Here is a 242,307-nt window from a genome sequence, read left to right as displayed (position 1 = left end):
CGGCCGAGTGCGGAGCGTTAACGGACGGGGTGGGGGGGGGAAGAGTGTGTGGGCGGGGCTTGCGCTTGGAGCTGCGGGAGGACACGTGGGGCGGCCGGGCTCGGACACGCGTGTGAATGGGGGATAGGCGTGGGGGGGGTTTGGGGGTCGTCGTGGCGGGGTTTAGTATTTGCAAAAGGAAGCGCAGGATGGTTTAGGCCGCTTTTGCAAAGCAAGCTAAAAAACCCCGTGCCCTTGGGATTTTTTTTTTTCGTAACGTGTGAATGCAGGCAAAATTAAGCTGGGTTGATTAATCTGGGTTTATTGGGGCGGGGAATGGAATTGACGGGGGTTTCCACCAGCGGGGCGGCATACAAATTGAATAAATAAATAAATAACCCATATTAATTCTGGTTTAGACTCAATGGGGTCAACCTGAGCACATTGTAAGCCACCCTGAGTCTCCGGAGAAGGGCGGCATATAAATCAAATTGAAAAAAAAAAAAAAAAAAGAGTTGGAGAGGACCTTGGAGGTCATCTAGTTCAACCCCCTTTCACACGCAGGAAACCCTGCTGCACAAGTGGCTGTCCGGTGTCTTCTTAAAAACCTCCGGGGATGGAGCACCCAGATTTATCATAATTTATCTTCATGTACCCAGAGAATTATAGAACATAGGAATAATAGGAAGGGACCTTGGAGGCCATCTAGTCCAACCCCCAGCTCAAAACAGGAGCCCCCTATAGCATTCGGGACAAATGGCTGTCCAAGCTCTTCTTGAGAACCTCCAGGGATGGAGGCAACAGGCAGGCTGATTTCGGTGCCTTTCGAGCAAGGAGGAGGAGAAGGGTGTTTAAAAAGCAGCGGGGGTCGGTGGATGATGGGTAAGAGGTGCATTCCAAAATCCCAGCACCCATCTCTAGGCTTGAATTCTTTCCCACCACCTCCAAAAAAATCCCTTGTTTACTTCTCTGCATTTTATGCTAGGAGCGACCTGCTCCGCTAAAAAGACAATTAAAAAAAGGGCCTTAGAAACCACACGGTTTGCCTCTTTTCACCGGCGATTTTGGCTCGTCAGCGGGAAACCAGGGAAGGCTTCGGGGCGGATGAATTGCCTCTGGAAATGGAGCAAGAATTAGGATGGGAGGCAGCGAGACAAACAACACGCAGCGGCGCTCGGGAGGAGCGGAGACGGTGGCGTGAATGCAGAGTGGGACCTTGGCGGAAATGGAGGTCACGGCGGAACAAGGAACCCTCCTCGCTTCGACGGGGGATACGACTTCTTTCGGCCGCAAGCGAGCTGCGAAATCTCGGGGATCTAATGAAATAAAAGCCCAGACTTTTAAACCGAGTGGGGTTGAATTAAAGGTTGACCAGGCCAGACTCGGATGAAAGGGAGTTGGTTTCGGACATCTGTGACGTGTTTACGTGTGAATCCATCCAGCCGGTTCCGTGGTTCAACCGTGACGTGGCCCCCACCTGCAAAACAAAGCCACTTGACTCGCAGGCAATCTACTCGTTTGGGAGGTGGAGGAAGCTTGGAGTAAGAATAGAAAGGGCGTTGTGGGTCGGTATTTGGACGAACGTCCTAGAGGTTTGAATGGCACTTCCGTGTGCTGCTCGTAGCCCCAAAGATATTAGACGTTGATCTGTCATTTGAGCGTCGGAAAGGACTTCGTTGTCCCTTCCCGGTGACAGCGGCTGAAATACTGAGCAGGCCTGCCACCTTGTATGACACGGTGGGTGCACGGAGATGCTAAGTCACTAAAGCCCATGTCTCCTTTCTTGGCATAGGCCTTGTGTTCTTGTACAACACGGAACGTGTCCCCTTCTCGGTGCCAATCCTAGATAAAGCGTGTTTTGCAGATGATGATGGGCAGGAGGGCGAAGGGTGGGAGGAGGAGGTCTGGGATGGGCCTGATCCTGTGCTCAACAGCCTTGTTTGATGGGACCCAACTGAGGCTAGGAAAGGAGGTCTTCTCCAATAGCAGAAGGAACGTGGTGGCTCAGCAGACTAAAGCACTGTTATTAATATCCACTTACATCTGCTGCCTGCAATTACTGCTAGTTCGAATCTCGCCAGGCTCAAGGTTGACTCAGCCTTCCATCCTTTCCAAGGTAGGTAAAATGAGGATCCAGATTATGGGGGCAATAAACTGACTTTGTATAAATATACAAAAGGATGAAGGCTATTGCTTAGCGCATTGTAAGCCGCCCTGAATCTTCGGAGAAGTGCGACATATAAATCAATAAAAAAAAAAAAAGATGCTGTTGGGGAAAGGGAATGGACTAAATTGTCTGCCCGGGTTCTAGGCCTACTCACATGATACCAGGAAGCCCCTTGACCATCTGCTCTGGTGGAACGTGCATCTCCTTGGGACATCAAACTTCAGCCAGCCAGGCTTAGCAGGATACTAGAATTTAGGGCTAAGGGAACTTGTTGTTAGTTGTGAAGTTGTGTCCGACGCATCGCGACCCCATGGACCACCTTCCTCCAGGCCTTCCTGTCCTCTACCATCCTCTGGAGTCCATTGAAGCTCATGCCGACTGCTTCAATGACTCCATCAAGCCACCTCGTTCTCTTTCGTCCCCTTCTTCTTTTGCCCTCCATTGTTCCCAGCATTCGGCTCTTCTCCAGGGAGTCCTTCCTTCTCATTAGGTGGCCAACGGATTTGAGTTTCCTCTTCAGGATCTGGCCTTCTAAAGAGCAGTCGGGGTTGATCTCTAGGACTGACCGGTTGGATCTCCTTGCAGTCCAAGGGACTCGCAGGAGTCTTCTCCAACGTTCAAAGTTCAAAGGCCTCCATTCTTTGGCGCTCAGCCTTCCTTATGGTCCAACTTTCACAGCCATCCATTGCAACTGGGAAAACCATCGCCTTGACTATACGCACTTTTGTTGGCAGGGTGATGTCTCTGCTTTTTAGTACACTATCTAGATTTGCCATGGCTTTCCTCCCCAGGAGCAAGCATCTTTTAATTTGGCTGCAGTCCCCATCTGCGGAGATCTTGGAGCCCAGGAAAATAAAACCTAGGAACAAGGTGTGTCTACCCTAACTAAGAGAAGGCTCAGGGGGGGACACGATAGAAGTCTTCCAATGCCTGAATGGCTGCCATGGGGAAGCGAGCGTCCATTTAGTCTCCGTAGTGCCTGAGGGCAGGACAAGAAGCAATGGGGGGGGGGGAACTCTCATCAATAGAATTAAGAGAAATTTCCTGATGGGGAGAACAGTAAATCAGTGGGACGTCCTCCCTCCAGAAGTTGTGGGTGCTTCATCACTGGAGGTTTTTTTTAGAAGAAATTGGCTTGTCTCCAATTGTATAAGGTCTCCTGCAGGGGTGAGCTGCTGGGGGTTCGTAGGGGTTCGGGAGAACCTCTAGCTAAGGTTCCGTGCAGTTCGGAGAACCCCCAAATCCCACTCCTGGCTGACCCCACCCACCCCGCCCCTCCCAGGAGTCCCCACGTGGCCCGTTTTGGATGCAGGTAAGTGCAGGGCGCGCGTGGAGGCTCGGCGAGGGCGAAAAACGGGCCTACCGGAAGTTCAGGAAGGAAGGGCCTCTGGAGCCTGGGGAGGCTATTTTTGCCACCCTGGAGGCTCGAGACAAGCCTCCGGAAGCCAGGGAGGGCAAATACGCACCCCCTGTGGTGCAGGAGGCCAACTAGGCCACACCCACCATGGCCACACCCACCCAGCACCCCTTGCTAAAAATTTTGAAGCCCACCTCTGGTCTCGTGCTTGAGCAGGGGGTTGGACTAGAAGACCTCCAGAGTCCCTTCTATCTCTATGATTCTAACAACGTAATACGAACGCAATTATTCTAGCCTTCAAAAAATAATAATAATAATAATAAGGAAAACCGTGATTTGTTTTCTAACCATCCTGGCCACCAAGTGATGGCTGAGCCAGCCTGCAGCTCAATTTTCGAGGCCCCCTCGGAGAGCAAACCTTTCCCAGAGCAAGCTATTTCCAGGCAGGCTGTCCTGGTTTTCTCTTTGACTTCTCCCGGGCTCTCTTCGACGTCAAAGGGATTTGTGTGCTTGCAGAAATTGTCCTGACCTCCAGCACCCACCCACCCACCCCACTTTCTATTTTAGACCGTCGGTTTCCTGGCTTCTGCGGATATTTTCAGATTTGTTGGTTCTCTGTTTTACCCAAACCTGCAGAATTGTGCAAGCAAGGGAAACGCTTTCGACGGACAGCCGTAACTCTGGAGAGCATGGGAAAGAACGCCAGTCCTGCAGTGCTGGCCTAAGACGAGCCTCCTTCATCGGCTCTCCAAATGGGAATCTGCTTCCCCCTCCTAATCGGCCAGCTTGCCTTTTAGACAAAGTTCGCTTTTATCCTTTTTTAAAATTTCTACCCGTTCCTCTCCTTTCCTTCGGGTCTGCCAGCCAAGCTTCCACCCTGGGCCGTCGTCAAAGCTGAAAAGTGAAATGATTCGATGGAAAAGCAAGCTTGAAATTAACGATGCCGTTAATTGAGTTTTAAAGCCAGAAGTGACACATTTGAAGATTTTTTCCCTGGGACGGAGATAAAAGGATAGGCGCTTCCTTTGTTAAATGTTTGCATCAGGCAGACCCATAAAAGTTACTCATCCTTTTGGGAGCTTTTCTATGGCAATAAATTCAGCTGGCAGGGTGTTGACAGTGAGGGATGGACCGGGAGGAGACTCAAGGCACCCAAATTAAGAACGGGATCCTCTTCTGGGCTTGCCCAGTGGTTGAACGCCGGCCAAAATGCTTCAGGTGCCCCTCTGGACCGGTCACAGCAAAAAGACACCCAGCAAAAATGTTGAGTTTTTAAATGGGCAATTTGGAGGTCCTTGGTCTGTCCCAGGAGGAGAAACCATCGTAAAGATTTAAGGCTCTAAGTTTCCAGCCACACTCACTCACACACACACACACATATATACGGTACTTAAAACTATGCTAAGAAAGAAAATAATAAATTGCAAGCAGCGAAAAATCGACGAAAGAGTTCAGGTGCGCATGCGTGAGCCAGGGCGATCAGTTTTGGAAATCACTAGATGCAAAGCTGTTAATATTCCATTACAGGAACTGTCAGGGCAGTCAGGAGAAATTAGCCGATTGCGTTCCCGTCCCTCCGGAGCGGTGGCCGGCTGCCTGAAAATTAATTCCATCATCTCTCTTCCATTCCGTGCATCTTCTCCGTCCATTTGCATACGAAACTAACCATCGGGAGACGGGAGGAATGGCAGGTATCGCCTTGCAACCCCTAGGAAGGGCTGCCGGTGCTCCCTGTGCCAAAGCTGGTCGGCCGTGCCTTCGGTTCTCTTCATGGCACAGGCGGCCAATCTTGCAAGGATGCCACCGGGGATTTTCCCTAGCAGAAGCCGGAGGAAGATAGGATAGGACAGCCCGTCTCACGTTGCAGCCACACAGCCAAGGAGCAAAAGGACCAAGGCCTCCATAACCAAGTGGCCGATGAAGGAGGGGTTTGTGGCAAGGACCATCAGCTGGCCTGCAAACCTGCAGGATTTTAGGAAGCGCCTCGGCGAAGACGAGGCCCCAAAAAGTGCTTTTCAAAAGGCAACTGGACTTTCTCAGGGTTTGGGGTTTTTTTTCCTTCTTCTTTTCTTGAAAATGTTTCTGAAGAGCTGAAGAAGCTCCTTGGATGAGAAGCGAAACGTTTTCAAGAAAACAGAAGAAAGCGTTTGGAAAAAGCACCTCCGGGACCCCCACGATGGGATGGATGATTTGAGAATCTCCGTGGAGGAGAGAAGATGCAAAGGTGCAATCGCCCTGAATGTCCTGACCTATGAACGTTCTGCGGAAATGATACCGGAGCAATACGGAGACTAATGTAAACCATAATCCGCCCGACCCTCTTCAACGCTGGCAGTCAGGATTTCCTGCCTCACAATGCGAACCTGGGTCTGAATTGTCGTGGGCGACCAGGAAATCCCAAACCTCGTGTGTGCGAGGACTGCGAGGAGGTCACGTTTTGCTGTGGTTGTGACCTGGGGGGTGGGGGTGGGGAGGTTGTGTTTCTGAGCACTCCCGCTCTCTGTCCGATGCCATGTGTGGAATTCAGCTCGTCGCAAAATTGCGGCCTCTTAAAGTTTGGAAAGCAAATCCTTCGAGTGAGAGAGAGGCCCTGATTTCATAGGTAGCTGCTCCTTTGCGATGTTCAGCGTGACAATGCATAACCAGGTGGATCTTGTTGTTATCCCACAATGGGAAGTGCTTGGAAGCCAGGCTGGTGTGTTGTAAAAAGGGACGCAGGTTAAATCTGCCTCCTCCTCTTCCTCTCTTACAGAGGGGCTTCTTGGTTTGCTTAACAGACCTCACCCATTAAACCAGAGGTCTTCAGACTTGGCAGCTTTAAGACTTGTGGACTTCAACTCCCAGAATTCCCTGGGTTTCTGGCACACGCATGTCCACTGGCCAGCTGGTCTTCGGGTTTCCAGTGGCCCGGTACACATGCGTGCACGCACATAGGCACGTTCCAGTTTGGGCACTCTGTGCTGAAAAGGTTTGCCATCACTGCCCTATGCCATTCCAGACAAATGGCTCTCCAGTCTTTTCTTGAAAACCTCCAGCAATTCCCTCAACACCGTCAAACTATTGACTAAGTCTGCACTACTATTCATCTTCTCATCGTTCCCACCACCCATCTCCTCCCACTTAGGACTGCATGACGGTAACCTTGTTGCTGGTATCCTTACGATTTATATTGATATTGTTTCCTGATTGCTTATTTGTACCCTATGACTATCATTAAGTGTTGTACCTTATGATTCTTGATGAATGTCTTTTTATGTACCAAAGACAAATTCCTTGTGTGTCCAATCACACTTGGTCAATAAAGAATTCTATTTCTATTATTTCTATTTCTATTTCTATTTCTATTTCTATTTCTATTCTATTTCTATTCTATTTCTATTCTATTCTATTCTATTCTATTCTATTCTTCTATTCTATTCTATTCTATTCTATTTCTCTTCTATTTTCATTTTCTTCTCTTCTCTTCTCGTCTCTTCTATTTTCATTCTATTCTATACTATTTCTATACTATTTTCATTCTATTCTATTCTATTTTTTCTATTTTCATTCTATTCTATTTCTATTTTCATTCTATTCTATTCTATTTCTATTTCTATTCTATTCTTTTTCTCTTCTATTTTCATTCTATTCTCTTTCTATTCTATTCTATTCTATTCTAGTCTCTTCTATTTTCATTCTCTTCTCTTTCTCTTCTCTTCTATTCTAGTCTCTTCTATTTTCATTCTCTTCTCTTTTCATTCTATTTCTATTTTCATTCTATTCTGTTTCTATTCTATTCTATTCTTGTCTCTTCTATTTTCATTCTATCCTATCCTATCCTATCCTATCTTATCCTATCCTATCCTATCCTATCGATGGTTGAGTCCGTACTAGATCTGTGATTTTTGGTTGGCTTTAACTCAGATGGTTCTGTGCCTACAACATGGTAAAATCTGCTCACCCTTTCCTTATGGACGCTTCAGTGGCTGGGTTCCCACATCCTGTTTAACAAGCCAAATTCAAATCTGCGTTGACCCCAAGCGATCTGAAGCAGACTGGCGGCTTCCCAGCGTATATTTCAGGTTTGCTCATTCGGTTATAAATAGTCCTCAGGTTCGTCCCCGTGGCTCCCCTAGGTGGGGAGAACAAAAGGCCAAGGGGAGAGGCCCAACCACTTGAGACTCGCAGTAATAATAGCATCTGGTTGGCTTTTCTCCTTGTTGGGTTCCTCTGGCTTTGGGGCTGAAGCAGGCAGAGGAACATAATCCCTTCGGTGCATCTTCTCCCACAGCCCCCCTCCCAAGGGGAATTCCAGCTATTGGGGATGGGGGATGGAGGGCGGGGAGAAACGTTGGAAGAGAAAGGAGATACTCCAGCTGGCCGCTTGGTCTCTTGGCCACCTCGGCTGGTGATCTGAGCCGGCTGTCATTGTTGCAAGTCCAACCCAGGAAGATATCTGGGCAACCTCCAGAGAAGAGAAAACACCTCCCTCTAATAATAATCCTTACGGCTTCTAACTGGATCATCCTTTGACATTTTGTCCCCGGGGCGGGGTTACTTGAGTCCATTGTGAAGTAATGTGGCTGGGGGGGCGGGGAGGTGGGGAGAGAGGGGGGGGGTCGCCATTCTGACAACCCCTTCAATCGATGCTCGCAAATGGTCCAGGGTTTTTGGCATTGTACACAGGCCGAAAGAGTTTGGAAAGCCATGGGGCCAGACTGGGCAAGAGAGAAAGACGTGGGAGGGGGGTTGTCTCTTTTCGAGGAGAGAACGCCCGAAGAGTGTTTAGGACAGGGGTCTTCAACCTTGGCCAACTTTAAGACTTGTGGACTTCAACTCCCAGAATTCCTCAGCCGGCGTGGTTGATTTCTCCCCTGAATCAACCAAGCTTTGAAAGTGGGGTGACCTTTGCGAAGTATTGAGTCTCAATTTCTGGGTTGACCTTGAAGGTTTCCTTTAGACCTGGGATGGACAACTTTTAAAACCTGTGGACTTCAGTTCCTAGAATTCTAGGAGTTGAAGTTCATCCATGCCATGGATGGACACGGGCCTAATCTTTTGAACCAAAAAATTTAGCTACTTCTTTTGTGTCTGTGTGTTGAATACACACAACTAGAGATCAGCCATCACTTTTGGAGTCCTTTCCTGTCTCAGAAGGTGCTTGCCACCTGTATATCAAAAGGAAATTATGTTGTGTTATATGCAGTTGTTGTTAGTTGCGAAGTCGTGTCCGACCCATCGCAACCCCATGGACCACGTTCCTCCAGGCCTTGCTGTCCTCCACCATCCTCTGGAGTCCATTGAAGCTCACGGCTGACTGCTTCAGTGACTCCATCCAGACACCTCGTTCTCCGCCGTCCCCTTCTTCTTTTGCCCTCCATTGTTCCCAGCATTCGGCTCTTCTCCAGGGAGTCCTTCCTTCCTTCTCATTAGGTGGCCAAAGGATTTGCGTTTCCTCTTCAGGATCTGGCCTTCTAAAGAGCAGTCAGGGTTGATCTCCTCTAGAGTCCAATAAATTGGGTGTCTGGTGTACACACCCACGCACGCACACACAGCTAAGTAAAATTTGAAATCTTCCCAAAATAGCTTCAAAGCACTTTTTTTCAAGGAAACCCAGAAAAAGAGTCTGGATCACTGGGAATGTTCCATTAGCTTTGCCCCCAAATCCCCTTTAACGAAAACGGAGGGGGTTTTTTTGTTTGTCTTTTTGTTTTAATTAGGACTTTGATTTAAATGATTGGGACAGATGTGGCGGACTCTTCCCCCCCCCACTCTCCCAGTCCCTGGAATGGGGGGGGGAAGGGCATTGGGGATTACAGAAGAGATGAGAGCCAAAGAGGAAAGCATCAAGAGGACCTTAAAAGGCAAGTCAGCAAACTCAAGGCAACACGGTTATCTGGGAACTGAGAGGGATGACAATTTTAGGACCGGTGAAAGGATACGAAATGTCTTTGCAACGGGAAGAGAGAAATTTTGCCAACTTAGGTTGCCCAAAGATTGGCTGATTTCTGTAGCAGGCCTAGCTTTGCAACCCCAAAGGCACGCATTGTTGGGGCATAAACCACGATGGTTACAGGGGGGGCATGCTTCTTAGTAAACAAGGGCAGGATTTCGTTCCCACTGCATCCTTCTGCTTTGGATCACAGCCAACTCTTCTTCAGGTCACAGAGACTTCGGGGCTTAACAGATTCACGTCCCACCTGTTCAGAACTTCCTCACGATTCCCAGATTATGTTCCCAGTCTGCTTGAGATCTCTTTGGATGGAGGTTACCGTCCGCTAAACCTCCGAGAGGATTCCGGCTTCACAGCAATACATTTTGGAGGGGGCTATCCATGTTCCTCTAAAGCAGGTGTGTCCAACTTTGGTAACTTCAACTCCCAGAATTCCCCAGCCAGAATTGTGGAGTCCCAGAATTCTCCAGTCAGAATTGTGGACTTCAACTCCCAGAATTCCCACTCCTGAACTGCATGTAACACAACATAATTTCCTTTTAACATAAGGTGGCAAGCACCTTCTGAGACAGGAAAGGACTCGAAAAGTGATGCCTGCTACTCTAGCTGACACAACAGACACAAAAGAGGTAGCTAAATTTCTTGGTTCAAAAGATTAGGCCTGTGTCCATCCATGGCATGGATGGACTTCAACTCCTAGAATTCTAGGAACTGAAGTCCACAGGTTTTAAAAGTTGGACACTCCAGGACTAAAGGAAACCTTGAAGGTCAACCCAGGGATTGAGACTCAAAACTTTGCAAAGCTCACCCCACTTTCAAAGCTTGGTTGATTCAGGGGAGAAATCAACCACGGTTCGGTGTAGGTCCATGGGTCCCATCCTACTAAAACAAGGGGTCTCCAACCTTAGCCCCTTCAAGACTCGTGGACTTCAACTCCCAGAATTCTGGGAGTTGAATTTCACAGTTCTTAAAGTTGCCAAGAATTCTCACACAGCATGGCTGGCTGGCGAATCCTAGAAGTTGAAGTCCACAAGTCTTAAGGTTGCCAAGGTTGGAGACCCCTGACTTGGAGACATTCTTAATTTGATGACCTCGTGTCTTACAGGTGGGGTAAGTAATTCCCGAGGCAGGGGTACCTGGCATTTGCAGGGTCCCGTACAACCTTGAGCTTAAATGGGACTCCAGAGGATGGGAGAGAACAGGAAGGCCTGGAGGAACGTTGTCCATGGGGTCGCGATGGCTCGGACACGACTTCGCAATACTTAAACCTAGTTGTGGAGTACAGAAATGTGCACAGACCCGTCTTTCTTTTATCCCTACCAGCATTTGCCCCCAGCCCCCGGAGAAGGATGGGGGGAGGGGCATTCCTGCCCATCTTGTCTAACGAAGAGGAAGGAAATGTACCCAATCAATTTTCACTTTTGCCTCCGTGGATTAAGAAATGCGTGGGTGCCGTCGCACATCCACTTAGGCAGATTGCTGCCAACGGACCTTCTGTGAGGCTCCTTGGGAAAGTTGGCAGCTTCACTCCTGGAGTTTTTGTCTCCGAGGTAGAAAGCGGGTTCAAGGAAGGAGGCATCTCAGCTCCCAGCAATTAAATCGCTCTTTTTTCCTCCTTCGTGCCATTATATTATACGGCACGGAAGAGAGTGACTCAGCTTTGGCTGGAATCTTCCCCAGCTTCCGAATGGCTCATCGTTTTTTAGATGCTTTTAAGGGCTAAATCCACTAGCATTTTGAAGACAGGGATTTTTTAATTGAATTAAGAACACCCCGAGGATGCCAAGCTGTGTCTCTGGGCATTTCATTTTGTGAAATGACTTTCCGATCTTTTCTTGAAAACCTCCAGGGGTAACCATCAAATTCATCTCTTATCACCAACTAAAAACTCCACTGAAGGTCTTCTTCACCAGAGTGAAATGGAACCGCAGGATCTAACAGTAACAGAGTTGGAAGGGACTTTGGAGGTCATCTAGTCCAACCTCCTGCTCAGGCAGGAGACCTGTACTAGGGATTCGAACCGCCGAACTGCCGACCTTTCTGATCGACAAGCTCAGCGTCTTAGCCGCTGAGCCACCTAGTCAGGCATAATGGATGTAATCAATTCCTTTTTTTAACCCCTTCTGCATTACTGTTTACGAGTTTTCCTGTCTAGGTTAAAAGTGGAATAGAAGTGTTAAGTAGAAGGGTAATCCAAATAAGCAGCAGACTGCAGGCTATTATATATCTGCAATCCAAGAGTCCTCCTACGAAACTTAAACCCTAAATTGAAGATAAATGTTTGGCACGGCTCGCCTTCATTTCATTAGATTTTGGTACAAATCTCGCCATTGTCCAAGATGAGGAATGATATCGTTCATCATCCCCCGTGAGGAATTTAGCTCTCGTGGGAGACGAGCCAACCCACAACTGGAACGCCAAATCAAAATTACAGGCGCTGGTCCTTTAGAATCTGGCTCGTGATGTTGGTAGCTCAAAATCCAGTTCCTGCTTGAGACGGCTTCCAAAGGAACAAAACAGCAGATAAACAAAACAGTATTCCCATCCGAATGACATAAGGAACGTTGGACCGGGAGCAAAATGCGAGCTGTAAAACACTAAAAAAGGACGGCCTGTAGTACTTTGCTGACGGATGCCTAAGTAAGCGCACATCTACACACTTCTTACACCAGTGGTGGGATTCAAGTAATTTAACAATCGGTCCTCTGCCCTAATGATTTCTTCCAACAACCAGTTTGCCAAACTGCTCCAAAAGTTAACAACCGGTTCTCCCGAAATGGTGCGAACCGGCTGAATCCCCGCAGTGTCTTACACACAAGAGGAGCAACAGTTCTCCTACCTTGCCTACGTCAATACCCACTGCTGGTTTTCGTTTCAGTTACAAAAAAACCCAACACAAAACCATTTCAAAAATATTCCGATGTCCCTCTTGGGCCAGCTGCAAAATCCTAAATTGGAAAAAAGCCGCTGCAGCCATGCCAAGGTCACTTGTGCTGTTTCCAAAAATATCTTGAAAAATACAAAAGGCAAAGAGGGCCACTTTGTCGGATGTTATCTGGACATACAGAGTTTCAATCGAATTCTTCAAGAAGTGTTAGAATAAAAGCTGGCCACTTGTTTTGACATCCCTGAGTCATCAAAAGGGGGGGGGGAGAGAAAGGGAAGGGGGGAAGGCATATACAGTCGTATTTCTTCTAAAGCTTAGTTGGGGGAAGAGAGAGAGAGAAAAAAAACAGACCCTAAGGCTTGAAGACTCCTCAATGGTGTCTTCCCAGTTCAGTTTGAATTTAATTGCATTTTGTTCTAATTGCAATGGATTTCCGGCTGGCTAGTTTTAAGGGGCTGCTTTGATGTAGAAGAAACAAGGAGAAGAAACCTGGAAGGATTCCCTCCCTCCCCCACAAAATTGTTTTTTTCCTCCTGAAATTTTAATTCCAATGTTTAGTTTTTTCTACCCCTGCATTTCTCGTAATATATTCTGCATTTAAGGTGAATAAACAAGGGGATAGCCGGCCTAATAGTTGGGGTACCAAGCATTGATTTCCTGACTTGGTTCATTCTTTTTTTCTTTTGTGATCATAATTCTTTTTCATTTGGAGTTGCCAAGAATTGTCCAAAAGCGGTCTTTTATTGCTGAGAAAAACTGCAGTCAGGCAAAGTGAGTTTCTCGTTCGGCCAATTTACAGTTTTAAGATTTTCGGTTGCCAAATTTCTTCAGGGTATTCCTTACAATGGGGGATAAAAAAAAAAACCCAAAAACCGGTGACTTGGAAAGTCTGATCTTGGGGGTTTATCTTCCCTAACCCCTAAGCCAGTGTTTCTCAACCTTGGTAGCTTGAAGATGGGTGGACTTCAACTCCCAGAATCCCCCAGCCAGCAGCGCTGGCTGGGGGATTCTGGGAGTTGAAGTCCACCCATCTTCAAGCTACCAAGGTTGAGAAACACTGCCCTAAGCCATCTCAGATCAATACAATTATATGGTCAATTTGTGAAAAGGGTTGACTGGTTTCTTTCTTTCTTTTAATTACTGTATATTGCACTGGTCTTTAATACGATCTAGACCCATTATAAAAAAAGATATAGAAACCTTGGAAAGAGTGCAGAGGAGAGCAGCGAAGATGATGAGGGGCCTGGAGGCTAAAACATAGGAAGAACGGTTGCAGGAATTGGGTGAAGAGGAAGACCAGGGGTGAAATGATAGCACTTTTCTCAGTATTTGAGGGGCTGCGACAAAGAAGAAGGGGTCAACTTATTCTCCAAAGCACCTGAAGGCAGGACAAGAAACGAAGGATGGAAACTCATCAAGGAGAGAAGCAACCTAGAACTAAGGAGGAATTTCCTGACAGTGAGAACAATTAACCAGTGGAACAACTTGCCTCCAGAAATTGTGAATGCTCCAACACTGGACGTTTTTAAGAAGAGGTTGGATAACCATTTGTCTGAAGTGGTGTAGGGTTTCCTGCCTAAGCAGGGGGTTGGACTAGAAGACCTCCAAGGTCCCTTCCAACTCTGTTATTCTGTTAGACCCTTTGATCATTTTAGCAATGGACAGACGAGATGCCCCTGGAAGCTCCCAAAGAACTCATCGATCCCACCCCTTAGAAATGTACGCAAAGAGAACAGATAATTTGAGGAGGCCTGTTTGATCGGCTTTGTCGTTACCAAGCCGGAGTTTAAATGCTAAAGTTGTCACACTTCCTCAATAGCCTGCTTCCTCCCTAGGCGCCCTGACCAAATTAAGAAACCAGGGAGGAGGAGGGCAGAGAATTAAAAGTCGCATTATTGAGTGTCATTTTTCTTAAGAGCTAAAGATAGCCGCTTTATCTGTTTCTCCAGAATTCTTTGCTTCCCATTGGGGAGGGGGGGGAGGTAATTATAATTTTCTGCTTCAGCTGAGATGAGAAAGTAATTTTGGATGCTGATGAAGTGCGTAATCGGTTTGCTTCTCGGAAGGGCAGCAGGGATGATGCAGGACTTCAAACAGGCTTGCCAAACGGAGGGGGGGGGAGGGAATGGACGGACGGACGGACACAGGCTCTGCAGGATGGGGGTTCCAGGTTTGGCAGTATTGCTGCTGCCAAAAGAAGATGCTTGTTTGAATTTAATCTCACCTATTGACTGCCTTCTTCCTTCCTTCCTTCCTTCCTTCCTTTCCTTCTTTCCTTCCTTCCTTCCGTTAGGACTGTTGGGAAGATCAAAAGAAGACAATATGAAAGTGGGAAATAAAACGACTGCATCCCATTACAGTGCTATTCAAATTCATGAAGTCTAAATGGCATTTTTGCCTGCCAAGGATGGGAGGTCTTCCAAGATAATTATTTCAACCATGCGTTTTGCACTAACAGAGAAGAAACAACATTCTCTCTCCAATGGTCCATTCCCGAAGATAAAACCTACGAAGGGAGCAATACGTTTTCAGACCTAACCCTAATCACCGCTTGGAGATTTCCAAAACGCAGCTGCTGCAGCCTCTGTTGTAGCTAAAATGATTTAGTGGAGAATAAATGTGATTTAGCGTCTCCTGGGGTAGCATTTTGAGATGTCAGTGAAAACTTCCAAGTCCCATTAAACTGCCACCGAGGCTTCAACGATTATTCAGGATGTAAATCCTGAACTACTTTCCGCCAGAGACCCTTCCCCAATCTATTTATATTTCCTGCCCCTCTGCCAAAATACGTCTTTCCACACCTTGGGACCGAGCAAGGCCTTCCTGCTCCTCTCTCGCCGTCGATCGAATTAGACCAGGTTTAAATTTATCCTCCCGGGGGGGCTACGAGGCTTCGGCAATCTGCTGACCCAATGCCTTAACCGATAGACCAAACTGGCTCCTTTAGTTGGGAGAAAACATCCTGCGCCTCTTCCTGATACTATCTCCTTTCCCAGGGCTGAAGAAATGCTTTGGCTTGCTTTTGTGAACAACATCTGAATATTCTCTTCAAGGCCATCTCCATGGCTACCTACAGCGTATAGTATAATGACTTTAGACTTGTATTCACTCACTCACCACCTGCAAGATTAAGCAAAAATGTTTAGCATGTCCGCCAAATGTTGGAAATGCAATCCGACTCCAGGTACTTATTATCATATGTGGTGGATGTGTATGAAAGCAAGAAAATATCAGACAAAAATACATAACACGGTTGGAAAAGATGATTAAGCAGCATATAGATTTAAAGCCAGAAAGATTTTCGTTCGGTATAATACCAGAAAGCTATGACACAGGGACTATATACTTAATGCTACATGTATTGACAGCAGCGAGAATTGTATTTGCGCAATATTGGAAAAATGAGAACACCCCTTCCAAGGAAAATATAATTCAGAAAATATTGGGTTGTGCGGAGATGGATAGATTGACACTGAACATAAAAGATAAAAGAGATAGAGTATTATTTAACGTGGAATAGGTTTTATCAATAGTTAGAGATAAGAGATAGAAATTAGATGAAGAGCGAGCATTGTTGTTTAAATGAAATATGTTGTTTATAACTATAAGTATGCTAATATAATGGGATAAAAAAGCTAATATAATTATAAATATCATTAGAATCATTATGTATATTATTATTACTACCGTTTCCCCTAAAATAAGACATCCCCTGATAATAAGCCCAAATGGTCATTTGAGCGCATGCACTAAAATAAGCCCTCCCTGAAAATATTTAAACGCATGTACAGCTGGTCCCTACCATTTCCTCTGGTTTCCTCCAAGCGCCCCAAAATAATAAGACCTCCCCAAAAATAAGGCCAAGCGCTTATTTCGGGGTTCAAAAAAATATAAGACAGGGTCTTATTTTCAGGGAAACACGGTATCAGTATAGCTATTATTTTTTATTTTTTTCTTCTGTAAAATAGAATGCCTGGACAATACACTATATTCAAAATACTTAAATTAAAAATAACTTGACTAAAAAAAAAAAAGAAGAGGAGGAAATTAAGATTGGAGGATAGAATTTGCCCAGTCGTGTTCATGACCTTAAGCATGGGTAAGATCCGAATCCGTCTCTCGAAGCCTGTTTTTCACGTTTCATTTATTTAGGCATAACTGCGCTATTCTTCCTTCAAAGGTGCACCTAAAAAAATTGCAAATGCACATGTGTGATTCATCCACGTTCCTCAGCAAGACCAGTTTTATGAGTCCTTGGCAGAAAAGAAAACGTCTCATTTCCCCGGAGCAGGGATTCGATTCAATGAACACCCAGAGACAACGTGGAAAGAAACACGCTACAAATAACTTTATTGTCTTCCAGGCTAAGGACAAACAAGGTTCAGCCAGTTTGAAGAGAGACAGGGCATGCATGCGGAATGCCACCAGGAAGTCGGCGACAGAATAGAAGCCCGAGAAGGGAATCTTTAAAAAAAAAAATCAACACAAAAATAAACATTTGGAAGTGGGCTCGCTAAAAGTCAAGCGAATGAGAAAAGGCCGAGGAACTTCAGGTTCTACGGTGCTGAAGCTTTGGGTTTGGATCCAGGAGAATTAAGGAAATTGTCCCTCCTGCGTTTTGGTCTTTCGGCAATCAGGTGGGTCCACGGGGGCAGCTCCAAGGAGGAATCAAGGCCCTCATCGGGGTTTACACATCTGTGGGCTACAGGAAACTTGGGCCACAACGTCCTTGTAGTCTGTGCGTTTTTTTTTTTTCCTTCAAAAAATTCAAAAGTCCTTCCTCGACTTGGTTACTGGAATTGTGGAAGGGAATTTTAAGAACGTTGGTTTTGGGCCAAAAGGATGAAAATGATGTTCCTGAGTTGGTGAGGACCTGTGTGACTTGAACCTGGCTTGGTGTCGCGTCATCTACAACCCCAGATGTAGATCAAAACTATCCTAATCCTGATTTTTTTGTCTCCCTCCTTCTTTGGAATGACTCTTAAATTTGAACAGAATTGCATCTGCGCCACCTTCTCAATACTTTAATCCCTTGACTGACTTTTGACCGAGGGAAGGCTGGTCCATGCATCAGCAGAATAAAAGAATTTTCCCCCCACTCCTTCTAAGAAGGAACAAATGAAGCCCACCTACCCCAACCCTGTTCTAGCTAAGAACTTTTTAGGTAAACTCCTGAAGCACGGCAAATCTCATCATTTGCATCGAAACCATCGTAAAGCCCGGCCAACATTCGCCACAGATTTGCTGGAGGAAGAATGGCTCTTTCGGGATGACCTAGATGTCGGCCAAGTTGCGTTCACAAGACCAGGCGGTCTTCTCCGTCTTCCTGAATGACTTGGCCCACCGAGGCCGGGTTCTGTTGCTTGAGAAAACATTCTCTTTTGCACTCCATCAGAAGCTGGAGATCTCGCCACATTTTGACTTGCTTCAGGTTGGGGCCATGACTTTCCCGGACAGATTTCTGCTTCTCACGCAGTTTCTGATATTAAAAAAAAAGAGAAAAAGAGAGAAAGAGAGATGCTGTCTAGGGAGGGGTCCTGATGATTATCTTCTTTTAACGACCCCATAATCCCTTGTGGGTTTGAGTCTGGGCAACTGAATGGAGCTGAATGTTTACTGGCCTGATGCCTTTCCTGTCGCCAGTACGGAGTTTTGTTCAGCAGATATATTTTCAGTGTGCCCAGAGAGAGAAATATCTGCCTCTACCTAGGATCAAACTCACAACCTCCTGATTGTGAGGTGAGAGCTCCACCTCTAGGCCACCACACCACTCAGGGAAGGGTCCTGATCCGTTGGTTTATTTACTTACTGTCCCCAACTACCTCCATTCAGAGGTTTTCGGCAGCTAACTATGTTGCTTCAAAATGTAATACTACTTCAACTCCAGAGCCAAAGCAGAGTTTAAAGTATATGAGGACTTCCAAATAAATCTTCATTCTTTTATTCTTTTTGGCTTTCCTTTCTTGTTTATCATTTTTTTTTAAAAAAATGTTTAGCTGATTGCATTAAACAACATCAGAAAAAGTTTAGATAAGGCCTCAGCTCAAGTTTGAATAGCGGATTAAAATCATATTTTGGAAACTTGAGACTGTCTTAAAAGTCACAAAGACAGATCTCCTTGGGAAGAAAAGCAACATGTACGTGACCGGTTTGTAAGAACATCAAAGACAGTTGGTTTGAAAAATTAATTCTTTCTACATGCTGCTCCAAAGCCAACTGCCAAGAAAGGGATAGAAAACGGATGGCAGGTCCTTTTTGTAAAAATAGGACGGCGCGCCACTAAATACCGTGTTTATCTGCGGCCAACTGCTGTGTGCACCACTGATCTGGCAAAACGAGGCCTTCTTTCGGAGGTTTCTGCCGAAGATGCCTTTTGGAAGCGATAGTCCATTAGCTCAGGCAGTATCTGTAGGAAGCTGACTTCGCAACTGTTTGTGTAGTTTATTTTAAGAAGGCAACTTCTCTGCGTCTAAATCCGAACGGTTTTTAGGAGCTGTGCCTACTAGGCAGTGTATAAATCAGGGGTGTCCAACCTTGGTCATTTTAAGACTTGTGGACCTCAACTCCTGGTGATGCTGGCTGGGGAATTCTGGGAGTTGAAGTCCATAATTCTGGCTGGGGAATTCTGGGAGTTGAAGTCCACATGTCCTAGAGTGGCCAAGGCTGGACGCTCTTGGTCTAAAAGAGAAATCAATAACGTTCATCCACTCCTACCTTTCCAAGGTTCTCTTGTTCTGTGATCATCTTGGAATACTGATCCCTACGGAAAACAAGCCATTGAAGAACAAGAGTTACATCGCAATTTTAGGATGTTTGGAAGTACTTCGGGTGTGTTGTCTGACAAGAAGCTCCTTAAGATAGGTTACATGGGGCAACTCACAGGCTAACAACAACACAGTCCTTGGAACTACGGAGAACCCAGGCGTTTTCCCCACCATCCTCTCCCCACTCTGCTAAGGTAGGGGGCAGATCCCTGATTTCCTGTCGTGGGAAGCCAGAAAGTGCAGGAAGGATGTGGGGAAGTCTCTTTGAACCTCTTTTTTTTCTCAGCAACTCGGCTGAAAACTCGCTGCCTTCCTAGAAAAGGATCTCCAAGGGAGTTGCAAGGAAGAAGAAAGAAGCCCCAGGGTTTCCCTTCTCCTCCCATCAAACCTCTGAAGCCATGGTGCTGGTGAAGACTATATAAGAGGTGTAAATAAGGCATAAGCAAGCTGGGTGACCTTGGGCCAATCACCAGGAGACGGCGAGTTCTAGTCCCACCTTAGGTATGAAAGCCAGCTGGGTGGCTTTGGGCCAGTCCTACTCTCTCAGCCCAACCCACCTCAGAGGATTGTGGTTGGGGGGAAAAGAGGAGGGAGGGAGGGATGAGGATTAGGTGTGCTCATCGCCTGGAGTCATTTATTAAAATATAATAGCAATAGCACTTAGACTTACATACCGCTTTCCAGTGCTTTCCAGCCCTCTCTAAGCGGTTTACAGAATCAGCACATTGCCCTCCAACAATTTGGGTCCTCATTTTACCCACCTCGGAAGGGTTGAAGGTTGAGTCAACCTTGTAAAGGTGGGACACAAATACATAAGTAACTTTCTCATATAGCAAGAAATGAAGTGATGTAGGGTAAGGAGTGGCAGACTCTGGGGTGGGGGGCGGAGTGAAAAGAGGAATTAGACTAGAATCCCCACGTAGCCATAAGTGAACGAAATCCAACTCCCCTTGAATTCCGTGGAACCTCCTCTAACTCCTAACAGGTGCTGAGAAGATTCCTCTGCACAGCCATTCATAGCAATAAATCAGTTTAACTGGACCTTCGCGTTTGTGGGCCTGATCCTTCGTACCTGACAGGTGACCTACTTTCTCTCCCTTCTACTACCAAGACATTTAGACCTTCACTCCGTTCTCATTTTCCAGACTGTCCACCCCCCCGTCCCCAAACATCATTTTCCGATGGGAGAAGAGATATTTGCGTCAGGAACACATTTTCCACTCGGAGGTCAGGATCTTCTCTTTGCTTCTTTTGGCAACAGGACGTCCTTACCTTCCAGGCCATTACCTTAGGATCTCTCCCAGGATTCGCAGATCTGTTTGTTTTTCTGCTTTTTTTTTTTTTTTTTTTTTAATTTAAAAAAAGGCCGGCTCCTGAAACCAGATTTGTTTTCTTTTCTTGGCTATTTAAACGATGCTTGGAAAGAATGCCGCTTAATTTTGAAAGTGAACGGCTATTTTTAGAGAGCCAAATTAACTTTTTTGCATTCCTGACGGCTGACTCCATGGAACAGAGATGGGGAAGGGATCAGGAGGACGAAGGAACTTCTGGTTCCCAACTTCGGGGGCCCGATGTTTATGGGTTGTCGGAATGCGGCTTCCATTCCAGGGCTTACCGAAGGATTTGGAGAAACTCATTTGCTGGCCCGCGCAGGTGGTTGGCTTGTCCAAACCTTCTGACGAAGAGAAGTCGGATGGTTTGGGCATTTTTTGGGGGGAGGGGGCTCGCTCGCTCGGCCCTAGTAGGAAGGCCTTCATTAACGGGGTGGTAAATTTCACAGAAATGCAAGAACGCTACAGCTGAACACGGCAGGTATGTGAAATGCGGAATCCCTCGCTACAGGGAAGCGCTTCTCCCAGTTTCAAACCTGGGGTAGAACTGGGCCAAGAGAGCGGGTTGAGGAGCACCGTGGTCAGTTTGGACTTCCAGAAACAAAGTTCTGCCTCTTCCTCCCGACTCAGAGAATGTTAGAAAGTTATCCTCAGATACCCTGAGCCGAGGTGGCGCAGTGGTTAGAGTGCAGTACTGCAGGCTACTTCAGCTGACTGTTAACTGCAGTTCGGCAGTTCAAATCTCACCAGGCTCAAAGTTGACTCAGCCTTCCGTCCTTCCGAGGTGGGTAAAATGAGGACCCAGATTGTTGGGGTTTGCAAGAGGCTGACGCTGTAAACTGCTTAGAGAGGGCTGTAAAAAACACTATGAAGCAGTATATAAGTGCTATTGCTACCTGGACAAAGTTTTCCTTCAAAAGTCTACAAAGCAATTACTCTAAAGCAGCGTTTGTCAACCCTGGGGTACCTGAAGATGCGTGGACTTCAACTCCCAGAATTCTCCAGCCAGCATTAGGGGAATTCTGGGAGCTGAAGTCCACATGTCTTCAAGTGGCCCAGATTGCAAAATGCTGCTCTAAAATACTTGATATGGCTACACGCCATGTGAAATCCTAAACAAAACATACAAATCGCTAAGCTGACCCAGACACAGGAACTCATCCAGGCAGGAAGTTCTCTGCCCCCAACTCCCCTTTTGCTCAGTGTTGGCCTCTTTCTCCTCCTTGATCTCAGCTTCTTTTCCTCCCTTCAGACAGATAATAAAATCCTCTGCAAATATTTGGAGATGTAATCTGCTCCTTGTCCCTGGCTGCCCTTCCATTGAAGCACCATAAACGGAGAGCTCGGAGAGGGAACTCAGTGGCACAAGCGGTATTTTGCAGCTGCGGTGGCCACGGGCGTCCCCCACGCAAGGCGCGTGCGAGAAAGCATATCCCGTGATGTCAGGACGTAAACCCACGGCCTGCGTGTCAGCGGGGACAGAAGCGTGGAAGGGGGAATACCACCACATCTGGGGGCCTTGTCACCCAAATTCCGCTTACTGCAGATTCCTTGGGCTGCAGCCTTCTTCCCCTACTGAACGTAGAATCATAGGGCAGGGATGCACCCCAGAGGTCATCTAATCCAACCCCCTGCCCGCTCCAGGGGACTCTATACCTGACTGCCTTCTTTCTTTCCTGTTGATCCGAAGAAACGTACATTTTCACCTCGTCTTTGACCCGTTGCAGCTGTGCTTCGGAAATCTAAAAAAACAAAACAAAACAAAAAAAAATCTGGATTTAGATCTCGAACAGTCCTCCTTCCTGTCTGAAAAAAAATTTTTTAGTTTCTTTCACCAACATACCATTTTCATGCAGTTGACCTGATGATAGCTGCTTTCTTCCTGTAAACACTCCTCCCGAAGGCTCTTCACCTCCTGATGGGAGAGAAGGGAGATTTTGAAGATTGAAGAAAGAGACTCTCCCCCACCTCTCTCCTGCTTGCCTACCTGCTCCAAGGAGGAACGCTTGCTTTCCAAACCAGCGGCACAACTGTCGTACTGAGATTTTTTCTCTTCAGATTCTTGGGTTAATTCCTGGGGAGGAGGAAAAAAAGGGTGTGTGGCAGTGGTGGGTTTCAAATTTTTTTACTACCGGCTCGGTGGGTGTGGCTTGGTGGGCATGGCATACCTTGGTGGGCGTGGCAGGGGAAGGAGACTGCAAAATCCCCATTTCCTCCCGATCAGCTAGGACTTGGGAGGCAGAGAATAGATGTGGGTGGGGCCAGTCAGAATTTTTACTACCGGTTCTCCAGAATTGATCAGAACCTGCTGAAACCCATCTCTGGTGTGTGGATACAACAGGTGGCCCTTGGCAGCCCAAGCCCACCTACCTAAATTCAAGAGACCCTTGAGTCTTGCTGTGCAGGATAAGGCATCAGCTTGTGGGAAAGATTCCTGGCTTCCTTGATGCTTGTTACAATAAATTGCTACCCACCAATTTTGTCGGGACCAGGATTCCTCTTCGTGCTGTTTGGGGAAGCCTAGGTCAGAACAAGTGGGGGCGTGCCAGCCTCATCTTCCAAGCATTGCCTGCACTCACCTGGCACCTCTGTCGCAGCTGCCTGAGGTCTTTGATGATTGGGGCCAAGCTTGACTTTTTATCGGCTACCAAGGTGTTCAGTTTTTTCACCTGTGGGGAAGGAAGGCGGTGCTGTGAGCGAGCCTGCTGAATGGGAGCCGAAGTAGACGAGGAAGGACCTGCCATATTTAGAAGGGAGCCCCTTTGCAGCATCCTAGGTGTAACGGGTGGCAGAGGGTGGGGTCAGGGTTAGGAGGAGCTCGTTCTACACCCTCCCTTTGTGAAGCCTCTCTGGACAGTACCATGTCAGACATGTTGTCCAGAGTCCGGCCTTTCATGTCATCCATTTCGCTCTTGACGGCCGACACCCTCTCCAGCTCCTCCTGGGTGTAGCTGTAGCCGGAGATCCCTTTCTTGTCTTCGATGGCTTGCTGGGGGAACAAAGAAGAGAAACAGGACTTTCCGGAGGGATCAGGCTCCAGGGGTCCTTCAGAAGTTGCAGGGTTCCAGCTCAAAACGTATGTGGCCGCCCAATTCAGTCTTAGGGACTCCCCGCGGCTTACATAGATGAAAAAACCCCAATATAAAAAAACAATAAAAAGCGCTAATTCCTGCCCCGCCTCATGATAACAATTAAGAGAATTAAATAAGCCACTTGAGGGGGGGGAGGGGGTTCATCCCTCTCTGGGGCCTCCAGGCCCGTTAGCCAAACCAACGGGGCCTTGCAAAAGAGTGTCAAAGGAGGGGGGGGGGAATCTTATCTTCGTGGGCATGCATTGCAGGGTTGGCTGGGGAATTCTGGGAGTTGAAGTCCACAGGTCTTAAAAGCTAGGAAGGTGAAGATACCCCTGCTCTAAAAGATAAACACTGGACCAAACTACAAACCCTCGCTGATTTCTCAAGAAGAATATAATCGCAGAAATGGCCGTTTGGCTGTGCAATGCCATGTTGTATGCAATTAAGTTCCGGCCCTTGACATATTAACTGGATTGACGCAAGCTGGACCATGGTTTGTTTGACTCCCAATTGTTAACTAAGCCACAACTGGCTGAATTTCCACCACGCACGCACCAAGCAAGCCACGTTACGTAAACCCAGCTAACGATTTTGTCGTTCTTCGTGTCCCTTGCCAGGCCTCCCTGGGATCCTTCCTGGAATTTAAGATGGGCTTGGGATCTCCCGTTGACATTGCCATCAAAACCCCGGGCAGTCCTGGCTTTACGGGACGGGAGGGAGAGTTACCAATTGCTGCTGGATGTCTTCGTGCCGTTGTTTCAGAAGTTCTTCCGTCCGCTGCAGGATGCCGTACTCGGCCGTGATCTCAGCTATTTCCAGGCGCTTCTTCTTGTAAAGAGTGTTTTTGCTTCGAAGCTTGTTAACGTACCGCTTGAACTGAAACGAGAAGGATCACAATCCGTGGCTGTGCAAAGATGCTCGGTCCAGCTCAGGTCCTTAGGACAGAATATTTAAATAACCTTTTCCTTCTCTTTCAAAAGAGAGTGGAATCAAGAAATCAGGCTGTCTTGGGTAGAAATAGAAAACTCACCTTTAAAAGATCACCATTTAGATATGTTCGAGTGTTCTATATATATATATATATATATGCACACACACCAAAAGCTTTGCATTTCTTTGTTCGGCTTTTCAACGTTGCCTTAAATTGATGAAAACTTTGAAAACGTTATTTAAAAAGAAAACAGAGTTGGGGCGCACAGCGTAAAACATAGCATCCCATTTGAAGAATAAATTCTTACAATCCGAGACGAACCCTCTGTGAGGACCCCCCCACCCGCCAAAAACTTTACGCGCTATAAAAAGGTCTCCCGGGCAAAGAGCCCATCTTAAAATCGTGCCAGTTCATCTGCCATCTTTTGCCAAGGTCTCCTCTACTTCCCTGGGCTCCTGCAACTATTTTTAAACCCAAAGCTGCAAAACGTTTCAGCCGGAGAGCAAAGCCAGATTTAAACCGTCTCGTGTTTTAAAAAGCCCGAGGTCCTGACTGCTCGAAGAACAACTGTCTTTGCTGCCCGCACCACCAATGCCCGGGAAGGTCGCAAGGTAGCTGCACAATTTGGCAAAGCAAAGCAACGGGGCTGAAGGAAAATTAGGCTTGTTCGCATTTAAGTTGGGGAATGGCAGGGTGCCAATGAGGGGTGGGCTTCAAACATTTTAGCAAGGGGTTCTCTGCCCGGTTCAATGGTGGGTTGCTCCCGGTTCGCAAGAACCGGTAGTAAAAATTTGCAGTAGTTCGGAGAATAATAACATTGGCTGGCCACGCCCCCGAACCGATCCCTCGCCCGGTTGCCACTCATTTATCCCGCCCACCTCATCAGAGGCTTTTTTTTTTTAACTTTTAAAAGCATTTTTTGTACAACCTTTTAAAAAATGCTTTTAAAAGTAAAAAAAAAAGCCTCTGATGATCGCGCGGCTCAGCTGGGATCGTCAGCTGAGCATTTTTTCTACAACCTGTTCAGCCGAAGAAGTTGTAGGAAAAAAAAAATGCCTTTAAAAGCCTCTGACGATCCCAGCTGAGTTGCCTGATCGTCAGAGGCTTTTAAAAGCATTTTTTTCCTGCAACCTCCCCAAGGTGCATAAAACCAGGTTTCCATCCCTCTCTGTCATGGAGCTGTGTAAAGCAATTCTCCCTTTCAGCCTTCTTGCTTGTTGAAAGAGGTAAATAAAACCAGAGAATTAACACTTGTTTTAGTTTCCCCCCCCCCTTCTCCCCAACTCTGGGAGAGAAAGAGAGAAGTAAAAAAACAACAACAGCAGCAACAAACCAAGAAGACAAAAATTAAACTCCCAACCGCCATTTCAAGGAGATGAAAAGAGAAGCTCCTTCATTATCTCAGCGGGAAGCCCTCAAATAAAAGTTTGCAGAAGCCGCAGCCGGAAAAAAACGTGGAGCTGTTTTACTGCCCATCCAATTAATGTAATAAGGGCTCGGCAGGCAATTAAAGAGAATTTCGTCTGAACAAATTGCTGGCCGTGACAAGCTCTGGACCAATTGCTCACTCGAGCCCCCCCCCCACTCCAACGAGGCTCAGATCGCTCAAGGGGAATGTCACTTTAGGGGTCCCTTCTGTTCTCGGGGATGGGGGATAAGCCCCCTCAATGTCCACCAGAAAGGAGGAAAGGGGAAGGCAACCAGAAAAGCACACTCATACCCATGTGCCTGAATCCAAGCCCCTGTGGCAAAGATGACTACGAACTCTGGTGGAAGAAAAAATGGGATGTGCTGTTTAGACGGGCCAGGCAGGTAATTCTTAATAGTAATAGCTCACTCTTCATAGCTCATTCTGCCTCTTTGCTGGCATGGAGTTTGCCCGATTTTAAAGACTTCGCTCTCAATTTAGCTGGAGGTCTTCTCGGAGACCCCACTTCTGAACAAACAGAAACACCTGGGAAGCATTTGGCTTCGGAGTGCTTGAGTTTTCAACTGATTTCAGGCCAGACGGGCCTGAAATACAAATCTTCTTTTTACAAAATATGGCACCAAGCCAGCTTGCCGTTGTGGTAGCAGAACATGCTCAGGTGGCTTACAATGCGGCTCCTTCTTCGGTTTTTAGAGTGATCCAAAAGTCTATTCTGCACATTTTCTCTCCTCCCTAACTTTTGGCTAGCAAAGATACCAAAGAAAGGACAAAAGACAGATGCAAATGTCGAAGGTCCCCTCCTGCCTCCCTTGTCTAAGGCTCTTTTGACTGAGTTTGCTGGTCCATTCTTTTATCCTTCACAATGATGGCCAATCACCAAGAGACAGTGAGTTCTAGTCCTGTCTTAGCCATGAAAGCCACCTGGGTGACTTTGAGCCAATCACCAGGAGACGGTGAGTTCTAGTCCTGTCTTAGCCATGAAAGCCACCTGGGTGACTTTGAGCCAATCACCAAGAGACAGTGAGTTCTAGTCCTGCCTTAGGTGCGAAAGCTGGCTGGGTGATTTGGGGCCGATCGTTAGGAGACGGTGAGTTCTAGTCCCACTCTAGGCATGGAAGCTGGCTGGGTGATTATGGACTAGTTCCTCCCTCTCAGCCCAACCTACCTGACAGAATTGTTGTAGGAAAATAGGAGAAGGAAGGAGTATTATGTATGTTCGCCACCTTGAGTTACTTATAAAGGCGGGATAAAGATCTATGAAATAAATGACCAACCTAGTAGAAGAAAAATAATCAGCTTACCAGGAATCCCAGCTCCCTAGAACTGGTATTCAACTGCAAAGAGTACAATGTACCATGAAGAAGAGCTAAAATTATCCCCGGTTTACCTAACATCCCTCGTAACTGAACCATCTCTCCTTCTCTCTCGTGCAGGCATGCAATGCCCTAATTTTTACGGTTTGATAGCTGCAGGAAGAAGCTGCCCAGCCTGGCCTGGATTTTTCTTTTAACGATGTCGTCCCTTCCACAAGAGGCCACTTTAGCCTCTTGAACATCTTCCCCCGTTTCCCCCTTAAAAAATGAAAAAAAAAAACTATTAAATAAATCCACCCACTATTCTCCTCTGTTTGCACAAAGGCTGAGCTTCCCTTGCTCCCCCTCATCAGGGGGGAAAACCATAAGCCTGAGCTGACCTTTCTGGGGAGGAGGTGTTAAGACCTCGGCCGAGGATACAATGGCTGGCATGCAGAAGACGTCCAGGCAGGGAAGGCCTTGATTCATTGGGACACCAAACTTAGTGTGAGACACAGGCCATAAGGGGATACCAGTAACTCAAACCCCTGCAGGGGTGCAGGCTGGAAGCAACTGAGGTCTCATCACAAATCATTAAGGGCTCTAACTTCATGTCTAAAGTATTAAACAACGTTATAGAGCACTGCACACCAGAACAATTAGACACAAGGACAGTTTTTCCTGCATGCCATCCCTCTGCTAAACAACTCATTCCCACAACACTGTCAAACTATTACTAAGACTGTATCGCTATTATTATTCTCATCCTTCCTATTACCTATCTCCTCCTACTTATGACTATAAGCTTGTTGCTTGTATTTTTATGATTTATATTGTTTTATTTAGTTTCCTAGTATGATTTGATTGCTTTAGTATCCTATGACTATCACTACGTGTTGTGTCTTATGATTCTTGATTAACGTAGTTTTTATGTACACTGAGAGCTTATGCACCGAAGACAAATTCCTTGTGTGTCCAATCACGCTTGTCCAAGAAAGAATTCTATTAAAGCCGGGTCCAGATTGGGCACCCCTTCTGCGAAGAGACAAGGATGGGGTATCTCAAAACAAGCGGGGTCTTTAAGCTGGCATTTTCCAGCTTTCTGGCAAGGAATTCCAGGGAAGTCCAGAAGCCACCAAGGGAACATTCACATCCTGACTTAAATTCACATCCTGACTTAAGGATGCGAACTCGCTCGTTCAGCATCCTTGATTCCTTGAAAATCTCTGCGGCTCGGAGTTTTTAAGATGCATAAGAAAACTAAGAATACTTGGAGGCTGGAATCGAATTGTGCTGAATCAAAAACCAGGGACAAATTCAACCGTGAGGTTCTTTGCTCTCAAGTACCTTTGTTAAGGTCAGGAGATTAAAAACCGCCCGCTGGGTAGAAAGAGAGAGCAGGAGGATGGTTTAAACATACAACAATGTAAGATGAAGCCTGAAATAGATAGCGTTATTCAGACATTGGTGACTCTCCTAGGCAGCCCTGTTCTTGGATGGGACTACGATCGAAAAGGTGGAGAAGACACGTAGAAGGCTTCAAAAGGGGCCATGACTGAGAATCAACAGCTGTTGTGTGATCTGAACCTGCAAGTTGTTCACACAGGTCTACTGGTGTTCATCTTTTCTTCATTCCATATAGGAGCCCAGTCATAAACTCAACAACTACCTAATTCTCCATTTCCGTTCGGTGGGTGCTCTACTTTATCTTCACATTTTAACTACTCAACCCATCGTTCCCATCAGACGTGTTGACAACATGAAATTGTTTGTGAGGTACTTAAAACCTCGCGGACACGCAACAGATAAGATCTTTGGCCTCTGTGACAGGACATGTTGCTGTTGTGTAGTATAATCACTGCTGGCACCAGGGTCACAAAGCACAGAGCCTTCCTGGGGTTTTGCTCCTTACAAACGATTTGCTGGGAACAAATCTACTACTTAAAAAGGAGAGCCACCGAGGCCAGGTTTCTGGAATAAATCCTCAACTCAGAATTCTTCCAGATTAACAAGGGAAGCCATCTTGGGAACCCCAACGCAGTTTTGCAGGCAAAATGGCCGTTTCCTTACCTCATCGCCCTTCAAGACTTCTGTCCCGTCCAGTTCCCGAGCCTGACTCGACTTCTGTATCATTTGTCTCTCCAAGGTGGTGATCTCTTCCTTGGCGGTCTGAAGTTCCTCCGCCTTGGCGGTTTTCTTCCGCGAGATGATGGAGGCCTGTGAGGATTCTCAGACTGGTTAGTATTAGGGCGTCAAAAGTGGACGATGCCAGGAAAAGAGCTGACACGCCAACCTCAGTAGCTTTAGGGAGTTGAAGTCCACCCATGATGGACAGGGAATTCTGGGAACTGAAGTCCACCCATGATGGACGGGGAATTCTGGGAACTGAAGTCCACCCATGATGGACGGGGAATTCTGGGAGTTGAAGTCCACACATCTTAAAAGTTGCCTGGGAAACATTATGTTAGACACATTGCAAGTTATCATTTAAATCAGGGATGGCAACTCTTAAGACTTGTGGATTTCGTGTGGTTTAGGTCATGTTGGTCTACAAAAACTCAAGTGGGCCAGTTTTTCTATAGAGCCCACTGATATGTAACGTCTAACACAAGGACAAATAATGTTCAAGGCAGAACTACATATTACAACTAAAATATCGTAGTAACAGTAACGGAGTTGGAAGGGACCTTGGAGGACATCTAGTCCAACCCCCTGCTCACACAAGAGCCCTGTACCAGGGATTCGAACCGCCGAACTGCCGACCTTTCTGATCGACAAGCTCAGCGTTTTAGCCACCGAGCCACCTAGGAATGCCAAGCCTGGTGTTTTTAGTCATTCAAAAGGCAGACTTTGCCATTGAACAGGTCATTTTGAAGGCACCTTCCAACATCTGGCTGAAATCATTCGGTCTGGGCGTTAGCCAAGCCCTTTGCTTCTCTCACCTGGGCCCCACGGTGACAAATGGGGTGAAAAAAACACAACGGGGCCCTCCAGTAAAGTCGATGAAAGGGTCTGGTGGAGCTGGGCACGGAAGGCCACCTGTTTTTGACTAAGTGAGGAGTTCTGCATTCCTGGCATGGCCCCTCCGAAGGATGTCAACACTTTATAGAAAGAGCCAACTGGTCTCTTGTACCGGCACATTATGTAGCATACTTAGCCTTGTAACACAAGGCTCACAACAACAAAAGGCCCCGGATCACATTCGCTGCCCAAAATTGTATCTTGTTCCACCTATTAAATGAGGACCCAGATGGTGGGGGCAATAAGCTGACTTTGTATAAAATATATACAAAAGTATGAAGGCTATTGCTTAACGCATTGTAAGCCGCCCTGAGTCTCCGGAGAAGGGCGGCATATAAATCAAATTAAAAAAAAAAAAAAAAATTGTTGACTAACGGTTCTGGAATCATCAGATGCTCCCCAGCACAATGGCTGCCCTATCAAGAAACCTGCAATGCTTCAAGTCCCAGTGGATGGGATTTTAGTGTGCAATACAGATAGTCCTCGACTTACGACAGCTCGTTTAGTGACCGTTTGAAGTTACAATGGCACTGAAGAAAAGAGACTTTTTACCATTACAGAATCCCCATGATCACGTGATCAAAATTCAGACACTTGGCAACTGACTCATATTTACGACCGTCGCAGCGTCCCTGGGTCAGTGATCCTCTTCTGCGACCTTCTGGCAAGCGAAGTCCACGGGGAAGCCAGACTCACTTAACAACCGTGTTACTGGCTTAACCACGGCAGCGATCCACTTAACAACAGTGTCAGGAAAAGTTGTTAAAACGGGGTAAAACTCACTTAACAAACGTCTCGCTTAGCGACGGTAATTTTGGCATCGTAACTCGAGAGCTACCTGTAATCACGCTCGTCCTGCCAAGAATTTCTTCTCACCTGTTGCCGGTACATCGAAAATTTACTATCGATGGGTTCGTACTTCATCATCCTCTTCTCAATTAATTGATTGATTTGGGCGTTGACCTCCTTTATCTGCAACGACAGAAGATTCGAGAAGAACATTTTTCGCAATAAAGGCAAACCGGGTTTGCAGACAGAAGCCAGTTCCAGAAATAGGCTAACTTCTCACTAATGGATTTGGATGAGGTGGGGGGAGGGTGGGTGGGTTTTACAGCCAAAAGACACTTTCTGGAATTTTGGGGCGAACCCTTCTACAATTACGCCGGGCGAGTTTTAAAATAGCAAATGGCAACCGCTTGTTTTCACTTCGCTTGTGTGCTTTTCAGCGCTTGAAGCTTTTATCGGCGAGCAAGCAATTTCAAGCCAGACTTCTAGAGCTGGAAGGGGATGTTAGGCTACGGAGTCTGATGACTTTCTCAGGTCAGGAGTCCCAGCTAAAATCCCGTAACAGGTGCGGTTCAGTCTCTGCTTACATAAATTCGGTGAAAAGGCAGGGATTCGTTGCTTAAACTTGACTATATTCTATCAAAATCAGTTAGTGTAAAAAGCTAATATGTAGAGAACAATGAAGTATTATTTATTATGCCCAAACTAGAAGTTGAGGAAGGGACATGGTGGCTCAGTGGCTAAGATGCTGAGCTTGTCGATCAGAAGGTGGGCAGTTCAGCGGTTCAAATCCCTGGTGCCGCCTAACGGGGTGACCTCCCGTGACTTCTCCCAGCTTCTGCCAACCTAGCAGTTCGAAAGCAGGTAAAAAATGCAAGTAGAAAAACAGGGACCACCTTTGGTGGGAAGGGAACAGCGTTCCGTGCGCCTTTGGCGTTGAGTCATGCTGGCCACATGACCACGGAGACGTCTTCGGACAGCGCTGGCTCTTTGGCTTTGAAACGGAGATGAGCACCGCCCCCTAGAGTCGGGAACGACTAGCACCTATGTACGAGGGGAACCTTTACCTTTACGAGGTTGAGAAAATACACGAAGTGGCAGCTGCAGTGGGACTGCAAATCTAAACAACAACTATTGTATTACCTAAATGACGGAGATTGGTTTCAAGGCCGTCTCCAATTTTACAGCCCAATTCGTATTTTTAAAGACTAGGTTTCCCCATCCTGCCTGCTGTGATTTATCTTTTGAAATAAAGACACACCACGGAGCCTCTTCTTTCATTCCTGCTTGTTTGAGTGCCACTGTGTAAATCAAAGGCATTTTATTGGACAGGAAACCCGAGATAGGAGCCTGGATAGCTCAGCAGACTAATGCATTGTAATTTAACTCCAGCTGTCTGCAATTAGTAAGTTCAAATCTCACCAGGCTCAAGGTTGACTCAGCCTTCCATCCTTTCTAAGGTAGGTGAAATGAGGACCCAGTTTGTGGGGGCAATAAGCTGACTTTGTAAAAATATACAAAAGGATGAAGGCTATTGCTTAATGCATTATAAGCCGCCCCGCACCTATAAATCTAAATTTAAATCCGCTTCTCTTGTAAACCTCTTGATTTCCCTCCAGCTCACTGCCCTGCTGCTCAGCTGGTCAAGCCGCGAAAAGAGACGCTCGACCGATACCGGGTTTCTTTGCTCCTCACTCAAGGTTGATCGTTTTTACTAAAAATAAGCAGCCTGACAGCACGTTAACTAGCAATGCTTCTTTGGGGCGTCTGCTAATAAGGAAATGGATATTGATTCATGAATTTATAACCCAGAGGGAGGAGACTGACTTTGCAACCTTCTGGCGTTTCATGAATGAGGGCGCTGGGTCGTTCCAGCTCCTGAATGTTGAAAAGGGTCTCCAGGGAGGCCGACGTTATCCTGAGATGACCCCTGCCGTCTATTTCAAGGCATGTGGACAATGTCTGGACAGTTGCAAGAGAGGGTGAATGTTAAGCCTTCTTAGGCTAACCTGGTGCCTTCGGAAGGGAGTGGGTTACAGCTCCCATGCTTCCCAGCCAGCCTGGAATGACTCCGAATATGTCCACTCTTATGCTCCCCAAGGCCATCTGTCCAGAGCCTGCCCTGAAAAAAAATAATAGCACCTATCCTCTATGGATGGAACGGCCTTTAGTCATTTAGGAAGAGGAAGGGTTGTTATTATTATTGTGTGGCCCTTGATGCTCTCTGCCAGGGGTGAAATGCTCCCAGTTCGGACCAGATCGCCCAATCCGGTACCGATGGCGGCGGGTGGTTCAGAGAACTGGTAGCAAAAATCCCTTCCCCCCACTCCCATGCCCAGCTGAGCCGCGCGGTCATCAGAAGCTTTTTTTTTTTTTTTAACTTTTAAAAACATTTTTTTTACAACCTCTTCGGCCGAAGAGGTTGTAGAAAAATACTTTTAAAAGCCTCTTGACGATCCCAGTTGAGTTGCCTGATCGTCTGAAGAAGTTGTAGAAAAAATGCTTTTAAAAGTAAAAAAAAAAAAAAGAAAAAAAAAGTTGGCCACGCCCACTATCACATTACCCCTCCACCAAGCCATGCCCACAGAACCGGTAGTAACCAATTTTACACTGCTCTCTGCCCTTATTTTCTTTCAGACGTTTCGCGACCCAAGTAGGTAACATCATCAGTGTTAGAAGGGAGGGGAGTCGGTGGATGGAGGAGGAGGAGGAGGATTGTGGGAACCTTGGTGTACTCTGAGCTTGGTGGTTTTCTTGCAGACGTTTCACAACCCAACTAGGTAATCTCATCAGTGCTATTTATTTTCCGGCCCACCTACTTTGGATTCCAGCTCGTTGAGATCCGATTGGCCCATGGCTGGCTCGGCCACCACTTTCTGCAGGAGAAGCAACGACTGTTTCTTCGTTTCCAGCTCTCTGGGAAATTTCTCGGAGACCAAATAAGTGTTGAACTTTGTCTCTTCTTCTAGACTCTTCATTAAGCCTGAACAACAAAGCAGAACAAAACCCTCACATCCTGCATGTGTCTAAACAAAGGGAGGAGAAGGGCCATTTAGCGTCAGGCTGTAATAACTGTAATTTAGACCCAGCTAATTTAGCAGCCGGTTGCGTTAATTTCTGTGGGAACCAATAAGGAAGGAGGTCCCCCGTGTTTCAATTGGCAGAGATAAATATACAGCACGTTAGCAGATATAAAGTCAGCTGGAGAAACCCCAAAAGCGCATAGGTTTTTGTAGAAAGAGATGTCAGTTTTTCCCCCTCCGTTTCCTGAACAGGGATAAAAGATGGAAGAGAAAAAAAAATTCAGTCTAGATCAGTGTCAATATTTAAACGCACGCGCAGCCGGTCCTCGCCATTTCCTCGGGTTGCCTCCACGCGCCCCCAAATAATAAGACCTCCCCGAAAATAAGGCCAAGCACTTATTTCAGGGTTCAAAGAAATAGAAGACGGGGTCTTATTTTCGGGGAAACACGGTATCAATCTTATTTGAATTACCGTAGAATGTATGACACCCATAGAATGTATGTTCACGCATTGATATGTTTGTAAAAAACAAACAAACAACTTTTTTTTTTTTAAGAAAACTGCCTACTTCAGACTGTGAGATTAGCATGCACACACACACACACACACACACGTCCCACCGGGACCGAAAGCCATCCTAATTTCCCCCCAGTTTTCAAAGAATCTTGACTTTTGCAAGGAGGCTAGAGGAGAAAAAAATAAAATAAAATGCACTTTAGGGTTTTCTATTATTCTTCATAATCTCTCTCCCCCTCTCCCCCCCCCCGACGTTTCTTTGTAGAGTGCCTCAGGCCAGACCCTGCCTGGGGCTTCGGATCCCTCGAGGGCCATTTTGCCAGCGGCATTGTTACGTGTGCAAAGCTGTGAGTTCGTATTCATCTGTAGTTGGGTCCCCACCCCCCATCTCTTCTTAGAAGAAAGAAAAGAGCGATCTGCCCATATGGGGGGGGGAGGGGGGGAAGAGGCAGACTGTTTTTTGTGAGGCTGCGCTAAGGAACGTGCTCAAGCCAGAGAGAGGAAGAATAAGTCATCTCCATCAAATTGCCTGCCGTTCAGTTCAAGACGAAGAGAGCTTCTCTCCCGAGACTTAAGGCCAGGGCTGAAATTCAACAGGTTCTGCAGAACCGGTAGCGGAAATTTTGAGCAGTTCGGAGAAACCGAATATTATTTGATTTGGAATGTTTGGTACAACTGGTTAGATAGTAGATGTAAAGATGAGGAAATTAGAAAGGGAAGATGATTAATGAACCTGTAAGCAGAATTAAGTACAACTATAAAGATAGATGAAGAATCTGTAACATTATGGTTTGATAAGATGTGATAAAATGGAAAATATACATTATAAAATGTAAAAAATAGCGAGAGTAAATAATATACATCGTATGCATATTAACATATATAAAGGAATATATCTATGTGTATATATGTGTGTGTGTGTGTGTGTGTATATTGGATGTATACCGATACCAAAGTGTTGTAAAGATGAAAACCGTGATATAAAATCAAGAAAACTGTTTAATAAAAAAGAAAGAAAGAAAGAAAGAAAGAAAGAAAGAAAGAAACCCGGGAGAGTAACTGGCTGAAACCGGAAGTTCATTTTCACGCACACGCATGTGCCCTGGGCAGCTCCTCCATTTTCGTGTGCGCGCTCCCTTGTCGGCACTTGGTGCCGAAAAGGTTCTCCATCACTTTCCTTCCTCTTCGGAAGAAGCCTCACAGTTTGTAGAAACTCCCTTTCTACAAAAGAGCAAAAGGCCCTTGCTGTTCGCTTGGATTTCAAATGCAGAAGTCAAACCATCATTTGTTGATGATATTCGGAAAGCTCCTGTCAACCCTCTGAAAAATAAATGGGAGCTGTTGTTGATTTTTTTTCGGTTTTGACATTCTTCAACCTAATTCTTCTAATCCTTGTGTTGATACCAAACATAGACACGGACCAAAGATTTAAGTGGCTCTGTTGATACTATAAACACCGGTGGTTTTCGTTTTTTGCCAGGAAAAACGAAAAAAAAAAAAATCTCCAGCAGAATTGAGGCCTAACGTAAGATTTAGAGCTTGTGACTGCACTCGTCAAAATGTATATATATATATATATACCGTTCCCCCCAAAATAAGGTATCTCCTGATAATAAGCCCAATCGGGCTTTTGAGCGCATGGCAATTAAGGCCAAGCGCTTATTTCAGGGTTCAAAAAAATATAAGACAGGGACTTATTTTCGAGGAAACACAGTACATAGTGTATATAGTCTGAGCTTACCAAAAAAATAAACAGTGTGAAGACTGTTTATGGCAGGGGTCTCCAACCTTGGCAACTTTAAGCCTGGAGGACTTCAACTACCAGAATTCCCCAGCCAGAATTCTGGGAGTTGAAGTCCTCCAGGCTTAAAGTTGCCAAGGTTTATGGAGATTCTCTGTCATCCAGGTCAAGATTGTCCCAAAGGTGCTTTTTTTTCAAGAGGCAACCGGACTTTCTGTTTTTTTCTCTGAGGACGTTTCACTTCTCATCCAAGGAGCTTCTTCAGCTCTGCATTAGTTGTGCCTTCTTTATAAATTCTGCGACCTACTCCAATATTTCTGTTGTTATGGAGCTGAAGAAGCTTCTTGGACGAGAAGCGAAACGCCTTCAAAGAAAACACCAGAAAGTCCAGTAGAAAGCACCTTCTTCAAGTGTGAAGACTGCAAAGTCCTTCCACTGTTGCAAAAAAAGTTCAAGAGGTTAATTGGGATCCCCTCCACCAGACTTTCCCCACCTTCTTCCTCTCCGCAGCCACGACTTAAAACACTCCAGCTGAAAATCCAGGCGACTCTAAAGCACTTTAATCTGAGACGGGCCATCACTCAGCGTTACTCAGCTCTGTCAACAGCTGATGTCATCGGTTCTTAGCAGGAAAAGACCTGAGCGTATCTTAGTCGCGCTTACGCAGGGGGCTAAACTATGCAAGGCCTGCTAGAACGCAAGAGGAAAGGGAATCTTTCGGAGCTTAAAGTTTTAAAAATAGGATAACGGGCTGTCTTTGAGCAGGTCAATCTGTTGGTTGTTGGTTTAAAAAAAAAAAAAAAGACCCAGGATTAATCCTTCCCGGGCGATAGGATTCTCCGAGACCAACAGAAATAGAAAGCTATGAAATTGCACCAAGTCAAACTCTGAAAATGTAAATTCAGAGAGAAGGGGTGGTGATGGAAATTACAGCTTTTGCTTTTTTTGTGCAGTGTTTTTTAAGTGCATGTTTTAGGCAGAAGACCAAAAGCCACAGTGGGGTGTGTGTGTGTGTGTGTGTGTGTGTGTGTGATGGATTGGGAAGACTCCCACTTACTTTCTGGCTTTGAATCCACTGCTGCGTGACGCATATCCTTGAGCTGAAGCTGAATTCGGTGCAGTCGCTGCTCTGCGTGAAAAAGCTGGGGAGGGAGGGGGAAAAAAAATAAGCACAGGGTTTTTGGTTTTTTTAATTCCTCTGCCCCCGATTCTTTGGAAATAAGATAGCCTCGTGCCAAACAAAGAGGAAATCTCTGTGAAAGAACGGCTAAATAGATGGAGGACGCATACAAAGGGCTGGCTGTTCCCTCCCAGGAATCAGGGGACATTGAAATGGCAGATTTGGCAAGACAAACTGTCCACCTGTTGTGCCAGCTCTTTTTCTCTTTTCTTTAAATGGACCTGGTTAACATTGTGTTGGCGAAGCAGCGCGGAGAAAACCTTCCTAGAGAGGTCAAGTGATTAGTCTCGGCATCTCAAAGGTTGGCTGGCAAGCAAGGGCCCTGCTCCCCCGGGTCTGCTATGGGGAAGCAGGAAGGGAGTTAACGTGAACCCCGATTTCTCCACGAATATAGATTCTGGGGAGCTTTAGGACCAGCAAAAAATTAAAATTAAAAAAAAAAAAGGAATACAGGTAGTCCTCAGCTTACGACCATAATTGAGCCCCCAAAAAATTCTGTTGCTAAGTGAAACATAGGTGAAGTGAGTTTTGTCCCATTTTACGACCTTCCTTGCCACAGTTGTTAAGTTAATCACACAGTTGTTGAATGAATCAGCTTTTGCTTGTCAGAAGGTCGCAAATAGGGATCATGTGAGCGGCTGTCATAAATGTATCCCTTGCCAAAGCATCTGAATTTTGTTCATGTGATGCTGCCATGGTCGTCGGTGTGAAAAGCGGTCCCAAGTCCCATTTTTCAGGGCCGTTGTTGTCATTTCCGTCACTAAATGAACCGCCGTAAGTTGAGGACTACCTGTATTGAACCAATAAGAACGCCGGCATCTCTGGGACAAAAAAAAAAACCCCAAAAGATCTTGAATAGGAAGACCCCATACCTGGTTTTTCTGCTCTTGCTTCTGCTGGGCGAGGCTTTCCTCCCGCTCTTTCTCCACCCGAAGCTGCCTGGCCATTTCAAGCATCCGCTGATGGTTCTGCACCGTCTCCACCTTGGGAGGAAGGGGACAAGCCAAGCGAGTGAGCCGAGAAAGCCATCCCGGGGATCGTGTGTCTCACAGATTCGCGCCATCCTTCCTTCCTGTCCTCGAGACTTTGAGGAGCTGTCGTCTCCTCCCTGTCATGAGGCTCAAGTTCTTTCGAAGTTCTGGAGCCCTGCCTGGAGAAGATTGGCTTTTCCTCCTGGGAGACATCTGATGCCCTTCTCCAGACTCACAGCTTGTAAAGCTTAATTCTTGTTTGCATTCCCGCAAGCCGAAGGCGAGGGCGTCTCACGCCCGCCTACTTACCCGCTTCCTCAGCCGTTCTACTCGCTTCATCAGCTGATCCTTCTCCTCTTCCATTGCGGTGATATCCTAGTAGTGAGACAAGAGACAAATCGGTGGCGTAAAGGAACATTCAGCCCTGCAAATCAGAAACCCCTACAAAGAGAAGTATCAGTGAATTCAGCTCAGGATTCCAATGGTGTTACTTTAGGTGCGTTAATTAGAATCAACTCACCGTGCTCAAAGGAGGAATTGGGTCTTACTTTATAGCAGAGGTGTCCAACCTTGGCAACTTTAAGGCCTGTGGTCTTCAGTTCCCAGAATTCCTCAGCCAGCCATGGTAGCTGTGGAATTCTGGGAGTTGCAGTCCCCAGGTCTTAAAGTTGCCAAGGTTGGACACCCGTTTTACAGAATTTGTAGAGGTGAACAAATGACATCAAGATGTATGACTTATACATTCTCAGGGGCTTCCGTTCTCAATTTGTCCCGACTTCAGGTAACCAAGTCGTTCTGAATTGGCAAGTGGGCTTGTAAAATATTTCTGAACTGGATGACCATGTAAATTTAGACCAAAGAGGCTTGGCCTGTTTTTAGAAACGTTATGTTCATTTTCAGATCTCAATCTCAAACCTTTAGAAATCTCAACATTTTCTTACCCTTCTTATTTCTGCTGTTGAAAAGCCAGAGGTCCTGAGCTGTTCGCATTCTTTATGTAAGCCTTTGAAAGCTTCCATCAGCTCTTCGTACTGCCAAAAAGAAAAAGATGATTTTTTAATGCCGGAATTATCATCCATTAATTCTCAGCACAGTCATGCTTGAGTTATACCCCCAGGGACAGGTGAACAAATTAATAGATGTATGTTGTCTCTTGAAATGACCCATTTTTAGAGATCAAACCTTATGAATTAAATCCCAAAACATTTTTGTCCTGTATTTAGAGAACAAAGCACAAAAAAAAAACCCCAAATGCGCACATAAAATTTTTGCAATTAGATGACATAGAAACATGATTTCTAGTCTCCCCCAAAATAAAATATATACCTTAATGCATAACTGTTATGTATTAATGTATATACCAAATATATACATTAATAAGAGCAAAATCCTAGGTCTCACCTCAGCAGATGGAAACTTATCAAGCATGACACATTTAAAAAACCCAAAGAGGTTTATCCATGTTCTGCCTTTGATTTGCCCGTCTTACAAGCCGCCATTGAGTGAATGTTTTTGTGTGCCTGGCTTTCTTGCAGGAGGGATGAGGAATGTACGATCAAGGCTACCTGTCTGTTGGTATCAGCCACCGTGTCGTCCTGAAGGAACTCAGTTGGCACATCGATCTTGATCAGAAAGCGGGCCAGGTAGGCCCTTTTCTTCAGCTCATTGGTCCTCTGAAGGAGCCAATGCAGGACGGGGTGAATGACGGGCTTGCTCCCCGTAACCAACCCTTGACGGAAGGTGCTCCTGCAATAACAGGAATAAAATCATTCAAAGATTTAAAATAACGGTAGCCAAGAGTTAGCAGTTTCTTGCATAGCTATCAAAGGGCTGAGGGTCAGTTAAATCAGACAATTTTTCAAACTCAAAGACACTGGTTTGTTGTGTGATTCTTCATCAATCAAGGTAAAGGTAAAGGTAAAGATTCCCCTCGCACATCTGTGCTAGTCGTTCCTGACTCTAGGGGGCGGTGCTCATCTCCGTTTCAAAGCTGAAGAGCCAGCGCTGTCCGAAGACGTCTCTGTGGTCATGTGGCCGGCATGACTCAACACCAAAGGCGCATGGAACGCTGTTCCCTTCCCACCAAAGGTGGTCCCTATTTTTCTACTTGCTTTTTTTACGTGCTTTCGAACTGCTAGGTTGGCAGAAGCTGGGACAAGTCACGGGAGCTCACCCCGTTATGCGGCACTAGGGATTCGAACCGTTGAACTGCCGACCTTTCGATCGACAAGCTCAGCGTCTTAGCCCCTGAGCCACTGTGTCCCTTCATCAATCAAACCGTCTCCCAATTTTTCTAAATTTTCCAAAAGGCTGATAATTTCTATGCTTCCAGTTTTCATCCCCAGCTGCTCTGAAAGACTGTGCCTCGGTGAAGGCCCAGCCCCTGTTTCTATTCAGACAAATGAATTAAAATCTCCCTTTCTCAGCAACTGTCTCTGAGAGGTTGTCTGTAAAAGCTGGCCACAGCACCAGGTGCCCGATTTAATTTAGCCCTGGAACCATGCCAAATGCCATCCTCTTCAGATAAACCTGGCAAATTCCCCCACACAATCATGGCTGCAGTTCAGGGAATTAACTAAGAAGCAGCTACTGGTTTGCCATTAATCAACTAAATATGAACTGTCCATTTTATATTGTAAGCTCTTTGAAAAAAAAAAAGTCACTGGCGCTTTGCGTTAAAACAGCAGCACCCTCTAGTGTTAAGCAGAATGTACAAAGGGGGCTGAAAAAAATACAGCATATGCAGCTGCGGTCCGATCCAGCCTGAAATAAATCCCCAAATCAATAGTCTTAGTTTGGAAGCAGAATCCCAACTGATTTTATTGTGATTGATTCCCACATATGTTCGTAAACTTGCTGAGGTGGAAACATGTAATACAAAACAAACTTTCTGAGATTGTCATGACTGTCCCCATCCTTGCGCCCAACTCCTCAGTCTTCAAAATTAAGATTATCTAACGAAGAGGGATAATGGCAAAATATCATGTGACAGGTAAGCTAACAAACCAGTGGCTCTAGAAGAGATAAGTTTTGTGTAAATATATGATGTTATTGCATTCAACAACAGCTGAATTTTATAATAACTGTGTGTTTTGAGAAGGGGGTTGTGTTTTTCCTTTGTTTTTTTAAATGTTTTTAGTAATTTGTAAACTATTCAGAGTCGCTGGGAGTTGGGCAGCATACACATTTAATACATTACCTCTACTACTACTAATACTACTACTTACAAGTCACTGGTACCTCCTGGAGGTTTGTACTTAAGAATGCCGAGCAGGGTCAACATCCGTTTTGCTGTGTGTTCCGGCAATTCTTCTCTAATGTCAACGATGTGCTGAAAGGTTTAACCACAGTTGAGGTTACAACTGACACAAATAAACTACATTACTGTGTGCAGCTTAACGGGATCCAATATAATGAATGTTAAGAGCCTGGGGATGTTCTATGGAAGTTCCAGGAAGTGAAAGCATTAGTCATGTAATCAGATGTGATTTTCCCTTCCGTGAGTTGAGGACGGGCATAGTCAAATTCACGGGATCTCAGTCGTCTTAGGCATGTCTCTTTAAGATGAAGAAAAGGGTTTCATTTCGAGCCAAACCACTAAAGCCAGCCAGATCTGCCTTTGGTACATCAGTCCTCCACAGTCTGACACCCTGCAGATAAGTTGGTTAAAACATCCACAATTTTGATCAGTCCAGCCTTTGCCAGATCTGGACACCAGCTTGGATAAGGCTAAAGGATCAAGCCATCAGATCGAATCATAAACTGGGGGAAAAAAAAGATCCCCAGGATTACCTAGTTCAACCCTCTGTAATAGGGGTGTTGTGGTCCGCCAGCAGCCTGCGGAGCTGGCAGCGGAGTTGGACAGTGAGAAGGCTGGGGAGGAACATGGGCCAGTCCTGGAGTCTGGGGAAGGCCCGGGCGAGGGCTCTGCATCGGAGGCAGAATGGGGCCAGGGCCATCTGGGAGTGATGCGCAGACTCCGGAGCCCCCAGAGGCAAAGGAACAGGAGGAGCCTGTTCCTAGTGCACGCATGCAGAGCTGCCAGAAGGCAAGAGCAGCTAAAGCAAAAGGGATAACTCGGGAGTAAAGCCAGGAGATGATTGGCCCCTCCCATAAGGCTTAAAAGAGAAACAAAGGCACTTGGGCTTTTTGCAGGAAAGCAACGTTGCTAACTCTGTTTCCAGTCGGCATCTCTTCTTTGTTTCTGAACTTTGTGGGGCTTTGCCAAGTAAGGCCTTTGGCAGGGTGTCAAAGAAGATAAAGGTTGGTGATTATCCTGAAGGATTTCTTCCGAAGGACTTGTTTTGCAACTAATTGGGACTCAGCTGGGAATGGACGTAATTTTCAGCTGTTATAATAAAATAGGTTTTTTTGGGACTAATTGTGTATTGTAATGACTCAGTAAGCCTAGGTCACAACAAGGGGTATGTCAAACCCAAGGCCTGGAGGCTGGATCCGGCCCACAGGGTGCTTAGATCTGGCCCATGGGGCCGCCCTGGAAACAGCAAAGGACCGGCCCACGGTGCCTCTGCAAGAGAAAACGGAGCTCGGCAGGGCTGCAGGCATCCCTCCCGACCTCCGTTTTTGCTGGCAGAGGGTTGCAGGAAGCCATCACAGCCAAAAACAGAGCTCCGGAGCCCATTTTCGCTGGCAGAGCACTTGGGCTGCCAAAGGCGCCCCCGAAACGAGTGACATTGAACTGACCACGCCGACCCCGGCCATATCCACCCTGGCCCTCCGAGGTCAAACACAACCCTGATGCGGCCCTCAATGAAATCAAATTTGACACCCCTGCTCCGTAAGATGCAGGAAAAAAACCAGGACTGTTTTCCAAACAGAGATTGCTGTCCTGGTAAAAGTCTGACGTACCTTGGGGTCAATCTCGCCCAGGACATCGCTCAGCAACTGCAAGAGCTGCGTTGATTCCAGAGAGTCAAAAGTGATCAAGTTGAAATTCTTTTTGAAGGGCTCTTTGTTGAGCTTCTCAACAATGAATTTCAGTTGGTCGCTCATGATGGCGTCTAGAAAAGGATCTGCAGGAGGGGAAAAGAAAAAGAGGTTAAGGAAGAAGTCGCTGCTTTTAATCTGCCTTCCATTTTACTAGGTTATTTTTATCGATTGATTGGATTTCTATGCTGCCCATCTCCCCTACAAGGTAACTCTGGGAGGCTTACAAATTATAAAAAGAAGCAAAAAAAAACTAATTAAATTCAGTTAAATTTTGATTAAACATTAATTACAGCCCCAAAGACTCTTTAAACAGGCCATTAAAATGCAGAAAACGATTTCTTCAACAAAAATGGCTTTAATGCCTTAGGTTGTTTCTCTTCCGTTGCATCGGCTGTGGATTTCTTTTTCCTCTCTTCCTCGTACCCCACCTGGATTCCCCCGTTGTCCATAGTGGGAGTGGCCATATCCACAAGGGAAGGATGCTCACAGGGGGTCTCCAGCTTGAGCAGGGGGTTGGACTAGACGACCTCCAAGGTCCCTTCCAACCTCTCTCTCTTTCTTTCTTTCTTTTTCTTTCTTTCCTCCCTCCCTCTTTCTTTCTTTTCTTCCTTCCTTTCCTTTCTTTCTTTTTTCTTTCTTTCCTCCTTCCCTTTCTTTTCTTCCTCCCTCCCTCCTTTCTTTCTTTCTTTTTCTTTCTTTTCTTCCTTCCTTCCCTTTCTTTCCTTTTTTTCCTTCCTGCCTTTCTTTTCCTTTCTTTCTTTCCTCCCACCCTTTCTTTTCTTCCTCCCTCCTTCTTTCGTTCTTTTTCTCTTTTCTTCCTTCCTTCCTTCCCTTTCTTTCTTTTTTCCTTTTTCTTTCTTTCTTTTCCTTTCTTTCTTTCCTCCCACCCTTTCTTTCTTTCCTCCCTCCCTCCCTCCTTCTTTCTTTTTCTTTTCTTCCTTCCTTCCTTCCCTCTTTTTCTTTCTTTCTTTCTCTCTCTCTTCCTTCCTTCCTTTCCTCCCTCCTCCCTTCTTTCTTTCTTATTTAAATTTTTATCCACCCACCTCACTTATAAGGGTCTATGTTCATCCACAACTTGACTGGGCTGCTTGAGCTATTACGGCACATTTTAGGGGCTGCAAACCCCCAACCCCCTTGCAGGGAAGGCGAATTTTCCCCCCTCCCTCCAATTGTGGATGGGGAGGGTGGCCTTTCAATTACTCTACTGACATAGTTGGCAGCCTAAAAATGGGAGGATTTTTGGGATTTTTAGACCCAGCAAAGGGGGCCCAACTAGCTCCTTGCAGGGCTTCCCAAACTGGGCCACTGCAAGAGGGGTGGACTACATCTCCCATAAGTCCCCGGCCCTGGGGAATTCTGGGAGTTGTAGCCCACCCCTCTTTGCAGTTGGGAACTGGCCTATTTGGGTGAAAGGCCCCTCCCACCTCATCCAACTGCATCCTCTTGGGGGGGGCAGCCCAGCCCCCTCCCATTCAGGCTAAACGGAAGCGAGGGCCCTCAGCGCCCCCCAATTTTAAGGAGGGCCGCAAAGACCACCCCCCTCTTTCCGCCTCCCCTCCCCTCGCGCCCCTTCCCCACCTCGGGAAAAGCGCCGGGCCCGCCTAGGCCTGTAGTGACGGTTGCTAGGCGACGGGGGTCCAGTTCCGCCCACGTGACCAGCATAGCGGGAGGGAGGGAGGGAAGAAAGGAGGCGCGGCTTGAAGACACGCCCCTTCCAGCCGTTGACGTATGAGAAGGGGCGGGGCAAGGCGCTCTCTCGGGAAGAGTCGGGGGGGGTAGAGCGGCGATCCGACTGCGCCTGCGCGATGCGGGGAAGCGAAAAAGAAGAAAGTGGAAGAAAAAAAAAATCAGAATTCTCTTAAAAATGAAGAAGAGAAAGAGGATTCGGGAGGGGCCGAGGATGGTCTCGCGGCCGAATGAACTGGGCCTCCCCTCCCTCTCTGCCCTGGCACTCAGGAGGGTTTGGACTACAACGCCCAGAATGCACAGCCCGCTGGAGGAAGGTTTGGGGGGTTGCATTGGAATGCGTCGCCTCTGGAAGGGGCTGCTGCTCCCCAAGAATGGGGCTGACCGGATGCATTGAGTCCCAGCGGGGTGATTTGCAAAAAAAAAGAAAAAAGACTAAAGTGCTTGGATAACCTCGGGATGGGAGACCACGAGGAAATCCTGCAAAAGAGAAAAGTGAACAGCTGCCACTTGGCTGCCAAGGAAACCCCCTGAAGCCATCTGGGTTTTTGCTCCGACAGGTGGAGGAGCACACAAGACCAGGTCTTTGGTTACCTGAAGACCCAACAAGCTAGGAATTGGGTTACGGGGTGCAATTTTGGGATTGGAGCCAATTCACGAGCCCCTTTCATTAGGGAAAAACCTGCCTTACCCTCTTTTCCCCCTTTCACCTTGGAACCCTTTCCCAAAATTAGGATATCCAACTCATTAGGCTTTCCCAAATCGAATTGGGCAGAAACCCCCCTCGGATCTGGATTCACGTAACCCCCTCCCCGGATTTGCAAAGCATTCAAGAGACTTTAGCTGAAACTGGAGAGATTCATCTCCATCCTCAACAACTAGAAAGTGCAAAATAAAAGGTGTGGCTTTCGGCATATTGTACAAGAGGGATGTCCAAAGCTTGGCAAATTTAAGCCCTGTGGACTTCAACACCCAGAATTCCCCAGCCAGGTGTGCTGGCTAGAGAATTCTGGGAATTGAAGTCCACAATTCTGGCTGGGGAATTGTGGGAGTCGAAGTCCACAATTCTGACTGGGGAATTGTGGGAGTCGAAGTCCACAGTTCTGGCTGGGGAATTGTGGGAGTTGAAGTCCAGAATTCTGACTGGGGAATTGTGGGAGTTGAAGTCCAGAATTCTGACTGGGGAATTCTGGGAGTTGAAGTCCACAATTCTGTTAGGGGAATTCTGGGAGTTGAAGTCTACAATTCTGACTGGGGAATTGTGGGAGTTGAAGTCCACAATTCTGTTAGGGGAATTCTGGGAGTTGAAGTCTACAATTCTGACTGGGGAATTCTGGGAGTTGAAGTCCACAATTCTGTTAGGGGAATTCTGGGAGTTGAAGTCCACAGTTCTGACTGGGGAATTGTGGGAGTTGAAGTCCACAGTTCTGGCTGGGGAATTGTGGGAGTTGAAGTCCACAATTCTGACTGGGGAATTCTGGGAGTTGAAGTCCACAATTCTGTTAGGGGAATTCTGGGAGTTGAAGTCCACAATTCTGACGGGGGAATTCTGGGAATTGAAGTCCACAATTCTGACTGGGGAATTGTGGGAGTCGAAGTCCACAAGTCTTAAAAGTTGCCAAGCTTGGACACCCTTGCTGTACAGCTATTTCTCCTACCAAGATGTGAGGGGAAAACGCCTCTCCTTCTGGTGAACCCTGATCTGCACCAATATCCAGACAGGAATTACAGCTCAAATCAAAAGCTTTTAATGAATGAAACGCTTTTTACCAAATAAAATGCGCTTTGAACGGCTCCCTCTCCTGACAATCCTGAATAAAAGGGGGTGCGTGGGGGAGCCTGAGTCATTTGGGGAAAAGGAGTTCCTCTTAAGGACAGGCTGATCAGCTTTTCATTTCCTCCCCTGCCCCTTTAAGATTTGTGGGGTTGTGGTTTTTAATTGTTGTTCCGGGCTGAGGAGCTGCACAGTTTCTCTGAAAGCCAAAAGACAGAAATATTTTTTTTTTCCTCCCTCCCAGCATGGCAGCCTGTTCCAGCTTGAGGAGCGTGTTCGAATACGAAACCAACAAAGTGGTGCGAATCTACAGCGTTTGGTACGGGAGCCTCAAGTGGATAATCCATTTCATGGTTTTCATGTATGTTAGGTAAGTTGGAAAGGGGAGATTTGGGTCAATCAGTGGGGAAGGGAGGCATGGGAGAAGTGGGGGAGAATTGGGTCGCCTTGTATCCCCTCTCCGGTTCAATATCTTAAATAACGACCACAGTAAGAGTTTGCGCTCAAAAGTGGACCGTAAATTTATTTATTTATTTATAATGCAATTTATATGCCGCCCTATCTCCAAGGACTCAGGGCGGCTCACAACGGCAAAGATGCACCGTTCCTCATTAAAACAGTATAAAATTAAAATTCCAATGCTACCGTTTGGATAGGAAATTTTCCCATCGACCAACTTCCCCTGATCCACTAGCATGGAAGAGTTTTTTGTGTGTGTGTTTTTTTTTAAATTATTTAAACAAAACATAAAACATCATCCTCCATTACAGTTGCAAGCAGTGTGTCGGTCGGTTACAAATCTTTTGTGCTTCGTCTCACATTCATAATTTACTAATTTTCTAATTTCTCACATCATCAATCGAATGTTATATCTTAAATTATTATTCCTATTTGTCATTCATTCAAGAACGGCATTTTCATCCCGTAAAAATCACTTCCATATATTGTTTTTGTAACATTCATTTCATATTATTTCATTTCCATGTTTTATTATCTAGCCATTGATAAAATAAATCCCATCTCTTATAATATTGTTCCCGTTCTCTGATTTGAAATGTCAGTTTACTCATTTCAGCACGTTCCATGATTTTCAGCAGGGAAGAGTTTTAAGATGGTGTGAATACGGGATACTTTGCTGCCCCAAGTATAATCAAGAAATTGTTGGGGAATCTCTTGCGGTGGAAAAATCTCGTATTATATTTGTTTTTGGGGCGTCCAAACTTTCTGACGTTACACGCTGCACATTGTGTTGTTGTGTTGTGAGATTTCTGGTGGACGTGGGCTGAACGGAGCGTGGAAAGATTTTCAAGTAGAGTCGTCGTTGAAGGAAGTGGATTCTCAGACCGGAGACATTTTTTCACTTGAGTTGAGCAAAAGGGGGCTGGAATGATCTAGAAATCTTTGACGGGATCTCTCGGCTTCCAAGGGGAAGCTGTTTTCGTCCAGCGATCAGAAGACAAATGCAGCTTTGTGACTTCCCACCCACACGGAATAAATATTCTGATGTAACCAGTCACTCTGAACGACCCAGCGTCTGGCTTTTAGTCCAGTCCAAGTGAATAAATAACAATCCACGAATCTTGTACGTTAGCAACAGAAGAGAGGGTTGATAGCTCAGGGTTGAACTGGGGGGTCCCTGGTGCTCTCTGAGTTTGGTGGTTTTCTTGAAGACGTTTTCTGACCCAACTAGGGAATATCATCAGGGCTAGATGGGGGTGAAGTTTGCAGAGAAGAGGAGGAAGAGAAAGAGGAGGAGGGGGAGGGAAAAGAAAGAAGAAGAGGAGGAGGAAGAGGACTGTGGGGTCCTTGGTGTTCTCTGAGCTTGGTGGTTTTCTTGCAGACGTTTCCTGGCCCAACTAGGGAACATCATCCATGCTAGAAAGGTTTTGTGAAAAGGAGGAGGAAGAGGAGGAGGACAATGACTCCCTGGTGCTCTCTGAGCTTGCTTGAAATGTTTTGCTGAAGCAAGATCTGTTCCGCTTCGAACGGACAATCGAGAGTTTTCTAAAACCTCAGTTTTCCCCTCTGCAAAATGGGCGCAAAACCGAACCCTCCAGCTCAAACCTTTTTCCGCCGTGTTTCTTCAGCATCGTCCTGTTTGCCGATCGACGCTATCAGAAGAAAGATTCGGTCATCAGCTCGGTGCACGTGAAGGTGAAGGGGGTGTCCCAGACTGACAAAAGGGTTTGGGATACAGCCGAATACACCATCGCTGCACAGGTGAGTCCTTTTCCGGAAAGCCAAAGGAGAAAACGATCAGGTGAAGCAGTGAAAAGCAAAGGGTTTGAGCCTGAGAGATGCATTAGAAAAAGAGTCCCCTGCTATCATAACCGTGACCCCAAATTTCTTCTAGAATTCTTGGAGGGCACCCCTTTTTTCCCCCTAAATTCTTGTCCTCCTGGGTTTCTTTTCAAAGGAATCCACGAACCTGCAATAGATTTGTTTTTCAGCAGACCGACCGAGTGATTCCACTTTTTCCCTTCTCTTTCGTTCATTTAGGGTGTGAATTCCTTTTTTGTGCTGACTAATATCATCACGACCGAAAATCAGGCTCAAGGACTTTGCCCCGAGGTACCAGCATTTCCTACCTGTTCTATTTTTATTTTTTTTAAAAATTATATTAAGTTTACCAAGAGCTAAAATGCAAAAGGAAGGAAGAAAGGAAGGAAGGAAGGAAGGAAGAAAAGAAAGAAAGAAAGAAAGAAAGAAAGAAAGAAAGAAAGAAAGAAAGAAAGAAAGAAAGAAAGAAAGACATGGGAAAATGGGAGAGGAAAAAGGGAAGAGGAAGAAGTGTAATCTAGAGCGGGGGAGAAAAAGAAAGAAAAAGTGATTTTCTGAGTCCTTTTAGCGCAGATAGTAAAATGACATTACAAACGTAAATTTTTACGAATGAAGGCAAACTCTTTTACTTTGAAGGCAAACTTTAACTTTTTTTACTTTCATGTACGAATAGGTACTGGCCATTTCTATAGCAACAAACCCGTCCAATCAGCAAAACCCAAAGTCAACATTTCATACCTGACCTTCATATTTTAAGTGAAACAGGCAATAGGTAGCGATTTATTTTTGGCAGACCTGTTTATATTTAATTTGAAATCATTTCTACGGATACAGTCATGTACTGGTTTGTATGTCCCACCCACTTCCCTGGTTTTTAAAACGGTGGGAAGCAGGTCGTAACTAGCCCAACATTCTTCTTGGCAAGGTTTTTTTTTTAATTTATTCCCTTCCCATCAGCTAGAAAATTGGTGAGTAAGCTCCGGGCTATGTCGGTTTCTACCTGTTTACAAGTTGGAAAGCAAGGGCGTTTTTGTGAATTGCAGGGGAATTTGACAGAAGACCAACCTGTGAAGGGATCTGTTGTAATAAGCTACTCCCGAGGAGCCGTCCTGGAGGAAAAACTAGCGTCACGGGAAAAAGGGGATAATAGGAAAATATTATCTGGATGCAACTTGTTAGGAGAGAGAGAGACAGAGAGAGAGAGAGAGAGAGAGAGAGAGAGATACAGAGAGAGGGGGAGAGAGAGAGAGAGAGAGAGAAACAGAGAGAGGGAGAGAGAGAGATATAGAAAGAAACAGAGAGAGGGAGAGACATAGAGAGATACAGAGAGAGAGAGAGAGAGAGGGAGAGATACAGAGAGGGGGAGAGAGATAGAGAGAGAAACAGAGAGGGAGAGAGAGGGAGAGACAGAGAGATACAGAGAGGGGGAGAGAGAGAGATACAGAGAGAGGGAGAGGGAGAGGGAGATACAGAGAGAGAGAGACAGATACAGAGAGAGAGAGAGAGAGAAACAGAGAGAGAGGGAGAGACAGAGAGATACAGAGGGGGGGGAGAGAGAGACAGAGACAGAGAGAAACAGAGAGAGGGAGAGAGAGAGATATAGAGAGAAACAGAGAGAGGAAGAGACATAGAGAGATACAGAGAGAGGGGGAGAGAGAGAGAGAGAGACATAGAGAGATACAGAGAGAAGGGAAGAGAGAGAGACACACACACAGAGATACAGAGAGAGAGAAAGAGAGAGAGAGACCAATAAGTTTAAAATGTGTTTTTTTCCTGTTTTATGCTTTCAGTTTCCTCTTGCCAAAGCGGTGTGTTCTACCGACAAGAGCTGCACGAAAGGTCGAATAGACCCACAGGGTAACGGTAAGCCAGATTCATTTTCACCCTCGTGGTTGGAAATTCCTTTCCAACGAAATGTTTGGTCTCCAGGTGAGGGTCCTTGATGAAATGTGGGCAGAGGTGGGTTTCAGCAGTTCTGGAGAACCGGTAGCGGAAATTTTGAGTAGTTCGGAGAACCAGTAGTAAAAATTCTGACTGGCCTCGCCCCCATCTATTCTCTGCCTCCCGAGTCCCAGCTGATTGGGAGGAAATGGGGATTTTGCAGTATCCTTCCCCTGGAGTGGGGTGGGAATGGAGATTTTACAGTATCCTTCCCCTGCCACCCCTACCAAGCCACACCCACCAAGCCAAGCCCACAGAACTGCTAGTAAAAAAATTTGAAACCCACCACTGGATGGGGGGGGTCTCTCTTCCCTCGGTAGGCATCCAGACGGGAAAGTGTGTGAAATATAACAGCACCGTCAACACGTGTGAAGTCTCCGCTTGGTGTCCTGTGGAGTCAATCAAAACCGCCCCAAAGTAGGTGCTTTTTTCTTAGCTGCTCCTGTTTCCTGTTTTAGTCTGTCTCCTTCCCTGTTTAACTGCCTTAATGCAGGGTATCCGACTTTGGGAACTTCTTTAAGACTTGTGGACTTCAATTCCCAGAATTCCCCAGCCAGCCATGCTCTCTGGGAGTTGAAGTCCACAAGTCTTAAAGAAGTTCCCAAAGTTGGACACCCCTGCATTAAGGTAGGGAGAGTTGACGTCCACAAGTCTTAGGATTCTGGGAGTTGAAGTCCACAAGTCTTAGGATTCTGGGAGTTGAAGTCCACAAGTCTTAGGATTCTGGGAGTTGAAGTCCACAAGTCTTAGGATTCTGGGAATTGAAGTCCACAAGTCTTAGGATTCTGGGAATTGAAGTCCACAAGTCTTAGGATTCTGGGAATTGAAGTCCACAAGTCTTAGGATTCTGGGAGTTGAAGTCCACAAGTTTTAGGATTCTGGGAGTTGAAGTCCACAAGTCTTAGGATTCTGGGAGTTGAAGTCCACAAGTCTTAGGATTCTGGAAATTGAAGTCCACAAGTCTTAGGATTCTGGCAATTGAAGTCCACAAGTCTTAGGATTCTGGCAATTGAAGTCCACAAGTCTTAGGATTCTGGGAGTTGAAGTCCACAAGTCTTAGGATTCTGGGAGTTGAAGTCCACAAGTTTAGGATTCTGGGAATTGAAGTCCACAAGTCTTAGGATTCTGGGAATTGAAGTCCACAAGTCTTAGGATTCTGGGAGTTGAAGTCCACAAGTCTTTGGATTCTGGGAGTTGAAGTCCACAAGTCTTAGGATTCTGGAAATTGAAGTCCACAAGTCTTAGGATTCTGGGAGTTGAAGTCCACAAGTCTTAGGATTCTGGGAATTGAAGTCCACAAGTCTTAAAGTTCTCAAGGGTGAACAGCCCTGCCTTAATAGCTTCCTGTCACAATAACTGCAGGGCATTTTTGAGGGCCATCCTTGAATACTGTTCAGAGAAACCAATCGGTGTAAACCACAATGGGTCTCTGGCATGCATTTTGCAGACCCCAGTGCCCAGCCTCTTGAACAGACTCCCCAGCTAAAATGATTCAATTACCTGGGGGGGGGGTGATCATGACTGTTTAATAAGTGAGAACTGACTTGGATTTTTTCATCCTTCCAGGCCAGCCATTCTGGACAGTGCTGAGAATTTCACCGTGCTTATAAAAAACAACATCCACTTTCCAAAATTTGATTATACGACGTAAGTGGGCTCTGGGCTTGGGATGGCTGTATTTGAAGGGAGGGTCCCTCCTTTTCTCTTCCTGGGAAATCGATCCCTTTTACTTTTTTTTTTTACTTTTTATTAGATTTCTATACCGCCCTTCTCCCGAAGGACTCAGGGCGGTGAACAGGCGAAAGATAAAACACAGAAATACAAAATTTAAAATAGATTAAAACAGATTAAACAATTGGGCTCAATTTTAAAATATCCCATAATTAAACAAATTAAAATTAGTGTTTAAAATTTAAGTTTAAAAATTTTTTAAAGGAGAAGATTTAGGCCAGATTTTCTTACAAACATCCGGTGTTAAGAGTTCTCAAGCCCTGCCTTAATAGCTCCCTGTCAAAATAACTGCAAAGCCCCCCCCCCCCAAACTTCTGAAGGCGAGTCCTTCCACTGATGGCTTGTTCTAATTGTTCCCTGCAGAAGAAATATTCCAGCGGAATTTAATGTTTCCTGTATATACAGCAAGCACAGAGCTTCGCTTTGCCCCATTTTTCGTCTGGGGGATATTCTTCAAGAGGCAGGAGAGAAGTTTTCAGAGGTGGCCGTTCAGGTAGGGGGCACTTTGAAAGTGGCCAGAGGACTATTTATTTGTTTATTGCTGCTGTTAGTTGGAAGGGCTGAGTTAATAAGGACAAAAGTTGCATTCGATGGCGAAAAGGAGAATTTAAACCAGCGGTCCCCAACCGGTGGTCCGTGAGAAAATTTTGGTGGTCCGAAGAAAAATTATTTTCATTTTTTGTATTGCATTAAATCAGGGGTCCTGAAACTACGGCCCCTGGGACGGATACGTGCAATGAAGGTTTGTGATGCTGCAGAGAGTCTCCCCCTTCGGGGTCTTTTTGTGTAGGTCGGATGCTCAATCCATCTTGCAAATGTACTTCTCTGACGATCTTCTCCCAGGGAGGCATCATTGGCATTGAAATTAACTGGGATTGCAACTTAGACAAATGGGCGCACCGTTGCAAGCCCAACTACGGTTTCCGGCGCCTGGATGACAAACGAACCAACGAAGCCTTGTACCCTGGGTACAACTTCAGGTAATGGATATTCAAGCACTTGTGATTTTGAGGGGTGTCGCAGATCAGGAGGGAGGATCTGTTTTATTGTTCCACGTGATGATCGTAACAACAGAGTTGGAAGGGAGCTTGGAGGTCTTCTGGTCCAAGGTTCTGGCTTCTTCTCCTGCCCTCAGGTGCTTTGGAGAATAGCTTGACTCCCTCTTCTTTGTGGCAGCCCCCGACTGATCCTCGCACTTAGGACCATCATAGCATCCCTACAGTCAGCATGATAGATGTCACGGTCCCTCAGTTTTTGTTTTGAGCGCTTGGGCCACCGTACTGATGAAGCTACCTAGCCTGGTATTAAGACGTCTGCAGGAAAACAATCAGGCTCAGAGGACACCTGAGATTTGAACCCGACGCTACAACAGTTCTTCCTGTCTGATCGTTCTAGATTTGCCAGGTATTACAAGCAGCCGGGTGGAAGGGAGGAAAGGACCCTGATCAAAGCTTACGGCATCCGCTTCGACATCCTCATCTTTGGCACGGTAAACGCCATCTGGATTTCTTCCCTCCATCTTCATTTTAGATGAGGAAACTCCACATCATTCCCCATGGGCAGGGTGGGTTTGTAAGTCAGTGCACTGGTGCAGAGATTCCAATTGGGGTGTGTCTCTAGCAGCCCACCTGGAGAATTTAAATCTTAAAGTCTTGATCCGGAATATTTCCCGCTTCCCTCTCCTTGCTGTTTGGATGGGAAGGAAAATTGCCATGTGTGGGATGATGTAGTGGAATGTAGCCTGGATGCTCAGGAAGGGAGGGAGGGGGCTGTGTTCCAGAGGACCAAGAGACAACAAAGATTACCGTATTTTTCCATCTATAAGATGCCCCCATGTATAGGATGCCCTTGTCAGGGTTCCAACAGATGCCCTAACTAAATCATGAGCCAAGCTTCAAAAGAAATCCAGTTATTTATGAGGAGCTTCATGTCAGCACGTTCCAAGTGAAGCCAATTCTGACCCCACGTAATTTACGCCCCAATCATGACCCTGTTTCCCCCCTCCCCCCAGGGTGTGTCATCAATCACATTTGCCAATGGAGCAATTTCGCAGGTTGTAGAGATCACTCCTCTCCGGCCGCTGTGGGTAACCTTGGGAGACAGCCTTGAGAGAGAGATGTCTGGAATGTGCTTTTGTATTTGGCTGCCGTCGGCTTTGTCGGTTTCCCATCCCACCTTGCCTATGGCAACTCGAGAGCAAGCCAGGGATGCTTTGCGAGTTGACAACCCCCATGTTTCATGTAGTTTCTTGTAGTAAGCATATTACAAGCCATCACTGTGCAGAAGCCAACTTATAAGAGAGTGAGTAATACAAGAACAGGTAACGTATCACAGGAACAATAGAGATGAAACCTAGACTGGCAGTGTGATACAGAAAACAACTACAATAGAGAGGAATGATAGAGCTGCCTATAAAATAGAGGCTCGGCCTCGTGTCTATAAGACGCCCCTCCATTTTCAAGAAAATATTTTTAAGAAAAAGTAGCGTCTTAGACGCGAAAAAATACGATAGATACCCTGTTTCCCCCAAAATAAGGCATCCCCTGATAATAAGTCCAGTTGGGCTTTTGAGCGCATGCGCTAAAATAAGCCTCTCCTGAAAATAAGCCCTCCCCGAAAATATTTAAACGCAGAGCTGGAAATCGGGTAAGACGGCGAGAGGAGCCCCATCTTGCTCCAGGCGCCCCAAAATAATAAGACCTCCCCGAAAATAAGGCCAAGGGCTTATTTCGAAGTTCAAAAAAATATAATGCAGGGTCTTATTTTTGGGGAAACACGGTAGTTTGGTTGGAAGGAAGAGTTAAGAAGACGGCTCTTCCTTATAAGTTCTCAGAGTAGATCTTTCCTGATGCAAATAGTCCAGGTTAGTTTGGCAAGATTTCTGTCTAAAGGTGAGAAAGAAGAAAGGAACTACTCAGAAGTAACTCCACATGTTTCGGTTCTTGTTGTAAGTCAAGGACTACCTCTGTGCCCGTGAAGGCAAGGCAAAGGGTCTTAGCAGGTTTCCCTATTGATATGATGGTCATCACTTCTGTTCTCCTTTTCCAAAGGCTGGGAGGTTGGACTTCTTTGAGGTGGTGGTGTACATTGGATCAGTGCTTTCCTACTTCGGCCTGGTAAGATATTTTTCTACTGCAGGGTCTCGGGGGCGAATTCAGAGGTGAAATATCTGCCATGGGTGAATCGCCCCCTTTCTTGAGTTGGGTTTTAAGGATGGGGGGGTCTTTATGCTGGTATTTGGATGCCCAACTCAGCTGTCACGAAAAAAATAGCTTTGGATGCTTTTGTTGAAGGCGTTCTTGGCCGTCATGCTTTGGCACGATTCCAATTCCTGGTTTCCAAATTTCCAAATCATTTTATGAATGTATTCTATGTTTAGGACTTGGCAAGTTTAAGACTTGTGGACTTCAACTCCCAGAATGCTTCAGCTAACCATGCTAGCTGGGGAACTCTGGGAGTTGAAGTCCACAAGTCTTATAGTACTTGCTAAATTTGGAGACTCCTACTTTAGAAGAACAGCCTGTATAATCCTGCCCGGTGTTTGTCTTTGCAGGCTCAGGTAGCCGTGGATTGTCTGCTCACTTCATCTACGGGCTGCTGTTGCAAACCTGATCCGGTGAAGGAGTATTATTACAATAAAAAGTGTCAGGAGGTGCTGGGACCAAGAAGCGTAAGAGTTATGACTAAATTGTGGCATGTGTTGTCGTTCCTTATGGACGTTTCAGTGCAGGAAAAGGTCCCTGCTTAGCATCAGGAGGGGATCTCAACTCTTCCCTTACAAAATGAACAGACCATGTTATGGTTTTTTTTAATATCCTGTGGAGACCCATCCATGTAGCTCATAGAACTGTGGGGAGCTTGGTGGTTTTCTCGCAGACATCTCATGACCCAACTAGGCGACATCATCAGTGCTAGAGGAGAGGTGGGGGTTGCAGGGAAGAAGAGGAGGAGGAGGACTGTGAGGTCCTTGGTGCTCTCTGAGCTTAGTGGTTTTCTCGCAGACATCTCATGACCCAACTAGGCGACATCATCAGTGCTGGGATGGAGTGACATGATACGCATGCAGATACAATACATGATATGATATATGCAGAATATCCTTCCCCCCTCCTCTGTTTTTGCCATCCTGAGAAATCGCTTTCTTGCACCACTGCAACCACTCCTCTTCCAGATGCAAGAACACCCTGACCTTGACCGAAAAGAAGAATGCTATTATGTCTAACTCAAATCGCTCGACCAAATCCCCCCCTCCTACTTTCCCAGGCGCAAGAAGTCGGCGGCGTGGAAGCTTCCCGGGTTAATAGGGCTTCCAAAGCTGACATAATCATTACGGAATATCACACCTATCCAGTAAAATACTAAACCTTAATTCCTTTGATTTTCTTTGGCTGGAATCTGGACAGACTTTGTTTTACGTGACTTACGTTGATGAGCCTGGCATCCTAATGATCGACAAATTGTCAGAGACCAGTTTGCAGGCCATCAAGGGCGGGGTTATTGAGGTGAGTTTGGAATCTTCTTCTTTTTTTTTTTAATTTGATTTATATGCCGCCCTTCTCCGGGGACTCAGGGTGGCTTACAATGCGTTAAGCAATAGCCTTCATCCTTTTGTATATTTATACAAAGTCAGCTTATTGCCCCCACAAACTGGGTCCTCAATTTACCTACCTTAGAAAGGATGGAAGGCTGAGTCAACCTTGAACCTGAGATTTGAACTTACAGTAATTGCAGGCAGCTGAATGTTAATCACAATGCTATCAGTCTGCTGAGCCACCAGGCCCTTTTATTGGGATGTGCATAGGTATCGGCCGGGGTAGCTGAGCGTTTACTGGCCAGATGCCCTTCCTGTCGCCAGTGCAGAGTTTGCAGCAGATATATTCTCATTGTGCCCGGCAAGGGATTATGGGGTCATTAAACGACAAAGAAGAAATATCTGCCTCTACCTAGGATCGAACTCACAACTCCTGATTGTGAGGCAAGAGCTCCACCTCTAGGCCACCGCACCACATTTCCCTTCCTTTCCAAGCGTCTCCCTTTGGAGAAAAACCATCACCCGCCAACCAATATGATGTTTTTCGCCTACAGAAGCGCCAAGGGGATTTTACGCAGTCTTCCCAACTTCCATATCGGGACCGGACCATCTCCCCGCAAAACGCTGAAGAGCTGCAGCTCCTCCAAAACCGAAGGGAGGGTCCTTGCTTCCGCGAACGTCCTTCTTGGTGCTGCTGCGGAAAGTGCCGGCCGGCAGATCCTTTTTGGGAACAGCTCTGCTGCCGCCAAACAGACGGGCCCTGCATCGCCCATTCCTCTTCGTTTGAGCAGCTCGTCCTGTCCCGATCCGTGCTGGAATTCGTTCTGCTCTACAAAGATCCCTTATTGGATCTGAGTGGTGTTGAGGTCGCCAACAAGCCCTTTCGGCACTGCGCTTACGAGCGGTATATTCACTGGCGCTTTGGTGAGGGCGACCTGAGTGCCCGGGCTGTGATCCCCAATTGTTGCAGGTGGAGAATCAGAGATGCCTTTCCGAGCGAGAACGGGGAATACAGCGGTTTTGGGAAGAAGAAGTAACTGTTGGTTGCACCTCTGTGTTACAGCCTTAAGGGTGGATACGCATGTGTGCCAATTACCGTATTTTTCGGAGTATAAGACACACCTTTCCCCCCCCCTTAAAAGTGGGTGAAAATTTAGGTGCATCTTATAGACTGAATACGACGGTTTTGGTCTCCCGAACCCTTCGCGCATCACGTTTTCGCCCTCCTAAGTCCCCAGAAGCACTCTGCAGGCCAAAAATGGGTGCGTTTTTGGCAAAAACGGGCTGTGCGGAGCACTGCAGAGTTCTTCTGGAGGCTTAGGAGGGCAAAAATGCAACACGCGGAGGTCAAAAACAATTCTTGTTTTCCTCCTGTAAATTTAGGTGCGTCTTACAGTCCGAAAAATACGGGTAATCTGTTTTGCTTTTCAGAAATTGCCATTTATGGCTCTGTTGTCATCTTGGCTCTAACGAGATCAGTGTTTCTCAACCTTGGAAGCTTGAAGATTGAGAAACACTGAACTAGATGATGTTTAGACTATGGGATAAGGTCAGAAGGGAGCAGAGTTTCGATCCCAGCTCAGCCATGAAAATCACCGGAAGGCTTTGTGCCTCCTTTCCCCTGCTCATCCTTGCCTACCTCACTGGGATATCAGGAGAGATCCAGGATTGGAAAAATCATGGAAAAGGGCCCCGATTTCTGATGTTTAGGCAGCCAAACTACTGAACAAACCTGTTCGTTTTTTCCCAGAAACACAGCAGCGGTTTACCGGTGTGAAAGGACTTGCTAAGCCAGGTTGTTTTGGTTGACTGATCCCAACACAAAGCCGCCTTTGTTTAAAAACCTCCCCTTGTTTATTTTTTTAAAAAACAAGAACCCTTTATTTTGTTTTCAACCTGCTTGCGCTTTTCTTTTTCCGTAGCTCAGCTGTCTTTTCAACTTTCTTTTCCCGTAACTCCTATCTCAGGAAATGGGGGGGAAATGCCTTTCGTTTTCAAGATTGGTATCTTCCCATGTTTAAATATCCTTCAAAGCCTGGATATTTTCCATGCAAAATGTCCCTAACCCTAACACACACATGTAGAAATCAGAGTCATTTGCAAGGTGTGAAGATGTCCCTCTCCCTTCGCAGCGTTTATTGCTTTTAGACAGTTTTTACAAGCAGAGAAAGGCAAACTAGCAGCAGTGTTATTATTGGTAGATACTACTCGCCCCCCTTAAGATGCCATCATCCTGATGGTGAAGGCAAGGTGAGATAATACAGACCAGAGCCAGAATGAGATCATACAGGCATGCAAGATACATAGGCATCTGAGGTGCAGCAGTGTGCTGCACACCCCCTGATACCATGACCTTTAACCTCTACACACACACACACACACACACATACACAGTTCACCTTCCGCATCTCCATATAGAAGGGAGGGAGATAGAGATGACGAGAAGGACAGTGCAGAACTGTTCTTAGTGCACAGAATATGGCTGGGAGATGCTTTTTTGCTGTCTAGAAATTTTGTGAATTGCAGGGATGCCGCGTGTGAAAAATCTCCAGCTGGGACAGCGTAAACAACTTTTCCATTCAATTTCATTGCTTAACAGGACTTTGGTACCTAAAAAAGTCTACACAAAGAGAGACTTGGCCCCACGTATTTTTTCACAAATTGCTGTGCTATGCTGTTTTTAAAAAATCATTTGACGGCCTGTTCCAAAGCTGGCCTAGCAAGTTATTTCAAGTGGTTTTTTTTTTTTTCTTTATCAGAAGCAATGAAGCAAACATAACATTGAAGTGGCTGCTAACTTTTCTGCGCTCATCTACTTAATTGTTGCAAAATGGAATCTATTTCTTAGCACTTTTTTTTTTTTTTGCAATTTCCTTTTAATCTCATGTTGCAGTAAAGATTATATATGGTTGCAGAGTTTGTACATTTTTTATACAATATGCTCGTGTGAATTCTCTGTGCATTGTACAGATGGAAATTAAATTTATAAGAATAAAACACTGCGCGTGTGCTTAATTTCAACTGATTTAAGAAATTGTAAAGCATGATGGAAATGGTCTGGTTAAAAAAAAACCCAAGGAAGATTAAGTCCTTTGTAGTTGTGAACCAGGAATTCCAGTTGGCATTTTCATATTTAGACTTAATTATACGGCTGTTCTTGATGTTCTTTTTCCTATGTTTTTCTGTAGCTATGCTTGCATTTTGGTCTGTGACCGTAAATAAATTTATTATTATTATTATAGACTTAATTATAAAAAAGCTGACTAAAGGCTTGGCAACTAGTCCAGTTCTGTTTTGCTGTCGGAGAAGGACCTACCTGGTTTTCCCTATAGAATTGGTTTACAGGTAGGTCTATTTGGGATCTGAATCGCTCTCTTGATCTACATTGATTCAGGATTAAAATAAGCAGCAGTCAGGCCGAACCACTAAGCAAATGTGCATAAGAATTCAAGCTGAATAATTATTTTAACAATTAGCACATGCATAAAATTTGCAGCCTCATTAAGCTGCTGATTTATGTGGCAGCCCAATTAAATTCCACCTTAGCTACCTTGTGTGATATCTTAACGTTATTTAATGAACTGATGAGCCACAGCGAAGGGTTTGGGAGTTACGGAGCGAGGATTTGAGCTCAGAAACCCCCACTGCGTATTTGGGGTACTAACTTTAGTATGGCACAGCTTCTGTGCCCCTAACCACCACTCTGCATGCAATGCAAGCTATCGCTTCACCTCCAGGAAATGGAGCTACCTTTATCTCTTCAGTGGGTTCCGTTAAAAATAATTCTGCTTTAAAAAGTGAGGTGTAGCCGGATACCTTCACCTCCGCCTACAGCATCCTCTAACCCAGGGGTCTCCAACCTTGGCCACTTTTAAGCCTGGAGGACCTCAACTCCCAGAATTCTGGCTGGGGAATTCTGGGAGTTGAAGTCCCCCAGGCTTAAAGTGGCCAAGGTTGGAGACGCCTAAGATGGCTGGGGAATTCTGGGAGTCGAAGTCCTCCAGGTTTAAAACGGCCAAGGTTGGAGACTCCTAAACTGGCTAGGGAATTCTGGGAGATGAAGTCCCCCAGGCTTAAAGTGGCCAAGGTTGGAGATGCCTAAGATGGCTGGGGAATTCTGGGAGTCGAAGTCCTCCAGGTTTAAAACGGCCAAGGTTGGAGACTCCTAAACTGGGTAGGGAATTCTGGGAGATGAAGTCCCCCAGGCTTAAAGTGGCCAAGGTTGGAGACTCCTAAACTGGCTGGGGAATTCTGGGAGTTGAAGTCCTCCAGGCTTAAAGTGGCCAAGGTTGGAGACCCCCGCTCTAACCCCCTGCTGAAGGGGGGGCCGGTTTCAGTTCCCATCATCCTCTCCTGGCTGTAATCGTGGTCAGATGGCATTGCGCGTATTTGTCTTGGGAGATGCTCAGCGATGTTTGCTCCGTGTGGCTTTGCACCGCAGGCATGGATCGTCTGCGGGTGGGAAGCGCCTTGTCTCCCTGCAGCCAATCGAAGGGCAGGGACACGCCTCGGCCCCAAACCCCAAGCCCGGCCCGGCGTTTTCTTGCAACATGCAGCGAGCGAGCTGCAGGAAGCGGGCGGCTCCGGCTTGCTGACCCCGCGCTTCTCCCTTCGCTTCGGCCGAGCGGCTGGCAGCCATGGACACCCCCTGGAAGCGCTGCGGGGCCCTCTACAACTTCCTCTTCGAGTACGACACCCCGAGGATCGTGTCCATCAAGAGCCGCAAAGTGGGGTTCATGAACCGGTTGGTCCAGCTGGCTATTTTGGCCTACGTCATCGGGTAAAGAAATAGATAGACAAGACTATCTCTCCTCTTTTTTTTTTTTTGTGCGCGATTCTTAGGGACTAGCGCCTTGACTAGTTCGGAAGTGCCTTCGCAAAAGTTTCAAACGGGCGTAGAGGGCGACGTCCTATTTTCTCCAGGCTGGGATTCCCTCGCCCAGGATTCCCAGCCTGGATCTGATCTATTTTAACCCCTCCAGAAACGAGTTTTGCACAGCTGGGGGGAGGGGGGAAAGTCGAACCTGTTGAACAGCTGCCTGGGTCCGGTTTGATTCCCACAGCAGAGAGTGGGGAAACCGATCTCCTCCCCAGCAGCAAGTTTGATTTGGCAAATCTTGAGTCAAAGTCTTCCCCGGACCTCTTATCTCGTCTCTGCCGCTTTATCGGCAATTTGGCTTCGAGTCTTTTTCCTCTAATGCCAAACTATGTTCGCGCAGGGAAAACTCGCATTTCCTACTCCTGGTTTGTCCCAAGAAGAAACACGCCAGCTTAGTGTCCTTCCCTGAAGTTAAATTTTTGGAAGTGGGGGGGTAGCGTTAAGCTTCATGTGTGGGCTTGCAAGGGCCGCTCAAACCGAAAGTAATTTGAAGGGAGGCTGATGGTATTGCAAGGTATCAAAGCTTTGGATACCCAACGAGTTAGCAATACATAAAATGTTGGCAGGATTCAGCTCTCACAGCCCAGCTGGGTCTTTCTCCCTCCCCCCCCCCAAAGTTTTTTATTTTTATTTTTTATCAACATATTTAAATGTACAGTCTTTTGTCCATCTTTAATCATGATTCATTCATCTTATTCTTTAACTTCCATTTGCTAATTAGTTATTCGGGTCTGCTCTTCTACCATCTCCTCCCTTTATTTTAACACAACCTTTCCTTTTCTTCTTCCCTTCTCTCTCTTTCTACTTTCCTCATTCCTCCTCTCCTTCCCTTTTCTACTTCCTCTCATTTAATACATACATTTGTCTTCCCTTTTTCATTTAATTTTAATATACTACAACTTATTCATCCCAAAGTTCTTATCTTTACCATTTATTATCTATACTCACTTTCTATCCATTGATAAAATTTTCCCCGTATTTTATAATATTCCGACTCGTCTTTCCCTTTAATTGCCAATGTCAACCTATTCATTTCTGCACATTCCAATATTTTCTTAATTACCTCTCCCTTTGTAGTTTTTTCTGCTTTCCAATTTTGTGCAAATACAATTCTCGCCGCCGTTATTACATGTATTATCAAATGTGTGTGTTCTTTACTATACTTTACTATACTTCTTGGGAAAGAATACCCAACAGAAACAATTCTGGTTTTAAGTCAATATGTTGCTGTGTCATTTTCTCTAGCCATATTCTAATCTTTGCCCAATAGTTTCTTGCTTCCGGACATGTCCACCAGCTGGGTCTTGAGATGCCTCTTTAAGGCACAGGACAGCTTATTTGGCCCTTCTGGCCTTATGGACCTCCAGCTCTTTGGCCACTCCAAGCCTCCTCCCATCTGCTCTTCAGCCTGGATGATTTCAGTCAGCTCAGTGGGAAGTGACTTAAACTGCTTCAGGGCTGCTTCTCTGGCTTCTTCCGGCCCTTCTGGCCTCTTCAGCCTCCAGCCCAGATGTCTCTGGAGGGGCTTCAGCTCTACGGCCCCTCAGAACTGCTGCTCTGGCCTCTTTGGTCCTCCAGCTCTTTGGCTCCTTCTGTTCTCTGGAGGGGCTTCAGCTCAGTGGCTCAGCAAGGAGTGACTGAATGCCTTTGGAGGAGATTCAGCTCTTTTGCCCCCTCAGGGCTGCTCTTCCTGCTCTGGCCTCTTCTCTTCAGCTCTCTGAGAGAAGCCCTCGCCTGCTGCCCCTTTTATAGCCGTTTTTTCCCGCCAAAACAGCCGATTGGTTGCCCAGTTTGGGGGGCTCCACTGTTTCATTGGCTCTTCACCCTGCCACACGGCCTCAGTTTTCACAGATGGCCTCTCATTGGCTGGAAATGGCAGCATCTTGAACTGCATCGTTCTTATATTTTTTTCCTCAGTTCAACGTTGATGCCTTCTTACTTACTGAAAATCTTTTCCCAGCTGACTTCTGGGCTTCTGACAGACCGTGGAGTGAAAGCACCTAGCTGCAAATGTCTATAAATGTCACAGAAAAGTAAAAGTGCCACAAAATTCTTCAGTAACAATTTGATATTTAACTTCTGAGGACCTCACCCCATATTTTAAGAGGTTCCTAAGGGGGCCTGCGCAAGTGCACAAACATGCCGATTGTCCCTGACACATTTTAGGTTTTTTTAATTTTGTTTGTTCAAATTTGTGATTTCTGTTTGACAAATAAATAAAATAAAACAAAATCTTTCTCCTCACCATAGATTCAGCAAGGCCACTCTCCCAGGTTAGCTTATCATTCCTCAAATGAAAAATACATAATATTGTCATTAAAATAGATGGTGAGATAAACAAGAGAGACAAGATAAGCCCTATCTATCTATCTATCTATCTATCTATCTATCTATCTATCTATCTATCTATCTATCTAATCTATGTCTGTCTGTCTTGATCTGTCATCTATCTTATCTATCTATCTAATCTATGTCTGTTGGTCTATCATTTTTCTTAACTAACTGTATCTTTGTCTGCCTATCATCTATATCTATCTAATTTATCTAATCTATGTCTGTTGGTCTATCATCTAATCTATGTCTATCTCGGTCTGTCTATCATATCTATCTATCTATCTATCTATCTATCTATCTATCTATCTATCTATCTATCTATCTGTTGCTTGTATCCTTACAATTTATATTGATTGTTTCCTGATTGTTTATTTGTACTCTATGACTACTATTAGGTGCTATACCTTATGATTCTTGATGAACTATCTTTTCTTTTATGTACATTGAAAGCATATGTACCAAGACAAATTCCTTGTGTGTCCAATCACACTTGGCCAACAAAAAAAAAAATTCTATTCTGTTCTATTCTATTCTATCTAATCTATCTATGTCTGTCTGTTGGTCTGCCATCTTATCTTATCTGTCTGTCTGTTGGTCTGTCATCTATCTTATCTATGTCTATCTCGGTCTGTCTGTCTATCTATCTAACTATCTCCTCTCTCTCTCTCTCGCTATCTATCTATCTCGGTCTAACTAATTAACTATCTATCTATCTATCTAAGAACTAAGCACTAAGAAATTAAAGTAAAGTCAATTTTTCCTCTTCCCTGCAGTTGGGTCTTTGTTTGGGAAAAAGGCTACCAAGAAACCGACTCGGTGGTGAGCTCGGTAACCACCAAGGTGAAAGGTGTCACCATGACCAACACCTCTGACTTGGGACCCCGAGTTTGGGATGTGGCGGATTATGTGATTCCATCTCAGGTGAGTCCATGGGAGACCAATCTTGTGGTTTTGGCAGCTTTAGAAGGATTCCTTCCCTTAACCTCTACTAACGGAGTACAGTGGATCTCTTCATTTGCAACCTCTAATTTCTGTTGTCAGCAACTTTGGATGCTGATGTTTGGTTTCTCTGAGAAAGCACTGATGTTTTTAGCTACCGTGGTAGCAACGCTGAGTGAAATATGAGATAAGTGGAGAAATGTTTATCTCCAAACTGCTCCTGCAAGCTCATAGTTGTAGTCGCTGCAAAATTCCTTATCTACTAGTCCATATTTTTCTCCCTATAACGTGTATCGTTATATATCGTAACATGTATTTATCTTGCATTTAACCCCAGGATAAATATATTTAAATTAATCTTTCACTTCTCAAGGAGACGGATGGTCCTATCTAAATGATGACACTTTCCAGCAGCTCAACAGTGGCTGGAAAAATGTAGACTTGTAAGTAATGAGCGGTGAAATGTTTTTCTTGTAGTCTGCAAAGACGCATCATTAATTCAAGAGATGCTTTGTTCCAAAAGGAAGTCTTTCAGGCTTCAAATCCAGATCAAACATCTTCACCACTTCAGCTCGTTTTTCCATCCTGCTTCTTTCCTCTCTTTAGGCTGAGAACTCGGTTTTCATCATGACAAATATGATCGTCACGCTGAATCAGACCCAGGGGCTTTGTCCAGAGGTAGGCTGAGGTAGAAGTGGCTTATCGTCAGATTTTGTGTATCTTTTCTCTGAGAAACAAAAAGCGAGGATGTGAAATTGGGAGCAGAGTTCGGAAAGGGCCAGGAGATCCTATCTGGTCTACATCCCAGCTTTATTTTTTGCCTTGTGTGCACTGGGAGCACAATTTCTATAAATTGCAGAATATCTAAATTACAATGGCACTGAAAAAAAACGACTTACGACCAGTCTTCAAAATTACACTGCAGCATCTCCACAGTCAAGTGATCAAAATGTGGGTGCTTGGCATTCAGCATTGACTTAACAACGTCAGTGTTTTGCTTAAGGACTGTGACAAAAAAAGGGTTGTAAGATTGGGTGTGACTGTCACTTGACAACTGCCTTCTTTAGAAACGGAAATTCTAGCCTCCATTGTGGTCGTAAGTCGAGAACACCCCATATTTCCAAGGGACTGGTAGGTGAAGTCGGCAGTTGCATTCGAAGAGATCTTTGAACTGCAGAATAGATAACAGATGGTTTATTTATCTCTTCGCTGCTCTTCCTATCGAGCTCCCAGATAAGACCACCATGTGCAAGTCAGATGCAGACTGCGAAAAAGGCTATGTCGGCACGCACAGCAATGGTAGGGGGCATGCTTTTCATCTTGAGGGTCTTCCCTTCCCTTGAAAGCCTCTTTAGATAGGAGGCGATCACCTTTCCAGCAGAAAGTTTACAATGTGGTTGTAAAATGTGAAATAGAACTGAACAGAAGATACTGTTTGCAGTTTCAGAAGCGATGGCCTGGATAACATGTTATATGGGGAGGTCCATTTAATGGCTCGGCATGGGGTGAAGCTTAAGGCTTCCCCCATCTAATCCACCTTTGCTGTCTTGAGATGATCCCAGCTTCCTTCCAACTTTATGATGTCCATTCTGTATCCCTTCAGGTATTCAGACTGGAAAATGCATAGTGTACAACCATACAAATCCCCCCATTAAGACTTGCGAGGTTTTTGCTTGGTGTCCAGTGGAGAATGATGAAAACTTACCCAAGTAAGCATCTGAAAGGAGGGGGAATGAGGAGGAGGAGGAGAAGGAGGAGGAGGAGGAGGAGGAGGAGGAGAAAGGCAATGGCAGGATGTGGAAGGCAACTCTTCCTAGAAACAGCACCTTGCTGAATTATTTGATGATGCCAGCTCCTTGTCTTTATGTCTGAAATTACAATCCTGGCTTATATTTGTATCTCAGTCAGGTTCTAGCAGGAAAACAAAATCAACTGTCCAAATAGGGTCTCAAAGGTGCTTTTTCAAAAGGCACCTGGATTGTGGGTTTTTTTCCCCTTGAGGAAAACGTTTCGTCTTTTGAAAAAACACCTTTGAGACAACTTGACCTGGGTGACTGAGAATCTCCATAGACATTTATCCAGATGCTGCCATTTTGCAAGATTAATTGTGGCTTCTTTGGGAAAACTGAACTAAAACAGATCTTGGTTTAGTGTTTAGCAAACCCTGCCCTCACATCTCATCCGATCTCAAAGTCCTTTTTGAAAGGGTGGGGATGTTGGGTTTGAAATCAAGGTGTTTTGTGGTGATGGGGCAAGAATTAAAACTTTGGCTGTAAGAAACTGGATCTTTTCACAAATACTTCTTTTTTTCTTTTAACTCCCTCTCTTTTGCTCAATTGCTGCCAGGCCAGCTTTCTTGCGGGATGCTGAGGAATTTACCCTTCTTGTGAAGAACAATATTTGGTACCCAAAGTTCAACTTTACGAAGTATGTGTATTTTTTTAAAAAAATCTCTTGGTTGGAGTGGGGCTAGGGAGAGAAATTTAGGGGTTTAGGTGGGTTATGCAAAATGGCTCCGGGAAACACTGGCACTATTTTGATGAAAAGACGGTTGAAGAAGTGAGAAAGCACAACATAATACATAGTGATGTATATTAGTGATCAAAGTTATGACAGACCTACTTGGGGGTTACTTAGCACCTGAACATGGGCTCCTTCGAGGTGCATAAACCCAGAAGCCTCTTCTTTTCTCTTCTAGGAGAAACATTCTTCCCACCATCAATTACACCTACCTCAAGAACTGTAAATACAACACCAAGACTGATCCCTTTTGCCCGATTTTTCGCCTCGGGGACGTAGTTGAAGCCGCTGGCCAGAACTTCCAAGAGATGGCCATTGAGGTGGGTCCCAAAACGCATTGGGCCAGGCAAGGAAGAGCCATTTCATTTGACTTGGGATTTCCTCATTCCTGCCAAAGGCGGCACTTAACGGCTTGACGTATTGAAGGGAATCAGAGCTAACCACCAAAATCCATTGAAATTTGGAGCCATCAGTGTTGTGACCCAGGCTCACGTAGTCATTACAAGGCACAATTGGTCCCAAACAAAACTGTTTTATTACAACAGCTGAGAATTACTTCATTCCCAGCTTAGTCCAAATTAATTCCAAAACAAGTCCTTCAGAAAAAGTCCTTCGGGCTTATCACAAACCTTTATCTTCTTTGGCACCCTGCCAAAGGCCTTTCTTGGCAAAGCCCCACGAACTTCAGAAACAAGAGATGCCGACTGGAAAACAGGTGTAGCAACGTTGCTTTCCTACAAAGAGCCCACGTGCCTTTCCTGATCTTTTTAAGCCTTATGGGAAGAGCCAATCATATCCTGGCCTTACTCCCGAGTTGTCCTTTTTGCTTTAGCTGCTCTTACCTTCTGGCAGCTCTGCGCATGTGTGCACTAGGAAAGGCTCCTCCTGTTTCTCTGCCTCTCTGCTGTTCACCTCTGGAGGCTCCGGAGTCCATACATCACTCCCAGATGGCCCCGGCCCCATCTCGTCCAGGCCTTCCCCAGACTCCAGGACTGGCCCATGGTCCTTCTCAGCCTCCTCACTGTCCGACTCCGCTGCTAGCTCCGCGGGCTGCTGGCGGACCACAACAATCAGCTCCAGCGAAGGCGCATCGGACAGGTGTCGGTCAAGGGTGGTAATAGCCTTTGTGCCTGCTTGTTACGTCCTTTTGCAGGGTGGCGTGATGGGCCTGCAGGTCCGATGGGACTGCAACTTGGATAACTCGGCTTCCCACTGCGTGCCGAAGTATTCCTTTCGGCGAATTGACAACAAGGATTCTGCTCATTCCGTTTCCCCAGGATACAACTTCAGGTAAGGCCGTTCAAGCAGCCAAAGCTGGAAGTGGGTGGTGGGACATCTGAGCTGGAACTGGGCGACTTGATGGCTCCAGAGGCTGATTTTGTTTCTGCACCAAACGCAGATGCTTTTATCTCCGGACAATTTCAGATGTGACACGGTGACTTTTACTGTTTTATGCCAAAACAGTATTTTGTTTTTGTGTTTTTAATTTTACGATTTCCCCCTGGTGATTTTTTACTGCTTTTACTGCCAAAGTTGGTGAAGGGGCTGCTGCTAGATAACGTGTAAAATATATTTCCGAGTTTGTTTTAACTGGGAGAAACTACCTGAGGTGGTATTTTGATTTGATTTGATTTATTATTTATTTATTTATTATATTTCTATACCGCCTTTCTCCCGTAGGACTCAAGGCGGTGTACAGTCAAGAAAAATATAGACACACAAACATCATAAAATTGCTAATTAAAATTATTACTTAGTTTGGTCAATGAAATAAAACCCAGAATTAGATAACATTTTAAAAAATCATTCACATGTTCGTATGTTTAGCCCCGCCTGTTGGAACATCAGGGTCTTGAGGGCACGGCGGAAAGCACGGAGATCAGGGATATTCCGTATCTCCGGGGGCAGTTCATTCCAAAGGGTTGGAGCCCCCACAGAGAAGGCCCTCCCCCTGGGAGTCGCCAGTCGACATAATTTGACTGACGGTACCCTGAGTAGTTCCTCCCTGTGAGAACGAACTGGTCGGTGGGAGGCTATTGGTGGCAAAAGACGGTCTCGTAGGTATTTTGTATGAACATAGCAGGTGACTCTATAATCGACTAAACTTTTACTGAGAAGGATAATATTTTGTAATAACTATGAAGTTCTTGGGGATAGACATGAATGGCCCAACAATCTTGGAAAGGTAGTGAGACTTAAAATATTTGATTGGGGTGGGGGAGGGGCGTATTTCTAGCCTAGAAATGTTGCTCTGATGGTGTCATTAATCATTGGATTGAATTTTACTTATTTTCTCTGGTTTAGGTTTGCAAGATACTACCGAACCTCTCCCAACAATGAATATCGGACACTCATCAAGGCTTATGGCATACGCTTTGACATTATGGTGTTTGGCACGGTAAGTTTTTTGGAAAGTGTATGTTTTGTAACTTATCTGTACTCTTGGAAAGCAGTTCCAGTTGAGAAATGTTGCTCTGAGCCATTAATCATGATGCATAAACCATCATCAATAGAGTCAAACATGGCAACAAGTCAGATCACAGCTTTAGTTCATTGTGTGAGTCGAAAACAGAATATAGATAATCTCTGCAGTGTTCTTAAGGAGATATCATAGAATATTTTGCTTCTATTCATACGTCTTAGGCTGGAAAGTTTGATATCATCCCTACTATGATTAATATTGGATCTGGCTTGGCCCTGTTTGGCGTGGTAAGAAACTTATTTTCTTTTTCCCGAGCAATTTTTTAAAATGTTCCTGAACTTTGGAAGATTTCATTTCTTAAAATAAATTCCTTGAAACCTCATCTAGGCCACTGTCCTCTGTGATATCATTGTCCTGTATTTTATGAAGAAAAGATACTACTACAGAGAGAAGAAATACAAATACGTGGAAGATTACGAATTGGTAAGCTTGCCACTTCCCATCTGTTTTTATACGGTTTGCACTTTGTACCCAAACCACTAAATAAAAACCGATATTCTCCTACTTATGGGATTTAGCTTTGCCCTTCAGAAGTAAAGAAGTTAACTGCAAACTTGGCAGTGGAATTGCTTGTGGTCTCTCCAGATTGTCCAAGAATTATAATTTGTATAAGAAAGAGACACAAAGAGAGAGAGAATGTTGAATTAATTCAGGTATCTTGTTATACAAAGAAACTAAATTATTTTTCTCTGAATGAGTGATCCATTTTTTATTAATCTGTCAATTTGGGAGGAAAATGTCAGTCTTAATTCAATGTGTCCAACCGTGGCAACTTTAAGACTTGTGGACTTCAACTCCCAGCATTCCCCAGCCAGCTATGCTATGCTGGCTGGTGGGGAATCCTGGGAGTTGAAATCCACAAGTCTTAAAATTACCAAGGTTGGACACCCCTGGTCTAATTGGTTTCTCCCATCCTGAAAGTTGTGCTTATTTTAGCAGGGAGACCACCCGTCATATGGATCCCAGACAGAAGTTCAAGACTGCTCCACAATGCGATGATTCTTCGCAAAAAGGTCCTGTTCATTTCACCCAGCCGAGGAGCAGATCTGTTTTTCTTCTGCCCCTCCTGGGTTCCGTCCAGGTGTGCTTCTGTTGGGTGGCCTCCTGGATCAACCTCGAGGTTCTCCCAAGGAAAGGAACGTTCTCCTGAAAAACCTTCAATGCTTTTTGGGTGCAGGGTCTGCCAAGCTTTGAATAGTCCAAGGTAATTTTGCATCGGATATTCTACGTGCCTTTCCCACCGTCCAGTTGATGGACAGATGGGGTGCAGGCAGAGATGTTGGGACCAAGGAACTTCTTTGATATTCCTAGAATTGCCAATTTCTGATGTGCTTCCCTTTGTTACGTATCACACCTCTCTTCATTTGGCAAGGGTGGAAAGATACCACTTGTTTAGACACTTGTCTTCCATGGTCATCCTTTTTTTTTAAAAAAAGGCCCTCCTGGTGCAATTTGCAGTCTCTATTTTTAAAATTAAGTGGATCTTGAGAATTCCCTCTCGACACTCATTCCAACCTGGAAATCCCCAGGATCTGAAATGAATGCGACATGCGGGCATGTCAGCCTCTCCCTCTCCAGCTTCTACTACTGAATTGCTACTGCTCTGTTTATATCCACTGAAATTTGTTTGTTTGTTTTGTTTGTTTGTTTTGTTTGATTTGTATACTGCCCTTATAAATTTATATAAATTATATAAATTTATATAAATTTAATATATAAATGAAAAGATAATGGCACTTTACCTCTTTTAGGAGTATCGATGAGAATAATCTATTTTGCCAAGAGAAAATAAAGGCACTGGGAAATACGATTTCTGTTGCTTTTTTTCCCTTCATGTTAGTGAATGGTTGAGTTTGAAAATAACAGTATCAACAAAATATCCCCATAGTCAGAGAGGGATGGAGGGAGAAGGAAGGAAGGAAGGAGAGAGAGAGAGAAAGAAAGCGACAGAAAGAAAAGAAATGAAAAAAGAAAAGGAAGAAAGAAAAAGAAAGAGAAAAAGAAAAAGAGGATATAAGTATTGATCTGGGAAGGTCTATTGAACATGAGACTAACTTCTGAGCAAATTTACCTAGGTTTACAATTTCAGATTAGAGTCCTCAGGCTCTTCTGAATTCTCTACTTTTTTTAGCCTGAATACAGAACGCAGTCCCCAAAAAAGTCTTTTTAAATCTGTATTTAACAGAAGGGTTAAATGCATTGTGATCGGATACCTCATAAAAGTGGAATGCATAGTAGGAAGCTGGAAGCTAGGAGGGCTGTAATGTAGTGCAAACTTGAGGCATTCCTTGCCGATATAAAAATTAGCAATTGTCGGGGATTCTTCAGCAGCGAAAGGTAGCTGGCCTTCTAAAAGACTTAACATTCCTGATTCTTAAAGTAGCATCATCACAAATGGCTATATAGACACGCTGCAAGCACAAAAACCCGAATTATTCCATTCAACGCTTCTTTCATAATCCCTACATTTCTTTGACCACAATTCACACCATTCCTGACTGGTATTTCCACTGTTGGGGGGAGCAGCACATGAAAACACGCAGCCCCCCCCCAATTACAATTAGCCCTTCTCCTTTTGCTTTCACAGCAACAAATGTTAATGTCTCACAATCTGGCCGGTTTAGAATATGAAGAAAGCTACATCCCAAATTACCTGGCCTGCACACAAGGAACCGGCCAGAAATATTCTGATGCTCAGTGTTTTTTTTTTTTTCTTTTTTTAATGGAATGAGAACTTTTTAATCTTTTTTTTTAAAACATGTTTTTGTTAAAAAAAACAAAACAAAACAAAAAAAAGAACCACAGCAGCCTTTCCATGCGTTAATTCTTGGCTGCTTTTTTTAAAAAAAAGCAGATGCAAAGACTTGGGTGAGCCGTATTACTTCCGAGCGAGGTTAATCTGTGAAAAAGATTACAGGTGAGGTCCATAATACATCGCGCTCCCCTGTGAATTGGTTTCGACAACCGTTCCCTCCCTTAGGAGCTGCGACTCTGCCGGAATACGTAATGCCGACTGCTTTCTATCCAGAAGTGCGGAGGAAAACGGGCGGTGAAACTACTCTTGGTAAGCGAATCGTAAAAGTGTTCCAACAGCAAAAAGAAAAAGAAATCTGGTTTTGGTTTAAATCCTTGGGAGAGTCTTGGAAAAACTGCAGAATCTCTACGTCCATCCTTGAAAGTTTATTTGACTATGAAACATGCCAGCAAGCACCAGATGGCTATAAAACCCTGAATTTTGTGAACGTAGCTATACAGTAACACAGATATAAAGTATAGAATTATGATCAGGAAATACCAGCCTGGGCTCTGCCAGCCAAAGCAGACTGTTGCACCAAACAAAATGCATGTTGGCCATTTGTGCTTGAATGCAACCGCGCGGCCCATCTTCAAATGCGTCCCTTCCATCTTTCGCTTCAGACGAAAACTTCAAGAATCTTCCAAAACCGGCTCTTAAAACTGAATCGCCTGCTCACAAAAAGCGAAACCTTCAGCAAATAGCCCCCTTAGTTTGACATCGGTTTGGTTTCCATGCAATAAAAAGGGTAACAATAATAATTATTTTTTTTTAGGGAAAAAAAAACACCCCAAAGCAAGCGTTTTCTTGATCCTCGTTTGGCAGGAAGCACTGTGGTTTAGCCGCCCTTGATATATATATTTTAATATATATATTTTAAAAATCGGACCGTGTTTTTTTGCAGAGGATTTGGCCTGAGCAGATGTCGGTTTCTTTCCAAACTCTGTTTTATTTTTGGTGAGTTTCTTTGCCTTGCTTTTTTCCCCCCTTGGAAATTCGGCACGATGCTTCACAGCTGGGGGAATGACCGCCAGCGAGCCTGAAGATAATCCCCTTCCTCGGTTCCCACATCCTGTTTTTAAATCAGCAGAGATCTTTTTTGGATGGTGAGGGAATGGGTTCTGATCTGTACAGCATGCTGTCACAAAAATCTTTACATTCGGTTATTTAAACAATGAACCAACGTCGTGGAAGGCAAGCCGGCTCAACTGTCTGCAGGGCGCCCTCTTCTCACAGACCACGCCTGGCAAGCTAACCAGGAGCCCCCTTTCCAGGAAGGGCAAGGGTGGGTTTTTTTTTTTTTCAAGAAAGCAGTTCATCTTCGCTCACATTTGGCAGATCGTTGGTGGTGCGGAAAGCCTCTTCGCTGCTTTGTTTTCTGCTTTGAAAGGAAGACAAGGATCATCAAAGCACAAAACGTTTTGTCCTTAAGGAAAGATCACAATGATTTTGGGATGGGGTGTGAGTGAGGGAGATACGACCATTTTTATTTCATTTGGTGAGTTCGCTCCCTGTAGGAAGGGAAGATCTGGGGCAATTTTCTCCCACCCCACTTTCCCAAGTTTTAAGAGATATTCAATCTCAAGAAGGAAGGAAGGAAGGAAGGAAGGACAAAAGGGAGGGAGGGAGGGAGGGAGGGAAGGAAGGACGGAAGGAAGGACAAAAGGGAGAGACAGAGGGAAAGAGGGAAGGAAGGACAAAAGGGAGAGGGAAAGGAAGAGGGAAGGAAGGAAGGAAGAAATTGGAGGGAGGGAGGCTATGCACTTACATCAAGTAAGTCTGTCGGTCTGGTGCAGACAGAAATCTTTCTTCTCTTCTACTCCCCTCAAACGGATTCCCAAAAGATCTTTTCCTGATCATGGATTTTACCAGGATCTGAGAACAGAAGATAGCTCCGCATTTACGTCAAAGGGAAAGGGAAAAGGTTCCCCTTGCACATCTATGCTAGGCATTCCCAACTCCAGGGGGTGGTGCTCATCACATCTCCCCTAGTCCTTCTCTTCATCAAACTAGCCATGCTCAGTTCCTGCAACCATTCTTCATAAGTTTTAGCCTCCAGTCCCCTAATCCTCTTTGTTGCTCTTCTCTGCGCTCTCTAGAGTCTCCACATCTTTTTTACATCGTGGCGACCAAAATTGAATGCAATATTCCAAGTGTGGCCTTATTACCAAGGCCTTATAAAGTTATAACACTTCATTTGATCTTGATTCTATCCCTCTGTTGATGCAGCCTAGATGAACTGTTTTAAGTCCAGGACTACTACCTGTACTCTTGAGGCAGCCTTCATCAATCTCTTGCACAGGGTAAATCTAGAATCCGACCGGCTGAGTCCATTATTCCCACTTCATTGTGAAGCTCTTAGTCAGCTCTCTGGCTCTCCGCACAGACCAATAACGGTTTAATGGCAAAGCCATTACCGAAATTGGAGCTGATTTGAAAGACGTCGGATCGACACTCCTGAAAGGCTGGCAGCGTGTCAACCGCGGGACGGGATATCTGAAGTCCACTCACCACGGTAGCTAAGCTGGGGATGTGCTTGACCGAATTCTCCACCTCTTCTTCAGTCACCTCGATCAGCGTGCAATTTTCATCTTCGGTCGGCAGCGGTTCGATGCCATTCTTAGTGACCCACGGATGCAGCTGGGGGCACGGATAAGAGGTGGGACGGAGGGAATGAGAGAGAGAGAGAGGAAGAGACAAGCGTTGGCAGCTCATTTCAGAAAAGATCCCAGAAAGGTTTGGCCATGCAGGTCATCCTCAACTTACGACCACAATTGAGCCCAGAATTTATCTTGCTAAGGGAGACGCTTGTTACGTGAGTGTTGCCCCATCTTACAAGCTTTCTTGTCACATTTGATCCTGGTTGTAAATGTGAAAAACGGTCGTAAGTCACTTTTTTTCCAGTGGTGTTGTAACTTCGAGCGGTCACTAAGTGAACCGTTGTAAACCGAGGACTACCTGCACTGAAGACGTGGAAGCGGGCAGTGGGATGTTTAAAAATTAATGCCAATGTAAGAGAGGTGGGGAACCGATTGCCAAATGTATTTCTTGGGATGGCAAACCGCCGGATAGGGCCAGCCAACTCGGATGAATGATTGAAGAAACCTGGGTAGGTGATGAATAAATGAACTGACTGGATTTTTGTAAGGATTACGCAAATCCCTCACTGGGATATAACTTTACTAGCTGAATACCCATGCTCCGCTACGAACTTATGTGATCGGGCTTGATAAATCGACACTTATAGCTTGGCAATTAATGAGTAGTTATGATCGGCCGCTCCTCTCCCCTTCTCTCCCTCAGCCTTGCCCCACAGAAGCCTCCCCTATCCTATCCCGCTTGCCGCTGTGAAAGTAAAACTGAAACTGAAACTCCTCTCCTCTGCTTGTGCTTTGCATTTGGAACAGATTTCTTTTCAGATGGGGAGGGGGAGTAAAACTCCTTAGCATCAGAGTGTGTTAATCATAATATAGGAAATACTAATGGTCTGATGGTCATTTCGAAAAATCCTTTCTTAGTGAGCACCTAGACGCCAAGAGGAACATACGTGGCAAATTTCAAGTTTGTAGGCTTTACGGTTCTGGAGATATTGTGATGATGCGTGAGTGGTATTTCGCTTTTATATATATAGATTTTATGTATGTATGTGTGTATTATTGCAATTAATAAAGCCAGCCCTCCCAAATGCATGACGGTGAATCTTAAAAAAATATGGAATATTAAATACAGAATCAATACACTGCACATTCTTCAGGCTGATTGTAAAGATGAAAGAACAGAGATACAGAAAAGTGAGACAATGAAACAAAAGTTAAAAAAGAAAATTAGGAGTAAAAAAAAAAACATCCTAAGGAGTATGGCACTTTGGTTATATATTAAAACTTCCCATCTCCACTAAATTTAGTCTCTACTGTTTTCAGGAAACACAGGCTGGCCATGAAGTTACCTTAATTTCTGGGATGGTGATCCTGGATTCCGGTTTTTTATCCAGCATCTGGGTTATTAGATCCTTCAGTTCGTCAGGAATGTCGGGTCTTGGATGATTAAAAAAAATAAATCAAATAAGGACGATGCCTTTTGGGTTGAGCTATGGTAGTTAAGTAGTAAAAGTGGTAAGAATTTATCTCTGCCCTGCCCTTCAAAGGAAGTTGGGTTCAACAATCTGAATTGTGATCAGAAATACGGGCCCGTTTCTGGCCTCCAGAGGGCCTCTGGAGCCTGGGGAGGCCGTTTTTGCCTCCCTGGAGGCTCGAGGAAAGGCTGCGGTGCCTGGGAAGGGCAAAAATGCTCCCGCCCCCCACCTCCCCATGGTGCAGGAGGCCGACTAGGCCATGCCCACGCAGCAACCGGACAGAGAACCCCTTGCTAAAATTTTTGAAGCGGTGCTGAGAACTTGTAATGCCTCTAAAAGCATCAACGCATCTACTCAAGGTGAGATCCGGGGTCTTCCCTCCCTCCCTCCCCATTGAGCGTGGAAGGGAAGGGAAGCGAAGGGGCCCTTCCAGAATTCAAATTTCCCTTTGCAAATCGGGAGCCGCCTTTTGTCATCCTTGATTTTGCAGGAGATTGCAGGATTCTTACTTACTGGTCCGGAAATTCCAGCATTTGGCTCTTGATTTTGCTGTGCAGACTGAGGATTCGCTCATCCATAAAAGGACACTGAGAAGAAAGAATACCCCAGGGAGATATTATGGCTGGCACAGATTTTTTTTTGGGGGGTGGTGGTGGTATAGAGAAGAAACTGGCTGAGTTCTCCTTCAAATCACACCGCGTGAGTGGCAACAGATCTACGATAAACCTGAGCCAGAATTGGTCACCTACAAAGGGTTTAACATCACATTCCTGGGGTCTATCGATCAATTGTGGTGAAGGAGCTGCCTTGCTCCGTAAAAAAGGCACATTAATCGCATCAAGCTTTTAAAAAAGTGTATTTTCGTGGCATTAACAAAACCGGATTAAAAACACATTCTGCAATCTTGCCTGTTTGCAGAATTGTACGCGGAAACGCATTTTAGTTTTAGCACTTTTTTTTTTTTTAAAGGAATTTCAGCCTAGCAGAGGAATTGGGCAACTGAAAGGAGTGGGAGAAAATGACAAAACCACAATTGAGAGAGCCATTCATTTCTGCCTGACTTAATATCCATTATTAAGAGGCTTGGATTCTGTAAACTGAATGCTTTCTTTGGCCTGGCATCGGACCAACGGAAAAATTAGCAAACAGATAGAAAATGAGGTTTTGTTACCTGTCCAAAGACGAAACAGTACAACGTGATTCCCATTGCCCAGACATCTAAAGCCTTGGAAAGGAAGGAAGGAAGGGAGGGAGGGAGGGAGGGAGGGAGATAGGAAGGAAAGGAGGGAGGGAGGGAGATAGGGAGGGAGGGAAGGAAGGAAGGAGGGAGGGAGGGAGGGAGATAGGAATGGAAGGAGGGAGGAAGGGAAGGAAGGAGGGAGGGAGGAAGGAGGGAGGGATATAGGGAAGGGAAGGGAGGGAGGAAAGAGAGGGAGGGAAGGAAGGAGGGAGGGAGGGGTGATAGGGATAGCGAGAAAGGGGGAGAGGAGGAGAGAACATTAGCTTTTCAAAAATGCTTGCTCCTTCCATTATTATCACTCATACTATTATGAACTAGGAAAAATATCTAGAATGGTATTTTGCCATTCTCTATTCCACTCACTTTCCAAGGCTGGCGTAAATTCTTATTATCCTGACACATCAAACCTGGGACACAGGGAAATAGGGGAACTGCCATAAGATCTAGTGACCTGCCTTGAAGACCTAGTGGTCGATCCTATGATCACACAGCTTCGCAATTGGTTCACAATTGAAGCGGTGTAGGGTTTCCTGCCTAGGCAGGGGGTTGGACTAGAAGACCTCCAAGGCCCCTTCCAACTCTTGTTGTTCTATTCTAATTTAGGCACGGACATAAATCCCCAAGCCACCAATTAACAATAACTCACCGACCAACTAGGTTCACATACTGTAGCATTTTAAGGTTTGTTTAACCAAACTTTAACTAAGCCACGATTGTCACGATTTACACAACGCCCTCGGCCAAAAATCCCAGGTTGTTTTTTTTTTTTTTTTTTAAAGTTGGTTAAATTGGTTTCTTTTAGGCTGGGTTTGCAGACCGTGTCAGCTTGAATGAGGGATCAGTTCTAAAAACCTTTTCAATTCCTACCAGAGGCTAGAAAAACACGGGAACTCGGGAACACGCGTGCTGCTTTTTTTTCCTTCCCTCCACTTACCTTTCCTGAAAATATTTTCCTGGTTTCCGAGAGCGTCTCGGGGGCCATAAATGCTGGGGTGCCGACCGTGTTGGTTAAGAAGGCGTCCGATCCTTTGAATTCGTTGCTCACGCCAAAATCGGCAATTTTGATGTGACCGTCCTCTCCCACCAAAAGGTTGGAAGGTTTAATATCCCGGTGGATAATTTTTTGGTAGTGTACTGCGGGGAAACGTTAATCGTGAGACGTTCGCTTCTTTGGGCGTCTGGTTTGCAAAATAAGGACAAGGGAGCAGTTCCTGTTTTATAGGCTCCCACATTCACCCAGGCCTTGGTGCTAAGCTTTGTGGGTTTTTTTTCTACACACTCACAATATTCAATGCCTTTGAGCAGGTCTTGGAAATAGAATCGTGCCTGGTCCTCAGTAAGAGGTTTCAGATTGGGAACTTCCATCACTGGCCTGCAAAGGGAAAAATAAAAGTCAGAATCAGGGACCACTTCGGATGGAAGAGAAGCAGACAATAAAATAGGGAGTGGCAGCCTTTCCTTGAGTCCGGCACACCTGGCACCTGCCGTTTTTATTCCCTCGGGAGCCAAACAATTGGCTAAGTAAGCAACACTGGCATATTGCATTATGTTGTAAAGCGTGGATTGGCTCATTCCATCGAGCCAAAAATAAACAAACCATGTTACGGCTCAGTGCAAAGTGTGGGCTGTCGTGGTTTGTATAAATCATAGCGAACACTTTAAACGTGGTTAGTTCAGGGCTCAAACACGCTGAGCCAACCGTTGCTAAAAAAATTGGGAGTCTCATTATAGTCCTCGTGGGGAAATAGAATTTTTAAAACAGAATCTACGGCAGTATTTTCCAACCTCAGCGGCTATAAAACGTGTGGATTATAACTCCCAGAATCCTCCAGCCATTAAGATGTGTGAACTTCAACTCCCAGAATCCCCCATGGTTAGGGAATTCTGGGAGTGGAAGTCCACAGTTCTTCTTAAAGTCACAGAGATCGACAAATCTTGCCTACAAGGAGTAAAATGCTTAGGGCAACAATTTCTCCCCTTATTCTGTAATGCAACATGTACACGATTAGTTAGAAACGATGAAAACAATAATCGTCTTACCCTTTTTTCACAAGTTCAAACACTGAAATGCAAAAAAAAAAAAAGAGAGAGAGAGGCAGGCCATTAATTAAAAGGAGAAACATTTGCGTAAGGAAAACGGTCTCAGACAATTGACTGGGTCAATCAAACCCTTGGCAGGATTCCTATGATCTATTCAGTCCAGGAGTGGGCTTCAAAAATTTTAGCAAGAGGTTCTCTGCCCAGTTGCTGGATGGGCGGGGCCATGGTGGGTGTGGCCTAGTCGGCCTCCTGTACCACGGTGGGGATGGATGGGCGTTTTTGCCCTCCCCGGGCTCCGGAGGCTTTTCTTGATGCCCTCTCAAACGTCCGGAAGGCCCGTTTTTTGCCCTCCCGGAAAACCCCCAAATCCCACTCCTGGCTGGCCCCGCCCACCCCGCCCCGCCCCTTCCCTCCCAGGAGTCCCCACATGGCCCATTTTGGATGGGAAGGGGCGGGGCGGGGTGGGCGGGGCCAGCCAGGAGTGGGATTTGGGGGTTCTCCGAACTGCACAGAATCTTAGCTAGAGGTTCTCCCAAACCCTTGCGAACCCCCAGCAGCCCACCCCTGATTCAGCCCCTCCTTGATCTACTTAAAAGTCATGGCAACTTGGACAGCAAGTCAATCGTAGGGGGATAGGCAGGGTGGGCTAAAGCCCTAGATGACGGGGCTGAAATCCCTCCTGACCTCTAAGAGAGGAGCGAACGGAGGGAATACACGCCCGGCTGGCTGAGCCGAGAATTGTGTTGGGCTGCAAAATCAAATTTAATTAGGAAAACAGCAACACGCAACAAACACCAGATGGCACGAGGAGGGATGAAATACGGAAGGGCCGTTGGCCACTTATTTCTGTCTTGCTTCCATCTGGAACTGGGTCCTGGTGTAGGAAGAGGCTGTTGGAGAGGCTGCGCTGCAGAGCGCCGAATGCTGCTTTTCTTTTATTCAGGCAGAGTTCTCGGCTAGGCTGGGAAAGGAAGGCGGCGTGGCAAGCAGCCTGTCCTTTCAGACCAAGGTTAATGCAACAATCTGGGTTTCATTTCTGGATCCTCAAAGCAGGAATTCCAGACGAGTCTTACTTTTTCCGCCTCCAGATCCAGCCCGGTATTTAGAACAGGGGTCTCCAACCTTGGCAACTTTAAGACTTGTGGACTTCAACTCCCAGAGTTCCTCAGCCAGCAAAGCTTTCCTGGCTGAGGAACTCTGGGAGTTGAAGTCCACAAGTCTTAAAGTTGCCAAGGTTGGAGACCCCTGATTCAGAGGGGTGTTTCTGAAGGTTGGCTACTTGAAGGTGGGCTTTGTCTCCCGGGTGGACTTTATCTCCCAGAATTCCCCAGCCAGCGATGAATTCTGGGAAATGAAGTCCACCTGTTGTCAGCGTCCCAGCACTGACATATATAAAGAGAGGAGAAGCTTGAAATTTTGCCTACTAAATCCCTTTGAAGATTCTGTCTCCTCGGAGATGGGAGAGGGGGGAGACATTCCTGTGATCTGACGAAGAAGAGATCAGGAAAGTGACTTGGAAGATAGCCAATGAGAAGCAGAGAATTGGGGATCGGAAAGGGAGGGATTGGGAGGCAAAGGTCAGTACTGACCGCGAAAGAGCCAGGATCAGATCGCTGTGCTCAAATAAAGAGAAAGTTTGGAAATTCATTTATTTTGAGATAGCATCGAAACCTGACACCTGTCTTTAAGTGGCCAAGCTTGGAAACTCTGATTTAGAGCAATGCACCAACAAGGAATCCTTTGTTGCAAACCAGATCTATAACCCTTCTAAAGGATCCTGAGATCCTTTGGCTCTCCAAGGTTGAAGGCAAGCCGGAAGGAATGCAACATTTTTGGGCAGGAGAAACCCTGTTTCCTCCCTTTTCAGGATATCAAAAGAAAGAGAGAAGCAGGATGACTTACCCATATATAAGTGATCTTCGGTGGGGTCATCCAGTACCTGCCAGCAACGAGAAAGACAAAATGGGACACTGGATCTTAGCTACGTTCATACCATGAAATTCCCCTTGTAAACGTAGATTTGAATGTTGGAAACAGAAACTTCTCACTAACTTCTGGTGGCTGGAGTGAGTCCATAATGGAAACCAGTGGTGAAATGTAAAATTTGTTACTACTGGTTCTGTGGGCGTGGCTTGATAGGGGGGCGGTTTAATGTGACTGGGTGGGCATGGCCAACTTTTTTTTTTTTTTTACTTTTAAAAGCATTTTTTTTCTCCAACCTCTTCGGCCAAAGAGGCTGTAGAAAAAATGCTTTTAAAAGCCTCTGATGACCGTGCGGCTCAGCTGGGATCGTCAGAGGCTTTTAAAGGCATTTTTTTTTCCTACAATCTCTTCGGCCGAAGAGGTTGTAGAAAAAATGCTTTTAAAAGCCTCTGATGATCCCAGCTGAGCCGCACGGTCATCAGAGGCTTTTCTTTTTAACTTTTAAAAGCATTTTTTCGGCTGAAGAGGTTGCAGAAAAAAAATGCTTTTAAAAGGCTCTGACGATCCCAGCTGAGTCGCGCGATCATCAGAGGCTTTTTTTAAAAAAAACTTTTAAAAGCATTTGTAGAAAAAATGCTTTTAAAAAGTAAAAAAAAAAAAAAGCCTCTGATGATTGCGCGGCTCAGCTGAGCATGGGGGGGGGGCAGGGATTTCTGCTACCGGTTCTCCACCGCCATCGCTACCGGATCAGGCGATCCAGTCCGAACTGGGAGCATTTCACCCCCGATGGAAACCCATCCGCTCACACGTTCTCTTGTGAAAAATGCCACTAGACTGGCACATGATACGCCAACGCTATGGGCACGTTCTGGAAAAAAAAAACCCTGCCTCCGGTTGAAGGTCAGCCTCACCTCCACTAGCTTCACAATGTTTGGGTGGTCCAGCTTCTTCAAGATGGCGATCTCTTGGTAGACCTGCTCAATGGGTCCTCTGGGTTGGCAGAAGCCTTCCAAGGGCAGTTTGGCACCTCGAGGAGGAGGACGGCCTAAGGGAGAAGATACGGAGGTGATGAGAAAGGGGGGGGGAACCAACTTATGATCAATGCCGTTGGGAAAACTCAGGCTGGGGGAGAGAGAGAGAGGGGCTTGGTCAGCCTTAGCATGTAGCCCAGACAGGTGAGCAAATTCCATTTTATAGTAACAGAAATGTGTTTCAAAATGCAATTCTCCCCAGCCGTCTCTTTTACAGCCTGAGAAACTATAGAGAGTATCTTCTCAGTTTCTTTCTCCTAACCAGTGATGGCAAACCTGTGGCACGCAAAGCCATCTCTCCGGGCATGCCAGCCGTTTGGCAGTTGGCAGCACTGGAAACCAGAAGAGAGCGGGAAGCTGAGGTTCTGGGTTCCGGCGCGCGCATGTCCACACACTATGCACACCAGAAACCGTAAGACCAGGTGACCAGCACGCTCTTCCGGTTTCCGGCACTCCCCCACTGTTACTGACCTAACCATTATGCAGCTGAGGACTAGGCTGTCCCTTATCTAAGCGTCCTCCGTCCCAAGGCCATTCCCACATGCCATTTACAAGCTTGGATTGAGGATAGTAAAGCAGTGCAAACTTCTATCGGGGCCCAACGATTTGCTTCCTCCCCACCCACCTCCCCAGGACGGCCGCCTGCCCATCCCAACGTACGTGGGAAGCCGGCTTGTCTCATCAGCTTTTTCTTCGAAAGCAGTTTCATTGCCTGCAGGAGACAAGGACATTGTGTTGAGTTGAGTCGCAAGGCAACCGCCAAAATTAATTGCTGGTTGCAGGTTTCATAATGAGTTCTGCACTGCTTGTTCTTTTCTGGGCTATTCTAGATCTGCATTGCAAATTATTCTAGGAATAAAACCGATCGATGGATTAAATAAATTAAGTTCCCATCTCATTCAGTGCTATGCAAAAATTATGAATTTCCCCCTTATTGAAACTCATTGCCCAATTCCACCCTTCCTTTGGTTTAAAAACTTCCTCCTTTTTTAGGTTACATCAAGTCAATCCGTGCCAGCTGATGAGTGTTTACTCACATAGTAAGTATTGTCATTTTCATTGTATGCCAGCTTCACAACACCGTAGGAGCCCTGGGAAACACACAGACACACACAAAAAACGGTAGGTGAAGAAAACAGGAGGGAAACAACAGTTGCTGAAATGATTGACAGGTTATTTTTATTAATATGTTTATTTACAGAGTTTATTTGCAGAAGGCCCATCCCAAATATGCAATGATTATGGCAAGGACTTGTGGGTGTGGGTGTGGGTGTGATTACCTTTCCAATTTCATCCTTCAGAGTGTATTGATTGAGCTGCACACAATCCTGAGAAAGATAAAAATCAGAGGCGGAATGAAGGACCGAAGTCGATAGCAAAAACAGCCTGCCATTAAGCCGCGTTTCTTCCACCCCTTGGGGATCATAAAACCTCCTCCATTCGCAGAGTTAAGTTACTGCCACTTGTTTCCATAGAAGCCACCAACATGTGGTGTGTGGGTGTGAGTACACACACACACACAAACACATAAACAGAGAAGCATCTGACAGGGATGACTTGCCCACGACTTCGGCTACCATTATCCCAGGGGTGAGATGCTCCCGGTTCGGACCGGATCACCCAATCCGGTAGCGATGGAAGCAGGTGGTTTGGAGAACCGGTAGCAAAAATCCTTGACCCGCCCCATGCCCAGCTGAGCCGCACGATCTTCAGAGGCTTTTTTTCTTTTAAATGCCTCTGACGATCCAAGCTGAGTTGCCTGATTGGCAGAGGCTTTTAAAAGTAAAAATAAAAAGCCTCTGATGATCCCAGCTGAGTTGCCTGATCGGCAAAGGCTTTTAAAAGAAAAAAAGTCTCTGCCGATCAGGCAACTCAGCTGGGATCGTCAGAGCCTTTTGAAAGCATTTTTTTTACAACCTCTTCATCGAAGAGGTTGTAGAAAAAATGGTTTTAAAAGTAAAAAAAAAAAAAATGGCCACGCCCACCGTCATATTACACCCACCAAGCCACACCCACAGAACTGGTAGTAACAAATTTTAGATTTCACCACTGCATTATCCCCAACCTTGACTTCAAAACACTTGGAAGACACTCAATTGCCTACGTTTATTTATGCGCTTATTATAAACCTGGTTATTTATAGTTTTAAATTTTAATATTTATTTATATTTACAGGTCGTCCTCGACTTACGACCACAACGGGAGTCCCAAGATCTCTGTGGCCAAGCGAGACATTTGTTGAGTTTTGTCCCATTTTTACAACCTTTCCTGACACAGTTGTTAAGTGAGTCACTGCAATTGATAAAAGTTAGTCCCCCGGTTGTTAAGCGAACAATGGCTTCCCCAATGACTTCGCTGGTCAGAAAAGGGGATCACGAGACCGCGGGTTGCTGAAACTGTCATAAAGACGAGGCAGTTGCCAAGCTGGCTCATATTCACTTTTATCGTGTAAGGAACTCTGGGAGTTGAAGTCCACAAGTCTTAAAGTTGCCAAGGTTGGAGACCCCTGCTATCAGCGTTTCCTCCTTTGAGAGTTGAGGAAGAGGATTTTTTGGGGGGGGGTGTCTCTTTTCCTCACCTAAAAGCAGGGGTGAAATCCAGCAGGTTCTGACAGGTTCTGGAGAACCGGTAGCGGAAATTTTGAGTAGTTCGGAGAACCGGCAAATACCACCTCTGGCTGGCCCCAGAGTGGGGTGAGAATGGAGATTTTGCAATATCCTTCCCCTGGAGTGGGGTGGGAATGGAGATTTTGCAATATCTTTCCCCCAGGAGTGGGGTGGGAATGGAGATTTGCAGTATCCTTCCTCTGCCCCGCCCACCAAGCAACACCCACCAAGCCACACCACGCCCACCAAGCCACGCCCATGGAACCGATACTAAAAAAAAATTGGATTTCTCCACTGCCTAAAAGGATGGTTGGGGAACAAGCGTGACCTCTGCAAGAACAAACGAACAAACAAAAATGGCAGAAAGAGAAATAGGGGCGTCCCAAGCCCCCAGACTCTTCGATCTTTGAGAACTCCTCTGCAGTTTTAAGGATCCCAGGAGTCAAAACCAGCCCCAAGTCCAGAAATACATTGGACGCCACTCCTCTGTTTGATGTAGAGCAGCTAATGGACCGTTCGATCATCCGTTCTTTGCTTAAAAAAATGCGGTGGGGTGAATCGGAAGGAGAAGGGCCTGAGAAAGCATCAGGCACACTCACTCTCCCAAAGATCAAAGGTGTGGCTCAACTCTCCATTACCTGGAACCTTAATGGCAGAAGATAAATTGGCCTGCAAGGTCTCCGAATCGGATGTTTGCCAAGCTCGGCAACTTTAAAAGGTGTGGACCGACTCTCAGAATTCATCAGCCAGCATGCTGGGTTTCTTTCCTCTTTTTCTTTCTTTCTTTTTGGAATAGTGAATGATAGGATAGAATAACAGAGTTGGAAGGGACCTTGGAGGTCTTCTAGTCCAGCCCCCTGCTTAGGCAGGAAACCCTACACCACTTCAGACAAATGGTTGTCCAACCTCTTCTGAAAAACTTCCAGTGTTGGAGCATTTACAACTCTTTCGGCATTGAGAACCAAATCCTTTCTCACGTTGCTAAAATAACCCAACGTCCTTTTTTTTTTACAGTTCATTTTTTATCAACAATATACTGGAAAAATAACTACGCAATCCAGAGGTGGGGTTTCAGCAGGTTCTGACCAGTTCTGGAGAACCGGTAGCGGAAATTTTGAGTAGTTCGGAGAACCGGTAGTAAAAATTCTGACTGGCCCTGCCCCCATCTATTCTCTGCCTCCCGAGTCCCAGCTGATCGGGAGGGAATGGGGATTTTGCAGTAACCTTCCCCTGGATTGGGGTGGGAATGGAGATTTTACAGTATCTTTCCCCTGCCACGCCCACCAAGCCAGGCCACGCGCACCAAGCCACGCCCACAGAACCGGTAGTAAAAAAAATTGAAACCTACCACTGACGCAATCTCTGTAATTCCTTCATCCACGTATTGTATTTCTGCACCTTTGCCCCCCACCCCATCCTTTCCGCCTTCCTCTTTTTCGCTTTGTCTTTTCTTTTTTCCTTCTCCTTTTAAAAACGATGAGCAAACCGACAAACGGTGTCCCCAACTGTCGGGACGTGGCTTCTCTTACCTGCAGCCCCGTGATGGACACCCTGTGGGACTCGATGGTGGGCCTCCGGGGCAGACGCGGGGAGGAGTGTGGGGAGGTGACAGGGGAGTAAGGGAGGGAAGGATAGATGTAGCGCCCATTGAGCCCCATGTTCCCGCTAGGGGACTGGACGGAGGGAGACCTCTCTTGCAGGGAGAGCTTGCGACTCGAAAGGTTGACTTTGATCCAAGATTCCTTGGTCTCTCTGGAGGAGGTCCTCGAAGAGTTGGCCAGGCCTGGTTCTCCAAGATCTCCAGGTCCTGGGGCTAGAATGGCCTGCTCTTCACATGGCTCCATGGGTTCCTCCTCCTCCGCCAGCCCCTCCGGCTGGCCTGGCGTGGAACTGGGAGGAGTGTCGTACTCCGCTACCACCACGAAGGACTCCATGGTGCTCCGAGAGGTCACATTTTAGATCCGTCAAGCGGGAAGGCTCCTCTCGCGCATGGCTGAGGGAGTCATGGCAGAGAAGGAGCGTCGCGGGGACAGGCCAGATGGAGGCACATGGGGGCATTATGTGCTGGCCAGCGGAATGCCCATGCTGTGGCGGCCGCTCTCCTGGAAGCTGGATCTGGACGAAGGAGAGACAAGACCGAGCAGCTGAACTCGAGTGGGACAACAGGCGAAGGCAAAAACTACAGTCGGCAAAAAGCTGTAATGCCCAGGGTTCACGTAAGACGGATCAACTGTATCATGGCTTAGAACGATGGGTTTATTCAGCCAATGTGAGGTTACAATAGGAACCCATGATCTGTGGAGGTCTTGGTGTTCTCTGAGTTTGGTTGCTTACTTGCAGACGTTTCCTGACCCAAATTAGGGGACATCATCAGAGTTTGTTATGGCATCTCCTCCTCCTGCCCTCCCTGCAAACCTCATTCAATTCTAGCATTGATGACATTACCTAGTTGGGTCATGGAACGTCTGCAAGAAAACAGCCAAGCTCAGAGAGCACCAAGGACCTCTCAGGTCCATCCTGAGCTATTGACATTCTCTGCTCAGAAATCCTAATCTGGGAGCTGAATCCACAAGAAAAAAAACCAGAGAAAAATACAACTCAGTCCAGGAGCCTTGCTAAATTTCCAGAATTGCAATTCTTAGAAGCTACAGTCCAGCCTACCTCATGGCAACCGGTTTTTTACTCAGGCAGATTTTAGAAGTGAAATAAAATGAACTCATTTTTGCTTCTCTCTAAATTGCGAGAAACCATAAGCCAGGAATTAGAAATACGTCAGGAGCAATTTCCTTAACGCTTTGAAGAGGAAGCAAAGGACTCGTCAAAATTAGAGCCACCCTTAAAACGCTTGTTCAAATTCCACCCTCAGGCCAAGCAATCCTGAATCTCGACAGGAGAAAACACCCATTAGGTTTAATTCATCACAAGCGAGGAAAGCAATGTGGGCAGGTGAGCGACAGGTGCCAATCACTCTTTTATCATCACATTTTTTTTCCTTCCAAACACCCACCCTTTTCCTCCTCGTTCAGAACAGGTGACTTGACCGATTTACCACTCGCCTCCCCTACTTAATTTTCTATTCTATTCTATTCTATTCTATTCTATTCTATTCTATTCTATTCTATTCTATTCTATTCTATTCTATTCTTCTATTCTATTCCATTCCATTCCATTCCATTCCATTCCATTCCATTCCATTCCATATTTCTATTCTATTCCATATTTCTATTCTATGCTATGCTATGCTATGCTATGCTATTCTACTCAGCAAGAAGGCTTGGGAATTATTTAGAAATTCAGAAGAGAAAAAAAAAAAACGCTTGCCGGAAAATGATCCGAAATTAAAGCAGAAGCTGGGCTATAGCAATAGCACACAGGCCTATCCTTGAGCTGTAAATTAACCCTATTTTTTTTCTCTTTTAAATAGCTTTGCGACAGACCCATTCCTCTGATTAATCCCGGTTTTAAAATTCCCCTTCTGGATTCATCCTCAGAAGCCCCGTTAAATAAAAAAGGGCCTTTTGCGCTGAACACGATAGCCTCCTCCGACTGCTGCTCTTTTACCAGTCGGGATGAGCTTAAAAATTCCCTCTCTTCTCCTTCGAGTTCTAAAATTTCCCCCAAGCCATTATGCAGATGCTTAAAAGCAATTCAGAGAGAATGAGAGCAGAGATAATGAAGCATAATGAAAAGGCTTCTTTCTCCGGGCTGAATTAAGGATGACATTCGGTCACCCATCAGAAACCAGAGGCAGGAAAAAAAAAAAAAAGGACAGGCTGGCTTGATGGAAGACGCAGAACCGTAGTTTGTTTCGATTATGATCCAGCCCACCGATATGGCACTAAGAGGTAAGCTAAACCCACCGAGAATGTCTTACAGATCACCTCTTGGACCGAATCGGGATGCTTAACTGCTTTTCATGGAAGCAACCACAATCAGCAGCTTCTAAACATCGCCCGTGCTTGGCTGGGGAATTCTGGGAGTTGAAATCTACCCGTCTTAAAACGGCCAAGGTTAAGAAGCACTGCCTTAGAGGATCTCCTCCTAGGACCTCAAAACAACGTTCCAAGATCCCGTGCAGAGTTCCAAAGTGGGGAATTCTGGGATTTGAGAATGCTGGCTTCTGGGAGTTGAAGTCCTCCTGTCTTAAACTTGGCCCAAGTGTGGATAAGGCTGCTTTAGTGGAAGCCTTTGGAGAAAGCAACCACTGAATTGAGGTCGCCTTGGACCATGGGTGGACCTGTGGCTTGGTGGACCCATCCTCCGACTATCTGCGTGGAAAAAGGGAAGAAGTTCAGATCGGTCCTTCTCTGGAGACCTGGTTGAGGAAATGCAGCATCCGAGGAGACTTAAGTTTTCTGAGGAGGGATGCAAATAGCATTGACTACTGTGAAAGAAGGGAAGAAGATTCCTGGGTCTTTAATGGTTGAGCTACACCTGCCAGAAGTTGTCCTTCTGAGCTGCAAGCAAGCTTTCCAAGTCCTCCTCCCGCTCCTTTATCTGACTACCTTCTAAACAGGCTTCCGTGGGAACGTTTCAGCCTTCGGCTCGTCTCCAATCCCACACAGAATCCGAAACTTGATTCCAGGAAGGATCTGAACGCTCCTCTTTTCAGTCCCACACAGCTTGGGAAGAAAAGACGTCCTTGCAACAAAAGCGGGGGAAGACCGAAGGGAAAGGAAACAAAAGGCCCGGCCTTCAACTCATGGCACGTTTGCCCAAGCCACATGCTTTTGCTTCCCTGCGCTCCCTCTTCCCTTTTCCCTCTCCCTCTCGTCAGCCCACGGAATGTGGGGAATCTGGAGAGATAAGACTTTGCAGCTTGCAAAAAGGGGGGGGACGGGAGATAAACGGGAGAACAAGGTCAGAGAGAGAGAGAGAGAGAGAGAGAGAGAGAGAGAGAGAGAGAGAGAGAGAGAGAGAGAGAGAGAGAGAGAGAGAGAAGCAACTGGGAAGGAGGCAAAGCACAAGGAGGACCTCTGCAAAAGTGTCTGTCTGACTTTCTTACTTTCTTTCCTTTCTTTCTTTCTTTTTTCTCTCTTTCTTTCCATTTTCCCTTCCTTCCTTCTCTCCCTCCCTATCTACCTTCCTTCCTTGCTTGCTTACTTTCCCATTTCCTTCCTTCCTTCATCCCTTCTTCATTGCTATCTCATTCCTTCCTCCCTCCCTCCCCATCTTCCTTCCTTCCTTTCTTCTTTTCCTATCTCCTTCCTCCCTCCCTTCCTCTCATTCCTATCTCCTCTCTCCCTTCCTTCCTTCCATCCTTCCTTCCCTCCCTGCCTCATGTTTCCTTCCTTCCTCCCTTCCTCCCTCCCTTCCTCATTCCTATCTCCTCTCTTCCTTCCTTCCTTGCCTCATGTTTCCTTCCTTCCTCCCTTCCTCCCTCCCTTCCTCTCATTCCTATCTCCTCTCTTCCTTCCTTCCTTCCTTTTCCTTCTTTTTGTTTCTTTCTTTCTTTCCATTTTCCCTTCCTTCCTTCTCTCCCTCCCTCCCTATCTTCCCTTCCTTCCTTCCTTCCTTCCTTTCCCATCTCATTTCTTCCTCCCACCCTCCCCATCTTCATTCCTTCCTTTCTTCCTTTCCCACCTCCTTCCTTCCCTCCTCCCTCCCTTCCTTACTCTCATTCCTATCTCCTATCTCCCTCCCTTCCTTTTCCTCCCTCTCTCTTGTTGCTTCTCCCCTTTATCCACGCCAAATTCCAGCTTCTGGACTTGTCATGCCTGCTGCAGGTCCAATCTTGTACTGGAGAATTCCTCCAAAGCCCACCCGCCTCCAACCCCCCCCCCATACCCCAGCCAAACTGTATACTTCCCAAGGCCTCGACTGGAGGCGTGTATCTACGCAGAGCTGCACAGAAGGTGCATTTTGCCGATCAGAAACAAGCCTCAAGGATGTTCGAAAATAATAGCAAACAATAACAGCAGCAGCAGCTTTGGCTCGTCAAAGAAACCCAGAACTTAAGGAGCCGAGTGCAAAGAGAGAAGGAGGTTATTTCTGAATTTCTGCAATTGTGAAAAGAGGAAGAGATTTGAGCCGGTTGAGGGACCGGTTGACAAAAGCCATATGCTTCCTGAGCGAACACAACATTAACTTCCACTCTATTTATTTATTTATTTATTTTAAAAAGATCATTTCTTGCATCCTAACAAGATAGGAGCTGCTCCGATTGACAGAGAGATTTGTACCCACGAAGCCACATAGGGGAGGAAACCCTCCTCTTAACAATTTGCCTCAATGGGCACTTATGTTTTTTTTTTTCCAGGTAAATCCAGATTCGGCACGCTCCTTCCAGCTGATAGTTAAGAACGCTCAACGGTCGTTCAGCGGGAGAACGTGAGAGCTGTGCCTTACAGAACGGGTGTGTAAAAGACACACAGATCCACATCGCAGTCCCCTTCGATGCACGAGGCTGCTCTGATGGGAAGGGAGGAGGAGAGGAGCTGGCTGGCCTGTTTTTTAATTTCTGTCCCAAATTTCTGGGCAAAAGGACTCACGTTGCAAAACCACGTTAAAGATACACGTTCTAAATCAGTGTTTCTCAACCTTGGGGGCTTGAAGAGGGGTGGGGCCTCAGCTCCCAGAATTCCCCAGCCAGCTATGCTAGGCCCACCCCTCTTCAAGCCCCCAAGGTTGAGAAACACTGCTTTAAAGGGTTTGCAAAGAGTGAAGTTGTGCAACATTGGTTAAAGCGTTAGCACCCTCAAGACGCACCCAACTCAAGCTCTTGTTAGCTCCACGTTGGCCTGCCTACCGAGGATTAAACAAACCTTGGGTTATTCCTCCTTCCGAGATACCTGGCAGCTCCTGATCCTGCCCAGGTCCCTTCAGGACGCCAAGTTGAATCGAAGGAGACCAGAAAGGAAGAACAATTTCTCTCCCCCCCACCATCGGCCCGCCAATAAATCAAGGATTTCAACCGCCCTCCGTAAACGTCAACTCGCCATCTGTCCCACCACCCCAGCTAGAACTTCCCCTCTGCACCGAAAGGCTCCCACTCCCCGCCACCCCGTGGTCCAGATGGGAGGGGGGCTCCCTCCGCTCGGCTCCCTCCAGCCCCGCCGTGTCCTCAACGCTCTGCACGTCCCCTACAGTTCAACACCCCCAAACCAAACTTTAAAAGGAAGGAAGGGAAGGGAGGAAGGAAGGAAGGAAGGAAGGAAGGAAGGAAGGAAGGAAGGAAGGAAGGAAGGAAGGAAGGAAGGAATCAACACAGTCCTTTGAGACCCAAAGAGGGATGTCGAGCATCAGTTCCCCCCACCCTCCTTCTGCAGGTTTGCACTATGGCAACCCCCCAAAAAAGGAAGGAAGAAAGAAAGAGTACGGATAGCATTGGAAGGAGCTGGGTTTTATTCTCCCCCAAGCGGGAGGAAATCCTCCTGCCAGTGGATCCCTTCCTAAAGCAGATCCCCACTTCCTAGCTCTCCGGGCCCTTGCTGATTTCCCCAGACAGATGTTAGCTACAAAGGGAGATTCCCGGTGCCCTTTTGCTCCGAGAGCATCCGGCACTGTGCTGCTCTCCTTTCTCTTAGGTGACGTCCAGATGTTGCAGGTGGGAGGCGAGTAGAAAAAGCATCTCGCCCCCTTCCCCAAGGGCTGCATCCTTCCCTTTCGACCCCCTCCGAGCCAAATCCACCCCTTCCCACCCCAGGAAGAAAGTATGCAGGGGAAGGAAAGATGCCAACCAAGCCCAGGCTCACCCACCTTCCTCCTCCTCCTCCTCCTCTTCCACCACCCTCACCCCAGCTTACCTGCCTGTGGCTCCAACCGGTCCGGAGGAGAGAGAGAGGCGGCTACAGCCCCAGTGGTTCCCGCAGCCTGTCTGGGAAGGTCTCCATTGCCCGACAGCGCCAGCCAGACGCCCCAGATGCTGGCAGCTGTACCCCGATTGGCTGCGCCCGGAGCTTTTCCTGTCTAGAAAGTGAGAGTCGGCTTCAAGCAGCTGACCGCCCATTGGCTCCACTGGGCTGTCGAGACCGGCTCTGATTGGTGCAGAGGGAGGGGAGGGGGTTGTTATCAGGCCACCTCCCAAATCTCCTTTTCTTCCCCCCCCCCTTTCTCTCTCTTCTCCCCCCTTCTCTTTTTTTTTTACTCTTTTTTTTTTTTTTTTCTGGCATTCATCCTAGGCAGAGAAGCCGGAAAAAGCATCCAGGCAGGGAGAACTTTCTCTTAGGAGCAAACTGCAGAGATCGGGGTTGGGGGGGAAAGAATGAAAGAACACCCCCCCCCCCAATTTTTTCAGAGGATGAGATGTCCCTGGCCTCCAAGCACCCATGCACGGCGTTCTCTGCAAACAACCCTGGGAGGTAGGCTGCTCTGGAGCCTCAGGGAGAAGGCTGGGAAGAGGTCCAGAAAGATTGCACACTACAAGGAAGAGGGAAAAAAACCCCATACAGATGGATAGTCCCAGCTGTATTACCGGAAAGGAACACAATTGTTGCGTTTGGGCAGTGAAACGTCTACAAGAAAAGAACCGAGCTCAGAGAGCACCAAGGACCCCGTAATCGTTGCCCTCCTCTTCCTCCTCCACAAATCCCACTCCCTTCTACCGGTAGCACTGATCATGTTACCTAGTTGGGTCATGAAACGTCTGCAAGAAAACCCCCAAGCTCAGAGAGCACTAAGGACTCCACAGTCCTTCTCTTCTTCTCTGCAAACCCCACTGCCTACTAACACTGATTATGTTACCTAGTTGGGTCATGAAACGTCTACCAAGCTCAGGGAGCACCGAGGATCTCTCATTTCAACCCCGAGCTACAAATATTCTCCTTTATTGGTATAAGGAACACAAATTTAACAGGCGGAACATGTTCCGATCTCACAGGAGGTCCCAAATGCCATTTAAAAAAAAAATCTCAGATACAAAATTGGCTCAGATTCACGGCGAGGACAAAAACGTTGGGGATTCACAGGTTGTCGGAAGGGATGGCTAAACAGAGCAACCAATCATCCAGCCTGGTGTAAGGCAGTCCCCAATCTCCTCCAAAACGAACTCTCAAACTTCCTAGCACAATCCGACGAGGAGTTACCATTGTTACTTCTCAGGTCTAAGCGTGCAGAAATGTCTCGGTTCCCCTAAAATCGTTTTTCTCAACCTTGGCCGCTGGACGATGGGTGGACTTCAACTCCCAGAATTCCCCAGCCAGCTGGCTGGGGAATTCTGGGAGTTGAAGTCCACCCATCGTCCAGCGGCCAAGGTTGAGAAACACTGCCCTAAAAGGACTATATTATTAGAGAGATGATTGTTATTAAACTTCAGCCTTAATCGTAACGTGGTTGATGTGATTTCCGTCTAAACATTCCCTCGGCATTCACAATTGGTGGCCAAATATACAGGTAGCCCTTAACTTACGACCACAACTAAGCCCAAGTGAAGAAATTCTGTTTTTTTCCCCTCTTCATCCCCCTCCATCCTCACAGGGTCGAGCGAACAAATGCAACACTTCACCATTTCCTGCAACTGGTGTGTCCCCCAACATCCAGGCCTTGCCAAGCTTTTAAAAGTTGCTCCACGCAGACGGATGGACTCTTAAGCCACTCAAACGCTGCTTCCAGGCCAGAAGGAAAAAACTCCAAGCGAGATCAACGTGGCTTTTACCTATGCTTAAAAGCCTCTCTCGAGCACCCAGGCTACAAAGGAAGCAGCCTTACCTCCATCAGAAGGGTTTCAATAATGCACGAAGGGGGAAGAGGAACGGGCCGGCCGAGATGGTTTGTTAAGAGCTTCTCCTTTGCAAAACAGATCCATCTCCCATGGACTTTGGGACAAAGAGGTCATGTCCGGCTTTGGAAACTCGGCGGCACTTGCCAAACGTCGGTTGGGCTTTGGAAAAAAAGATCGCTCCGGATCGATCAATAGCAATAGCAATAGCACTTAGACTTTATATACTGCTTCACAGTGCTTTACGGCCCGTCTCTAACCAGTTTACAAAGTCAGCCTCTTGCCAACCATCTGGGTCTCCTCATTTCACCCACCTCGGAAGGACGGAAGGCTGAGTCAACCTTGAGCCTGGTGAGATTCGATCTGCCAAACTGCCGGCAGTCGGTGATCAACAGAAGCAGCCTGCAGTACTGCACTCTTAACCACTGCGCCACCACGGCAATACTGGTAGTTCTCGACATACGGCCACAACTGAGCCCGGAATTTACGTTGCCGAGCGAGAAATTTACGAGTTTCGTCCTACGGGATGATTTTTTCTTTTCTTGCCTCATTTCTTAAGGGAATCGCTGCAATTGTTCTCTTAGCCACGGGGTTGTTAAGTGAATCTGGCTGTTACAATGGCACTGAAAAAAGTGACTTCTGGCCGTTTCTCACACTTATGACCGTTGCGGCATCCCCGCAGTCATGCAATCAAAATTCAGATGCTTGGCAACTGACTCTTATTTATTTATTTATTCGTTCATTTTTATTGTTTTTCTATTACATACATTTCTTAGTGCTTTATACACATTGTGTTGTCTGGGTATTTAATTTGCTTAACCATTCTGATTATATTTTTAATCTCCACCCCTTTTTTCCAACCATTGGTAAAATAAATTCCATGTTTTATAATATACTACGTCCTCTTTTCTGCTTAATTTTCAATGTTAATTTATCCATTTCTGCATAACCTAGTATCTTATTTCTTCATCTTGCAGTATATCTTCATTTTTCCAGTATTGTGCGGAAATAATCCTCGCTGCTGTTAAGACATGTACTATTAATTTTTCTTATCACGATTTTCTGATATTATACTTAAATAAAAACAATTCAGGTTTATAATCTGTAAATTTCCCTATCATCTTTTCTAACCACTTGTGTATCTTTGTCCAAAGTTTTTTTGCTTTGAGACATGTCCACCACATATGATAAAATGTGCCCATTTTTTAAAATTACATTTCCAACATTTGCTAGACGTATTTTTAGACATTTCAGCTAATCTAGCAACTGGCTCGTATTTATGACAGTCGCGATAGCCTCAGGTCACGTGATCCCCTTTAGTGGCCTTCTGACGAGCAAAATTGACGGGGAAGACGGATTCACTCAACAACGGCGTGAGTGACTAAATAACTATAGTGATTCACTTAAACAACGGTGGCAAAAAAAATCGTTAAAAATTTTTTTTCTCGCTTAGCAACAGAAATTTTGAGCTCAGTTGTGGTCGTAAGTCGAGGATTACCTCCAGTGGTTCACATGTGGCAAAGACGTTGACTGTGAATCTGTGGCAAGAAATCCCCCTTTCATCAGGATGGGTCGGTGGGCCTCAACCGGCGAGAACAGACAAGTGAAAGGCATCTGAACACAGGCACCGCCCACAGACCAATTTATTGGCATTTCCAAAGACTGAACATGGCAGGGGGTGAGAGACCCATAAGAACGAGGGGAGGAAGAACCGCAGAAGGATGGTCTACAGATCTCGTTCTGTTTTAGTGGCTCCGCTGGCTTTCCCCAAGGACTGGATTCCTTTGCTCAGAGGCCTCATTTAAAAGTACTGATCAGGGGGACCCCCCGGGCGGGGAATTCCAGATGAAGCTGCCGGAAGAGCATGGCACACTGGTTTCTCTCTTGGGTCTTACCCAGGCTGTGGAAGAGCCTGGCTTGCAGATACAGGACGTCCCGCAGCTGTTCTTTGCAATCCACTTTTGCAAAATAGGTTTTGGCTTCGTTCAAGTTTAGGATAGCTGCTTCCAACGCTGCAGGATAGAGAGAGAGAGAGAGAGAGAGAGAGAAAGAAAGAAAGAAAAAAGACAGAAAGAGAAAGAAAGAAAAAAGACAGAAAAAAGACAGAAAGAAAGGAAAGAAGGAAGGAAGGAGAGGGGAGAGGAGAGAGAGAGAGAAAGAAAAAGAAAGAAAGAAAGAAAGAAAGAAAGAAAGAAAGAAAGAAAGAAAGAAAGAAGACAGAAAGAGGAAGGAAGGAAGGAAGGAGAGGAGAGAGGGAAGAGGAGAGAGAGAGAAAGAGAGAAAGAAAAGTCAGAGGTTTTCAACTAGATCCGTCCCCTTTTCAAAATGGGTATTTCAACAGATGCCTACCCAGCAGCCAAATTGTGTAGTGGTTACACTGCACTACACAGCCAGTCTGGTGTAGTGGTTAAAAGCACCAAAATACTTAGAAACTGGGAGGTTGTTGCTATAGTCCCACGCTCGGCACGAAAGACAGCGGGGTGAATTGAGCCAGCCCCTCCCTCTTAGTCCTAAGAAAGAGGCAATGGCAGCCCTAAAGAAACAACCAGGGATTATTCCAGGCAGCCGACAGGAGTCAACACTGTCTCGAAGGCCCAAACGCACGAAAGGGGGGTGGGGGGGGTGGGAATAGGGAAATTCAGGGAAGGGCCGCCAATGGCTACACATTTTTGCTTTTTTGGAAGCCCCAGGCAAGGGAGCCAGGCTGGCAGAAACACCCATTTAGGTCTGCCTGTTTTGTCGAAGAGCAACCATTACGTTGCCCCAAGATCTTCCAAGGACGTCTATGATTGTGGAGAGCTACCTTCTGCCTTCTTGGCGGGGTCATAAGAGGCCGCAGAAGCAACCTGGCACTTGGCCACCAAAAACATCGCGGCTCCTTTGTCCAGCACGGCCCCGTGGGCCAGGATGGGCTCTATGGCCATGTGCAGAATGCTGAGGGCTTGCTCAGGAATCCCCAGGATGAGCTGGAAAAGAAGCAAACACAACGGCAACGGTCACTTCCTGGCTTCTTCCTCTTCCTTAGCCAACTCCTTGGTGGCAAACCTATTGTCAACTCGCAAAGCATCCCTGGCCTGCTCTCGAGTTGCCATAGGCAAAGGGGATGGGAAAACGGCGAAGCAGCACAGCAGCCAAAAACAAAAGCACATTCCAGATATCTCTCTCTCAAGGCTGTCTCCCAGGGTTACCCACAGCGGCCGGAGGGGAGTGATCTTTACAACCCGTGAAATTGCTCTGTTGGCGAATGTGACTGATGACACATCCTGGGGGGAGGGGGGGAAAGAGGGTCAAGATTGGGTAAATTACGGGGGTCAGAATTGGCTTCACTTGGAATGTGCCAACATGAAGCTCCTAATAAATGTCTGGATTTCTTTTGAAGCTTGGCTCGAGGCTCATGATTTAATTAGGGCATCTGTTGGAACCCTGACACCTATTTTAAAAGAATTTGAGCATGCAGGAGGCGGGAAGACGGACACCCCACAATGTCTGCCCCTAGGCAACTGATGGTGCACTCTCCCTGAAGCCAAAGTGGAATTGAATTGTATCTTATAAAGCCATGGTTTATGGCTAGGTAACCCTAGACCATCCTAGACCAGGCCATCTCCAAAAATGTTGGGGAATTTCTAGAAGCCGACAAGTTAGCCATCAATACACACAGACATGAACATCCATAGACTATGCAAAAGAGACAATCAGCCAGCCAAAAAGGGAACTGAAATGCAAGAAAACAAGCAAATTCCACAGTCCTCCTCCTCCTCCTCTCTGCAAACCCCACTCCCTTCTAGCACTGATCATGTTACCTAGTTGGGTCATGAAACATTTGCAAGAAAACAAGCAAGCTCAGAGAGCACCAAGGACCCCTCCTGGCTAAGTATTTCAGATGCCAGCCAGTTGTAGTTTATTCTATACCCAACCAGCTTAACCCCCTATACTTGGGATATATCTGGGGGCTGCAAGCTTTGAAGAAAAGGTCCCATCCCCTTCCAGGAGCAAGAAGGAGCAGAGAAGGAGCAGAGTGGTACCTGGGCAAAAGCCAAATTGAGGATGGTTTCCGAAGCCAAGTACTGCAGGCGGTATTCCCTCGCCAGGGCCAGAGCCTGCAGCAGGATGGGCAAAGCGATGGTGTGGCACAGAGACTGCCAATACAGCTCGGCAATGGAGAGCAGGACGCTAAACCCAGAAGGAAGAGAAATGAGGAAATTGAGAGATCCGAGGAAAAAATAACTCTCTCAGGAGTTCTCTCGATCTTACATTCTTAAGCACCTTCTCTGGAGGTTTCAACATGAACCCCTGGGCGTTTCTGGAGTGTTTTCGCACTTGGTTTGATTGTGGTTGGCCACTCAGCGTTGTTTGCAGCTGGGCTGCCTTACAACTACGAGCTGTGAACAAAGGAGTAAGCAAGCACATATTTTTGTGTTTGATCACACCTGGCACGCAACCTGAAATAGAGAGGGAGGACCCAAAAAATGCTAAGGATGCTTTTAAGCCGTTAAAGGGTATCGACTTCTCCTGCTTTGGGCAATGATTTAGACCAGAGGTCTTCAAACTTGGCAGCTTTAAGACTTGTGGACTTTAACTCCCAGAATTCTCCAGCCAGCATAGCTGGCTGGAGAATTCTGGGAGTTGAAGTCCACAAGTCTTAAAGCTGCCAAGTTTGAAGACCTCTGATTTAGACAAAGTTTTTAACATTATTAGCACTTGGGAATAAACACCAGCCTCCTGCAGATTTTGCTCTCTCTCTCTCCTGTACAGGTAGTCCTCGACGTACGACCGTTCGTTTAGCGACCGTTCGAAGTTACAATGGCACTGGAAAAAAACAGTGACTTGTGATTTGTTTTTCATACTTGTGACCATTGGCAGCATTCCTGTAGTTATGTGGTCAAAATGCAGACGCCCTGGCAATTGACTCGTACTTACGACGGTTGCCGTGGCCCAAGGGGATCACGTGATCGCCTTTTTTTGCGACCTCCCGACAAGCCAAGTCAACGGGGAAGCCGGATTCACTGAACAAGCAGGTTGCTAACTTAACGACTGCGGCAAGAAAGATCGTAAACCGAGAACAGAAATTTTGGGCTCAGCTGTGGTCGTCCATTGAGGACTCCATGTACTCTCAGGGGCTGAAGAGAGCACAGGTAGAGAGCCCAGAAAGGCCACCCAAACCGTGGGCCACTTTTGGCGAGAAACGGTGTCCCTTACCTGATGACCATCTCGGTGTTTTTGGTTTTATGGCAGTGGATCAAGAGTTTTTCCAGGAGTTTGTGGGCCTTGGACATCTGATTCTGGGCTTTAAGCAAAGTTGCTTTCCTGAAAGACCAAATCCAGGTGCAGAAAAGGTATTAACCACTCAGCCGATGTGCCTTTGTTTATTTGTATTGTTTTATTCCTTTGCTATTGTCTACATTTTTTTCTCATTGTTTCCCCTGCTGGATTTCACCCCCGTTTCAGGTGCTAGGGAACCGGCTCACATGTACGACTCAAAAGCAACACAGACACAGGTTTGTTAATTTTTGCCGTTTGGTGACCTCTCACCTGTAAACCCCCTCGCAGGTATTCAGAGCGGTGATCCCAGCCACTAGCGAGTCGGCGACGTGGTACCGGCCATCGTTCATGGCTCGATCAAACTGGATTTTCTGATCAAAGAGCATCCACAGCTGCGCAAGAAGATTGGACATTTAGAAAGAAGTGGATTTTTGTGAAGTCTTTGTGAAGTTTGCGCACCCCACCACGTATTGTTGTCTATCCGGTTTGTCTCAATTTATGCGGCATCCCAGATGTGTTGGGACTTCCATCCTCCTCAATTTCGGCAATGGACCATGTTGCCTCAAGGATGATGGGGTTTGTAATCCCAACACATCCAAAAAGTAGCAGGCTACGTTAGTCTGGTTCATGCATTAATATAGTTTGGGTTTAGATTTAAATCTTTTCAGTGTCTTTGTAGCTCACTTTAACATTGTTTTTGTCTGACAAAATCCAGATCTGGCATTTATTTAGAAGTACTTCTGGAAACAAACAGCCAGCGCAACGTTAATAATTCGACTCTCAGGATTTTGTATGCAAACGCATAAATAGATCGAAGTCAGACAGCATTCTCCTCTCCGAGTTTACTGCTGAAGCTCACCTGGGCATGCTGACTATTGGTGGGAAATCTCTCTTTGAGATGCTTCAGAATCTCGGAGGCTGCGGTGAAATAACCCTGATGTATAAAAAAGTGAGATTGGAAAGAAGAGTAGAAATTCATGTCCAAGCTAAGAGACTAAAAGAGAATTAAAAAAAAATATACAATGCGAAGAAGTGCTTTTATTTATTCCTTCATTCCGTTTACACGGGCACCCATCTCACTTTTGTGTGACTCTAGGTAGCTTACCAAAAAATACTTCCTGAAAAAAAAATATTTAATATATGATCAGGTACATTTAATAAAGTTATTTTAAATACTTTCAAAAGTCTCGCTCTTGGGTCAGATGTTGCTTTGTTTTAGGGCTCCGTGGATCACTTAGGCGAGATGCTGAAGTGTCATATAAACAGATTCTCCAAGTACAAGTTGTGCGGACACCTGCGGACATGCTGGCTGGGGAATTCTGGGAATTGAAGTCCGCACATCTTAAAAGTAGCCAAGTGTCAGCATTTCAACCTGCATTTACTCTAGTGCTGACATAAGAAGGAAAAGAGGGGGCAGCTGGCAAGAGGACACTTGACTTCTCACCTACTTATTTTCCTTGAAGATAGTATCCCCTAGGAGATGAGATGGGAGGGGGAACATTCCTGGGAGCTTAAGTAATAGATATGGGGAGAGTGATTTGGAAGATGGCCAATGAGTGCAGGGGAGTGGGGAACGGAAAGGGAGGGTTTTGGGGCTGGACGTCAGTGTTGGCTTCGTTTGGACTCAGGTTAGGATGTCGTGCTCAATAAAAAGGAGTTTTTTCTTCAAAGATTTTGTTTGAAATGCATTTTATTCGAGACGAATAAAAGGTTGAAAAACACTCCTCTAAAGTGACTGAGTGGTGAGTAGAGCAAGAGAGCAGGGATGTATCCGGATGAGACAGATGGGGTGGGACTCAGGGTGATTCCCCAAAAACCTAACTCTCTTCTTCCGCCGTACGAAGAAGGGCACATGCCAGGACTATCGCAAGGATCATACAAGACGACCGCGGGGAATCTCGGCACACAGCAATGTGCCACCCACCTGCTCTGCGTGCAGCTCAGCCAAGTGGCACAGCACCACGGCGAAGGACTCGGTGTTGTTTTGCTGAACGCCCACGTTCACAGCCTCCAGGCTGTTCATGCTCAAGAGCATCTGGGCCTGTTGAAGCGCCATTGTGCTAGGGCGAGAGAGAGAGAGAGAGAAAAAAAAAACTAGATGGGCAAAGAATAACAGCCTTGGCACTTGGCCCGTTCCTTTTATTCCATTCTGAACAGAGGCTCTCAGTACCTTTAGGAAAAAAGAAAGAAAGAAAGACTGCGCCATTCAAGAGCTTAATTCCGCGGTGGCCGTTATGGAAATCAGAACAATGTATTCTATACTTTTTTCCTCGTGTGCAGGTGCGCCAGGGGTCGTATTCAGTTTGTGGGATTTGCTAAGTTAAATGCTGTGGCCTGTCAGCCACCAGCCCCTCCAGCAGACAAATCAGAGGAGGAGGAGGAGGAGGAGGAGGAGGAGGAGGAGGAGGAGGAGGAGGAGGAGGCATGGGACAGCCTCAAGGCAACCTGAGAGCTCCGAGGGGGGAAGAGGGAATGGAGCTGTCAGACAGAGAGAGAAGCGGAGGAGGAGCCTGGGCCGTCCGTCAGCCCTCAGATGGAGAGTCAACAGCCCTCAGGTCTGGAGGTGGCTGATGAGGAAGAGGAGGAACAGCTGGGTCCAGTGCCTGACATGCGGATGCGCAGAAGGCAGAGAAGAGGAGAGCAGTGGAAATCTATGGGCCAGTCCTTGGGACGGAAGAGCCACCACTGCTAGTGAAGCCCCACCCTAGCTCTGGGGATGAAAGGCAGGGGGTGGAGATGAATAGGTGTGGCAGGCAACTATTCATCTCCCTGCCGGGCAGACTTGTTAGCCTGCTCTGTGAGAGAGAGAGAGAGACTTTTTGCCGGGGCTGCTGGCACTTCTAATAAAGAGAACATTTATTTAACTACAGAGGGTTTGTCGTGTTTGGGAGCCGGGTCAGTACTTTTGCGCTCTTAATTTTAATTTCAGAGGAATCTAATTAATAATCCTGACTGCGGCTTCCTGACAGTTTCAGACTGGAAGGTTTTCTGAGCTTCCAAAGAATCCCTAATGCCGACTCAGACCTTCCGCCTTGCCCGACGTACCTGCGTCCGTACAGCCTCCAAATGGCCGTCTTCTGGGCGATGCTAATATCAATCAGTTCAGACAAGCTGTGTTTCCAGTGTAAGAGGTCGGAGTCTTTCAACGCATCCATTAGCTTGTTGGCTGTCTTTCCTGCCAAAGCTCTTTGCTGGACCAAAGACTGGATCCCCAGAGAGGCCAAATACTAGGAGAGGAGGAGAGAAGCGGTTTTAAAAGAGGAAGCTGTTACTAACCCAAGCGAAAGAGAGAAGGGCCAAGCAGGGAAAAGTGACTTTAAAAAGAAAAAGAAATTGACCAAGGGATTGACACGTACAGGTAATCCAAAATATACAGCTTTCTTCACAGAGTGCTCTAGAAGTATGCAGCTATCCGATCTTTTCTGTTCCAGGATGTGCAGCCAACTCTGACAAAAAAAAAAAAAAAAGTGACAGGAGACAAATAATAGGATTGTTACAAAGAACCGAGAAGTCCCTTCACTCAGAAGTCTGATCTCCATGGACCCCCGAGTATTAGGAATTTCAGAGTCAGAAGACGCATCTTTGCTACCCGACTTGCTACCGTGTTTCCCCGAAAATAAGACCCTGTCTTATATTTTTTTGAGCCCTGAAATAAGTGCTTGGCCTTATTGCCTTGCCCTAAAAAGCCCGATTAGGCTTGTTATCAGGAGATATCTTATTTTGGGGGAAACAGGGTATCTATCTATCTATCTATCTATCTATCTATCTATCTATCTATCTATCTAATCTATCTATCTGCTATCTCTCTCTCTGCTATCTAGCTATCAGCTAGCTATCAGTTATATCTATCTATCTATCTATCTATCTATCTATCTATCTATCTATCTATCTATCTACCGTGTTTCCCCAAAAATAAGACCCTGTTTTATATTTTTTTTGAACCCTGAAATAAGCGCTTGGCCTTATTGGCCATGTGCTCAAAAGTCCAATTGGGCTTATTAACAGGAGATGTCTTATTTTGGGGGAAACAGGGTAGCACTAAAAAAGAAATGATTCGGCGAAAGGAAGCTCAAATGGCCAATTTGTTTTTTCTTTTCTTTTCAAAGCTAGATTCAAACTGGTCAGACTTGCGTGTTTTGGCCTATGTGATCCTCGGATTCACGGCAACTGCCATCTAGACTCAAAGCGCTGGAACGGAACGGGGGCAAGGAGGATCTTAGATCTTCTGCAACGAAGCCTTACCAGGCAATGCTGCAGGCAGACATGATCGTTAGATTCCTGGGCAATCCGGATGGCTTCCTGCAAGGCCATCTCAGCCTGGTGGCTGCAATCAAAGAGGAAAGATGGCCGCTTTTAAGGCTCGAATAATATGTAGACCCTTAAGAATATAAAGGTAGTCCTTGACTTATAAGACTTCGTTTAATGAATGTTTGAAATTACATCACTGAAAAAAGTGACTTATGACCATTTTTCACACAAAAGAAAGAACAATTTACCATTTATATTGGGGGGGGGTTGGTTAGGGGCTATTAGATATATTCGACCCAAATCCCAGCCCACGGCTGAGAAGATAGGAAAACCAAGGAGGCAGGAAAGGCCACGGTTCCCTGCCTGCTTCTGAAGGTAGATTAAAAACAACTCACTAGTGACCGAAGCGGCAGTGCAACGCAGCCAAATTAAGAGCAGCGTATCTGAGGCTTCGCCCATAACCTTCGTCCCCGTTACTTTTGCTTTCTGCCCCGGTGAGAATCAAGCGGTCGAAGTAGTGAAGGAGGCTGTGTGTTGAGCTGAAGACGTCTTGGACTCGAAGGCTGTTTAAGTAGCTCAGGTAATGCTAGATAGAAACAAACCAGGTTTGCATAAACTGCCAGAGCCATATATGAGGATGCTGGCTTTGCACTAAATAATTGTGTCCTTAATCACAAGTGGACGGGATAATAGGGTGGGTTCTCGAACATGACATACGTTGTCATGGGATTGATGCATCATGCAAGCTGACCGCAGCAAAAAAATGGCCATAAAATTTGGCATGACTCATTTAATGACCATATCACTTAACAGATGTTCTGGGCCCAACTGTGGTTCTAAATCGAGGACTACATGGATCAGAACACCAACTCAATCAATTGGCAGCTATTGAGTCTGCCTTGCCTGCCTGGCATTCATGCAGCTTAGTCCAACACAATGGGATGCACCCAATAAGGCGGGGCCTAAGAAAACAAATTAATCTAACTTACCGCTTCAGCAAAATCCGGGTTAAATTTTAACAAGTTGTTCAACTCCTTTTGTAAAGATGCCGGAGAAAGTGCTTTGGTCTCATCATTTTTCAACAAAGAGGCCTAGAATTAAATTTCAAAAAAATAAATCTTTTGTTTCTGTTAAAGGTAAAGGTTCCCCTCACACATATGTGCTAGTCATTCCCGACTCTAGGGGGCAGTGCTCATCTCTGTTTCAAAGCCGAAGAGCCAGCGCTGTCCAAAGACGTCTCCGTGGTCATGTGGCCGGCATGACTCAATGCCAAAGGTGCACGGAACGCTGTTCCTTTCCCACCAAAGGTGGTCCCTATTTTTCTACTTGCATTTTTTACGTGCTTTCGAACTGCTAGGTTGGCAGGAGCTGGGACAAGTCACGGGAGCTCATCCCGTTACGCAGCACCAGGGATTCAAACGGCTGAACTGCCGACCTTTCGATCGACAAGCTCAGCGTCTTAGCCACTGAGCCACCGCATCCCATTCTGTTAAAGAGATGTAAATTTACTGGGACAATATAAATTAAACCTTTCGGTAATCAACACCGCTAATATCGGTGTTCTACAACTGTAGCAACTTGAAGGTGTGTGGACATCATGCTGGCTGTGGAGGGATTCTGGGAGTTGAAGTCCACACATCTCCAAGCTGCCAAAGTTGAGAAGCTTTCCTTATATATTGTATGTGCTTCTTACGCAATCAACTGCAGATATTCTTTTAGGGAGATAGTAGGAAATTTGTTACAATAAAACACCTTGCCTTTTGGAATTGCAGATATATCAAGACTCTAGTCCTCAAGTTGTAGAATCTCTTCCACACCCACTGTTCATCTTCCCATATATTAAGTATGCTGTGATGGGAAGTAGCATGGACCAAAATGCTCAGTTTGTCTTGAGCTTACCAATTAACATACCTGTTGGGAGAGGAAGTATTCTGCTTGCTTCTGTGAGAGGGGCCCATTGCAGGATATCTCTTCCTCCCTTCAAAGAGAGAACCCATCATGACATTTCTCCAGAAAATAAAAAGACCCAAAAGTTCAGTAGCAAAGACAGCAGTTCGTTTCAAAAAGGGCAACCCTCCTACCCCCCCAAACAAACCCCAGAACAGAAGGCCTCAGATGTCACACTAGAGCAGAGGTCTTCAAACTTGGCAGCTTTAAGACATGTGGATTTCAATTTCCAGAATTCTCCAGCCAGCTATGCTAATTTGTACCTTATGACTATCATTAAGTGTTGTACCTTATGATTCTTGATGAATGTATCTTTTCTTTTATGTATACTGAGAGCATATGCACCAAGACAAATTCCCTGTGTGTCCAATCACACTTGGCCAATAAAGAATTCTATTCTATTCTATTCTATTCTATTCTATTCTATTCTATTCTATTCTATTCTATTCTATCCTATCCTATCCTATCCTATCCTATCCTATCCTATCCTATCCTATCCTAATCATATTATTGTTTAATAAGCTGGTCAGAGTCCTCACAGATTGAGGCTAAATATGGATTTCCTAGAAATGAATAAATAATAACCTGAATGGTCCATCAAGTTCTTCTTTCTCCATTTCCTCATCTGGTTCTCCGCCACGTGTCAACTCCATTTCGCTCTCATCACTCCTGCTTTTCTTCGCTTCATTTTGGAAGTACTGCTGGAGAGCCGTGTAAAGCTTGTAGACTTGGCTGAATGAGAGCTTATTATAGGCCAGGATCATGTGGCGCAGAAACAAGCCTGCAGAGGCAAGGAGGAGGCTGTTGTTGTGGACTTGGCCCATCTCCTGCCTTATCAGCTCAACAATGCGATACAATAAAACCTCCTCATCTTCCCCAGGTTTTGTAATACCCATTTCCACCACAACAGGGAGCATTTCCCCAAACAGAACAAGTGACAAAAAATTTATTTGCATCAAAAAGATTTTGCAAATCCATAAAAATTAAGTATGACAAACTAAGTTGAGTTTGTTTTACTGAAACAAACCAGCTTAGGCAGTTAGATTTTAGCCAAGGAGTGAAAATTTAAGATATGAAGTAACTAAGTTTTTTTTTTTACCTACAACACTTGTTTTGTGAACTTCTGGTTCGTTTCCACTGAATGAGTCTGAAAGATCATCAAAGAATTGTTCCATATCTTTCAATTCACCTTCTGCCATCAGCTTAATCCTGTATGTGAGGTCAACAGATGATGCTACAATGTTCTGTATACAAAGCACATGAACTATAGTTCCTCCAAAAGATGAATGTTAATAAATAAGTATTTTGAAATCAGAATTGAAATTGTAGCACCAACCCTCCCACACCCCAAAAAAGGATTAACAAGTTTCTTCATCCAAAAAAACATTTTCAAACCTGTAAAACAAACTTCTTTTTCAGAGAAAGAACCTAAAACCTGGAGAATTTTATTAAAGTTACATCCTTCAAAGCACATTTAACCCCACTAACAAGACTTGGTAAGCAAACAAGAGTGGACACCATTGAAACAAACTGGAATATGCAAAAAGGGAAAAAAATCACTTACCTTGTTTGAACAGAATTTGCTATTTCGGGGCAGCATTCATCAATAGCTTGAATCAAACGAGACAGTGTCATATCAGGACCCTAAATAAAGAAGTAACATTAACAGTTAGAATGGCTGTGTTCACAGAACCCACTCACAGTTCACAAAATATGATTTCCTGAATTAATCCCACTGATGCAAATAAAAGTCTGTACAGATTCTCAGTCATCCAGGTCATAGCTGTCCCAAAGGTGCTTTTTCAGGAGGCAGCTGGACTTTCTTGTTTTTTTCTTTTGAAGACGTTTCACTTCTCATCCAAGAAGCTTCTTCAGCTCTGACAGGATAATGGGGAATGGAAGGATTTATATTCCTTGCAGACAGCTGGTCATTTGCATCATTTTAGAGGGTGCTTTGGGGAGGGGGTGCACTGAGGGAGCTCAACCAATCTCATTGTACACATGTTGTGCACTGACAATAAAGATTTGAACTGAATTGAATTGCTTCAACCACCCTCTAAAACAATGGTTCTCAACCTGTGGGTCATGACCCCTTTGGGGGTCGAACAACCCTTTCACAGGGGTCGCCTAAGACCATCGGAAAACACATATTTTCAATGGTTTTAGGAATAATTTTATGGTTGGGGGTCACCACAACATGAGGAACTGTATTAAAGGGTCGCGGCATTAGGAAGGTTGAGAACCACTGCTCTAAAAGGATGCAAATGACCAGCTGTTTGCAAGGAATATAAATCCTTTCATTCCCCACCATCCAGTCAGAGCTGAAGAAGCTTCTTGGATGAGAATCGAAAGGTCTTCAAAGGGAAAAAAAAATAAGAAAGTCCAATTGCCTCCTGAAAAAACACCTTTGGGACAGAAGGCAAATAAATGTAACTAATAATGTGCCCCCTCAGCCACACACACACACACAAAGGCCCCAAAGGGATGCAGGCCTCCCCTTTTTTCCCCCTCCAGCCCGCCACCCAACCACCTGCAAGAGGGGCAGCAGCAGCCGGTTGAGACGCCGCCTTTCCAGCAGGCTGAGTTGCGGCCCGGTCCGGCCCAGCTCCCGGATCAGCACCAGCAGGGCCATCTTGTAGGGGGTGACCCAGTCCTTGATGCCGAAGACGTTGGCGTGGACCACGCCGTTGGTCATCATGGGGTTGAAGTAGAGGCTCTCGTGGACGCTGGCCATGGCTCCGTCCGCGATGGGGGACCGCATACGGAGGCGCACCCGCAGCCGTCACCCGGGCAACCGCCGCTGAGTCGCGGAGCAGCCAATCGCCGACGCCGGAGGAAGCGCGCGAGGGCCGGGCCTTAGCCAATGAGAGCGAAGCTTGAAGAGGGAGTCACGTTCAGGGTAGGAGCGGAAACAAAAGGCGCGGTGCCGAGAGTTCCGTTGTGCTTAAAAGAAATAGGGGGGAAATTGCAGAATGAGAATTGGAAGGGATCTTGGAGGTCTTCTAGTCCAGCCCCCTGCCACAAGCAGGAGACCCTATTCCGTTCCAGACGAGTGGAATTTCTGAGGAAAAGCTAGATATCTAGACCATATCTAGTTCTAGGTATACCCTAACTAGAACAAATATCTAGTTTTGTTTTGTTTTTAATTTGTATACTATCTCTTTTTTGTAGGACTCCCTAGCGGAGGAGTTCTGTGTGAAATATTGGGTGATGAGCTGATAACTCAACACTGATGGTGCTATCTAATATAATAATGAAATGCTTGCCACCAAACTACCAACCTCAGAGACACCAGGAATTTCACAGATCTACTTTGACCTGCAAATATTCTCCTCTACTGGAGACCATGAAAGCTTGCATCTTTTCCAATATGTTCATGCAAGACCATTAACTTTGTAATCACACATATACATATACATATACATATACATATACATATACATATTGCTAGCATCCTCCATATTCAGCACATCCATAAATGTTATATTTCAATACTAAAAGTTGGTTTTATTAGTGTTTATTCCACAATTAAGCAAAGGTCTGTATATTACCACTTGCTATGCTAATGACCTTGGTGTAAATTTAAGAAGACTTAATGATAAGAATAGCAGATAAGAATGGCTTACTTCTCCAGCATAATCTCCTGACCAGAAAAGCTTCCTGCTCAGTTCTCACCATATGACGTGATTCTAAAAACTGCTTTTCTGAGTGACCATGCACAAAGTTTTGCTGACATAAGACAAATTTCTGTTTTCCAAACAACAGCTGTGTTTCTAAAATATTTTTGCAAGGCTGGAACTTTAAAGGACTAGTTTAATATTATTAATGAGTTCATAATTTATAATTTGGAGTAGCTGGAAAAAAAATGGAACTGGGGGCGGAAACAACCCAATAAATCAGTGTTTCTGAACCTTGGAAGCTTGAAGATGGGTGGACTTCAACTCTCAGAATCCCCCAGCCAGCGCTGCTGGCTGGGGGATTCTGGGAGTTGAAGTCCACCCATCTTCAAGCTATCAAGGTTGAGAAACACTGCAATAAATAAACACAACTTTAGAGACTATTTTTTAAAAAATTATTGTTACAGGACACGTTATTCCAAAACATTTCCAAAAGACATATTTAGTATGACAAAATCACCCCAATCAAATAAATGAGTTTTCATTATAATCATGAACCCCGGAGAAAGAATGCAACATGTGATGTAAGAGCCCCCCCAAAGTCTTTTCTGAAATACTGTGACGTCACACACTCTCCCCCCCACTTTCCCAAGGACGCCCTCATTAAACTCACCCCTTCTGCCATTTACACCCATTTCTTTTATTTTCCCCCTCCATTTCCTACAGAATGGAACCGCCCGATTGTGCCGCTGTCATTGGCCCTCGGGGACAGCCAATGGGAAGACAGAGAGCTTGAGGGTTGGGGCGGCCAACGGCCTCTTTCCCGGTCCCCGCCCCCCGGCTGGCCCCGCCTACCTGCTTTGGACACCTAAGGGGAGGAAAAAAAAACCGTCTGCGCGCATGCGTGGAATAGGGCGAGTGGCCGTGGCGCGAGAACGCGCGGGCCGGGGGCGCGAGCCGGAGACGGTTGAGCCGTTGGAGCCCCTTCCCCCCACTTCCGGTCCTATCCCGGTCCAGGCGAAGACAGGAAGAGGCTTTGGCGCGGCCATGAAGGTGAACCAGCGGGGGGAGGGGGGTCTAAAATGAGGGGGGGGCTGCAGAGGGGGAGGAATTGGGTCTGGGGGTTCTCTGAATGAAGGGGGAGGGGTCTGAACATCCGGGGCGGGGCTTTAACCCATCAATCATGAACCGGTATTATTATTATTATTATTATTATTATTATTATTATTTCTCCTGGTGGATGGAGACCCCCTCCCAAAAAAAGAGTCTTCCCTTCAGGTGTCCTTCCCCCCCCCCACTAAATGAGGATTTTTTTTAAAGGGGATTTTATTGGTTTTTATATTTGAATACTGAATTTTATGTGTTTTTATTGTTGTGAAGCTGCCCTGAGTCCTTTGGGAGAGAGGGTGGCATAAGTTTTTTATATATATATATATATCAATCAATCAATCCCAGCAGGCTTCAAAACAGATCCACAAACTTCCATCCTGACCCGGAAGGATCAAAGTGCAGAGAATGATTGTTATTGTTGTTGTTGTGATGATGATGATGATGATGATGATTAAATGTTTGTTACTTCTGGACCTGGAGCTGACTCAGCAAGCAACAACAACAACGACGACCCTGGTCTTGGGTTGTTTTGGGGCAAACCGGCTGCAGGACTGAATGGCAGCAATTCCACAGCCCTCTCGTCAGGTGGATCTGCTGGATCTGGTCTTGGAGAAAGGAGTGTGTGTGTGTGTGTGTGTGTTTGGAGGTTGCGCAGCCAACGCAAAACACAGTGCACGGGGGACACCGCTTGGCAATCAGGACCGGCCTCGGGGCGCTCTGCTCTGCAAGGAGCTGTGCAAATAGAAAAGAGACGCCGCCGCGCATGAGAGGAGGCGAAAAAGGAGCATCGGTTTAAAACCAGGACGGAAGGACAATAAAAGACGTTGGAGAGAAGTGACGAGGGAGAGCAACCCCAGCAGTCTTAAAAGAGGTTGTAAAAAACTGCCAGGGGATGAGAAAGAGCGTTCTCAAGGGCTGAAGCCACCTGTAAAAACTTCAGAATGGGACATAGACCTACAGCCTTGTACACCACCATTGGGACAGCGAGGAGGTGAAATCTGGGAAATAAAACAAGCGTCATACCCAGTTGCCAGCTACTGTTCACATGTTCACTAGGTGGGACACGACATATTTTCGCCTTATGGGTTTCTTCTACCATCCTTAGCAGAAAAGCTAAAACGCACTCTGAAAATTAGGTGGAACTTGTTTTTTTTTTTCCTGTGATCAATGATTCCAAGAATTTTGTCTTGAGTTTCTTCCAGAAGACGGTGTCATCGGAGACATGCTTGCTCAGTAACAATTGGGGTGCTATTTTCTCTGCTCGGGTGACAAGGCTCCTGGGTTTCACGGGGGCTCATTTGGAGGGAAATGTGCAGGAATGCCGTTTGTTTATTGGAAAGCAAGAGGATCTAAAGATGACAAAGCCCACTCTTGGGGTGCAGTTTCTTGGAAATAACCACCACCAGAAAATATAATGAACCAGCGCGATGAACCATTACAATTTCTCCTTTCTTTATTGCAGTGTTTCTCAACCTTGGTAGCTTGAAGATGGGTGGACTTCAACTCCCAGAATCCCCCAGCCAGCAGCGCTGGTTGGGGGATTCTGGGAGTTGAAGTCCACCCATCTTCAAGCTACCAAGGTTGAGAAACACTGCTTTATTGTCAGGCGATAAGTAATCAGCCAGAATATAGAATGGACCTTTGCAATATTCACTGTAGTGTAGGTGATCAACCTTACAGTCTAACAAATAGCGGGAAAATCAGAATGAGAAAGGGCATCCAATCCGACTCCCTGCTTAGCACAGGGTTTTAAATTAAAGGTCCGTGAAATTTGACTTATCGAACCCTTGCTTGGGGTGGCCAGTTCAAAGTCTGTGACAGAAAAGAAAAATGCTTGGGTAAATGTTAGCTTTGCATTTTTATGTGGGACGTATATACCTATAAATTACGTGTACAAGGACTCTTCGTCTGATTAAATTAGATCTTTCGCTGCAATCCTGCCATTTGCATAAGAATAAATAAATCCTGCTCAACGCCAAAGGTCTGTTCCTGAAGAAACGCAGATGGGACTTCTGTAGTCACAAAAGGTTAAGTTTATTGAGTATGACTAAGAGTAACACAGGGAGGGTATGATTCTGTAATGAGAAAAAATGTTTCTAGATGTGATCTCCCCACGGTCACTTTCTGCAAGGAAAAAGGAGCAGCAGCTGAGATTCATAGATCTTGAATTCTTATTTACAAGTAGCAGGGTCTTCTCTGCTGTAGGCCCAGAGCGAAAGAATATTATTTGCTTGGAATTCCCCAGAGATTTCTTCCTCTTTGTAAACAGATAATTAAAAAAAACCTTTTGGGCAATAGAGATTAGCTGGATACTTCCTTTATGCTGTCTTCATGTAGTTTTAGGTTTTTAAATGATACACAGTTATTGAGTCTAGATTTGTATATTGAATCTTCTTGCAATCTTAGTCGGAAAGTATGATTGTTAAATAAGTATCCTTCAAAGACACAGAGGCTCTCCCAAGGAGTTTTGGCACGACAAAACTGAAACTGATAAGAGGAATTTGGCGGTTTGGTGGCGATCTGAGGTTCAGGAGCGGCTGTGAGAGAAATGTGAGCTGAAGAGAGAAAATGAAACCAGCTAAAGACAAGACCAGAAGGAGAGAAGGACTTTGGGGTCTAAACGATAAGGGCAGAATTCTTAAATTCCCCAAAAATGCTTTCGTAGTCATCCTGACTACAGCGACTTCTGTTGTTCAGAATGCTTGAGTGAAGAATGCGACTAGAAACGGGCCAATTAAAAAGGAAAAATGAACTAGCTGGAAAAACTGTTCCACCAAAAAAAGGGCCTGCTGGATTCCAACATTTCCAGGGTGGGAAATGTTGGAAACACCCCCCCCCCTCCCCTTTGAAGGGGGAGACCCAGGCTTTTTGCCACTGATAGCTTCTCTGGGCATAAATGCTGTGTCAAAACTGGCACAATTCCATGTTCTTGGTGTTTCTGTACTTGGTGTTCTGTTGAGGCTTTGCTGTATAAAACGAGGCTGTAGGACAACAGCCCAAAGATTTAGGGTTAGTTTGGGGCACGAATTATAGATAGGATTGTCAGGACAACCCTGAGGCACGCATGGAGATGCTAATCCTAGCTAGTTTGCACTCTTGTTGCAGTTCTTACACGATGTGTTCAGGGCGTAAGGATTTTGGAGTGATACGTTTCGAATGTCCTTCGGAAGAATAGGAGAACGAGGGTTTTTTCTCTCCATTAAAATACGCTTCTTGTTTTGCTTGCTGTGTTTTCTTCTCCAAAGAAACAGCGTGATGATGTGTTTGTGTACATTTTTGATTAAACTGTGAGAAAGGTGCGTTTCTTGGCAGACTCTTCAGGTGACCTTATATTTCATTGATTTCTTTATTCGATTCAACTCCAGAAGAACTCTGGGCGGCTGACAATATAGCAAGCCGAATAAAAAATATGTATGATAAAGAGGAATACGATAAGGAGCAAAAAGCGAGCTTAAAAATAATATATATAAGAAAACAAGGAAGCAAAGCCAAGGCATGTGAACTGCAATCCTAGTTGTGGGGATTTTAGCCTCTTTTGGCATCAACAATTATCTAAAGCTGGATTGATTATCCATCAGGCTGATCCCTGAAACAGATGGCACCTGCGTCCTGGGACCGTTAAGTCTACAGTTACTGTCCTGCTGGCTCATTTTTCGCTTTTCCCTCGGCATAAATCCCGAGACTTTGGTAGTTTTTGGAAGAGGCCACCTTCCCTTTCTGAAAAGTCTTCCGAGGAAGCTCATCCAGCCTGCTTGGATGGGGAATATTGAAACTGTGGTGCCAGTCGCTGGCTCCGAATCTCCTTGGACTCTTCTCCTTCCTTTTCCAACTATGGCAAAATGATTTGGGACAGATTTGAGAAGAACATGACCGGTGCGGCAGAGGTCCTGGAGGCTCAGAGGATTGAGGTGGCAAAGACGGCGCTCCCTTAACGAAAAGAGGTACAGACTCCTGAAACAGGTGGAGCCACATCTGCTGCAGGTGCCCTTCCCTTCTCCGTCATAGGAAAAATACGTGTGTCTGTTGCCATCGTCACCGCTTAACCAAACCTGAAAACTGCTGGAGTTTTCACCGCCTGGGGCGATCACCATAACCGGAGAACCGAGTTCCTCTTCCAAAATTCGTAGTGCGAAAGGGGAGCATCCTGCAACTTCGTTTGTCGATGGAGAAGGGGCAGGAATCTGGATCTCTCGGTTGGGTGTCGTCGTGGGTCTTCCTTCTCCGTCGGTTCGGGCGTTAAGAGTGACTCTTGCACTAATAAGGCTACTTACAGGACGTCCCGAAGACAGACGTGTGTGTGTCTTTGTGTGTTTGTTTGTCTTTGCATGCTGCTTCAACCTGGGAAGACTGTCCGGGATCCCAGAGGCTGACTTGGCTTCTGCTGGTCTCTTCCAGGCAGGGGCAACTTCCATGTGGGCTTCCTGCTGCGGGTTGCTGAATGAGGTCATGGGGACGGGAGCCGTTCGCAGCCAGCAGCCCGGATTCGGAAGCGGAGCGAACCCCTTCCGGTTCGCCCCAAGCACGGACTTCACCGTCTATTCCTCGGCGGCGGCGGCGGGAGCAAACCCCGCCCTCTGCAAATCTTGTGGCCTTTCCTTCTCCGTATTCAGGAAAAAGGTGAGCGTTTTAAGGCTTTGGAGGGCACGTTTCTCAATCCCTGAACAAGCCAGAGTGATTCCTTTAACTGCAGTGGCAAGAAAGGGTTGTAAAATGGCGCAAAGCTCACTTAACAAGCGCCTCACTTAGCAACAGAAATGTTGGGCTCGAGAGCGGTCGTAACTCGAGGACAACCTGTATAAAATAAGCTATTCCTTCATTTCCCTTTTTCCTCCCGCACTGCGAGGCTTGTAACCCCCTTTCTCTCCCCCTCCCCCCCACCTCCTCTCTCCTCCAGCACGTGTGCTGCGAGTGCAAGAAGGATTTCTGCTCGGTGTGCTCCGTCTTGCAAGAGAACCTCCGCCGTTGCTGCACCTGCCAGTTGCTGCAGGAGACGGCCTTCCAGCGGCCGCAGCTGATGCGCTTGAAAGTCAAGGACCTGCGCCAGTACCTCCTGCTCAGGAACATCCCCACGGATACGTGTCGGGAAAAGGAAGACTTGGTCGACCTCATCCTCCGCCACCACGGGTTGGCCTCCGAGGAGGAGACGGACACTAGCAGCTTGTACTCCACGCGGTCGCAGGCATCCAGCCTCTCCACCCAGCACGTTTCTCTGTCTGGATCGGTGTCCTCCTCTCAGGGAGACCTCGCCAACCGGCAGGAAAACGCGGGCAATGAAACGCAGCTACAGGTAGGTTCCTGGAGAAGGCGGGGGGGTGTGTGGTGGTGTCGGGTGATCTTTCCTGATCCTGCCTCCCCCGGTTGGGCCAGTGGGGAGCAGAAGCTGCCACTTCTAGAGCAGCGATCACCAACTGGTGGTCCGTGAGAAAATGTTGGTGGTCCTCAGAAAAATTATTTGCATTTTTTTAATATTGCACTAAATCAGGGGTCCTCAAACTAAAGCCCCTGGGATGGAGACGTGCAATGAATGTTTGTGTTGCTGCAGAGAGTCTCCCCCTTCGGGGTCTTTTTGTGTGGGTCGGAGGGGGACAGAAATTCCGACTCTGGGTCTGCTTCAGCCTCCTGGTGTGGGGCTTTGGGCGAAGGCTGGAGAGAAGTGTCAGTGGGACTGCCTCAGGGCCCGGAACTGGCTGACCATCTTAGCCCGCTGAGCCTCCAGGCGCCGGTACCTGGCCTTGCACTCCCGCAGGTCTTCCCTCTGCTTGGAAAGCCTATGCTCCTAGTCCTCAGTGAGGTGCTTCTGCTGAGCCTCCTTCTCGGTCAGATTCAATTTGAACTCAACTCTTTCTCATGGTGGCTGCTTAGCGCCAACTGCTTCCTGTTGAGGCCCTAAGGAGCCCAGGCGGGGAGGCGAGGAATGGCTGGGAGGGGAGGGGCAAGTTGAGGCTGGCGATGCGCCCCCTCAACGTGAGTGACATCGAGTTGACCACACCCACCCAGTCACATGACCACCTAGCCACGCTCACCCAGCTGGTCATTACACAAATCATATTAGTGGTCCGCGGGATTTAAAATTACGAATTTAGTGGTCCCTGAGGTCCGAAAGGTTGGTGACCCCTGTTCTAGATGACAAAAAGGGAAGGGATGAGCTGGCAGTAACTCTCTTCTTGTGCATTTAGGGGCCAAGCGAAAGACTCTCGGCAGATCTGGGGGCGGAGGAAGACCACGCAGCTCAAGAAGTAAGGAACAAACCAGCTAATGACATTTCACCCCAGAAGGCTGCCTCCCTTATCACTTTTCTGGTCCGGTTTTAAGGCAACCTCGGGAACTTTCTAAGACCTGTGGACTTCAACTCCCAGAATTCTCCAGCCAGCACGGAACCCTCCCCAGCCCGGAATTCTGGGAGTTGAAGTCCACAGGTCTTTAAAAAGTTGCCAAGTTTAGACTCCCCCTGGTGTTAAGGCAAACCAAACAATATTTCAAAACATCATCGGGTGCCTGCTTGGGTATCCTCTTCCCCCCAAACACAGCAGTGGATCTTTTTAACCAACTGGGGTGGGGTAACAGCTGGCCTTGAGGAAGCGGGTTGCCCGGAAGTGCCAGCATGGTAATAATCGTGGCCAGCCTGTTGCACTTGTCGGGTGGTGTCTCCTCAAGGCAGATGCCCTTTTGGGTGGTGGGGGAGGAAGGGGAATCCCTGGTGGTTGGGCTTTCCATCGTCCTGTGGGCTTGTTGCCTTCTCTCGCTCCTTTGCCCATGGGAAACTCCTGTTTTTTTCAGACTCCGGGCCAGTCCAGGAAGCGTGCCAGGGCCTCGCTGTCCGATATTTCCAGTCTGGATGACGTGGAAGGGCTGACCGTCCGGCAGCTGAAAGAAATCCTGGCTTGTAACTTTGTCAATTATTCGGGATGTTGCGAAAAATGGGAACTGGTAGAAAAAGTCAGCCGGCTCTACAGGGAGAACCAGACGAATCACCGGCTGCGTGAGTCTCCCCGTTTTCTTTTTTCCGTCTCGCGCGTTCCGTTTGCGGGAGGGAAGGCGCGCGTTCTCACGTTTCCCTTCCGAGGCCTTTGAACGCCTCACGCTCCACCGCTTAGCGACCGAAGCTCCTATCCCCCGTTGAGGACCGTAGGTTGAGGGCCGCTGTTCATAAGGACACAAACCGCGTCAGTAAACGTGACGCGTCCTGTGCCTCCGCCTCTAACCGTGCCCATTTGCTCCTTGGCAGAAGGAGAGAAGCCTCCGCTGACTGACGAGGACGACAACCTCTGCCGGATCTGCATGGACGCGGTCATCGATTGCGTGCTGCTGGAGTGCGGCCATATGGTCGCCTGCACCAAATGTGGGAAGCGCATGAGCGAGTGTCCGATCTGCCGCCAGTTCGTCGTCCGGGCCGTTCACGTCTTCAAGTCCTGAGCGGCTGGGGCTCGGCTCCCCACCGAAAGCTTCCCGCTGCACATTTCCTCCCGAGACGGCCACGTGGGGGGGAGGCTCTGGAAAGCCTCCGTTCCAATCCATTCATAGCATCCCCGACCGGGAGCTTAGGAGCTTTGACCGATTGTATTTCTGCTTTGCAAGTCAGATGCCTCTTAAAGATAGAGATGTGTGAACTGGAATGCTTTTCCTTTTCGTTTTTATTTTTCCGAGACACAAAAAAAAAAGAAAAAAAGGCAAGACTCGAGTTCAAGAGTCGCTCTTGCAGGAGGAGATTCAACGCTTCCGATTGCTCTCTTCTGAAAAATAGCACAAAAAAAGCGAGAAAAGACGAAGGAGAGCCGAGTTAAACCTTCTCAGAGAGCAATGGGAGGAAGCAGAGTCTTCCCCGGGGGGCGTTTTCTCACCCCGGGAGGGAGATTTTGTGGGTGGGCTGGCAGAGCAGTTCTTGTGCCAATCACCCAGAGTGTCAGCCCACCTGGGGATCTACAATTAGCCTTAATGGGAAGAGTTGAAAGCTGCCTTTTACAGTCTGCATCGGAGAGAGCGAGAGCGAGCCAGTGAGCCACTTTGTATCTCCGTTCCGACACCCTAAATACGTCCTCGGATTCAGCACGGGAAGAGTCGAGTTTACATTCTCACCTTGAGAAGGTTGACCAGGATTTGTCACGTTGACCTGGCCTCCCGAGTCACCAAAAGCGATGCTGGATTGCATGCCACAATCCCTAAAGCGACGTAGGTGTTGAAAAATATTTTAAAAAGCACTGTATACATTTAAAATATACAAACCACATGGAGACGGTAACAACTACAATGTTGAATGTCTATTTACCCAGGACCCCCTGACCTGGTGACCCCCATAACCAGGTCTTGAGGGGGGGGAAGGGGTGCTCCATAGGAGAGGTGCCTCGATAGAGAAAAGGTTTGGATGGACTGCCTGCCTGCCTACCAAACAAGAATAACTCCAACCCTCTTCTGAAACTGGGTCCCTCAGTTGCTGGGGGTGGACCGATCTAGTAGATCCCGCCTGCAGTAGACGGAGGCCCCAGAGCCTCCTGGTCATCGGGATCGGACCACAGGCAATGGATTTCATGCCATGGACTCATCGGAGCAATTGCTCTGATTGGCAACATCAGGTCCGGTGCGCGATCCCAGTTCCTTCTCGGGCTGTGGATGACCTGAGAGATAATCCCACCCTTGTTCCCATTGTCCTCTCCACCACCACCCATCCACATCAACTGGTAGAGCCCCTCCCCGCTCACACACCAGCTGCCCCTCTGCCCCCCCCCCCGGGAGAAATTGGTCCGTTCAAAGTAGCACCCAGCAAGCGGGCTCTTCTGGTTCCTAAAGGGCAAGGCAAAATGATCTCCGTGGGGAAGGGGGGTCTACAGTAGTCTACCACTTCTGCTGTAGCCCCCCCCCCCCGCCTCTCCAGCCCTCAAATTCCCAAAGTCTACAGAAGTAGAGACATTCAGGAAGGAACCAGGCAACGAAGGGAAGTCCAGCAGCAGCAAAAAAGACACCCCACAGCAGACCTAACTTGAGGGAATTATTTTTTTAAAAAAAAAAAAGCCAGGTCCAAAAGCAACCAATTGCAATCTTGCTTATTTCAGCCCTGCTGCTTTGGGGGTGTCCTAAAAGATTATCTGTTCTGCCACGGCCTTTCCTGTCCAGCAAAACATATTGCAGTAGCTCTGCATCGGTTTCTTAAGAGATTTGCAGTCCCCAAATAGCTGGGACGAGCAAAAGGCTCCCCAAAAAATCCTTTTGACTGCGTGGCGTGTAGGGAAAGCCAAGAAGCGTTTTGGGGATGAATTTCAGGCTTTGTAGAAAGGTTGTGAAAATTGGGTGCCTGTTCAGCAGCCAGCTAAGGGTTAACCATTTGCATCTTGAAGCTGATCATTTTTCAGAAGGGAGCAAAGACATGATGGCTTTGGGGTTTTGGGGGTTTTTTTTGGAAAATGTCTCTTAACAAGGAGACGGTGTAGAATATCGAGTCGTTCAGGGGTACATGCATAATCGAGAATGTAGTATATCCATAACATTCTGAGTTAACGGCTGGCTTAATAAACGTTTCATCCATTGGCTTCGGTCTGCTTTTCTTTGCCCCCACTCCCACTCATCCCCCCGGCTGCGAAAAACGCCCAGACGAACGGGCGAGGCAGAGTGTAGGCATGACAGCCTCACGTGAAAGGTTTTGCGAGTTGCAGATTTCTTTCAACCACCATTTCTACAGCTGGGGAAAAGGGAAAACACACCACCAAGTAAGCAAAGGTTAATGTTCTATTAAAAAGTTTTTACTTTTCTCCCCTCAAGGGACAAAGCAACTGGATTCGCCTGGCTCACAAATGCCGTTTAACGGAGAACAACTGAACGCGGAATCTCTTTACCGTCCCAAGTTTGCTCTTGGGAAACAACTTCGGGGGGGAGGGGGGGGATGTTGAAGCCAGGGGGGCTTTTTCAGGAAATCTTACAAAGGTTCAACATGTATAATACAAGCTAGCCTCTGTTTTTTGCACAATCATTTATACAAATTTGAATAGAGGTAAAAACTGCATGAAAGGAAGGAAGGAAATCAACCGGAGAGACAGCACTTTCACAACAATGGCACTTAATGTACTGTATACTGAATTCCCACCCACCCCTTTTTTTAAAAAAAATAGTTAACCAAGTTAAATAACAACTCATTCTTTTAAAAAACCCAAAAACTCCTCAACTTCGAAAGCCCCAATAGCTTAATACTTTCCCTCCAGGAGATTGGCTTAACTGAAAAGCTGTCAAAATTAAGGAAAAGGTGGGCTTTATATGGGGGGGAGAATTTAATGTCCACTTTCATCCTTCATCTGTACACCTTTTTTTTCTTTTTGCACCACATACCTTACTGTGTTGCTCGAGTATACAAAGCGGTATACAAAACATGCTATTTCCCCCCCCTCCCCTTTTCATAAAAAGTATTCCCCGATTTTTCCCCTCCGCCCCTTCAAAAGTGGGGAAATATCCATCCGATCCGTGGTGTCTCTTCCGAAGACTGCTCCCCTTCCCCGCTCCCCCCCCTCCAACTTTGGAAACATTTGGCAACGCGAAACCCAAGTCAAAACGCCGGAGATGCATTTTTAGAACGTTTGCATAAATAAACTTTTTTAAAAGGGATTTGTACAAAAATAGTTTTGCATAAGGTCAAGATGTAACAGGGAAAAACCAAAAAAAAACCCAACCACAGTCCCATAGGCAGGAAAAACGCAGGGGACGGGCCCACCTTCAGCGGGGCGGAACGAACGTTTCGCTTCGGAGGCCCGCCAAAAGTCTCGGTCCGTGCGCTTTGGCCGCAGTTCTGAGTTGGCGTCTCCGTTTCCCGAAAATCCCAGGAAGTGAACGGCCCCCCGCCAGAGCACCAAATTGCCAACCTTGGCTGCTGTACGTTCCCACGCGGTCCGGTCTGTTCTCTCGACATCGCCGCCACGTGTCCGGCGGGGGAAAAAAAGCCTCTTCCTTCAGTCCTTTTCTCTCCCACCCACCCCCCCGCTTCCTTCGCCTCTATTTACAACTCTGTCCTTGCAAATACTAACTCAGCTTCTTCAGCAATTTCTCTTCCGTTTGGCTAAACTGGACGCTGACCGACATCTCGGCGATGAATTGCTCGCAGCCTTCCCTGCTGACCTGCTTGCAGTAACGGAGGTCGATGTGGCAGATGCTCCCGCAGCGCTTGAAGTACGACAGGCACTGATCCGTCACCTTGTTGCAGTCTGCAAGCGAAAGAGAGGGAAGGGTTCGTTTAGGGACCGTTCAAAGTTGCGACGGCACTGGAAAAAAGGGATCCACGCTTACAAACAATGCAGCATCCCCCGTTGATTATGTGATCGAAGTTTTGATGCTTGGCTCATATTCCCCATGTTGGAAAGCGGCTGGGAAGGGTGCAAGCAGCAGTCACATGACCTGGGATGCTGTAACCACCATAAATCCATGCCAGTTTCCAAGCGCCCAAATTTCGATCCCTTGGATTGTGGGGAAGCTGCAATGGTTGTACGCCCAGGGACTGTCTGTAAGTCATTTTGTTTTCAGGATCATTCATTGTTTAGTGAAAGACCCTAAAGGAACGGTTATAAGTCGAGGACTTCTTGTATTAAAGAATGATGCGAGGTACATAGGAGCATGAATCAGAAATTAGTTCTATAGCTCGTCTTGTTGGTTTTCTGGTTTTCCCAATCTATGCAACTGGGAAACTGTATTTTATTGTATACTGTATGCAAACTAGTTTTCCCAGTTGCAATGGATGGCTGGGAAAGCTGGACCACAAGGAAGATGTTTGAGCGTCAAAGAATCGTGGCCTTTGAACTCTGGTGCTGGAGAAGACTCCTGCGAGTCCCTTGGACTGCAAGGCCATCCAACCGGTCAGTCCTAGAGGAGATCAACCCTGACTGACTGCTCTTTGGAAGGCCAGATCCTGAAGATGAAGCTCAAATACTTTGGCCACCTAATGAGAAGGAAGGACTCCCTGGAGAAGAGCCTAATGCTGGGAACGATGGAGGGCAAAAGAAGAAGAAGGGGACAAGAGAGAACGAGGTGGCTGGATAGAGTCACTGAAGCAGTCGGCGTGAGCTTAAATGGACTCCGGGGGATGGTAGAGGACAGGAAGGCCTGGAGGAACGTGGTCCATGAGGTCGCGATGAGTCGGACACGACTTCGCAACTAACAACAACAACAACAAAGAAGATTCGTATCCCCACTTTTACCAATCCAGCAAGATTTTCCTCTGGGGCTGTTTTGGATGGCAGGTGGACCACTAAAATCAAGAGATACAGAGATCTTTCCAAGGGCTCTACCTGTTGAATCTCTCCCAGCCTACCTTTCAAAATAACCTCGGTTAGGGAATCCCGCGTGGTGGTCCCCACCGCCGTTAACAAGTTGATGGACTTGTCCGTCACGTGATTACAGTAGCTGAGATTAAGCTTGGAGAGGAGAGGCATGTGCCGGATAATCAGACGCAGAGAATCATCTGTGATGTCCAGGCCGGACAGGCGGAGATCGGTGATGTTCCGTAGCTTGCTTCGGTTGTCGATCTGGCCTGCGCGAGTTAATAATAATAATAATAATAATTTTATTTCTATACCGCCCTTCTCCCAAAGGACTCAGGGCGGTGTACAGCCTATTTAAAAGTTAACAAAAGGCAGCAAAAGTCTTGTTATTATTTCATCTGCAGGGGCTACGATTCAACAGGTAAAACCACGCCTGGAGAGACACCCCCAAAATGCAAGACTTTTCAAGCTTCTAGGATCAGAGATTGTCAAATGAAATATTCCTTCCTATAAAAATATCACGCAAGAGAAGACAAATTAAAAACGTTTTGGTCACAAGGTAAACAACTTACCCATCCTTTGATACAGGTGAGCAGAGTTCATCCAATGTTTTTCATTTTAAGAGGGGTGGACTTCAATTCCCAGAATTCTCCAGCCAGCATGGGGAATTCTGGGAGTTGAAGTCTACCCTTCTTAAAAAGGCCAACTCTGAAAACCACTGTTCTAGCCCATCCTTTTTAACTTGTAGCCTAACCGTCTCTGAACAGGATAATTTATACACTTTAAAAAAAAAAAAAAACTCATCCCACACCCACGATTCTACTCTACCCAGTTCCTCTGCCCCACTCTTGAGGCAGACCCCCCCAAATATGGGAAACCTGGTAGTTTTATATTCTGGGTTCTCTCCTGAAAACAGATACCCAAGTCTTGTTGCCGGAGTCCAAAATTGGGGATACGCACCTGGACGGTTGTCAGTTGGCGGTGACAGAAGGTCTCGCATCTGGGCATCCTTCAGGCCTTCCACCCACTGGCTGTCCAGTGTTCGAAGGAGGGGACAACTGGAGCTGCAGAGTGCGGACACGGCAATCCACGAGCATCCAGCCAAAAGCAGATCCCGGAGACCTACGGGGGAGGGAAGATGCAACCCTCAAAAGCGGTCCTAACTTCAAGACAATCCTCCTTCTCCTTCATTCTCTACACTGCCTCATCTAAGGCAGCATTGTCAGTGTTCCAGTTAACACACCCAACGGAATCAAAACTCCAAGGCAGGCCTGTTCCTCAAAGTACAGGTTTATTAGGCATGTCATATTGCCACGCCTGGGCTCCAAGATCACCGCAGACGGGGACTGCAGCCAAGAAATTAAAAGATGCTTGCTCCTGGGGAGGAAAGCTACGGCAAATCTAGATAGTGTACTAAAAAGCAGAGACATCACCCTGCCAACAAAAGTGCGTATAGTCCAGGCTATGGTTTTCCCAGTTGCAATGGATGGCTGGGAAAGTTGGACCGTAAGGAAGGCTGAGAAGGCCAAAGAATGGAGGCCTTTGAACTCTGGTGCTGGAGAAGACTCCTGCGAGTCCCTTGGACTGCAAGGCGATCCAACCGATCAGTCCTAGAGGAGATCAACCCTGACTGCTCTTTAGAAGGCCAGATCCTGAAGAGGAAACTCAAAGACTTTGGCTGCCTAATGAGAAGGAAGGACTCCCTGGAGAAGAGCCTCATGCTGGGAACGATGGAGGGCAAAAGAAGAAGAAGAGGACGATGGCAGAGAAGGAGGTGGCTGGATGGAGTCACTGAAGCAGTCGGCGTGAACTTCAATGGACTCCAGAGGATGGTAGAGGACAGGAAGGCCTGGAGGAACGTGGTCCATGGGGTCACGATGGGTCGGACATGACTTCGCAACTAACAACAACACTGGCAGTCTGGGGAAACCTGACTCTAACCCCCTCCCTTCGGGTTCCCCCCCCACCCAGTTAAAAGTAATTTTTTCTTCCCCCTGCCTATGCAATCCATCACGTGGTCCAATCAGGTCACAATCCAAGGATCAGTTGGTCTCAGATCCTCCCACCTCCTTCCACCTGGTGGGAAAGTCCTTGGCTCTCAAGAGGAAAGAATTTTATTTTGGCTACAGTCCCCCAGTTATCTCTGTCTCACCCCCACTGCCGTTCCCACAGCTCGACTCCCGGGGGGGGGGAGAATGCCAGGGAGGAGGAGAACGGCTGCAGGGCCGACACAGGAATCGCTAAAGTGGGAGCTACCTGGAAGCCGCGTGATAAGCCAGCTCAGCTGCTTTTTCGAGATATTTGTACAGCTCAGATCTAGCGTGACCGGCTGTCTTCTGATGATGCCGCTCAGCATCAGGGGAGTGATGGATTTGCAATGTTTGAGGTCTATCTTGGTCCACAGCCTTTTATCGCAGCACCTGGAGGAGAGAAAAGCAGAGGAGAGGCCTGGCCCACATCTCGGAAAGAAAGACAAAGGCTTGAAATCGAGGTGTTCCTCGGCTTACAACCGCAATGGAGCCCCAACCTTTCTGTTGTGAAGCGAGACGTTTATATAAAGCGGGTTTTGCCCCGTTTTACTACTTTTCTCAGCTACGTTGCTAAGTGAATCACTGCAGTTGGTAAGGGAATAACCTGGTTGTTGAGGGAATCCGGCTTCCCCACTGATTTTGCTTGTCAGAAGGTCACAAAACAGGACCACAAGACACTACAACTGTCATAAATATGAGTCAGTTGGCCCAAACGTCTGAATTTTGAGGTTGTAACTGTATTTTGTATTCTACAGCACCAAAACGAATCTCCTTTTTTTTTACTTTAAACTTTTTCCTTTTTCATCTTTATTTCTATTTTATATTACAATAAACTCCCAATAAAAGCCAAAAAAATAAAAAATAAAAGGACAACACCCAGGTTTCCAAAGCCACACTGAATTCTCGCCTCTCTTTATCCTGGTCAGAGTCACAACCATTGTAATCCTGCCCTCCAGTTCCTAAGGGGTCCTCTGATCCTCCCAGTAAGGGACTTCCAATTCTCCCAGTTCAATCCTGCCCTCCAGTTCCTAAGGGCCCCCCCCCCCGACACCTCAGTTCCTGCTTGCCCTCAAGTTCAACAGAGGAATGATGGAGTCTGTCATCTGCACCTCCATAACTGTCTGGTTTGGCTCTGCAACCCAACAAGACAGACACGGACTTCGGAGGATCATTAGAACGGCAGAGAAAATCATGGCTACCAACCTGCCTTCCATGGAGGACCTGTATCCTGCACGAGTCAAAAAGAGGGCTGGGAAAATGTCTACAGACCCCTCGCATCCTGGACATCAACTCTTTCAACTCCTACCCTCAAAACGACGCTATACAGCACTGCACACCAGAACAACTAGACACAAGGACAGTTTTTCCCCAAACGCCATCACTCTGCTAAACAAATAATTCCCTCAACACTGTCAAACTATTCACTAAGTCTGCACTACTATGAATCTTCTCATCGTTCCTATCACCCATCTCCTCCTACTTATGACTGTATGACTTTAACCTTGTTGCTGGTATCCTTAAGATTTATATTGACTGTTCCCTAGTATGATTTGATTGCTTATTTGTACTCTATGACTATCATTAAGTCTATCTATTCTATTCTATTCTATTCTATTCTATTCTATTCTATTCTATTCTATTCTATTCTATTCTATTCTATTCTATTCTATTCTATTCCATTCCATTCCATTCCATCCCATCCCATCCCATCCCATCCCATCCCATCCCATCCCATCCCATCCCATCCCATCCCATCCCATCCCATTTTCTATTCTCCTTCCTTTTTCCCTCCTCCTCCTCCTCCTCCTCCTCCTCCTGATTCTATTCTATTTCTATTCCTATTCTAATAGGGCCCCCCCACGGATCCCCCCTATTCCTTACCACCGATTCCAGGTCCGGCACACCCTCATGCAGAGGCAGAGTTCCCTGGGTCGTAGGCAGCGGAAGACGGCCATCCACACCTCCCTCTGCATTACGTGGGCCGCTCCATCGTCCAGCAGGAGCGAGTCAGGCGGGGGACTGATGGGGGGCGGCCGTACCACGTGGCGCTCCATCTGCATGCACTTGGGGGGCGAGAGGGAAGGAGGGGGCCGGGCAATGGTCCTGGGGGTAGGGGTGGTGCTGCTGCTGCGGAGGCTGGAGAGGAGCTGGTGGCGGAGTTCCCGTGGCGTCCCGTTGAAGCCCTTGGTGAGCGGGTGCGGCTGCTCCGGGCCGAGGTGGTGCTTGGCCTCCTCGTTCTCGCTCTCCGGCTCCGATTTGATGGGTTGGTGGTCCTCGTTGGCCAGGCTGTTCTCGGTCTTCTGGATCTCCTGGTTGAGCTCCTTGCTCAGTTCCTTGCTCAGTTCTTTGTTGGGCAGGCGGGTTTTCCGGCGGATCTTGAATTTTTTCTTCTCCCGGGATTCGGCGCCTTCTGAACTCGGCCCCGCGGTGGGCGAGCTCGAACGCGACTGGTCGCTCTCCTTGGTTTTCGGAGGTTCCTCTGGAAAGACCTCCCCACCTTCTTGCTTGAAGCGCCGCAGGGGTTTGAGGGCAGCCACCCGGTCATCTGGGGTCTTCCAGGAGCGCCTCTAGAAAGGGGGAAGATACCCCGATATCAAAGGAGAATCAATCAACAATGGTGCCAAGTCGTCGTTGGAGGATCGGGGAATTCTGGGAGTTGAAGTCCACCCCTCTTGAACTTCCCAAGATTGAGGAACGCTTCTACACAGGTAGTCCTTGACTTATGGCCAAAATTGAACCCAAAAATTTGTGTTGCTAAGGAAAACTTTGTTAAGTGAGTTTCGCTCCATTTTACCTCCTTTCGTGCCACACTTGTTAAGTGAATCGCTGCAGATGTTCAGTTAGTATAGGGGATGGCAATCTTAAACACTCAAAGAAACATTTGGACCCGTTTCCCACTGAAAAAAATACACCGGGAGCCACAAAATCTGGGTGGGCGTGGCCAACTCCACACTCACTCCAACCCAGTCACATGACTCCCCTAGCACACCTACCCTGCCGGTCATTCGGGCAGAGAACCGGTTGTTAAAAAACACCAGGAACCACAAAACCTTTTTTTCTTTCTTTCTCTCTCTCTCTCTCTTCCGCTCTCTGAATCTCTCTCCCCCCATCTCTCTTCCCCTCTCTCCCTCTGTATCTCTATGTCTCTCTCTCTCTCTCCCCCTCTCTTCCCCTTTCCCCCTCTCTCTGTATCTCTCTCTCCCCCTCCCCCTCTCCGTCTCTGTATCTCTCTATATCTCTCTCTCCCCCTCCCTCTGTATCTCTCTGTCTCTCCCCCCTCTCTGTCTCCCTCTCTCTCTTCCCCTTTCCCCCTCTCTCTGTATCTCTCTCTCTCCCCTTCTCCGTCTCTGTATCTCTCTCCCCCTCCCTCTGTATTTCTCTCTCTCTCTCTCCCCCCTCTGTCTCCCTCTCTCCCCCCCTCTCTCTTCCCCTTTCCCCCCTCTCTGTATCTCTCTCTCCCCTTCTCCGTCTCTGTCTATGTCTCTCTCTTCCCCTCCCTCTGTATCTGTCTCTCCCCCCTGTCTCCCTCTCTCTTCCCCTTTCCCCCCTCTGTCTCTCTCTCTCTCCCCCTCTCCGTCTCTGTATCTCTCTCTATGTCTCTCTCTTCCCCTCTCTCTGTATCTCTCTCTCTCCTTCTCCGTCTCTGTATCTCTCTCCCCCTCCCTCTGTATTTCTCTGTCTCTCTTTCCCCCCTCTGTCTCCCTCTCTCCCCCTCTCTCTTCCCCTTTCCCCCTCTCTCTGTATCTCTCTCTCCCCCTCTCCGTCTCTGTCTCTCTCTCTATGTCTCTCTCTTCCCCTCCCTCTGTATCTCTCTGTCTCTCCCCCCTCTCTGTCTCCCTCTCTCTCTTCCCCTGTTTCCCCCTCTCTCTGTATCTCTCTCTCTCCCCCTCTCCGTCTCTGTATCTCGCTCTATGTCTCTCTCTTCCCCTCTCCCTGTATCTCTCAGATTTCCAAGGCCAGGCAAGGAGTGACTGGGAGAGGAGGTAGAGGTGTGGGACCAGCTAATGATGGGACAGGGAGCCGCAGCAGAGGGCCCAAAGAGCCACATGCGGCTCCGGAGCCACGAGTTGCTGACACCCAAGTTAGTAACATGATTGTTCAGTGAGTCTGGCTTCCCCATTGACTTCTCCCGTCAGAGGGTCAACAAAAGGGGATTACGTGACCGTGGGACGTTGAACCATTATAAACTTGCCAAGAGTCCGAATTTTAATCACGTGACCCTGAGAATGCTGGAACAGCCGTGCGAAAAACATTTCCAAGTCACATTTTTCAAGTGCCGTCGTTTAGTGAACAGTCACTAAATGAACTGTTGTTAAGTCGAGGACTACCTGTATAAATCACTGATGTCCTCTGGGGAAGATTGTGGGGGTTGGGAGAAATCCGTACAGATGAAGAAATTACCTTTTTCCTGAACAGCTTCTCTTCTTTCCCCAGTTTTAGCTACAGTCAGGGAGGGAAGGAAGGAAGGAAGGAAGGAAAGAAAACATGAATTTTATTTAGTCACTCTTCCCATGCCGCTTGAGGGAATTCTGGGAATTTAAGTTTGCAAGACTTAAAGTTATGGAGGTTTCGAAACACTACCCTACATGGCTGGCTAGTTTAAAAACATATTGTCAGGCCTGGAAGCCATCCTTTACATTTACTGCTGTGGGAAACTGGGAGTGGGGATTGTATGAAGCAGGAGAGATATGTAGTCATAACAACATTCCTTTCTCAGAGAGTCAAGGACATCTTGCCCTGCACCTGGACGGTTGGAACTGGGAGGCATCTCCAGGTGCTTTGATTAGACCATGTGATGGACATGTGGGTGCTGAGCAGGGACTTGGACTTTCCTTTGGGCGGGGAAAACCTGGAAGCTTTCTGATTCTGGTTTTCCCAGATGTGCCAATATGACATCTCTAATCAAAAGGAAGTTTTGAGGAACGTCAAGCCTCGGAGTCTTCTTTCATTGGGGGTGTTACTTGGGACACTGACACACACATTTAAACCTCTCCCACCTGGCCCCTTTCAGAGGTGTTAGAATCGGTGGTGGGTGAAAGGGAGAGGGAACGCTTGGGGGAAAGTGAAAAGTAATGGAAGGAAGCATGTCCCTCAGAGACAGTGTTTCAAGGTCACTTCCCGGGAAGAATGCAGTCGTAGGACAGCTTACCCTCAGAGTGACCGTTTCAGAAGGCATCTTCTCTGAAATTGATGGGACAATGGGGGGGAACCAGTAATAGTACAGAGCCTTGATAGTATAGGGGTTTAGTGCACCCTGTTATTAACACAGCTGCCTGCAATTTCTGCTGGTTCGAATCTCTCCAAGGCTCAAGGTTGACTCAGCCTTCCATCCTTTCTAAGGTAGGTGAAATGAGGACCCAGTTTGTGGGGGCAATAAGCTGACTTTGTATAAAATATATACAAAAGAATGAAGGCTATTGCTTAACGCATTGTAAGCCGCCCTGAGTCTCCGGAGAAGGGCGGCATATAAATCAAATTAAAAAAAAAAAAAAAATAGGAAGTGCCTAAGAGGGGGATTTGGTGCGCAAGCGAATTTCAGTTCTGGCTTTGCTTTACTGTATTCCACTTGACCTTTAGTAAACTACACCTTTCTCCATAAATGGAATCCAGGGTCTTTCTTGCTTAAAAGGTTCAAGTTGAGGCAGGGCTGACCGGTAGCTTAGTATTTTTAGATTCATCCATCTCTACAAATGTGGATTTGTACCAACCAATCCCGTCTTATAGGGAAGGGCAAGACAGTAACCATTTTTACTAGGGGGTCCCAGCTCCTGATCCTCCTTGTACTACTACGCTTCTTCTAAAGAGGCACCTCCTTCTCCTGCCTTTTCGCCCAAAACAACCAAAGGGGAAACGATTCCCCGGTCTTACCCGTTTCCTCATGGCCGGCTCTTGGGGTTTCTCGAATTTCCGCTTGCGGCGCAGGTGGGCTTCCTCCGAGGACTTCCTCCTCAAGAGAGGATCCAGGGGGGGCTTCGGGGGGCGCTCGTCGGATTTCTTGCGGGGCGATTCCTCGCACTCGACTTTCCGCTTGGGGATCTCGGGGACGACTTCCTTGTTCTCTCGGTTGATCTTCTGCTCTTTCAGCAAAGAGCCCGGCAGGTTGGAAGCGTATTTGAACCCGGGGCCCCGCTTTTGCTTGTACGCCAGAAAGAGACAAAACACACAAGCAAACTTTATATCTTATGCCTTTGATATATAAATAAATATCAAAATAGACCGGCCCTCTTTCTCAAAATCTCCTTATCAGATTTCAAGTGCTGCAAGTCCCAATATCTTTGGAGACAAGATGTTTAACCCTCCTTTTTTAAAATAAATATATATTATTTCATAATTTAAAATCAGGGTTCTAGCATCATCACCAAACTCAGACCCATTTTGTTAAAGATCTGCACGGGGGGGCACAGGGGGGCTCGCCACCCACCCGATTGGTAAAAAAAAAAGTCAAGAGTTTGAGGTCGACAAAGTTGGCAAAATGCACAAAAAAAAGAGAGAGAATTTTTTGTTTCCTTTTTCCAGGCCAGCCAACCGTTGCTGTAAAACTCACTTTCCCCGTTTTTCCAGCATGGTTGCACTTGGGACATTCCCAACAATTCGGAAGCTCCTCGTTCACCACGCCATCCGATTCCCGCACCTGAGAGAGAGGAAATGGGGAAGGAAGAGAGAAAGAAAGAAAGAAAGAAAGAGAGAGAGAGACAGGTAGAGAGAGGAAAGGAAAAAACAAGAGGAAGTTTTGTGAGCTCCTCCTGTTTACCCAGGCAGGAATGGGGAGATCTGCCCCCTTTTTATCTTATTCCTATTCTATTCATTCATCACATTTACAAACTTCTCATCTCCCTCCCAAAGAAATCCAGTAAAATGGGGGCAAAACTCACTTAGCAACGGGCTCAACCATGGTCATAAGACAAGGACTCCCTGGAATAAGTCCCAGAAGCTTCTGCCCTTACCTTAAGGCACCCGGGGTGGATGATTTCGTTGCAGATGGAGCACTCCATAAGCATCAGATTAAATTTGCTCTCTTCTTCCTCCACCGTGTCTTCCTTCCCTGCTTCTCCACACACCAAGCACACGGCAGTGTGGGGCAGCACCGGCTACGGAGGCAGGAAGAAAAGACAGATCAGAGGATCGGACATAGCAGCAAAAGCAATTGGAGCAAACGAGAAATGCCTCTGCCCGGAGCAAGCTTGGACTTCAACTCCCAGAATTCCTCAACCGGCCATGCTGAGCCAATCTACAAGCCATCATAGCTGGCTGAGGAATTCTGGGAGTTGAAGTCCACAAGGCACCATGGCTGGCTGAGGAACTCTGGGAGTTGAAGTCCACAAGCCATCATGGCTGGCTGAGGATTTCTGGGAATTGAAGTCCACAAGTCGTGAAGTTGGCAAACTTGTATTCCCCTGGCCTGGAGGCGGATCCCGATTTCCCACCCCGGCGAACATCGATGGCGCTTACCGCGATGCACTGCCTCATAATGCAGGACTGTTTCATGCGGCCAGGCCCCCCAAACTTCTTCATGTCCTTGCAGAAATGACATTCGCCGCACTCTGTCCGCAAGCAGGCCTCGCACTTGCGACATCGCGTCCTTCTCCGACGCGCACCTGCAGTCGTCCGGTTCGCTGCAAGCTTCACAGCTGAGGAAGGGCCCAGTTTCCCCTTTGGACGCCCAACTGTCCGGTTCTGGGAAAGAACGAGAGACGGGGGGGGGGGTTTAAAGGCTGACCACCTACCATACTGCTGGCTGTTGTAAAATCGCTCCCGTTGGGGGTTGATCCCCTTGTAGGGAACAAAGCGGACGTTACGGCTTACGATAAACTTTGGTTACCAGTTCCTCTTTCTGCAAACCTAAAGTGGCAGCTTTTCGGAGTTGGGATGATACGGTAAACCACAAAAGGAGATTAAAGAGATACAGGCGACAGAGGCCAGTCAGTAATAAGAGCTTTCTGGCTTCGCTGTTGTTACCAACTTGGCCAGATGGACCCAGGCCTAACGCCACAGAAGACGCAGGCCGAGTAGCCGTAAAGAATTCATGGAGAGTTAGCTTGGAAAGTATGACAGTGTTTCCCCGAAAATAAGACATCCCCTGAAAATAAGCCCTCTCCCGAAAATAAACCCTCCCCTGAAAATAAGCCCTCCCCGAAAATATTTAAACGCATGTACAGCCAGTCCCCGCCATTTCCTCTGGTTAGGGTTAAGACGGCAAGAGGAGCCCCGTCTTGCTCCACGCGCCCCAAAATAATAAGACATCCCCCAAAATAAGGCCAAGCGCTTATTTCGGGGTTCAAAAAAAATATAAGACAGGGTCTTATTTTCGGGGAAATATGGTAACATACAAGGAAGGATTTAAAAACACCACAATTGGTTGTAATACAGAGGAGGAGGAAGCCTGTTGATGGTAGAAACCAGGAGACGGTGAGTTCTAGTTCTGCCTTAGCTATGAAAGCCAGCTAGGTGACTTTGGGCCAGTCACCAGGAGATGGTGAGTTCTAGTCCCATTTTAGGCATAAGCCAGCTGGGTGACCTTGGGCCAATCACCAGGAGACGGTGAGTTCTAGTTCCGCCTTAGCCATGAAAATTGGCTTGATGATTTTGGGCCAATCCCCAGAAGACAGTGAGTTCTAGTTTTGCCTTGGGGATGAAAGTGACTTTGAGCCAGCTCTCCCCTCTCGCAGGGTGGTGGTTGTAAGGAAAATAGGAGGAGGAAGGAGGAGTATTAGATACGTTTGCTGCCTTCCAGGGCTAGAAATGATTCTTCAAATTAGCCACAATGAGTCACATAATAAGCCAAGCCAGCCACAGTTGGTTGTGGATTGCAATTCATAGTTTATGCTTACCATTGTGGTTTGTTCCATAGGCGAAAATTAGGGAAACCACATTACGTGTGTAAGCATCACTAATCTCCAAAGCAAAAGTTAGTAAACCAATAAATATAGAGGGGGGGAAATATAAACGATTTGTACATTTGATTTATTGTGTTCCATATGGAGTAAGTGTTTGCTGGTGCCAGCCAAATCATGGTGATGGACCTCAGTGAGGTTTAGCCCACATCAGCAAACTTCCACTCCTGTAAATTCTTTTCTTTTAGCCGAGTGAGAATTTTTATAATCCTTTCTAAAAACTAAAGTTTGGTCTTGCTGTCCGTTGTTTACATTTTTCTATGTTGTTTGGTGTGCTGTGAATCACCCAGCATGGTCTGGAGTTGGGCGCCATCGAATTGAACAAATAAATAAAATAGATATAGATAACAGATCAATTAAAAAAATAATTTAAAATCTTTGACAAGGCCCAACATTTTACCTCAGAACTGAGATCGGCTTCATGTGCAGCTCTTAATTTAAAACAATGACCATAACAAATAATTATTTTTTTTCAAAAATTACATTCTAGGAGCTACAGAAATTCCCCTTCCAAGAGGCTCACATAAAGTGGATCCCTAAATTAGATCCACCTTATTTATTTGTTTAAAAAAGTTAATTTCTACAGCTACCCATCTCAACCCACTGATTTTAGGTGGTGAACAATCCTAAAACAATTAGAAAAAAATGTTCATTTTTAAACAAAATAATTAATACTGTTTGGTGCTTTTAACCCAACCACAAAAGTAATAAACCTACAAGACGAAGTATAAACAACCCAATTTGTTACCCTGGATAACTGTTAAAAGGCAGAATAAGGAAATATAGGCGAGGAATATTACATAAGAGGACGCGGCCAGTCCCAACAGCAAATTTAAGGAATTAAGAAATATATTTTCAGTTGGATACAGGAAACAAATTTGAGATACACCAAGAGGGCCAGGTAAAAAAATTTATATCTTCGTTCTGAGTGAATCAGGGTAAGAATTTTTTTTTTTAAAAAAAGATTGCTTTTTCACTTCTAAATACTAGTGCAATTTTAAATTGGTAAATGCTAGTAGCTTCCAAAAAATTGGCTCAGGTCTCAGTTGGGGGGGGGGCTTTCCTTTCCCCCCCTGCCCACATTATACAAGCCCTTTTAAGATGTCCCAGGCATTTTCTTGCATTTACTGTAAAAACAGGACACAGAACCAATTCCTTATCTTGATGGGATTAAGCCTTCCACTGGGGGGGTCGGGGGGGGGGAGAGGGAGACAAGGAAGCTGTCACACAAGCAACAAGCAGACCCCCTCCATTCACTCCTAGGGGAAGGTATTTCGGATCTCCAAAGCACAGCCGAGATCTAACTTCCTGCCCCTCTGATTAAAGAAATAGAAGAAAAAATAAGATTGTTTGAGTTAAAAAAATCTCCTGCGAAGCAAAGTCAAAGCAACGTCTTTCTTCGAAAACAATAAAGGAAAAAAAAAAGTACACAAAAAAAAAACCTACAGTGCAGTTGACTTTCAAAGACCCTCCTTTGCCTCTCACCCTTTTCCTTCCCCCCACCCTCACTTTTTTCTTTCTTTCTTTCTTTTTCTTTCTTCTTTCTTTCTTTCTTTCTTTCTCTTTCTTTTTTCTTTCTTTCTTTCTCTTTCCTTTCTTCCCTTCCTTCCCTCTCCCCTTCTTTCTCTCCTTCCTTCCTTCCCCCCTTCCTCCCACCCTCACTCTTTCATTCTTTCTTTCTTCTCTCCTTTCTTCTCTCCTTCCTTCCTTCCCCCCTTCCTCCCACTCTCACTTTCTTTCTTTCTTTTTCCTTTCTCCCCTTCCTCCCACCCTCACTTTCTTTCTCTCCTTCCTTCCCCCCTTCCACCCTCTTTCTTTCTTTCTTCCTTTCTCTCTTTCTTTTTCTTTCCTTTCTCCCCTTCCTTCCTTCCTTCCTTCCCCCGACCCTCACTCTTTCTTTCTTTCTCTTTCTTTCTCTCCTTCCTTCCTTTTCTCCTCCCTCCCTCCCTTCTCCCTCTCCTCCTTCTTCCCTTCCTTTATTTAGACCCCGCTTCCCCCCGCCCCCGAGCCTCAAGAAGGGAGAAGACGGCAGGCCAGGGCCGGATGCTGTCTTTGGAAGGTCTCCCCCCCACCCACCCACACACACACACACACACCCGCATCCCATTTCCTTGGCTTGCCCCCCCCTTTTTTTCCCCCTTGGAGAGAGGACCACCCCCCACACACTCCTGCCCTCTTACAACCCCTGCAAAGCAGGAAGGGGAAAAAAAAAGAGACCCCCAGTGCAAACTTCGCCTGCCATTAAATTAAAAACAAAAAAAAGCCAGACAGACCCACCCACCCACCGCCATGCATGCATGCAAGCTAGCAACCATGCATCTTGTGCACGCGCACACACAAACACACACACACACACACAGAGCCACCTGGTCCTGCTCCGAGTCGTAGTCCTCGTCATCCGGGCTGGCTGACATGGCCATCTCTCACCATCTCTCACGGGGAGCCCAGCAAGGGCCGGGCTGGCATGGTTGGGGCTCTAACCTGGCTGTCCCGGCCTTCAGTGGCGCTCCTTCCCTCTCCTTACCCCCAGTGGGAGGAGGAGGAGGAGGAGGAGGAGGAGGAAGAGCGGAGAAGGCCCTCCTCCCTAGGCATGAGTGCAGAGGAACCAGGAAGAGGCTGAGCTTCCTCGGCTGCCAATGGAAAGCCAACCCGGAGTGGAACAAAAGACGGGCTCCCCATTGGCTGCCCAAGCCAGCCGAGGAGGGGAGGGAGGCAGGGGCAGAGCTGGGGAGGGGGCAGAGGGAGGGTCTTGGCTGGAGGAGGAGGAGGAGGAGGCCTGCCAGACCCGTTCAGCGGGGGGCTCCTTGCAAAACTCCCTTTCCTTCCGGGTGCAGCAGGGGGGGTTGAAGTCCTTGCAAAAGGAGGGGCTCGTGGCCACCCAACACAAGGGCAACGGAAGCGGTTTTAGGGGCACGGAGGCTGCAGAAGCACCATGCCGCTGGGAGACGAGGAAGATGGGTTTTTTTTAAAAAAAAAATAAAAATGAAATGTTTTTGCATGCATGCCCAAAAAACACAACCCTCCATACTTTGGTTCTCTAGCTTTGGAGACCGAAGGATGCCAAGGGGCTCTTCCCCCACCCCTCACAATCAAACCAACAAGCAAGCTCGTGCAAATAACTCACAATCACTCCTTTGGGATGCGTCCCCTTTTGCTAAACCGTGAACACCATCCTGTCTGTCCCGTTGTTGTTGTTGTTGTTATGCGCATTTCAAGGCATTGCAAACGTTTAAAGCAACAGCCGCCCTTAAAGCAATGACATTTCTCTACGTGGAACGGCGGGCGATTCAGGGGAAATGACATTTGCGGGGTGCACCATGAACCGCCAAGGGAGCTAAACCCAAAAAAAGAGCCTGGTGGCGCAGCAGACTAATAGCCTGTTATTAACATTCAGCTGCCTGCAATTACTGCAAGTTCGAATCTCCCCAGGCTCAAGGTTGACTCAGCCTTCCATCCTTTCTAAGGTAGGTAAAATGAGGACCCGGATTGTGGGGGCAATAAGCTGACTTTGTATAAATATACAAAAGGATGAAGGCTATTGCTTAACGCATTGTAAGCCGCCCTGAGTCTCCGGAGAAGGGCGGCATATAAATCAAATTTAAAAAAAAAAAGAAAGAAAAAGAAAAAGAAAGAAGGAAGGAAGGAAAGAAAGAAAGAAAAAGAAAAAAAGAAAGAAAGAAAGAAAGAGAAGCTGACTTTGTATAAATATACAAAAGTATGAAGGCTATTGCTTAACGCATTGTAAGCCGCCCTGAGTCTCCGGAGAAGGGGGGCATATAAATCAAATTTAAAAAAAAAAGAAAGAAAAAGAAAAAGAAAGAAGGAAGGAAGGAAAGAAAGAAAGAAAAAGAAAAAAAGAAAGAAAGAAAGAAAGAGAAGCTGACTTTGTATAAATATACAAAAGTATGAAGGCTATTGCTTAACGCATTGTAAGCCGCCCTGAGTCTCCGGAGAAGGGCGACATATAAATCAAATTTAAAAAAAAAAAATGGAGGGTTGAAATTATGCCAAAACACCACCTTGGAGAAAACTCTTTTTGGGAAACTCTTTTTTGGGGGAAAAAAACCTCTTTTTTCTTTGCAGGGAAAAAAAAAACAGTAGTGACTTAAGGATTGAGGCCTGTAACCAAAAGAAACCAGGATGGCCTACCTTTGCGTTTTTCTTAGGCCAGGATACCACGGGAATCCCAGTTATGGCCAGATTCTGGTCATCCTCTGCATGTTCCTTCAGGATGTTCTGTTTTCAAAGCAAAAGGGGTGGTAAAGGAAATATCAGGGTTTTTGCAAGGGCTGATTTCACACGATCTTGAATGGGCGTGGTTAAAGCTTACTACTGCCCTCGCAGCACTAGCTAAACCATGGTTTAATCACGATGGGTTGTTTTTTTTTAATGGGTGGGTCCACAAATCCATTGCACGTGTGTTCCTGAACTTGATGCCTTCTAGATTCCATGGGACCTCAATCCCAAGCCAAGAGTGCAAGAAGATGCACTAAACCATAAGCCACGACTTACAAATGACGCTGGTTGGGCTACAACCAACAAACCATGTCTCAGGTCTACGGAAAGACACGCTTGCCTGTTACACACCTTCATATCTTCCAGGAGAGCTTGAGGGTCTTCAATGCCTTCGGGGACGCATTTCTTGTTCTCCGGAAGAGATTCCAGTTTTTCCACCAGGGCCTTCAAACCTTTCAGCTCGAATTCGGTCAAGTGAGTCCATTTGGCGGGGACCTCGGGGGCAGGAGAGCCGATGGGAGTTTTGGAATAGTCCACCGTAGCTGATTTTATACTTTCCTCCGACTCGTTGGAGAGAGTCCTTTTGAAGAAGCGAGATTTTGGCTTCTTCCCCAACGTTTCTTTCCCCTCCGAGTGTGTGCTGTTAGGAGAAGAGGGGAGGTCGGACGAGATCTTGGGGACTTTTTCGGGATTGTTATCCTTGTCTTCCTGAGCACGAACATCGCACGAGTCCTCATCCATGTCTCCCCAGGAATCGGACGAGAAGCTATCCAAGCTACGTTTCCTCGAGGTATCTGGGAGCAGAGAAGAAGACAAATTAAGACCTTCCAGAAGATGGAGTGCCCCGAGACCTCTTGCAAACGACCACCGAAGTTCTAGCTCAACTTCAACCTCAATTATTTCTATCTTATAGAAAGATGATGACAGGCCTGGAAGCCATCTTTGGCCTTGGGCCTTCAGGCCTGCCACATTTATTAGTGTGGGAAACTGGGAGCGGGGAATTGTATAGAGCATGGGTGATATATAGCCATAACAACATTCCTTTCTCAGAGTCAAGGACATCTTATCCTGCACCGGGAGCTGGGAGGCACCTCCAGTTGGGACGGTGTCGTGATTGGACCATGTGATGTTCATGTATGAGTGTTGGGCAGGGACCTGGACTTCCATTTGGGTGGGGAAAACCTGGAAGCTTTCAGATTCAGGTTTTCCCAGGTGTGCCAATTTGTACAACATCTCTAATAAAATGGAACTTTGAGGAACTTCAAGCCTCGGCGTCTTCTTTTTATCTGTTGGGGGGTGACATGATTTATCCCCCAAATCTCCACTCTTTTCAATATACAATCTCAAGCAGGGCACCAACCCTTATAAACAAATAGAGAGAGAGTCTTCATGCATGTCTTTTGAGGTATTGAGTTATCCAGTCCAGGCCCTACTTGAAAAAGTTTCTGCTGTCAGCGTTCCAGAATGACCCAACTCCAATTAAAAACTCTGAGACAAGTTTCATCCCAAAATCTTCATTTATTGGAATAGCTATACTAGCACATCTGGGGAAAACCCGAATCTGAGAGTTCTGGGTTTTCCTTCAATAAATCAAAATCCCATATCCAGCCCCCGCACCCATCAGTCCATCACATGGCCCAATCGCCCTCCGCCCCAACTTAAGCCCCCACTGCAACCATTCCTCCTCCAGATGCAGGAACACCCTGACCTTGACCGAAAAGAAGAATGCTATTATGTCTAACTCAAATCGCTCTATCAAATCCCCCCCTCCTACTTTCCCAGGCGCAAGAAGTTGGCGACAGTGTAAGCTTCCCGGGTTAATATGGCTTCCAAAGCTGACATCTGCAATCAACTTTCCCTCTCTCGTCACTGCTACTCCAAATAATACACTGAGGCCCAGGCAAATTACTTACCAATTAACATTGATTCTTGTAGATACTCCCTGTTGAAATGAGAGCGCTGGGTTAGACAGAACACGTATCTCTCCAAAACATACCAACACATCTCATAGTAAAACGGGTAGCGGAACTTGGCTTGGACCTGCAAAGGTGGGGGGAAGGGAAACACATAGGAACATGTCTGAATGTGGGCCACAATTTTGCTCAGATGGAGGCAGAAAAGTAGAGAAGCTATCTTTTTTTTAAAAAAGAGCCTTTTCTTTGCTGACCAACTGACCCAACAATTTACACATCTTCCTGTGAGAGGTAATTTATCCGATAGACTTCCAATTTAATGGAGACACCTTATCTTGCATGAGTTGAGCTCACAATCACCGTTAGCCATGGTTCTCTTGAACCATCGTTTGTGCAAGAAGTCACCACACCAGCTGGATCCCTAGGCAGGCCAAGTCATTAACCGTGGTTTCCAAACCATAGTGACCGCCCACACAACCAACCAACCAGTGACACTCTGTTTTAGTTGTGTGATTTCTTTTGCCTGATGTTCCCATTGTTCGGACATCTAAAAGAACTCCCTAATCAGAGCTGAGTGACCAAGAGGCCAGCAGAGGTCTAAATCTTGCCCTTAGGAGCATCCATACTCAGGGTCAAAAAAGTCAAGAAATGTATTTTTTTTTTGACACACACACACAATCATGAAGCTCAGCAGACAACTCCGCTTGCTCTGCCGATTATCTTAGAGGATTGACCTTAGCTTTGGATCTGGGCAACCATGGAATAAAATCAGTATCTGCTTCTTCATGGCAAAAAGGACAGGGACTGGTAGGACCTCAGCCCTCTGCAGAAACTCTTGAGCCCTGGCAAACGTGTTTCTTTCCCATCTTCGGACCCACGCTTATCTCTGGGTTGGCATAATTTATTGTGTCGGTGATGGTTCAAATTCTGGAGCAGGAACTCTTAGATCACCTGGTGGTCCATAATTTGTTTCTCTGGAGATGTGAGGGATTCACCGCCTTGGATGCTTTGCTAGGAAGACAGGTGTTTGGCCCTGCACCATTGTCAGAAGAAACAGTGTACGTTCTCCAACTCTCCATTCCTAAATATGTGTGATTGCCATTCAAAACTGGGGTATCGGCGTCCCCTTCCCTAACCTGGATCAAGAGTTACAAGTCTCAGGCTTCCCAGGAATTCTGTCATTCTTTGCCTATTCAGAAGGGACTTCCAAAATTCGGGAAGGACGGACCTCACCCGTGTCAAAAGAGCGGCGTTCGTAAAAGGAACTCAAATCATGCACTTTCTCCCCTCCCCGTTTAATTTCATGACAAAGAGAGCACTGCGGGGGGGGAAACAAAATTTGCAAAGAGTTTTGACTTACAAATAGGAAGATGCCTCTTTCCACCCCTCGGCCTTCAAAAGGTTTTCAGCCACACACGCCTGGGGAATATATTAAAGACATCGTTTGCTCAATGCTTTCCTGACAGATTTTTTTTTTTTGCAATTCACCAAATTTAGTTCTGCCTCTCTTTTTAAGGGGAGGGGGGCGAATGGGGGAAACCAATAATAATAATAAAAAAAGATAAATAAATGCTGAAGACAGTGAAAACAGCATGCAGTGCTCCCCTGCTGCGGAAGGGGGTCAAACTCTTAAGCATCAATTTGAGTTCCTAATAACTTCGCAAAAGAGCCTTGGTGGAGCAGCGGACTAAAGAGCTGTTAAAGTAGCACTTTATCTGCCCGCTGCCTGCAATTACTGCGAGTTCAAATCTCACCAGGCTCAAGGTTGACTCAGCCTTCCATCCTTCCGAGGTAGGTAAAATGAGGATCTTTGGAGAAGACTCCAGCCTCTCATTATCTCAAGATGTTTGGTCAATGGTCCTCAACCTGCCTTTTGAAAATCAACACGGGCTGTAGATATTCCAAGAGTCCTAACGTATCTTCTCAACTGTCCCTCTGGCATTACAACGGAAGCCTATTACACCATGTCGGGAATTAGAAGCCCCATCCTACCAAGTTGGGATGGACCTACGCCGTCAGAAAATCAAGGCATTTGTTCTGATCTTCTTCTAAAAGAGGTTTGGTCCCAAACAGTGCTGGAGCCAGGGCACTATTGGCAATAATTTATGGCCTTGGCATCAATCTTGACCAAGGGTTGGAAAGTAAGGCCCAACACATCTGGAACGGCAAGATACAGATGTGCCCCACAGCAGGAACAGGAATAGAGATGATGCATTGGGTGGGGGGGAATCCCCAGAATTCCCTAGAAACAGCTGATCAGAGTGGGATTTGGCGATTTTCCAGCTTTTAGAGAGCCAATCAGACAGTTTCCATGACAAAACCCAACATTCTAAACCCACCGGGGAACCAATCAGAAACAAGGGGTGGAGCTACTGTTCCTCACTCCTGGCACCCACCTGTAGTGGCCGTTTCCTTGACTTTTTTGGCTTCTGTACCAAGGATGCTCCTGAATGGCAAATCATCATTGCTAAGTCACCCACAGATGAAAAAAAACCATATTCCTGCAATTCAATGACTCATAGCCCACTATAGTAAATATCCATTACAGAAACCTAGATCAAACCATCATTGAAGAGCTCAGTGCGCTGTAAAAATTAAAAAAAATACTGACTTGAGTAAACCTGGTTGACTTAACCAGGTTCTTGTCGTGGGCATTCAAGAAGAGGCTGAAAGCAAACAGACTCGTTACATTTATGACTGCATTGGGAAATGCAAGCAGCTGACACGGTCTGCAACCCTGGATTTAGAGACAATCCAGAATTCCAGATGAGGGGGACACATCCCCAAATCAAATCTCTCAGTTCTATGTCATCTCAAAGCAAATCGCTGAAGCTGCTTCAAGAGCATTCTTTAGCTCTACAGCGTGATGCCCAAAGTAGCCACTTTCCTGGGGACTGAGAAAAGTGCTTATTAAGTTGTCAAAAACCCTATAAAGACCAATATTTCTCTGAAAATCTGGGAATTTGTCAGAATTCCGATTTCCCCCTCCCCACAAGAACAGAAGCCAGGCTGTGAAAACTTGCACTTATTAACTTCAAGGAGAATTAGATTCCCATGTGCTATGGCAAGCCACAGTTGTGTTAAACCTGGTTGGTTAATAAGATGGAATAAGCTGAGATTGCAGAACCCATTAAGGCAACAAACCTCTCCACCCTGACAACGTGATGGAGGGTACATTCTCAGCCATCGTGGTTTGTAAATCATAGTTTATGGCTTAGCAGGATACGTTAAGCCATTCTGGTTGGTTCTACTAGAACGTATGGCTCAGAAGGATCGAGAATGCGGTCAGTTGTGATCACGCAATAAGCCATTGTTAAACTCCGTGGGTGAACCCAACCATTAAGTTCATCCAAACTGTTGACTGGTTAGCCAAGGAAGACCAGTTCTCCACCAGCTTCCTCTGTTTTGAACCTCAGCCTTTACTGAGTTCGGGGTTTTGAAATTGCAGCATTACGCTCCAAATATCTGAATGCCTAAACCCAAACGTTTGCAGACCAAGCAAAGTTTCCTTTGAACCACCAAGGTGCCCTGGTACCTTCTGCAGAACAAACTTATGATCCAATACCTTAAGTCAAACAAAAAATTTTTTGGGAAGTCCTTACCCTTGTTCTGTCCTCAATTTCATAAATGCGAAGCTGCATGGGAACATTAAAGCTATGCAAGATATTTCCACCAAACACCAAGGAATCCACTGGGGTGTAAACGGCATGGATCCACCCTAGAAAGGTAGAGGAGAGAGGAAAGGATTCACATCACAAAAGACAGTCACATTGGGGATGAAATCCTGCTCTCATCTGGCCTACAAAACTGTGTTTTCCTTCAGGATCTGCCTGTTCCCTTCCCTTCCCTTCCCTTCTCTCTTCTCTTCTCTTCTCTTCTGTTCCCTTCCCTTCTCTCTCTTCTCTTCTCTTCTCTTCTGTTCCCTTCCCTTCCTTTCCCTTCCCTTCCCTGTTCCCTTCTTTCTGTTCAGCTTCAGCCACTGAGGCAGCACAAACGCTGGATTGGAACATTGAAAATAGGCTATAAAACATGAAACAACCAAAAGAGACAGAAAACACTGGGATCAGGGATGTCCAACCTTAACAACTTTAAGACTTGTGGGCTTCTTATCTGGCATGATACTAATGTGGTAAGCAGTTTCCCCCCCTATTTTTAATCCTTCGGACGGCAGACCAGCCTTAGAGATTCTTGGATCATCAAAAGAGAATTGAGTCCATTGAATTATTTTAACAGATTTGCCAGTTTTCTGTGTTCTCCTGGTTTTGGCTGAATGTCACCATCTCTTCTATCTGGGTTGGTTCAGTTTTGGTTGGTCTAAGCCAAAGGTCTTCAAACTCAACAGCTTTAAGACTTGTGGACTTCATCTCCCAGAATTCCCAAGCCAGCCATGCTATGGAATTCTGGGAGTTGGAAATCCACAAGTCTTAAAAGTTGCTAAGGTTGGACACCTCTGGGATAGATCATCTCCACAGTCAGCAGAAAAAGGAAATTGCAAGCAGAAGTCCGGAACCAATGGAATGGGGTGCAGCTTTAATGCAATCATTTCCTCCCAGTGAGGGTGTTAAGGCACATTATCCAGTCCATCGCTCTTCTGGATCTAACGATGGCTGCCCACCAATAAGGGTTGATCTTGAAAAACCAGATCCTGTTCCGAAAGGGAATTTACCTGAAGGAATGAAGAAAGTGTGCCCTTGTTTCAGTTCGATTCTTTGGCACAGCTCCACGCGGTCCCCCAGAAAAATATCACTCTGCTTCCCAGAGACAACCCACTCCTCGTAAAGTTCTAGGTTCTGCAACGTTGGAGGAATCAGCCAAAAGATCTAGACCCAGAGAGAGAGAGAAAAGAAAAAAAAACAGCAGGCATAATACGTCACATTTACATGCATAAATCTTTTAAAAGAAGCAAAACGAGCATGTCCAATATTCTATTTTAAATTCAGCACACAGCACGGCTGCCTTTCCTTGCTTGGCCGTTTCCCCTTGCTGAAGCCTATTTTGAAAAGAAAAAAAAAATTGAGCCCCCCCCCCCTCCATTCTTTACGAGGATTTTTTTTTTTATAAAGGATGCCCTTCGGCGGAGACTCCGCTTACCTTTCCTCCCCGGAAAACGTGATACCACACCGAAGTACCTCCGAAATCAATGTGGAAATCGGTGAAGCATCCTTTCACGCTCATCAAACAGTACCTGCAAGAGAGACCCTCGCTTTAAAACCCGCCGAGATAAGGCGCGTCTAATGTGCACATCGTCAGCAAACGACTCCCCCTCCCCTCCTCCAATTAATAAGGCTTTCCCATTTGTTATCCGGGTGGGATTTTAGAAACAGCCGAGAGATTTCTGCTGCAGGGGGAAAGGAGGGGAGAAAAAAAAAAAAAACCACGAACCAGGCAATGCACCTCTCCCCCTCCTTCTTGAAGGGAGCACACCACCGAGAGGCCGCCCGAAATTAAATTGGCCATCTACGTGGGCTGCCCCCGTTTCTCTGTTCTCAGCCCGCTCTCCGCTAGACTTTGGAACCGCAAAATAAGGACGGCTTTTTCTTCCCAATCCTTCCACGGGCAAAGTTTACGAACAGTTCTGCTTAAACCTGACACTGTTAATGGGTCGAGTATTTTGCAAAACTCCTTGCTTGCAAAGCTCCTGGATGAACTGGAAGGCGAAAGTGCTCCATTCCTCCCTCTCTCTCTCTCCCTTTGAAAACTCTGATTGGGAGGACTTTAAAATCAGTTTTCCACCATTCCTTTTTGGCTGGTTGCTCTCATTCCTACTCAGCACCCATGACCCATCCTTCTGCCCGCTACGGGCACCTTAAGAGACGCAGGAAATGTGCACGGCTTAACACACTAACCTCCTTTCCTGGTTCCGGTAGCTGGTTATCTCAACTGGAGCGTACGGGTGTGTGTGTGTGTGTATTTGTCCCTGCGTGTCCTTCGCCTTCCCTACCAGACCGCGTGTGTGCCCTGACTGCACTCCCGAGCCATCCCCGCTGGCCCGGTTCCCTTCTCCCGCCAATCACCCGCCGTTTTCCCTCCCCTCCGACACTGTCCAGGTGGATGCCCGCATCCTCCCAGCGAGAGGCTGTGGGGGTGGGGGAGAACGGTGGTGCCCTTTGCCAGGCTTCCCTTGGCGATCCGAAAGTCTTGGGTTAGGGAAAAGGCAAGCTGCCTAGCAACCTCTTTGAGTTGACAGGGATACGCAGTGCTTCTGTCATGGGGAAAATGGTAAATGCGTGGGGAGGGGGAGGGAGGGAGTTGGGAGAGGGAGAGGGAGAGGGAAGGAAGGAAGGAAAGGGAGAGGGAAAGGGAAAGGGGGATGGGAACTCAGATTTTGGTTTTGCAACTCAACCTCTGTCTTGCAAAACAGCCTACCTTGTCTGGGTTTTGGGCACGGGAATTTCTCCCTGGCGCTTGGCGCGCCATTAAACCTTCCAAGCGGGCAAAATATCCAAGGAGCACACAAGAAAGATTCCACCTCCCTAGACCTCCGGCAGGAGCCCCTTTTCAAAATACAAGTCCTCCTTCCTTCTCTCCTCCTCCTCCTCCTCCCAGGCTCCTAAGCCCCTCTTCCCCCTTTCTCCCCCTTCCTCTAGGTCCGGTGACACCCACTCAGGGGCTGGTTTGGGAAGCTTCAGCCCTCCCCCCCCCCCCCCGCGAGAAACTTGGAAGCAGAAAGCAAACTTGGGATGCGAGCGGCCACTGGGTTGGGGGAATATCTGAAAGGTCCTCGGTGGATTTGGGATTATATGAATCATTTTTCTTTAAAACAAAACACTAGTATGATGGCGTAGAGACTGGAAGGGTGTGTGTGTGTGAGAGAGAATACCGTGGAGTTTATCCCGAGGACATGTCTGGAAACAAACGAACAAATCTGCATATATCGTAGACTTAAAACTGGGACTTGAACCGGCCCCGTGTTCTTAGCCTGAGCTGAACGTCCTTTAAATGGAAGAATTGATGCAGAAAAAGGGGGCTTTTTCCTCCTGTAGCAGGCAGGCTAAGCCGCGTTATCCAGAAAGCATGCACACCCCTATATCCAATCTCAAATACGAAGCATTGTTGTTCAGATAGGGAGCTTTCTGTGCACTGCAAAACCCCAGTTTCTGAAGATTTGGAGAGGGAGGGGGGTTGCTCAAGCCTTTGGCTCTCTGGCTAGAAAGTGGGCTTAGCCTTCCTACTTGCAAACACCCCCCCCCCTCTTCTCTTCCAGGCACGAATCCTCATTTCCATCCTTGCAGAATGGATGACATGATTTGTCCAACTCAATCTTCCTTCTGAAACAAGCTCTCTTCTCTGCCCCCCCCACCACTCCGGCAAGTTTTCAACACCCCACCCCCAGGAAGCCTCGATAAGGGGGAGAAGATCATTCTTCTCAAGGGATCCATTTCTTTCACACACATAAAACCCCCCAAAACTCAACCTCCGCTTCTAAGAAACCTTAGGCAGGAGGAGGAGGAGTTAGGGAAATAAAATCTTTAGAAAGAGTCTTTGAGGAAGGATATTCTGTTGTTGTTCTCTCGTCCAAGCCCAAGGCTTTGGAAATTGGGGAGGGGGGCAAAGGCGAAGGCTTTTTCTCCGCAAAGCAGACTCTGGAGAGGTGCCTTTGTGTTGACCTCTACGGCTTCCTCTGTAAGGCTGGAGTCACGTGGGGGAGGAATTCAACCCGACTTCTCCGGCATGGATAATCCGGCAGACAGCTAATGGGTGGGTGGTCTCGTTTGCTCACCACAGCCCAGAATGCCTAACTTTTTCTAAGGGACTTGGCTCCCGAAATGTGCTCAAGCCTCCATCTTGGGAGGAAGAGGCCCCCTACCCCTTTCTTTTCCAGCCCCCCACCCCCCACCCCATTCTCCAAGCCAGAGGCCCCTTCCTATGTGCCTTCCGGTTTAAAAAAAAAAAAAAATACCGGGGGGGAGAAAAGACAGATAAAACTTAAAAAGAGATTTCACCTCCAGCTTCCTGAACCCCTCAAGCACCAACCACCCTTGTAGACACAATCTTTGGAATAAACAGAAATTTGGGGTTCCCTGGGGTGGGGTGGGGGGAGATCTGAGCTTGCTCCATTTCATTCATATTAAACGGGGACATGGACTATTTCAGCATCTCTCCTGTGTTTTGTTTTTGGGTTTCTCTTCCCCACCCCGTCCACCAAAACGATGGTGGAAGATGCTGAAAATGGTAGAGAGAAAAAAATGGGAGGGTGGGAAAAAAATAACCATAAAAGAAATGGAAGGAAGGAGGAGCTGAGAACCATGAGCGATGGTGGCATTTTCGAAGATGCTTGCCTGGCGGAGGCAGCACTGAACTTGTTAGGAGGGGAGGGAAAACCTGGCGTTTTCTGTCCTTTAATTGCTCCCAAATTAGAAGGCAATGAAACGCCACTTTGCATAGCTTAAGGGAGGGCTTCTTCCCACATTTTGGGAGGGGTGTGTGTGGGTTTTTTTTTTTTTTTACTGATGGCATAGGAGGGGAGAGGAAATTCCCAGCTAGAGCCTCTGCTAAAAACTGTCCTTCGCCTCTTGTTTTTTTTTTTTTAATTCCCTAAAAAGCTACACTCATTTGTTTTCATTCGGATGTCACTGTACAGCAAACATTTGCACATTGGTGTAAAAAGCAGCCAGAGGCAACAATGCAAAAGACAGACCTCTGTGTGTGTGTGTGTGTGTGTCTGTTTGTGTAAAAGAGTGGAGAATTTTACGCCAAAACGAGAAGATAAAATAACAACGGAGAGGATAACAAGAGGATTCCTTCCTCCTTTTCTCCAATCACAATATCAGAATTTTAGATTTTCGAAGAGAAAAACGCCTTTCTCTTTTAACAGCAGCCTGTTCCGAATGGTGCAGGGCGGCATCGCAGATTTGAAGCTGCTTTTAGAAGGGACCCCAAAAGTCAGCTACAGCCTCTATTGGCTGCATCCCGATAGATTCAATAAGCACACGTTGTCACCAACGCACGGACGCAACCTTGCAAAGATATCGCTCGCTCTGTGAATGCAGTCCAAATACCCCTCGTTCTATTCTACCAGCTTACAAAGTTGTATTCGTAAATCACCTGCAGCCAAGAAAGAGCCACACCTGTTCATTCAAAACTCCCAGAAATAAACTTGGGGGGGGGTGGGAAGGCCATTGTGAATGCTTTCAAGGTCAAACATCTTTTGCAGAAGTTTCCTTCAGTTTTAAGTCCTCTTATCATTTAGGATTTAAGGACTCAAAGATAAACCGATGCTTGCAAAAGGACTGTCCATCATCCACAAAGCATTCCAAGCAATTAAAGCCACAAAAAATCATAGCACAGATATTCTCCCCACACCATCACACACACATACATACACTGCAACCCCCAGGGAAAAATAATCTCTTCCCAACCTTATCTATTGGCTTTGTTCCCCCCCCCCCCGCAAAGTGTGGGGGGTGGGAGACAGCAGGAGGGCAGTTGGCCAAGCTGAACAGAGAAAAATCAAACAATCTCTGCTAACCAGGAAGCTTGGAAAGACCCCCCTTAGAGAATCCATGGGATAAAATGGTGGGCCAGGATAGGAAAAACAACCAGAGAAAACAGAGCAGATCTGCTCTAGAATTGGTTGTGTGTGTGTGAACATATGGATGAGGTAGGATTGTGGTTTTGGGGTCAGGAGGCAGCGAGCCCCTCTCTTGGATCAAAAAAACCCCCGCACAGATGGAATTTTAGTGGGAAATTCGTTTACTCTCCGAGGAGGCAAGGAGAGAGAAGTCACCGTGACGGCTGCTTGCTTCTCTCTACCGCCCCTCTCTCTCCTTCTCTCTCTCCCACTCAATTTTGCTCTGAGCAGGCAATCCTCACGTAATTTTCTTCTGCTTGGCTGCAGCATCCATCGCACATTGAAAAATAGCCGTATCTCTTCCAGCCTTGACTGAGTGACTAAACACCGAGCATTTCCCCCAGATCGCTACCATCAAGGTCGCTTACGAACTAGAACACAGGACTGGAGTTTTGCAAAAACTTAAAAAAAATATATAAAACTTTCCAAGGATGGGGTTTTTCACTCAAATCATGCAGGGACCTTCGTTAGTATAACAAAGTGCAGCTAAATATCTAAATCTGTGGAGGAGGGGTGTTCAAATTAAACAACCCTATTTTTTCATAAGCGATGCAGTGGCTCAGTGATGTTGAGCTTGTTGATCGAAAGGTCGGCAGTTCAGCGGTTCGAATCCCGAGTGCCGCGTAACGGGGTGAGCTCCTGTGACTTGTCCCAGCTTCTGCCAACCTAGCAGTTCGAAAGCAGGTAAAAAACGCAAGTAGAAAAATAGGGACCACCTTTGGTGGGAAGGGAACAGCGTTCCGTGTGCCTTTGGCGTTGAGTCATGCCGGCCACATGACCACAGAGACGTCTTCGGACAGCGTTAGCTCTTTGGTTTTGAAACGGAGATGAGCACCGCCCCCTAGAGTCGGGAACAACCAGCACGTATGTGCGAGGGGAACCTTTACCTTTACTATTTTTTCCATTTTCATCTCCTTTCACCTGAAAGAGATGAGGGTTCCTTTGGTGCTCCCTGAGCTTGGTTGTTTTTATGCCAACGTTTTATTACCCAACTATGGAATATGACGGTTGGAACTGGGAGGGATCTCTAGCGGGGAGGGTGCTTGGATTGGACCATGCGATAGACATGTGGGTGCAGGGGGGAAGGGACTTAGACTTCCATTTGGGTGGGGAAAACATGGAAGCTCTCAGATTCAGGTTTTCCCAGATGTGCCAATATGACATCTCTAATAAAATGGGACTTTGAGGAACTTCAAGCCTCGGAGTCATATTTATTTATTTATTGGTTCGATTTATATGCCACCCTTTTCCGGAGACTCAGGGCGGCTTACAATGCATTAAGCAATAGCCTTCATACTTTTGTATATATCTGCTTAGTAGGGCTTTCGGCCCCCCCTAAGCAGTTTCTATTTTATACAAAGTCAGCTTATTGCCCACACAAACCGGGTCCTCCTTTTACCTATCTCGGAAGGATGGAAGGCTGAGTCAACCTTGAGCCTAGTGAGATTTGAACTTGCAGTAATTGCAGACAGCTGGTGTTACTTAACAGCGCTTTAGTCTGCTGCGCCACCAAGGCTCTTCTTTCGTACGGGAGGTGTTACTTGGCACCCTGACAGGTATCTGAATAGAGGTAGCCCTCAACTTACGAGCACAATTGAACCCAAAATTTACGTTGCTAAGTGAGACAGTCGTTAAGGGAATTTGCCCCATTTTGCGAACTTTCTTGCCACGGTTGTTAAGTGAATCTGGCTTCCCCATTGAACTTTGCTTGTTAGAAGGCCGCAAAAAGGGAAAGTCACGTGACCTCGGGACGCAGCGACCGTCACAAATACAAGCCGGGTGACAAGTGTCTAAATGTTGATCACGTAACCATGGGGATGCTTGTAATGGTCATAAGTGTGAAAAACAGTCACAGGCCATTTTTTTCAGTGCCACTGTAACTTCAGTCACTAAACAAATGCTCCAACACTGGAGGCTTTTAAGAAGAGATTGGATAACCATTTGTCTGAAATGGTAGAGGGTTTCCTGCCTAAGCAGGGGGCTGGACTAGAAGACCTCCAAGGTCCCTTCCAACTCTGTTATTTTGATTCTATTCTAATGCTAATAATGCTAATTTGTCTGAAATGGTACAGGGTTTCCTGGCTGAGCAGGGGGCTGGACTAGAAGACCTCCAAGGTCCCCTGCAACCCTGTTATTCTCTTCTGCTCCCTATCCTGAACATTTTATTCCCTCTATAAGCAATTCAGAACAAACAGCCAGCATGGTTCCTTTAACATTGTTATCTACGAAACTCCCAACTCACAGCTAATACTGCCACGCAAGCATTTTTGCTGCAAGGTTTAAGAAAGCATCCGAGCGACCTACTTGGCAAAGCATGTTAAACACAAGCAAGCGAGCAAAAAAGAAAGGAAGAAATGCCTTTATCCCCACGGTGGTAGCAATTTAAAAAAAAAAAACCACAGGAAACCAGTTTGTAAGAAGGAAAAATGGTCTTGTAAGAAGGAAATCCCAAATCCACAACAAGGCAATTAGAACAGGGGATAGATACCCTTTGCCGGCAACCTGCTTACAACAACAGAAACACAAACCAACAAGCCAGGCAGAACCATACACCCAGGTCTTTGGCTCGCCCTGCTGACATCACAGCAATTCAGCCGATCGCAGCCAAGGTCCCTTCCTATTTGTCTGCGACTCTGTGACATAGCGGCAGCCGTGTCCTTCCCTATCACCTTTGCTTGTCACCAAATCAGAGTTCCAAAAAACCCCAACCATTAATTGTCACAACCACACAAATCTGCACCGTCCGAACTTTCAGCAAGAGACGCACAAAAGCTCCTCTGAATTTAGGCTCAACACCCCATCACACCTAGCTTTAATCATAATTTAGCCAGGAAATCTAGGAGAAAAAATCCACTTACTTTTTCACTTTGGGATATTTCATCTCTGAAATGGCATTTGTGGACTCGGTCTGTCTTTCCTTTAAATGCCGCGGCCACATGTTGTCTACCCAGTCAACCAAATCCACCTGGGAAAGACCAAAAGCAGAGTTAAGGTAGGAAGTGGTAAGGAAAGACCGGTTCCCTTGGCTAAGGATGGTCAACTAGGAAGCTCTCATTGACCTCCAAACTCAACTGGGAAGCTCTCATTGACTCCCCAAGCTCAACTGGGAAGCTCTCATTGACCCCCAAGCTCAACTAGGATGCTCCCATTGACCCCAAGCTCAACTAGGAAGCTCTCATTGACTCCCCAAGCTCAACTGGGAAGCTCCCATTGATCCCAAGCTCAACTAGGATGCTCCTGTTGACCCCCAACTCAACTAGGAAGCTCTCATTGACCTCCAACTCAACTAGAAAGCTCTCATTGACCCACCAAGCTCAACTAGGAAGCTCTCATTGACCCCCAAGCTCAACTAGGATGCTCCTATTGATCCCCAAGCTCAACTAGGATGCTTCCATTGACCCCAGGTTTTCAGCCATCAGCTAGAAACTCCACTTACGACATTGGGACGCTTGACAATGTTGGCTAGTTTGGTGTGGCTGAATTCCAGGCTGATCATGTTGTACAGCTTCTCACGCTCTGCCTCGGGGGTTTCATAATAACGCACAAATTGAGCCATGCTCATTTCAACACCTTTTTGGGTGTTCACATCCACCACGTCCACAATTCGGCGGCTCCCTGGGAGAGTTTGGAAAAGGAAGGTTGGTGAGAAAATATGGCAGATTTTATTCCTAGTAAACACGAGAAAATTCCAACTATGGTGGGAATCAGAGCTACTCAAACTGGCTATTTCTCATTATTCTAGAACACCCCACAGGTTTCCCAGGATAAGTTTGAGAATCGGTTATTAAACTGGCTTTATTTTAGAATAACAGCAAGATTTCATATTCAAATTTAATTTTTAATCAGTATTTTCCCCTGAACAAGGAGCAAGCAGATGTGTGAAGACTTTAGCTACCAAAGTTTCCACTAATTTTCAGTTCTCAGACAGGCTCAATTCTGCAAAATTCTGCAAAATACAGATTTAGGTGCAACTTCAGTATGCAACCTTGGTTATATATTCTTGGTTTAGCAGCCTCTCTCTTGTGTAGTTTATGCATAATACCCTGTTTGTTTTTATTTTTTAAAAAAAACTCAAATCTTACTGCATCATTTCTGCATTATGGAAAGAGGCATCGAAACTTACCCACGAGCATCTTAGCGTCTTGGGCAGTGAAGTTGGGGTCGGGCATCCTGAAATGATCCAAGGCGAAGGGATTAAATTAAATGCAAATTAAGAGAGTCACAATCATCACAACAACAGACCATCCCTGGCTAAGCAGCCGCCGCCAGGACAACATTTAAAACCCTCGTTTTTTCCCCCTCACTCATTTGCCAACTGAAAATACAAAAAAATGATCAGAGACCTTGAATTATCCCAAGGATCATCTTTAGAAGGAGAGGGGGTGATGTCTGAATAGCTATCCAGGATCTTAGAACCAGTTCCGTTCATAGAATTAGTTTTCCAAGGTCCCCAATTCCTAGCCAGACTGCAAACCTATTCTTCGTAGGAAGAATAAAAGTCACCTATGTATGTAAGCTGAGCACCAAAGAATTGAGAGGCCTTTGAACGATGGTGCTGGAGAAGACTCCTGCGAGTCCCTTGGACTGCAAGGCCATCCAACCGGTCAGTCCTAGAGAAGGTCAACCCTGACTGCTCTTTAGAAGGCCAGATCCTGAAGAGGAAACTCAAATCCTTTGGCCACCTAATGAGAAGGAAGGACTCCTTGGAGAAGAGCCTAATGCTGGGAACGATGGAGGGCAAAAGAAGAAGGGACGGCAGAGAACGAGGTGGCTGGATGGAGTCACTGAAGCAGTCGGTGTGAGCTTAAATGGACTCCAGAGGATGGTAGAGGACAGGAAGGCCTGAAAGAACGTTGTCTATGGGGTCGTGATGGGTTGGACACGACTTCGCGATTAACAACAACAACATGTATAACTTGGGCAGCTATATAATAAATAATAATGTTTTCTTCCATCTTTCCTCAAGATAAGGGGCTATGCCACAGTTGAAAACCCACCATTTATCCTATCATATATCCCAGCTTGATTACAAGACCAGATAAAACAGGGGTCTCCAACCTTGGCAACTTTAAGCCTGGTGGACTTCAACAAGCAAAGCTGGCTGAGGAATTCTGGGAGTTGAAGTCCGCCAGGCTTAAAGTTGCCAAGGTTGGAGACCCCTGAGATAAAAGACACAGGATGATATAGATTAAGAGTAGAGTGGTCTTACTTAATTCCCAGTCCAGTCTTACTTCGGAAGATGAGAGGCACTTTTAGCGCTTCCTGCTGCACGTATTCAAAAGTGAAATCTGGAAGGAAAAAAAGGCGAGGAGGTCAGAGACAGATCAGTTGTAAGATTTCAGCCGTTAAAAAAACAAAACAAAAAAAAAAAGCTTGACAAATATAGATAGCCCTCGATTTACGACCATAAGTGGAATCAAAATTTCTGTTGCTAAGCAAGGCTTAAGGGAACTGCACACCAAATTTTCTAAGTTTTTTTTTTTTTGCAATGGCTGCTAAATGGAACCGTTGTTAAACGAATCAAGCAATCAACGCTTCCCCCACTGACTTTGTTTGTCGGAATCCGCCTGGGAAGGCCACATGGCAGTCACGTGACCTCGGGATGCGAATTTTGATCACCTGACCGTAACCGTTGTTAAGTGTGAGAACTGGTCAGTATTAAGTTACTTTTTTCGGTGCCTTGCAGCTTTGCAAGGATGACAAATAGAAATCAACATTTCTTAAGAGTAGGTGTTGAGCTGTAGTCATAATGTTCTTTGCTTTTAGCTTAGCAACTTTGAACTCAAGACACCGAGTTTACTTTTTCAAAGCACAGCTCTTCTAACATCCTTCCTAATCCTACTTCCTTCAGCAGAGTAAACGAAACAATACATGTACGGTTTAAAACAGGGTTTTTTTTTTTAATGCTGGTCCTGTCATTTTACATTTTCTTCACGCTGAGTTTTTTTTTTTAGAATAGAATAGAATTCTTTATTGGCTAAGTGTGATTGGACACACAAGGAATTATATGAGCAATATTTGAAGATTATATTCATGTGTCACGTTGTATCCTCTCCTTCCAAAAGATGTCAAGCTTTGTGGGCTAGCTTTGTTCCCCATCCTAACAACTCTGTGCCTCTGGTTTTCCCTCTTCACAACAATCCTGCGAGGTAGCTTAGGCTGCTACCACCCAAGGGGAACACACTCAAGGCTAACCAGCAAAGGAGATTTGAGTTCAAGATGCCACTAAGCTTTTGACCGTCTTTTCCCTGAATTACATTTTAATCGGCAATTGCTCAAAGGTTAATGAAGGCTCAATCAATGGAAACCCAAGTTAAATGTTTTTTTAAAAGCTGATTTTGTTCAGAAAAAAACCTCCTCAAAATCCTAAGAACGTTCAGCAGGGAGCTAGACCCAATAAACGGACTGAGGACTACTTTTTGGGGAAATGTACTTAAAATGTCCATTGAAAAGCAGTTCATATAAGCTATAAGAGACCCCAGAAAACAAATTAATCATCCAGTTCTAGCTTCTCCAGTTATTTGGCACTACAACGCCCACCATCCCCAGCCGGGCCCAAGCCCACCATCCCCAATTGGGCCCAAGGCTAAAGCCCACCAACCCTAGCTGGGCCCAAGGCCCAAGCCCACCCTCTCCAACTGGGCCCAAGGACCCAGCCCATCATCCCCAGTTGAGCCCAAGGCTAAAACCCATCATCCCCAGCCGGGCCCAAGCCCAGCCTGTCTGGAACACCCGCTCTCAGAAACGGTCCCATGCCTGAAAAGCCCCCGGACCCCAGACTACAAAGCCCATCACTCTCCCTAGGTGACGGCTAACCCTCAAGTCTGAGGGGAAAATGGGCCGCGGAGTCCTCAACGCTCTCTCAGGTGGGTCCTTGGAGGAGGGGGGGAAGGGAAAAGTGTCTCAATTTTCCCTGGATGCCCACCTGAAGAGAGACCCTCACTCTTTCCCTCAGTTCAGACGTGAGGGGGGGGTTCTTTTTGGAGCTGGGGGCAGCCGGGAAAGTCAGGGTCAAGGGGAAGGTGGGCATCCAGTCGGGCCTGAGGCGACCCCCTCCCCAAGAGGGGAATTAAAAAGGGGGGGCAAGGGCCCAAGTGGGGAGGGGGCGACAGGGCCCCCTCAGTCCAGGGCGGGAGGGGGGGGCGGGAAGAGCGGCTCCGCCTTCCCGGGTTCGAAGCGCGCCTCAGCCGCTTCCCCCCCTGTCCAGCCTCAGCGGCGTCACCGGATCCCCCGGCGGGAAATACGAAGCCGGGGAGGCGGGCGGCACGTGGGAGTCAGCCGGGCTCACCTTGGCCGTCCATGGGCCGCACGAAGTCCCCGCGGTAGCTGCGGCTCCTCAGCTTCTCGTCCAGGTTGAAGCCGCGCACGCTGACGATCTCCTCCACGTCGGACAGGTCCTCGTTCTCGTCGTAGAGCCGCCGGCCGATGCAGCGCTGCACGGGAAGGGCAGACAAGGCCAAGGGGCGCGTCGCTGGGGGAGCCCGGGATGGGGGCCCGCGGGCGCCGCGCTGGGGAAGGCAGGCAGGCAGGAGGGGGGCACGGGGGGTGGAAAGGGGAGCAGCGCCCCCCCACACACTCTTTGCGCTGGGTTAGCCCGAGCCCTGTTCTCCCCACCCCCCACCTACGTGCCCAAACCCGTGTCTCGGGTTGTGCGTGTGAAGGCTTTGCCCGGGTGCTTCTCGACTCGGGAGTGGGGTGAGGTGAGGTGGATACCAAGCCGAGTTATTGCACGCAACCCTGCGGAGTGGGCTCCTCCTGCCTTTGGCTGCGGGAGACCCCCGGGAGGCTTCTCTTGCCCCCGTTCCCACGACCACTCTCTCTCTCTCTCTCTCTCTCTCCCTTAGCAACGGAAAAACACCAACAAGCCAGCCCGGTTTACGTAGCAGGAGAAGCCGCGCAGGCTGCCCGAGTCATACCGGAAGCCGGCCTTTTAAAAAAAGCACACGGCGTTATGTAACACGGGGGTCCCCGCCCGCACCGGCCCCCTCCGCCAAACCCACCGGGGGTCCCTTTCCCCGTGTCGTCCCGTCCCACCCACCCCCGCTTCCAAACACGCGCATCGCGCCTATCTCAAGCCAGGCTGGGTTTCCCCGGCGCCCAACGCGGAAGTTTTGGGTGGGTGGGGGTCTTTTCTGCCCACCGGGACCGATCTGTGGGGATGGGGGAAAGTGGGTCGGGGGAGGGGGAGGAGAGAAGGGGAGTTAGGAAAGAGTTAAGCCGCCTCGCCTCCCCTCCCCACCCAAAGCAGCAGAGGCGAGGCCCAGGTTTCCCACCCCCACCCCCACCCCATCCAAAACAAGGCGGAAAGAAAACATCGCTGCAATGTGGGGACGCCACTTGCGCGCCCCTCCGCCGTAGGATCGGGCGCAGCGGCGGGAGGGGAGGGGAGGGAAGGGGGGTCCACGCAACGAGCCTCCCCCCCTCTCTCTTTTTCTCCCTCTCCTTCCCAGCAACCCACCCCCAAACCCAACCCCCCCCCCCGCCGGTAGCAAAGCCAGGATCTCCCCGCGGCTGGTTTAAATGCCCAGCCGGCGCGCAGGCAAGCCCCGAATCGCGCCCACCCCCCCCACCCCAGACTCTCGGGAAACCCGGGGGTGGGGGGGATCTTTCCTCTCCTGGATCTGGCCTCCCTTTTTCCCCCCACCCCACCCCTCCCCAGCCGAGCCGAGAAAGTACACACCAGTCTCCTGGGCGAGCCTCTTTCTGCCTCCATGATCTGAACACTTTCATCTCTTTAGAGAGTCAACAGTTCCTCCTTTGGGTCCTGCTGCAGAGGTCGGAGGGGGGGGGTTCCTGCCGGGCTGGGCCCCAAAACTGAGACGGGGGGGGGAACCGCGAGAGAGAGAGAGAGGAAACCCCCGGAAAATTCCCCCGCCTCCCCCTCCTCTTCCTCCCTCCCCTCCCCTCCAATTTAGAGGCTTCCCAAATAATCCAATTCCCGACAAAAAAAGCCGCCTCTCGCCCCCCCGCGAGGGTTGCAAAAGGCCATCCGGGTCTCTCTCTCCCTCTCCCTCTCTCTAAAGTTTGGCTCTCCCCCCCCCCCGGGCGATCAACACTTTCTTTTAGAGGCGGGAGGGGGCGTGGGGGGGGCGGGAAGGCGAGAGAGGGAGGGGGGGCCAAGCAGCTCCGAAAGCAAAGGATCGCTCAGCGGGGGTGGGGGGGGGCAGACGGAGGAGGAGGGGAAGGGGGTGGGCGATGCTTTATGTTGCCCCCCCTCCCCGCTTTTGTGTTTGTTTGTTTGTTCTTTTGCTTTTGGCTTTCCGCCCCCCCCTCCCGGGTGGGGGGGGCCAGGAGGTGGCCTCGGTTTTCTTATGCAAAAAGTCCCGCAAAGAATTCCTTTTTTTTTTTTTTTCTCCCAGCCTTTCGGCGTGCAAAGGGGGAGGGAAAAGAGAGGAGGGGGCGCGCAGAGGCGTCACGCGAGTCCCCGGAACATAAACAGTGGGGCGGGGGGAGTGAAGGGGTGGCTTGGTGGGAGGGGAGAGGAATGGGGGGTGGGGGTGGGGGAGAGCAAAGGGAAATCCCGGATCTTGGCCGCTCAGGATCGCTAGACCTCCTCGGGGGGCGCACAGGCTGGGAAAGCGCGCGCGGGGATTGGTGGGGTGTGGGGGGGGGGGAAAGAGAAGAGATCGGGTGTTGTGGTCGGATCACGAGTCTCCCCCAGCGCGCAGGCGCTGCAACTGGCCTTGCAAAAGTGGGGGGGGGAGAAGAAGTCGAGTGCACGCGCGTGCATGCACGCACGACTGGGGGGAGTGGCTCTTTTTTTTCTTCCTTCGGGTGGGGGGGTGGGGGGACTGATCGGTGGAAGGAATCTCCGCGTTGGAGCGTTGGAGAAGCAGCGGCTCTCCTTGCAGGGCGCCTTTGACTTGCCGCGCGTGGAGTGGGGAGGGGAGTGGGGGGCTGGCAGAGAGCCGCTGGAGGCCGCAGGAAGAGGAAGCCGGAGGCTGGGGGGGCCCAAGCGTCGCCGCCTCTTCCTGGGCTGGCGATCCTCGCCTCCTCCTCCTCCTCCTCCTGTCCGGAGCCAGTGCAGACGCGGAAGGGGGACAAACCCCCGTGGGTGGGTGGCCCACCCGAGCTGGGACTTGCATCTTGCGGGGGTGATGCGGGGATGGGGGGGTGGGGAGTGGAGCGTGGCGAGCTCAGAGGCGCGGGTGGGCCGGCCTGCCTTCGGGACTCTCTGGGCGGTGGGCTTGGGTGGGCGAAGAGGACCCGCGTGGCTTGGCAGCCGCCTTGGCCACGGGAAAACGGGTGTCCTCGGACGACCCGGATGGATCATCCCTCCCACTTACTGGGACTGGTCCAAAATTGGATTGGGAGTGGAGAGCTTTCCAGCGTGGATCCAGGGTATCCCACGGAAGTTTCGCTCCCCGAGTTGCCATGAAACCTTTTTTTTTTTTAATTTGATTTATATGCCGCCCTTCTCCGGAGACTCAGGGCGGCTTACAATGCGTTAAGCAATAGCCTTCATTCTTTTGTATATATTTATACAAAGTCAGCTTATTGCCCCCACAAACTGGGTCCTCATATTACCTACCTTAGAAAGGATGGAAGGCTGAGTCAACCTTGAGCCTGGCGAGATTCGAACTTGCAGTAATTGCAGGCAGCTGAATGTTAATAACAGCTGCGCCACCAGGCCCCTTTCCTGGAGACCCCCGCCTGGACCTCATCTCTGCCCAAAATCATTGATCCAGGCATTCCTCCTCTCTAAAGCACCTTAACCGTCGCTAGAGAGCCCAGATACCCTGGCTTGGAAATGAGATGGACAGCAAATATACTAGTAACTGTAATAGTAAGACCACCACCTGGGGATGGAGCCCACCTCGGTTGACAAAACCCAACCTGCGTCCCATAAAACCCATTGCATTCCATAAACCACGATTGGCACAAACTTAAAAGTTGCATTGGCCGCCACAAAATTCACACCGAGGAAACCTTGTAGCCCATTCTGGTTACTCTTGCGGGAGGTTTCCTTCTACCACCAATAAAGCCTCGGTGGTGCAGCAGACTAAAGTGCTGTTAAGTGCTAGCACTTAGCTGCCAGCTGCCTGCAATTACTGCGAGTTCGAATCTCACCAGGCTCAAGGTTGACTCAGCCTTCCAACCCTTGCAAGGTAGGTAAATTGAGGACCCGGATTGTGGGGGCAATAAGGCGACTTTGTATTAGAACACCGCTGCTTGGGGGGGGAGCGAAAGCCCTAACAAGCAGGTATATACAAAAAAAAAAGTATGCAGGCTATTGCTATAATGCATTGTAAGCCCCCCTGAGTCTACGGAGAAGGGCGGCATATAAATTGGACAAATAAATATAAATTGGACTTAATAAATAGAAATTGGACTTAATAAATAGAAATTGGACTTAATAAATAAAGCAAAAGATTTGTAGCTCAAAATTGAAATGAGGGGTTCTTGGTGCTTATTTTCTTGTAGGCGTTTCATGACCCAACTAGGGAACATCATCAGTGTCAGAAGGGAGTGGGGTTTTCCACCTTCTAGCACTGATGTCACCCAATTGAAACGCCAGCAAGAAAACACCCAGGCTAAGAAAGCACCAAGGACCCCTCCCCACACCTTCAGTCCTCCTCCTCCCCCCCCTTCTTCCTCTTCCTCAAACCTCCCTTCATTAAAGCACTGACGATGTTCGCTAGTAGGGTCAGGAAACGTCTCCCAAGCTCAAGGAGGACCCCCAATCTGATTAGCTGGGGAGGGTCTTCCAGATGGCTGGACTTCAACTCCCAGAATCCCCGGCCGAGCCTCCTGGGACTTGAGAGTCGGCACAGCTGGCGCCGGCCCAGGGCTCTCCGCGCGGGGGTCGTCCCGGGCCGGGCGGGGTCTTGGGCGGGCGTCCCTCGGAGAGGCGGGCGTCCCATATCCGGCGCTGGCCCGGCCCCGGGGGCGGCGCGGACGGGCGGCTGGCAGGCAGGCAGGCAAGGGAGCGGGCGGGCGGCGGAGCTGAGCGGCAGGCGAGGCGGGGGCGACGGCCCGGCGGGGCTGAGGGCGCCCGATGAGCCTCAACGAGCACTCCATGCAGGCGCTGTCCTGGCGGAAGCTCTACCTTAGTCGGGCCAAGCTCAAAGCCTCCAGCCGCACCTCGGCGCTCCTCTCCGGCTTCGCCATGGTGAGCGGGGAGACTGGGGGGGAAGGGGCCGGGGGGGGGGCGCTTGCAGAAACGTCTGGGCTGGGGACGATGGGCCAGGGAGTCGCGGAAGGGCCGGGGGGGGCGCTTCCAGAAACGTCTGGGCTGGGGACGATGGGCCAGGGAGTCGCGGAAGGGCCGGGGGGGGCGCTTGCAGAAACGTCTGGGCTGGGGACGATGGGCCAGGGGGTCGCGGAGGGGCCGGGGGGGCGCTTGCAGAAACGTCTGGGCTGGGGACGATGGGCCAGGGAGTCGCGGAGGGGCCGGGGGGCGCTTGTAGAAACGTCTGGGCTGGGGACGATGGGCCAGGGAGTCGCGGAGGGGCCGGGGGGCGCTTGTAGAAACGTCTGGGCTGGGGACGATGGGCCAGGGAGTCGCGGAAGGGCCGGGGGGGGGCGCTTGCAGAAACGTCTGGGCTGGGGACGATGGGCCAGGGGGTCGTGGGGGGGCTGTTGCAGAAGCGCCTGGGCGGAAGACCCCCCCCCTCTTCTGCTTGGGGGGGGGACGACCTGCCCCTCCGCGGAGGGAGGGGTCGGAGGGGGTTTTGGGGAGGGGGAGGTATCCGTGAATTATGGGAGGGGGCTGCAAAGCGGCTCCGGCGGGAGTGGGTGGGCTGTGAACGCGTGCAAAATTAGGGGAAGGGGTCCAGGCTCAGCCCCGCTCCTGCAGAACGTCGGAACCGGGAACTCCGCGGGTCCCCTTGCTTGCAGGCATCCTCTCTGGTCCCGAGTGGGCCCCTCCGCCTCCTTCCCCGCGGGGGGCTCTTTCGCACGTGCAGAAGAATGCACGCGCCTCCGGCGTTGGCCACCGGGCTCTCCCCCCTCTCTGTCTCTCTGTCCGGGGCTTGCAAACGCCGCTCTCGGTTAGCGTCGGTTGCAAAACTTCCCCCTTGAAGTTTTCTGCTTCCCCGCAATCCGCCTTGGGAGTCTTTCATTCAGGTTAGAGTCGCTCTCCCTGCTTTGGCTGTTCTTTCTTTATTTTTTTTTCCCCCGTTTCGCCTTTTTTTATTGGGTTATTATCCGATTAAAATAAGATACAAAATAGGAAAGCGAATAGGGAAACCGGTAGGGAGGAAGGATAAGAGAAAAAGGAAAAGAAACATAGTTTTCTGTTGCAGTAAAATAAGGCATTGACCTCAAATCACAACTTATTGTGTTTTTTTTTCATCATAATATGAACAAGGCATTTCTATAAAGATCGATCCGTCTAATCGGTATTTTTATTCTTTATGAAATGGATTTGCTGCCCATCTCAGCAGCAAGGTGACTCTGGGCAGCTTAGGATGTTAAAATGATTATTTTGTTGTTTATAAGTGAGGGATGGTTGGTAAACAAACATACCTGGCCCTCCTCTCTCCTTCTATCATTCCCCCTTCAACAACAACCCTGTGAGGTGGGCTGGGCTGAAAAAGAGAGAGAGAGAGATTGGTCCAAAGTCATTCAGCTGGCTTTCATGTCTAAATCATCTTCTGGTTTCTAGGCCAGCCTCGACTGGTTCTGAGTGTGAATCCTCACAGCATCAAAAGTTACTTAACCGTGATTGCCAAGCTGGCTCCCATCCCACTAAATGGGTTTTTTGGCTCTTCCCATCAAAGCTGGGAATCTCAAGGGGAGGAGATGTGGCAATATCATTTCCCAGCATGCTCAGCAGAAGAGATACTTGACTGGGGAATTCTGGGAGTTGGAGTTTCCAGATGCAGAAGATGCTTTGGGTGGGGGTAGGCAAAATCACTACCTTCCCCCAACCCATTGCAAAGTGTTTGGGCCCAGAGGTTGTTTATTTTCTTTGCAAGTGCTACATTGAATGATTTCCCCACTCCAGTGCTTTCTTGCAGAAACAAAGCAATGAGAACATCCAGAGCAAATAATTGAGCCATGGTTGAAGGCACTGTCCATACCCCCCCCCAAATTAAAAATGTGGCATTCATGTCCACAAAAATCAATTTGGCAAACCTGGTTTCTGCCTTTAAAATACAGGTGTCGAATGTCTCTTGTCTGCAAAACTTTGCATCTTAGATTCAGGGTTTGTTTTATTTGTGTCAGAAGCATCGCAAATTAAATTTTAATTTTAAAATTAATGTAAAATTAAAATTCAAGCATATTTCTACGACCTAATATATAAAACTCACGATTCAAATATGTTTAAAGTTAAACAGGTCTTGGCCAGAAAAAGCAACATTGTGTTCTATTGTGTTGTGATGAAGTCATCAAGTGTACAGATAGTCCTTGACTTAATGAAGGTTCATTTAGTGTCCGAAGTTAAAACAGCCTTTTTACGAAAGGTCGTAAAATGAGGCCAAACTCACGGAACGAACATCACACTCAGCCACAGAAATGTTGGGCTCAATTGTGGGTCATAAGCCGAGGACCACCTGTACTGTGATCGGGACACAAAGGGCAAATGTACATAATGTGTTGTCTGTGTAGATTCGTGGTGAATTTGACATTTTCACAGTGATGTTGGCTTGCTGTTAAAATTTCTGAGAAGGGAATGGTTTGGTTTAAGCCAGGTTGAGCCCAAAGGCGTAGCGGCGTAGCCAAAACTATTCAGTTAACAGTTAACGGTTCAGCCCATTTTACATCTGATTTGATTCCGGGAGACGGGGAATAAATTCCAGCCTGCCCTGGAGAAGCCCCTCCATCTATCTTAAGAGCAGCCAGTGTTTTAAAATGCAGTCCTGGTTTTTTTTTCCCACCCCTCCAAGCGTTCAAAAGAAGCTTTCTAGCTTGCAAGCAGTATTTCTTTTGTTCTGAAGGCAGCTGACTTTCACTGGAGGTTTAATTCTTTTTTTAAAAAAAAAATTAAGTTATTGTGATTCCTGTGTAGGATTTGCCAAGTTTTGAGCCAACGGGGCAGGATACGATTTCTGAATGAGAGCTTTTAGCGTTCGACAAAAAGGGGAAACGGCGCTTCAAAAAAAACCTCTCTTCCTTTTTGTATATTTAGGACTGTTTGTCCTAACAAGAGTTTTGGCCTCAGAAGGCGCTAAGAGTATAAACCCCCTCCCTTCTGTTGTCAAAACTTGCAGCTTTCTTGGCTTAAGGATACTCTCAAGCGTCAACGGCTGCGTTCATACATCGCCCTTAGCTTGGTTTATTTAACCCACGGATGATGGAATAAACCATCATTGATTGAGTGCATCAATTTCCTTATGCGGTAACACCCGATCCCCCCCCTAAACGAAAGGGCATTATGAAGGCTTAACACGATGTGTGAAACATTAGCATGAATTTCTTTTCAGGCAGGCCTTGACTTATTGTCCATACATTTAGCCACCATTCAAAGTTACGATGGTGCTGGGGGGAAAAAAGTGACTTCGGACTTGGTCCTCACACTTACGACCACTGCCCCAAGTGATTGCAATCTGGTCATTTGGCAATGGGCTTGCATTTATTTATTTATTTGTTTATTTGAGAGAAATTTTTATTTTTAAACAAACAATTCATTAATCAGTGTAACATCTGGGTACAAAGAAATTTTTTTGGCTGTCATCATATTCAACGTTTATCATCATTTTCTTAGTACATATTTATCTTTCCTTTTACATTTAAATGTAATATATTGCAATATATTTTCCCCTATTGCCTATTGTCTATATTCAGTCTCTTTCCATTGATAAAATTGCCCCCATATGTTGTAATACTCCGATTCTTCCTTCCCTCTAATTGCTAATGTTACATTAGCAAACTTCAACTGGCTTGCATTTATGACCGTTTTCTATAAGTTTTCTCTTAGCTCAAGGGTCTTCACGCTTGACAGCTTTAAGACTTGTGGACTTCAACTCCCAGAATTCCTCCTCCATTCATGTCAGCTCAGGAATTCTGGGAGTTGAAGTCCACAAGTCTTAAACTTGGCAAGTTTGAAGACCCTTGTAACTTAGCTGGTGGTGCTGCGTGGTGTGAGAACACCTGCTGTCCATTAGTCAGCCAACAGAATTAAACAAAGAATAACCTTCTCTTCCGGCCTTCTCCAATAGCATCCTGCTGTGCATCATGAGATAGGTGGTTCAGTAGCTATGAAAGGTTAATAATACGAGACTTTAAAATGGCTCCAGTTGAACTCTCAAGTTTTATTTTTCAGGGGCAAAAGAGTTTGCTTTTTCCAATCATCATCATCATCCTCATCAACTTCCAATTGAGTTCTCTTGCTATCAACATTTTATTGAAATTTATTTAAGGCTGCCTTTCAGATACCGATCCAGCAGAAGGAGGACATTTAATTCCCTTGTTTACTTTTTAAGTTATATGACCTGCTTAGAGATTTATTAATTTATTTAGTGCGTGGCATCCTGCTTGGTGAGTTCCTTTCAAATGCAAATACAGCTAGTCCTCAAATTACAACAGTTCCTTTAGTAAACTCTTCAAAGTTATAACGGCGCTGAAATACGGACTTACCACCATTTTTCACATCTACAACCATTGCAGCATGGATCCCCATGGTCACATAATGAAAATTCGGATGCCTGGCCACTGACTCTTATTTATGACTGTCATGGTATCCTGGGGTCATGTGATCCCCTTCTGCGATCTTCTGATGAGGGAAGCCAGATTCGTTTAACAACCATGTTCCTAACTTAACGACTTTGGCAAGGAAGGTCCTAAAATGCAGCAAAGCTCCCTTAACAAATGTTTCACTTAGCGTCAGAAAATTTGGGGCTCAATTGTGGTCGTAAGTCGCAAACTACCTGTACAACGTTTTGGAAACTCAGTAGGAGTAGAGATTGGATCCAGCAACCAAGCCCAGATTCCTCCTTCACCTTCTGATCGCCCACATTTTGTAGGAATCATTCGTGCAGAATGAAACCGAGCCCGTCCCGGGTTAAAATCTCTGGCCGGTTTCTCGAAAGAAATCCTCGAAAAATAACAGACCAGCTTTGCCTGAGCGCTGAGATCCAGCTTTAATCGGTTAAAGCTTGCAAGTTTGTTCTTTTCAAGTAAAAACTTGAAATCGCCTGATTCGCTGGCAGTCTTATTGGCATTGAATTTTCTCCCTTAATTAGCCAGGTTGTATTTGAGCATAGCACTAATGCTGGTGGCAGAGCATTTTAACACTTTGGGTTTTTTTCTTTAAAAAAAAAAGTTTTTTTTTTTCCATCTGGGGGAAGAAACCACCTTCTATTCTTCCGGATCTGCAATCTATTTGTCCTATCTCAGTTCCCCTGCAAAACCGGGGGAACGTTTTTATATTGGCAGCGAAATAAAAGCCGGAAGTGTTTTCTTCTGTTGTTGCATTTTTTTTTTAAATTGGCACGGCTAATGTTTGGTTTCAGGCAGCTTTTTAATTTTCCTTTGTACCTCTTCAGGCCAGATTGAAAGGTGTTTTTTTTTTTTCCTCCGTTTCTGGCGAAATTGAGCTCGCCGTTCCATAAATGCGTCAGAGCTGATTCTCTTAGCGTCGCTGGGCAAACCCGATACTGGCTGCCACCCAAAACTCAAACGATCTGAGAGCAATTTCTTTTCTTTTTTTCTTTTTCTTAGCTGGGAGAGGAATGGAGGATCCCAGGGTGTGAATCGGAGGCTGGAATTGTATAATACTAGAAAAGGAGGGAGGCTTTTTGGCCCTCGTTGCTCTTTTCTCCGTAAAGCAAAATGGACTTTTTCTTCCGCTGTTTGGAAACCTTAATGGGGACAAAAAGCAGCAGATGCAAACAAGGCCTGTTCCGTGCGAAAATTTTTGAATACTGGACACTTGTGGTTTCTGTGGCACCTGAGAGGGAAGAGGGCCATAAACCTGGCCGTGAACCTGGGGGGGGGAGCCATCACCAAGAAGTCCATCCATCCCCCCCTCTCCCGTCTCCACAGCGGCTTGTGAATCCGATTGAAAGTTTTCACCTCTCTGGATTCACCTTTCAGAATTCCCAAAAAATTCCTGGATGGTAATCATTGGGTGACACAGATAGAAATGTGGGTGCTTTGTAGTCCTTTGATGCTACCTACCTTATGAGAACCTAGTTTTTGGCAAGTTGGAAATTCAAAGTTTTGTTGTTGTTAGTTGCGAAGTCATGTCCAACCCATCGTGACCCCATGGACCACATTCCTCCAGGCTTTCCTGTCCTCTACCATCCTCTCGAGTCCATTGAAGCTCCCGCCGACTGCTTCAGTGACTCCATCCAGCCACCTCATTCTCCGCCGTCCCCTTCTTCTTCTTTTACCCGCAATCTTTCCCAGCATGAGGCTCTTCTCCAGGGAGTCCTTCCTTCTCATCAGGTGGCCAAAGGATTTGAGTTTCCTCTTCAGGATCTGGCCCTCTAAAGAGCAGTCAGGGTTGATCTCCTCTAGGACCGACCTGTTGGATGGCCTTGTAGTCCAAGGGACTCTCAGGAGTCTTCTCCAGCACCAGAGTTCAAGGGCCTCCATTCTTTGGCCTTCTCAGCCTTCCTTGTGGTCCAACTTTCACAGCCATCCGTTGCAACTGGGAAAACCATAGCCTTGACTATATGCACTTTCGTTGGCAGGGTGATGTCTCTGCTTTTTAGTAAGATGTCTAGATTTGCCATAGCTTTCCTCCCCAAGAGCAAGCATCTTTTAATTTCTTGGCTGCAGTCCCCATCTGCAGTGATCTTGGAGCCCAGGAAAATAAAATCTGTAATTCAAAGTTTTGGGGGGGGTTGTGTGAAAATCTCAACCACCCCTCCTCCCCATTGGTGAAGGATGAGTTTTTAAACTTTCTTTGACATTCTGGTTCCCAAGAAGGCCTTAGTTTCTCTTTTCTTTGACAGACATCTGTTTCCTTCCTCTTTCTCCAAAGCCGATCCGGATATTTGAAAACTTTTGTTTCTTCCCTGTAGTTTTTGGAGTCTTTTGCTTCAGGCTCTCCAGCAACGTTGATTTTTGGATTCGACGTGTTGTGCGATTCCAGCCCCTTGCCTTTTGCAAACGATGGTGGGTTCAACTAACCACGATTAAACAAAGCTGGACTTGGCGGGGGATGCGAAATAGGACATGAGCCGTTTTGATGGATTGTTCTGAATGCTGCATGCTAACCAGAGTTGTATTGGGTTTTTTTTGTTTGGTTGTTTGTTTTCCACACCAAGGCAAGAGTAGGGTTCAATCAGGGTTAAGGAATTTCCTGTATCGTATAAACACATTTGGGTAACTTTCTTTTCACCTTTTTATTCTCCTTGGTGTAAGAAACTAAAGTAAGACCCATGTACAATTACTGGAAAACAGCCACTCATCTGAAATTCTTCTCAAGAACTGCCCACACGAGTTTCAACTCTGTGTAAGCAACGAGGAGGTTCAAACCTTTTCTTGTTTTTCAGTAAAACGGGACTTCTGAAAGGGCTTGATTTCAGGACCAAGGTTTCAAGCGGTGACTTTTTATCTGAAGTTCACAAAATCCCAGCTATTACTCAGCCTGAGCCCAAAGTAAACCATGCAGAGGTGGACTTCAAAAATTTTAGCAATGGATCCTCTCCCTGGTTGCTGGGTGGGCGTGGCCTGGACCACGGTGGGAGGGGGAGTTTTTGCTCTCCCCAGGCTCCGGAGGCTCTTTTTGAGCCTCCGGGAGGGTGAAAACAGCCTCCCTAGGCTCCGGAGGCCAAAAACAGGCCTTTTTCTGGCCTTCCCGAACTTCCCATAGGCCCATTTTTCGCCCTCCCTGAGCCTCCGTGTGCGCCCTGCACTTACCTGGCCGCGTGGGGCAGTGGTGGGATTCAAGTAATTTAACAAGCGGTTCTCTGCCCTAATGATTGCTTCCAACAACCAGTTCACCAAACTGCTCAGAAAGTTAACAACCGGTTCTCCTGAAGTGGTGCGAACCGGCTGAATCCCACCACTGGCGTGGGGACTCCGGGGAGGGGAGGGGCCGTGTGGGTGGGGCCAGCCAGGAGTGGGATTTGGGGGTTCTCCAAACTGCACAGAATCTTAGCTAGAGGTTCTCCCGAACCCCCAGCAGCCCACGCCTGAAACCAGGTAAATGAGCTGAGCGAAGACATTTCCTCAAGCTTTCGGTTAACAGGCCAGCATTTCCCTTTGAACCCAGTTCTTAGCATCCTAATACTCTTGTTTCTATCCGTTGCTCCTTCGGAACAAGGAGATCCCTTCAGGCCATAAATGATGAAGGCCCACAAAAGCTGTATGATGACATTCTGGTGAAATACCAAGCCTAGATGACAACAAAAAAGATTAACAATTGAGTCCAGATAATGCCTTCTGTAGGACACCTTCAGGGCAGGAACCTTCCTAGAAAGAAGTCACAAGGCTCCTTCCTCTGACTTTAGGGCCAGCTTGGAAGGCTGGAGAACGTCTGATGTCAGCCGCAGTAGACATCAGTCTAGTGGGACAGGTCCCTTTATCCACCAATAAAGGGGACACCACCAATAAGGCCCCGTTGTTCAGCCTCCAAAGCTCTTTCAGAACCTTTTCTTCATTGTCTGCTCCGTTCCAGGTGGCCATGGTGGAAGTCCAGCTAGACGCAGAACATGACTACCCGCCAGGACTCTTGATTGCCTTCAGCGCTTGCACGACCATCCTGGTGGCCGTCCACCTCTTTGCCTTGATGATCAGCACCTGCATCTTGCCCAACATCGAGGCCGTCAGCAACGTCCACAACCTCAACTCGGTCAAGGAGTCACCCCACGAGCGCATGCACCACCACATCGAGCTGGCCTGGGCCTTCTCCACCGTCATTGGGACCCTGCTCTTCTTGGCCGAGGTGGTGCTTCTCTGTTGGGTCAAATTCCACCCGCTGAAGAAGAAGACGGGCGCCGACGCGCAGGCGGGCAACGGCACCATCACCGCCGGCGAGGCGGCCGCCATCACCTCCACCACCATCATGGTCCCCTTCGGCGTGGTCTTCATCATCTTCGCGGTCCACTTCTATCGCTCGCTGGTGACTCACAAGACGGATCGGCAGTTCCAGGAGCTGAACGAGCTGGCCGAGTTTGCCCGCTTGCAGGACCAGCTGGACCATAGAGGAGACACCTTGCCATCTCCCGGCGGGCACTACGCCTAGAAAGCTGCTGGGAAGATCAAAGATGGTGGAGCCAACCAGGCTCTCCTGACCTTTTCCGAATTTGGCTGAGCTGTAATCCTCTGTGTAAGGAGAAAGAGGTTACGAGAGCGGGACTTCTTAGAGCTTTTAAGAAATAATAATAAACCAATAAAAGGCACAAAAGAATTGTTCTCGTCAGGTTGTGGAATACCCAACATCGGGGAGTCCTGCCCATCCAGGGTGGGTTCTAAATATTTTTACTACTGGTTCTGTGGGCGTGGCTTATTTTGTGGGTGTGGTTTGATGGTCATTTGACAATTCTTTAGGATTTAGCAGAGGTATTGGTCTACCAGGCTTTGCTTGCAGAGCTGTACTGGTCTACCCATTTGTTCTTGGAGCGTTCCAGTCTACTCATTTCTTTTTGGAGGCACCGGTCTACTCATTTGTTTTTGGAGGCACTGGTCTACCACCACACTACCTTTTAACACTGATCAGCTGTAGGGCGGCCCTTTGAAGCTCCGCGGCAAGACTTTAAACAGTTTTTTTCCTTTTAGACGATCAGCTGGGACTCGGAAGGCAGTGAATAAATTGGGGGCAGGGCCAAATAAAACGTAAGAATAACGCAGGGGGGGGGACAGGAGGGCCCAGCTCCCGAACAAAGAGAACTGGTTCGGTGACGTCATATCGTCACCGCTACCAGCTCGGCCGAACCGGGAGGAACCCACCACTGTGCCCATCGCTCACCCTTCTCCTGGCCGTGCCTTCCCTTGCCGTGAACCGGGTTTGTTTCTCTTCGAAATGGCGGTTCATCAACGGAGAAAATGGGGTTTGGGGGAAGCGGTGGAAATTAAGAGATTTGGTGGGAAGTATTGCACCTTGGACTTTTTTTTGGGTCAAATAACAGGTTGGCTGGGAGTCGTGCGCTGCCTGAAGGCATTAAGTTCTTGAGAACATCCAGAGTCTTAAGTTTGATTTTGCTGACCGACCGAAGCAAAACAGGCAAGAGAGACACACACAGGCCCACCCCCAACCACAGGCCAGCCCTTAACCAGCTTCTTTATTATTATTTTGATTTGTTTCCTTGCTCCATTTTTTTATTTCAGTGACTCCTGGTGTCAAAACATGGTAGGTTTCAAAAATTTTTTCCTGCAGGCTCTTTTATGAGCCTCTGGAAATCTGGAATGCGGGCGTGTTGGAATTGGGAGAGCTATTTCGGGGTGTGTCCCCATAGGAAAAACACATTTGTACTCCTCTATGTGTGCATTCACAATTGCGTTCTTTGAAGTCGTTGTTGCCTTTATAAAATACTTCGGCCACCTATCTTATTCTTATGGGCATCCTCAGCAACGTTTTAACGGGAAAAAAAACACCTCCAAACTTCCCAATTATACAAAGTTTTCACACACACACACACACACACACACACACACACACACACAAATCCTTAACTCACAAACTATCACAGTAAGTCACGGTGGCTCAGTGGCTAAGACGCTGAGCTTGTCGATCAAAAGGTCGGCAGTTCAACGGTTCGAATCCTTAGTGCCGCGTGACAGGGTGAGCTCCCGTGACTCATCCCAGCTTCTGCCAACCTAGCAGTTCGAAAGCACGTTAAAAAATGCAAGTAGAAAAATAGGGACCACCTTTGGTGGGAAGGGAACAGCGTTCCGGGCGCCTTTGGCGTTGAGTCATGCCGGCCACATGACCACGGAGACGTCTTCGGACAGCGCTGGCTCCTCAGCTTTGAAACGGAGATGAGCAGCGCCCCCTAGAGTCGGGAACGACTAGCACAGATGTGCGAGGGGAACCTTTACCTTTAACACAGTAAGCAGAAAGAGGATTCTGCCATGCACATCGTTTGAACCTGGGGGGGGGGGCGAGATGCGTGCATTTCTTTAATCACTTTTCTTCGAAGACCGTCAACATTTGCTCAGCAATTGCCCAGATGACTGGAAATGAAAGTATGAAAATTAAAATTATTTTTCCAGTTTACTTTTGTGGTGCTTCTCTTCCCGTAGGTGAACTTTTCGGGAAAGCGTGTTGAGGTGTTTTTTTTGTTTGTTTTTTTTGACTGCTGATTTTGAACCCTTGAGGTTGGGGGGAAGCAAAATATTTAGCACCGCTGTAGAGATTCATTCCTAACCGGTTTCACTCAGGCAGAACTTCACATTTTGGCCGGATGGATTTTGATCTCGGGGTTTTTTTTTAACACCCACGCAGGCTGTGATTTTCTAATAGTGATAAATTTGAGGTTGGTTGACCTAAAAAAAGAGTAATAATAATAATAATACAAGCTCCAACATTTTTTAAAGGCTCTTGAAATGGTGGCTTGGAGTATATGTTAGACTTAAGCAGTTTTTACAATGCTGCTGAGAAAAAAAAAATGACTTACGACCGGTTCTCACACTTAGGACCATTGCAGCATCCCCATATAATCAAAATTCAGCTGCTTGGCAATCAACAGGTATTTAAAATGGCTGTACCATCCCGGGGTCACGTGATCTCTATTTGGGACCTTCCCAGCTGGCTTCCGACCAGCAACGTCAATGGGGAAAGCCAGATTCACTTAAGGACCGCATGATTCAGTTTACAGCTGCCGTGGTCCATTTCACCACCGTGGCAAAAGAGGTCAGAAAAAAAATCAGGCGCGAATCACTTAACCATCGCTTTGCTTAGCCATGGAAATTCTAGTTCCCATTGTCGTAAGTGGATGACTGTCTGCACTCCTTTATGGCCATAATCAATCCAGAGACCTTTGGGGTTCAATTAGCCCAGAATCTCCTCTTGGTCTCCTATCCATCCCTCCATTTCAGCTGCTAAACTGCCCCGCCTACGGGAAAAAAATAACCAAGGAAAAGGCCCAAAGACAGCCAGGATAATATATTCCAAGGAATGGCATCCATCAGAGAGAGAGTCCTTTCCGTTAAAAAGCAACTTTGACCGGAGAAAATGTCTGCAGGATTAAAATCATCCCCGTTCTTTCTGGGGCTGAAAAGTGAATATTTCGGCGTTTTGTAATATCAGAACAGCTTCTTCGATGACTCCGTCTGGATCCGCCAGTTCAACCTGGAAAGAAAAAGGAAAAAAAAAAAGAAGAAGCATTTACTTGATCCACTCAAAGGACCAATTTCTGCTGTCAAAGCTATTATATATTTTTTGTTTTTTGTTTTTTAAAAAATTTGATTCGTTTGCAGCCCGGATTCACTGAACAACTGTCTTACATTTTATAACTCACTTAACAAATGTGGCAGGAAAAAGCCGTACACTGTAAACTTTGAACAGTCGCTAAACGATGCTTGTAAGTCAATGGCTGCCTGTATATAAACAGGGAGCGAACCCCACTCTGATGATGTTACCTAGTTGGGTAATGAAACTAAGGTGTTTATGAACTAATTTATCGGCAAGGATTTATTAGCTGAGTTCTAAGCATGACCGGCTGGGGAAATCTGGGAGTTGAAGTCCACCCATCTTAAAGCGGGCAACGTTGAGGAAGATTGTTTTAACCTTAAGACCAAAACTCCTAGGAAGAAGCAACTCGGGAAACTGAGTTCACACGGACTGCGATTTACCTTGGGGATGGGATATATAGTGGGCATCGGAGCTTCGTCCCGGCCAAAATCAATCATGGTGCCACACTTCGGTATGTCTGCCACCCAGTAACCTTCGTAGAGCTGGCCGGTATCTAGGTAGATAAATTTTCCCGGGCCGTGCTTCTTTCCGTCTTTCCATGAACCTTCGTAGCGGTTTTCATTTTCTGCGACGGAGAGAGAGAGAGAGGGAGCCGTGTTTTCATTTGAAAAAGGAGAAAGAAAAAAACAGTTGATTTTCGTGATTGCCCTCCCAAAAAATCCCTTTTTTTAATTTAGGTTGTGGACGGAGCCGAGAAACGCCAGAAAGTATCGCTCGGATGCCCCAAACTTAGTACTGAAGGCAAAGTAGCCTTGGTTGAGACTCCCCCATTTTTAAAATGTAGAATAAGTTTAACTCTCTTCATTATTGCGGCTCACTGCACAGTCAGCCAGATGTTCAGGCTGGATTTGGCATTTTTTATCTACTTTTCAAGTCCTTCCCAAGGCAGATAGGCCGGTGTTGATGTTCAATAGTTTTAAGTGTTCGCGGGATTTAAGCTGGTCCGAGTCAAGCTGCCTTTTGCAATTGACCGATGGTGAACTTGTCAATGCCGAATTTTTTAAAAAATAATCTGTTCCCTTTCCTCTTTCGTGCAGAGGTTCTTATCATCCTGAGTTGTTTAACTCAGGATGAGTTAACATCCTGAGAGGTAAAGTTGTTTAAGAACCCAAAACACGATGCTAAAGAGGGTTTATGAGAACGGTAGATTAATCAGCTGCCCTGGGAGGGAAATAAAACAGATTTGCCCAGATTTGGGTCCAGGAGAATGTTTTTATAGTGAGAAAATCAGATCGCAGGGCAGCCTCTCCCGTTCTCCGGCCTTTCTGTCACAGTGAAGTAAGTCAAACCTGCATTAATGGCCAGTGTCAGGTTGCGAGCATGTAGCCAGGATGGTCTTTGACAACACTTTCATCGTAATCCCAAACAGGAGGCTTGCCAACCCCGTGACTCCTACCACTGGCAGCCTGGAGGACATTGGCAACTGCCAAGGCCGATAAAATTAAACCCCAGCGAGCTAATTTTAGCCTAAGGAAAAATTCAGCGGAGGTGATAAGAGACGCTCCATTTCGGAATGCCTTTGCAAAAAACCTTGAAAAAGGTTGAAAATCTTTAGCGAAGGGAGACGGGGGGGCCCTCCCGTCCGGAATTTTATAAAACTTGGCAAAGGGATTCTTCTTTTAGAAATTAAACGCTGGTTTCCATCGAGGTGCCAAGAGCTGAGAGGCCAATGGGATGAACTCCATCCCCCCCCATAATATACCCCCTCCCTGAACCCCAATAAAGCTCCAGATACTGCTATTCCCATTATTAAAATATAAAACGATATTTCAAAACCCGAGGCTTCGGACTTCTCCTTGTTCCCATTTAGTGACCGTTCAACGGTACTGAAAAATGGATCTTACGACCGGTTTTCACACTTAACGACCTATCCGGCATACCCCCCCACCCCACCCCCCACGGTCAGGTGATCACAATTCAGCTGCTTGGCAAACTGTTTCATGCTTACGATCGTCGCTGCGCAGTCTTTTTATCTGACAATTCTTTTGGTGGCCTCTCTTCTTTTGCTCCCAAAGTCTTTCTCACATCCTATTTAAAATCAGGCCATCAACGCAGCCAAGTTGGACACTTACTACAGCGGAACATCCCTTGACCGCCGGGCTGGTCTTCGGACCACTGGCCTTCGTAGATGGCCCCGTCTTTGTAGTACATCCGCCCCCAGCCGTGTCGCTTCCCCCAGGCCCATTCGCCCTCGTAATACTCTCCCTCGGAGTAGAACTTGACTCCGTAGCCCTGGAAGGGTGAAAGAATTCAGATGAGAGGAATGGCTGACTCTTTTCGGATGTGGAATGACACAGGAGGGGATCAATCATGGTTAAATCCGATTCAGAAAGGGCCACGTCTCTACCAGTTCCTCAGTTCTTTAATGCTCTTAATGCTCCGTGCAAAATATTTATGATCCCGGGGTGTCCAATCTTGCAACTTTTAAGACTTGTGGACTTCAACTCCCAGAATTCCCCAGTTAGCCTAACTGGGGAATTCTGGGAGTTGAAGTCCACAAGTCTTAAAGTTGCCAAGATTAGACATCCTGCTTTAGAGGCAGTCACGCTAACTAGGGAATTCTGGGAGTTGAAGACTTTCTACTTAGAAGCAGCCCTTCTAGAGTTTGCTTCACGTGTCATACCATAGTTTATTTAAACCATGATTTGTCGGTCTTGTAAGTGAGGAACGGCGTTCCTAGTTTATCTTCTTTTTTTGTGGGGAATAGCTCACTTTGGAGATATTTGGGAATGGCCATCCAAAGAAGACAGAAATAAACCAGGCTAGAACATCAAACAAACCACCTATAACATCCCATTTTATAAATAACAAACTATGGTTTCCTCCACATAGTTACTCTAAAATGTCTGTGGTTGTCCAGTGAAATAATTCCACTCTCCCGTCACACTCCACACACACACATACCCTCAAAGTGAAACCCTGGCCCATTTACCGTATTTTTCGGTGTATAAGACGCACCTTTTTCCCCCCTAAAAGGGGGTGAAAATTTAGGTGCGTCTTATACACCGAATGTAGCCCCACCCACCCACTGGCCCCCACCCTTTGGCCTCTGCCTCTCAGCAGTTTACCTCCTTGCAAGCAAACAGCAAGAAAAAAAAGCTCCTTTCAGCTTCAGCACAGCCTAATTAGCACAAGTTGATTGGATCGGCCTCCCGACTCTCAGCTGTTTTGCGCAGAGCTCTGCTGCTTGCTGCAAAGAGGTAAATTGCTGGGAGCAGATTTTTTTTTTTCCTTGTGCTAATCAAGCTATGCTGAAAACGAAAATGAAAGTAAAGCAGGCTGTTTGCTGTTTTTGCTGCAACGAGACAAAATTGCGCAGAGGCAGAGGGAGATTTCTTTTTTCTTCTTTTCCTCACCAAAAAAGGTAGGTGCGTCTTCTACTCTGGTGCGTTTTATACACCGAAAAATATAGTAAAAAGCAAATAAACTCACCCACATTTTGTCATTTTTCCACCAGCCGGAATATACTTTCTTATAATCTTTTGTCACGGGGTCTGGAATACTGTAAGTCCCGAAGCCGTCCCGTTTTCCGAATTTCCAGTCTCCGCTGTAGATCGCTCCGGATTTTTTCCATATTTGTGTTCCTTTGCCTGCCATGGTTCATCAGGCGAAAAAATTGAGCTAGTTAACAAAATTGCAGGTGAGATGTGGTGGACGGCAGCTGCGCTCTTCCCCTTTCCCTTTTTACCGTGTTTGACATTGTCCAGCCATTCCCCAATGTAGCGGTCTCCGTTGACAGCATAAACCGTGTGCCTCAACCCGCACTTCTGCGCCTTCCGATCCCATTCGTGCCAAAGGGGGTCAACTCTTCGGGGGTATTTGACGAAGGGCATCTCGTCTGGAGCCGAGAAAGGAGGAGAAAGAGAGAGAGAGAGAGTGAGAGAGACGGAGCCATCGCCTGGAGCCCGGAGGTGAAGGGCCCAGCCCTGAATTTATGCATTATTTTTTTTTATTTTTTTTTTAATTTGATTTATATGCCGCCCTTCTCCGGAGACTCAGGGCGGCTTACAATGCGTTAAGCAATAGCCTTCATTCTTTTGTATATTTATACAAAGTCAGCTTCTCTTTCTTTCTTTCTTTCTTTCTTCCTTCCTTCCTTCCTTCCTTCCTTCTTTCTTTCTCTTTCTTTTCTTTTTTTTTTAAATTTGATTTATATGCCGCTCTTCTCCAAGATTCAGGGCGGCTTAAAATGCATTAAGCAATAGCCTTCATACTTTTGTATATTTATACAAAGTCAGCTTATTGCCCCCACAAACTGGGTCCTCATTTTACCTACCTTAGAAAGGATGGAAGGCTGAGTCAACCTTGAGCCTTGGCGAGATTCGAACCCTGCAGTAATTGCAGGCAGCTGGTCTTAATAAGCTTAATAACAGGGTGCCTTAAACCCCTGTACTACCAAGGCTCTATTTATTAAATTTATGTGCTGCCCACCTTACCGTTACAGCCACTCTGAAAAGCCTACAGCATAATAAAAAGGGAATACAAAAAGTAAAGGTGACGTTAAAAATAAAGCAAGAGGACAGGTAATGTGGGGCTGGCAATCCGATTGGAGGGCTCGGCGCCCCCTAAATGGAGTCAAAATGGGAAAGGAGGTTTAAAGAAAGAAGGAAGGAAGGAAGGAAGGAAGGAAGGAAGGAAGGAAGGAAGGAAGGAAGGAAAAAAGAAGAAAAAGGAAGGAAGAAAAGAAAAAGAAAGAAGGAAGCAAGAAAGGAAGGAAAAAGAAAAAAAAAGAAGGAAGGAAAGAAAAAGAAAAAGAAAGAAAGAAAAAAGAAGGAAGGAAGGAGAAAAAGAAAGGGAAGGAAGGAAAGAAAGAAAAAGGAAGGGGAAAAAAAGAAAAGAAAAAGTTATTGCAGCCTTAATGAGGAAAGAGGCATTGAAAGGCTTCTCATATGGAGCAGCTTATTCAGTAAAAGAGCTGGAAGGGACCTTGGAGGTCATCTAGTCCAACCCCCTGCTCACTCAGGAGACCTATACCAGGGATTCGAACCGCCGAACTGCCGACCTTTCTGATCGACAAGCTAAGCGTCTTAGCCACTGAGCCACCCTAGCCAGGTATTCCACGGTTCTCCAATCAGAGGGGAACAAGACCGCTTCTGAACATGTGCAGAGTTCTCTTCAATTACCCACAGGCAGCCAACCACGCCCCCTGTGGGAAAGGGTGTCCCGTATAACCACACAGCCACGGGCCCCTGGTGGCCTTTGGCCAGCATAATTTCGGATGAAGTTTGAATGATGTCACCTGCCCTGATTCACTCGTGCTCTAAGCTCTCGGCTCTTCCGCCATGGGGGCTGAGATGAGCCCCCCCCTTTGGCTGGATGGGCACCGCGCCCTAATCAGCCTTGGTTCATAAACCGCCATGCCCAGGTAGGGGCCAACCCACCGAGTCCAACCTCGTCAAGCCCACCTCTCCATCACTTTGGCACCATCGGTGACTCCGGTTGGAGAAGGAATCGGCATCTCAGCCCCACCCCAAACTGAGTTACCTGTCCAGGCTCGTGTTGCTGTTCTTGACACCTGGGAGCGGAGGTGATGCCGAGGGGATGTTCCTTCTGCTTCTCCTCCCTTGTCCCCACCGTCCCCGAAGCAGCCCTGCTGGTGTGGCCCTTCCGTGGAGCAGGGCTGAGGGATCCTGGCCAGGCCCCTGAGGTCATCACGACATCAAGAGGCTGCCCTTATGATGAGGCACGGATCTCCCAGGAGATCTCCGGCCAGCCCTGCCCGCATCTTCCAGTTCCAGCACACCTGGATGGATGCTGCTGATGCTGATGCAGCCCACCTTCGCAGGGAGGGAGGCCGGCCAGCCAGACCCCCTCAGCCCATCCTTCATCCCCCTTCCATGGCTTTCTTCCAACTCTCGGATGGCTCTTCAGAATCTCAGGAACCACCACTCCGAGCTACTTCTTCTCTATTGATGTGGTGCCCTAGATCAGGGGTCTCCAACCTTGGTCTCCAACCTTTTAAGCCTGGAAGACTTCAATTCCCAGAATTCCCCAGCCAGGAAATTCTGGGAGGTCAGGTCCACATGGCTACAGAATTCTGGGAGTTGAAGTCCACATGGCTACAGAATTCTGGGAGTTGAAGTCCACATGGCTAGGGGATTCTGGGAGTTGAAATCCACATAGCTGCAGAATTCTGGGAGTTGAAGTCCGCATGGCTAGGGGATTCTGGGAGTTGAAGTCCACATGGCTACAGAATTCTGGGAGTTGAAGTCCACATGGCTAGGGGATTCTGGGAGTTGAAATCCACATAGCTGCAGAATTCTGGGAGTTGAAGTCCAGATGGTTGGAGAATTCTGGGAGTTGAAGTCCAGATGGTTGGAGAATTCTGGGAGTTGAAGTCCGCATGGCTACAGAATTCTGGGAGTTGAAGTCTACATAGTTAGGGAATTCTGGGAGTTGAAGTCCACATGGCTGGGGAATTCTGGGAGTTGAAGTCCACATGGCTGAGGAAATTTTGGAAATGAAGTCCATACATTTTAAAGTGGCCATGGTTGAGAAACTCTGCTCTGGAATCTTGCAGGCGAGAGCGGATAACCTGGCTCAGCCTTTAAAAAACTTACCCCTAATCATATCATAGAGAACTGGGAGAGCCAAAAACCAGAAGAGATTTGGCACCCTTCTTCAGAATAACAAAAGGCCTTAAAAAGGCATAAAATGAACCTTTTTCTGGTTTCCAAAAGCTGCTACCAAACTCTTTCTTACGCGTATAACAATCCTGGAAGCAAAATTGCAGGCATCTTCTCTAGACTTAAGACTTAGAATAACTTAATTGTCACTTTGAAATGTACACTAATCGGCATATATCAAAATGAAATTTTGCTGCATGCAGCTCTCAAAGGGTCTCCACCAGGGGTGAAATCCAGCAGGTTCTGACAGGTTCTGGAGAACTGGTAGCGGAAATTTTGAGCAGTTTGGAGAACCGGCAAATGCCACCTCTGGCTGAGGAGGGAATGGAGATTTTGCAGTATCCTTCCCCTGGAGTGGGGTGGGAATGGAGATTTTGCAGTATTCTTCCCCTGGAGTGGGGAGGGAATGGGGATTTTGCAGTATCCTTCCCCTGCCACGCCCCCCCAAGCCACACCACGCCCACAGAACCGGTAGTAAAAAAAAAATTGGATTTCACCATTGGTCTCCACCTCTAATATATACTACATAAACAGGACAAAACAAATAAATGAACACAAAATTAAAAACTCTATTCCCCTCTTTCACAGCACTTTTTTTTAAAAATTTGATTTATCTGCCGCCCTTCTCCGGAGACTCAGGGCGGCTTACAATGCATTAAGCAATAGCCTTCATCCTTTTGTATATTTATACAAAGTCAGCTTATTGCCCCCACAAACTGGGTCCTCATTTAACCTACCTTAGAAAGGATGGAAGGCTGAGTCAACCTTGAGCCTTGGCGAGATTACTGGCAGCTGGTCTTAATAACCAGCTTAATAACAGGGTGCCTTAGACCACTGTACTACCAAGGCTCTTGCCATCTCTCTTGCCATGTCCTTTCCATTAGAAATCCACCAGAGGAAACGACTTACAAGCCCCTGGGAACTTTTACGGACAAAAGTTTCCAAGAGGAAAAGACGGCAAAGAAATAAAGATAAAAATAGAGGCCCACCTTGGATCTGCCATTGTAAGCTCAGGGGGCTCCAATCCAAGGCACTGAGGGGGTCTGTCCCGGTGGGACCGCAGGGCCCTGGTGCGGTCATCTATGCTCAGCCCAGACACCGAAGCTTCTGTGGCAAGAGAGAAGTGGCCATAGCAACACAGCAGAGCCACAAGGCAGCCCAATCCTGAAAGTTTCCTGCCCCCCAGAGGGCTTTCTGACGAACGGCAGCTTCCCAAGGGCCACAGCGCAGGGCTCCCCTAGCTTTGCAATGCAGACGGGGCTGCTGGTTGGCCCCGATCAGAGCTTCAACCTGGGCAATGGAGCTGCAAGCCAAAAGGGGGGAAATCTCCAAGCCAAGGAGTTCAAGGCACCTTGTGTGCACATCTGGTGGCTGCAAATAATTTCCTTTCCTCTCCTCTCCTCTCCTCCCTTCTCCTTTCCTTCTTTCCATTTCATTTCCCTTTCTTTTTTCTTTTCCTTTCCTTCTTTCCGTTTCCTTTCCATTTCCTTTCCTCCCTCCCACTTTCCTTTCCTATCTTCCTGTCCCCTCTCTTCCTTTCCGATTCATTTTTCCTTTCTTTCTTCCTCTCCTCTTTTCTCCTTTCCTTTCCTTTCTAGTTCAGTTTCCTTTCCTTTCCCTCCTTCTTTTTGTTTCATTTTTCCTTTCTTTCCTTTCCCTCCCCTCCCTTTCTTCCTCCCCTCTCCTCCCCTCTCCTCCTTTCCATTCCATTTCATTTTTCTTTCCTTTTTTCTTTTCCTTTTCCTTCCTTCTTTCCGTTTCCTTCCCGTTTCCTTTTCATTTCTCCCTCTTTCCTTTCCTTTCTTCCTGTCCCCTCTCCTCCTTTCCATTTCATTTTTCCTTTCTTTCCTCTCCTTTCCTTTCCTTCTTTCTGGTTCATTTTCCTTTCCTTTCCCTCCCTTCTTGTCCCTCTCCTCTCCTCTACCCTCCCCTCCACTTTTCTGTTTCACTTTTCTTTTCTTTCTTTCTTTCCTTTCTTTCCTTCCTTTCCTCTCTTCTCCTTTCCTTTCCTTCTTTCTGGTTCATTTTCCTTTCCTTTCCTTTCCTTTCCTTTCCCTTCCCTTCCCCGGCGAGCGAAGGGTTAAACCGGGGCGGGCGGGGCTCGTGGCCTCCTTCGGGGGCGCGGCCAAGGGCGGGGTCGGGGAAAAAAAAAAAGAAAGATCTTGTCTGAGTTTCAGCCAATCGGAACCGAGAAGGCGGGGCGAGGGAGGCGGAGGAGACGCGCCTGCGCCGTCGGGCGCTCCCCTGGGAGAAGCAGCAGCAGCGGCAATGAATTAACCTTTGCGGTGCGGCGAGAGGGCGTGGCCGGGGGCGGGGCCTGCTCATTCATCGCGCTGCGGGTGGGGGGTCCTGGTGGGGGTCTCAGCCCCGCGCCATGCAGAACGCCCTGGACGCCTGGCAGGAGCTGCAGGACGACTTCCACCAGCTCCAGGTAAGGCTGGGATGGGTGGGGGGGGGATGGAGAGGGGTCCCTGCTTCTCCCCCCCCCCGGCTTCTCTTTGCAAGGGGCGCCCCCAGACCCTCGCTTGGGGAGGGGGCTCCCCCAACTCCACCCAACTTTCCCCTCCAGCGACCCAGCCCCGAGCCCTGCCCTGCGTCATTTTTGCCTGGCCTTGGAAAGCAGGGCAGGGCAGCCTTGGCAGAAAATCGGGTGGGTGGGTGTGGATGAGGGGTTTTGGTGCTCTCTCTCCTCCCCCGACCCCTCCCCTCCCCTCCCTCTACAATGAGGGGGCAGCCAGCCAGCTCCGGGACCCTTTGAATGCTGCAGAAGAGAAGAGCTGAAAAGGTTGAGATTTGCCCCCAATTCCTCTTGGTGGGGGTGGGGGTGGGGGTGGGGAAACAGCTGGAGTTCAGCTGACTCCCACACCCATCATCCTTAGCCGGCAGATGAAGGCCAAGCCCCCTGCCTGGGTTGGAGTTCTGAGAGTGGGCTTTAAAGGAAGCTCAAAGCAATCGGTTGAGTTGCATATAAGGGAGGGGGTGGGATTATTTTTTTAGGGGGTCCTTGCAGAGATTATGGGGAGGGGGAGGCAGGATTGCCCTACACACACACACACACACACACAGACAGACAGAGGAGCTGGCTTGAAAGCGCTTCCCGGACTCAACCTTCTGTAGGCCCAGAAGGGGGGGGTTGGGGTGCAGCTGCAGCCAGATGTGACCCGGTGGGAAGAGGGGGAAAAGTGTTTTTTGGGGGGACGTTTTTTGGCCTGGAAATGAAACAAATGGGAACAACCAGGTTAATTGCTGATTAACCCACTGCAAAAATATAGGAGGGAGCAGGAAGTGCCACTTAATGCCCACGAATGAAGGACGCACCTTGGCCAGGTCAGCTCGGGGAAGAGCTTGGGCGTTGCTGGAAGGCTGTTTTCTCCCAAAAAGCTGATTTAGAGTCCCAGAAACTTTCGTGGGTGGGTTTTGCTGGCTTACAGCTGCAGGTAGTCCTCGACTTAACGGCCACCGTGCAGCCCAAAATTTCCTGCTGTTAAGTGAGACATTTGTGACGTTAGCTTTGCCCCCATTTTACGACCTTTCTAGACACGGCAGTTAAGTGAACCGTTGCAGTTCGGTTAGTAACCGGGTTGTTAAGTGAATTTGGCTTCCCCACTGATTTTGCTTGTCAGAAGGGGATCACGTCACCCCCTCCCCTCTCCGGGACATTGCAACTGTCATAAGTACATGCCAGTTGCCAAGCCTCGGAATTTTGAATGCAGTGGTCATAAGTGTGAAAAATGGCCGTATAAGTCCTTTACTCGGTGACTTTGTAACTTTGTTACTTTGTCGTAAGTTGAGAACTGCCTGTATTTGTGGTGGGCAGCACGGGACTCTCTGCACTTGTTCTTTCTCCGTCCCTGGAGGAACATTTTTTTTTAGAAATGATTAATCTTCAATCACCAGGGCATCCGTGCCAAGGTTGGGCTGCAGCCAGGCAGAGTTTCTGAGGTTCCTGGAATGGGTGGGTGGCTAAGAGTCCAATGGGTGAGCTTCTCCCCCTCCAAATTTCCAGAAACGTCCCCAGTTGCAGGAAAATCACAGGTCCATTTTTTTTTGTACAAGATGCAAAATTTATTTATTTATTATTTAAATTTATATACCGCCCTTCTCCCGAAGGACTCAGGGCGGTGAACAGCCAAAATTTAAAACACATACAGTATAAAAATTAAAAAGAATTAAAACAAAATTAATTTCTTGACGATGGCATCCTTAATTGGGGCCGGTTGCAGCTGGTGGCAACCTTCCTTCCTTGCAGCTGAATCCGTAATCATCCTCAGCCCCCAAAGAAGCCACAGATCTGACGGGATCCGGAACTGTCCCTGCACCTGGGGATCCATCCGAATCCGGCCATTGGAGCTTCTGCCTGAAGTCCTGGTTAGGGGTGGACTTTAGAGCATAGCAGGGTGTCCCTGGGCCGCTCATCCTTAAAGAATTTCCCACAATGCCCTAGAACTGGCTAGGAACTCTGGGAGTTGAAGTCCACAAGTCTTAAAGTTGCCAAGTTTGGAGACCCCTGCCCTAGAACTCCACAACTTCCAAGGTTGGAGACCCCTACCCTAGAGACCCCTGCTCTCTGAGAGTTGAAGTCCACAAGTCTTAAAAGTAGCCAAGGTTGGAGACCCCTGCCCTACAACTCCTGCCCTAGAGATCCCTGCCCTGTGGGAGTTGAAGTCCACAAATCTTAAAGTTGCCAAGGTTGGAGACCCCTGCCCTATAACACTTGATACGGCCTTTGAAATTTGAAAGGATGTTGGTGATTGGCAGCTGGCATTTGCGGCTCCCCCTCTGCTTGCCCTGTCACCGGGTTCCACCGGATACTTGTCCTTCACAAAGTGACCTCTTTAGGGGGGAAAAAATTCCTGGTTGCCCGGCTTCTCTGATTGACAAAAGCGCCTGTCACAACTCTCTTTAAAAAAAAAAAGACATTCTTGTTTAAAGGACAGGGGGATAGATTTGAAAAATCTATTCTGGGGGATCTGGTTTGAATCGAGAGATTCTCTAGGCAGGGAGTCCTTGACTTGTGGCCGTAGTTCACACCACCATTTCTGTTAGGAGGGAAAGTAAGGGAGTTTTTGGCCCGATTTTACAACTCTCTTGCTGCAGATTTTAAGCCGGCCGCTGCAGTTGTTAAGTGAAACGCTGGTTGTTAAGCGAATCCCGCTTCTCCTATTTTCTTGCCAGGTGTGCGAAGGTCAGAAACAGTGATCCCATTTGTGGTGCTGGGGTTTGTTAATGCTTCTCAACCGCTTTGGGAAAAGATTACTGGTGATTTTATATTCAAAGGTGGGAAGTAATTATTGGAAATGGGTCCTTTTTTCCCCCCATTGCCTTTTTCTCTGAATCTGTTTTTAAGACCTCTTGTTCTTTTGACTGGATCCTGTTTTGTGACGGGCGAGGCTGCTCCAGACGTGGGGTAAACTTTTAATAAATTTAGGAAATTGTGACGGGTGATCTTCCCATGCAACCACTCTTGACGTCGTTCCTTTTAGTTTAGTTTAGTTTACTTTATTGTTATTGCACACGGCACAACGAAATTAAATGCCGTCTTCAGTGTACATGATAACTATAAAATAAAAAAAAAAACAAACATAAGTCCTTTACATTCTATATAATTGAAATTGAAAACCCGATATTGCACTATATCGTAGAATTCAATATGGTTATTGCCCTGGGATAGAAGCTGTTTTTCAGTTTATTTGTCCTTGTTTTTATTATCCTGTACCGTTTGCCAGATGGTAATAGTTCAAAAAAAAAAAAAGAAAAAAGGGTGAGATCCAGGATGAGATGGATCTTTAAGAATGTTTTGAACTTTCTTAAGGCAGTGGGAGCTATAAAAGCTCTTCCAAGGAGGGGAGAGGGTAACCCGTGATCCTCTGGGCAATGACGTTGACCCTCTGGAGCGCTGTCCTATCTGCCACGGTGCCATTGGCAAACTAGACACAGGTGCAGTAAATTAAAATACTCTCTACGGTGCAGCAGTTAGAAGTATGAAGGTTATTGCTTAATGCATTGTAAGCCGCCCTGAGTCTCCGGAGAAGGGCAGCATATAAATCAAACTAATAAATAAATAATAAATAAATAAAAGGTCACCAGCAGTTTTTCATTCAGTTGTTGTTTCCTAGAAGTCTCAGGTAATATAATCTCTGCTGGGCCCTTTTAACCAGTGCTGCAATGTGAGCGCCCCAGGGTCAGCTCCTCTTTCATAGGATAACACCCAGAAACTTAAAACTGGCCATTTGCTCCACTCGGTCTCCATTGATAAGCAAGGGATGGATGTCTGATCTATTCCTTCTATAGTCCCCTATAAGCTCCTTGCTCTCTCTTTTTCAAGCTAACGTGGAATTGGCACCAACCGAACTCGCCGAAATCTAAATAAGCAAATGTTATATTGGCGGGCCTCTCATTTTAAAATGATTTCTTCTTGCTGCTCTGAAATGTTTTAATAGGAAACCCACAAAACTTACAAACAGAAATTGGAGGAACTCACAAGCTTGCAGGCGGCTTGCAGCAGCTCCATAAAGAAGCAAAAAGAGAGGCTGAAGGAGTTGCAGAATCACTTTAAAAGGTAACAAAGGCTTCTCCCGTTCCTAATACAGGTAGTCCTCGACTTACAACCGTTTCGTTTAGTGACCATTCGAAGTTACAAAAAAAGTGACTTGTGGCCGTTGCAGCATCCTCGTGGTCACGTGATAGAAATTCAGCAACTGACTCGTATTTATGACAGTTGCACTGTTTGACAAGCCAAATCAATAGGGAAGCCGGATTCACGTAACAACTGGGTTACTCACTTAACAACCGCAGTGATCCACTTAACAACACTGGCAAGAAAAAGTCGTAAAAAAGGGGCACGGCTCACCGAACAACCCCCCGTGCTTAGCAGTGCAAATCTTGGGCTCAATTGTGTCAAGGACTACCTGTCAGAGTGAATCCATGTTTACTGTTTTCCGCTGCTGTGATTGGCTGCCAGGCTCTTATTTTTTACACACACCTGCTTGTGTTCCCCCCTCCCCTTCCCCCCTCCCAACATCCAGATGCGACAGCCAAGACAGCTCAGAAAGGGAGCTCATCCTGCAGATCAACAACCAGATCCGCGATCGCCAGAATGTTTTCTTCGACATGGAGGCCTATTTGCCGAAGAGGAACAGGTAGGCGTGGTGCCTCCAAGCCCATCAGGAGCTGCACGCAGGGAGGTTACGCAGAGGGTGTTATTTACAAGAGAAACAGGTGTTTTTCGAACTCTCCCGTGGGACCTGGAGTCCTTTTAGCGGAAAGCAAAACCTGCCGTCAGGGGAGCTGAAAGCAACATGCCGCAGAGGCTTTCCAGAATCACCGTCAGCTCCATCTCTAAATCCAGAGTTGGCATAACTGGAGAGCCTTGGTGGCGCAGCAGACTAAAGTGCTGTTAAATAGCACCAGCTGTCTGCAATTATTGCGAGTTCAAATCTCACCAGGCTCAAGGTTGACTCAGCCTTCCATCCTTCCGAGGTAGGTAAAATGAGGACCCGGATTGTGGGGGCAATAAGCTGACTTTGTATAAAAAAGAACACCGCTTGGGGGGAGGGGGGGCGAAAGCCCTACTAAGCAGGTATATACAAAAAGTATGAAGGCTATTGCTTAACGCATTGTAAGCCGCCCTGAGTCTCCGGAGAAAGGGCGGCATATAAATCGAACCCATAAATAAATAAAACGAAGATATTTGGCAGTGGGAGGGTTCAAAGAGCTTCTGGGCAGTGGCTGCTCAAAAGCTCATGTCCACCTTCACTTGAAGCAATCCTAGCTGAGGATGGGCCCTGTACAGACCTTCCCAGGTCATCCGTGGAGGGCAGGAAGCCCTCAACAAGCCAAGCCACAGAGACGCTAAGAGGGAGAGTTGACGGGCCTATTTGTAGAAGGATTTCTGCACCATTTGGCCACCCCTAGCCAAAGTTTTGTTGAGTTCCCGTGTTGCTCCCTAATGGGGGCTTTTGAGATTGGAGTGTCTCTTTCTTCTGCTGTTTATTAAAACAGCAATTATTTTTAATTTCTGTTCATTAGTTAAGTTTCAGCTACCCAATTCCATCCAGAGTCATGGATTTGAAGTGGGCGGCCATGTAAACTTAGTTTTAAAAAAATGAATTTAAAAAATGCTTCTTTATTGGGTGGATCAAAGGGCGTTATAAATATCGCCCGGATGTGTTGGGACTACAATTCCCACCGACCTTGACTTGCAATGCAGCTAGTTCTCGACTTAACGACCATAATTAAGCCCAAAATTAGGATTGTAATTCGTGCCGATCGTTAAGCAGGTCTCACGGGACCATGACTCATTTTTTTTTTACCTTTCTGCTGCGGTTATGCCACAGTCGTTAAGCAAACACAGTTGTTGTTAAACGAGTCTTGTCTCCCCCAATGGATAATTTTTGCGAGAAATGTCAACTGATGCCTGATGTTTTCTACTGATGTGATTGTTATTTTTTTTTTCCCCTTTCAGTCTGTACTTAAATCTGGTGTTGGGGAACGTTAATGTCACTCTCCTAAGCGACCAGGCCAAGTAAGTGAATTCTCTGCTATTTTAGATTATTTCTATATAGAGGAGTGGGAAATGGAGAAGACGGGAGGGCTTGCAAGCAAAGAACCTGGTTCCACTGGATAACAGACTACGGTGACCAGTTTCCCCAGCCAGAATGAGCTAGGATGATGGGTACAGTGGATTGATATCTGTTGAGATCTGCGGAGGCTCCCTCGGTGGCTCAGTGGCTAAGACACTGAGCTTGTCGATCAGAAAGGTCGGCGGTTCGAATCCCTAGTATAGGTTTCCTGTGTGAGCAGGGGGGTTGGACTAGATGACCTCCAAGGTCCCTTCCACCTCTGTTACTTTTACTTCGAGAAAGCTGGTTCACTAAGAGCTTTTTTCTGAAACTCTTGAATTGGTCACATCCTGTCTGTCCAAATGGGCTGCACCGGCTTATAGGTATCAATCCTGGATTGTGTAAACCAGGAATCGTGGTCTGTCAAAACAAGGTTGCAGTCCGCGCTGGACAAGGAATGGAGGAGGTGGCAAGGACAAGGCCCAGAATGCCAACTCTGGCTTTGCAAACGGCATGTCTCTCTTCAAACCTCTTTCGTCCTAGGTTTGCCTACAAAGACGAGTACGAAAAATTCAAACTCTATTTAACCATCATCCTGTTGCTTGGAGCAGTTGCTTGTCGGTTTGTTCTCCATTATCGGTAAGTTGACAAGCTCAGCAAATGGTTGTCCTTGTTCAGGTTTTAAATTGCAGCCATGGATTTTGAACCTGTACAGTATCTGCACAGTATCTGCAGTTTTCTTTTTTAAAAAAAAAAAAATTACGTACCTACGTTTACATATATAAATATTATCCTGGGTATTTTGGTTTTTGGAGGGTGGGAAATAATCCTTGATTTTTTCTGCAGGGTCACTGATGAAGTGTTCAACTTCCTCTTGGTTTGGTATTACTGCACGCTGACGATAAGAGAAAGCATCCTCATCAGCAATGGATCAAGGTACTAGTCCTCAAGATGGTGCGGTAATTTTGAGATCCACCCATCTTGCAGTTGCCAGGGTTGAAATCTTCTGCTCTGTACTGCGCTATAAAGCATAGGTAAAGGTAAAAGTTCCCCTCGCACATCTGTGCTAGTCGTTCCCGACTCTAGGGGGCAGTGCTCAACTCCATTTCAAAGCCAAAGAGCCAGCGCTGTCCGTAGACGTCTCCGTGGTCATGTGGCCAACATGACTCAATGCAAAAGGCGCACGGAACGCTGTTCCCTTCCCACCAAAGGTGGTCCCTATTTTTCTACTTGCGTTTTTTACCTGCTTTCGAACTGCTAGGTTGGCAGAAGCTGGGATGAGTCACGGGAGCTCACCCCGTTACGCGGCGCTAGGGATTCGAACTGCTGGACTGCCGACCTTTCGATCGAAAAGCTCAGCGTCTTAGCCACTGAGCCACCACGTCCATAAAACATAACATGGCTTAAAAATGTGTCTTTTTTTTAATTCCAGGATTAAAGGCTGGTGGGTGTCTCATCATTACATTTCTACGTTCTTATCTGGCGTGATGCTAACGTGGTAAGCAGTTTCCCCTCCTATTTTTAATCCTTCGAACGGCAGACCAGCCTTAGAGATTCTTGGATCATCAAAAGAGAATTGAGTCCGTTGAATTATTTTAACAGTTATTCCAGTTTTTTATGTTCCCTTGGTTTTGGCTGAATATCATAATCTCTTCTATCTGGGTTGGTTCAGTTTTGGTTTTTTTCCCCTTTTCTTTCCTGTTTCCACAGGCCAGAGGGTCTCATGTACCAAATGTTCCGGAACCAGTTTTTATCTTTCTCCATTTTTCAGAGTAAGTAAATATACGTAGCGGATCCACATGAAAACATGGAATTTTGAGAGCAGCCAGGTCTGTGCGGCATACGGTAGCAAAATCAAGGTCAGAAATTTTGATCACATGACTGCGAGGAATGCTGCAGTGGTCATATGTGCGAGGACCGATCTTTAGTCACTTTTTTCAGCGCTGTGATAACTTGAAATGCTCGTAAGTCAAGGACTATCGGTAGGCCCAGGTGAAAATCACGGAAGGTTAATAAATTACAGGCTCAATTCCTTTTTTTTTTTAATTGAAGCCTATTTCCTTTTTTTCTTCTTCTTCTTTCCTTTCCAGGCTGTGTCCAGTTCCTTCAATATTATTACCAAAGTGGCTGCCTTTATCGACTTCGTGCCCTGGGGAAAAGAAACCACTTGGATCTCACAGTGGGTAAGCGTCATGCCCGTATTAGGCACTCCGATTTGTTTGGGAGTTTTAGTTTTCCAGTATTTGGATCAGGGCTCTCATCAATCCGTGGAAAATACCTAGAAACAGGTATTTTCAATCACGCGGCTTCACGAGTGATCCCATCTGTTGTTTCTGTCTTGGTAGCAACTTAATATTGCGTGCTTGGGGACCCAGCTCCCCAAACACAGCAAACCCTCTGAAGTGAACTGAAAAGATTCCTTTATTAGGAGCCCCTGCAAAAAGTTTCTCTCTCAACGCAGGCTAACAAGTCAGTCTGACAGGGAGATGAATAGATGTCTGCCACATCTATTCATTTCCAACCGCTGCCTTTTAGCCCCAGAGCTAGGGTGGGGCTTCGCTAGCAGCGATGGCTTTTCCGTCCCAAGGATCAGCCCATAGATTTCCACTGCTCTCCTCTCCTCAGCCTTCTGTGTATCCACGCTTCAGGCACTGGACCCAGCTGTTCCTCCTCTTCCTCATCAGCCACCTCCAGACCTGGGGGCTGTTGACGCTCCATCTGAGGGCTGACGGACAGCCCAGGCTCTGCCTCTGTCTCTCTCTCTCTCTCTGACAGCTCCATTCACTCTTTCCCCCTCGGAGCTCTCAGGTTACCTTGATGCTGGCCCTGACTCCCATGCTTCCTCCTCTGAGTCGGCTGCTGGAGGGGCCGGCGGCCGACAGGCCACAACAGAAGGTTTCAAGAGAGACATTAGGAACCCAAATCTCCCACCAATAATCTGTTTCCATCGGTTTTAAAATAAATTCTTTTTTTCTGTTTGTTTGCTCTTTAGTGGATGGCATCTCTCGTGTCCATTAGAAACTGTTTCCCTCGTAATAAAATCGGATAAAAAATGCTCTGTGGGCTGTTTAATTTGACTGCGATTGTTTTGATCTTTTGATAGAGGGGTTTCAGTCCTGGATGTGGCGAGGACTGACGTTTCTCCTCCCTTTTCTATTCTTTGGACAGGTAAGTTGGATACCACGTTCTTTGCAGATATATTTGTTAGATATACAGGCAGTCCTGGACTTAATGACTACAATTGTCAATAATTATCTTGTGATAAATACGGTTCGTAAAGCTCTTCTCGGTTTCTCTTGCTTCCAATCATGGCTCAGATCTCTGTGAGTAGAACCCTGTTACTAAATCTTCCTCTCCCCCCCCCCTCCCCTTCCCTCTGCTTAAGTTTTGGCAGCTCTACAATGCGATCAACCTTTTTGAACTGTCCAGGCACGAGCAATGTAAAGAATGGCAAGTAAGTGTTTTTTGGGTTCAAAATAATTTTTTACTCTAGCGGAGAAAGGGCTACGTGGGCCGGTTGAGAAACCTAGAAACGGAACACAAAGAGTTGAGAGGAATGTGGTTTGATATTTGTGAAGATCTGGAGTGGTCAACAGCTGACAATGAAGTTTTCTGAACGTTCGGGGATCATTTTTTCATCCCAACCGAAGTCGGAGATCTGGTCAACTTGAATATTACGTTGCTCTTCCCTTCTTGTGCAACATTTTTGAGCAGTATGACTGAGCCAACGGCCGAACCCTATGCACTTAGGGGCAATCGGTAGTTCTATTTAAGCAGCTCAGTTGCTTCTCAAGATGAGTAATAGCCAGGAGGGGTGCTTTCCTTATTCAATTAATCCCCCATAATCAGAAATCGCTGCACGGAGAACAAAGAGAAATCTTCTTTGATCCACCGTAAATGAGCAATGGCCAGTTCCTGTTAGTTATTAGTTATACACCATCCCTTAAAATGCTTTCTTAATCTGATGCCTTCAGATTTCTTCCTAGGAGTTAGGATTCTTGATTCTGACACATTAAGAGGACAACTTAACCAGTGGGCCAACGTTGCTCCTCATACTTTTCCAGCATGATGTTTTCCCCCATTAATTGTCACGTCTACCCTCCAAAGTGGGTATCTCTCTATGTGGGTGCATGATTTCTCTTGTCTTCCTCCCTGTCTTCTCCAGGTTTCGGTCCTGGGTCTGACATTTCTCATCCTCTTCCTCGGAAACTTCCTGACCACCCTGAAAGTGGTCCATACAAAATTGCAGAAGAACAAAACCAAGAAGTTGTGAAAGAGGACGACTGAACTGGCGGGCAGGACCAGTCGACGTGGGATGGAGTCCTGGTTCGTGGTGAACCTTCTCTGCATTTGTTCCAGCTAGTTCTCCAGCTTCCTGACCGCTAAGCGAAGCCCTGGAGGAAATTCCACTCAACGTCCTGTTGCGTCCTCCAGAACTGACTGATTAGTCAATGCTGCTGTCTTCCTACCAATGAATGACCTGTTTATATATTTATACTGAATGCAAGATCCCAAATTTGGGGGAGCCATAATGTTGGCCCTCTCTGTGAGGGATATGGATGGGAGTCTTTTTTTTTTTTTTTAAGGCGATAGAATTATTCTGGAATAAAGTGAGCTTTAATTGTGCTGCTGTTTGATGTGCCGGGGTTGGGGAAATCTTTCTGCCTCTTAATGCCCTCAACTCCAGAGAGTTTCTTAGAAGTTTGCAGAGTTGCAATTGCTTGAATAGGTGCCCCACATCTCTCTCTTTGCCGTCACTTGGGGGGGCAAAATTATGTGAATTTTGGCTTCGGATGCTCAGGCTGTTTTTATGATATAGGCGGGAGTCTCCATTTTTCCTTTTAGCCTTTATTTCAGCCAAATTCTTCAGCAAGGATGGGAGATGAGAAATTACAAAACCATCTTGCAGCTCGGGAGGGAAATCACAATTTGTTCCTGGCTTTGTTGACCCAAAGATTGCAATGATGATTTCCCTATTCTTCCCTTGAAATTTCTTAGCGCTTCAAGGGGCAGGAAATGGCAAAGAAAGAACAGCTCCAGAGGGGTTCCCCCCCCTCCCTGCGATTCTGTAACATAAGCTGTAGGATGTGTTTATTGTGAGGCCTTTTCAGGATTAGTTGTGATGAATTTTTGGAGAATGTGGATCACTGAGTATTCCTAGTCTTCCTGCCCACAGAAGCTACATTCTCTGCTGAAGAGAGCCCTGGAAATGACAGGTCCAAGCTGGAATCCAAGGCAAAACTCTTCTCTGCTTTGATGCATGCTGTGTGCACCCAGGTAAATTCTGCTGATTAAAATCTGAGTTATTTGGTGTATGATATCAACTGATTTTTCCCCTGGGTAAATCAACTGATCCGATAACCTTAGATTTAAAAATTATAACCCATTAACAGTCGGGTCCTCTTATTTATAATCAGTATTGTAGCTTAATGAAACACCCACTCCCTTCTCCATTAGTACAAATATTTATCCTTTCGGTGAAGGTTTTGATTTTTCTATTAAAATTAAAAAAAAATATTTTAAAATACAGTTCAGAGCAATACAAAGACAGAAACATGGAGAATTGGCATAAAGAATCTAACTGTCAACTAGAAATAGTTTAAAGGCACAGCACCAGCTATAAAGGCATATTTCGAGGTAGCTATTCCTTATGAAATAGTAAAGAAATCTATATAGGCACAAAAAGCAGGGAAAATTGTGAGTCATTTCTGGTTGAATCTCCCAATTGAATTGGGGTTTACTATACCTAAGTAACAAATCTCAGCCATACTACATTTTAACTACTAACCTATTGGACTGTCTATTTTTATCTCGCTTACTACAAAAGGAAGGATGATGTTACATTCATACATCATACTGAATGATGGTTTATTTTAACTAAAGGTAGCTGAAAAAGCACACTCGGCGAAGTTAATGGCAATGTTAAGTCATAAACCACAGTCTGCAAGCTATAGCGTGACACATGGAAATGGTGCATTAAATCAGCATTTCTCAACCATGGCAACATGAAGATGTGGAGACTTCAACTCCCAGAGGGCTGACTGGGGAATTCTGGGAGTTGAAGTCCACAGATCTTCACACTGCCCCGATTGAGACATATTGCATTAAATAAAAAATAAAGCAAACTCTATGGTTTAGCCTTTAGGTATGTTATGCAACTCCAGCGTGCACCTTGTAAAGTTTATTGGAAAGGACCACTTCCTTCATTTAGGTAATACCGCTATGATGTAAGAGGCTTTTTTTTTATTGTTATTTTTTTAAAAAAAATGGCAATAGCAAAGTGATCATCTAGAAATAAAAAAAGACCTGGGAAAGGAAGTGCTGCTTCCTAGTGAAACCTCTCGCCGCTGGATGCAAAAGCAGAAATTAATACAGAACAAGTTTCTCCTCCTGTTACAATCCAAATGAAAAGTCCCTTTTCAAGTCCAGATAGAAACCTACAAATGCTTCCTTGGATATCAGCTGTCTTCCTCTGTCCAGTTTCACGTCGTCATAAGAGGACGCAAGGTCTTGATTTGTTCTGGCGTTTGGCCTTCTTGATGGCGCTCAAAGCTATGCTAGCCGCTTCTCTGAAAATGGGTTCAATGTTTTCCCGAAACTTGGCTGAACACTCAAGGTACACGCTGGCACCGATCTTGCAACAAGCTTCTTCACCCTGCAAAAGGAGAATACCCACAGAAGCCTTAAGCGATGGGCATCAACAGCACGCAGCAAGATAAACTGAGTGATGGCTTACAGATTTTTCATGCTGCTTTGCGGAAGCTGATGGTGAGCAGGGCTAGTGACTCGGAGGACATGGGGGTCCCAGGAGGCAAGGAGCTGTGTGCTCTACTGTGCCCCATCTTAAAAGCTGAGCGTTGTAGGAGCGAATATATCTACTTCGATCTCATCGCACAAGATGGGCAAATGGACTCGCCTGTTGTGGTCTGCCGGCAGCCTGTGGAGCTGGCAGCAGATTCGGACAGTGAGGAGGCTGGGGAGGACCATGGGCCAGTCCTGGAGTCTGGGGAAGGCCTGGACGAGGGCTCTGCATCAGAGGCAGAGATGGGGCCAGGGCCATCTGGGAGTGATGTACGGACTCTGGAGCCTCCAGACTTGGACAGCAGAGAGGCAGAGGAACAGGAGGAGCCTGTTCCTAGTGCACGCATGAGAAGAGCTGCCAGAAGGCAAGAGCAGCTAAAGCAAAAGGGACAACTCAGGCCTGGAGATGATTGGCCCTGCCCATAAGGCTTAAAAGAGGAGCAAAGGCACGTGGGCCCTTTGCAGGAAAGCAACATTGTTAATTCAGTTCCCAGTCGGCATCTCTGTTTGATTCTGGATTCCGTGTGGCTTTGCCAAGTAGGTCTTTGGCAGAGTGTCAAGGGAGATAAAGGTTGGTGGTTATCCCGAAGGACTTCTCCCGAAGGACTTTTTGCAACTAATTGGGACTCAGCTGTGAAGGAACGTAATTCACAGCTGTTGCAATAAAAGAGGTTTTTGGGACTTCTCGTGTGTTTTAATGACTCGGGAAGCCTTGGGCACAACATCGCCTAGCCTCCTAAGGGTCTGTGGAAATTCTCAAATCATCCAGGTCATGGTTGAACCCAAAGTTATTTTTCCGAAAGGCAACTGGGCTTTTGGGTTTTTTTTCCCTTGAAAATGTTTTCGTTTTCAAGGGGAAAAAAACCTTGAAAGAAGCAGAACTGAAAGAGCTTCTTGGATGAAAAGTGAAACTTTCTCAAGGAAAAACCCAAGAATGTCAGTTGCCTTTTGGAAAAGGATCTTTTGGGATAGCCTCCTTCAATTTAAACCAAATCATTTTGTGACTCAGTGCATTGTGTGTCACTTGGTCATTAAATACTTTTCTATTCTGGGTCAGGCAGCAAATTCAGCTCTCCATCTTACACCTTCGATCGTATTGCTGTCTTGGTGAGAAACGGTCTTCACAGGAATGCGGACAGACCTGAAGCTTTGGTTATGAGTGATGCCTCCTCAACTGATCCGATGTTGCTCAAAAGCACAGGTGACCTGAATTTAGTGGATTATACCTGAAGAAAGAGATAAGTTGTTTGCTCTCTTTACCTGCTTGTAAGTGATCGGTTCCTGTTGAGCAGAACGGAGCTTTTTGAGGTGTTCTTTGTCTTTCCGGAGATCAGTTTTACAACCCACCAAGAGGATGGGGATTCCGCGGCAGAAGTGGTTGACTTCCTGGATCCACTGTTGGGGAAGAAAGCGTGGACTTTACTAGACGAGCTCAAACGGAATAGGGGTACATGATGTACTAAACTGTGATTTGTAAGAACTGCGACTTGTTAGAAGCCATCTCCTAACTTTCCTGGTTTCTCCTCTCTTGTCTTGAAGGCTAAGAGTTAGACTAACACTGACCGGTGTAGCTTTGGAAATACCAGAATTACATATGCTAAATGATAGTTTCTTCAATAAGCTGCAACTGGTTTGATTTGTAGTTTATGCAAACCCTTAAATTATGGCTGACAAGCTACAGTGACGGCACAGTTAGTTGTCACCAAACCAATTGGAGAAATCTCCAGATCATATATGCACCAAAGGACTTCTACATAGCTGCTTCACAAAGAGGTGACTCTATAGAGAAGAAAATTATGATTCTTTCACGTTTTAGTTCTAAAGACCTCTTACCTTAATTAATACATTATCAAAGCTAAAAGGATTCATGACATCATAGCAAATCAAAACCACATGAGTGCTTTGGTACGAGAGTGGCCGTAAGCGATCGTAATCCTCTTGTCCTAAAAGGAAGAAATTACCAAATACATTTAGGTACGTTTCTACGTGTGTATGTATATCTGGCTGACTTCTTGCTTGCTCTGTTTTTTACAATAATGCGGAGCAGGAAAACTCCACATGGACAGTATTTTCAATATGCCAAGCAAGATATGTTCTGATAATATTCCTAATTTGCACCACAGGGATTACCTAAACTAGGGGTCTGCAACCTTAAACACTCAAAGAGCCATTTGGACCCATTTCCCACAGAAAAGAAAACACCGGGAGCCACAAAACCTGGGTGGGTGTGGCCAACCCCCTAGCCACGCCTACCCAACTGGTCATTAGGGCAGAGAAGCGGTTGTTAAAAAACACAAACCACAAAATCCTTTTGACCTCTCTCTCTCTCCCCCTCCCTCCCTCCCTCTTTCTCTCCCCCTCCCTCCCTCCCTCTTTCTCTCCCTCTCTCCCCACTCTCTCTGTATCTCTCTATGTCTCTCTCTCTTCCCCCCCCCCTCTCTGTATCTCTCTGTCTCTGCCCTGGCTGCTTCTCCATCCCCTGCCGTCGCCCTTACCTTCTCAGGCCAGGCGAGGAGTGACTGGGAGGGGAGGGTGAGGGGTGAGGCCAGCCAGTAGTGGGCTCACCAGGCAGAGAGCCACAGCAGAGGGCCCAAAGAGCCGCATGTGGCTCCAGAGCCGCAGGTTGATGACACCTGACCTAAACTTTTAGAGGAACACCTAACTTGGCTACCTTTTGATAAACTAACGTGTTTTTTTTAAAAAAAGCAGAATCAAAATGAATATTACCTGCAGTATCATACAAATGTAAGATGACTTCTTTTTTCCCCACAATGACATTGGTTGTGTATTTTTCAAAGACCGAAGGGGCATATTGCTGTCCGGAAGTGGAAAATGAGTGTTTTTAGTATATACATTGTCAAGTTTCACAGCTCCTCCCAGAGTGTTTTACAACTTTATATTTCCCTTCTGCAAAAATAGCCACAAAAGTTTCCAAATGTTTAAGTGATGGCAACCACATACATTTAATCTGTTTTTAAAACTTTTTTTTTTAAAAAACTGTCTTAAAACTCTTTTTAAAACTGTTAAAAATGTGTTAAGGGACTTTTTAAGGATAGCAGGTTGAGCCTGGACTGTGGGTAGCTTGTTTCTTTGCCTCCCATTCTGAGAACGAGCAGCAGATACATAAAACATAGAAAACTGATGGGCAGCAAAAGAACTAGCTGTCCAAACTTAGTCCATAAATCCAAATGCCTGAAACAGCCATTGTGTTGGACTAAGACTAAGAATAGCATAGCATAGCATAGCATAGCATAGCATAGCATAGCATAGAATAACAGAGTTGGAAGGGACCTTGGAGGTCTTCTAGTCCAACCCCCTGCCCAGGCAGGAAACCCTACACCACTTCAGACAAATGGTTATCCAACATCTTCTTAAAAACTTCCAATGTTGGAGCATTTACAACTTCTGGAGCCAAGTTGTTAAACTGATTAATTGTTCTCCCTGTCAGGAAATTTCTCCTTAGTTCTGGGTTGCTTCTCTCCTTGATTAGTTTCCAGCCATTGCTTCTTGTCCTGCCCTCAGGGGCTTTGGAGAATAGCTTGACCCCCCTCTTCTTTGTGGCAACCCCTGAGATAGTGGAACACTGCTATCATGTCTCCCCTAGTCCTTCTCTTCATCAAACTAGACATACCCAGTTCCTGCAACCGTTCTTCGTATGTTTTAGCCTCCAGTCCCCTAATCATCCTGGTTGCTCTTCTCTGCACTCTTTCTACAGTCTCAACATCTTTTTTACATCGTGGCGACCAAAACTGAATACAATATTCCAAGTGTGGCCTTATTACCAAGGCCTTATAAAGTGGTATTAACAATTTAAATGACCTTGATTCTATCCCTCTGTTTATGCAGCCCAGAACTGTGTTGGCTTTTTTGGCAGCTGCTGCACACGGCTGGCTCATATCTAAATGGTTGTCCACTAGGACTCCAAGATCCCTCTCACAGTTACTATCGTACCACATATACTGTACCTGTGCATTTTGTTTTTTTCCCCTAAATGTAGAACCTTACTTTTTTCACTGTTGAATTTCATTTTGTTAGATAGCGCCCAATGTTCAAGTCTGTCAAGATCCTTCCGTGTCTTGAGCCTATCTTCTGGAGTGTTGGCTATTCCTGCCAGCTTGGTGTCATCTGCAAACTTGATGAGTTCCCCATCTATCCCCTCATCCAAGTCATTGATGAAGATCTATAGACCTTCGCAAAGGCTAAGCCTTACTGTTTTTTTTTCTTGTTTTGAGCTGTATCTAGGATGTGGCACACCACAGACCTCCAGATATCCTGTCTGACTTCTGCCTCTTGGTCCAGGAGTTCTTTCAAGTAAAACACACTGCTCAAAAAAATAAAGGGAACACAAGCAGAAGACATCAGCGATCTGAATGAATGAAATAGCCTTATTAAATACTTTGTTCGTTACATACAGTAGTTTTGTGTTCCCTTTAGTTGTTTGAGCAGTGTATAAACTACTGTATGTAAAGAACAAAGTATTTAATAAGGCTATTTCATTCATTCAGATCTCGGATGTTTTCGGCTTGTGTTCCCTTTATTTTTTTGAGCAGTATATCAAGTAATTTCTGCAATTGTTCCAAGTAAAGGCAGATTTCTGCTAGAACCGGATTCTGCCGTGGATTTCAGTCCCATGCATACCTATGCATTGCTGAGCTCATTGGAACTAGACTTGCATTAATGGTGGTATCCAATTCAGATTTGCTATGGGGCCACATTGATTGCAGAAGCATTTATTCATGGAGATAGTAAGGTGTCCTTAGAGCCATGTGCAGAAAATTTAATCGCCTCTGAGGCCATCAAGGATGTGCAATCCCCTAACTTTTAAATCTGCGATAACTAAAGCAGTAACGGGAAGTCCATCACTCATGCATCCTGTTGCCAGCTACGTAGATGTTGAGATGTTTCTTAAGATTGAACCACCAAGGGAAACATTTTGCCCCATTTTAGTAATTTCCATGTCGTTTGGCTTGTGTCGTGTGTAGCGATAAGGCAAGCCTTTTCGTTTCATTTAAAGCAATTTTGTCCACTCTCATCAAGTCAATAAACATGAGGGAGGCATGCTGTTTGCCTAATGGGGGACAAAGATGGAACCCCTCCAAATAAGACTCCAATGACTCTTATTTTCTTTTTAAATAAAAAGAAATCGAGGCTTTATTTCCTGTCTTTTAAGTTTGTTTGTTTATTTATATGCCTCCTTTGTTGTTTATTTTGATTCATCTTGAAACAGAGTCAAGACAAGGTTGCCATTTCCAGGGCACTGAAGGGCCATCCTGGCAAGGACACAGGGAGCAACACACTATCAAACCCATCATCCCCAGCTGTGTCAGACTTGCACATCTGGACTGATTTTATGTCCGCTACTGGCCAAGAATCTCCTCCTGAGGGGACTATTGCCTGAGGAAGGTGCTACAAATGGCACCTTTGCCAAAATCAGGAACCCTCCAGAGGTGTCAGAATGAGGGGATCCTGGGATCGGCCATGGGGGGGGGGAAAGAATCCCTTTCTGAGCGACCCCCACTCTCAATAGGGGGAAATGCCGCCCTTTTCTTTTTTTTTGCCTCATGGGATTACAGAAGCCTCCCCTGAAGGAAGCTTCCAGACCTTCTAGAAGCTTCCCGCGCGGAGATTCGGGAACGGGGAGCTTCCCGCGCGGCGCGAGCTGAGGAGGGGGCCGAGCGAGCCCTGATTGGCTGAGAGGGTCTATAAAAGCCGGCGCTCACCTCGGGAAAAGCGCCTTTGGCGTGCACCAAAAGGAGCGAAGTCTTCCCGCAGCCTCCGTCGCCCACTACCACCGCCTTCAGCTCAGTCTTCGAGCCCTTCCTCGGCTCGCTGGCTTCCCGGCTGCCGGGTCCCGAGCTGTTCCTCTCGGCCATGAACTATCGCTGCTGCCGCTGCCTCGAAAAGACCCGCTCCTCGGGCGAGAGTGGAAGAGAGGCGGCGGAGGCCTCGCCTCCTTCCTCCTCGCTGCGGCTTCGGAAGGCGGCGAGTCTCCGCCGCCAGTTCCCCTATAAAGCAGCGAGGGAGGGTCGAAGCCGCCTTGGCCCCTCTGCATCGACCCAACCCGGGGCATGAAAGGAGCTTTTTTTCCCCGACTGGCCGCTTGGATACCCCAACGCGGGTTCTCTTTTTGCCCGGGTTGGGTGCAGGATGGCTCATTTTACAGCCAGCTTGTGGTTCAGGTGCTGCCTTAGAAAGCAGGAGGGTGAGAGTTCTAGTTCTTCAGGCAGGAAAACCAGCCCAGCCCACCTTGCAGGATTGTTGTGGGGAAAATAGGGATCATTAAACATGATGGTCGCCTTGGATTACTTACCAAGCAATGAGAAAAATCTAAAATGAGGTTAAGCGTAGGGGGGGGGGTCTTCAGCTGGACACCCTCTAAATTACGTCATCCCCAAAGAAGTTGCACAAGTTTTGGCCCCTGTATACCACCACTGTATTGCATTATATCATGGCCAGCTAGTTGGGGCTAATGGGCATTGTAATCCTGGCTTGGAGAACACAGCCCCAATTAGGTTGACATGACACTCAATTACAGGTAGTCCTCAACTTACAACTACAGCCAAGCCCAAAATTTCTGTTGCTAGGTGACACTTGAGTTTTGCCCCATTTCACAACTTGCCATACTTGTTAAGTGACTGCAGTTAGTAACAGTTCTTCAGTGAATCTGGCTTCCCCATTGACTTCGCCTGTCACAAAAGGTGATTAACGTGACCCTAGGAAACTGCAACTGTCATAAATATGAGTCAGTTGTCAAGCAGCTGAATTTTGATCACATGACCATGGGATGTGTCAAGTTTCGAGGTCGTCTCAAATAAATTGCGTTCAAGCTGCATTTACTCTAGTGCTGACAGGATGCTGGAACAGTTAAGTGTGGAAAAAACGATCACAGGACACTTCTCAGTGCCATTGTAACTTTAAAAGTCACTAAGTGAACTTGTCAATTGTGCCTATGGAGGTTTCCAGCGTCATCTTCACTTTGTCCTGATGGATCCCAAGCCAAGTTTAAGGCTGCTTTTATAAACGCAACAAACTGCCTTGGAAGCCCTTTATGCAAAAAATAAATAAATTGAGGTTTCCATAATGACTAAGATCTTGTTGCTGCAACACTTTTGGTTCATCATCTGGGATACTTTATTCTTTCCAGGAAGTCGTTTCTTGCTCCTTTCCATTAAGATATGCAAAATACAGGATGGTCTTTGGGTTTTAAATAGGATTTGGAGTACTGTACAGTGCAAGCATCTTGTGCATGTAAAGGATGCTCCCTATATTTGTATTCTTCCTCCAATCAGCTTAAAGATAGCGCATGTGGTCTATTTTTTGGCACACATGCAGGAGGGAGGAAGTATCTGTGAATCTTTAGACTGCCTTTTGAAGTCTCACTTTGGGATTAAGAAATAAACACCCACGCTAAAAAGTATTACAGTACAGACGGCAAAGTCATTTTCAGCAAATACTGTTTTATTTTTATCTCGCACCATTTGTGCTTATGGTATTTCAATACACATTTTACATTTATAAGTACAAGTGTAGTGAGTTGGCTCTGCAGATAAATTGGGAGCTGTGTCCCACTATCCAGTTTAGCAGTTCTAAACATTTTTTTTAAAGCTCTCAACAGGTGGCAGCACCTTGCCTGGCAACATCCATGGATGTTGGCTTGGATGTCCATGAAGTCACTATTAACAAGCGGCCATTTTTCTTCCTGTAGCTACTTTGTGTCACCACTAGATGGCACTCTAGGCCTAAAAAAAACACCACCCATGGAAGTTTGCTGTGACAGTAAACGGAAGGGGAAATTGCTACCAGTCCAAAAAGCAAAAAGGCGGATGGCGGAGGAAGATGTCAGCTGACCCAAAAGCACAAGCAAGCAATGTCTTCTCTTCCACAGGGCTTTGAAAGAGCCTCGCCGAGAAAATCACTTCTGAAACCTGGGTAATTTCGCAAAGCTTGAAATATTTATGAAAAATCCATTCAGCTCATTGCACACTAGTTACAATTGGAGGTGGGATCAAGTTCATGGAAAACAAAAGGCAGAAGTAACTTCTGACTGGTATTTACCATTGTAGATGCAATGCTTGTAACTGACTTTTCTTGAAAAAATATTACAAGTCACTGTATTTTAATCGCATTTTTTTCCTTTCTGGGATTGGGAACATTATGTTCTGTGCCTTTGTTTTATCTGCATAATTATCTTGTGTGCTAAGCTAACTTCTGGTTCTTAAATGCTGCCTTTGTTTCCTATCCTCTTCCTAAAAGGAAGCTAGGGTGTAGTTTTGCATTATTTTTAAATAATTAGTGCAGTATACATTTCTGGCATTCATTTATAGTTCGACTACTAATTACAAAACCTCTCAGCCATGAGCATGCCAGTTTTGTACTCTACTGGTGGGTGGGTGGAGTTCTACTATATGTGTAATATACAACTTGTCCACTCCGTAGTAAACACGGAAACGGGAACAAACCATATATCCTGTAAAATGAGAAACATACTTCCTCTTTCTCTAAGCCTAGCATGAGTTAGCACTGCAACTAATAGCAAAACTGCCCTCTTTTAACTATGTTTTACATTCTCCCTTTAATTTAGCATCCTCAAAAACATGATATTGGCTGAAGTCAATTTACAGAAACAGTAAGTACAATAAACCTTATTTTTGTATAAATTGGCTCACATGGTGTTGCAAGGTTTCATTGCTCTACCTTCCAGGTTTCATGTTACAGCATTATCTGTTTCCTCTATTGCATGCTGACATTTGTTCAAAATGTGTAACCCAGTGAACTGAAGTATGCCCAAAAATGACGGAGACTAGTGATGGCAGTACTCTAATCTAGCACTGTAGCTTTGAAGCATTTATGGAGCTGCTGCTTTTTATCTGGGAAAACATTGAAATAAACACAAGACTAATTGCTTATTTAACACTTGCTAGCAATTCACTCAAGAAGACCAGACAAAAAGTTCCTTTTTTAAGTTGAAAAAAAAAAGGTCTAAATTAAAGATGTGTTCAAATATTAAGCAAGCTTAGGGAAATTTGCAAACATTAACAAACGTATGACACTTTAACCAGGTCACTTAGACCTAGAAGCATTTGCACAACATTCCAAGCTTGCTTAGTGATTACAGGTTAAGCCATAAAGAACAAGGTTTTGCTCATTCAAATCATTTATTTTATTATTCGTTGTATTACATGAATCAAAAAAATAGGTGCATTCAGTAATCAAGTGTCTTAAGCAAATCTAGCCTTCAGTGGCCATCATGTAGATTTGTCATTTTCAGTGGCCAAGGCCAATGTCCTTGAATATTCTACTAATAGCCAATAATCCTATTGAGAGCCCATCCACACTATTTGAGAGAGATTCGCACTGCTAGTGGCTGCATTTTGAATACTTGAAAATAACCATTTTACCAGAGCAGTCAGTAGGTGGATTGAACTTCAGTTTGTTCCATGAACTGAATGAGTTTATTTTGGCCCAGTAAAGATTTCTAAATTCACACATCATATCGATCCAGGTTTGATTTTAGCTTAGCGTGTGATTTAAAACTTCGCACAATGGGAAGCCAACTATGGTTTTCCCATAAAACTCAAACTCAATTTCTACTAAAAGTGATACACTAGAATTCAGCCCTGAAACCACACATGCACAAAATACACCACACGTCATTTTCAATACTATCCAGAGCACATGTCATCCAGCTATTTGAAGGCATAATAAAATGAAGCTATCATTGCCCGTCATAAAGTAGAAGCAGAGTCTCAAGCTCCTCGTGTTTAAGCAACTTGAATTATGCTACTTCCTCAACTGTCTCTTAGTGTTGGCAAGACAAACATAACTAAAGCTGGCCTTTTGAGGAAGAGCATAGTCTGCTTCGGGACTTGATGTTTTGCAGTCTGACTTTACAGAACTTTAACCAGTAGGCTCGTATTTATGCAAACTGTCCAGGAGGCCATTAGGAGTGGCATTAATCACCAAGGCAATTATTCAAACGTAATGTGATCCAAATGGCACTTGCTGTTCTCAGATTACCTTTGCCACTAATATACCAACTGGAAGCACTCTGGAGGATGGACAAACAATTTTATTTTGTCTAACAATTTGCCAGAAACATACAATTAAAGAATTGGCTGACTCTTATTGGGATAATGTTATGTCTGTGTGCTACTGCTTAGGCTTATCAAAGCTACCAAATTTAGCAACATTACCAAAGCTAAACGCAGTCCTTTTGCCAAGCTCTAACAATGCCTTATTCCTTGTCCAAATCCTCAGTAGGGTTTCCACACAAACAGTTCCTGGGTTAGATTGCCCAGGGTTGCCTAGTCCGGCATCGGGCACTTGAGAGCAGTTCAGAAAAGGAGGTGAAATACAGGCCAGTGCATCCTAGCAACTGCTCCTTAATAGGATACGATGACAAGATCTGCACCTCAGCCACGATTGGCCGAACGAGCCACAGCAGATCAGACTGATATATAATATTTAATCAAGACCAGACTGATCAAATTATGGCATAGCACAATATGTGAACAAGACTGGGTTCAAATAACACATTAACCTTGCTTTTCTACGGCCTGCTGAATAGACAACTGGCTGCATATACAAGACAAGACAAACTGACTTGCACACCGCCCAGCAGTGGCTTCGTAAACACTGTTAAGACCGAAACTGAGCCAATCACATGATGAATGTGGAGATTCTATTTTGCTCCTTATGGCCAAGAGCAGCTTAACCTTACTCTGTAGAGTATTCTTCTTTTACATAAGCTCCTACCGCATTCCTCCATTTCTCTTCCCTACCATATGCGTTCACACTAGGAAGATTGGAAGCGAATCCTGTTGTTGTTGTTTTTTGCTTAATCTCTTTCTGCCGCTTGAAGGTCCCCTTATATCTGCCTAAACAGCCCCCTTCAGCCACTTTCTTCCTCTGCTGGAGAAAGGTTTAAAGTTTAAAGGAAAAAAAAGCATTCAACTAGACCTTGCTCGGGACAAAGAGCCATTCAGAAAGTGCAAACATTTCATAAAACTGCCCCTCTGTACTCAGTCTTCTGGCTCACAAAAATGGGTGGAGTCTTGGCTGTCTAAATATACAACAAAACAGGAAGCGGGCCAGGAGGCTTGCTTGTAAGAACTTGCTCTCACACAGCTTATCCCCCAATGTTTGAGTGAAATTAGTTCGGATTTGCACGCTGGCCTCAATTCAGACTTTTTCTCGTCCTACACATTGAACCATTTGGTCTAGAAAAACATAGAATTTCTACCTCTAAACTAATTTAACTTGGAAATGTTTAGAAACACTGGGAATGATGTGCATTTTTGCACATCAAGCCTTCTCCAAGGACAGTTCAAAAGGACTGAAGTGAAACACCCTTGAAACTGACATACATTGAAATATCACTGCTTATTGGGTAAACTGATAAAACAGGCAAACCATTTCTCCACAAATTCAGTGCAAATCACCCTCAAGACAATTTAACATAACACAGGTCTTCACTATCTGCATAAATATCCTGAACAAATTCCAAAAGTCTGTTTTGTTCAACCAAAAGACTCAGTCTTAGAGCCTTCGACGCAGCCACTCTGTTGAAATTTTAAAATAAACGGTCTAGTATCAAGAAATCCCAAATTAGGACACAACAATGTAGTACTTAATCTAAGCACTTCAGTCAAGGAGGAAGACCAGGCATTCCATTGTGTCTAAGTCAGTATCACAACTATTCACGCAAGCTGCAAACATTTTAGTTTATATCTTACCTCAGCCTTGAAATCATGGGATTAAGTTCTACATAAAATTCTCTATGTATTCCAGCCTTGCCTTCACACCTATCTACAGCATGGGGGAAAAAACCTATGCAACTGTATGTAGAACAATGGTAAAGGAAATATATGCGGATTGCTTGGAAAACCTGCAATACTCTAGCCCAGTTGCAAAAGACGTGGAAGCTAAAAAGTAGCCATTGCACAGTGACCTACATTAGGCTCAGTGCGATGGGAAGGGAAGGGAAAACGCAAGGAAGATGCACAAAGATCTGGGCTGCAGGATCAAGCTTGTACTGGGCTGCTGCTGGTGCCTGGCTCCGACTCATCTGAAAGGAATTTGAGAAGCCATCGGCTGCCACGTCTCTGCTAGCACACACCAGCAATCTTGGGGCAGATGCCTTCTTAAACCAGCATCTGGGGACTGGGCTCGCTGTTCTCACTCCCAGCAAGTAGGTCACCTACTGAGGGAGAGGAAATGGTAAATCGGTAGAAGATGCACGCAACCACACTCCCAGTAGGATTGTTCACATGGAAATAACAATGCGCCAGGATGCCTCCTTGCTCAGCCTGGTGGCAGAAATTAAAGCCAGTTCTCCCAACCCCACTTTAAAGGCCGCCAAGTGTACAATGTCAGACTCTGAAGCAGTTGGCATAATTCACCAGGATTATGTCCCACTTGTATGCTTTCGACTTAAGCAATCGCTTTACCTTCTCTCTTCCCACAAAGGCCTGAAGGATGACGTGGCTTAATGTTTAACAGGCAGGCAGAGTCCGTTCCTCAGAGCTGTTGCTTAAAAACTGGTTTAACCGCTTGAGCAAATCTCCCGGTAGAGGTGGTAAAATGGCATCCGAGAGGCAACACCCAGGGCCTCCCTCTGAATATTTGAGCAGCAGCAGCAGGAGGGATGTGGAAGAGAAACGCTTCAACCCTCACCCCTCCCGAGAGATTGATAGGGAAGAGAAAGGTCAGATGGATTTACGCTTGCCGATCCATGCCTACTTTGCCACTCCGGCTGCTCTGAGGAGAGCTAATCTTTTTCTAAGCCCCAAACCAGAGCTGGTGGCTCCTCTACTCATTTCTGCATCGATTAAAAAAACAAAAAGATCCTGGCCGAGCCTGCGGAAAAAGCTGCATGGAAGAGTCTGGCGTGAAGTCAAGGCCCGAGGCGTCGCCCTTGCTCTTTCAAAAATATGCCCCCATGTGGGAGCAACCGAGCGCAGTGAAGCAACCCTGGGATCCACTGCTGGAGAGAGAGCCATCTTGGCTGGAGGAAAGAGAAGGGAGAGCCCGAGTGGCTCTCCTGTCCTTACTCTGGATCTTGGCCCTACAAACCAAGGGAAGCAAGCGGCTTCAACCGGGCTACGCCTGGCACAGCCTCCCCACTGCCAAGTGGGCAGATGCCAACAGGAAGAAGCTCGGTCTGGTCTGACAAGAAGGCACGGCTCCCTTCGCTGCTGCTGCTGCTGCTGCAGCAGCTGCTGTTCCTCCTCCTCCTGCTTCTCCAACATGGCTGAGCTCACCCTTCCTAGGGGTCAGGGCTGGGGGAGGAGAGGCTGAGCAATGCCGCCAACACCCAGCTTGAAGCTTCCAGGGCAGGAGCTCAGGGCAAGTCCTCCCCACCCCTTGCCCATCCGCCTGCAGAAGCAGCAGCAGAGGAAGGCAGGCAGGCAGGCAGCGCCGCCATGTCTAAGCAACCCTCTCCCTCTGCTGCAAACAGTGGGGGAGAGGCTGCCAGCCCCAACCATCCCATGGAGCTGCTGCTGCTGCTGGAGAGACATAGAAGGGCACAGCCTGCTGCCTTAAGAGCCCTGGGAGCGCTCAGCAGAAGAGGAGGCAGGGCTGGAGCCCAGCCAGGACTTGCTGGCTTGCTGCAAAACGGCCACCATCTTTCCCGGTCCCTCCCTTGCAAGACAGCGAGGAGAAGGCGAGGCATCTCGGCTTCCTCTCCGCTCCGTCCGAGGGGAGAGGCAGGGCCCCAGCCAGGGGGCTGTCCTGGGACCAAAGAAAGCCTCTCGGAGCAGCTCCTGCAAGGCGGAAAAGGAGAGAGAGCAAACAAAGAGTCCCACTGGGAGCCAGCCTTGCACACGGTCCCCCCCACGCCAGGCACGGCTCCAGCCTGCCCGCCTCTGAACAGAGAACCGGGCAAACTCCATTTTGCTTCCCTTCCTCACACCCTGGACTGTGTTGTGGGGGACAGCTGAGCAATGCCAACTCGCTTCCATTGCTGGCTCTCTTGCTTGGAAAAGGAAAAGCATTCAGCAAAACAACAAAGAAACAAAAAGCCTTTCTAAGGACTGCAGGAAGCCAACCTCTCTCTCTCTCCGCTTGTCTTTGCTTGCAATAAGGAAAAAAACAAAGACACCCCCGCCCTTCTGCCTGATTTTCAAGGGCAGCAGCTTGGCAGCTTCTCTGAAATCCGCCTGGATCCATCGAGCAGCCCCTCCAGCTCAAGCCCAGCGCTTTGTTTGGCCAAGATGGAAGAAAAGGGATCGGATCCTGGCGGTCGATCCCCCCCCTCCAAGCCGCCCAGATCGTTAGCAACATTTCCCCCTCCACCCAACCGAAAGTAGCTTGGATATCCATCCTGGAGGAAGCCCTTTTGTCGCAGAGAGAGAGAGAGGGGCCTGCTCTCTTCTTCCCCTGCCAGGGTGAAAGCTTTACTTACCCGCACACCATTCCTGATGCAGATCTGGAGGTGAAGTTGGGGGAGGCTGGGGCACATAAAAAGGGCGGAAAAAAGCCCACTATTGCTAAATATTGGTTACATGCTCTCTGATCTGCCGCAAATTTGCAAATCAAATCTCCTCCAGTCATGTCTATGGCTAAAAACAACAGAACCAAACCAAAATAATAAAAAGAAAGGAGGGGAAGGGGGGGGTTAAGACATCTTACGGATTTTGACTGCGGCCAATTTGGGCTGCCTTAAGTCGGTACATTTCGCGATTTATGCCGCACCTCGAGACAACGGCGTGGTCTTTTCTTCCCACCCCACCCCACCTTTAAAAAAAAAAAAAACATCAATTCCTGCCCGATCTGTCCATGTTAGTGTGGCTGCGCCTGATTAAGTTACTGTAGGTCAACATCTCAAGCATCTCTAAGCCTTCAGAAGCAATTGGTTTAGATCAACAAGACAAATATATATAGATATATAGATATATGACATGCAGATGAAGCCTGAAAGAAATAAACCAGGAGAACTGCAGTTAACATTAACATGAAAACTACACTTATTAAGAAGGACAGAATGGATCGGGTACTTACAATGTGAAAGGACAAAAGGAAAGGATCCTGCCTGTTTTGCAAGACTCTCAAACGGTGCCTACCTCTATAGCTTTAACCACGTTACCTTGTTAGCAAGGAAGGATTTAAACTTTTTTTAAAAGATGGCCAGGTTACTTTTTTTTTTTTTTTTAAAGTGTTTCGGACTGATCTCGAAATGTACACTTCAGGCGAGAGAGAGAGAGAGAGAAGCCAGCGCTTTCCAAAAAAAAAGATCAAAAGACGCGTGTGATTGACTTTGTTTGGTCATGCAAAACTGGGACTTGCTGGCGTTAAGGGCGTGCCATGACCTAGTTAAGACACGAGAGCAAGACGGGCTCCGAGTCAAGACGGGGAAAGGCAAAAAAACAAAAAACAACAAATCCGGCTTTTTATCACGTCTTCCTCCTTCCTCGGGGGTCCTTCTAAAAGGCGGCCAGGCATTACACCGCGAGCGGGGAAGCGCTCCTGCCCCGGCCCGCCCGCGAACAAAGGCAAACCCAGCTGGCCACTTTTCATCCCCTTTTCATTTTTGCAGGAAAAACATGGCCGAGCGCGCGCGCGCCCGCCCTCCCCGTTCCTCTCCGGCCGCCTCTCCTCGGCCGTCTGCGGGGCTCGCCTCGCGCGCCGCCTCTAATAACGCCAGCCCGATGCAAGCGGCGCCCCGATTGGCTGAGCCCGCCCGGGGGCCCTCCGACCAGCCAATTGCCACGCCGAGGCTCCCCGTTACCCGCCCCCCCCAAAAAAGCCCCCCCCCGTGACCAAACCGCCCCCGAGCCCGACAAAGCCGCGCTGGGAAGGCGAGGGGAGGGAAGGGGGGCGAGGGCCGGCTTGGAAGGCAGAATGGAAGCCGCCTCCTGATTGGCTGGCCGGGCGCCTTTCATCAGCTCCCCTCCCCTCCCTGCCTCGAATCGTAAAATTGACACATTGTAACAAAACGGGGGCGCCCCCTTCTTCTTCTTCCTACCCCGCCCGACCGGGAAGGGGAGGGAAGGGGCCGCTGAGCGCCGCGGGTCCCTGCCAAGCTTGGAGAGGGGGGGGACTCCCCCAGTTTCAAATGTGTCCCCCCACCCTCCAGCAGCCCCCCACACAAGCCTTAACACAGTCTCAGCCTCTCACCCCCCCCCGCTCCCAGCCATTTCTCCCCCCCCCTCTTCTCGCAGCCCCTCTCTTTTTCTCGCTCGCCCACCCACCCACCACCACCACCATCATCCCCGGTGGGTCTTGTCCGGCCCCGCTTCCCCTCCTTTAGGTAAAGCTAGTCGGCAGATTCCACGCGGGCGCGGGGCGGGCGGGGGTCCGGTGGGGAGGGGGGGTCCGGCGGGGGGGAAAGCCCGGGCCTTGATGGGCGGGGCGGGGCGCGCGGGGGCGGCGGGGCCGGGGGGGGCTGCGCGGCGCGGCGCAGCTGCCGTGAATGTGCCTTCGGCGGAGGGCGGTTAGCCATTCGCCCAGCTCCCTGGCGGAGAATTGTGGGATGCCTGAGCAGCCGCCGAAGGAAGGAGGCAGGCGGGCAGCGCGCACACACAATATGTGCTGGCTCGCCAAGCGGAGGAAAAGCGCCCAGGCGGCAGGAGGCGCCCCGGCCCCGCGGAAGGGAGCCCGCGGCCCCGTCTGAAGGAGGAGGAGGAGGAGGAGGAGCGGCGGCGGCCGAGGCCGAGGAGGAGGAGGAGGAGGCGGCGGCGGAGGCGGCGGCCTCTCCCGGCCCACGGACGGACGGACGATCGGCCCGGCGGACAATGTCTTTCAAAGAGAGCAAGGCGGCGGCGGCGGCGGCGGCGGACCGAGCCAAGCCGAGCGAGGAGCCGGTCCGCAAACTGAGTTCAAGTGAGCGCCGCTGCCCCTGCCTGCCTTCCTTCCTTCCCCCCGGTGGCTCCGATGGGGCAGCAATAGCAGCAGCAGCAGCAGCAACGGCGCCGCTTCCCCCCCGGTGGCTGGCCGGGGCTGCGAGGCGGAGGGGGCCCTGGCTCCTTTCCTCCTCCTCCTCCTCTTCCTCCTCCTGCCCTCTTTCCTCCCTCTTTCTCCTTCTCTCCTTTCCCCCCCTCCACCCCCTTTCTAACTCCGGGGCTTCAACCTCCCTCCCTCTCCCCCCTCCCCAGGTTGGATCAACGGCATGGAGAGCGGCCCGGCGGGTCCCTCGGCCGAGAAGAAAAATCACCACTGGAAAAGTTACAAGTTGATTATTGACCCGGCGCTGAAGAAAGGCCAGCACAAACTCTACCGCTACGATGGGCAGCACTTCAGCATTCCTGTAAGGGGGGGGGGGTCCCCAGGGGGGAAGGGAGGAAAAGAGAAAAGAAAGCTTCCCTTGCATGCATGCATGTCTTCTCCCCCCCCCTTTCTCTTCCACCCCCCCAAAATCACCTCGAAAACCTGATCCTCTTTCTAGGGAAGTGCAGAGAGCTTTCTTGATGTCCTGGGGGAGAAAAAGCTTGCTAGGAAACAACCAGCAAAGATACTGAAGTTACACCCCCTGACCTAATGCAGCCTGTCAGGAAAAAGAAAAGGCTGCAGCTTTCTTTTGCAGCTCCTTCATCTCCGGTGGCATTTAAAGCCCCCCCCCCCACTTTAAAAAAAAAATAAGCCTGTCCTTTGGCTTCCTTGCTTTGCAATTCTGCAGGGTAAAGTTTTTTTGCCCTGCTGGCAAAGATGGAATGGCTACCTGCTGACTCTTCAGGAGGGGAGTGACATCCCCTTGCTGCTTTTCCATTGGTTTTTTTTTTAATTATTCTTTTTTTGCAGAATCCCAGTCTGGCCCCTGTGGAGTGCGTGGAGGACCCCAGGATAGGACGCATCTGGACCAAAACGAAAGAACTGGAACTCTCCGTCCCGAAATTTAAGGTAGAGAGGGGGGGCTGAGCGGGACTTTGGTGGTAGTGCTGGTGCTCCTGTCGGCTTGAAGTCTCTTTGGGCTTTCTTGTTTGTTGAGCAATTAGTGTAGCAATGCCGTAGCCAAAGACAGCCAGGTGAAGAAGTTGAGCTGCTGTTTGTCAAAAGTTGGCTGGATTGAGGCAGACGAGCTGCTTTCCCGATTGTCAGTTGTTGTGTAAACAAGGCATGGCCAAGGAGGTAGCAACCTGGGAGTTTTCATTGAGCCGCTAGCATAAGAGGAGGGGGAAGGCTCTCCCATTGAGCAGAAGCATTTCAAACTTTCATTTCACTCTCCCTTTCAAGAGAAGCGTCTTAAACTTTCATTTTTCCCACCAAACCGTTGACTGACTCCCACCCCTGGTTTTTTTTCCCCCTCCCTCCCTCTTCCTCCCTTCCTTCCTCCCCCCCCTTCCCTCGTGTTCCGGGCTCTGCTTCCTCCCCCACCCTCATGAACTAACCCTCCAGATTGATGAGTTTTATGTGGGGCCTGTGCCCCCCAAGCAAGTCACTTTCGCCAAGCTGAACGACAACATCCGTGAAAACTTCCTGACCGACATGTGCAAAAAATACGGCGAGGTGGAAGAAGTGGAGATTTTGTACAACCCCAAGAACAGGAAGCACCTGGGCATCGCCAAAGTCATCTTTGCCACCGTCAAAGGTGCCCGGGAAGCTGTTCAGCACCTGCACAACACTTCCGTCATGGGGAATATCATCCACGTGCAGCTGGATACAAAAGGTGGGGGACCCCCTTGGATGCAGTTTTTCCTCCATCTTGCTCTGTTTTCTTTCCTTACCTTTTGCTCCCATCCTGGAGGGGGGGGTTCATTTGCAGATCTCGGGGAGGGCTGTTAGTTAATTAAAAGGGGGAGACTGTTAAATGGCTGTCACTCCCTCCCTCTCTCTCTCTCTCACACACACACATACACACACCCCTGTGTCTCCTTGCTTTTCTGGGCTTTCGGTTGTCACGTGGAGTTGAATGTGTTGTCGGTTGCTAAGAGACAGGCCTGTAATTTAGCAAATGCTGCCATTCGCTCACTTTCACTCATTCACTCCCTCACTCTTGCTGACCCATAGCTTGCCAAGCTGCCCTCTCCTCACCCTTTCCTTGTACCTCTTGGCCCAAAGTATGCTTTGCCCTTAAAAGATGGTGGGGGGTGGGTGGAAGAATTCCCTTTAGAAAAATGTCTGAGAAAATAATCTGGAAGGTTTATCCCCTGCAAGGGGGATTACAGCAGAGCCCTTCCTTTTATCTTGTCCCTTTACTGTGGAAATCAATATATTCTTAAAGGGGACTGCAAAAATCTTTCTTGCCTTGTCTCTTAAAGAGACAGTATACTCTTATTCCTTCCGAGTTGAGAGTCTGGAGTACTGGCCCTGCTGAGCATAAGCAAAGCAACTAAGCATGAATGGAATGGTGTATATAATTCCTAAATGGATAAGAAATAGGTATTTTTTTCTTGCTATTTTTTTTTCTTCCTCTTCTTTGTGGCCTGCAGCAAAGAAACATACTTCAGTCATTCAGACTGATTTGTTACTTTAATATATAACATGTAACTTGTTTTTTGGAGAACCAGGAGAATCCCTTTAAAAAGAAGGGGGGGAATGTTACATTTTGGAGCAAAAAGGGTTGAAAAGCCTATGTAAACAAAGACATTATTTTTGTATATTGAAATTCTTTTATTTTTAAAAGCGTTTGTGCTAAAGTTTCAAACTGCGTGTTGTTTTCAGTGCTAAATGCTGGAACACCACTTTGATCCAGTTCACTGAATTTCAGCGGAAGTAAAACATTTTTTCACCCGTGTTGTGACCAGAGGATTCAGACATGCATATTAGAAAAAAATGGATTGATCAGTGAAGAGGAAATATAGGTCAGGCAGACAGCTTTGCTATTCAGTGTACTTTCCACATTATTTTGAGGCACCATTGCATTAATTCTGCCTAGTGACATATAATCAATAAACGATATCGCCATCTGTGATTTCAGCTTTGCCCTGAGTACTTTGTGAAACATCAGTTGAGCTTTTAATATTTTCAGTTCAGCCCAACCCTAACTTTATTAGTTTGGAGTAATTCCAGTGAGTTAAACAACATTTACTTACGAGCGATTGTAGCCTGAAGTCTTTCTGGCTTTAAATGAAAACAATGTGAAATCTTCATAATTCTTACTTAATTGCTTGAAACTTCAGGCTGCTATTGTATGAAAACTTAACATTAGTATTTTGCACGCGTTTTGACCGCTTATTGCTAATAAAAATGAAGTTATAGGTTTCTGTATAAATACTAGCCTTTGAAATAATTGTTTCCTCTTTGGATTCTGACATATCCAATACTTTTTAGTTAATTATGTCACATTCAGTGTTAAAGAGAGTGCATAATGCTTAAATGTTGGCCTCTGAAGACTATAACTCCAGAGGTCTTAAAAGTGTTGTAACTTTAACTGTGAGTCATTTAAGGTGAAACTTGTATGATAGTGTATAGTAAGAGTGTGGCTGTTGCTAATACTGAGATAAGGCCTATCTAATGATACCTTGATTTTTTTTGTGTGTGTAACTGAGACAGTAACCTGCCCTTTCAAATTACACAGTCTTGTCTCATAATTGAGTGTGATAATCGGGGGCTGAGGCTAAGAGCTACTGGTGCTCCCAGAAGACTTCAGTTTAGTCAAGAGTTCAGCAGGTAATGGCTTTTCAGTCCCTCAGCCTGTGTGATGGGCTTCTGCTGCAAGAATTCTGATCAGATTAACTAAGATAGACATGCTAAATACATGCAACTTCACACAACTGCATTGGGATTGCAAGAACAAGAGCAAGACTAATTAGTTGCCCCTTTGGAGAAGTTCAGAAGCAAGAGATGGAAGCAGATATGAAGCTTCTGATTATTCCCCGAGTCTCTTCTCTCCTCATAACTCTTCTTCTCTCCCTGTTCTCCACAATTGACATTCAGGAACTGCTAGATCTGAACATAGGGGTAGTTCACAGCCATTAAATTAAGATAACTTCCTTCTCCGTGGACAGAGGAACCATTGTGCCATTAGATGGTGACTTGTAAAGTCATTTTTACCATTTAGACACCTGGAAGTGAGATAACCCCCCCCTCTCTTCTTGATTTTCATGCAGACAGAGGTCACTAATGGACAACCCCGAAGTCCAGAAGAGAGATCCATTGCTTCCTCTACTTAAAGGCCAAAGTGAGGGTTCTAGGTCATTCTAGACATTGGCCCATCGGTCTTCTTTAACAGTGATTTTGTTACCTCTCCAGGTGAGAAGCGCATGCATTTTTATGAGCTCCTTGTGAACGGGCTCTACACTCCGCAGACTTTGCCAGTGGAGACTGAACAAGACGCGTCCCCCACCCTCAGTGAGACCCTGCAGGTATGTTTGGAACTTGGTTTATTTTAAGTGATGCTCCAGGCTTGGCACCCGGGCTAAGAAGAGCTTTGTGGATAGGAAACTATGATTTGGATATACTGGACTGTCTGCCTGACCCAAGAAGAACGTGACTGAGATTGATGTCACATTAGTTCTGGTTTTCCCTTTGGCAGTCAAACTTTGGAATAGACCCCAATCATGGCTGGGGAATTCTGGACATTGAAGTCCAACACATCTTAAAGGGGCCACATTTGACATTGAATTAGAGTATATATTTCATTCCCTAACAAAATTCATTGTATTTTATTTAGTCCATTTCTCTATATCTGTCCCTCTCAGTCCAGTTGACTCTCAAAATAACCGGAATAGCCTTGTACGTTTCATGTGAACTTAACCATTTATATGACTGACTTGTCAAAATCATCTTGAAAGTTGCTGAGTTTCTTCTGAGCTCCTATTGCGGTCAACAGATAGTAGTCAGTAGACTTCCTGACAGTGTGATGTGTTCCTGATGTCCATTTCTTGTGGTTTCTATATCTGGCCAGTTGACCACGATAAAACTGGATTTTGACTGCTTATCTTAGAAATCTGCTTCCGGGTGATTGAAGCAGGGACCTTTGATGGAAACCACAAACTTTGATTTTACTCTGTGCCCAGGTTGAAACAAAGCTTCATCCAAGTTAGGTGGGCGAAGACCTACATTTCCACATTTTTAACCGATTTCAATTGAAATTGGTTTGTGAGAGCCGCTTTAAGAAGTCACCTAGTCCAGTTTTGAAGTCTGAGCAGGAGAGGGAGAGCTGTCTTGAAGGAGTGTTAATAATTGAAGTTTGACCCTAGACATTTGGACAAGGGATGTAAAGAACGCTAGTTGTTTGCCAGTTGCAAAACACCACAACCAGATGCTAACAAAACAAAAATAGGTGTTTACTGGAGGTGTCACTTGCTTTTTTTAAAAAAAGAAAATCAGGATTCCTTATTCCATCGGCCGCTAACCCTTTGTAAGTCATTTAGACTGAACTGGTGTTTAATTAAGTATAACGAGCTTCCATCCATTGTGAGAGTTCACTTTTGACAAGCAAGAATTCAAATGAATATTTTAAAACTATCCATGTTCAGGATAGGTTTCCTGGGAAGCCAGCTCCCTCCTTGATGGAAACACCTGTTGCGTAGAATTTTAAATGCCTCTCTTCAGCTCCGCCTTCCCTTTTTTTTTTTCAATCTTCAATCTCCAATTGCTTAAATGGCATAATTTTATTCGATCAGGCCAGTGTACGCAAAAAGGCAGCAGTTGGTTTGGGACGATGCCCTTTATCTCTTCGTTTCCGGCTGCCTTTTGGAAGTTTGATTTAAAAAAAAAAAAAGCTGTGAAACTGAACTCCGTTGAGCAACTTCTGCATGTGGTTCCCCTTGTTTGAAGCATTATCTCTTCTTGGGATACAGAACCACCGACTTTGGCGGATGTTTTTTTTAAAAAATACATCAGTGTTTCTTCTACAGGCATCCTTCAGAATTGTAGAGGAAACATTGTGTTATTTTTTTTTAAACCTGTTACAGTTGCCCAACTCTCTTCCTTTTCCCTCAGCTTCCTGTTTGTAGAGTTTAATTGATCCAGAATTAAGAATGACATTTCACGTTCCTGATGCTTAGCTCTCGGAATCCAGTCTGATCAAGCATCTCCCCCTGGGTTTTCTTACAAAGCAAAGGAATTTCAGAGCGATCTTTCTCGCCAGGCTTTATAAAAATCCTTCCGTTGAACAGCCAGGTTCAGGGGCACTTAATGGTGGGAAATAATACTAAGACCCTTTTCCTGGACCCCACAGGTACTTGGGGCTCTGTTTCTTTATAGCGTTCGGTTTTATTGATCGTGACCTTGTGGTTACCCATTTATTTATTTCAATATATATGGCTGCCCATCTCAACGTTTTAGTTTCAAGACTGATTCCTGCTGCCACTGAATGAGACATATGTAGATTGTATATAAGGGGTTGATTGTGTGTGTGTGTATATATACTGGTAGTTCTTGACTTATGACTGTTTGTTTAATGACAGTTCAAAGTTACAATAGACTTGGAAAAAATAAGAAATGAGCTATATTTATAACTGTTGCATGTTATCACAATATGGGCACTCGACAACTTTGCACACTTACCACCATTTGCAACATTATTTGCCAATTTTTCCACTTAAAAAACCCTGTCCCATTGAGGAAGCTGTATTCCATGTGGTTCGCTTAACACCCAGCGTAAAAATTGTAAAACCCGCTCCAATTCAAACTTACGAGAGAAATTCCAGGCCTGTTGGTGGTAGTAAATCCAGTATGTAAATCCATATATTTTGTGCAATGCTTAACATCCGTCTCATTTTGAAAGTTTCCTTTTTATTTCGCTCCGCACTTCAGACTCCCGAAACCGCTGAAGATGTCAGAGTAAATTTTAATTGACAGCAATCATTGGTGGCTGCTCTTCTGGTTCTTAACAATCCATATCTGGAGAGATGCCACTGGCCCTGCCGGGTCTTCTCGGTATTTTATTATCGAAGCCCTACCTTTTTTTTTTTTTTTTTTAAGTGTGTTTAATTCTGCACAGGATTTTTTTTTAAAAAAAAAAGACAGATGAATAGATTAGAGGAAAGAGTGACTTCAGTGTCAGGAACATTTTGTGCCACGGCTGTGTTTCCTTCTCGGCATCTAAGACAAACTTTGTGCAAGTCAGGTGACACCCTCAGTGAGACTTGGCAGTTGCCCATTCAACCAGGGTTAGCAGCTAAGCAAGACCCACAGCTCAATCCCCGCCCAAGGGGAGGAGGGAGCCATGCTATGAGGACATGTATTTTGTACTTGCTGGCTGGGGAATTCTGGGAGTTGAAATCCTCAAGCCTTAAAAGTTGCCAAGTTTGGAGAGCCCTGTTCTAGTAGGTTTCACCTGTTCTTTACCAGTCTCCCTTGCCTTTTTTTTTTTTTTCTGCAGCTGGCCGACACTCTGAAACGGCTCAAGGACAGCGGTCTTTCTTCAGCAGGATCCTCCACCACCCCAAACAGCAGCACCCCATTTTCCCACGACACGGCCTTTTCCAGTTGTCGACAGGACACCCCCAACTCCTACAGCCAGTTCACCCCCCAGTCCCAAGGAACGCCTCTGACCCCACGCCTGGGGACCCCCTTTTCCCAAGACTCCGCCTACTCTAGTCGACAGACCACGCCGGCCTACCATTTCGGACAGGACTCCGGCTACAAACCCCGGAGGCATGAAACAAAATTCACGGATGCTTATAACCGCCGTCTGGGCCACCACTACGTGCATAACTCAGCCGGGACTTTCCGAAGCTCCGAGCATCAGTTCGGCGCCTTCAAGTCCCATCAACCGGAAACAGTGCAATATCCCCAGGCATCCCCCGTGAGTCACTCAGGTGCTTCGACATACAAATCCGCCTTCTCCCCCTACCAAGCCCCAGCCACGTACTCCCAGCCCGAAGAGCCCCAATTTTCTCAAACGTCCCGGGAAGTGGAATACCGGCGGCCCCCACCCCCACCTCCCGCCGAGGTGACCGTCGAAAGTAGCCCAGCTCCTCCTGCGGAATTTGTTCCTGCAAAGGACAAACCGGAGGAGCCCCCTCCTCTTCCTCCTCCACCACCCCCGGAGCCCGACAGTCTCAACGAGCCCTCCGTTGGGCCGTCCTTCGGCCAGACTCCAGAAGGGAGCGAGACGCCCGGCACCCCGACTGTAGAATCGGAAAGTCAGCCTAACAGTTTGGACTCCAGGATCGAAATGCTTTTAAAAGAGCAGAGAACAAAACTCTATTTTCTCAATGAGCACGACTCGGACAATGAGATACGAATGGAAGGCAGTCCCATTTCTTCGTCCTCTTCCCAGCTTTCCCCGATCCCGAACTCGCAGCCCAGCTATCGAGCGCAAACCCCTTCCTCGCGTCCTTCCAGCACCGGCTTGGAAGACATTAGCCCGACCCCGTTGCCCGATTCGGATGACGACGAGCCCATCTTCGGGGTAGCTTCCGCCTGCCAGAACTCAAGAGGGGCAGCCGAGGCGAGCGTCACACCTGTGGACCAGCTGAACAGGACCTCCCAATCGGAGCCCTTGGAGGCTAAAGAAACGCAGCCGGCTAGCAGCAGCCCTGTGCCGGAAAAAATGGAAGAGGTAAGGGAGCAGATGTGCGGGTAACCCCTGGCTTAGGAGCACAGTAGAGCCCAAAATATCCGTCAGTAAGGGAGACATTGCTTAGGTGAGTTTTGCTTCATTTTTTGACTTTTCTCGCACAGTTGTTAAGTGACTCACGAAAGTTGTAAAGTGAGAAATGTGATTGTTCAGTGAATCTGGCTACCCTATTGACTTTGCTTGTCGGAAGTTCACAAAAGGTCACAAAATCACATGACCCCAGGACACGGTGACTGTCGTACATACGAGTCAGTTGCCACGCGTCCAAATTTTGATCACGAAGTGTGAAAAACTGTTATTAGTTCCTTCTTTCAGGGCCTTGTAACTTCAAAAGGTCACTAAACAAATCGTCGTAAATTGAGAACTTACCTGTATTGGTGGCAGTTGCAGACATTCAACCTTGTCTGAGAAATCCATTGGAATCTGCACCCACGGGGTGCACAGGTATTCTTTGACTTACGATCCATTCAATATAATGACCAAAGTTACAACGATACTGAAAAACTGTATTTACGACCAGTTCTCATATTTGCAACAGAGGGTCCAGTCCGAATTGGGGTTGTAAGTCGAGGATGACCAATGTAGTAAATAAGCATGGATTACGTATCGCTTTGTAACGCACGAGATGTTCGATTGTAAAACAGGATCTTTTATCCTGCTTGAATATCATATCCTTTTGGAAATGATTATAGACGACACCGGAGATTTGCGGGGAGGAGAAGGAAAAAAAAGAATTATTCTGTTTATGCACGAAGACACCGATTTGCTAATATTGGAAATAAAAAAATAATCCCAGCCAATGCTCTCGCTAGCCGTGTGATAGAAATTCCCCTCTCTGTGTCAGCTGGTTGGAGTTTAGCAGAAAGATGCTTCTGTGTTCCGTCCTGCGATGATAAGACTTCCCGCGGGGAGCCCGCATTCATCCCGGGAGTGTGTTAGGATTTTTTTTTAGTCACCTGGGATGCCCGTTTATTGCTGGGAGCAATTGATCCATTGGCCAGGGAATCCTTTTGAATCTTCTCTTGAATGGCTTTTCAAAAGGAGTTCAGCTATTTTTATGAGCGGTTGTATTGTATCGTGATACACATTTTGATTCCAACAAAAATTCAGATAATAGCTAAACATCTGGCTAAACGTCGCTTTAAGAAGAGGGCTTTAATTTTTTGTTTGTTTTATTTGTTTTATTTATAGTATAACATTCAATTTTCATCAGTGTGTGATCTGGGTACAATTATGCTTAAGTAGTCATAATACACATCTTCGTTGTAGATCACCGTAATAGTAATAATATAATAACCTAATAATATAATAACAATAACACTTAACATCATCTTATTTAACAACTCTCCGCTTAAACATTGCCTCATTTTATATCTCCTCCTTTCTAACTTCTGTTTCTATTGTCCAGCCGTTGATAAAAAATGTCCCATATCAAAAAATATTCAGTTTCTTCTTTATCCTTAATAGTAAAGCTTTAGTCTATCCATTTCTGCACATTCTAATATTTTCTTAAATTACAATCAAGATCCCTCAGATGGGATCTCCTCATTTTTCCCTTGTTGCGCAAATACAATTCTAGTTGCGGTTAGTATATGCAAGATCAAAAATGTAGTCTTTTTAATCATATTTTTCTGGTAGAATGCCCAGCAAGAATATCTCTCGTTTCAGATCTATATGTTCCTTTGTCATTTTTTCTCACCCATGAATGTATTTTTGTCCAATATGAAAGAAAGAAGGCTTTAATTTACTTGAGATATTTACAAATCTTTAGTCAGGTTCAGTCTGCTTGTATTTATACCTCAGCCCTATTGAATGGGATGGGATCTATTCCCAGTGGATCAACCAAGGATCCACTTGCAGGTTCCTTGGATATATAGAAGGATCGTGAAATCCAGCCTCCTCTGTTCTATCCTCTTGTACCATCCTTCCTGTGATTTTCTTAGCATTTTCTCCTGTAATCCTTGGGCCGTCTCGCTTCCATTGGCCAATGACTTTCCCGTTCCAGAATTATACATGTAGTCCTCGACTTAGGACCACCATTGAGCCCCAGATTTCTCATGCTAAGCGAGATATTTGTTAAGTGAGCTTTGCCCAGTTCTGTAACCATTCTTGCCACAGTTGTTAAAAGTGACTCCCTGCGGTTGTTCAGTTCGTAACAAGGTTTGTTAAGTGAACCTGGCTTCCTCGTGGACTTAAGGTCGCAAAAGATAGTGATCACATGACACACACCCCCCAGGACACTTCACACCGTCCGTTGCCAAGCATCTGAATTTTGATCACATGACCATGGGGAGGCTTGCAATGGTTGTAAGTGTGAAAAATGATCACAAGTCACTTTTTTTAGTGCCATGGTAACTTTGAACGGTCACTAAACAAACTCTTGTTAAGTCGAGAACTACCCATATATAAATAATTCTTGTTCTAGCTACTGAGTTTAAATTCAATGGTTCTTCTCTTCCTTTTTCCCTTTCCCTTTCCCTTCCTCCTCCTCTTCCTCCTGTCTCCCTTCTCTTCTCCTTCTCCAGCTAAAGGCATTCATCTGTTGGTCTGTCCTATCGTTCTTGTTTATAACTGGTCCAAAAATATGTTCTTAATTGGAAAACATTTTACCAGCTCTTCCTAATTAACCCGTTAAATGATACAGTGCCTTCTTCTGATTTACTGAAGATTAGAAAGGCAGTTGTGATTGCAGACAACAGTACCTCCTTCCTCCTGATGTGTCTTGATTCAGCTTTTGAGGCTTTCCAAGTTGGTGCGGGGTTTTTTTGCCAAGCGATGTTGTTGTGGCTTTTAAGGATCCCTGATGTTGACATGAGATCTTTTTTTGGGTTTCCTCCTTCTCAAGTCTTCTCACTTGTCCTTTTCCTTTTCCCCCAAGTCCTCCTGGTGAGAGGCGGGCACTCATTACAAAGCAGCACCTGAGCCTGTCGGATGGTGTGGCACAAACAGACACCACCCTGGCATTTTTCTACAACCCAAGGTAGTCTGGGGAGCGAGTAGCAATTCCCTGGAGAAGAGCTCGCTCCATTCTTTGGGTCTCCGAAGACCAGCTTAAATTTCCCTCCTGCGAGAATTGAATAAAGCAGTGTAAATGAAACCCCGTGTTGTTCAATTTTCTCTCCTCCTGGCATGGTGCCCGTTTTGTCTCTTTTAACAAGCATCTGGATGGCTTTGCAGCTGTTGCTGTACTTAGGCCCTCGTCTCGGTCTCTGGTAGGTGACAGGTGTCAAACAATGGAGTTTTGCTTACCAGTAGATTTCTTAGCACAGGTAAAGGTAGGCCTGGGACAAAGGGCAGACACTGGGCTAGGATGCTTGGCTGAAAAAGAGACTAAAAAACGTGTAACCGATGCCAAGTGTCCGTTCTTGAAAACCCCATTGCCTGATTTTTCTTACTGCTGTTATTAATCGTGTACACGTTTTACTTCAAAGAGTTTCCCATCAATACAGATAGTCCTTGACTTACAACAGTTCGTTTAATGACCTTTCAAAGTTACAACAGCACTGAAAAAAAGGGACAGGGCCATTTTTCACTCTTACGACCATTGCAGCCTCCCCATGGTCATGTGATCAAAATTCAGATGCTTGGCAACGGACTCATATTTATGGCAGTTGCCGTCTCCCGACACCTGCAAGATCAGAAAGAAATCTGAATCCCGAATTGCAGATTAGGGGGTTAAAAAGTGGGAAAGTTGAAGGCCATTATTGGTTAGGTTGATCCGATGTAATCTTTGGGCCTCTGGTCTGCACAGTGTTGCTTTTTCTAGGTAAAGGTAAAGGTAAAGGTTCCCCTTGCACATATGTGCTAATCATTCCCGATTCTAGGGGGCAGTGCTCATCTCCGTTTCAAAGCCGAAGAGCCCGCGCTGTCCGAAGACGTCTCCATGGTCATATGGCGGGCATGACAACGCCAAAGGCGCACGGAACGCTGTTACCTTCCCACCGAAGGTGGTCCCAATTTTTCTACTTGCATTTTTTACCTGCTTTTTAACTGCTAGGTTGGCAGAAGCTGGGACAAGTCACGGGAGCTCACCCCGTTACGCGGCACTCGGGATTCAAACTGCTGAACTGCCGACCTTTCGATCAACAAGCTCAGTGTCTTAGCCACTGAGTCACCACATCCCAATCTTCTTTTTTTTTCTTTTCTACAAAGAGCTAAATTTCCTCACTAGATTCTGGGTGTTCAGCTCTTGAAAGAGAATTGAAAGGGGAGAAAGTGAATCTTGTCTCGCATTTACATTTTTTAAAAAAATATATCAAAGGAGCTTCTATTTCTTGGTGATTTGCAGCACAGATTGAAATTCCTGAATTTAACAAAAGGGTATCTTCAAACTAACAGATGAAATTATGTTTTTCTTTTCTTCTTACAATTTTTGGATTGCCTTGATTTTCAAGCTGATGTCTCCTTGATTGTGCTTTACACTCGAGCAATGGCTCGAGACATCAAAATTTTGCAAAAGTAGGGTTGGATCTGGAGTAGTTGGTGGTTTCCCATTCTGTTTTTTATCTTCTAAAAATACTTCATTATAATTACAGTTTAGGGCAGCTTTCCCAGCGAGAAGCCATGCGTTACCTCCCAAGGCCTCCAAATAGCAAAACCGATGGTCAGCCTGGGCACATTGCTTTAGAGTAAAGATGGGAGAATATGTGAGTCTTCTCCTTCGGAGATCTACTTTGTCTTCTACTCTGGAGACCTTCCTACAAGGTCAATGCCAGAAGAGATTCTTTGGGAGTCTTCTACTTTATCTTCTACTTTGGAGACTTTGCTACAAGGTTGACATTAGAAGAGATGCTTTGGAAGTCCTCTTTATCTTCTCCTTTGGAGACCTTCCTACAAGGCTGACGCCACAGGAGATTCCTACACCAGGAGGAAGACCTGCAAACCCCTCATCTCCCTGTTAGCTCCAGGCTGCTGAAGAAACACTGCAGAATATAAATTTCACTCTTTGCAAGCAGCACCATCTGGTGGTCACAGTTGCATCAAAGTCATCTTGGTTAAACTCAGATTGGAAAAGTCTCAGAACTGCTTTTATTCTTCAGTTTAGCGATTGGATCGTCCGGGGGGGGGGGGAGAGACCCTTATTAGTATCTCACATCTCATGGCAAAACACCTTTTTTATTTGCACTGTCCCGTAAGGTTTCGTTCAACAACTCAGCCAGTTTGAGTATCTTTCAGAGCAAAACGGGTCAAGGTGTCCCTTCGGTGGAGTCATTTATTTATATATTTAGGGTGATATGAAGACCACTTTGGGGATGGATAAGTTCTGAAGATCCTCTGTCTTTGTTAACTATTCTCTGAACTGCTTTAAGGTGGACTTTTCTTCCTTCTTTCCTCCCTCCTTCCCTCCCTCGTAGTGTCATCAATCTTCAGGGGAAGACATGGAGATCTCGGATGACGAGATGAGCGAATCGCCCAACGCGGAATGTGCCAAGAACATTGTGGTGAACACCTCCATTGGCGGCACCTCTGTGATGACCTCCTCCATCCCGATGCCTCCGCCCGGCTTTCCTCCGCTGCCGCCACCTCCGCCTCCCCAGACGGTCTTCCCGATGCCTCCTCCTCTTCCTCCCCCACCTCCGCCCACCCACCCAACCGTCCCCCCTCCGCCCCTGCCGACCCCTCCAGGGGTCCCTCCCCCTCACATCCTGCCCCCTCTCCCTCCCTTCCATCCCGGGATGTTTCCTCTGATGCAGATGGACATGATCAGCGTCCTGGGCAACCAGTGGGGGGGCCTGTCCATGTCTTTCCAAATGCAAACCCAGATGCTCAGCCGCCTGATGCAAGGGCAGAACAGCTACCAGTATCCACCCTTCATGAGCAACCGGATGCAGTTTGTGAACCTCCCTCCCTACCGGCATTTCTCCATGGGGGCAGCTATGAACCGGGGTCAGCAGTGGCCCCCTATGCCCAGGTTTGACCCCTCCGTCCCCCCTCCGGGTTACGAGCCCAAGAAGGAAGATCCGCACAAGGCCACGGTGGACGGCGTCCTCTTGGTGATCGTGAAGGAACTCAAAGCAATAATGAAAAGGGATTTGAACAAGAAGATGGTGGAAGTGGTGGCATTCCGGGCGTTTGACGATTGGTGGGACAAGAAAGAACGTCTCGCTAAGGTAGGAAGTTTCTCCCACCGTTCTGTCAGTGAAGTTAATTTCCTACAGCAAGGGTCTCCAAACTTGGCCACTTTCGAAGACTTGTGGACTTCAACTCCCAGAATTCCTCATGCTGGCTGGGGAATTCTGGGAGTTGAAGCCCATAGGTCTTAAAGCTGCCACGTTTGTGGAGAGCCGTGTTCTAGACCAGCGTTTCTCAACCTCTGACTTTAAGACGTATGGACTTAAGACGTAATGGCTGACTGGGGAATTCTGGGAGTTGAAGTCCATACATCTTAAAGTGGTCAAGGTTGAGAAACACTGGCCTAGATCATCTACCTCCTTGTCTCCAGTGGCATAATTCAACATGTTATGTATTTGAATACCCATAAAATAGCCTGTTTTCAGACATGAATACAATCTTGAATCAATGATTTAATAGCGCTGGGTTCAGATAGATTTCTGCTGCGGATGACCATAACTTAACATTCCAGACTCTGGCAATATACAGCTTTAAACTGGGATCTGGGGAACCAAACTCATCCTGTTTGCAGCCATGAATGGAAGATCGGACCAAGTGAAGGTCCAGCAGTTAATTTGGGAATATTTGCAGCAAGCTAGGTTGATGTGCAGATTATACTACCCAGGGTTTATGCATGATGAATTTCTCCTGTGAAATTTAAGCAAGAAAGTTCTGGTCATCTTCATGGTGACAAATCAGCTGACTGTATCTGTTCAGAGAAATACAAGAGTATAGAAAAGGAATGGAATAGAAAAAGCTCCTTTGGCCCCCAAAGTGAGATCTTGCCTGTCTTTCCCAGGCATCTTTGACCCCGGTAAAATCTGGGGACCATAAAGATGAGGAGAAGCCGAAACCAAAGGACCGCATCACCTCCTGTCTTCTGGAGAACTGGAATAAAGGAGAAGGGTTGGGCTACGAAGGGATCGGCTTGGGCATCGGGCTGCGAGGGGCCATCCGGTTACCATCTTTCAAGGTAAGAGCCTCCTTGGCGTCTCAAGAACGGGAAGTTGGTGTTTGCTTTGATTCCCAGCACAGGATTTCATGCCCTGAATTTTGACCTTATGTTAGATTATAGGACCTGTTCAAGGAATGATGGATTGCTTAGCTCTTATTGACAGCTGGCAGGTGCGCTGGAACCTACAATGGTCTCTCTATTTAGAGAGAGCACCACTGATTCAGAAGAACAATTATTTGGGAGCACCTTATATGGCTGGAGATTTCATCTCCTGGAATCAGACAATTTTTGGTAAATTATTAGAAGTCCCATAGCAGACTTAAGAATGGCGTGATCAGGGTTGAAGGTGTTGGTCATAGCCCACCTTAACTGTCATAACTTCAAGTGGTCAATAAATGAATTATTTGTAAGTTGAGAACTACCTGTATAGGAAATTTATTTTCACACTCTTCTGTAGCCAGCCTCTTTTTAAACTTTTGGGAGTCTTCTGCCTTCTCCTTGGCAAAGGCAAGACAACTAGCAAATCACCCTTTCCCAAAAGAGATTTCATTCTCTGTTTTCTTCAGGTGAAGAGAAAGGAACCACCTGAAGCTGCCTCAGCTGGAGACCAGAAGCGGATTCGGCCATCTACCTCCGTAGATGATGAAGATGAAGGTTGCTAGGCTTTGCTTCCTCCTCTTTCAGCCCTTCAGATTAGAACTAGGCTTAACCTGTGACCGGAGTAGAGCCAATAGGGTTTGGCATGGCTAGCTTAAACCCCATTGCTCTAAGCATGACCAAATAATGTGTGCATCTTGATAATATCTTGAAAACATGCCCAAGAAGAATATTGGAAATATTAAGCATGTACAGTGGTTAAAGTGCTGGCCTAGAAACCAGGAGACCATGAGTTCAAGTCCCGCCTTAAGCATGAAAAACTGGCCGGGTGACTTTGGGCCAGTCCTTTTCTCTCAGCCCAACCGACCTCAAGGGTTGTTGTTGTTGTGGGGAAAAGAGGAGGAGGAAAGAGTATTGTGTGCATTCACCTCCTTCTAAAGGCTGAATGACAAATAAATAAAAACAAATCAATAAATAAATCTCCCTAGACCGTATGCAGGGGTGAGCATTTTCACAGTCAAACCAAACCAACCGCATTTTTGACTTAGTAAATTGCGTGAACCAGCACACTGTGTCCCCTGTAACAAGTGGCAATGTCACCGGCACCATATACCCACCATGTGCGTGATAATGCCACATCTCTAGGCTTTTATTTGGCTCAAGGTGCCTTAGTCCAATCTGCATATCTGTGTCTTTTTTACCATTTCTTTTTTGCAAAAGTTGTGTCTGGCTCCCTCCCTCCCTCCGCTCAACCCATCCATTTTATACTTAGAATCCGAACGAGATCGAGACCTGCCCGATGCAGCCTTGGAGCTCTCCAGGAAAGATCCGGAAGCTGTGGGCCTCCGAAGAAGACCTGCCAGGCCATTGGAGCTGGACAGCGAAGGAGAGGAGGAAGACTCCGGCAAGGAAGAGGAAGAAGAGGAGGAGGAATCCTCTTCGGAAAAAGAGGCAGAACGGGAGGCAGAGGAAGGGGTGATGAAATCCGTGTCCGATAAGGTATATATATCCTGAGTTGTCTTCATAGGTGATGAGTAACATCTTAGTCCTGCAAGAATCAAGAGATCCTTAGAACCGCGAACCTCACCTTGTAGGCCCTGTGGAATGTTTTATCCACAGGAGTATACTACTAACACGGCAAATGTTCAGGTAAACGACATCACTGAAGGCCATCCCCGAGTCCTCAGTTACATCCAGGAAAAAGGCAGTAAGGATTCAAGTGGGTTACAGCCTGAAGCATCCTCTCCTTCCTTTGAGGTGTTTCTAGTGAAGTTGGCAGGATTTAAAGATCTCTCTATTTATATTCTTCCTCAACGTCGTGCCTTGAAGGATATATCCTTGCTTCTTAGACTACCTCGTGGCCAGTCTGTAGCTGGTTGCTTCTGTTTTATCTAGGTTAGTTCTTTCCAATCCGATGCCTTGGAGATATATTTTGGACCCATAATTTTAGGCCTAGCTGTTAATTAGGTCATGGCTGAGGTTTCTTATCCTAATGTCAGCTCTTGGTCCAACTGTTTTCCCTCGCCCTGGGCTGACCAGGAGTATTTACTGAACTTTCCAAATTCCTTCTTTCTAAGGAAGAGGAGGAAGAGGAAGATGTCAACGAAGAAGAGGAGGAGGAAGAAGAGGAGGAGGAGGAGGAAGAAGAAACCGAAGCACAGATCAGTGAAAAGGAAGAGGATCAAGATTCTGAAGAAGGTACGCGGCTTTATCAGCAGTTGAAAACAACTTGTTGATTTTAACACCGGGGGGTTGGGGGAATTACCAAAAGCTGATGATATTCTGAATGGAGGAGGGAGTTTGATACAGATAGTCCTTGATTTAGGACCACCATTGCAGAATTTCCGTTGCTAAGCAAGACAGCTGTTACAGGAGTTGCGTCTGATTTTACAATCCTTTTTTCTTTTTTTGCCACGGAGGTCAACGGTCACTGCAGTCGTTAAGTGAATCCGACTTTCCCCCATCGAGTTGGCTCATCAGAAGCCAGCTGGGAAGGTCGCAAATGATAATCACCTGACCCCGGAATGCTGCCATGTGTCGTAAATGCACGTGGGTTGCCAAGAACTCGGATTTTGACCACGTGACCGTGGGGATGTCTTAATGTTTATAGGTGTGACTTTTTTTGCAAGTCCCATTTTTCAGTCCCATTGTCACTTCAAATGGTCAGTAAAGTCAAGGGCTGCCTGTATTCCTTACGAAACCATCGAATTTGCAGTTTTCTAATGAAATGAGCATTTCCTTGTTAAAAGGGCTTTAGGTGAGGCATTGTTTGGGATGCTAACAGTGGCTGCTAGCTCAGATAACTTTAGTAACACCAGAGAGGTTTTCTCTTTGGTGAGGTTGTGCAGCAAAGTAGTAAAATTGGGTGGGAAAACAGAAAGGTTGGTTTCTCTGATCTGTTTTGAACCCCTCCCCCACCCCCACCGGGGTGGGATTCAAAAATTTTAGCAACCGGTTCTCTGCTCGTGTGGGTGTGGGGGGGCGTGATGGGCGTGGCCTACTCAGCCTCCTGCACTGTGGCGGGGGGCATTTTTGCCCTCCCCAGGCTCCGGAGGCTTTCCTTGAGCCTCCAGGAGGGTGAAAATGGCCGCCTCCAGAGGCCAGAAACGGGCCTATTTCCAGACTTCTGGAACTTCCGGGAGGCCCGTTTTTCGCCCTCTCAGAGCCTCCGCACGGGCCCTGCGCTTACCTGGCATCCAAAATGGACCGCATGGGGACTCCTGGGAGGGGCAGGGCAGGGTGGGTGGGGACAACCAGTCCTTGCAACTACCGTTTCAGCGAACCAGATGTAAAATTAGAATCTGGCTGAATCCCACGTCTCCCCCCCCCAGAAAAAATTGAAATGAACCACAAACGTTTTGCCTTTCAGCAGAAGATCTAGGAAGTCCTGCCTCTTCCAGAGCAGAACTTGAGTCGTCCGATGAAAGTGAGGAATCATCAGACTTCGGGACAAGTTCTGATTCTGATGATGAAGACGAAGAAGAGGAGGAGGAGGAAGAAGAGGAGGAGGAAGAAGAAGAAGAAGAGCAGGAGGAGGGTGAAAATTACGAGGAGCAGATGGAGGATGATGAGGGGGTCTCTTTATCGCATGAGAGGGAGACCTTGCCTGCTGAACTGGGCCTCGAGTCTCTCGCTCCAGGGCCTGAAGATGAGGATGAAAAAGAGACCATCTTGGAACTCTTTCCGGTGGAGGAGGACTACATCCCCCTAGGCCTGGCAGAACCTTCGGCTCCAGAAGGAGAAGAGATGAAAGAAGACACCAGGCCAGCAGAAGAGCAGGACCAGGAGATTCCCGAGGAGTCCTTGGCTGCCGATGTGCTGGTGGTGATCGAGAGAGCTCAGGAGCAGAAGCTCCGGCTATCTCCAGTGTGTATGACAGGTAGGACCTCACCCTTACCTTTTCCAGCGAGGCTGTCTCCCGGGGCTGAGCTCACTGATCATCAAGGTCTCCGTCAAGCCGATCTTCGGGCTACTTCTTGGGTTGTAACACTTAGGATAATTTTTTTTTTAAGCGTGACCTGGAAATAAACGCTGATTCTTAATGTCCCTAGATAACTCAAGGCCCAAATATTAATTTAATTGGGTGATGCTCCAGCGACATCTTAAATTTATTTATATAAGTTGTATAATATTATATAAATATAAGTTGAGGGGGATCCTTGGTGCTCTCCGAGCTTGGTTGTTTTCTTGCAGATGTTTCATTACCCAAACCTCCCAGAGTCCCTTGGAAGTTGGGCGGCATAGAAATGTGACAAAATAAATAAATAAATAAATAAATAAACTAGGTAACATTAGCACTGATTATGTTACTAGTTCAGTAATGAAACATCTTCAGGAAAGCAACCAAGCTCAGAGAAGAACATCCAAGGACCCCCTCATTTCAAGCCTGAGCTACAAATATTCTCCTTTATTGGTAAATATAAGTTACTCAGGGTTCTCTTTTTTTCAGTATTTAAAATTAAGGCACACGGAATTTTTGCTTAGGTGGAAACACCCTTTGTGATTTACAAGGGAGGAATTTTACGCTTAGAAGGACATGATGTCTTCAGTTGTGGTAAAATGCACAGGGTTTTCCAAAACATACGGTTGCTTTTGCAAAAGAGCATGGTCCAACCTGCAATATATACAGGGTACGTACCTTATTCTTAACTCATAGTATTTCATGTTACCATAGAAGAGAATCTCGGGGTAGAACTGTGGAGTTCTTGATGCTCTCTGAACTTGGGGGTTGACTTGACGTTACCTAGTAATGAAATGTCTACAACCAGCAATCACATTCAGCAAGGAATCCATATTTCATGTTATATACAAAAAAAATGGACCTGCTCGGCTTAATTTGGGTAGATTTGCGTGGACAACAATCCTGTTTCTCAGGCAGGTGCTAAGTTCCTTTCACACCTCTCATGGAGAACGCTGAAGAAGAACCTTCATGCCTCTGTTTCTTTCCCCCTTCCAGTGGAGGAGTCTGAACCAGACGTCGAACTGGAGCCTGAGATGCTGGACGGTCCAAAACCAGATGCCCAGGAGGGTGAAGGCCTCCGTCCTCCAACCCCGGTGGAACTCTTTGGAGAAGTCTTGTCCAACAAGACCTCCTTTTTCACTAAGCCCAATGACAGCACTTTAGAAATCCAAGCAAAAGGCAAATCGCCCTGCGTAGCTGAGGAGGAGGAGGAGGAAGAAGAGGAAGAGGATGAGGACCAGCTTCCTCGGACTCCCGGGAGGGAAGTGGTGACTCCCATGGAGTCCACAGGGCTTCCTTTCACCGCCATGCCGCCCTGCTCGCTTCCCCTGCCCTCTTCCGTCGCACCTCACAAAGAGGAATACTTGCTCCTTCCGGACAAGTTCCCCGATCACTTAGCCCCAAGCAAGACAGCACTAGAGGAGGAGCTGCCCCGGACTCCGGGCCGGGACATTTTAGCCAAGTGTTCCCACAGCCTCTCCAAGTCCCACAGCACGGACACCATCCCCGCCACGCCGGGGAGCGAGGCGCCTCTCACCGGAAGCAGCCTGACTCTGAGTTCTCCTCCGGTGCCAGGCAGCCCTTTCTCGTACCCGTCCCAATCCCCCAGCATCAACAGCGGGGGCATTCCCCGGACCCCTGGGCGGGATTTCACCTTCACGCCTACGTTCCCCGAGCCTGGTGCTACTGCCCTCCCTTGCCTTCTGTCGAGCAAGAAGCCGTCGGAGGACGAGCCCGACGAGAAAGTCTTCAAAGAACCTCTCGGGGCTTCCTTGTTGGCTGGCGTGAACAGCGTGCCCTCCCCCATCCCCTTTGCCAGCCCCCCCGTGCCAGCTTTTCACACCCATTTGGACTTAGCGCCCGGCCAGCCTCTCACGGTTCGTCCTTGCCTGTTCACGGACTCCAAGATGGCGCTAGAGGAGTGCGGTCCGGACACAAGGTCCATCTTACCTTTCCCGGACATCCCCATGGCTTCGCCCCCTCTCCCTCCGCCCAGCCCCTCTTCCATCCTCCCCATCAAAAGGAAACCGGGCCGGCCGAAACGAGCTTCTCCTTTAGGACCCATGTTGGAGGCCTATTCGGACAAGCCCGTAGAGGCTCCACCTCTGCTTCCCATCCCGGTGGCCTTGACAGAAAGTCCTGTGAACAAAGAGCTATTCGGTAGCCATCCCGAGGGCTTCTATGCCCTCAAAGATCCGGAAGCGGTCACCTTGGACTTCCGGAACGACGGTTTCCACGAGAAGCTGCCTCCCGACGTCCTGATGGAGAAGCTCCCTTTCAAGGAGCTGGAGAACCAGTGGAACGAGGACTTCAAAGAAGAAGAAGGCTACCTGAAAGCCAAAAGGCAGCAGTGGAGGCGGCAGAAGAAGAGGCCCGACGACGTCCCGCAGATCCCTTCTCCCGACTATTCCCCCCCTCGGTTCCACTTCCGGCCCCGCTCCGAGTTCGAGGAGATGACCATTCTGTACGACATCTGGAACGGAGGGATCGACGAAGAGGACATCCAGTTCCTCTGCGTCACCTACGATCACCTGTTGCAGCAAGACAACGGCATGGACTGGCTGAACGACACGCTGTGGGTGTACCATCCTCATATCCTTTGCCAGGCAGGACTCCAGACCTTCTGACCACGAGGCTAATTGGGAGAGGTTAATGAGAACTTCCTCTGGGGAGCCCCAGCAGGATCGTTGCACGATGGAGCAGAACGGAATCCTGCCAAGGAATGCCAGGAAAGGCCCCTCCCAAAAAATATTGAGGCGCCCTCCTTTTTTTTTTATCCTAAATTCTGCCAGGTGTTTAGGGAGGCATGTTTCAGAGATATTCGCAGATTTTGGACCACTTTTCCCGAGGGTAGGTATCACCGGGAGAAGATGCAGGTCACCTGCAGATGGTACTCTATAGTTTTAGAGCAGGGATGGCGAACTTTTTCGGCACCAAATGCCCAAACCGGAACGTGTGCACACCGGAGTGCCAGAAACCCGAAGACCAGGTGGCCAGTGCACATGCTGGCTTCGGGTTTCTGGCGCTCCGGCGCACCCAAAGACCAGGGAGCTGGTGTGCATGTGCGTGCTGAAAACCCAAAGCCCAGGTGGCGGGCGCATGCATGTACATTATTTCCAGTGCTCTGGCATGCATGAGGACCAGTTGGCCGGCGCACATGTGTGTGCTGGAAACCATAAGAGCAGCTGGTGACAGCACGTGTGTCTGTCACGTCTGACATGTGTGCCATAGGTTCACCATCATGGGTTTAGAGCAATGTTTCTCCATCTTGGCCACTTGAAGATGGGTGGACTTCAACTCCCAGGGTTCCCCAGCCAGCCATGCAAATACTGCTCTAAACCTACAGAGTGCCATCTGGAGGTGACTTGCAAATGGAGGGATGGATGGCGGAAGGGATGGAGGGCGGGAGGGAGGGAGGGAAAGAAAGAAATTCTGGGAGTTTGAAGTCTCCTCATCTTGGCCAAGGTTGAGATTTAGAGGTGTAGGTAGCACCATGTAGGTAGGGGGCATCACGGAAGGGCCACTGTAGAGAAGCCCCATCTGCAATCAATCCCCGGCTGGCACTCCCTCTTGAACACCCACTGAATTCCCACCCCCCACTGTTATTTATTCCTTTTGGGGAGGGGCATCAAAGGACCCCTGCCACTTTTTTCCTTAACATCCCGCTACCAACCAGCTTTTTCACCCCAAAGAAGAAGAAACGGGACGATGGGATGCGGGAACACGTCACCGGCTGCGCCCGAAGTGAAGGCTATTACAAAATCGACAAGAAGGACAAGCTGAAATACCTCAATAACAGCCGAGCGTTTGCAGAAGACCCTCCCACCGATACGCAGGTAAGGGGGCTGCCCCGGTGGGCTCTGACCAGAAGGGGGAGGGGATGGAATGCCTCGAAGCACGCTTGCCTGGGATTTTGTTGAGAAAAGGGGAATTCTACACCAATGCAGGTGGCCCTTGAGCTACGGCCACAATTGACCCCCAAATTTCTGTTGCTAAGCGAGACACCTTTCTCACCATGGTTGTTAAGTGAATCTGGCTTCCCCATTGACTTTGAAGGTTGCAAAAGGGGGATCACATGACCCCAGGCCGTTGCGACCATCATAAATACGAGTCAGTTTCCAAGCGCCCGAATGTTGATCACATTGACCATGGGGATGACTGCTAAGGCCGTAAGTGTGAGAAACAGTCATAAGTCGCTTTTTTCAGCGCCCTTGTAATTTCGAACGGTTGCAAAACGAACTGTTGTAAGTGGAATACTTACTTAACAACCTGCTTAACAACTGCCTGACTCGGCAACGGGAATTTTGGTCTCGATTGTGGCCGTAAGTCGAGGATGCCGGAGTGAGAAGGCCCCCTTCCCCCGGCCGCCCTGAAATGACCCCTTTTGTGCCCCAGGGAATGAGCATCCCTGCTCAGCTCCACGTTTCCACCCGAGCCGGCTCCGAGCGGAGGTCCGAACAGCGCAGGCTCCTCTCGTCCTTCACTGGCAGCTGCGACAGCGACTTGCTCAAATTCAACCAGCTCAAGGTGAGTTGTGTAGCCCCACCCCCACTCCCAAGGGACGAAAACTTGATGGAAGCAGGACAGGGAACCCCATGGGGAAGAAGGCTTAGATGGAGGCAGAGGCCCGGCGGGTAGGAAAAAAGCAGGGGGGAGCTCCTGGGCATTCGGCAGGGTTCGGGTGATCCTCTAGCCAAAGGTCGCCGGAGTTCAACGAACCCCCAGATGCCACCCTTGGCTGGTCACACCCACCATGCCCTGCCCTGCTCCTCCCAGGAGTCTCCACGCGGCCCGTTCATCATTCCAGATAAGTGCAGGGGCCACGTGGAGGATCAGGGAGGGCAAAAAATGGGCCCATCGGAGGTTCTGGAAGTCCGGAAATGAGCCTGTTTCTGGCCTCCGGAGGGCCTCTGGACTCCAGGGGAAGCTGTTTTCGCCCTCCCGGAGGCTCATGAAAAGCCTCTAGAGCCTGGGGAGTGTAAAAAACGCCCCCTCCCTGCTATGGTGCAGGCAGCCAACTAGGCCACACCCACCATGGCCACGCCCACCCAGCAATGGGGCAGTGAACCCGTTGCTAAAGGATCTGAAGCCCACCCTTGGAAAAAAAAAAAGTCCAAAACTTAACGAATCCCTCCAGGACAGGGCAGGAAGCGCCATTGAGACCCGTGTCGTCCTAACCCTCCTGCAGCCCAACAGCTTACAGGCAGTCCTCCTTTAGCGACCAACCTCGTTCAGCAACATTCGCAAGCGGGACAGTGACGAAAAAGCAACTTTGGTCACTGTCCTCGCATTGACGACCTTTCACCGGTCTGTAAAACCAAGTTTGGAAGCACGATTGTGCTTTCATTTAGCAAACACTTCGCTCAGTGACTAAGCGGCCCGACGACGTTGCGGTCGCTAAAACGAGGACCGCCGGCCATCATCATTCCCAGAAGGGCCCTCCCCTCTCCGTTTGGAGGGTTAATTCTGCCTCCGGTTTTGCCACCGCAAGCGAGGAAGCTTTTAGGGCTTTCCCAGCGTGGATTTGTTCAGCCATCTGTCGTCTTCTGCCTCCGCTCTGCAGTTCCGGAAGAAGAAGCTAAAATTCTGCAAGAGTCACATTCACGACTGGGGGCTCTTTGCCATGGAGCCCATTGCTGCCGACGAGATGGTGATCGAGTACGTGGGCCAAAATATCCGACAGGTAAGCTGCCACAGGTAATCCTGTCCCCGGAGGCTGCTACACTCGGAAGCTCCCCCAATCCTGGTAAGAAACGTAAGAAACTTAGGAGCTACCTCCGAGTGGACGGCAGCATCCCGTTTCTTGGTCCTTGGCTCTGAAGGCCCTTTCAGGTCTTGGACCACGGACCTTCGCTCTGCTCTGCATTTGGTAACTGCTATGTGCCAGTTTTAAGGGTCGGGGTGGTGGTTTGGAAAACTGGGGATACCCTGGCTTTTGTTGTGCTCTTTCAAATCCTGCTACCTTCAGCAGCTGCCCTTTGTCATAGGTCCCATCAGCCCCACTCCCTCCCTTACCCCTATCCCTTCCTTCCTTCCTTCCCTCAGACTTTGGCCTGACTTGAGGTGTCTCCTTCCTTCCTCCTTCCCATCTCTTTCCTCCCTCCCTTCCTTTCCTCCCTCCCTCCCTCCTTCCTTCTTCCCTCCCTCTCTCCTTCCCATCTCTTCCTTCCTCCCTCCCTTCCTTCCGACTTTGGCCTGACTTCAGGTATCTCTCTCTTTCTTTCTTTCTTTCTTTCTTTCTTTCTTTCTTTCTTTCTTTCTTTCTTTCCTTCCTTCCTTCCTTCCTTCCTTCCTTCCTTCCTTCCTTCCTTCCCTCCCTCCCTCCCTCCCTCCCTCCCTCCCTCCCTCCTTCCCATCTCTTCCTTCCTCCCTCCCTCCCTTCCGACTTTGGCCTGACTTGAGGTGTCTCCCCGCAGGTCATTGCTGACATGCGAGAGAAGCGGTATGAAGACGAAGGCATTGGGAGCAGCTACATGTTCCGAGTGGACCACGACACAATCATCGATGCAACCAAGTGCGGAAACTTCGCCCGCTTCATCAACCACAGTTGCAACGTAAGTCTTTTCTTCCTCTGGCACCTTCTGGGGATCCTCCAGAAAGCTTTGCTTTCGCCTAAACCTTATATTGCGTGTTGGGCAGGCTGGGTGACCCTCAATCCTCACCCCGCTTCTCTCCCTGCAGCCCAACTGCTACGCGAAGGTCATCACGGTGGAGTCGCAGAAGAAGATCGTCATCTACTCCAAGCAGCACATCAGCGTGAACGAGGAAATCACCTACGACTACAAGTTCCCCATCGAGGACGTCAAGATCCCCTGCTTGTGTGGCTCCGAGAACTGTCGAGGGACCCTGAATTAAGAAAAGAAAAACCCAGTTGTGGGCCACGCATCGGCGGCCTCCAGACTGCGGAAACCGAGGGCGTTTGGTTGCACTTTTGCCAAAAAAGGAGGGGAAAAAAATGAAACCAAGTAGGGAAAGAAAAGAAAAATGGGAGAGTGAAAAAAAATCCCAACCCGCTGGGCACGTCCTCTCCTTCCCGAAGGAGACACGCAAGTTTCAGACATGCACACTAGGACTTTTATTGCTGCAGGTGCTTTTCATCCAATTTTCATCCAGTTCCTCGTCTTCTCCTGAGTTGTTCCGACATCAAAACACTATTATTTTTTTAAAAAACTCCCTGCCCACCTGCTCCGCATCATCCTAACTCCAGTTGGGGTACAGCAAGGTATTTTGTCTTTTCGTTAAAAACATGACTTTCTTCATAAGATGCTGCTACTTTTCCTCCTTCATTTACAGGTGTAGGTGGTGGGGGCTCTTGGAGAGAGGCGGGGGCCCAAGCCAGGATTTTTCGAAGGTTGAAATGCATCCAGCGGAGGCGGAGAGCGGGATTCAAAAGGGGAGGAGCCATACATGCGATGTGGGGTTGCAGGTAGCCGAAGCTCTTAAGGAATGTCCAGGTGAACAGTGGGCCATGGAGTATGGGGGGGGGGTCTCATCCCACCAACTTCTGAAGTCAAAGAAATCGGAGCTCTGAAATCCTCACTCGCTCGTGAACGTCCCAGGTATAGGATCAAGAGCATCCTAGCCTCTTGTTTTGAAAAACAGAGATTTTTAGATCCTTTCGTCCCTCACCAGCCTAGCCATGCCTGATGGTTTTGAAAGCAGAGAAGGTCCCTCCCTCTTCGGGCAGTGTCCACCAGGCCCTGCTGCCTTCTGTGGGGCAGAAGGAGGACAGCTGTCCCCTCCCAAGGAATAGAGGAGACAAGGTGGACTCAGAACCCCAGAGCAAAAACTGCCGTTTCCTCTCTTGGGGGTCCCTCTCAAGCAGGTTAGTCTTGGTAGTCTAGGAGGACCAAGGTCTTTCTGGGTGGCTAAACTGGCTTGGTAGAGGTCAGTTGGGCATGCTGGCTCTGTCCTCGTTGTACCACCACTTACCACTCCGGCAGGGCTGCGAGAGCAAAGGCTCTTCAAATCAACCTTTGGCTGCCCACCACCAACGGGATCTCCAAGGCGATCCTTGTATAGCAAGCCAAGCAGGCTCAAGCATCAGAGAAGTGGACGCCTCTCTAGGACGGTAGCCGGGTGAGGTGCTGAAGGGTTGACTTTCAAATCTGGTCTGGGGGGTTGTTAAAATTCAAATTGAGGAGCAAATCTTGGGTTCTGTGGCACCTCTCGGCCTCTGGTTACATTTTCGGGCCCTGCTGAAAAACCCATCAATTACTGGATTAAAAACAGAGGCCAGCAGAGGTTGCCTAAAAATTATTTTTAGAGATACCCCTCACCCCTTTCCTTCCCCCCACAAACCGGTGGCTTAGCCTCCATTGGCTTCTGTGTTCTGCTCTCTTTAGGTTGGTAGGACGTGGCTAGCCCACCCGTTCTTCGGGATGCTCCTTAATCGATCGGCGTGGCAGCTGGCTTCTGTGGCTTGTGGCCTAAAGAGGTGGACAGGAAGAGGCAGGAGGAGCCTCAGTTCAGCTCCTTAACCTGTAGAGGTGGTCCTCCTTGACCTCCACGGTGGAGAAGTTGGGTTTGATCAAGGAGGAAGGAGAGCAGGTCCTGCTCTGTTTCTCTTCCCTGCCGTCTCCCCGTTTCTCCTCAGGCTTCTCAGTCATTTGATGCCTCCCATTGTAGACAAACCCAAGGTCTTTGCTTCCCATCATTCAGACCAGGTAACTGCGGTCCGTCATTGGTTCCCTTTC

General features: G+C 47.0%; 11 protein-coding genes and 2 long non-coding RNA genes across 30 annotated transcripts; 6 read left to right on the top strand and 7 right to left on the bottom strand.

The window, feature by feature from the left end:
• Positions 1-7,424: 7,424 nt before the first annotated feature.
• On the top strand, positions 7,425-14,954 carry LOC117672209 (uncharacterized). Its single transcript, XR_015730285.1, has 2 exons — positions 7,425-7,564; positions 14,616-14,954. It is a non-coding gene; the product is annotated as an uncharacterized LOC117672209 (long non-coding RNA).
• On the bottom strand, positions 14,198-15,802 carry LOC117672208 (uncharacterized). The gene is made up of 2 exons (XR_004593150.3): positions 15,124-15,802; positions 14,198-14,617 (listed from the first exon to the last, which is right to left on the bottom strand). It is a non-coding gene; the product is annotated as an uncharacterized LOC117672208 (long non-coding RNA).
• Positions 15,803-16,645: 843 nt separating this feature from the next.
• Positions 16,646-43,412, bottom strand: IFT81 (intraflagellar transport 81). The gene is made up of 18 exons (XM_087880373.1): positions 43,252-43,412; positions 41,610-41,713; positions 39,948-40,128; positions 39,324-39,413; positions 38,692-38,757; positions 38,284-38,394; positions 37,289-37,373; positions 33,770-33,933; positions 31,041-31,136; positions 29,214-29,360; positions 24,218-24,367; positions 23,278-23,406; positions 22,997-23,086; positions 22,405-22,491; positions 22,261-22,332; positions 22,074-22,159; positions 19,037-19,082; positions 16,646-17,801 (listed from the first exon to the last, which is right to left on the bottom strand). Exons 1-18 carry the CDS (start codon positions 43,393-43,395, stop codon positions 17,619-17,621), a joined length of 2,031 nt encoding a protein of 676 aa, XP_087736499.1. The 5' UTR covers positions 43,396-43,412; the 3' UTR covers positions 16,646-17,618.
• Positions 43,413-45,034: 1,622 nt separating this feature from the next.
• Positions 45,035-60,272, top strand: P2RX7 (purinergic receptor P2X 7). 2 transcript variants are annotated; one of them, XM_034428754.3, is made up of 14 exons: positions 45,035-45,513; positions 47,037-47,162; positions 48,880-49,012; positions 49,292-49,363; positions 50,863-50,935; positions 51,334-51,430; positions 52,580-52,660; positions 53,108-53,237; positions 53,588-53,724; positions 54,140-54,233; positions 55,795-55,860; positions 56,298-56,414; positions 57,148-57,246; positions 57,830-60,272. In XM_034428754.3, the coding sequence occupies exons 2-14, from the start codon at positions 47,038-47,040 to the stop codon at positions 58,310-58,312; spliced, it is 1,707 nt and encodes a 568-aa protein (XP_034284645.2). In that variant the 5' UTR covers positions 45,035-45,513; position 47,037; the 3' UTR covers positions 58,313-60,272. The 2 variants fall into 2 exon arrangements, with proteins under 2 accessions (XP_034284645.2, XP_034284643.2); XM_034428752.3 differs by having other exon boundaries at positions 45,118-45,917.
• A 1,536-nt stretch (positions 60,273-61,808) lies between these two features.
• P2RX4 (purinergic receptor P2X 4) lies at positions 61,809-71,922 on the top strand. Its single transcript, XM_034428755.3, has 12 exons — positions 61,809-62,055; positions 65,262-65,409; positions 66,034-66,105; positions 66,654-66,726; positions 67,031-67,136; positions 67,774-67,854; positions 68,126-68,267; positions 69,101-69,237; positions 70,252-70,345; positions 70,591-70,656; positions 70,757-70,852; positions 71,366-71,922. The coding sequence occupies exons 1-12, from the start codon at positions 61,913-61,915 to the stop codon at positions 71,426-71,428; spliced, it is 1,221 nt and encodes a 406-aa protein (XP_034284646.1). The 5' UTR covers positions 61,809-61,912; the 3' UTR covers positions 71,429-71,922.
• Positions 71,923-73,129: 1,207 nt separating this feature from the next.
• CAMKK2 (calcium/calmodulin dependent protein kinase kinase 2) lies at positions 73,130-95,952 on the bottom strand. Of its 4 annotated transcripts, XM_087880367.1 has the most exons (17): positions 95,781-95,952; positions 93,881-94,043; positions 87,665-88,250; positions 84,810-84,857; positions 84,567-84,620; positions 84,190-84,241; positions 83,410-83,543; positions 82,478-82,514; positions 80,576-80,597; positions 79,819-79,907; positions 79,470-79,669; positions 78,467-78,520; positions 77,809-77,882; positions 77,170-77,257; positions 75,735-75,863; positions 74,992-75,098; positions 73,130-74,604 (listed from the first exon to the last, which is right to left on the bottom strand). In XM_087880367.1, the coding sequence occupies exons 3-17, from the start codon at positions 88,067-88,069 to the stop codon at positions 74,526-74,528; spliced, it is 1,572 nt and encodes a 523-aa protein (XP_087736493.1). In that variant the 5' UTR covers positions 88,070-88,250; positions 93,881-94,043; positions 95,781-95,952; the 3' UTR covers positions 73,130-74,525. The 4 variants fall into 4 exon arrangements, with proteins under 4 accessions (XP_087736493.1, XP_087736495.1, XP_087736494.1 ...); XM_087880369.1 differs by lacking the exon at positions 95,781-95,952 and having other exon boundaries at positions 73,130-74,601; positions 93,881-94,098; XM_087880368.1 differs by lacking the exons at positions 93,881-94,043; positions 95,781-95,952 and adding an exon at positions 90,641-91,735.
• Positions 95,953-97,415: 1,463 nt separating this feature from the next.
• Positions 97,416-111,646, bottom strand: ANAPC5 (anaphase promoting complex subunit 5). The gene is made up of 18 exons (XM_034428756.3): positions 111,535-111,646; positions 109,775-110,187; positions 108,809-108,888; positions 108,344-108,453; positions 107,830-108,025; positions 107,209-107,275; positions 106,287-106,388; positions 105,693-105,883; positions 105,292-105,373; positions 104,406-104,495; positions 104,095-104,276; positions 102,974-103,109; positions 101,909-101,983; positions 101,320-101,441; positions 100,987-101,094; positions 99,813-99,960; positions 98,594-98,756; positions 97,416-97,802 (listed from the first exon to the last, which is right to left on the bottom strand). The coding sequence occupies exons 2-18, from the start codon at positions 110,003-110,005 to the stop codon at positions 97,588-97,590; spliced, it is 2,298 nt and encodes a 765-aa protein (XP_034284647.1). The 5' UTR covers positions 110,006-110,187; positions 111,535-111,646; the 3' UTR covers positions 97,416-97,587.
• RNF34 (ring finger protein 34) lies at positions 111,496-119,584 on the top strand. Its single transcript, XM_034428764.3, has 6 exons — positions 111,496-111,914; positions 116,367-116,588; positions 116,866-117,258; positions 118,148-118,207; positions 118,749-118,950; positions 119,197-119,584. Exons 1-6 carry the CDS (start codon positions 111,762-111,764, stop codon positions 119,382-119,384), a joined length of 1,218 nt encoding a protein of 405 aa, XP_034284655.1. The 5' UTR covers positions 111,496-111,761; the 3' UTR covers positions 119,385-119,584.
• Positions 119,585-121,677: 2,093 nt separating this feature from the next.
• KDM2B (lysine demethylase 2B) lies at positions 121,678-160,312 on the bottom strand. 7 transcript variants are annotated; one of them, XM_087880363.1, is made up of 22 exons: positions 159,517-160,312; positions 158,125-158,269; positions 156,068-156,124; positions 154,960-155,006; positions 154,273-154,451; positions 153,695-153,801; positions 146,357-146,450; positions 145,932-146,085; positions 144,868-144,983; positions 141,266-141,392; positions 139,704-140,146; positions 139,266-139,352; positions 133,675-133,899; positions 133,170-133,313; positions 132,770-132,856; positions 132,094-132,360; positions 130,627-130,665; positions 128,107-128,792; positions 126,452-126,615; positions 125,156-125,317; positions 124,246-124,464; positions 121,678-123,145 (listed from the first exon to the last, which is right to left on the bottom strand). In XM_087880363.1, exons 4-22 carry the CDS (start codon positions 155,003-155,005, stop codon positions 122,964-122,966), a joined length of 3,528 nt encoding a protein of 1,175 aa, XP_087736489.1. In that variant the 5' UTR covers position 155,006; positions 156,068-156,124; positions 158,125-158,269; positions 159,517-160,312; the 3' UTR covers positions 121,678-122,963. The 7 variants fall into 7 exon arrangements, with proteins under 7 accessions (XP_087736489.1, XP_060547886.1, XP_087736487.1 ...); XM_060691903.2 differs by having other exon boundaries at positions 156,046-156,124; positions 159,517-159,659; XM_087880361.1 differs by having other exon boundaries at positions 132,094-132,369; positions 156,046-156,124; positions 159,517-159,657.
• Positions 160,313-162,739: 2,427 nt separating this feature from the next.
• Positions 162,740-194,901, top strand: TMEM120B (transmembrane protein 120B). 3 transcript variants are annotated; one of them, XM_087880371.1, is made up of 12 exons: positions 162,740-162,948; positions 188,156-188,274; positions 188,741-188,854; positions 190,180-190,239; positions 190,820-190,915; positions 191,123-191,212; positions 191,709-191,774; positions 191,987-192,048; positions 192,367-192,459; positions 193,380-193,444; positions 193,662-193,730; positions 194,442-194,901. In XM_087880371.1, the coding sequence occupies exons 1-12, from the start codon at positions 162,835-162,837 to the stop codon at positions 194,547-194,549; spliced, it is 1,056 nt and encodes a 351-aa protein (XP_087736497.1). In that variant the 5' UTR covers positions 162,740-162,834; the 3' UTR covers positions 194,550-194,901. The 3 variants fall into 3 exon arrangements, with proteins under 3 accessions (XP_087736497.1, XP_060547890.1, XP_034284665.2); XM_034428774.3 differs by lacking the exon at positions 162,740-162,948 and adding an exon at positions 183,198-184,146; XM_060691907.2 differs by lacking the exons at positions 188,156-188,274; positions 188,741-188,854; positions 190,180-190,239; ... (6 more) ...; positions 193,662-193,730; positions 194,442-194,901 and adding an exon at positions 171,355-172,086 and having other exon boundaries at positions 162,742-162,948.
• Positions 174,766-182,914, bottom strand: MORN3 (MORN repeat containing 3). 2 transcript variants are annotated; one of them, XM_034428765.3, is made up of 6 exons: positions 182,705-182,914; positions 178,778-178,927; positions 178,522-178,679; positions 177,162-177,321; positions 175,470-175,654; positions 174,766-174,966 (listed from the first exon to the last, which is right to left on the bottom strand). In XM_034428765.3, exons 1-6 carry the CDS (start codon positions 182,793-182,795, stop codon positions 174,868-174,870), a joined length of 843 nt encoding a protein of 280 aa, XP_034284656.2. In that variant the 5' UTR covers positions 182,796-182,914; the 3' UTR covers positions 174,766-174,867. The 2 variants fall into 2 exon arrangements, with proteins under 2 accessions (XP_034284656.2, XP_034284657.1); XM_034428766.3 differs by lacking the exon at positions 182,705-182,914 and adding an exon at positions 180,574-180,734.
• An 824-nt stretch (positions 194,902-195,725) lies between the features above and the next one.
• Positions 195,726-211,809, bottom strand: RHOF (ras homolog family member F, filopodia associated). 2 transcript variants are annotated; one of them, XM_087880372.1, is made up of 5 exons: positions 211,485-211,809; positions 199,805-199,892; positions 198,911-199,020; positions 198,338-198,472; positions 195,726-196,931 (listed from the first exon to the last, which is right to left on the bottom strand). In XM_087880372.1, exons 1-5 carry the CDS (start codon positions 211,539-211,541, stop codon positions 196,767-196,769), a joined length of 555 nt encoding a protein of 184 aa, XP_087736498.1. In that variant the 5' UTR covers positions 211,542-211,809; the 3' UTR covers positions 195,726-196,766. The 2 variants fall into 2 exon arrangements, with proteins under 2 accessions (XP_087736498.1, XP_034284666.1); XM_034428775.3 differs by lacking the exon at positions 211,485-211,809 and adding an exon at positions 202,798-203,058.
• SETD1B (SET domain containing 1B, histone lysine methyltransferase) lies at positions 203,211-240,873 on the top strand. 4 transcript variants are annotated; one of them, XM_087880360.1, is made up of 18 exons: positions 213,733-213,901; positions 214,174-214,325; positions 214,817-214,915; positions 215,411-215,681; positions 218,207-218,319; positions 221,286-222,470; positions 227,843-228,598; positions 229,399-229,572; positions 230,121-230,208; positions 230,924-231,150; positions 231,729-231,849; positions 233,024-233,530; positions 234,608-236,203; positions 237,281-237,447; positions 238,007-238,138; positions 239,175-239,294; positions 240,028-240,165; positions 240,293-240,873. In XM_087880360.1, exons 1-18 carry the CDS (start codon positions 213,814-213,816, stop codon positions 240,464-240,466), a joined length of 6,108 nt encoding a protein of 2,035 aa, XP_087736486.1. In that variant the 5' UTR covers positions 213,733-213,813; the 3' UTR covers positions 240,467-240,873. The 4 variants fall into 4 exon arrangements, with proteins under 4 accessions (XP_087736484.1, XP_087736483.1, XP_087736485.1 ...); XM_087880358.1 differs by lacking the exons at positions 213,733-213,901; positions 237,281-237,447; positions 238,007-238,138; ... (1 more) ...; positions 240,028-240,165; positions 240,293-240,873 and adding exons at positions 203,211-205,006; positions 205,659-205,703 and having other exon boundaries at positions 234,608-236,356; XM_087880357.1 differs by lacking the exons at positions 213,733-213,901; positions 237,281-237,447; positions 238,007-238,138; ... (1 more) ...; positions 240,028-240,165; positions 240,293-240,873 and adding exons at positions 203,211-205,006; positions 205,659-205,703 and having other exon boundaries at positions 233,021-233,530; positions 234,608-236,356.
• Positions 240,874-242,307: the final 1,434 nt, after the last annotated feature.

This window comes from Pantherophis guttatus, chromosome 17, assembly GCF_059756535.1.
Source record: "Pantherophis guttatus breed Tessera chromosome 17, ASM5975653v1, whole genome shotgun sequence".
NCBI lineage: Eukaryota > Metazoa > Chordata > Lepidosauria > Squamata > Colubridae > Pantherophis > Pantherophis guttatus.
This window is presented reverse-complemented; position numbering and strand designations above follow the sequence as displayed.

What these genes read in the sequence shown, in the direction of transcription:
- IFT81 (XM_087880373.1), bottom strand. Translation starts at nt 43,395, where the DNA reads ATGAGCGACCAACTGAAATTCATTGTTGAGAAGCTCAACAAAGAGCCC. An exon ending in TGGCTGATACCAACAGACAG is followed by an intron (nt 39,414 to 39,947) that starts GTAGCCTTGATC and finishes TCTTTTTGGCAG; the next exon opens with TACGAAGAGCTGATGGAAGC. An exon ending in GAAAGAAAGAAGGCAGTCAG is followed by an intron (nt 19,083 to 22,073) that starts GTATAGAGTCCC and finishes TGTTTTCCGTAG; the next exon opens with GGATCAGTATTCCAAGATGA.
- P2RX7 (XM_034428754.3), top strand. Translation starts at nt 47,038, where the DNA reads ATGGCAGCCTGTTCCAGCTTGAGGAGCGTGTTCGAATACGAAACCAAC. An exon ending in CTCAAGGACTTTGCCCCGAG is followed by an intron (nt 49,364 to 50,862) that starts GTACCAGCATTT and finishes TTATGCTTTCAG; the next exon opens with TTTCCTCTTGCCAAAGCGGT. An exon ending in TACCCTGGGTACAACTTCAG is followed by an intron (nt 53,725 to 54,139) that starts GTAATGGATATT and finishes TGATCGTTCTAG; the next exon opens with ATTTGCCAGGTATTACAAGC.
- P2RX4 (XM_034428755.3), top strand. Translation starts at nt 61,913, where the DNA reads ATGGACACCCCCTGGAAGCGCTGCGGGGCCCTCTACAACTTCCTCTTC. An exon ending in CCCAGGGGCTTTGTCCAGAG is followed by an intron (nt 66,106 to 66,653) that starts GTAGGCTGAGGT and finishes CTTCCTATCGAG; the next exon opens with CTCCCAGATAAGACCACCAT. An exon ending in GCTTGGCCCTGTTTGGCGTG is followed by an intron (nt 70,657 to 70,756) that starts GTAAGAAACTTA and finishes AACCTCATCTAG; the next exon opens with GCCACTGTCCTCTGTGATAT.
- CAMKK2 (XM_087880367.1), bottom strand. Translation starts at nt 88,069, where the DNA reads ATGGAGTCCTTCGTGGTGGTAGCGGAGTACGACACTCCTCCCAGTTCC. An exon ending in ATGCTGGAATTTCCGGACCA is followed by an intron (nt 77,258 to 77,808) that starts GTAAGTAAGAAT and finishes TAATCATCCAAG; the next exon opens with ACCCGACATTCCTGACGAAC. An exon ending in TCACCATCCCAGAAATTAAG is followed by an intron (nt 75,864 to 77,169) that starts GTAACTTCATGG and finishes CCGTGCCCCCAG; the next exon opens with CTGCATCCGTGGGTCACTAA.
- ANAPC5 (XM_034428756.3), bottom strand. Translation starts at nt 110,005, where the DNA reads ATGCGGTCCCCCATCGCGGACGGAGCCATGGCCAGCGTCCACGAGAGC. An exon ending in TGCTGCTGCCCCTCTTGCAG is followed by an intron (nt 108,889 to 109,774) that starts GTGGTTGGGTGG and finishes TTCTTTATTTAG; the next exon opens with GGTCCTGATATGACACTGTC. An exon ending in GCAAATTCTGTTCAAACAAG is followed by an intron (nt 108,454 to 108,808) that starts GTAAGTGATTTT and finishes CCTCACATACAG; the next exon opens with GATTAAGCTGATGGCAGAAG.
- RNF34 (XM_034428764.3), top strand. Translation starts at nt 111,762, where the DNA reads ATGCGTGGAATAGGGCGAGTGGCCGTGGCGCGAGAACGCGCGGGCCGG. An exon ending in GCTTTGGCGCGGCCATGAAG is followed by an intron (nt 111,915 to 116,366) that starts GTGAACCAGCGG and finishes GGTCTCTTCCAG; the next exon opens with GCAGGGGCAACTTCCATGTG. An exon ending in GCAATGAAACGCAGCTACAG is followed by an intron (nt 117,259 to 118,147) that starts GTAGGTTCCTGG and finishes TTGTGCATTTAG; the next exon opens with GGGCCAAGCGAAAGACTCTC.
- KDM2B (XM_087880361.1), bottom strand. Translation starts at nt 159,549, where the DNA reads ATGGAGGCAGAAAGAGGCTCGCCCAGGAGACTG. An exon ending in ACAAGAATCAATGTTAATTG is followed by an intron (nt 140,147 to 141,265) that starts GTAAGTAATTTG and finishes CTCTGCTCCCAG; the next exon opens with ATACCTCGAGGAAACGTAGC. An exon ending in AGCCGGCCATGAGGAAACGG is followed by an intron (nt 130,666 to 132,093) that starts GTAAGACCGGGG and finishes CCCTGACTGTAG; the next exon opens with CTAAAACTGGGGAAAGAAGA.
- TMEM120B (XM_087880371.1), top strand. Translation starts at nt 162,835, where the DNA reads ATGAGCCTCAACGAGCACTCCATGCAGGCGCTGTCCTGGCGGAAGCTC. An exon ending in TTGCAGAATCACTTTAAAAG is followed by an intron (nt 188,275 to 188,740) that starts GTAACAAAGGCT and finishes CCCAACATCCAG; the next exon opens with ATGCGACAGCCAAGACAGCT. An exon ending in TCTGGCGTGATGCTAACGTG is followed by an intron (nt 191,775 to 191,986) that starts GTAAGCAGTTTC and finishes CTGTTTCCACAG; the next exon opens with GCCAGAGGGTCTCATGTACC.
- MORN3 (XM_034428765.3), bottom strand. Translation starts at nt 182,795, where the DNA reads ATGACCGCACCAGGGCCCTGCGGTCCCACCGGGACAGACCCCCTCAGT. An exon ending in GCTGGACAATGTCAAACACG is followed by an intron (nt 178,680 to 178,777) that starts GTAAAAAGGGAA and finishes GAACCATGGCAG; the next exon opens with GCAAAGGAACACAAATATGG. An exon ending in CTATATATCCCATCCCCAAG is followed by an intron (nt 174,967 to 175,469) that starts GTAAATCGCAGT and finishes TTTTCTTTCCAG; the next exon opens with GTTGAACTGGCGGATCCAGA.
- RHOF (XM_034428775.3), bottom strand. Translation starts at nt 202,950, where the DNA reads ATGGCCGAGAGGAACAGCTCGGGACCCGGCAGCCGGGAAGCCAGCGAG. An exon ending in CCAAAGGCGCTTTTCCCGAG is followed by an intron (nt 199,893 to 202,797) that starts GTGAGCGCCGGC and finishes ACTTCCGGACAG; the next exon opens with CAATATGCCCCTTCGGTCTT. An exon ending in AACCGATCACTTACAAGCAG is followed by an intron (nt 196,932 to 198,337) that starts GTAAAGAGAGCA and finishes CTCCTTTTGCAG; the next exon opens with GGTGAAGAAGCTTGTTGCAA.
- SETD1B (XM_087880360.1), top strand. Translation starts at nt 213,814, where the DNA reads ATGTCTTTCAAAGAGAGCAAGGCGGCGGCGGCGGCGGCGGCGGACCGA. An exon ending in AGAAAGAACGTCTCGCTAAG is followed by an intron (nt 228,599 to 229,398) that starts GTAGGAAGTTTC and finishes TGTCTTTCCCAG; the next exon opens with GCATCTTTGACCCCGGTAAA. An exon ending in GCTGTGGGTGTACCATCCTC is followed by an intron (nt 236,204 to 237,280) that starts ATATCCTTTGCC and finishes ACATCCCGCTAC; the next exon opens with CAACCAGCTTTTTCACCCCA.